A 277,029-nucleotide genomic window follows, 5' to 3' on the forward strand; every position below is an offset into this window, starting at 1 on the left:
GTGCAGCCTTCACCATTCGAATGTTTGCAACCACTCGAGCGCCCCACCATCCCCCTTCCAGCCGACCCTCAACCGAGCGGTGGGTCGTTGGCGCGGCCATTGAGCCGCTTTTATTAGCAGTTATGTCCAGGGCCCTCGCCCGCCATTGATGAAGTTAATTGTGTTTTATTAACACAAACACAAATGCGCAAACACCAAAGCCGACAACCAGCAATGGCCGATAATGTGTCGTTGATAATGATTCTGCTGTTGTTGGTACTTTTGTTGGAAATTTTGTTTGGAATTTTTGTTGTTGGTGGAAAATGCCATTTTCCGTGTTTATAATTTCCTACATAACGAATTGAGCCAGAAAAGGCGAGAGAATGGCAGTTTAAAGTGGATAAATTAATTGGCTAAATAGCTTTCCTGGCCAATGTTGACACATAGCAAATATGAGAAGATTTTTCAAATTATTTTTGAGACTGCAGAGCTTGAGATTGAAAAACAAAAAGGTCCTTTATGTCATAGGAACTGAAGGACTTCTAGAGATCGCCCGTTATAGCGATAGAGCAGAACATATTGGGAGTTATGGTTGGGGAAGCCCAACAATTCAAGACAAGGAATAGCGAATGATATTCTCATTCTCATTTAGCAATTAAGTCAACTCGTTTATAATCAGATCATGAGCAGTGTTCAAACAAACCGCTGCTTCAAATTTTCCAACTTAAACTTAAGCTCCATCAACCCCAGACCCCTGAAGAGCGTTTATTTCCTTTTTCCTGTTTTGGCGCTTTGGCAGCGGCTTAGCGAAGCCCTGCCACCCCATTATGCCGCCCACAACAACTTCAATCAAATTTGCAAATTTTTATTTGAGCAATTTCTTTGCAACGAGCCAAGCATGAAAATCAATTAATTTTCAGCAAAATTTTAGCCAACCAACGAAAAAGAAAAAAAGGTAGCAGAGGTATTGAAAAAATCGTTGGAAAACAAAAACCTGATCCGCAGCAAGACAAACAGTAGGAAGAGAGGAAAAAAAAATTAGAGCTCGAAAATAAAAAGAAATTGTAGCTTTGCTGGTTGGAAATGGCTTTTCCCCAATTAAAACATCAATCAATCAATTAAAAGCAATTCTATTGAAAATCCTTATTGGATATGAGTGCAGCTTTTTGGTCTAAACAAGTTTACGTTTCGAAAAACGAAAATGGAAAAAAAGAAGTGCATCGGCATCGGCAGTGCCTGCCTCACAATCCAGAGATCCTTTTTTGGTTTCTTTGGCATTTGCGCATTTGTTTGCCTTGAATATACCCAAAATATAAATGCTTTCATGGCTAACATAAATACACACACACGCACACACTCCCCCAAATCAACAAAGCACTCTACCACCCACACAGTCATGTGAACGTGACTTGCGCCTGAAAGCTGGCAACACAGAAATCCCAGTGACTTCAAAATGGCAGAATCCGGCTCGAGGTGGTTTGATGTGGGTGGCAGAAACAGAAAGAGCAAATTCAAAATCAAAACATACCTAAAAACGATACAAGCAGCCGTATAAATATAACATGGGCCGCCACCCACTTGATATCCCTTGGAAAAAAAAGGAACAAGCCAGTAGGATGGGATGGGGCCAGGAGACTGTTTGCAGGTGCTCTTCTTTTTCCTCCCCCATTTACGTGTGTGTACTTCTGTTCAGTTGAGACGCCCAGGGGAACGTGGTTAGTTGGCGTGTCATGAATTCCCATCGATTTCAATCAAATCAGATGCCCAACAATCACACAGATTCATTTAGTCTGAAGTCAATTTCAAAGGCTCGACGAAAATGATTTCTCACCAGACATATCCTCGCTTTGATCGTCATCCAGACGCTCGTGCATCTCCTCATCCCGCTCGTAGCTCCACTGCCTCGGATGGCCAAAGGGACCTGGGCCTGCTGACGAGGGCAATTTGTTTCCCGTAAACTTGTTTGGGTCCAGGATGTTTTCCACGGAGAATGCCAGTCGCTTTGTGGCCGCCTCTCGATCGCTGGAAGCACTTGTTGAGGCAGAATTTCCATTTGTTGTGGCAGCCGTGTTCACCGATCGAGTCAGATCAACTGGGCAGACCTATGGAAGGATTTTATGAAAAATATAAGTCTTAAGGATTTTGAAAGTCATCAGTTAATATTCTACCCTCAATTTTTATGAAAACTATTTAAAAATAAATAATTATGTATACGGATTGGTATGAATAGCATACTAAGGCGAGATAAAGTAATGAAAAATAGGTTTAAGCAAAAAATTTTGTTATAATAATTGAATAAAGGAATCTCAAAAATATACATTTTACTAAGTTTTTGTGGAACTTTCGAAACAAATTGGGAAACTATTAACAAGGTATGGGACCAACATACTCCTCACATGTTGAGTTAAGATTTAGGATTTAAGATTTAAGTTAAAAAAGCTCTAAAGTCATTGGAATATTTTAAATCTATTCATTTCGCCAACAATTACCCACAAAATCCTATCACTCACCGACGGTGTGCTGTGGGACCCATCATTGCTGTCCTCATCATTTCCATCAACATTCAACTCCTCGCTGGTGTCGCTCCGCGCATAATTAGCAGCCGCAATCTGCCTCGAAGTGGCGGCCGCAGCAGCCGCCGCTGCCGCAAGCCCGCCAAGCTGTATTCGGAAACCGTAGTCGCTCAGATCCCGGCCACTGGGCGATCCGGAGTTGGAGATGGAGTTACTGGAGTTCGAAGCGGAAGTGGAAGTGGACGCTGAGGCGGCTGATGCGGCGGAAGTACTGGGAGCCTGCGTTTGAGCTTGGGCTTGAGCCTGTGTGGTGCGGGCTGCCACTGCAGCCACCAGCTTGATCCGCTCCAGATCCATGTCCGGCGGCGGGGCTGCCTGCGAAGAATGTGGCGGATTCGAGGGTGCAACGGGGGAGCTCAGCTGCTGCTCGGAATGCGTAGCCGGGGATGTCGGCGGCGACAGAGGCGAAGTGGCGGGCGATGGTGGCGAGGTGGTGCTGGTGGTGCTACTACTGGGCGCCCTTAAATGGAACACTCCAACACCCTGATGAGGATGTGGGTGTGGAAGCGGATGCGAATGCGGATGGGGATGCTGATGTGGATGCGGATGCTGGTGGTGCGGATGATGGTGCTGCTGATGCTGGTGGTGGTGCAAGTGTTGCTGAGCGGCTGCTGCCGCCAAAAACTGTGGGTTCTGCAGCAGGTGCGGATGTTGCTGCAGCAGTGCCGCATGTGGATGCTGCAGTGGCTCCGGACGGGCCAAGTGCCGCACGGCATTCAATTCCAAAAGTTTTCGCTGCTGAGCCGGGGAACTAAAGCTTGCGGATCCTGCAGATGTGGGCGGCGATTGCGAAAGACGCGGATTGGTGTTGTTGTGGTTGGTCAAACTACTGTTGTTATTGAGATTCGGCTTGTCTTTGTCGGGGGAATCTTCCTGCGACGGACTCAACCTGCTGAGCTGTTCACTGCTCATCTGCTTAAGCCGCTCCAGGGAGAAACGTAGCTCCTGCTCTTGTTTTCCAGCTACTGCTGAGCTATTTGTGCTTATTATGAACTTGGGTATTTTGGCCGCCGGCGGAGTGGAACCACCGGCACCAGCATTGCCAACCGGTGCCGCCGTGTCCACTTCCGGCGAGGTGTTCGACTTGGGCGAGTCGGGATTAGAGTTGGGACTCATTAGGCCACCGACGGCGGTGGGCTGGGCGGCGGCACTGTCGCTGGCCTTTTGCGCCGGCGATTGCAGCATGACCATATTTGGTTATTCAATTCACTGGGGTTCACTCGACGGGGTCACTGGGAGTTCACTGCACTGGGCACTGAGCACTGCGCTGTGTGTGTCCTGTCACCTTGATGGCAGCCAATCGACTGTCCACTGTTGGCGGCGCGTATCTGCCAATATCCTGCTGCTGCTGTGGCTGATTCGATGCGATCCTGAGCGTAATCCGCGCGCGCGACGACTCACATGCTCAAGAGCCAGAAGCGTAATGAGGGTTGGTCCGCTTTCGATTCGATTTCGACTCCGTAGCCGATAATCCAACAGATGTGTGTGCCTGTGGCAAGTCAACTGCTAAATGGGAGGCAGACAAATCTGCTTCTGCTGCTGCTGCCACTGCCTCTGATTTTGATGCTATTTCGGGTAGCAGTGGTGGCAGTCAGGATGGTGGTGGTGGTGGCTGGTTGAGTGATTCTCTCTCTCCACGCCCACAGTCGTTGAGTGGCTCTTTCGCTCCTCTTGAGTGGTTTGGCTCCTTCCCGCCGGAGCACTAATCTCTACTAGCATCTAATGATTTAATTTGCCTTCCACTCGTTAGCAAATGTAATGGTCTGTTGCAAGTCTAAGCCACAGCAGCTGGACCAGAGAAAGGATACACAAAGAGATTGACAGGGACGGAAAGAACAAGCGAGAGAGAGAGTGGAGTGGAGTCCTGCGGCCTCGGAGGAGTCCTGTTTTACATAGTTCTTCACTCAACTGTAATAGCCACCCGGCGGTGTGGAATGGCGACAAGGCAGCCTACCTGCCACAAGGATGTGAGTAATTGTCAAATTATTTAGCGCAAAATTTGTTTGTTTCGACGCTCGGCTGCTTTCTGCTTGGTTTGCACGTCTCCCCCTCGACCAATTTTATTTTTATTTTTATTTCTGTGAGATATTTTTTGACTGGGCTGGCATGCCTGGTTTGTTCTTAGTCACTTATGCATGAATGCTTTGCGGCAGCGTTCTGCCAGATTTTCTTCAGCATAATTGAATTTTTTAATATTTTCGCTCTCCTAATTATGTTGCTAATTAGTTGGTTTATTTATTTGTGTGGCTGGCGAAAAAGGTGAAAATCATCCATTGTGGCTTGCATCCTTGACACTTTCTATGTAAAACTCAAAAGTTTATTGCCGCACTCTTCACCCACAGCCACTTTCTCGCTCTCGGCTGTCTGCTCTCTCCTTTTCTGGCCTTTCCCCTGTCTCTCTCTCTTTTCTGCGCCTGCCCCGACACAAAATTCCTTTAAATTGAACAAAATTTTATATGCGCTTTGGCACAGACGATTTAATATCGCATCCAATTTGCGGTTTATACGCATCGCAGCAGTGGCCTTTAAGGGGGGTGGCTGGGTGGCCGAGGGTTTGGGTGGCTGATAGGCTACTCTTCCCGGGGGCTTTGGGCTGCGGACAATGGGGCGTATAAGTGACATCGTTAAGTGGACGCCGGATGCTGCTTAATGAACTTCGACGGCAGACGCAGTGGGTGTGTGGGGCTAGGATCTAGGATATTGGTGCTTCCTTCTTCGACTTTGTCTTCGTCCTTGTCTACATCTTATGGGTTTTGTCTCTCTCTCTCGCTCTCACCTTCGTCTTTCTATAATTAACCAGGGGATCGGGATTCTTAATGAGCAGCTTGTTATGCCGTTTTTCGTTTTAATTAGCTTTAAGATGCTCGCCACCAGCACTCGTTTTAATTGGTCCATTGATGGTAGGGCTTAACCGGGCCCAAGTGCACCTAGAAAAAGGCTTATTCGCATTTATTCCAATCCAGACGAAGGACACCCCTGCGTATACTTGATTTCTCGCTGTGTAATAAGTGCTTAACTCTTTTACATGCAAAATTAAATGATGCGCATACGCACGGTAAAACCGCAAATTATTTTAATTGCTTGTCTCGTCATTATTCATTATTTAAGTGCGCTCAAACAGCCGACGTATACGGAATACGTTAGTATGTACATAGCCACGGCTTTTCGCTGTTGGGTGTGAGTTGTGTGTGTGTGTATGGGTGTCTGTGAATGGCTGTGCGATATGTGTGTAAGTGTTTGAGTGGGCCACGCAAATTGGCAGTTCGCCAGACCCACACACACAGAAACACACTCGCCTGCACACAAAAGCCGCTGTTTACACAGACATCAAACTTTTTGCGCTGCGGAAAAGCGGAAAATTGCTGCTGTCGCATGTGCGCCGCTCGCTCCCTCTCTGTCTGGTCCTCTGCCTCTCCCTTTCTGGCTGATGTACTTACTCTTCCATTTAATTAGTGAAAATAAGTATTAAATGAGCAGCTCTTGTTAAAATAAATAGTGCATGCAATGGCGGCAGCTTCCTTTGCTCATCCGCTACTCCCCAGCCCCCCTTGGCTTTCAGCAGGCTTCGCAAGATTTACAACTAATTAAAAGGCAAATAAAAAATAAATAAATAAGCTAAAATAGGCTGGGGAGCGGGGGAGGGAAAATCGATAATCAGATAGAAGCCGCTGACCTCGCGAGAAATGCAATTAAAATCGCAACTGCTCGGTCATCTGCATAATTATGCCATAATTAAATAATTTCCGATCTACCTACCTATAACACTCCCGTTAATTCGACTGTACCCTAAACCAACAGGGTACCCTTTATCCCTTGTATTTGTATATTTAATGAAGTGCGAGGGGGGTGGCCTCCATTCCGAGGCCCTTCCCTACGTTCATCCCACCTTCATCCCACTTCCCCACTCGTACTGTTTATTCGGCCATTTTGTTGTTTGCACTCTACTTGCCGTAAGCCCCACGTTAATTTGTTTGACTAATTAAACTAATGAGCGTTCAAAGTTAATACATAAATTAGTCAGCCAGCCAGAGCGGGGCTGTGGGGGCGGCAGGCGGTAGCCAGCTGTTATATAATCTAATCCAATCTAATTTGGCCATCAACTAATTATTTCAGTTGTTAATTTATTTGGATTTGGATTTCGGTCATTTATTTATTGGAATTCGCAGCAATATGATACGACTTTATTGCAGTTTTTTAGAATCTTAGATTAAATTTCCTATATGTATATTTTAGCCATTCAATACCTAATCGAATGTGTGACTAGTCTGCATTAAAAATGGGCACCTAAAAGCCCATTAGCGCAAGCACCACATCTTTCACCTGCCCACTTAGCAAACATGGCCCAATCCAGTTGGCCAGGTTCTGGTGATGTTTTTGTTGCTTCTGCGAGTACAAATTAAATATGCTGCGCTAATTCCTCCATCAATTTGCAGCTCATTTCATATGCCAACCCATTTCGCAGGCCATCATCATCATCGGCTTGGGAATCCGTATTGCCAATGGACGTGCCACGTGGGCAGGCAGCTTCACTGCCGGACTGCTGTTGAAATGCCGGCGGGCAATCGGCCGTTCCCCGGATGAAAAGCGGATGGGGCAGGAAACTAGTTTGCATTCAGCTTGTGCAGGTAATTAGAAAATTTCCATGCCAGGGCGAGTGGCGCGAAGTTGGCGAAATGAAAACAAAAACAGAAACGTGCTAATTGCAAATTAATTATGCACGATATTGAATTTGCTCTAAACGCAAAAGCGGAAACGAAAATGGTCTAAACGGAAGCCGGAAAAAAATTCTAAAATTTTGGTAAGCGTGAACGTGATTTGGAATCGGATGGTTTCTTTTCTGGGGGGCTCAGCGTTTTGTGTTTGGTTCCTCTAATGGCCGACACGATTAAGTGTCCTAGAGCAGCGGCATCAGCATATAAACAGCTAAAGTGTTAATTGCCATAAATGCTTGTCATTGTAGCGGTAAACGGCAGTAGATATTTGCCGCGCACTCTCCCTTTAGAGAGAGACAGGTAGAGCAAGAGAGACAAAGAGCGGAAGCGGAATCGAAATCGGAAGTGGAAGTGGAAGTGGCATTTAGGAAGCGCACATCTCGGAGCACTTGCACTCAAATGAATGAAATGAACTGCTAAATTATGCACGCGATTTAACCCTCATTTTAGCAGCCGCAACTTAGCGTAGCTATTCCAGAACCCCACCACCCACTCAAACCCCATAAAAGCCAGCCCAGCCACCCACTTTCTTATTTCTCTCTCGCTCTCCCATGTTTTTCGCTCCCTGCGCACTCGCATTGGAGGAAATAGCTTCTCTCATACTTACAGAAAGCCAAAAACAAGCCACGCCTCCATTCTGCAGACCAATTAGTGAAGATCTATTGCAGAAGTCACTCAACTCTCGAGAGCTGCACTCGAATGTTTTCAACATGGCCGCCAAACGGAAGTCACTCGACGAGCGAGAGGGAGCGAGGTCCTTCCGCGAGGACTTCCCCTTCAAAAGTGGCTTTTCGTTTTGGTCCTTTTGCAGACTTTTTGCACCTTTTATTTTGTCATTTGTGTGTAATTTCGAAAAATGTTGGCGACATTATGATGCTCGTCGCCAGTTGGGCTGGGTCGGGTCGCACGCTTAAGTGTCCTCCAGGGTACTTACTTCGTTAGCAGAAGTTTCTCGCTTCGTCCTTTTTCCCTTGATCCTTGTTGTTGTTTTTGTTGCTGGTGTTGGTGGTGCTGATGCTGATGCTGGTCCTGGTCCTGGTCCTGGTCCTGGTGCTGCCTTTGTTGTTGCGGTGGCGCACTGTGCTTGTCGTTTTGCGGATATGTCTCTTATTTTCATAACTGTAAATTGCTTTAGATATTAAGTCTGGTGTACTCGCTGTGGATTCTCCTGTACGAGTATGTATGTGTATGACACCGCGGGGCGCTGGGGAGATACATACCGGAGCAGGGGGAGGCTATTGCATTTGGAGCAGGGTCGTGTTTTCGAGCATCTCTTGTTGCCCTGCTAGATGGCAGGATATTTATTCTACAGGCAGGACAATATGCCCGCATGAGACACTTGGCGTGGAGGCCATTTAAATAGTTTCAAAGCTGCAGTCATTAGCAGCAACAATTGCCTTTTGCTCTGACTTTTGTCATTTACTCGACCAATTACAAAAGTAATTGAAGTAGATATTGCTTAAATTTTGAATCAGATAGGGATATCTAAAGGAAGTTTATTTCATGGATTATTTGTTTAAAGATGGTTACCACCTATAGCCATAAAATTCATCCACCTTGGCAATCTGACCACAAACGCACCACAAAATAAAGATTTTAATATGCGCAAAATTGAGACATAAATTAAAGTCACATAATTCTCATTAAAAGGCCGTAAACTCGCCCCGTCAGGCCGAAAAAATAAACAGAACAAAGAATAAGCGAGTGGTCGGTAGGCCAGTAATAAAAATATATGTATGCACCCCGAAAGACCTCTCGTTGGATCTTTAGCTCACAAAGACTTTTGGCACCCAGATCAAAGAGCAACGGCAACGACATTTTGGCCATAATTTAATAGTTTCGAAATACAGAAATTAAAATCTGAATTTGGCTGCTTAGGCAAATCAAAATAAACTGGGCGTATCGGCCACTAAATCCACACGCACACAAAGACGCTAATTGGCAACGTCTTATTACTTGAGGAACCACAGAGAGCCACCCAGGACGGCAGTGGCGTTAAGTGGGCGGCGATCCCCCTTTTAGAACATATGGGGGAAAGGGGTCCACCATCCCAGCAGCCTCTGGTTTTTTCGGTTTTTGGGCTGCGCGCGCAATTTAAGTTGAAATTTATGCGCAGTCGGACAGAAAGGGCATTAAAAATGGAAAGCAAATTCCCGGCTCAATGTGTTAAACGGCACATGTGATTTAAAACAGTATTTAATGTTTTTATTATTTCGGATTTTTTGGCCAGACGCTTTATCCATTGGCCATTTGTCTTCGGTGAGGCGTGGAATATTTTTGACACAAAGGAATTTGTTAATTTCGATATTTGCTTTTGTGTCCGTGATATTAATGATTATGAATATATTCAGTGGCAAAACAAAATCATAAACTACACAATACAGCAATTCGCATACAGATGTTTGGCTGCCTCCTGCGACTGTTCATGTGTGTGTGTGTGTGTGTGGGGGACAATACATGTGAATAAAATATTTAGCAACGCTCACACGAGCTTAGATTGCATAATACATATTTTATGAATGTTTTCGTGTTTTTCCTCTCGCTCGTACTCGCTTTGTTTCTTTCTGTGCCAAGTCAGGTCGCACAAAAAGTGTTGAAAATAAAAAAGTGCGCTGCAACAAAAAAATTCTCCGAAAGGGGGGGCACATTTTAAAGCCACTGCGGCAACAAAAGAAGAACAAACAACCAGCTCATGCCACAAAATGTTGCCAATGCTGCTACTGCAAAATTCGAGGAGAAAAACCGTGGAGTCGCGCGAAAATTCGAATCAAATGATTTGCTTGAATAGTTTTTAATAATTATTTTTTAAGATTCTGTAAGTTTATGCTACAATATCATACAGTCTTTAGAGTTTATAAAATTTCAAACATCTTTTATCTTAAAATCCAGCTATGCCCACTGTTCGTAACTCCCATTACCCATTGTTGCCACATGGCCAGGACCTCGGATTTTCGGCAATGGCCATGTTTGGCTTGCTGGCTACTGACTATTGGTTGAGTGCACAAACAAACACACATGAACTTGGCTGATGTCAATCCATCATTTGCCTTAACACCATGATTTGTTTATTTGACGGGCTGTATTAAGAGTAATGTAACACAATGCCCATTCGTTCTCCGTTGCTGATTGCCATAAATAAATAATTTTCAAATCAGACAGTGGCCGGATCTCCGAAATGGAAGAATTTGGGCAAGTGGAACTTGCATGCCTGATTAGGCCTTTGATTGTGCGGATAGTTTTGATGCATGACCAGAAAAATAAAGATATAACTTCAAGTGTTAGCTCCTGCCACTAGCCACACCTGAATTTCTTTCACTAGCCGTGTCTATTGAGGATTTATGGGTCGGTTTTTTGGACCAATAAAACCTGGAAGCAGCAACCACTTCCTCTTAATAAGCTCATAAAGTAACAGCCACTTAAAACATGTTGTTTGCCAGCAGCCACGACATCAGAAAGAGTCACCAAATAAGCCGTGAACGAGTTCCGCCTCCGAAGATGCCACATAAACGTCAGTGCCACATCATCATCTGGAGCAGCAACCCCTGGATTCCGAACTTGACTGGCCCTGTCTGTTTATAGAAATTAAATGACTTCAGACAAAATATGAAACATAAACTCAAGTCAACACTTCGATATTGAACAGCAAAACAATGGAGTGGGAGGCCTCGCTCCCCCCTTTTGGAATATAAATCCCAGGCCGCATTTGTGGCCGCTTCCTATGGCTTTTTAACACTTTCGGCTACCGAGTTGTTAGCATATTTTTAGTGTGATTTTAAAAATTTAAATTGTCGTAATCGTAAATTAATTTCATGGGACATAAAAATACAACATGCCAAGCCCGAAAATACACGGGCCCATGTTTCTTTTCTTGTCGTTGTCGTTGAAAAAGCAAAATGATGCTTTGTTTTATAATGCAATATATCTGAAGTACTTTTACTTTTTTATTGTGTTTTGAGTGTGCTCAGTTGGCCGTTGATGCCAGGCAATCGGATTTGAATAAGATATTGACTCGAGTACGTGCGGAACAGATAGAATTATGTACTTATTTGTCTAATTTTTGTAATTTAAATTGAAATTCATGTAATATTTAGAGAATGCATTAAAGAGTCATAAAAGCATTATATTCAACAGTATCTTAATTAGATGTGTAAATTATTTTTGCCACAACCAGGACGGGCGACTTTTGGTTGCACACGAGTCGCCTGCATGCCGTATTTGTGTCAACGCCTCATAATCATTACCAACCCATACCATACCAGACGGACAAAAAACAGCGAAAATGTGTTGCAAATGAATAAAGTTTTATAAATACACATCAAGTGCAATTAGACAGGAAATGCCGGCATGTGCTTTTCGGTAATTGTTTCCTCATTGTGACAAGCCAGCGGAAGGTGTGAAAATGATGGCCATTGATTGGCCAAGCTTAGGGGACCCACTCGCATGCCAGACTATCGTACAATATTTATGATAAATTAATGCAGTAAATGCAACTTGTAAATCTGTCACGCGTCTCAGTAAATCATCTTGCATAAGTAATGTGCAGTTTAGCCGAGGGCAGACGCCCAGAAACTGAAAATGTTCCTCCCTCCGAATCCGAGGCACTTTGTCACACTCGGAGAAACCAGAGACTCCCGGCTGCAACAGATGCTCGGAAAAAAGAAGAAAAAGGAACCGAACCGAAGTTGGGCGAGTGTGAAATCTTTCCTGAAGGCGGGCCGCGGCTAATCTATGACAGAAAACATGTAATCGGAGCGACGGGCCGAAAATAACTCGTTGGGTCCGGGGAGAGGACCTCTGGCTTCATTTGCAGCTCTTTACTTTGCAATATTCCCAGCGGTCTGCCCCTAAAGTTCCTCTGGGTGGCGACCCTGCGCCCAATTAAACTCACAATCAGCGTTTTACAGTCAAATTTAGTTGTTCGTATTAATTATAGTGTGTGGCCGCCATGTGCTGCACCGTCTGGGGGCGGCACTTTCTTTTTATGACTGTCGCGTAAGTGAAGCGTGAACTAATTGAAATTTGTTGCGCTGACATGTTCCCGCAGATCTGGTTGCCCTTGTCGATCGTCTCCAGCTCATTAGCCTGCTTCCCGTTGTAGTTATTGTCTAATTTTAATTAATTTATCACAAGCATAAAATGGCGCAACTTCTGACATTTCCTTTCCCCAAAGCAGTCCCCCCAACAAATCACTCACACGCCTCGTTGACCGACCGAAATTCTACCGAGGGGAGCCACTGCGGAGGCATAAATTTCCACCCGGGATGCCTGGCATTGCTCGACTATGAAACCGAATTTACGACGACTCCCCAACGCTCCTCATGTGATATTTTGACATGGCCAAACAGACCGACGAACTAGCGACAGCCACTCAAATACACATCTGAGTAGATCGTTTGGATGCAACAGCAGGTACAGGGACCAGCTATATTCAAATCAAAACATACGAAATATAATTATACACAAACACGAGGTATGGATATCAGTAGCTGAACTTCCATTGGTTCTTCCAGGTCTCTCGCTTGAAGACGTTCTTGTATGTCTCCACCGAAACCTGAAATTCTGGGCCGAACAAGGTGTTGGCCAGCGTATTTTCCACGGCCAGATTGCGGTTTGTGACGGCATGGACGATTATTAGAGGATCATTTTCCTGTCAAAAGAGTTTTAAAATTATTCTTTCAAAAATTATGCCATAGCTCACATACTTTTATAGTTTTTCCCTCATTTTCGAATCGCTTGTCTGGATCCTGGTGGGCACAATAGAAATGAGTGTAGAAATTGGGGATAGCCGAAGGACCAAGGTTCTAAAGAGGCGCAATCCATATTAGATATATAAAGATATAAGGCTTATGTCCTACCTTGTGAGATACCAAGCCAAGTGGCAAGGTCAACTCGCCTCTGTTCATGGTAAAGAATGGCTTTTCGAGGGGAAGCGTGAGATTCAGCCGTTTAGGCCCGCTCCATATATACATGGGCTCGTCCACCGGATCCATGGCCTGCAGCCGGAACTTCTCCCCGTAGGTCAGATATTGTCCGGAACGATTCTCGTCGTCCGGACTAACAATGCGGAAGCTACTGCGAATCGCCGGATGGGGGCTGGGAGCAACGCTCAGATCGCAAAGCTCATTAATTGTTTTAAAACGGCGGATTACTCCCTCCTGGGTGATCACCACCGACAGGGCAAGGTTCATGTCCTTGGTCTCCTCCCGACAGACATTTATACGTACTGGCTTCAATTGGACCACCACACCGAAGGCCAGTACCTCTTGTGGGGGCCCCAGAACCTGCTCCTGGTAAAAACGATCATAGATTGCTCGAGTCCTGTCCAAAAGCAAGTTTCCACTTTCCCGGAGCTTCTTAGTGTCTGCTATGCGGAACTTTAAAAGTAAAAGGACAAATTTGAATGAATGGCATATATATTTTTAAATATCCACCTCCTCCGACAGGGCTGTTTCAAACCAGTTGCCCACTTTAACTCCGGGTCCGTAAATTGCCATCATAAATATGTAGTAACCTCTGTTTACTTGTGTAAGTTTATTAAAGAATGAAAATTTTTTGTTTTTTTGGTAGTTTTCATCGATTTTTTTGTGACAGGTTGGTAATCACATACTTCTACTTCGTGTATTCGCTTTCTGTCTGAAAAAAGATCAAAGATAGCTCTCAGACCTGTGAGCCACACACAAAGCCCTATATGTAAAACCCACCGACAACTAACCGAGCATAAAATTTGCATGTGGCGCTTTGGCTTCGGCTACATCTTTGATCCTGTCAAAGAGGCGAAAATAAATTGCTCAATTATGAAATATTAACTGCACACGAGGCCGTCGAGGCACGGAGTCCCTGGCGCAAGTTAATTACTCATTTGTTGATTGTCGGCTGTGGTTAATGAAGTATCCAACTAATTACATCTTGAGACAAGCCGCGAGTGCGCATGTCGTCAGTCGCTCTCCGAGGAATTCCCGGTCATATTGAAAAATGTCGCTGCGGAAATTGAAAGTGCACGAGGCTTCTTCCACATAGGCCTCCTAAAAATCTCTGGAGCACTTTTCCGCCAGCTGCCTGCCAGCAATTTATTACCTTTCCCTTTTGACATCTTGACACGATGTCGCCCCCATCTCGCCACCCTATCGTATCTCGTTTCCATCAGAGTCTTTGGGGCTCCGAAATCACTCGCATTCATCTTTTGACAGCGGAAACTCATCGCTCTGGCGTCTAATTAGATTATTTGTCAGTCCTCCTGTTGAATATTCTGAATAGTGGCAATAGACGTTGGATTTGTGAAATGTTTGGGATTCTTTTGAGTGGTGTAGCCAAGTTATAAACAGACAGGATAATTAGATGCTTAATCATTGGTATTGTCTGTGGATTGTATTAGTTTCTTAAACTTTTATCACTTTCACCTTATTGTTCTTAAACATATTATAAACGGCTAATTATATACTCCTAATTATTAAATATATAAATATCTTTTCAAAATCACAATTTTAACCATTTTTATTTAAAATAATATACAACGAATTAAATTTATTTTAAAGAAGTTGTTATTTATTAATTGTGAACCATTTTTTCCAAGCTTAATACATAAAAATTTCTCTTGTACTTCTTACTAAAAACTACTAAATCTTTTATTTTATTTAGTTATTTAGTTACATTTACATTTATCCTACATTACATTTATCCTTAGGGCTTCTTTTTACATATCCTTTTACAAAAGCGACATCTGGATTTGTAGTTATATCAGAGCCTTAAGAATCGACCACACCATTTGACTAATTCCAGTAAGCCCCATTATTACAATAAATTGCTAACCATTTATATATAAGTAACTAGGTAATAAAAACGTTTCTTTTAAGTATATTTTTGAAAAGAAAAATATAGATATCGGTAAGTAGCTCTATGGTCCTTCATTTCTTGTAATCTTTTAAGTGTAAGTATGTAAGTAACCTTTTACTTACATTTTTGCTTCCACCTAGATGTGAGGTATTTATTTACCCAGAGCATATCTACATGACTTAAATTTATATAAAAATTAATAACTAGAGACTGCGCTTTAATATTAAAACATCTGTTTAAGTCGTTGTGTTATTTATTTTTATTTTTAGAAAATATTAGACAATGATTTTAACATAAAGGTTTTCATAAATTGAATATTTTTTTTTGGCGCCATCTATATTTGATGAAAGTATCATTAACAGAGAATGATTATCCTGCTGTTAAATTTATGTGGAATTTTGTGACTCTTATTAATTAAAATAATTCATTACAAATAATATAAGCTCTAATTTTGAAAAAGGAGCAAAATAATTTAAACTAAAAATCAAAAATTTTAAAATTTTAAATTATTTTTGCAGGTAAACGCAAGTCTTAAATTTAGAATTAAAATAATTTGTACTTCATTTAATTCTTATGTTATATTGGATTCTTTCTAGCAGTGGCAACAGTGGGTTTTAAATGCTGGCACTTGCCAATAAGAATTCTGAAGCACTGAAATTTACAGTCAAACGAAAGGAAATTCCAGTTCAAGATTTTCACCAGGAGCCCAGCAATTGAACTTGCATCATCAGGGGATGGAATGCGGCACATTCGGAGAATCTATTGAAAGCGAAAGTGTTCGGGAGAACAATAATTTTTGTGTGTGTGCCAGTCTGCGCGAAGGGGTGTGTTCGCTGACATTGCCCCGCATGGCATTAGGGGTGGGTTTTCGAGGCAGGAGTTTCAATAAAAAACAGGGCTACGAATCTAGAGTTTTTTGGCTTCAAAGGTACACAGTTTTCTGCTTTAAAATTCGGAAGAAACTATATATAAGGAGAGGTCTTCCAGTAAAAATATTATTCAACTATAATTTAATTTAGAAATTAGTTTATTTGAAAAACAGCAATTAGTGAACCCCTTTTAAAAACCTAATCAACGTTAACCATATTAAGCGAATTTCCTCTGATTTTCTGATACATTTTTTCCAGCCAACCTACCCACACTGACAATCGTGATGGCTGGGTTTCGGGGGCAAGGACACCGCCCCTGTGGGTCGCGGCTTACGTCCTGCGTTATTGCCCGCCCAAGTAGGTGGGCACACGCAACCTCTGCGTCGTGCCGACTGTTTCAATTAGCGAGTGCGGGCACTGGGTGGCACCCAACAGTGAGCGTCGCTCCGCCGGACTGGTTCTTTGTGTTTTTTGCCAAGAACCCGGGCAAAAACCTCTGTCGCAGCAGCAGCAGCAACAGCGGCACGTTCAAATAGACAGACACGTGTCCATCAGCGGTTTAACCCTTCTTAAGGTAACGCCCAAGGATTACCAGGCGACCATAAATCCCAGAACGTAGCGCCACCAATTTGCTTGGCACTGCGCATGTCAGACACCAGGGCGTGTGTGATTCACGGGGCGGAGTATAGTCGCCCGCCCACCGACTGGGCTGGGTCTTTGATTTCGATTTCGACGTTACCGCATCGTGGCAAGGCGGTATTACATAACGGTAACATGCCAGAGCAGTGCGGCCGACGGGCCAAACCGGTTAACAGTTACGTCGTAACTAGGAGCAACCTTAGCGGGACAGGAGAACAGAATCGCGGACAGGGCCGGCATTACTACGTCTTTACACTGACATGGGGTGGCTCAGAGATTCGGGGGTTGCTCAACTGCGGCGTCACTCAATTCGCGCATCCTGCTCAAGGTCGCGAATCATACGCACACAAGTACGAGTATTGTCCGTCACATACTCGTACACATTCTTTCATGGTAAATTTCGGATCAGGCGAACATAATCTCAGCATAATGCCCCGACGCACAGATTCACATGTGTGTGGTCTAATGGAATTAGTATGCGTGTGCAGGCCAACTTGTATGCAAGAGGGATGGTTTCCATATATCTTTTTCGATGCCTTCAACCACCCCCATTACGTATACGCAAAAGCTGCAGGTTATAGAAAGCTCAGCCAAGTTTCAAATTTGGTTTTAGAACAGGATAAGGTCAGAAGACAAAGGATAGGTCAGAAGAAGTTCTTATTAAAAGGACTTCGAATTAGAGGTTAAAGTGGAGTCTAGCGACTATTTATAAAAATATTTAATAACCATCATGGTAACTAAGAAACTTTTTTTAAGAACAACTCCACATCCATTATAATTAAAATCAGTTCGTAGTGGATTTTAGCTTAAAAATAAACATTTTGCTACCTTTAAAACCTTATTAAGCATCAACCTTAAATACCTTATATTTAAATACCTCTTCACAGAAGCCTAGCAGTCTACGCCTAACCTAAAAGCCCTATAGTAACAACGAGCAATCCAGTTTACTTTCTTTATCTTGCCTCCAATATTAGCCAATAATTCTGGCCATTTGTTAAATTGTTTGCGCGATAAGCAACGTTCGAATTTTCCACAATAGCCACAGCAAACATCAAACAAGGACAATTGTGTTCCGAGGCAACACTTTAAACAAAGACTATCGAAAATAGAAAGCCGAAACCGAAGGACCAAGCCGAACCCTGGACAATGACACTGACAATATAATGAGGATGGTGGCACTTGTCATTGTGTGTGCCTAAAATTGCCTCTTTAGATGGATAAATATATATATAAATATAGCTGTTGTGTGTGTATAACCGCCCCTGCCTCTTGAAATCGCACAAAGCAAAGTCAGCAGGAGGAATACAACTCCAGAGGTAGCTGCTTGACAAAGTTGTCATTGCGTGTTTCCAACAAACTGGCGACAAAGCTTATCTCCGATGGACACACACAAAGCCGCAGCCAGTCACTTTCAAACATCGGCACTCGTCCTCGGATACCCAGAAACTAAGATACAATGAGAAAACGGGTTCAAAGGGGTGCGGAGATGTGATCTGCTTGGCCACTCGAACAGCTGGTAGACGGTCCTTTGATAGTTTCAAAGCTGCATCCCCGTAATTAAACCCGGCAAGTGGCGCTTAAGTTTCATCTTCAACTGCAGGTCATAAATTTGATTGTCGTTTCGCCGGCTTCTATCACGGCATTCCCGGCTAGGGCCCAACCCAGTCTCCTGCTGGGCAGTCAGAGTCTAGTCGAGACTCCATAGCTTGTCGCTTATCTAAAGTCAAAACAATTTTCATATATTTTCCAGCCGGCAGCGGTGGAGCTTTTCATTGTCAGTGGACATGCCATTTCGCAATTAGCATTGGCGTATACAACTAATTTGCGCTCCGGGATACCTTCGGCTCCATTTGGCCCGACTAGCCACTAGTGTCCTTTGAGTCCTGCACCCACATGTTAATTAACAGCAGCAACCATCATTTGTACTTAAGTTGAATTTTATTTTGTGAACAATTATGCTAATTTGTTAAATAAATAGGCACGCACTGCCAGACTTAACGCTGCCAAGTTGGGTAATGCCCGGAAAATGGTTGCCATTCAAGTTAAGTTTTATGGGGACTTTTTTTATTTTATTGCCAGCTCCCTCGCTCTCGATGGACAGTCGTTCCAATTAAGTTTGCGTTTGCCATTTAATTACTCTAATACGGCACTCAGTCAGAAAGTCCGACAGTCGTACGGCCAGGCAGTCAGTTAGCCAACCAAGTGGATCAACCACCTCCTGCCGGTTATTTGTGCGCGTGCCGAGCATGAAAATTAGCTTGTACATTTCCCCCACTCCCAACCGACGATTTCCGTGCTTTTCCGGACAGGCCACGCCATCCTCGGAGCCCGGACAGGCCACACCTCGAATTGATGGCGCCATTTGTTTTGAGCAGCCATTGCTGGCGAGTTATCAAAGCTCTTTGACACCCACATTCATTTGTCAAGCCGTCGCCCCAATCTCAATCTGAATCTGTGCCACTACAAAATGGAATGAAATATATACGAATGCCGGGATAGGTCTGAAAACATCTGAAAGTCGCTTATTTGGCACATTTAATTAGTTTTAACCTTGTGCATTTTTATGCAAAGCAGGGGCCAAGCTCGAGATGGAAAAGTTTTCAGTGGAATACTTGAGATGCTGTCAAGCAGAAGCACAAATCAAATGATAAATAAGGGTACACTTGGGATAATATTTAATCTTTAAATAATAATATTGCTAATAGCTACAGAAAACTAAATGCTGACAAGTTTCATATTTAAGTAAAATATATATTAATGGGAAAGTAGTACAAAATATTTTTCCTTGTGTATAAAATGATAATTTTCTTTTGAAACCCGTAAGCCAATCAAAGTTTTTATCAACTGGAATCTAGAGAAATTGACTGACGAAATAAACGAAATGGAAAAATGTCCCTGTCCTCGACCTGTTCCGAAATCAAAAGTAGCGTCGAAAAAAATAAAACAAGAAACTTTAAATGAAAAGGATCACACTGCGGCCAGGACGATGCTGACAGGGAAATGTGAAAAGTAGCAAACAGCATCAAAAGTTTTGGCCCCCGACCACAAGTATCCCTCGGCCTTTCATCTCTTTGCTTGTTTTTGGTTTTTTTTTTAAGACGAGGGTAGTCAGCCAATTTTTGATTGCAACATTTCGCACCAAAGGCAAAATGTGAGCTGCACTCAGCATACAAACGAAGCATGTAAATGCTAATTTTAATATTTTCCGTGACATGGCGTTCACTTTGAGTGTGCCATCGCCTTTGTTGTTGTTTGTCCAATTGGAGTACCCACCCACGGGGATGTATGTATGTTCTTTTTTCTTTGCCCATAAGTGAAGTGGAGGAAAGGACAATCCCATACCATGGCAGTGGTTGTCCTTCAGGCGACAAGTAATTTTACTTGGCAAAATAAATTGCACAAAGTCCTTTTTTTTGCGATTTGTCATGTTATCTCTTTTTGATGTCTGCTTTTGCTTTGTGGCTGTCGTGTGAGCTAAAGGATGTAATAGTGGGATATTTCCTTTGTTCTGATTGGCCAGCATTTAATTTTTATTTCTTGGCATTTATTTGAAAGTGTATGGCGGAAAATGGCAGGGGTTGCCAGTTGCATTTATAAAAATTTTCCAATTTTCCTTAATCTTCTTAGCATAGTTTGTTGACGTTTTCGATTATTCATTTCCTGACATTAAATCGAATAATGTTTTTCGCACAATTATTATTTTTTCTGAAAGTAAGGCTTTGCATTTCAAATGAGTTGAAGGGACTGGCAACTGAAATGGGAGAATACTTCTAGAGAACAAAGCACTGAGCTTATTTTCCAAGCCATCAACTGGTCTCCAAGCTGCGTGCAACGACTGACAAAAAAAATAAACTTGCTACCACTTCATATGCGCTCTTTGGTAGCCTTGAACAGGGGAGGAGGTGGTGCGAAGGGCCCAAACAGCAAAACATGGAGGGATGAGGTCGTCGTCACACACATTTGGTATGCATAAGCAGCAGTCGCATACCTTGCCGCACATTATCTGGCAAGGAGACATTTTTCCATATTTTACACAACAAAAGCCAAGCCAGACGCAACTTTTACCTCAACTTGCTTTGACATTTTCTTGTTGCCCCGTCCCTTCGGCCCCAGAACATTCCTCCCTTTTCCTACAACAACAACCACCGACCGCAATTTCAAATTTAATTCGCCATTTTCCAGAGGCAGGCAAGTAACCACCCACCCAATAACAAACCACCCACCCAAAGGCCGAAACGCCCAACCGCCCAGCCGCCCAACCACCCGACCGCCCACTCAACGCCATCTTGTGGCTTTCCTTGCCACTGTCTGCCGCATTTGTTGCCAGTTTCCTTTTGGCTTTTTATTACGTATACGGAAAATGTGGAATTCCTGAAGACATTTTACTTTGCAATTTCCTTACGAGTCGTTAAACATTTCCAGGCTGTGCCAGAGCCAGAGCCAGAGCCGTAGTCAGAGCCAGAACCAGAGCTAAAGTCACAGCCACAATACCACAACAACGGCCAAAGTTAACAAAACTAATTTAAAAATTCAAATTTTCTTTCCGTTTTTTATATGCATCACAAACTGTGCATTTATATGGTCGGGTAAGTGGGTATACACTCGTTTATATACAAATTTATACAGTACCTGTGCCCGTGTGTGTGTTGGCCATGTTGTCTGGTACTTTGTGGCCTGGTAATTTGTATTCCTGTGGCTTTATTGTTGATCTTCTTGTTACATTTGAGTTTTTCTCTTTCTTATTTTTTTGTTATGTTCAATATCCGAAGAATGTTTGTGTGCCATTTCGAGTTTGAGTTATGGAAATGGATTTATTTTTGACAATATATGTAACAACTTTCAATTGAATTATCACCCCTGCAGAGGGCCCTGCCCCAATTTTTAATGGAACTCGCTAATGGAAAATCGTGCTCGGCAAGCTTAATTATGCAAGCGATTGGCAAGTATCTAAGCCAAAAACACGTGATCACCATTGGAATAATGCAAATTTCAGCTCATTAATATCAATCAAATGATTGATAGCACCACCAGCCACCACCACCACCGACCCAACTAGTCGAGTCAACTGCCGCACCCTCCAGTCTATCCGGCCCATCCTCTCACAGCTATTAATAAATCCTTTGACAATTGTTACATTAATGTCAATAAGCTGCACGCACAGCAATTTCGAGCATTTACATTTGTATCTCATTTGGCGGAACCCCTTTCCTGACACAATATTTGTCCGTCTCGTGCCACTTCCTGATAGCTATCCTTGATAGCCAGTTTCCGGGTTTGCTGGTGACTTTTGTATCCTTTTCAGACAGCAATCTGTCAAAGTTTTCGCTTCTATTTGGGTGTCTCATCAATCAATTTCATTTATCCACTTGTCATTTAAGCATTTTATTTGGCTCTCAAAATGCGGTTAGCTAATTTTCGCATCGAACTTTTTGGTGCGTTTTGCAAACACTGATTTAAATTAGGTTTGATTCGCACCTTATTGGCTTAATTGTAATGTGTTTATTAACCAGGCGTAATACATTTGTAGATGTAATTTGAACATTATGTCGACAGCATCGGGCGGCAGTAGTTTGGCCCGTTGCCCCCCGAACGCTATCATAAATTTGCAACAAATTAAAGAGCAATTAACCCATCAGACGGGCTAACGAGCCGCTGACCGCACACGCACATGCTATTGCAATTATCAAATTATAGAGGGGCGGGGCTGAAGAGGCGGTGAGGACAGACAATTCGAGAAACAAATAATAAATATGACGGGTAAATGCAAAACACACACCAAATACAAACCCACGGCCACTCCAACATGCATAATTATAATGCAATATAATTAAGTTGTTGTTGACCCGACCGAAGTTGACCCGCTGCAGCGTTTAAAGCCATCTCAAGTGTATCTGAAAACTGACAACTGACAGCCGCGTAGGCCATTTAATTAATATGTTTGCACTGCAAGATGCACCGGAGCTCTCAACTCAAAATTATGGCCAGGCACACGGGTGTGTCCTTAATTTCAGAGCGCTCGAAACTCAAAATGCATTTAATTTTCCACTGATATGGATCCTCCCCGAGTTCTAATTCTCGTTGTGGCTTATTTAACACACCCCAGAGTCCCTGGCCAGGTTAACTGGTTCAGAGTTTTCAAAAGGCACGCGCCACTGAAAATTTTAGACATACTTCTGCAGTTTTTCCGAACGTTTTTATAGTCTCTTCAAATTGCTCTAATTCGTTAAGTTATAAAACCGGCCGCCAAGTTTTCAAAGCCATTTACTTTTATTGCCCAGCAACGGTCAATGAACCAACACAGTGCCATACACGGGCCAGGACTAAAAAAGGACGACACATGCGTGCTAATCTCTAATTTGCTAGACGATCATTGCCGTCGAATTTTGGGTAGAATGCCATACATATTCAGCATTGGAGAGCGGGTCAGCGTCAGCGGGACGCAGCAGGAGTTGATAGGAGCTTGTTCCATTCGTATCCTTTTAATTGCCAAAAGCCGCCGTGTTTCGAATTTCGGTATCTAAAGTTGATTTTCCCATTTTAATGGCGCTATTTTCATTAGGCAAATGTATGTTCGCCCTTCTCCGTTCATTTTATTTCCCGAATTTTTTGACTTTTCCGTTTTTTTTCAGGTAAATGTGTGCCGCTCATTAGCATATAAAATGTGGTATGGGTCGCTAGAAAGTGTCCTTCGGTCGGATGACACTGTGTTGCTATAGACAATCCACGTTTATTGCATATTCATCATTTTAATTGCTTGTTTTCATATTAAATGACTCGATAAGGCTTTTAGGGTTATTAGGCGGCGATGTCCTGAGACCGCGACCAGGCTCTTTCGGCCAGGTGATACATATCCTTGGTGGGCAAATGAAATGGAATCTTGCGCAAGAAACGAGAACAAAAAAAACCAATTCACGTAGAAAAGTGCAAAGTGCAGAGATTCTGGGGAAAGATGAGCAAGGACTGGGCGCCCGATATGATTACTTTTTCTTTTGTTTCCCATTTCGAAACTGGGGAAATCAAGGAAGCATGGCGGAAAGAACAAAGAAATTACTTTGCCAACGAGTGAACGGATATGAATAAAAAAGTGATCAATGCAATGAAAATGATTGTCTGCTCATCGTAGCGCTTCCTTCACAATTGAGCGCACAAAGTACTACGCCAGACGGTGCGAAAAAAAGATGAAAGCTACAAAGATAGCAACACTTTAATGAAAAGTAAAAAGAAACAATTTCAAAAACAATGAATCCTTGACTGATGAATCTGGTTGGATCAAAGAATATCCTGAAAAGTTCTTTCAGTGGGCTATAATAATCATTGAACATCTGGTACATGGTAGCATATAGAAAACTAATTACTAAAACATAGAAGTTTTCAATCAAGTCCACAATTTTTATTAACGATCGAAAGTTCAACAATAAAAACAAAACAAAATTTTGAAGCAATAAATCCTTGCTAGGACATCCAAACAGATCATTGCAAGTCCAGGCCTAAAAGTAAGAAAGTTTTACTATACTATATCAATAAAAAAACGTTTTAACCTCACCTGAAGTCTAGTTCGGTTAATCCACATTTGAGCAGGAGCGACAGGGGCAACCACACCGACATGGCTTGCAACCACAGCCGCCGGTCTTTACAGGAGGAGCGCCACAGGAGGAGCCTTCAGACTTGCCGCATTTGCACGGAACCTCCTCCGGCTCGTTTATGGTACAACTCTGGACGAGACACAGGGCCACAGCCATCAGGACAAACAATTTGGCATTAAACATTGTATACGACCAGTGATTGCACTCGAAACTGCTGCTCTTCCAATTAATTCCCAGTTTTTATAGTCAAACAGAGGGTACATTTTTATTTAATCAGATGATTTTTTTGACTACATTTTATTTGCATTTTAAAGATATATTTATTGGTAAACAATTTGTATACAACCCATATGGACATAATGTATTTATAGGCTTTTCGAGGTTAATGAGTTTTTAGCTGTGTAAATAGTCCATACATAACAATAAATGAAAAAGTCCCATTTAAGAGTTAAGTTCAGGAATTTTTTGAATGTTTGATGAATAATATTATCATAAACATGTTTTTTTGCTGTTGAGGAATCGATAAATATTTGTTTTTCTTTTAATTTAAATACACATTTTGGTTAATCAATTTAAGAACGATTTTATTTATTTAAACAGCTCAGTCACCAAATAACAAATGTCAACACAAATCCTTTTAGACCGGCCAAATATAAGAATAACTCAAAAATGCTAGAAAGAGTAAATATGTATAGTTAGAGAATAAACCAAACCTATTTAAATATTTCTTACGTTTTCGATTTTCTGCCGAGAATTTAAGAAGATGATTTAGACTGTAAAAGCGTTTCGTTTCAATGGATCCTTTTTTACCATTGCATCCACAAGGAGCTGGAACAGGAAATAAGGCCACCACAGGAAATCCTATCGGACACTTTTCGGGAATAAAATTTATGCAAAGGTCCTCCGAGACAGGTACAAGAGCTAACGAGTTTGTTGCTTAAATTATTTCAGTTTCAATAATTTAAATTACTTACGTTTTTGACCGCCTTCAACGCGTTTGTCATTTTCTATATCCATAAGAAATTCGTTTTGAAAAGGTCGACAAAGGCAATCCTGGAGAGTCCACTGATAGTTCCTGTACCAGATATTGCAGCTTGGTTCAGGATCAGGCTTGGACTCGGGTTCTGGTAGGGACTTGGCTTCAGGTTCCGATTCAGGCTCAGCCTGGGGCTCCTCTGCGGAACACCAATCGCCTACTCTCCAAACAGCCAAAACCAAAAGCAGCAATCTCAAATTGGGCATTGTAGTATCAGCATTAATAGTCTGACACCAAGTCTTTAATTTTACAATTAATTTGCCACGGCCACCAGCTTAGCTTTTTATATAAAAACTCATTTCTTTGTTTAAGCAGGGATGGATAACTCTTTTGTTTATTTAATCCCCCAAAAGGTTCAGTGTTTGCAGAACGTGCACCGCAAACTGCACGCGAATGTTTATTTATTTGACTAACCTTGACTGAAACCCAGCTCAGTTTTTCGTAAATTCCCCCAAAAATTGGCTATTAAAACACAAAACTCATAAGTTAAGTTTCAACAATAAATGACATATTTTAGGCAAAAAATTTTAACAAAGTGTAATAAAAATATTCAAAAATCATTCCAAGTCAATGTTGTAGTAAAACCAAGTCGTCAATGTTGTGGTTATTCGGCCTCATTCAAACCTGGACCCAGCTGAGGTAGGCTATAATATTAAAAAAAACATAGTTAGAAGAAACCCAATGAAAATCAGATTGGTACGTACGATCAGAGTTCAAAGCTGCATATCTCCTCAGCTGACAAATGTTTTCGAAAATCTTGTATCTATAGCTTCCTGGCTTGCCGTTGCAACCGCATGGAGATGGAACGGGAAACTTAGCCTTTACTCTTGGACCACCGCAAGGACAACATTTCTCCACGAATTTTAGGCATGTCTCATGCTCGACAATAATCAAAGCTGGAAAATAAATGTGTTTTTAGCCATAGGATGAGGTGATGACCTAAACAATTAACCCAAGTAATCGATATGATAGGTTCAAAACTTACGGGTTTTGTCTTTACTCAGCCTATTAGTATTCGCCACCATCCTGTGGCACGGACTCTGGAAGACCCTGCAGATACAATTTGCAAGAGCCCAGGTATAATTTTTATTCCAATCATTGCAGGGGGTGGGCTGACAAGGATTCGGTTTGATAATAAATGTAGCCTGAGCCACAACTACGATAGCCACTGCCACAGGAATAAAGTTAAGACTGAACATCTTGGTGGATCAGATGAAAGCAATATTGCCACTGAATGATCTTTGAGCGGGTGGGTGCTTTTTATAGGGCTCACTTTGTTTACCCAGATGCATTCCGAAGATAACTTTATTGATAATCAAGAAACCAATACGATAAACAAAATAATATTGAATTTATTTGCTTTGTCGTTGGAAAGTTTCGGTTTCTATATTTAGGTAGCCTTGAATAATTACGAATAGGTCAGATGGGTCGAGTACTCTTTAACCAGTTAAACAGGCTTTTGAACCCCCGAGAAAGGGCACATAAAATATTGCCGAAAAAACCACCAAAAAGCCCTTAAAATGTTGTGGCTCAAATACGTGTCCACCTTTTCAGTTGTATTGTTGGTAAATAATTACACGCTGTTGTCATTAGCTCATTAGGGAAGTTGGGAAGTCGGGAAGCCAGGCAGTCAGGCAGCGGAAAAAGCAGATAAAACAAAAGGCAACAACTCAATTAACCCTTTTCCACCAAACCCCAAATGGCAGGATTATGATGATGCTGCTACTTTTGCTGCTTAGTATATAATAATATAATAAAATAATAAACGAAAAGTGCCATCAGAGGGACGGCGAGGGGCAAATCCTGACGGATTTCATATGCAATTACTTCAATTAAACCATCTGTGACAATTGCCGCAGCCGAACATGAAATTCAACTTTACTTTCGAAATTCCCAATTGAGTTGAGGCGCATTATCCTCAGCAAGCAACCGCATTATATCTCTTTCCAGCTCTCCAGCACTCCTTTCCTCCGAAGTTATCCTGGCAACCGGCAACATCAACCCCTGGAGCGCCGCGCATTTTTACCTTTGACTTACCTTTGCCTTCGCCTTTGTGGCTCGGCTCCCAGCTTTTAATGGGGTGACATTTATGGCACTTTATCAACTCAAAAGTCAATAATGCTATCCAAGTATCTTAAATGTGGCTTAAATGCGAAGGAGGACGGAAAACGAAAATTGCAATGCAATAAAAATAAAATTTTAAAATGTATGCCGCTTATTCCGTCGATTCCGGGCCATCTGTAACAAAAGATTTCCAGGGGGGGTTGGCTAATGCTTTCAATCTCTGATTTAAAAACAAAAAAGAGGAAAAGTGGCTGGGATGTATTTCTTTGGAGAGGGCTTGATGGAAGTCCCCAAGTTTGTTATGACAACTGAGAGACATTTGAATCGAGTGCCGGGGGAGTGGGAAACTCTACCAGGGCATTAGTCGAATGGATCCCTCAGGATTAGCCAATGAGAGTGGCTTTGCCCCGCAGCCTCCCAAGGAGCATGCCCCCTCGAAATCCGGCGAACGTTGACAGCTCGTGGCCTAGGGAATTTCCGCGCCGAGATGAAAACTTCTGCGTAATTAGGAGTATAATTTGCGAGCCAAGTTAGCTTTTTGCCGCTGACAACTTGATTACGTTTCAACAACATTGTAAAAGTTAATTGCCAGCGCAGCCTTAAAGCCTGATGAGCATTTATCACCCTCCTCCTACCAGAAAAATAACCTGACACACTCCTCGCGTGTTATGCAAAAACAAACTCCAGACACGAAAAAAGTGAGGCATTCATTAGGCCCGACACGGTGGTGCGGTGGCTCTTGGCCCGATGGTGGTGGAGCGTCTTGTTACCACATTTTTCAATTATAGCACATTTCCTGCCCTCGGTGCTCACGTATGCCGAAGGGGAAGTCCCCCTGATGAAGAGTTATTGCATTTTAATTTGCCAGCCGCTGCGAAATGTTCCAAAAACCCACAAGCCTCTTTGTAATTCTTATATAATTCTTGTACCTATGCAGGTGGTTCAGCAATCTCTCATCCGCATTTCTTATCGCCTCAATGCGAGAAAATACAAAGCGATGAATTCCTGCTTTAATGAAGTCGAAGAAGTTCAGAGGTCAAAGCCGATGCAGCTAATTAGTTGCCGCTTCATTAAAATAAGTGTCTGCCTAAAAAAAAAAAAATAACTAAGAGCACTTTTACAAAAAACATATTTAAGTTGTAGGGCATTGCAAGACGTATACCGTATATAATTTTTTAAATATTAAATGCTGTATAAATAACTGGTAACAATATTATTTATCTAGTCTGTTGCCATTATTTTTTCGGTATATTACTGAGAAAATATTATCATTTAATTATTCCATAAATAGCCACAGAATTGTTTACGGTGCATAAACCCAGCCGGAAAGGTCATTTAGTGCGGGCAACAAAAATTTATTGTTAAAAGCCGCTAATGAATTATTTACTACCCATTTGGCCGTCATCTAGGCCAAGTCCTGACAGGCTCGGGGTAAAAATTGGGGCTTCAGCCGTCCACGCATAACTCAACCAGTTCACACCCTTAATTAACTGCTCATCTGCGTGTGTGCGTGTTGGCCAGGTTCCGTTTATTTGTTTGTTGGCCGAATATTGCGTGTGACTTCTGCGGCGGAAGGAACTGCTTAAAAGAGGTTTTGTTTATAAAGCATTTAACTGAGGAAAATGTTATGGAAATATCCAGAGAGCATAGTACGAAGTATCTGCACACTTCAATTATCCTCCCACCACAAATCACTTTCAAGTTGAACGATTGTCTTCCACCGCAACCATCAATCAAGTGCATATGAATTACATTTTTAATCACTCCGAATTACGCAGGAGAGCGCACATGATGAATTGCATATTACGGCATGGATCCGGGATCTGGGATATGGAATATCAACCACATTCACAGCGATATGCCATACATGTGAGTGTGCCTGGGGTGTGGGAGTACAAACGCATTCACTTGACAATCACTTTTGTTTTATTGCGATTTGCCAGGCCAGACACCAGCAAACAACGGCAGACAAACTGAAAAATTTCCACTTGGGATAACTTGTGAGCAATTGCAATTGCTGCTGGAGCTATTCCGGGCTATATAGCCCTGGCTATAGCCCCGGCTGAGAGCTCGAAGACAATGAGCTGTGCCAACCAAATTGTTGTGGTGCAAAAATGCGGGCATATGTGTCTGGCAGAGGCAATCGACGCCAGAAAGGAGCAACTGCAGCAGCCGGTGTCGTAGCCGGAGCCGAAGCAATAGCAGCAACAACAGAGCGATTTACCAAGAAAATGAAAATTTATTGTCAGTAAATGAAAGAAAGCTCTGCCTCAGTTGGTTTTTGTTGGTTTTTTTGCTTTTTTTTGGTTTTGTTCTTTTGATTTTTCTCCACAGGAGTTCAGACCAGATTGTGGTGTTAGTTAGGAATCAAGGTGATTCTTTGTTGGCCAAAGGTAACTATTCGCATTGCGTCTTTTCTGCTCCACAGCTAAGGGAAGGATTCAACAATTGCACCGTCTATCGCCAGCCGTCATTGTTCTTTTGAACCCAAAGGATGTACGCTTGCCTTTCTGTTCTTAAAGGAATAGTTTCCAGAAAAAAAGTAGTTCTAGTAGTAAAAACTAAATTTTATCGTTAGTTAGTTGAAAATAAGTTTCTACAATCGATAAAGAATATATTATGATTTAAATAAATATTTATATGAAATGCGTTGTAACAAGAACCCCTAAAAAACCCTTAATCGATCTGACTAAAACTTTTCCAATTATTTCCCACACCCACTCTGATTCAGCATATTGAGCATGGCATACACCCAGCTGGATTGGCTAATGGCGATGTTAGCCAGAAATGATAATGGCCAAAACATTTAATGCACGTTATTGCCAAACCAAAAAGGCAATTTGACGCAACGCGCTCCAAGGATTTGGCCAAGCCCTTGGAACCAGGCTAATGCAGTGAAATATTTATTGAAATTGTGTGTTCCCGGGGGGCCAATGTGGCATCGCCAGCTATTAGGCTGGGCTTTGGATTGGGAGCGAGGGGGCAAGGCGGTGGGAAATGGTCTCTATCCCAGGACTTTGGGGGCGGAATGGTGGCTTATCCTGGCGGAGGGTTGAGACTTGAGGGCGGAGCTATTTACGAGTCTCTGCTTGGCACTTTCGGCATTATTGCCCGGCCAAATGTTTTCGCCTCGATGCATAAATATCCCACAGCCGGATCCGAAACAGAGCGGGGCTAGGGAACAAACTTTTCGCACGCCACTCACTTGCTTATAAATTACGCACATTAGTGCAATTAACAGCAACAAGAGCGGCCCAAAAAGGTCTCGATTATTCACCTGAAAGAGGCCACGAACTCCTGAACCCTCGAGTTCTCAACGATTCTCTCACGGATTCGAGTGGCACTTGAGTTGGCTAAAAGCATATTTACCCTCTTGTTGCAGCCAAATCAGGGTAAATATTTGCGGCAATTATGCAAGCGGAAGTCGATACGGATATGGATACTTGTACCTATATAAATGTTACACATATACCCCTCGTTTCACTCAGCACGTGCCGCAAATGCATGGCAACATAATTATCGCACGCTCGTGGGCGCGTGTGTGTAAAACAAGACAAAGGGGCGGTCTGGTTTTCCACTTGAATTTTTCCACTCTGCCCCGCAAACTCTCAGCAGCCGTACAAATTGTTTCTATATAATAAGTGGGCGTGGCCGTAAAGCCCGATGACTGCAAACAACGTCGATAATAGCAACAGGAGCAACATCATCGCCACGCGTCGGCCGCGTCAAAAAGCCGCTGATTATAGACTAGAGTCCTAATGGCTGTCCTTGTTGGGTTTTAAGCCCATAATGGCCACTTGATGGTTTAGGCAAGCGTCTTGCGGCCATCGGATTGTCTATATCAGACACTATTCGATTGGATTAGCACACTCCACATAATCAACTTGAAATTTTAGAATGCAAGACCCTAAGGGGTTGCAAACATCCAATTTGGACGTAGTCGACGTTTCCAAGTTTACACACTAATTAGAATTAATCCGCGTCTAAAACGTAAAAACCATATTTTGTAATCGAAAACCTCCGCGAAAATAGGAAAACAAAAACTATGACATTTGAAAAGTTTCATTAAAATTGCATGTCAAAAAGCCCGTTTGCTTGGACATTGACTTTACACAGAAAAATTCAAAGAGACATACAACTTTTAATTTCAATTACAGTGAGTTTTCACTTTTAAGTATTACTAAATTTTTTAAAATAAAGTAACTTTATACTTCAGCTCGCAAATTGTTATAAAATTTATATGTTTTCTAAGTGTAGACCTCAGTGAGCTCTCACAGTTGACATAGAAATGACTAAAAGCCGTGCGATGCAAATTATTATTGGTTCGTCAAGCATACAAAAAATATTTCAAATTTGGAAATGGCCAACTAGAGGGAGCCAGGGAAAGAAACGAGATAAAAAATACTATGGAAAAAAGGCTTTTTTATGTGGCTAGGCATGTCAACGAACCGGCAACCAAATGAATATGGAATGCTCTGAATGAGTGGCAGATTTCCTAAATAATTTGTGGGCGCACTCGGATGGCTGGATACCGGGAACGGGGCTCTGATGGAGGGGAGCTGCTTTATCATCTTGTAACATGTATCCATTTCGAGTCTATCAAAAAAGCATTCACCTGGCGTTGGAGTCCAAACCCCAACCCGAACACACCACCTTCGCCCCCTGATATGGCGCTGTGAACAAGCAAGCAACATAAATCAAATCCATTTTCCGAGCACCGGTTTTGGCCAATTCTTTTGCCATAGCCCCAGGAACGTATTACGGCATTTGTTGGCCGTTTTTTGTACCTTTCTGTCTCGTTCGTTCTCCGTTTTTTGTGGGAGAAGCTGTCAGCGAAAATGCTGAAAAATGGCAAAATACCATTGATGAAAGTAAGCTGCTTTCTCGAACCACCGGAAAAAAACCACGAACATGAAGCCCAACCATGACGCATTGCAGTGCGCCACCAAAATCTAAGCAAGGCCAAAAAAAAATCACAAATCAGACATGGGTAATGCCGGTGGAAAAAAAAGGCGAGCATTAAGCAACTGGACGAGGCGTGTCGCCTCACAATATGCCAAAGTGAAAATCTGTGTTAGCATGTTTTTTTTGCCACCTCGCATCTTTTCTGGGTGCCTTCCACTGATTAATTGAGGAATGTGCCTGCCAGCCAGATGACAGTCAAAGGAGACCGGGCACAAACACCCATAAAAAGAGTTCCGTGGAACTAAAAAGAAAAAAGCCAAAAGCCATCTGCCTGGTAATTAAAACTAATATACACGGCGTATGCGTAATGCAAGGAATGGTTCTTCAGGCAGCCAGATTGTATCCCGTTTCAGATAAAGGAACTTTAAGAATATCTTATATATAATACAGAATTGGTTAATTTGTTTTGCTTTAAATATATGGGCCGAGTTGCTGTATAATTTCGGGTAATAATAAATCACACTTTCAGCTAATTATTGCTCTATTTGATATACCCATATTTTATAGAGTACATCCATAAAACAATTGCCTAGGCCGCAGCCACATCGACTCACTGGGAAAATGAATTACCAAAGCGCAGGGCAAGAAAATGACAACAAAAGTCGAGCCAAAGGCTATGGGGGCTGTTCTTTTCCTGTTTTTTCCAGCCTTTTTTTTTGCCAGATTTGTGTTTTTTCTGTAGATGCTTTTTGCTGTTGCTGGGATGTTGTACGGTATTATGCGGCAAATGCATTGTTTATAGAGGGAGCCTTCGGGCTACCTGCCCGACAACTTTGTGCATTTTTTAATGGATTCCAGTGCAAACAAAGGGCCAGAACATGGCGCATTGAAGTGAAGAATTCGCACTCGCGGTCTTAAACGCATGCAGTGGACTTAAGGAGGGGAGACGCCCCAACGAGAGGAAGCTGGGTGGCTCGGGGGCTGTCAAGGCTGTTATTTGTTAGGCGAAATGTTGTTAGCAGGAAGGACTTCCGACCCCCTGTCCTCACATCACCGCCTGTTGTCAATTTGGCCAAAGTGGTTTTTCAGTTGCTTTAGCGTGAAAAAAGGCAAACAATTCAGAAAGATCGGTATGATGGAGAGGTGGCTGTCATACGTAGGGGAAGCATTCTGCTGGTGCAGGTCCTTTGACAAATCGCACTTGTGCGGCGTTTTAATCACTTAGGCTAGAACGCCTACATTGGCCCTATCTAGGCGTCTCATTCTATTTACTTAATGACAGCGAAAAGTGGCAGCCGGCGACGCCTTGAGAATCCTGCACGCCTCAGCGCCAGGCAGCAAGTGCTCCTGGAACTTCTACTCTGAGTCTGCACTCTGCACTTTTAAGAATTTGCAGTAAGTCTAATAAAAGGACATCAAAATTATTAAAAAGATAATAGATGAGATAAAAGGGACCCAAAAAGGTATGCTACATAAAATTTAAAGTTCCCCACTAGGTTCATAAGGATGATTCTGGACTTTAAATCCATCAACAGCGCAGTAAGCCTTATCCGATTTTTCCACTGTGTATATCCTTTCTCATCCTGCGGCGTTGGCCTTGCCCCATTGAAGGAACTCGTAGTTTCATTAGACTAAAATGCTCGGTGCGTGCTCGTTTGTGTGTGTGCAGAGCCTTTGTTTAAGGGATTCGCCTTTTCACAAAAATTTGCATTTACCGAATGCCATTGAAGCGCGAACAATTGAACGGCTCCCGAATGCCGACTGACGAAAAATATGTCCTGGCCCAGCTGTTCTCTTTTGCTCTCGTGCCATTGTCCCTTTGTTTAAGCCGTGCGCCAAAAGGCTCGCAAATATCTTTTGATTTCTTGCCTCGCCGACCATGCGCCGACGAAAAAAGACGCACACTTTTGATAGCTTTCATTTATGATTATATTAAGGGGCGGAGAGTGGGCGTGGCGCTGTATGTCATCAATCAAAAAGTGCGCCAAATCAAAATGTCAGTGGCGGCGGGGGAGTCAGTCAGAAAAATCGAATCCTTTGAATGGATTTGGACTCGAACAATTGTTGCTATTTCTCAATTTAAACATTTTAAATAAGTTGCTTTAACGGGCTTCGTTCAGTATTATTTGGAATATGCAATCAGGTCTCCCCTGACCTATGTTTCAAATCCTGCTCTCTCAATTATAATGACTCTGTGCATCTAATTAGCACGTTTGAGCTTAATGAATTCCCATATTGCAGTTGCCTGGCCATCGTACTTATGGCTATTAATCATTCAAAGACACTCAATGAGGAATACAAGTTAATTACTTTCCAATTTAGAGTCGAGAGCAAAGCAGGAAGTGACTGGGATTTATTGGACGTTTTCAGCAAATTAATTGAAAGCAAGCCAAAACCCACCCAGTCGCAACGACTAAGACCAGGATAACCCAGGAGTGCACTTTAAAGTGCATCAGTAAGGGGAGGAACCCGAGACATTGGCAGCCACAGGAATTATAACAATTTTACACGTTATAGCGACATAAGTCAGCCTGCGGATGTGGCAACATATGTCGCTAACTGCCGATTGGGGTAGCTCATCCGACGCACCCATCCCGCAACTCCAATTCCAATTACAACTCCCGTCCGAACTCCCACCACCAGCCAACCGTCAACAGTCCGCCCACGCAATCAAATAATTCTGAATCATTAGGTTTTTTACCAAGGGGTGGCCGCCAGGTTCTATTGAGACATTTAGCTCAACTGGATGTTCATTATAATCCACTCGGAGCTTACACAGACAGAAATTAATGTAATGGATTATTTCGAAGGTGTTTCTTTTTAGGTTTTATAAAACACATATTTAATTTAACACATATCTTTTAGATGAGCTAGTCCATTTTTAAGATAAAAATGTAAAAATCTCTTATATTTAGATTACATTTTAGATACAAACTAATCATTTGTGGGACATTTTTCTGTGTAGTAAGTCGAACTCTCCCCAAGGGCACCTGCCCCATTCTTGGCCGTTACTCTATTATTAAATGCACTTTTAATCTCGACTGCCCCTGTCTCTCTATCCTTTCCCGCTTGATGTTCGCTTTCAATGATTTTTCCATTTTGCACCCTCAAATAGCGAACGATTATCACCCTTAAATGGTACTTTACACACACAAAGAATGCCAGGCATTGAATAGATTTGAACCGAACCGAACGGAACAGAACAGAACAGAACCGAACCGAACCGGTAGCCTCTGTACTTGGTTTCCCCTTTCCCGGAGTGGGAAAGATTGGTCCCGGAGCTGAAACAAAGTATGGCAGGGGATGGGCTCGGGTTCGAGTGTGAGTGTGCTTTTATAGTCCTGCTGATATCATATAAAAACATTGGTTTGGGACTTCAAGTTGAGTGTGTATATCCCCGGGATTAGTATGCGCTGTTTGTTTAACTTTCTGCCGTGATTTCTCATTCCAACATCGATAGCGACGATGGGCGAGGAATTAGACATTTGTGTACAGAATGGCTCATTGTAATGAGAATTTAAAGGTGGAACTAAGTCCACAGTTTTTCACACATTTAATTATTTTTGGTGGCTAAAATGTACACATTTTAGTATTATCATTAAAAAGCCTTAGTAACCTCTCATTTAGTGACCTTCCTTGGAGACCATATCCTTTAATAGCCTGTCATCTTGCATTTGTCTTGATATGACAAACTTTTGAGGATGCCATTAAATGGCAAATTACTCACTCGTTGTCTGGTGTCGATTAAATGAACTCAACCCAATCAGCCAACCCCAAACAAAAACAGCGACTTCCCCTTGGTCCTGCTGCTGCTCCTGCCCCTGCAGTCCGTAAATCAGAGACTCGCATCGCATCCCTGCCCAGCAGCAGGCACAATTACACGCCGCAGACCCTAAACAAGTTGCCTCACAAAAATTCTGCCTGATGGCCATACATAGATGGATGGATGGTTTACTTTTGGCCGGAGGTGGAGGAAAAGCACTCCCTGCTGTCATATGGACTGGTGGCACTGGATACTGTATGGGGAACTCTTAAAGAGCACATAATTGGTCTGTAATCTATTTTTGACAGATTGAATTTCGCTTTTATCTTGATTTTGTTTTGACTGATTCGGTTGCTGCTGCTGTTCCTGCTGCTTTTTCCGTACTTCCTAATTGGGTTGCACGCTGCCACCCCGAAAAAGCCTGCCACCCAAATCCAAAGCCAAGCCAAGCCAAGCCGAAGCCCAAAAGCCAGGCAACCCCGCCCAGGGATTCCATCGACCCATTTGCAGGTTGTGGGGTTGCTTGTTGGCTTTGACGTGAAGATTTGCTAAATGGTTACTGGCTTCTGTCCATAGTTTAATATGATAAGTGGGTTGCTTGTTTCGGGCTCGGATACTCGCATTTAGGACGGCGCTTGGGGATTCGGTCTGGTTTTGGGTTCCGAATCAGATTCAGATTCCTGGTTCCGGCTCTTGTTCAGATTGGGCTTTGGCACTGGTCTGATTGGTTAAATGCCAATTTATACAGTGGAAAATTGGTAATTTTAAACCGCAAAGATTCCAACGCTTAGATAAGCAACTGAGTGTTGGCTGCCTTCCGAAATTATTCATAACACACAGTTCAAGTGTTTTGCATTTATGATAATAAATTACATTAAATTGTCAGGGCCCCCGGGGACTGGGCCGAAAACTTTTCATAATTTGACTGTCAACATCGCAAAAAATGAAAACAAATAAGAAGATAAGGAAAATCTTCGACTTATGCCTTCTCCAATTTCATACTTGGACGCTCTCGGCTTGTTTTTATGATTTGAAAATTCATTTTCCATTTCTAAGATGTTATAAAGAGCTAAGACCGGCTTATTAAATCAAAGAACTTAAATCTTTAGCAGTTTAAGCATCTATTCTAGAAATTCCATTCAAAACAATTTTATAAATTTCATTTATATTTTTTCCAGTACACATTTCAATGCAAAAAATTGAAAAAAGTTTGGTATGAGGCCGTTTTTGTGTAATTACACTCTACATGAAACTCAATTACGGCACCGCCCCTCAACCCTTCCAGAAATCAATTCACTCAAAATTGTTTAACACGTCCCGTAACCTGTAATTTTCACACCATTTTCCTCCACCTAACTCGTATTTTTCAAAAGCTTTTGATGTCATTTATTCATTTGTAATTTCGTTCGAATTCAATACTATGCTATAGCATAAAAAGGGCGGCAACCGAGCGTGTGCTTGCGGCAGTTATATATAAATATGTTATTCCTTTCCGATTTATCGGGGTACGAGATCGCAGTGGGATAGCCATTGCCATGCCACCATGATACCCACTTGCCCTTAACCAAATGGGAACGAGCCGTTCTGGATGCAGGCCGTCCATCAACAGTCCATAGCAACAACAATCAGGAGCAAACGTGCCAACGCAAAGTTTGCACAATTTTTTAACAATTAAAATAATTTTGTTCATGTATTCACCGGATAGCCTTCCACTACTTCGTTCAAGGGGTGTTAGTTTTAATGTAATGAAGTCTTTTTTGAAAATGACAAAGCAATGGGAGTATTTCAGAAAGTACATATGTAATTTTTAATACTTTAAACTGTATTTTAAATATAAAAATTTGTGTACTGTGTATTAATAAATAAATAACTTTGCCAAGATGGGAGATTCAGCCTTAGCCAAAGCCATAAACCACGATAATGTTATATTCTATGCATTATACATTTTTTTGTCAGTGTAGTGCAAAAAGCATCGCTCAGTGGGTATTTGGCCGCAGGCTATATGACATTAAATAACAGCCTGACAACAATAACAACAGCCAGGGCAAAATTATTCTCTGAAGCAAGAGCAGCGGGAGCTGGAGGTGCGATTTGAAAAGCATTTTACAAGCATTTACACACCGTATCCTGGTATCCTGCACACATCCTGTTTCTGGCGCTGCTGCACCGCCTCGCCTCGCCTCGCATTGTCATTGTTGACTTCCTGTTACGCAATGCAAGGCTCGCAATGCTTGATTGTTACAGCCTACATAATTTGTAGGTAGACACCATTGGACGGGCCAGGGACAATGGCCGGGAATCGAATAACCCAGTCGCGCACTACGGATTTTATTGTTATTCAATTGGATTCGAATTTAGTGGAAAGCGGGTCGTCCCGCGAAGGAGCGCTGCGAGTGTTTTGCGAGCTGTGTGTGACAGTTGACGCCTCGCAAAACAGGACGCTTCCGGTGGCCTGTGTGGATAGGCGCTGAAATTTGATCGGCAAAGTGCACATAATTAGCCAGCGACTGGTCTGGGCTTGCACTTTTCAACTCGATTTAGCCGGATGAAATTCGAGGTCCCTGCCATGCCATGGGAGACATTGTTTGTGTTATTGCATTAATTTACAACAATATGGCGCGTAATGAGTAGGAATTTGATTATGGCATTGTGAACGCGAATCGGCATTGCAATTGGAAACTAATGTCATTCCCGCTGTAAGTGCCTCTGTGTCGTAATTACCAGTTAAACGGCTTAGTCTCGTCTTGCAACTGCAATTTTCAAAGTGATGGGAAAATTTTACAGAAAAACGGTGGACCTATAAATATAACTTTTATGCTACTTTAATCCACCATTTTTTCATGCATAAAAAAACCGTGATAAGCTTTTTAAAAAATTGTTATTTTATTTAAAAACTAATTGGTTTCAATTGCACTTTTTAAATTCTCTCGCATAGCAATGTTTTGGAAAGTTACTGATTATTTTTTTAAAGTTGGCTTAACAATTTTACATATTAAAATCCATTTAATACTTGATGTTTGAAATTGTTCAATGTATCAAGTTAAATGAAAATAAATCAAACCGAAGTGTGCACAACTATGCATATAAAACAGACATTATTCTTTTTTTGTTGCAGCCATTTAGAGTCATAAAACTTGCGATGCCACACAAATGTCAGTTGATTAAAGCACCTATGTACATACATCGCAAATAAAAAAGGCAGTTCAATAATAAAGGAAACGCTGATGAGCCTATTATGGTGACAGTAATTGCAGGGAGTCACCCCCTCACTAGACCCTGCCCCGCCGCCACTAAAACGGACTTGTCATAAAAACAACCACACACACTCACCAGCAACCCGAATCGCAACTGCTAAAAAATAAAGTCCATAAAAAAAGAAACATCGCGTTGAGCAAAAATTGCCCACATTTGCGGGCTGACCAGCGGCCGTAACGACGTGAGCAAGGATAATGCGAAGAGACTGCCGCAACCACAACAACAGGACCAGAATGGGAAATAAAAATAAATGTGCCAAATGGATAATAAAGTACAAAGAGCGACAGGAATAATGTCCGAAATGACACTCGAAAGGAAATAAAAAGAGCGAATCACAAAAAACGGCAAAGCCTGTGTGTTCGAGTCCTTTTTTAAGCGTAATTTAACTGTTGTGGCCATTGTACTTAATTGAACTGTCAACAAAAATAGATAAATATAATGGCTAGTGGGGTGGAAAACATGTCCTCGAAATTCTAGCGGAAGGACACTTACACTCCAGGGCAATCCCATTTCGGCTAGTCCTTAGAGCTGTCAAAATTCTGCTCTACTTTCCAAAGTTCCTCCACCACGGTAAAGAAATAGCAAAGCCAACTTTTCGCTAAGCTGCGCCACTTCATGCCCAAAAAGGCTGCAATTAAAATAAGTACCCGGCCGCTTGGCTTTCCAAACTGCTGCTCCGAGCCACCTCCCACCGCCCGGTCGCCATAATTGGGAGCCAAAAATGCTACCAAAACACCCGCAAACTTATGTATTGCGACTGGGTATATATGTAGACTAAATATATAAGTACATTGTGTTTGCAAGCTAATTAAGAAATTACTGCAGGCAAAACAGCGTCTGGCAAAATCCCCACACCCTGCCGCTAAAAACCTCACCAGGTTCTCGAAATTGGGAGGCTGCTTTTTGCAAAAAAGCACTTCACATATGAGAACGGAAAATAAAATTAACAAAAAGACCAAAAAATCCAGCACCGATGAAATGAATTCAAAGGGAAGGATTTTTCCAAGGTCGAATGGCCAATAATCTGACTAAAAATATCTTAAAAATTAAAATTATTTAACTTGTTTTAAATATGTCCTAAAATAGGCACTACGCTAAAAATTGTATTTGTAAATTTCAAATTAAACGTATAATATAATAGTTAGTGAGAAAGTCGTTGTACCTTTCGAGATAACAATTCACTTACCCACCAAAAAGCGATTTCATAATCCAGTCGCCCTCCCATATAGACCCACCAAAATCCGCCCAAACAATTCACTTTACATATGAGCAAATGTGGCCCAAAAGGACCAACAAAAAACGAGAGCAAAGCTGCATTCATGAAAATCAGCCAAAAGCAGCCAACCAAAGTGCTCGTTGTCTGCTAAAATCTGCCGAGGACAAAGTCTGGGGCAGGCAATTTTTATAATTTTGCTACAATTTTGAGGCATTTTATGAAATGAATTGAAATTTTTTTCGTTCATCTCTTTTTTTGGCCACATTTCCTTCAACGAAGAAAAGACATCAAATCCATTCATGCGCTTAAATAAAATGCTCAAGCACTTGACTGCATCCATACAAAAATTTTTTGTGAGCAGGAGCTGGGAGCTGGAGGCGAGCCGAATAAAAGGTTGCCTAATTTGTTCAGTTGGCTTGCACACACAAAAAATGCTGAAAACAGAAACAGCTAGGCTGAACCCCTTTTTTATGCTTTCGGCCGAAAGGACTGTGTCCCATTGTGAAAGAAATTCATTTTGGGGACGAAAATGGCAGGGATTTGGACGTTGTTGGGCAGCCTAATGCTCGAGAGAAGATTGGCTTAGTTTAATCCGATCTCGGATGGCCAGCCATTGATTACAAAAATGTACGAGCGAATCAATCTTTAAAATGCAAAGTCTAGCCTTTGGCCAGCGGTTTACCAACAGGATAAAATTCAAGCCAATAAACAAACGATTTGACGCAAAGTAAGCGCATCAAAAAGGCATTAACACATATATGTATGTATGTACATTTATTCGCACAATAAAAACAAATCGATTTCAACACCCGCCATTTATGCGCAGTCGTGTGAAATGCAACACTCCACACAATCGCCTATAATTATGCATATATATATGACTACGGATATATATGGCTCCTCTGAATCGCAGTTATTCCAGGATGCCTGTGTTTGGTAATTCAAACTTGCCGCAGTCGTCCTGCCGCTTGTTAGGCATAGCGAAAAAAGCATTTTATGCATTTTTATTGCCATTTATTTGCGGCGAACAATTCGCAATTTATTTTTGCAATTTAACACGCGATGCGAAAAGCGAATCGTGAATTGTGAAATCGCGAAAAGGCCCAAAGGACCCATGGGGCCAGGAAATGGGGTTCGTTGCAACTAAATTGCAACAAACTGCACAATAAATGGCAACTTAAAACGCCTGCCCCGACAACCACGATGGAAATAAAAACAAAAAGCCCAACATGCATTGCAGCAATTGTTGCTGGAGCATTGTTATCCTGTATGTAGGATATATATAGTGTGTCCATACATATACGCATTCAGCCACGTTTATTTGCGCTGGCAATTAAACGTAAATAAGAGTTTGCCGTCGCTTCCACGGAAATGCAAAATAGAAAGGATGAATCTATGGAAAAACATTTCTATCAAACGCCAGAAAATTGATATCAAACGTAAAGGATGTAATCTAGATATCCTGGGGCCCGACCTGTTATTCATTGTAGATATGCGTCGTAAAGGTTTCAGCATCCTATTTGGCTGATGGCTGGATAATTTTAACAAATTAATGAATACACCATTATCCGTTTTGTATATGTTTATATAATTTATTAATATCTTTATATGTATAATTTTTTATTTGTATATTTATAAGCATTTCAATTCTGTGATGTGTCAGTGTGTTTGAAGAGTTCTGTTTTTTGGTTCAGCAGAAGCTTGGATTACGTTAACATTCAATTAAAAATATAAATAATTTAACTAATTATTTGGTAATTGCTTGACACACGCCACATCTTACAAATAGCTCTGGAGTCTAGACTAACATTCATTTTCCTGATAGGACTTCATGGGCCCAAAGGAATCTCGGCTTAGCATATCGAACCTAACTTACACTTGACCAGCAATTTAAAGAATCAAAAGCCAAACACAAAAACCTTCAGAAAATTCAAGCCCCACACTATCCACTTGGTGTGGTTTATGTATATACATAATTTTAAAGCCTATACTTATTGAGCAAGAGACATTTACATTTTACAGGGATATTGAGTGGCCAGTATGTACAGGGGACTTAGGAACAAACTTTAAAAAAACTTGAAACCCATTGACGCGGCCCTGCACTGAGCGAAACAAGTTGCAAAGTTCCAAACTTTCATATAACTTTTATCCAAGGATGTGTTACGATTTTATTAATGTTTTCTTTTTTGAAATATTAGGCCTTCGTAGCACTCCCAGTATTTGGATTTTCATAATCATTTTTAGCTCAGTAGACCTTTTGGTTTATGGATTTATCGAGGACACCAGTGGCTGGAGGAGCAGTGATCTCCATCGGCTCCCGTCCAGAGCTCTCGTTGCGTTCCAGGCAGAGGCTCTTCCCAAATGGTGGTGAAGACGATCGGTTTAAGGGTGAACCCGATTCCTGCTCCTCATCCGCCTCCACATCGATGGCGGCATCCTCCTCATCCAAGCCCATTCGCTCCTGCTCCGAATCGGAGTCCATCTCTGCCATGTCCAACACCCGTGAATGCGTGGGCGGCAAGGTCTGGGGCGGGGCCGGAGGTAGAGGTGTGGGTGGCTTCAGCAGCGACATGGGCGCCGCCAGGCACCCCACGCCCTATACCAACGACGAGAGCGGCGGTCGCGGGGGGCTGGTGTTGCGTGCGGCAGCTGCCGCATAATACTGCATCGGGTGGTGGTGCGGCGGTGGCGGTGGCACGAATCCGGCTGTGGTTCCGTCGTGATACAGAACGGGCACCCTCACCAATCTCTGCGCTGCATGTGCCATATTGGCCATGTTGGCAGCCTCCAATTCGGCGGCCAATTGGCGTTTCCACTTATTCCGCCTATTCTGGAACCAAATCTTCACCTGCGTTTCGGTCAAACGCAACGAGGCGGCCAGACCCGCTCGCTCCGAAGAGCTGAGATAGCGCTTCAGGTCGAAGGTCGACTCCAGCTGGAAGACTTGAGCCCGCGAGAAGACGGTGCGGGTTTTCTTCTTCCGCTTGGAGCCACTGCCGTCGCCGTGGGGCGAGGAGCTGTCCGAGGGACCATCGGTGCCGTCATCCTCCTCGATGATCTCCTCTCCCTCCTCGTCCGACTCGTTCGAGCTGCCGGGCAGCAAGTATCCGCCGTGAGAGCCCGCCAAGTGAGGATGGGACGGGAGGCTGCTGGTGCTGGTGGGCGTGGTGGGTTGGTGTGGATGCTGCTGTTGTTGCTGCTGCTGCTGCTGTGGATGCTGTTGCTGTGGATGCTGCTGACTCTGCTGCTGCTGGACAAGAGGATGGTAGAGGGGGTGGTGTGGGTGGTGCGATGGCGACTTGCTGGCCTGACTCGAGCTGTTGTTGCCGCTGCTTCCATTCACGCTGGCAGTGCTGCTGTTGTTGTTATTGTTGCTGTTGTTGGGACTCATGGAAGTAGGCGATGGTGGATTCTCTGTGGTGTTCGTGGAGGAGCTGTCTGCAAATCGGAGAGAAAACCGAGAGAGAAAGCATTAGAGAGAGAGCTTAAATTGTATTAGTCGCTGGGTGGTTTGTGGGTGGGAGCAGTCAGTCGGTCTGTCTTGGGGGTGGTTGTCTAAGGGTTGCTGCTCCAAGATGTACCCTCGTCGCTGTGTCTGTGTGTCTCTGGACTCCTGCAGAGATTTAAGCTGCAACACTTAACCTCACACTTGTCGCCCCATCTTTTTGTCTACCATTTGTGTCATTTGTGATTGCTGCCACCGATTTCCATCGCGCAGACGCCGAGAGCGTCTATATAGTATAGTAAGATATATACGAACGTATATCCCTTTGAGCGTATGTGTCTGTGCCTGTCTGCGCGTTAAATTACCATTTAAAATGGCTGTCAGTCAGTTGGCCGATTTTCTTTTTATCGAAGCTTTTAGTTTTGATCTCATTTGAAAAGTTTAAATTGCCGTAATTTGCCTTGAATGGATTTTGACCAGCTAAAAAAAAAATGTTTAGCTTTTAGTAAAGCCCTGCCTGGGTAGTCTTGTGGGCAGCAAAATAGGTAAGGTCTTTGGTTCTGACCAAAGAGTTTCGCATTGGAGTTACCATGGCCGTAGAGGTGAAAAACTTAGGTGCCATTTACATGAGCAAATTCAATTGCAATGACTATTAATGCCAAAGGGGCCAATTAAACGGGCTTAAACAGCACTACTAGTGCTGTAATTGCATTTGCAGTTGCACTCAACTCTACTCTACGGACAGCCCTTTGCGCGAAACTCGATACTCGATTACAAATTGCAATTAATTGCACTGGCGATTAATGCAGTCGTCTCACTTGGCTTCCACGGCTATTTATTTATTTGTGAGAATGTGTGAGCTCTAGTTACCTAAGACGTTTGCTAAGTCTGCTTCTGGGGGCGAAATTCTTTGAGGTATTAGCCGCCGACGTTGACTAAACACTTAAACTTTGAAACGACTGCAAATTCATAGACAGTCACTGTCAGAAAATCGGGGGATATATTTTAATATAGGTATTTTCCACACATATAGGTTGACTCCTCTTAAGGAAGCTTTATGAATAAACTATAAAAATAAGAGTTTGGATGTTAATATCTTTTTGAAAAAAACCTTCAAATAGCTTGAAAATTGTGTCGTCTTTTCGCTCTGTACACCTTCAAGAATGCCTGACACATCACATTCCTGCCGTAAGTCAAATACGGATAAAACGAATGCTAAGCCCCTTTGGCATGTGCTCCGGTACAGTTCATTTCAGTTCAGTCCAGTTCGATTGGATTCTGATGGGTTAATTTGAGTGACGGAAAAGTACGTAACTCCGTTGGCTGTTTTTCTTTTTCTTTTTTAAATCAACTTACCGTGGGTGGGACTGTGAAAGGGCAACCGCTGGGGGGCCCAGGGCCATCCGGGCGGACACAGGGCTGCGTAGCGACCCGCCAATGCGCCCCACTGCGAAATGAAGCCGAGCCTGCAAGTAGATAATAAGGGAGAAAATATTGGTTAATATCGCCATTAATTATGCATTGTAACAATTGCCCAAAATGAGGGCTTCGAACTGAAGGAAGCTGCCGGCTGTGTGCGGGCCATTTAGAACTTAAGACGCCATTAGGCATTTACCGATGCGCCGTCGGCCAAAAGTTGTTTCGAGCTAAGAAAGTTGAAGCATCAAAGTTCGCCAACGGGATGAGGTGGAAAAGCAAGGAGGCAGGCTGTGATGGCGACCCTTAACAACCCCATGACCGACAACAGCTGTTGAGAATTTGGGCTCCTCAACCCTCCCCTATGTGTAACCTTGTTAACTTGCTGGCTTAAAAGCATCTTTATAAATACATTTTATTTATTTATTTATGCTGGTAAGACGAAACACTTTTCGTTATAATGTGCTCTAGATTCGCAGAGGGGATGGTTGGCTGCTTTTTGCTTTCCAGCTAAATCAAAGTTAACATGTCAAACCAGCCGAAGGTAATTGGGCAAAGTTGCCGTTGTCTCTGTGGATTGTGATTGATTCATTGGTTTATTTCGTTTATTTGGCTTACTTGCTGCTTTTTAAGCTTCCCACGCACCCACTGAACTTTGGTGTTCAGCATAAGCCCTGCGAAATGCACATTCTCACCGTTCTAAAATGTACTATATACGAATCTACCCTCGATTCGGCTTTCGCATTCTGCTGTTAACGGGCTGTTGGACTAAGCCCCCTTTTTCCGAGCAAACTTTGACCGTTTGGGCAAGTGACCCGAGCACAGACTGTGATTTCTTTTCGAGGGTACACAAGTGCAACAAAACCTACAACACGCCTGCACAATGGCAGACAATGGTGTGTGTCTGACATTAACATTTAGTTGACCTCTTTCGCAGCGGCTGCGGCCAAGGGTGCATCAGGTGTGGAAATCAATAGCCAGATGGGAGGGAGGCGCTCTGTCACTCTGCCCCCCGGAAAGTAATGATTTTCAATTAAGTTTACTTTCAACCCGGACTGCCCCAGCGAATTATGAGCCGGAGAGCGGAGGTCCCTTCAGGGGCTTCCCCAAGTTGCCAGCTCAAATCACTTCTAATGGGCTTCATGTTTACAGCGCCAATTGAGAGAAAGCCGCTTTGGCTTTGCCTGAAGGCGGTCAGAAGCCAGAGTACAGCACCCAAACAGCCGCAAAAAAATAAAAATAGCTCCTATCATGTTTCGCTGGCGGAGAGAATAAATCCTCCCAAGGATAACAGGGATTTATCATTATAAAAATAAGAACATACTTTACATTTCCTCTTTTTTGACAGTACCGTCAGAAAAAAAAACACAAGAAATTACCTCAATTAATGAGCTAATTTCTCGAGGCTCGTCAACATGAAAAATCAAAACAAAAGCTTGTAGCTATTTGCTCCACTAATTACGCGAATCAACAACTTGACTTGGGTAATGTAATAAATACAGAATAAATTTGCCAGCGGCTATCGCGGTCGGCTGGGCGGTATTCCATTTCCTTCCATTGGTGTCATTCTGCGGCGGAAGTGGACGGCCATGTTTTTAGAAGTGGGAGCGCCCCATTTGAACCCTCGTAGAACTGTCAGAAGTTAGGGCCAAATGGGGGATGCAGATGCCGTTATTTAGCTTTTAATGAATTGTTTGCGGTTCTTGCTTTGGGCTCCTTTTTCTAGCCCTCCCCCCGTCATAATTTCTCGTCTTGGGATCGGATCCCTTTTTGTTCGAAGGATAAAAGTGTGCTATGCAATTGAGTTGTTAAACATGGCGTTCAACATTGGTTTCGGCCTGCTCTCACCATTTTCAGAGCTTCTTGGCTTTGTCAGGACTTTCCTTTGATGTATCTCGTTTCATTGTACTGAGATTCAAGACGAGTTCAAAGAAATGTTTCTGAATTAGTGGGGTTAAGTTAAGCAAATTGTAGCAATGGCTGGAATTAACCAATTCAAATGGCATTACCCGCACATTTGCTCACTCGACAATTGGCGCATTAGCGAGATTGATTTAAATAAATAAATTTAAATGGGAGCCCCTAAAAACCGCTTAGGAATCGTTCATGCATAAAAGATTTACACACGCTAATTGACGGATTTCGTGCGGGACCTTCCCTCCAGCTCTTTCCACTCACTGGCACAATACATTGTTGACATTTGGATGAGGTATTAGCTGCGACCGCAGACTAGGCAAAATATTGAACACTTCAATGGGCAGCGAACTCTGCTTTTGTCATTAGGCGGGATTATGGCCAATATTCCTGCGCCTGGGGAGCGGCTTAGGACCTTCATACATATGTATCCCACAGTCTCGCCCGTCTAACAAAGAGTAATCATAAATGGTGACATTTGTGAAGAGGAAAATATTAGTTTTTAATAATATTTTTTTTTCGACGAATAAGATTTTTTCCGCCAACGCCATGGGAAGCCCCGCCAAACGGCACGCGACCGCAGAACAGAGGAAAGTCAAACCTCGGATCTAGATCGGATGCGAAATATGTTTTGATTAGCAAACAGCCATAGAAAGTCCCGCCGCACCTCGATCTCGATAACGAATCAAAAGCATTTCACCACTAAACGCTAATCCCCTTTGGGCCGGAATCACAATGAGATACAGATACAAATAGACAGATAAAAGGGATTGGTTAGGATTGGTCCTTGTGCAATTGTGATTGCAATTGGATTGTAATTACTGCTCGATGGGAATATACGTCTGTACGTGTGTGTGTAATTATAATGTCATCGTCTGCTTTTTGCGTCATCCTTACGGAAAAGAACAATGCCAGGACTCTGCAAAAGGGGCACCCTTTCCGCTGGTCGCCCATTGTTTCCAGTCCACTCACAAGCATATCGAATTACACCTCTTGAATGGTATTTTCCTGCTCGGCCACATTCCCACTCCACCGAAAGCCGAATCGTAATTAAAGTAAAAGCAATTGCAGAGACGAAAGCGTTTCAGTAGCCAGCGACTAATTAAAAACGCAAGCGAACTGTCAAAATACGTTGCGTTTTGAGGTGAAAGTCTACCCGAAATATTAAACGATCACTCAGCAATATTTACTATAGCAATAGCGATACTTTTACCCCTTGGCATTAATCATCCAGCGATGATGATCGTGTGATAAACCAGTCAGAAAGGCAGCCACACGTCAGCTGGGCAAGCGGCAGGAGGCGACACTTCCAGTGTCCAGATCGAGGGCGAGTCCTTTAATTGGGGTAACCGAGCTCGAGCACGGGACAGGACGAGTGGCCAGGGACCCTCGATAAAACCTGACTGACTGACTGCCCGACTGACTAACTTCCCTTATCGCCTCGATCGGCGGCTCGGGCACGCGTAAATGAAATTAAAATGATCATTATTAAAAAAACGAAGGACTCAGGCATGGGGGAGGCCCCTTTTATCAAAAAAAAAGGCAGAGCATTCATATAAATTCTCTCGTTCTTCTTTTTTTAATTCAACACATACGTTAATCGAGCTGCCTGGAAATTCGATCTCTCATTTGGTATGCAACATTTTGAAAGCCGGCTAAGTGGGGTTAACATACCAAGGAATAAAAAAATTCAGTGCAACAAAATACACCGCACTGAGAAAAAAAAATGCTTCAAAAATAAGTACATAAGTATGGATTATATTGTAAAGCCTCAGTCCTAACGTACAGCTGTTGGGCCAGTTGAGGGTCTCTGAGGGCCCATTCATTGAGCAGCTACGTTTTGCATACTGACTACGATACTGGAGCATTGTCAGTCTGTCAATCCGTCAGATACTTTCATTCACAAAATTTTGCCGGTCACTGCTGCATTGAATTTCAACTGGCAAATGTTATGTAATTCGATAGGCCGGCCAAATTGCCGGCAAGTAAATTATGACCAGGGTCAGTTGAACATAATTCTGCATAACTTCGAGGTCAGCTAATGGGCACTGCAACCAGAAACTGTACTGAACTCCATGTTTATCTGTCTGGGATCATCAGAACTATTGAAGCCCAATGGCTTGGTACTTTACCCATTTGCATTTCTGCCCACTTAATGTCTCGAATAGCGTCAGCCTAAAATTTTGTGTCTTATCGAGCATCACTCGGCTATTGTCCTTTTTCTTTATTTTTTCCCATTTAGTGAATGTTTCTTGCGAAGAGATTTGTGTCACCTTCCTTTGTTTTGTTGTTTTCCAGTAGAGCGATTATATAAAATTGGCCCAACCCAAGACGAACAAGTGCAACTGTAGCCTCTGTTTGGGATCATTGAGGGAGGCTTGACTTTTTGGTTTCAGCATGCCCAAGAAACGCCTAAGCCGGGTCGTCCACAAATATTCAGGTTTCAAACTAATGCAATCTCTTTGCCCAGGTTAGCAATAGAATTCAAAGGCTTTATCTTACCTGGACAGCATCGCTGCATCCTGCGGCCCGCCAGGACCTGGGTGCGGTAACTGCGGGATGGGTGTTATCAGGCCGGCGGTGCCGTTTTTCTTGGCCGGCTCGCTGCGGCTCAGGATGCTGGAGATGGAGAAGCTGGTAAAGCCGTTGGATCCTGTGGTAGCCTTGCTACCGCCGCCGCCGCTCCCGGCGCCGCTGCTCCCGTTACTGTCGTTGCTGTTGGCGCTCAGGTTGGCCGCGGCCACCGCCGCTGCTGTGGCTGCCGCCGCTGCCGCAGCACAGGTGTTGTTGTGATTCAGGGCCTTGGTGTTGTTGTTGTTCTGCTGCAACTCATCGACGCCGTTCCGCTCGGGACTTTTTGGAGGTGGACTTAACCGCTCGCCATGCTGCTGGTGGTGCTGCACGTGTTGCTGCTGCAGATGTTGCTGCTGCTGCAGCAGTGCGGGATGCGTGGCAGCCGGATGACCAGGATGCAAGTGGCCGAAGCTATGCAGAGCGTGATGCAAGGCCACTGGATGACCGCCCAGCGAGCTCAGGTGGTGCTGCAGGTGGTGGTGCAACACCGCCGGTGGCACAGCCCCGCTATTCGGACTGTGATGGAAGTGATGACCCCCGCCGGACGTTGTGGGTGTCCCGGCGGCGGTATTTGGCGTAGTGGAGCGGTGTGTCGGAGTAGGCGTGGCAGGCGGCGAACTGCCGTCGGCGGAGCGGGCCGGCGAGCGGGCCAGCAGGGGACTCTCGCGGGCGGCGGCGCCCAAAGGACTCGGCTCCGGACTGGAAACCACACTGATATCAACTTCGGCCTCGGAGGAAGACATGGCACTTTTTTGTATTCTTGTTTGTAGGCAGTTATATTTTCTGTTGTCCTTGATTTTCACTTTTATATTTTCCTCAAGCTTGACACTTAACTGATAGTTCAAATCCTGACACGAAAAGTCGTTGGGGAAAACGCAGAGCGATACCGGTTGGAAAAACACGTCTGCACCGTTTGATCAACGTTTCGCATTTAAATTCAAATGCGGCTGTTAACAGACGCACAAGTCCTCGCCCGAGTCCTGAGTTCTGAGTCCTGTGAATGCGTATGTGTCTGTGTGTCGGGGTGTGTGTCTGATGTCTGTGTTTGTGTGGGAAAGCGATCGTTTAGTATTTTTATTGTTTCAGTCTCTGGATTTTTAACCCCCGGTCTCGTGTCCGGAGAGCGTGAAACTGAAACTCAGACTGAGGTGGTTGGCTGGCAGCTCTGCAAATTCTTTTGGTCTTTGCGCTAAATGGTTTTCCTCACACACACACACACACCCTCGAGCTTACCTGTTTTCCTACCCCTCCTGGGAGGGTGTGTCCCACTCTCTTTCGCTCTCTGCGGCAGCTTTCCATCCCTTTCTCCCAGGCTATTGCTCTCCTTCTTTGGAGCGGGGCTCGCTCTATTCCATTCTATTTGCAGTTGGTAATTTCTTTTCGTTTATTTCGACAATTGCACTGAAACCGCATCGACAGACACTTTTCAGTTGCGAGATTTGGTTCGTGGGGTATGGGCTGGGGCGGTTTTCCACCAAAGAACGGGAAACACTTGGCATTTGGAACACGACTAAAGTGGGGGCGCACCCGATTCGGGGCGAACCGACTCGCTCGGCTTGTGTCTATTGAAATGCCAATATAAAATCAATCAATTGCCACCTAACGGGGGTCAAGTGTTGCTCTGTGGGCCATTGAAATTTTCCAGCCACCCACCCAGCCAGCGAGCCAGCCGAGCAGATGCAAACTTTTCGACCAGAAGTGTTGGCGAATATGTACAAATTGATTGCAACTTTGTGGTCAAATGTGGGAGCACCTGAACTTGATGGAAAATGGTTTGAGAAAATAGGGGTAAGATTAAAACGGGAATTGAAAGGTTAGCAAGTATCTTGGGAAAAATATTACAAAATATTTTTAAATATAGCTACATTATTAAAACATTGGTTGAACTGTTTTTTAATTGAAATTCTATTAAAATCTTTATCGTAAAATTGTTAATATCCAAACCATCTAAAAAGTATATATGTACTTACATATAAAAAGGTTGTAATTACGACCCACTTATTTATAAAATATAATACCTATATGGTATATACCATTCTATAATATTGGTTAAGTAAAAAAAATCAGATTTTGATTCCTCCCTTCATGTAAAATCGTTAAGGGTCTATTTCCTATAAAGTGTTCCATTTCGGAACGTTCCACTTCGTGAAGAGAAATCCTCCCCTAAGGACCAATGGAGGCGGCCATTTTTGCAACGTTGCTCTGCAAACTCGTCCTGCAAACTAAAATTTGTGCAGACTAAGAGAACGCTGCCAGAGAGCGGGAAAATTAAATTTTTAAATGCTTTCGCTTTTTATGAGGCAACCACGAGGCATTCAAAGAGTGTTGCAAACGATTTGCCCGAAACAAAACAAACATTATGCGAGTCAATTACCCGCCTGGAGAGAGCTCCAAGAAGGAGAAAGCACGAGCTTGCTTTCTCTATATTTCTTGGGGGGCGTGCCCAGTGCCGGACCAATGGGGTGGCCTCTCTTCAAATGCCAGAGAACGTGTGCCGGCGACGGCAAAAACTGAAAAGGCAAAAAAAAGATTGGGAACAAACATTTGCAGCTCAGACTGCGACGCCAAAATATGCGTAGAAATTCATGCGCAATTACATTTATCCTGTTTAGTAGATTGCTTTTGCCAAAGTGCGTCTCCAAGTGCTGAGGGCAACCGCCACCCACCACCCCCAACATTCCACCCATTTTCCAGCCCTGCCCCTGCATGTGTATGTGTGCGAGTGAGTGGAGCCATCACCTGCGTTCGTAACACATTTTTCCGTAATTTCCCTCTGTGCATTGCTTGTTTTTGATTCGTTTTCGTGTAAGACTTTAGAGGGATATGGGGGCTTAAAACTCAACGGATCAGATGCGAAGGTTGGAGGTGGGTTATATGGGGGACAATGGAGTGGGAAATTGGGAGAAAAGCGGCAACGCTGCCGGGTTCAAGAATAGTGACACTTGGCACCTGTCCTACTTTCTTTTCGATCCCATTTCTGAAAAATATATTTTGTTATTTTTAGAGAACCTACTTAGGATTAACATAAATAAACAGAAATCATTGGAATACAAGTTACAATTATAAAAACAAATTTTTAAATTGGGTAAAAGCAATTGGTATAATATAATCCTTTCCTTTATAAATAATATAAAAGGCAAGGGTTGAGGAGAACCCATTAATCTCAATGCCTGACCACTGGCCAAGGCAAGCCGCAAAAATTCCGAAAAGCTCTTTTGCTTGGGAACATTTAAAAGAAATAACAAACTGTTCAACTGTCGGACAAAACGATTTCTACAACAAATTGCACTGCAATAAAAGCAACAGGGACGGGTGAGGGGGCGAAAAGGGGCAGAGAAAGTAGAGAAAGCCGTTGGCAGTGCAGACGACTTTCTGTGCATGTGTGTTTGTGAACAAGAGCAGAGTCGGACGAAAAACGAAAGAGGGAGGGAAGCAGGGATCTAATTGACGTACGAGCAAAGTGGGAGTTGCAATTTTCATTGACTCCACTTTAGGTTGCAAGCACACACACACACTCATACTCGGAAAACCGTACACATGCACACTGAAAACTTTGCATGGCGAGAGAAAGTGCGATGGGGTCACAGAGAAAGAGAGGGGTAAGAAGCTGAGCTGGGCTTGCTCGACTTAACTGCAATTAATTTGGCAATCGAAGTTACTCCCAGAAAAACCCACATTATTTTAGTCAAATATCGGAGCTTTACAGTGGACTACTCCATTTTAGAGGCATTAAATCCACGAAGCAGTCCTACAACTCCAACACATTAGGCAAATGACGGGTCCTTTGTTTGTTTTATAGCTGGTTTGTATAATAGGCCGAAAACATGGCAAAACAATAACCGTGAAGTGGACTGAACGGGAATGGAATGGCTAAAAGCAAACGAAGTTTTAGTCCACTCCCCTGATCCCAACCAATTCCATCCGTGATGTACATATACCGTAGCAATGCTGACCACCCATCACATCATTATCATCCTTTCGGCTATTTGCGGCTATTAGTCAGCTAAATCCGTGTGACGCGCTTTGGTTCGCTTTCGGGGCTTGGCTTTTGTCTTCTTTCAAAATGCAAACAATGCCGGGCAACGAAAAGTATGAAAGTTGGGAAGGCTGGGTGGTGGGGTGGTGCACGCAAGCCCACAGCCCCAAACACCCCATCCACCCACGCGCCAACCCACTCGAAACCACTCTGAAAATGAACCCAACCCCCTTCAGCCAACCCCACAGTGCTCGTAAATAACGCTTTAGACTTTGATTTAAATAAATTGTATTGCGAACGGTAATATTTTATGATTTCAACAGTTCAACAGTTTCTGTTTCCGTTTCCGTTTACGTTCCGATTTTCTTGTGCGTTACTTACCGCCTCCACTTTCCATCCTATAGATACCACATCCCATCCGGCCTGGCTGATTGAGTGCCATTGGCAAGCACATAAATTTAACGAGATTGTCGTAAAAGAGTTTGAAATTTCAATTAATTTTTTCAAACAAGATTTTTTGGAGGATGTTTTCTAGAGGATAGATTTCTTATAGATACCAGCAGCGTACAGCGTACATAATCCCAAGAATACAGATAATTTCTTTACTCGCATGATTAATTAATTCAACTAGCCCGGCTCACAATAGCCGGCAAGCATTTACGTTTTAATTTTTAACAATTATTTTGTATTACTCACAATCAAGAGCCGGATCAACCGACCAAAACGGACGAAAACCGCCAGGCACCGCCAACAGTATAAAGTTACCAATTTGCAGCAGCCAAAAGGGTGCGAGGAGCTGGGGCACCAAAAATCCATCAGATACGAAATAGCATCCAATGAAAAGGGAGAGATATAGACTGTGAGAGAGAGGGAGAGAAGGGGATAACAAACCAGCTACGATTGTTTGGCGAATTGAATCCTTTTCACCGGCAATCCTCATGAAAATCCATGACCAAGGAGCTGTTTTAGCCAAAAGGAACTAGGTCTGAATGAGAACTCGATATGTCCAGGCAGGGAATTTAAATTATTGGTTTCATTTACAAAGTACGAGGGCCAGTGGTAGACCAAGAACTCAACAAGGAAATTGGCATTAGGCTTTGAATAACAAAAAGGTTATAATAGAAAAGTTACATAGCTAGGAACACCTTAAAAAGCGACCTGCAAACTTAGTTTTTTAAGAAAAATGTATAACTTTTCAATAATATTACCCATACGCCATGTGTACAAAATTTGCATAAAGCAGCCATCTTGGAAACTTCCCCTATTAATATCCGACATTTGATGTTCGGTGTTTGAATGGCAAACCCTACCCTTCACTGCTGATTTATTGTTTGGGCGAGAGCACTCCTGGCTTTTGTGTGCCGCCTATTTTGGCAACTGAAAGAGCCGCCGGCAAAAGATTCACAGAGGCTCCACTTGAAAGACGATCGCGGATTAATGGGATTAACTTACAGTTGATTTCAACACAATGCCAAAAATAAATCAAAACGCTCTGAATGGCCGAAACGAAAACGAAAGCAAAAGTTTCAAATTTAACGGGAGATCCTTCCTTCTTGCCCTTTCGGCTTACAGACAAAGGTAGAGGTAAACCTAGCGAAAATCGCGCTAAAGTCCTTAATTTCGCTAGGATGCGCACGCACAACGGATATGCGTACAACAAAAAAAACCGCCGACAGACAAAAGGGAGAAATAGAGGCTAAGACTTAATTATTTTATAAGACGAGCAGGGAGCACAACGGGCGGCCGACCGCCCAGAGTGTTAGTGATACATATCCCAGCCGAGGTCCTTCCTCCTTCTGGCTTTGCGGTTGCCGCTGTACAGCTCAATTGGCCCTCAAAGGCGGGCAGTTACTCGCCCCGCCCCCGCGTCGCCGGTCAAAGGGAAATATCAATTTGTCGCCACATCATAAAAAGCACTGCAATAAAATTACCACCCCCGCCCCGGCCAACTACCCCCCCAGAACACACTTTCATCCACACACTGGGGAGCGCCCGTCTATCTCTTTGCCAAATCCCACATTCAATTTCGCACTGCTTTGTGCGCAAAATCCCCAAAGGAATCACCACGTAGTCCTGATGCACAGAGACAAATTTTCTTGGTTGTCTTAAATTTTTGGATTTGGTATTTTATATACATAAAATTTTTAAAAGCTATATCAGTTTTCTATTAAAAGATACTTCTAGAGATTCCTCGTATGTAGTACCTACTGAATTAATAGTAAACCAAGGGATAGTTTTTCTACGCATTTTATGGGGTATATTTTTTTACAATTTTTCTCTGGCAGTTTTCAGTGTAATTCGTATCTTTAACCACCCACTAGCACCACCCTCACAAAGCCTTAACCAAGAATCACAACAACAAAGCTCAAAAAAGCAAGACAGTGGCAGTGGCACAAAAAAAAAATAAGTGAAACAAAGATAAAACGGGAACCACATCGTAAATGGCAAATGCAATTCGCGTATTTTATGATGCGTCGTTTTGATGGCGCAAAAGTGCTACTCGTACTCATAGCCAGATTCAGAGCCACATTCGTATCCGCCCACACCCCCTGGCACCACTGAAACAATGGCTCATAGAGTCCGACCCGGATTGTGATGATACTGATGATGATAGTGCTGATGCCGGTGACTCTGTGTGTGCGCCAAAGTGAACTGAACAATAATAAGAGACAAGCAAAATAATAAAATAAATAACGAAGAACAATTCAATTATTTTCGGGCGAATGTTAAAAGCCAACGCAATCACAGGAAGAAGGGAGGAACAGGATCCAAAGGAGTGGGATGCCCACAGAGTACTCCACAAGCTAATGATGATGCATTATGGCTGGATTTGTGTCGGGCTATTGGCAGTGACAGAACTAAAGCTAGGAATACATTGAAATGATTATAAACAGATGGGGAAAAGCATAAGCGTCGCCTAAATTACAAACTGTCAAATGGAAATCCTATCCTAAGCTCTAACCTATTGTTAAATTCTTCAAAACTTTGTTTTAATCAAGATCTGAAACCCCTATAAATATACCCTTTATAGTCTAGTAATTGACTAGTCTACCTTTATTATTTTAGAAGCATCGTTAAAATTTTAATATCATTTATAGCTCAATTACCTCTAAAAATGCAAGCCCACAATATTTCAACAAACAATAAACTATTCAGAATAGCAACATGGATACAAAATATTTACATCGCCTGAATTCAGAATTAATTGTTCATCCTTTAGAAAAATCCTAATGATTTCGTTTCCCATGTTCATAGATAGACGTATAATAAAATCCTGATAGCAGCCGCATTCCAATTATCTGGCAAATCTCTGCCCGAGCACAGCTGGATGCCGAAAGGCATCAACCATATAAATATAGAATATATATATCAAAGTTCAAATCGAGGCCAGGCCAAACAAAGCAGGAGCACTGCATGTAAATGCAATTTAATTGTAATCCAATTTGTTGCCAACACAACGAGCATTTCGACCGTCGGAGGTAGCGGCGACCGGTAGCAGTGATACCTGGGATAACGCATTAGATCGGCTTAAGATATGCGCGATCGCTGGTCTGCACCCTTCCCTCACCGAATTTGCAGTCCCTTGCCACCGCATTTGCATCCCAGGCACCGCTGCCACACGAAAGTAAAGGAGATTGCCAAGAACCCCTGCAGTCCCGAATTATGATTGCTATTAAAATGGTCAGAAACGGGACTCGACTTCTTCGGCTGAGACGCACGGCGCCAGTCTGAGCCCAACTCATACCGATCTCTTCTAGAGTCTAGCAATTATGGGCTCAACTTTAGTTGGCTGCAGATGGATCTCATAGATCAGATATAGACCAGCTCCCCGGCCAAGTGCACAACTAAGGGCGTGCAGCCTGTTGGCTAAACAACTAAAATAGCTGCCACTGTTCATTTGCTTGGGAGTATCCTTACGGCTATGTAGATGTATGCGATGTGGCAGGCATATTGTTATTTCCCCTAATGGCCGCGGCCCGTGAGATTTTTATCAATCAGCTCTCATTCTATGTGATTTGTAATCAGGCGTAAAATTAACGGCAAACAACGCGGAAATCAAAGTGGTTGAATGGCCCGCGTCACGTGCGAGTACTCTAAATGTCAGGGATACGGGGTATGTACTGCTGCGATCCGATAATACAGTAAAAAAAATATAATATTCAAGTTTTAATATTTTAAATCATCAATAAAACGATAGAAAACAATTACATAAGACTCATGGTCAAAAAGAGACAACGTATTAATAACAATTAATGCCTCAAAAGAAAAAAATAATAAAAATAATAATCCCTTTAATAAGATTAATTCAATTAATCACTTATAGGCTAATAAGATTATTTCTCCCTGTGTAATAAAAGTAACCAAATAGTTGAACAAGGTATTTACACACTTTATGGTTTCTGACAGGCCGTGATTCTTGCTCGCTGCCTTAAATGCAAAAACTCGAATGTTACTCCTCTGCCATTAAAACGAGCCCTGATCCGGATGCTAGTTTCAATGGGTTCACAGCTCACCCCTTTCCACACACACAGCCGTATGCATACCCACCCATTTTCATACCCATTCTGAGGTCCTGCCGGCCCGTTAATAGAGTTGCTCAAGTGTAGTCGGGTGGCATATGTTGGGCCGGGGAGTTGGCAAAGGAGCAGGCAAAGAAAGGCTTTTTGGGCGAAGCTTGAGAGTGCGTGCGTGTCTGGCTTTTGTTACATCACACAGGATTAGGCATAATGAAGTGTTTTAATGCGTTTAGGCACACAAACACGGAACCGAAGGGTTCCGTAGCTATGGCTGAAGTAGCTGGGAGTGTAATTAAATTGTAAACATTTTAGTGTTTGATATTCTTCAATTATAACCAATTTTTCATTTCTTAGAGAGTTGGGAAATATGTCTTCCGCCAACGATATAAGATCGATGGGAAAATAATTTTATTAAGTATTTATATTGACCTTTGTATTGATCTTATTTTAATGTTATGATTTAATTACAGTTTTATTCACTTCATTTGAGAAAGTTCCTATGATTTAAATGCAATTGTTTTCAACCAAAGTCACTTGGTGTGCAAACTTTCCAAAACTTATCACCTTTACGCACTTTCCTTTTGTTTTCCCAGACCCTGTTACTTTTTTTGCACCTTAATTCATTTCAAATTTGATTTTTGTTTATTTTCGGACCCACTCGTTTTGAAACGTGGCACAATGGTGGGGCGAGGTGTTGGAGGGAAAAACCATTAAAGAAATTACATGTTGTTGCCGGCAACTCCTGTCCGCAGAATGGATGGATGGCGGGCCGGGGACCGAAGGACGAGGCTCGAGGACCAGGGGTGTTGGCATCGAAGGAGCAGGAGAAAGAGTCGCAGATGGGGTAAATGCAATCGCATTGATGGTTAAAAAGCGACGACTATGGCGCTTAAATGTCTGAAACTGGGCGTTAACATATGGTCGCTTGTGTGCTAGGGGAGCTAGAGGCGTGGCTGGCAGGCGCTCGTTTTGTGGGCTGAAAACATCAAAGTGATTGAATTGTTGCGATTGCTTTGAAAATCAACAGCCAGTCTGTGTCAAGGGAGATTATTTTGACAAGAGTCGTCACACTCAAACCACTTTTGTATGTAAATTAAATTAAAATCCGAGACCTTTGAGCGGAGGAAATTAGTTTTGTCGATCGTCCCAATACACAAACACTTTTTCTCCGTTGTCAACACATCCTTAAATGGCAAATGCACTTTAGCTGTTAATACTATAACCGCATAAATGGAGCATAATTCTCCATTGCAATAAATACACATTAAGCGGGTCCCACCAACCATTATTGGCATTCAAGTCTGGTGCACTTTTTGCACTGGGGCTGCATTGTGCGTTTGTTTACCCACAATTGCCATTAAAATTTAAATCATTGCAATTATTATTAATGGTCGAGCAATGGGTTTTCATAAATGCATTCCAATTGCAGCAATAACAGTAACAACAAAGCATAAATCCATACAATACCAAAAAACCAATGGCAGTAATTTAAAGCCATTTTAATGCATTTACTTCCTGTCATCGAACTGGATGAATAAAATATGGAAACTAAATTTCAACAATTAACCAGTTAGGAAGCAGTTTGTGAAAACATTCGAGAAACTTAATACGGGTATTAATTGCCAAAAAGACGGGGCAGGTGTGAAGTGTCTCCGGGCAGTACTTCTCACGCCGTAATGCAATGCCTATTTACACTTTCCTAATTAACTGGAGAACATCTCGAATTTCCAAACACAAAAGTGTTAAAAAAGAACATCGTAGCGGGAAATTTCAGGACGATAAAGATGAAGGTGAATGCCGAGAAAGGGAAGCAGGAGAAGTACTACTGATACGAATCACATTAGCCAGATTTGCATCAGGATTACGCGTTGCCCCGAACAGGAGCACTCCACACTCAGGCACCTCGTCGCACTCTCATCTCGAACCTAAGCCTAAGCACTGTGACAATTGTCACAAATCAAGATCCTCCGAATCTGGGCCAGGACCACTCGAGTTGGTAACAAAAACCTAAGCAGATTTGTGCTAATATGACGGCATCTGTTTGACAATGGAAGCGCGAGGGAGATATCCTTGAGGACAATAAAAAAGAAAATAAAGGAAGAAGGTGCGTGTGAATCTCGGCAACGCCTTCAGAGAATCCCCGAGAATCCTCCGGATCTCCGCATCCCAAAGATCTCTCAAGTACGGCACACGAACGAGGCCTCAAGTGTTCAAATGTTTGCTTAAATTATGCAAATCTGCGCAAATCCTGCGGGCGGGCCTGCGGATTGAAAGCGATATACTGCATCTGGAAATAGTCTGGGCTCGTACAGACAAAGCGACGTGCACTTTTAATTGGCAAAAGTAGTCCAACTGTCTGGGAATTAGTCCAGAACGGTGGGCGAGGAATTCCTGGAAGTCCGTGAGATACACACTGTTTTTGGAGCCCCTCAACAAACTCAACCGTAATTACTTAGCGCTGCCTTTTAACGCATTCCCCACGACCATCAGGCCCCAACTCATAAACAAGTTAACGACCAAGTATACACTTTGAATAATTTTACAGCAGATAATTTGTAAAAATATATAAAAATTTTATTCGTTTTTTTTTATTAAAAGTATAATCTATAACCTATCTACATTATTTTATTTTACATTTTGTTAAGAAGAGTGTTTATTGATATTCAAAGGTCCTAAAGGATATAAGTATTTTAATCCGTTAAAAACCATACCTTCATTTTCAGTTTTGCTAAGGCAGAGTAAGTAAAGTTACATATTTTTTTGCCAAGTGTATCCAAAAACTGAAGAGTAAACACCGCGAGGAACGGCGCCGGCAGCATCCACTTGGAGCGCGTAATTTGCGCCAAATTACAGATGAAAAGCGGCGAAAACTGCAAAAAGCCGGCCAGCGAGGGAAGAGAACAAAGAACCGGCCCAGCTATGGGGGTTACCAAAAAGCGTGGACTGGCTGGCGTAATTGCAAACATGGGAATTGACTAATTGCGGAAAAGTAAGGGAGCCAAACGCCATTGGTGGGCCATCAGCTTGAAGTAGGACGAAACTGCAAGGATCGTCGACTGGGAGGGGTAATCGTAATAAAAATGGCCAAAAACAAAAATGGTGAGGGACACTAAGTGTGTAGATGTGTGGGCGCTACGCCATCCGTTAGATGTTTTGACAACACCAGCCCAAATATGCAAAAACATTTGCACACTTTTGTTTGCTCGAGTGCGTGAGTGTCTACCGCTGTTGTGTTTATTGTTTTCATTTCAATCCATGCATGGCGGCATACATGAAGCAGGCTTCAAAAGTATCTAGATCGGGCATTGTAGCCACCAAAAGACAAAACCGAACCCCTCCGCCTTCCCCGGTTCTTGGCCTGCGTTGCGCTTTCCCTTTGTGGAGGAGCGGGAACCCGGAATCCTGGATCCTGAGCAGCTGAGCCGCTTTTCGGCATTTAGTGGATTAACGAGCGGAGAACAAAACACATGTAGTGCAAATAGTTGGACTGGTAAGCAGCTCATTACCATTGTGCGGCGTGTGCAGTGCGTGGTAAATATTTTGCTACACTTTCTATTATTTATTCCTCGTTCTTATTTCACCATTGACAATGGACAAACTGGACAGAATGAATAGAAGGGACTATGGTTTCTATGACTATGGAGTAGGTGTTCTTAAAAATGTAAATCATACATGAAAATAGAGCAGTAAACAACAATAAAGTACTAATAATCTTTTTTTTATATTAAGTTACTTCCTGTAGTGGATACTAATAATCTTAATCAGTAATATAACAGGAATATTACCAACCTTCATTTGACAAATGTTACAAAATCAAAACCATGACAACCTAGGTAAACCTAAACCTAAAAAAAAATATACCTTATATACCTGTATACCTACATATACCTAAATATACCTATAACCTTAAGACAATAAATTCACCTGCTTTATAACCTCCAGGCTCCCCTGAACAAAAGTCCAGAGCAAATATAGGTTACATCACTTACAGAACAGAAGAAGAGAGAAATTAATCTAATTTATCATTATATTGAGTTGAGTAGGCTGTGTAATTGCTTTGACCATCATTGTTTTAAGTACGTATCACTTTTTAAATGTAAGTACCAAAGACCTGCATCGAGTATGATCGAGCCGCGGAAACTTTGTTCGTTTTGGAATTTTGTTCAGTGGAGACTGAAGGTTATAGAGCAGTTAAAATTGAAATTTTCTACCTTTGTAATCCATACTCAACCAGTTTTTACATAATTGATATTGTAAGCGTTTTAAACAAACAAATAATTAACATGTATGTTAACTTTAAGTTTAATACGTTTTGAATTTAAAAATGAGCGCCAAAAACTGTAAAAAGCTTTAGCGAGATCCATTTATATAGAGTATTTGGACTTGGTCACACTAATCAGCTGTTCTTACTTTTTGTAGCTTGTTAAAATCCAGCCGGCTTTTTAACAAATCTGGACTTTAATCAGCCTTTAAAATCAATTAATCACTGAGATTTAAAAGTAAAAGATGTCTTTCGTAGGACGAGCTTTGATTCGCAACGTAAGTAAGCCTATAAGCGATTATCTTCAGAAAACATGCCACAGCGATTACATAATTTTTTGAACCCGCTTTCCAACGCATCTGGTAATCTCTAAAAATTCTTATTTATTATGCACTACAGGTGCCTCAGCTTGGCAAGAGCCTCCTCAGCCAGCAGAAACAGTTCGCCGCTCGTCTGCTTCATCAGAGTGAGTTTGTACTTTTTGCTTTGTGAATGTTTATAAATATTTATTTGTGTAAATATGTAGATAACACATATGTACACATGTACATCATGGAGCAGTTGAATGCCTTTAAGTTTAAATACATATATTTATTCCTTTTCCAGCTGCTCCCCTTGCTGCAGTCCGAGTGCAGCATCCCGCGCCCGATTTCAAGGGCCTGGCTGTGGTGGGAAACAGCTTCCAGGAGGTTAAACTGGAGGACTACAGGGGAAAGTACTTGGTGCTGTTTTTCTATCCTCTGGATTTGTAAGTAAACAGTACAATAGAACCGGCAATCTTGACTAACTTGACATACCATCCTTAGCACATTCGTTTGCCCTACGGAAATCGTTGCATTTAGCGAGCGGATCAAGGAGTTCCACGACATCAATGCCGAGGTTCTGGGCGTATCCGTTGATTCCCATTTTAGCCACTTGACGTGGTGCAATGTGGACCGCAAAAATGGAGGAGTTGGTCAGCTTAACTACCCGCTCCTGTCGGATTTGACCAAGAAAATCTCCGCCGATTATGATGTTCTGCTGGACAAAGAGGGCATCTCGCTGCGTGGTACCTTCATCATTGACCCCAATGGTATCCTGCGACAGTACTCCATCAACGATCTGCCAGTTGGTCGATCGGTCGATGAGGTGCTGCGCCTAATTAAGGCCTTCCAGTTTGTGGAGCAACACGGCGAGGTGTGCCCGGCCAATTGGAACCCCAAGACGAACCCGGCCACAATCAAGCCCGATGTGGAAGAGTCCAAGAAATACTTCACCAAACACGGCTAGACTGGGCCTCTAAACTCGAAAAATGTTTATTTTCCTTTAAACCTGAAACATTCACCACACTAAAAAGACTCCAATAATAAAGAGATGAACGATACAATATCAAACTCTTAACTATACCTTCGTAAATCAGTTTCACTAAAAGAAAATTTTCAATGAAATACTTTAAATGACTTCTGGATCTATTCCATCAATCTGCATCAAAATATAGTAGCCAAATATGTTTAAATTTTCCAGAGGATCCTCTTCAAAATGTGGAAATGGCATTGGGACAATATGACCCAACGCGAAGGCCATTTCTTTGCCAATATCTCTCCCATTCACAAGAGGAATACCTTAATAGATTCCTAGAAGTATTCTCCATTATTCTGCATCAAAATCTGGGAACCAAATATTTTTTAGATTTTTTCTCAAATTTTCCGGAGGATCCCCTTCAAAATGTGGAATTTCATTGAAAGACCCAACCAATATGACCCAACGCGAAGTCAATTTCTTTGCCAATATCTCTCCCATTCCTTAGCGGAATACCTTTATCGATTCCTAGACTTATTCTCCATTATTCTGCACCAAAATCGGGAAACCATACACATTTTAGATTTTTCCTCAATTTTTTTGGAGGATCTCCTTCAAAATGTGGAACTTTCATTGAAGGGACCCACCGCAAAGGCCATATCTTTGCAAATAGCTCTCCGATTCATTAGCGGAATACCTTAATAGATTCCTAGAAGTATTCTCCATTATTCTGCATTAAAATCTGGGAACCAAATGTTTTTTAAATTTTTTCTCAAATTTTCTGGAGGATCCCCTTCAAAATGTGGAATTTCATTGGAGGGACAATATGACCCACCGCAAAGGCCATATCTTTTCCAATAGCTCTCCGATTTAAGAGAGGAATACCTTAATCGATTCCTAGAAGTATTCTCCATTATTCTGCATCAAAATCTGGAAACCGAATATTTTTTAGATTTTTTTTCACATTTTCTGAAGGATCCCCTACAAAATGCAGAACTTTCATTGGAGGGTCAATAGGTCCCACCGCGAAAGCTATATCTTTGCTAATAAATCTCCGATTTCCAAGCGTATTGAATAGTCATATTCCTGTTGAGTAATATTTTCCGAACCACCGCAGGTATTAAAAACCCTAATAAAATAAAAATTTTAGATTTAAACTTTGGATAAAGTAAATAGTTATTTATTTGTGTCCTCTATTTGAAGCATTTCTGAATACAAAGTAGTTTTGTACAGTTTTCACTATTACCGGATCGTGGAAAGCGTAAGTGTAGTAGGTTAAAATATAAATGATAGCAAGGGTCGCAGTCTAATGCTGTTTAGCAATAAAATGTGTTCGGTCAGTTACATCTAATTCTAGTTGGATGGGGGCGGCGGTGGAGGCGGCTGCGACAGGCTCAAGGCTGGTGGGGGCGGGCCGCAGGGCGGAGGTGGAGGCGGCGCATAGCCACCGCCCCAGCCACTAAAGCCGCCACCGCCCCACGGCGGCATGGGCGGGGCACTGGTGCCCGGCGGCGGCGGGATGAGCGGGGGCGGAGGCAGAGTGCCCGGTATGGGAGGATTAAGTGGCTCCGTCGCCGGTGGCGGCGGCTGTGGGGCGCTCATCCACGGCATAAGCGGTGGCGGCATCGGCGGCGGAGCTTGGGCCACCGGAGGAGGTGCTGTTACATAAGCCGAAATGTGATCCAGTCCCAGAGCACCCATTCCATGGTCCATACCCATACCGTGCTCCATGCCGAGGCCGTGCTCATGCGCCGCCGCTCCCCATCCGCCCAGGTCGCGCTGGTGATCTCGCGACGAGGAGCTCGGTGGCGACTGGATGGCCTGCATCTGCGTGGGCTTCTTATCGAAGATGCTGTAGCTAGCCCGATGCAGCTGCGGCCCACTATTCGTAGCAGGCTCTGGCTTGGCCGCCGCTGCCGGCGGTGGACCTTCCCCGAGCTCGGCCATCAGGCTCATGTACTCCTCGTCGATCTTGGCCTGGGAGTCCTCGCAGGCCATGCCCGGCGTGCCCGATCCAGGGCGTTTGTTTCGACAATCCTTGGTCAAGTGACCGGTTCCACCGCACGAGGTGCACACAATGGTGTTGGTGATGATGGGTTTGTCGGGACACTGCCAGGATTTGTGATCTGTGGAGCCGCACGTGCAGCGCTGAATGTCGTTCTCGCGCAGCGTTCCATTTAGCTGGGCCAGCTCGCGCAGCTGCATCCGACGCAGGTCGTTGTGACCCTCCGGCACCTCGATACCCTGCCGTATGACGTCCTTTATCTTTTCCACCGCCTTGCGCACCGCCTCCGGATTGGGAGCGGTTATAAACGCATGCAGAGGCTCGTCCTCACCCGGCAACGGTTGGCCATCCTTGCGCCCCACTTTGCCCTCCTTCACCGATCCCTTGCCGCGTATAATAATCTTGGCTCCCGTATCCTTCTCCATAGCCTTGAGCGTGTTGCCTCGCGGTCCGATCAACAGGCCCACAAAGTTGATATCCGGATGCTGTTCCTGCGGTATCAGCACCTTGTCGCTGACACGAGTAACAGGTGGCCTAAAAAAAGATCAGAAGGGTGAGCACATCATTTATTCAAAAGGAGTTGCTCCAACTCACTTGTAGTCAGCCGGCGGCTTGAACTCTGGGTTCACGGTCTGCATTTTGACGATCAACTGGTGGCGCTGCTCCTCCAGACGCTTCCGGTATCGGAACTCGCGGGTGTTCAGCCTCTTGCCATCAGAACTGTAAATGGGCTCCGGCGAGGGCGACCTGCAGGCGAGAAGAGCAGACAAGAGGGGAGCCATTGATGAGACTGATCGGGTGCTTGTGGGAGGGAGGAATCTTGGACGGTAGACTTAGTGATCTTAACGTAAGTACTAACTAATATCGTTATCGAATATGCTGTAAGTTGCAAATCAAATTCATTAATCAAGTGGTTCATTAGCAGTGGCAATGGAAAAGAATTATTCGCTGGGGAATTGAGAAAAGAAGAATTTTGATTAATTCGTTCGATTCGGCAGCTCTTTCTACTGGGTTTGTTCTGTTTCTTGGCCCTTCTGTCGCACCCTGCTGCGAATGTGTCTCATGGATTTCTTTTCGAGAAACCCAAGCTTGGTGGAAGAAAAGAAAGTTGACATTAATGACAATGTATTATCTAGTCCGGTTGTCCTCGGGCGCTTACTCATTTGTTGTCCCATTAATGGGTAATGGGAATCAATCATTGAATTCAGCACTGCCTCTAAAATCCCTTGAAGAGTATCATTAGTTAAAATTAATAGTTTGATGAACAAATGAACCAAAAAGACAATTTTCTTGCAGTTCAAGCTACCTTTTTTCTAAACGTCTTCAACCAGGGGTTTTCAATTTTGATTATCATTTTAGGATTATTGATGCCAACTCTATAAAGGGCAGTAAATATCAATTAATGGAAATTAATTTAAATATTAGTTAAAACTTAATCCAATTGCCTTTTTTCCAACCAATAGTTACTGCCATTAAAATATAGAGAAACACAGCCCTTAGTTATATTCGAAACCTTCTCGCGATGGATCTTAGCGGCTAGTAAGAGTACATAGGTATGTCTGAGAGGAATCCCGCAAATGAATGGCATGCCACAATGAAACCTGTACAACTCGTGATGGCCACCATCCCGGCACTCGATCCTTCCGGCCGGAAAGCGTCCTTCCTGCTGGCTAGCTGGCTGGCTTGCTGGCTGGCTGATGGTTCAGTGGCATGCGAGATCTTTGATTGCGAGACTCGTTGGGGGGGTGTGGGGGGAACTGTATTCAAACCTTTCTTCCGGATTCTGCGTGATGCCCAGGTCGCCGGTGCGCAGCTTGCGGCTGATCTCTTCGATTTGGAATTGAACTGCAATTAAAAGGCGTTAGAGAAGAGAGAAGAAAATCGAGCGCAACCTCGACATTAGTAAACGTTAAAGGCTGAGTGGCTAGAGGGGGAAACAGGTAAAAGTTACATATGAATTCAAGTTATATAGTGGCTATAGTGTCCGTTCCTAAACTAACTGAAAATTCTGCGAGCAATATTTCGTTAATTATTACATTATTGGTTTTTTGTGCTTTGGGTGTTTTTTGTTTTTAGATCAACAGCGCATTGTTTCTGCAAATATATGTTAGCTAATTAGAGGATCAAAGTTAATGTACACTGCGTATTCTAGCCGTTTTCGGAATGGACTCAGTCGTATCGAATCGTTTCATGTGTGGTCTGTGTGCCACGCCGGGATCCCTTCAAAAAGAGAACGAGAGATTATTATAGTTTGCTCAATGCGGTGAATGCAATACTTTAGGTTGGTTTACGCTCTCTCGTGGCCAGCTGCTCGTCCGATTCCCCGGCGTCTGATTCTCTTGTTTGGCTCTGTACCTCTCTGCTATCAATGCTATCATCCTTAATGGTTTCACATTAGGCTTAATACTACGTTTAGTGCTTAGCAACTAACTTAGTTTTGGGTTGAAATCTGGGATTCAAATTTACCTAGGTAGGCCTCCTGCTGAGCGGGGTCCAGCGTGGACGGCAGAATGGTGGGCATGCCGGGTATGAAGGTCTTGTCGTTTTCACTGCCGCCCCAGCGTGACTTGCGCTTTCGTTTTCGCTCAGCTGCGCTATCCACTAAGAGATATGGAATTAGTATATTGACTAATTAGTATAGAGATAGTCTTACTTGAATTCTCCGAGGGTCCATTGCTAGTCGAGTCATTGCTGTTTTGGTTGTTGAAGAAGGAGGCGAATCCCTTGCCGCCGCCTGCGCTTCCCATCAACTCCTGAATGGTCTGCGACAGATCGAACCTCGAGTCGCGCGACTCCTCCCTTATCGTCTCAAGCCCCTGCGGCTGACGCTCGAACAGGCCCAGCATCCTCGGCTGATCCTGGTCTTGCATTAGCGAATTTCGGTTCGAAGTGTCGAATGGATTCACGTGGGAGCGCTCTCGGCTGTTGCGTTGCGACGAGCGGTCATCCCGTTGGCTGCGATCGTTGCGGCGCCGATCGTAGCTGCGACTGCGCGAGCGCCTTCTTCGACCCCGGTCGTAATCATCGCCGCGTCCACCACGCGAGTTGCTCCTCCTCGAACGTGAATCACGATCTCGGTCGCGCTTGCGATCCCTATCCCTGCTGCGAGACCGCTTTCGTCTCCTATCGTAGTCATCATGGTTACGAGAACGACTGCGGTTCGAGCGGGAATCTCGATCCCTGTCGCGCTCGCGCTCACGCTCACGGTCACGATCGCGATCGCGTTCTCGGTCCCGGTCGCGATCTCTGTCGCGGTCGTCCCGGCGGCGACTGTCTCGGTCCCGGCTGTCTCTGTCCCTGGAAAGTGGAGAGGAGTTATTATATAACTGATAAGTGCAGCAGCGCACTAAAAGGCTCTAACTTTAGAGTTAAAGTTAAAAATCACATAAAATCAAAATATTTTGTAAACTAACCTTCTTTTCCGGTCACGTTCTTTATCCTTATCCTTGTCCCTGTCTCTCCCGCGTTCTTTGGAACGTGACCGCTCTTTGTCGGCGCCGCTTCTGCCGCTACCGTTTGCAGCCACCGCGGCCAAGACATCTGAGACTTCTCGGGACGCCGCCGCCAAAAGTAAGTCTGGCGGGGTTTCACTCATTGCGAATTCGTTATTAAGCAATATTAATAGTTTTTCAGTGAAAGAATCTTTTTACTTCTCCTAAAAACAAGAGTTAAACAAGAAAATCTACTTTTTTCAGTATGCGGCGTTGCGTGTGAAAATTTCTGTGACGATAATGGCGACGTGGTACAGTGTTGGAAAACGTCAACTGTAAGGGTTGTTCCAAATATCTGTTACTTGTCCCCGTCACATATATAAATGGATATCGTATTTAGTATTGGAAGTAATTTTAAAGTTATTTATGACAAAACATATATTTTATTATGAAATATAGGTTAAATTGTTATCTTAAATAAATAAGTATCAAGTAAATAAATGCTAATAGATATTCGCGTTTTCGTCACTAGTCACCTGTAACAGTATTTCACATTATTACTGCTGTCAGACTGACAGTGTCAGTATTATTTGCGGTATTTAAAAAGGCGTTAGTACTTTTCCTACTGCACGTGTATTTTTGTTTTGCTTTATGATATTGCATTGAATTTGGCTTTAATTTCGAGAATAAAATCATGGGGGCCAAAAACAAAAAGGCCAGCTCCGATGCGGTGTACGCGAAAAAGACGGTCAAGTCCTCCAATCCATTCGATGCGTCCAACGATCCGTCGAACAAGCGTGCCGGTAACCAGAATCCCTTCGATATTCACGTGAACAAGGAGAAGTTCAAGATTCTGGGCAGGATTTGCAAGCATGACAGAGGAATGCCGGGAGTATCAAGAGCCAAGGCTCTCCAGAAACGAGCCCAGACCCTGGGCCAGCAGTTTGCTGTGAAGCACAAGACCAACCGCTTTAAGGACAACCGGATCGGGAAGCATCTCAGTGCCGACCAGCTCACCGAGTCTGTCATGAACGCCCGGTACCTGGCTGAAAAGATGTCCCAGGTGCGCCAGTCGCAGAAGTCCGAGAAATTCAATCTGAACGACGATGAGCTGCTCACACACAGAGGGCAAACGCTGGAGGAGATCGAACAGTACAGGGACGAGCGTTCGGATGATGAAGAGCTTGACGATGAGGGACTAGATGGTAAGGAGGGCTAGAATATAAAATATGTGTGAAGAATACATAATCATGTTATTTTAGCCGAGTTCACATCGACTGCCCACTTTGGCGGCGATGGAGATGCTCCCCAAGATCGACAAACGGCCATCGAGGAGATGATCTCAGAGCAAAAGCGCCGCAAAAACGAAATAGCAAAGGAAAAGGATGAGGTCTACGATCTGACAGAGAAGCTGGACGCCAACTACAAACTTCTGTTGCCCCTAGTGGCCAAGGCCACCAAGGATGAGCAAGAGGCGAAGCCTCCTCCAGATGCATACGACAAGCTGCTCAAGGAGATGATCTTCGAGCCGAGAGGAAGTGTGACTGATAAGCTTATCAACCCGGAGGAGCTGGCCAAGCAGGAGGCGGAGCGACTGGAGAAGCTTGAGAAGGAGCGACTGCGGCGCATGCGGGCTGACGGCGAGGAGGACGAGGAGGCGGAAGCAGCCAAGCCCAAGCATCGCTCGGCGGATGACCTCGACGATGGTTACTTCCTAGCCGGCGGTGAAGAAGAGGTGGACGACACCCTGGCCTACGACTTGGACGGAAATCTGGGAACTCATCTGAATGGCAAACAAAACGGAAAGGAGGGTTCTGATAATGAGGACGATCAAAATGAGGAAGAGGAAGGCGATGCGGACGAAGATGAAGATTCCGACGAAGACAGTGACTCCGAGGTGGACAACCTTAGCGACCTTAAGGAGTCCGACAGTGAATCGGAAGCGGAGGAAACGCCCCAGCCAAGCAAAAAGAAGGCCACGAAGACAGTGGAGAAATCCCCAGCTGCTGTAGACACTAGCATCCCCTTCACCATCAAAATGCCCAAGACCTACGAGGACTTTACCGAGCTTCTTTCCAAGCACGCTGCGCCGCAGCAGGCCACCATCGTGGAAAGGATCATCAAGCGCAATCATCCCAAGCTGGAAGGAGTGAACCGGGAAAACGTGGTCAAGTTATACTCCTTCCTGCTCCAATACATAAAGGACTTGTTCGAGGATGCCAGTGAGCAAGATATCCAGGGGAACTTTCAACTTCTCTCCAAACTTATGCCTCACCTGTATGACTTGACCCAGTTAAATCCGGAGAGAATGTCCAATACCTTGCTGGAGGTTATTAAGGAAAAGTACGGAGAGTTCCAAAAGAACCACAAGACGTATCCAACGCTGGACACTCTTGTGTACTTCAAACTAGTGGCCAACCTGTACTCCACATCGGACTTTCGCCACCCAGTGGCTACGCCTTGCTTCATATTCATGCAGCACATCCTCTCCAGGGCGCGAGTGCGAACACGCCAGGAAATTTCCATGGGTCTCTTCCTGACAACGGTAGCCCTAGAATTCGTTTCCCAGTCCAAGCGGATACTGCCCGCCGTTTACAATTTCCTGCAGGGTGTCCTGCACATGTCCATACCCAAGCGAGATGTGGAGCAAATAGAGGTGACTCCACCCTTTGAGAAGGATGGCCCGTTAAGTAAGCTGTTGGCCCTGTCTTCTGGCAAAGAAACCAAGAAACTGGAGGCGCAGCCCCTCCAGGCGGCAGACTTGGTCACCCAAACGATAACACCCGATTTCAAAGTGCGGGCGCTGAACACAGCTCTCCTGCTGACAAAGGAGTCACTGGAGTTGGTCGAAGAGCATGTGGGTGTCTGCTACTTAGCGAAGCCTTTCTCGGGCCTGCTCTCCCGCCTGCCACTGGAATTCTATCCCGAGCATGTGCAGCTCAGCCACAAAGAAGCAACAGAGCTGGTCCAGAGGTTGGGCGAGCAAAAAATGAAGCCTCTGGCACCTGCGGAGAGGAAGCCCAAGGCTCTGCGGCTGTTGGAGCCGCGGTTCGAGACGGTCTACGATGACAAGCGGCGGCCAAAGATGTCCAAGGCCAAGGAGGAGCGGGCCAAGTTGCTGCACAAGATTAAGCGAGAGAAGAAGGGCGCCATCCGAGAGATCCGCAGAGACACCGCCTTTGTCCAAGAGCTCAAGCTCAAACAGACCCTTAGAAGGTGGGAATCTCCATGCTTTCCTTTAGAAAAATTAATTAATTATTTTTATTTCTTTACAGCGACAAGGAGCGGCACGAGAAGGTCAAGCGCATCTACCAGGAAGCGTCGCTGCAGCAGGGCGAGCTCAATGAGCTGGCTCGGTCCAAGAAGAAAAAGAAGTTCTAGTTGTCCACCAACTAGGCTGATTAATTGTTGTTAGCTAAGCTAGACACTAAGCTTCCGAGAGTAAAGAGCGGCGGTGTGCTGCTTTTATTTTAAAATCACATCATCGACCTTCGGATTTTTGCGTATATAGTGATGCTAATTATACTAACCTAGATTATTTATAAACAGGGTGGGTCGATTAACAGAATATGATAGCCCACCAATAGCTGAAATACATTTTTACTGAAAGTTTCATAGAAATTATCCACTATATCCATAAAGAAACACAAAATAGTGCCTGATTTTCTTTATTTAATAATTTTTAAACCCAAAAATAATCGACCCACCCCCTATTCTTAAGGAATCCTATGTCTATGACTTCTTTCCCGAGATCTGCCGGCAGCGCAACGTCGCCTGCTCCACCGCACCCGCCACCGCTGCCCGAAAACCTGCAATGGAACACGAAGGTTGAGTGCCCGGCGATAAGGCAGTGCGTCACTGGCCAGACTTACCTGACAGCTCCAGCTGCCGGAGCGCCGCTGCCGTCGAACCCGCCGGACTTGTGACCCCGTCTTTCAGCTGTCCTGGATGCAGTCCGCTATCTCTGACCATGTGACCGGCACCCAACACCGTCTGGGAGGCCAGGCGGTATGCCAGGTCCCTGGGCATGCCCATGTGCACTGCCCCGTCCGCCAAGGCTTCAATCATCACGAAAACATAGGCAGGGCCACTTCCACTGAGCGCAGTAACCACATCCAACTGGGACTCGTCCACTGCCTCGCAGGTTCCGACCGATTGGAGCAGCTTCTGGGTGATCTCCGCATCCGTGTCGGTGGCCTTGGAGCCCCTGACGAAAACCGAACAGCCGGAGCATACCACGGCTGGAAGATTGGGCATCACGCGAATCACTCGAGCTTGGGGCGAGAGGCTGGACTCGATGGTGGGCAGGGTGATGCCCATGGCCACGGAGAGGAAGAGTTTCCCGGAGCTCAGTGGCTGAATCTCGGAGAGCACTGTGGGCACCACTTGTGGCTTTACGGAAATGAAGACCACATCGGATTTCTCCACCACTGGAGCATTTTGGATGACTGTTTCCACTCCCAGGGACTTGAATGATTGGAGGGATAGCTTATCCGCCGGATGGACACTGGCAATCAGTGTGCTGGGCTTTGCCAGGCCTTGAGGGGAAAAATAGATCCAGTAACTGGAGGGGTATAACCGCTTAGACCCTACCTGCTGCTAGGAAGCCTTTGGCCAGAGCTTTGGCCATGTTGCCGCCGCCTAGGAAACCGATCTTTCCGATTCCCGACATGTTTTGGTTTAGTCACTGAGTATGGACTGAGTACTGCACTTTGCGTTGGTGGAACCGCAACTGTTTGTCGGATTCTCCGGCGACCAGAAACAAACCGCCTCGGCTGATAAGGAATCGGCTTCGGAGCGGTCCCCCCAGCCCCCAGTAATCGGCGCTTATCAAGGGGTGTTCCTGTGCCACAGCTGGGTTCATAACAATAATTTCTATAGTTTTCACACTACTTTGAACTTTTGAGGAAATAAAACAGGCACTTAATTGGTACTTTACAGGATTTACAGCCATGGGGAGAAGATCTTGGATTTTGGGGCTATGGTTTTTAATAAAATTCTTATTTTATTTTTTATAATTCATGAAGTTTATTAAAAACCATAAATCGTGTGATTCAAATACTTGCAGTTTCTTTTAAATTTTTTATAGAGCTTTTAATTGGGAACCAATTTTAAAATTTAGATTTCAAAATAAATATGAATATTTCAAATAGTTTTAAAATGTTTACCTCTGGTATGAGTACTTCTATCAGTAATTAAAGTATAAACTCTATGAATTACAAATCATTCACACATTTAAAAGCAATTATCAAGTCTGAATTTAGACCAGATGCTCTGTAGTCCCTGTAATCGTCCATTGATCCATCTCCGTCTTGGTCGGACGAGGCTCTCCCCCGGGTTTCTGTTTACCAAGTTTCGAAAACATTCCGTACTTGCAAAGATAGCACCGCTTATCAGCTCAGATGTGATAAGAGAAAAGGGGGTAATCGAAAACAATGTTTTGGAGCTAAATATAATTGTTGCTCTGTAAATAGAAGCCAAGAGGTCTTCAAGACAACTTTCAAATACACTTTGAACTTAAACCTTTATTTTAACTTAATACCATTTCAATAGCTAGATGCGATGATACAAATTCATAATATAATCAGAAGACAAATATTTTTAAACACAAAACTTATAAAAACACACACGTTAATAGAGTTAATAAAAAGAACTAACTGGCTCTTAGAACTTTAACAATAAGGAATCAAATAAGTAGCATGCTTAGAACCGTTGCATGGTTTTTGGAAACTTTCTTTAAATCATAGACGATTTCATTCAAATTATACTATTTCGTGTTCAAGGAAAGTGCTTATTCTGGTTTTCATTTTTAGAACTGGCTTAGGTGCGTATCTCCTCTTTCACATTTGGAGTGGTGGCGATGGCCGTCAATAGAGAGTCCTTTTCTTTGTTTCCAAAATCTGGATACAGCTTGGCCACCTGTCCCAGGGGAGTGCAAAGGCGACCTGAGAAATCCAAACGCTTATTCGACTGACTTCGCTCCGCCGAGGAGATAATATCCAGCAGGGATCTGGGGAAGGAAACATATTAGATCTGATCTACAAATAATGGAATATCCCAACCCACCTTTGACCACAGCTGGACATGCGGCGTTTACTGGCCTTGAGTAAGCTGTTCGAGTTGCTGCCGGTGGTGCCGCCACTCGGGTTGGGCTCCAGGCGCTCAGGGGAGTGGGGGGATTCCGTGTAGGAGCGCAACAAGCTAGAATTTGGCTCCGACTTGGCTTCTCCGTAGGCGGCCCGCAAGCTCTGCAGGCTCTCGAGCAGGTTCTTGTGATGGACTGTGCTGGCGTTAAGGTGGATGAGTTGCTCCAGCTCTCGGTAGAGCAAGCGGTATTGATCCTTCGCCTTGGATAGCTTCAACCTACCGAATAAATGGCCCAAGTTAGTTTTTCGAGAGAAGTGAGTTTTATTAGGTCCCACCTAGCCCCGTTGGTGTGGGTGAAGGGCAGCATGTCGCCGCGCGAGGCGCTCTTGTAGAGCTCGTGGATGTGCTGCTGGCACCGCACTTCCTCCCCCTTGTCCATATCCTCTTTGACAAGCAGGTGCAGGAAATGCGGCAGCCAGCTGATATGGCGCTGGAGGTGGAACAAGATAGACGAGCTGTTGGTCAGGGGGAAGTAACGCGGCAGACGCCGTGCCAGTCCTGGGGCAGCGGGGTCCTTAGCTTTCAGGGGCACCATTCGCGACATTTTCATCAGCTGACCAAGCTCTGTAGTTCGGTAGTCGGTGACGCGTCCGCCTGGCCCGTCTCCTATCGCTGGCGCTTCATCCATGCAGGATCTGGTGATGCACAGCGAGTGTATGAAGATCTCGCCACCACGGGCCGACAGCATGTGGCTGGTGGCTTTTGAACCGGCTTTACGCGGCATCTCCAGGAGCACGGACCTACCATTGAGAAGAAAGTTAATCAAGCATGAGCTGGGCCGTGAAGTAACATCAACCGGCGTTACTAGAAACTGGCCCAAACAGGGCTGTAAATCGGCAGAGCCGCAGCCACGAGGGGTACACCATTTAAGGGTGACAGTCTCGTAGGTGGCTCCTGGCTTAATGCTCGTCGGCAGGCTAAAGTCTGAGCCGCATGCGATTGAGTGGGCGCTCCTGCTGTGTAAGATCTCTACGTCGTAGTTGGCGCTGGAGTTAGCGTTCTGTTCCTCCTTCATGGGTATATTTGTCACCGTGGTGCTGGCCAGGTTATAGTGGTCGAGGATGAGGTGCGTCAGCTTGTGCGATATGTCTGGCGCACTTACTGTGTGGATTTCAACGTCCAGCAGCGGAGAGATATTTAAAAGAGCTCGATTCGTGACCATGGACTCCACACCCAGGGGAACAATGTTGAGAATGACAAGGTGGCAATGATCGATGGCCAGGCCCTTCTTGGCCGGCGGACCAGCCAAAGCGTTCTGCTGTATCAGAACCGTGTTGAAGATGTCTTCCAGGCTCTTCATGCTCGTATTGTCCCGCGCCGACGTGATACAGATAACGCGGCCTTCGTTGGGAATGTGCACTGGTTCTCCACTGGCCATCGTCGCCAGCTGCTCGTCCGTCGGCTCCGCCAGCGCCTCGATTGCCGCTCTAAGTCCATGGATTACGGAGTAGTCGGAGGACTGAGGCATGCTGCGAGAAGGGACGCCAACCATCACCATTGCGTTCATGACGTGGGACATGTTTTGCGTGCTGGGGCTCCAGGTGTTTACTATGTGGGCCGCCGTGTCCGAGACGATGAACCGTACGTGTTTCTTCCCGGGAAAGAGATCCCAGACCACGCGGCAGTACTCGATGGAGGATTCGCAGGCGCAGGTCCATAGACTCTTGCTGAACTGCGTTCCCAATCCGCCCCCGCTAGCTCCGCCAGCGGCACCCGTACCGGTGTCCACTGACGGCTTCCCCTTCAAAAAATCCATCGAGATGTAATCCTCGCTGGCGATGCTGAAGTAGCGGGTGTGGTCAAGCACGAAGATGGTCTTCTGGTTTTGTTCGAACATGGTTGTGCTGGGGCACCGGAGTTTGTTTGTTTACAATTATTTACAATTTCTTATCCACCATTCTACTGCTGGTTGCCAGATAGCCTGATAGCGTGGGAGAAAAGAGATGCCAGACAGGGAAAATTTTGATATTTAAAGAGCGGGAAATGGTTGTTTTTCAAAACAAATAAAATGATAACAATTGTAAACCACATCTACCATTAATGTAAATTAAAATTTGATAAAATGTATTCTAAAAATTATTTACCTTTCCCTTTTAATTACAATTACGGAATACAGTTTCGGATCTCTTCTTCCAAAATTTTGTGTATATATATTATATTTTTGTTTCTTTAGCCTAAGAATAGTTTCTTAGTAAGAACTAAACTTAATGATTTATGTTGATTTATGTAGAAAAGCCTTATAATAAAACGTAAATAAAGATTTGTTGAGAAACTTAAATTATTGCGAACCGGTTAAAGAGTAAATTCACCACATCAATTCGAGCTGTCAACCTCAGGAAACTTATTGTTCAAAATATCGATAGATCGATACACATTATTGTTCCAGCCCTAAATAGCCAGCTGCAATTCGTGCAATTAACAAAATTAACAACAAAAGCGCTGTCTAACAGGAAAAAATAGCAACAACCATCGCAATCAGGAATCTCATTTTCAAGGTTGCAGCCGTATAACATAAACAAAACAAACAAGCGGGGAATTGAATGCCAAGTGGATTGGTAAACAAACCGAAAAATTCTCCGTAAATCCGAAATTCTGGAAGAAAAGGCGACGGTGGCGGAGGGTAAGTTGTTCTAGATAGATAGCGATCATGGAACTCAATTGATTTGCAAATTACGCACAGGGCCACGTTGCTATCGCTTATCTATCGCACTGAAAACCCCTGAGCAAATTGGCCAAAGTCGAAGCTTTGATACCCTTGCTTTGAAATTTCATACACATCCATACATACATATGTATGTATGTAACCACTTTCCGTATCGGAATTGTACTACACGGCCTAAAACATAATATTACTATCTACTCCAAGGGTATTGGAACTAGCATTGAAACTCACAAGTATGCCATGCGTTGACAAGTGACAAGTTTGATTTTTTCTCATTTCAGTTACATTTCTGGCGGTATAGAATCGTTCCAAAAATTTTCTAGCCACAAATATGTCTTCGTCGTCGGCGTCCGGCGGTCGGAAGCAGCCCACGGCAGTCTCGCGAATGAAGCAGGACTACCTGCGCCTCAAGCGTGATCCTCTGCCCTATATTACGGCGGAGCCGCTGCCCAATAACATTCTCGAGTGGCACTATTGCGTCAAGGGCCCGGAGGACTCACCCTACTATGGAGGCTATTATCACGGCACCCTGCTCTTTCCGCGCGAATTCCCCTTCAAGCCGCCCTCCATTTACATGCTGACACCGAACGGACGATTCAAGACCAACACTAGGCTGTGTTTAAGCATATCAGGTATGGATTTTGACAGTTCTTGAAGTTTTTACAATTCCCTCGAATCATAAACATGCACATGCTAACCATATATCTTGTATCCTCTTACAGACTTTCATCCGGACACGTGGAATCCGACTTGGTGTGTTGGCACTATTCTTACAGGACTTTTAAGCTTTATGGTATGGAATTTGAACATAATTCTTTACCCATTCAACATCTCTTTTTTCCCCAGCTGGAAAACACTCCCACACTGGGGTCCATTGAGTCGTCGACATACGATAAGCAAATGTTTGCTCAAAAATCGTTAGCATTTAACCTGCGCAACACCAACTTCTGCGAACTGTTTCCGGAAATGGTTCAGGAAATAAAGCAAAGACTGCCGGCCACTCAAGGATCGGCGGGAGCGGCGGGCGGCAGCGCCTCCAGTTCAACTGGGGCGAAGAAGGCCAACGGGCAGGCCAATGGAGTGCCTTTAGGTGGAGATGCGAATGTAGTGGCAGGCGGGGGAAATCCACAAAACGCGGCAGATGCTATCGATGGTGCCGGTGCTGGGCAGGCGGACTTGGCCAACGGTGGGGGAGCGGCTGCGTTGCAGAACAGCGCTCGAAACTCGTATCTGAACTGGCAGTCGGTGTACTCGAACCTGGTGATCATTATCTGTTTTGCGATATTTGCCCTCATTGTTAATTACGTGATCAAGAACCTGAATCAGGAATAGAATTAACTGCGACACAGCCTCTATATTTATAATGAAATGTAGCTACACATACATATGCGTGTGCATATTTAATCTAGTTTACTCTAAAGGTAGTCTTCGAGGATTCAGTTCCGCTTGTGAAGTATTTAACAACCTGCTTTAATTCAAAAATAGCCACAACCGCCCCGGCCCCGCCATTCATTCCCCGTTCCCCCAACCGCTGTTTAGGCTGAAACCATTGGTAATAACAACTGGAAACATATGCAAAATCAGGCATAACCAGCCACTCACTTTCAAACTCTCAATTCTTAAATCTAAAAATTGTTCTGTTATATATGCATTAACATTAAAGACTAGTTTTATGCAAAGAGAATGAAGCCAGGAATATGTTTGTAAATTAATAAAAACGGCAACGTATGAGCTCGTGTACAAATTAGCCAACTTAAACGACAGTCTAATTCCTTTGAAATGGATCTTTATTTTCAGGCCCCCAAAATAGAGCGAGTTCTAAATTATAGTTGGCTTTGGCGGGGTAATCGGATTAAATATGTGCCAAAGCCAACGCTGAAATGTTTTCTCATTCTCGGAGCGTGGATAAATCCAATAACGCAGAGCCAACAATGTTTCACATTTAAACCGCTTATCACACCCCCACTAGTCCCTTTCTGGGACTACTTTGTTGGTCATCTTAAGCCAAAATTACACACACATGACGCTTATTACTGGTGCGGGCGTATGGAGTGAGATTTCGCAAGTCAGTCGCTTTTAGCGAGTTATGGCGCCCATTGTAATGGCAAGTTATGTCCCGGCAGAGAAACCCACTTACTCGGAAAACTCCTTAAAAAACTCGATTTTAGTGAGAAAACTTCTTTTTTGGCCAGACGCCGGAACCGCCGCCGCCAAAGTTGCTAATTTAACTAACTTAAATTTCAAGTTCAGACCTCAGGCCAAACTTTGGCAGCTGCGGCTGGCAGTTGCAACTTTTCGAATTCGCTTGTTTGTTTTATGAACTTGCAACAGTTTAAGCCAATTTCGGTTGCACAAAAGTATGAAGCCAGGCCAGCAGCAGACTCGTTGCCTTAAAATGATATTCCACATGGCAGAGAGTAGGGCAGAGGACCCATAACCGAAACATCCCTGCTGCTGCTGTCATCAAGTATTTTTACAGCAAGTCCAAATGGGCATGGGCGGGCATCCCGAAATATGACTCGAAATGCTTTCAGGGGATGGGGTTTTTTGCTGAAAATACGTTTTGAGTGCCCACCAAGTTGGCGACTGGACTCCAAGTCCGAACTGTCTCCAGCACTTCCGCCTTATCCTTTTGATGTCCTTGCGGATGTGCAATTTTTGCTCATTTGTTCTTGGCATTTATAAGCGGCTACTCGCCGAAAGCAAAAGAGGTCATCCTGGTGGAGTTCATTGTTCAGCACCGAAAACAAGACCCATGCACGGCCAGAGCTGCCGGGCCCGGCTTAAACGCTAAACAAATGGGTATACGACATTAGTAGACGGTAATAAATGTCGATGCTCCGGGGCTAAGCCGTTTGGCCTGGGGAAAATATGCGCGAATAAGCCCCTCGAAAACAAAATACGAATGGAGAGAAGAAAGTCGGCCTGCTAAGCCATAAAAATAATGGCCAAAACAAAGCGAGTGCCCACGGCCAAGGCGGGAGATAAATAAATATAAATAAATAAAAATAACAAATGCAATAATCATTAAGTACGCCTCATTGGTGGGCATGTGCGACCCAAGTTCACTGGCCATCTGGAAGAGGCCCCAAATGGTGGGTGATGCACAGAGCGCACGAAGGGATAGTCTGGGAGATTTATTCATATTTTTAAAATAAAGTATATTTTTAGATATTTAATAAATAAATAGATTATAAAGCATCCACATACCATTATCTTTTAATTTAAATAAATTTCCAAAATATTTTTGTCAGTGGTATTTCTTGACCAGCCTTGGGGTCATAAATGTTACACAACCGTGCACAGAAGGACCTCGCACACATTCAGAAACACATATAAATGAAAATGTTTGTTAAATTATGTGGGCAATATTCGTTTATGAGTGTGTCAGTGTGCGCAATAAACGATAAAACATAAACTTAATATGCAAAGGCCACGCGAAAATAGAAGCGCCCGAGAAGTATGCTACAAATTCGCAACATTCGGTATGTGCGAGGGAGTCCTTTGTGGGAGAGTGTGAGTGTGCCTTTATCAATGCATAAACAAATGGTCATCAGCTGTGTGAAACGGATTATGGCACAACTGTACCATGTAAGGGGTAATTGAGGAGAAATTGAAATGGGCATTCACAAGTGATGTTCGGAATTAAACCATGCCAAAACCCATCTATACATATAATAATATTTAAGGTTAGTTTTCTACCTTGTTTGAATTAAAAATATAAAAATAATTTATTCTTTTTTGGTACATTTTGGAATGCTCATCACTGCTTATGAATCTTTCGATTCTTCATATTGTACATAAATCGATAAATGATAATGGAATTTAAGCCAAGCCAAAGCCATTGCATGTGTTGGCATACATAGTATGCCCATGATTGGGCTGCTATGAGGTATGATGTCGAGGACAATCGGCAATTCAGGCTGCCAACGGCTTGCTGCTCGTTTACTGGCGGAAGTCGTGCTCTTGGACACTAATCTATGGCCCCACGATGTGCTTTGTTTACCACATTGGCCACTTAATCATCATCATCATCGCCGGCTGCATTGTTGGGCCCGCTGCGCTGCAATTGTAAATTGCAAAATTCTCTGGAGGACTCTAATGTGATCTGGTGCGTAGTTGGCGGTGGGAAAAAGTTAGCCTACCACTCAACCACAACGTCATAAATTTCAATTAGTGCGGATGCATTTGTGTATTTGCGTGCGCCAATTTTGAATTATGAACTCTGGATTTTCGAGCTGACTAATTGCTGATTGAGTTGCGCAGGGCCCGAATTGGGCTTTTCCTGGCTTAGCAAGTGGATCAACCAATCAATGTCTGATTGTTGGCTCAGCCGAGTGGCAATTAGGTCACAATGTTGGCTGCAATTTTGTGAACTGAAGGGCCAACAAAAAAGGACACTCACCGACAAAAATGGAAGGAGTTTATCGATTTCAGTACACTAGGAACATAAAATTTATATTCCTTGTTTAACTAGACAAGAATGAAGCTTTAAATATTTACGGAATACCTCTCTTATCTGAGAAATTATGTCGCCAACATTTTATTCTCTTTGTGGAGTCCTGATCATAGAAGTCTGTCAGTGGCGCGCAGTTGCTGTCGTAACTCCAACAAATTATGAGCACAATAAAAAGTGACAGGAGCAACAAAAACGAGTGCGACTACATGAGCGGCAACAACAAATGCAACACGCGACACTTATTCAAGTGCCAGCCACTTCCGTCCAGCAGATGCTCCACATCCACATCCACTAGCAACTTGTTAGTCTGAGTTCTAGTTCCCAGGACCACCAATGGTCCTGTTTCCGTACCCGCTTCTGTTTCGCTCCTTGGGCAGAGAGTGCTTGCTTGTTGTTTTTATGGGCATGTGTGAGACTTCGCATTGAATTAACTTGAGTGGCCGAGTGGAGGGTGAAGGCAGTGTCCTTCGTGTGGTCAGTGGCTGGCATTTATGGATCAGCCCGTCAGAGCTAACGCATTTGTCAAGTGTTTTCATTTACTGATGGATCAAGCAGGATAAGCGGTGTCACAAAACTTGCACATAATACTTTAAGGACTCAAAGGCAGCAATCATTGGAAGTGAGTGTTTAATGTCATAATTTGCATTTGTTTAATGAATTTTCTTTAGTTTTCAACTTAAAATCTCCTTCTTGAATGTATATGTTACCATTCCCTTGACTTTTTGTCAGACGGAAAGTTTCTATTCAGCGCCTCGTCAGCTTTAATGGGCACTCCCTGCCCCAGAAGCCATCAAAGAGAGACACTCAGAGACCGGAGTCTAGTGGGCAAATGCCCCACTGGAATATGCAAAAAGGAGCCGACGGAGGCAGGAAATCTTCACAGCAGCTGGAGCACTTGTTGCTCACTTTTTTGCAGCCCGAGCACGAGTTGTTGAAAAGTAAAATTATTAAAACTTTTTGAATTAACAAAAGCGGCAAAAACGAGCTAAATGACGTCGGCGATGTCCTCGCAAAAAGTGAATTAAAAGCGAATAAAAAGCGACAAAGTTAATTTATGCACAACTAGATACAAACAAGGATGTTGGGCAGTTACTAGTGCCGAAAGGATGGGCGGATGTGGAAAAAGGGCACGAAAGGGGCGGACATTCAGAGTAGTGGAAACTGTCCCAAAGAGCTGAACTCGGGAAACGGAAAAGTGAACGCCATATTAGATTCAAATGCATTTCCCTGTCGGCCGACACCTCCCGTTTCCTGCGCCCCGCCTGCCAGCGTCCGCACTCGCCTCCGGAAATGAACAGCAAACTTTTCAATTGAGTTTTCCGTTTGAGTCTGCAGCGAGGCGGTAGCCAGTGCCACGATAAAGTTTTGGCATTATTTCTGTTTATTTTCTTGTTGATCCATAAAACACAGTCCTGGCGGGGACAATGTGGTGGGCGGGGCACCGCGCACCAAATTCCTAATTGAGCTCAGCTTTTTTCGGGAGTTTCGGGAGCGGCAGTTAACATAAATTGACAGCGAGCCGAAACTGAAACAAGAAAACCAACAAACAGCGGCCGGCGTAATTAATTTGCGGACAAATCTTCTGCAGCAAAGTCAAACGGCAAACAATCAAAGCTCATAAATTCCAAACCAATTAAGCAGTCGAAACTCTGCCTGACTTTTGCTCTAATCCAAGTCCCAGTTGGTGTCCAGTCGATGGTAATGATGGTATTTACCCGGACGCCGGAAACAACAAAACAACAAAAAACAGCATCAACATTATCAGCCCCCACCCACATCAATGGCAATCATGAAAATTGGACAGCTAAGTTTAGGCCAAGAACAAAATAAGAAACAAAAATAGAAAAAGTACAAAAACAGAAAATGGCTACGGGAAACGGAAAAGGGAAAATTCAGGAAAATATATGTATATGTTTTTGGGCCTAAAGAAAATGCCGACAAAGCGCACAGAAAATCAACAGAGCCAAGCAGGCAATAAACTGTCTGACAAATGAAAATAAAAGCCTGGCTCGGAATGAGCCAAAGAGCTACAAGACACACAAGATACAACCTAGAAGCTCCAAGGCGAAACCAAAATGAACAAGCAGCAGTTGATGCCCTTCCGTTGGGCGCCAGCACTCCCAGCTCTGAGCTTTGAGTTCTGAGCCCCGGCACATCCGCCGCTGGTCATTTCAATCAATTTACCCGCTCACACACACTGCCAACCATTCAGGAGCACACAGAAATAAACACACGAGCAGCTAAAGACGGATAGTTTCATATATACACTGCGTTTCACTTGAATAGCACACTTTACATAGGGAATTTCAAATCTCGAAATCTTTTAAACAAAAAGAAAAATCGTTAATGTTTTTGTTTCTATTTATAGAGTAATCAATTTTGATTATAAGAAAAGTAACAAAACTTAAATTAAATTAACAATTAATAAAGATTAACAAAAAAACTTAAAAACTTCAAAAATTCCACAACAATTTTGTTTCACATGAATAGCACACTTTTTTTTTTTAAGTATATTTAATGAACTTAAGTATTAGGAAATGTGTTTTTATGCAATAGTAAGTATTAATGTAAATATATATGTTAATTTAATAATGGGTCGAGCCCCCCTTATTCAATATAACCTCGTAGATCCTGTTGGGCAGCGAATCATATAGACTTTTAATGTAGTCTAAGGATATTGTAGCCCAGGCCCTCTGAATGGCGTCAATTAGTTCGTCTTTTGTTGAAAACTGTTTGCCAGACTCATAAACCTTTCTGACCAGCCATCCCCAAACATTTTCAATTATATTCAGATCCGGCGAGTATGGTGGCCAGTTCAGAGTTTCAACATTTTTATATTTTAAAAAAAATTTTACAACACGTGCAGTATGTATTGGGGCATTGTCGTGCTGGAATGTCCAAGGCAAATGATTGAAAAAATTTCCCAATGGTGGAAAAGCTTTTTCGATACGTTTTTGCGTTCATGTTTGAGGATAAGAATTGGAGTTTACAAGTCCCATAGTAAGATTTGGCTCCTCAAACCATAACTCCGCCTACTCGACTGTGTAATCGCTCCAATTGATGCGTCTCTTTCCTCAGATCATGAAAATAATAATTATAGCCATCTGGCCCCTCCAAATTGAACTTTTTTTAATCAGAAAAAACTACTCGCCTCCACTCGTTACACCATGACATATTGACGCGGCAAAAGGTCAACCGTGCTTCCTTTCGTTTGGCGTTAAGCGGTGGTTTTTTTTTAAGTTTCAAGCGTTTAAGATGTTTAGCTTTGGAAATAACTCGCCAAACAGTAGTTTTGCTCGCGTCAACACCTGCTTTTGCCCTTATCTTGCTCACAGAGTCGTGAGAATTTGAGGCTTCCCGCAGAATTGCACTCTTATCTGTGTCGCTAAGGACACTACTTTGGCAACCTTTCGTATTTTTTCCATAGTTTTGCTTGTTCTTTATAAAATTGTGCATGACTTTTCTGCTTCTTCCAATTTTTTTCGCTATATTAGCCACAGAAAGGTCACAATCAATATAGCTTTGTATTTGGATTTGTTCCTTGTGACTTAGTGACGTTCCACGACCCATAATTGCACAAAATGATTAAACTATGTTTGAAATTCACAAATTAATCAAAAAACTTTTATGAATCAATCTTCTTGGCTGCTGAAATGACACTAAATCTAAAATGTGCTATTCAAGTGAAACAAAATTGTTGTGGAATTTTGGAAGTTTTTAAGTTTTTTTGTTAATCTTTATTAATTGTTAATTTAATTTAAGTTTTGTTACTTTTCTTATAATCAAAATTGATTACTCTATAAATAGAAACAAAAACATCAACGAGTTATCTTTTTTTTTTAAAGATTTCGAGATTTAAAATTCCCTATGTAAAGTGTGCTATTCAAGTGAAACGCAGTGTACATACATACATGGCGTTATATTTGCACTGGAGGAAAATTGCGTCAAAAACTTATTTTATTTCAAAGTTTAAGGAAAAAGTTCCAATAACCTCATAAGGTTATGTATTTAATTTTGTTTTTTAATTTTTCTAGCCAAATTACCTAAGCGATATTTATTGGTTGGACTAGGTTCAAAGCTTTAAGGTTAAAGGTTAGGTGTAAAAGATGTTTTGAAATATGCATATATTGATATAATGTATACATATTTTTTTTAAATAAATTAATTTAAAGACAGTCAAATTTTTTTATATGTTTGGAAGATTTTTTTTAATAAACGTTCGGTCGGGACGCTCTACTGAAATTCGCTAGCCGGAAATGGCAGCCATGACGGAAACGAAGACACATTGTTGCGAGCGGCGGGTCGAATCCTTGTATGTATGCAAGTGTACTATTTGTGTGTGCGTCTGAGAGGTGGAGACGAACTACATAAGCAGTTATTTGTCATGTAGCAAACTCGCTAAATGCTTTATCCACATACGTATATCCATATACGTATAGTACATGCATACGTACACACACCGTGGAGAGCAATACAAAGAAATGTTTGCAGCTCAGCAAAACACCGGAAGTCGTAAAAAGTATTTCAATTTAGTGCAAAACGTCCTTGCCACCTCCTACCCATCTTTTTTTTCGGTTTTCCGCCCCTTCTTCTGGTCCAATGATTGAAGTCATGGCCGGCACACTTCCACCCCACCTTTGTTGCCGTTCTTTTTTTTATGTTGGGTCACGATTTTTTCCTGCATATCCAGAGATCCTGGGAACTGTGAAGCGGCAACTATGTGGTAGCACAGCATTATTGCATTAAAGCCGTACCATCGTGCACGAATTCAAGCAAGGATGTGCAGGGATGTCCGAACAAAAAGAGTGGAACAAGGATTTTCAGATTAATCTGCGCTTAAGCAATTTTGTACGGCTCCGAAAAGTAATAAAAGAGACTTTAAATAACAACGGATATTAAAATGTTTATAGTTTTTGGGACGAGGTAGAAAAAATGGCAGTTTAAACTTTAAAGTTTCACGCCAACTTAAAGTATAATTTGATTAAAAAAAACAATTAATATTGCCAAGCTCGGCATCTTTTTATATTTTACAAGAAATATTTTAAATTACAATAAAAACCGCAACAAATTATAGAAACTTCAGAGTCGTGCAGACATCAGAAAAACTTTTAGGGGGGGATACTATGTCCTTCGAATCATTTATATCACTGTACGAACCGCAATGGCTGAGACCACAAATGGAGCACTTGGACGAAACCTTCTCCACGGCCTCAGCACGAATCATCTCCTCAACCTTTCGTTGACGGCTTGTAAGCCGGGGCTGGCTATAATGAAGACCTAGGCGTACCCGTCTTTGGGATTGGCTTCGAGATCGCTCTCTAGTTCTTATAATTTCACGACGTATTCGCCGTCGTTCCAATTGCTCCTTTCTAAGAAGTTTATGCCTTCGATCGAGCTCCAACTGGAATGAAGTCTTAGCCTGTGAATTGAAAAATTTATAAAACTTCGTACGCAAGGCCTCAATGTCGTACATTGATCCAGGTATTGCCAACTCAGAGGCGTCAGAATCACTTCTAAACATAGACTCTTCCAAAGTGGGCATGTTATGCTGGATGAATTGCAAGCGGGAAGACATTTGGCGGCGTGTTCCCTCGAAGTCGGCGTCTGCCAAAACTTTGTCATAAGGCGTGGTGCAGTCTTTCAACCTTTTGTCGTGTAGTTTTTCCAACATTTCTTGATAATCGTCCTGGTACTTGTTCAACAGTTTTAAATCGCTTTCCCCGTTTGGCAATTTGTCCTGCATTAGTAGTTGGTAGACTTTCTTAAAGTCCGCTGTCTTTGAACCAGCAAGACTCTCCAATTGGTTGTCGAGAGCGCCAGATTGCAAGTCTATTGTCAATCGGCGGTGGGGTGCCTTTGAACTTTCAACATTGCCTGGTGAGGACTTATGCGCTGTGACTCTGGGTACTATCCCGGTTGTTTGGTGGTGGTGTGAAGATGGTATTTTATGGATGGGGTCGAGATCAATCAGCAAATTTGGGTCTACATCGGGGGGAACGACTTCTTCGTCAGAATGTGAGGGGGATTTGAAGATTGTGTCCTCAGAGATCTTTAAATTCCGACGTCCTCTTTTAGACTCCAGCATTTGGAGATCATTAAAGTCAACTAAAACACCATTATCTTCTTCCCTTCCAGTAGAGGAACGTCTAGTGGCATCGCTAATAAACGAAAGCATGCTGCGGGTGAATTTCGCGCCCATTTTTTGTTTCAATTTAAAGAGTTCCACCATATTTATTGCAGCCTTCATGGAAAGCGTTGTAGACTCATTTGCCTTTGGGGCTTTGTGGGGGGCAGACCCTAATATACGGGATCTGCTTTTCATATTTGTGTGAGACATCTTAAAGCGGCTTTCCCTCAGTCTCTTCTTTGTGGCGTTTCTCAAGCTCTGACGCATTTCATTACTGGATATTGTTTCACTACTGGGCTTTATGGTGGTATTTTTTTTTCGTGGAACTACTTTTGCGTATTGGTGTTTTTTCTTACGGGGTTCTTTGTTTTTGGCAGACAGTTTTCGCTTTTTAGTGTGAACTTCTAAATGATTTTTAGAGTTCAATTGACTGATGGCATCCTTTTTCTTACTGGCTTTAGCGGGTTTTTCATTACTATGACTATTCATTTTTTTTATATTTGCTTCAGCGGTCTTTTCGTTTCGACTTTTGATTTTAGTTGACCGACTTGGACTAGGTTTCATCAATTTTTTTTTCTCACGTATCTGATTTTTTCCCACCTTGTGGTGCCTTTTACTTTTGTTTTCACTGCGGGGAATCTTACGAGTCGTGATAATACTACCCGCACGGCTAGGACCTCGACTAGACGTGCGACTTTGAGGTGATTGACGATTACGAGATGGAGTGTTTCTGGGTTCCGGAGTTTTCGGCTTAGGCCTACCCTTGGTACCCTTGCTTGTCGTTTCAATAAGTTTTTTTTCGACACCCTTCAATATCGTCTTTAGAGAAGTTTCGAGTTGACGCATCATGCGAAAGTCACTCCTCAACCCTTTTCTAAGATTCGATATTGTAGAGCGCATTTCCTTACTCCGCTCCATCTCCTTCAACATAGTCGGAGCTATTTGCTCATTTTCCAAAACTCGAGTTTTAATGGAAACTTTAGTGGGTCTATGATGATCCGATTCACTAGAGGATAAATCGAGTGGATAGCGCCGCACGAGCCGTTTGTCTCTGGTCGAACTGTCTACAACTTGTTTAATTTTTTCTCTTGTTTTTCGCTTATTAAATGAAATGTTCTTATGCATTCTTTCCATTATCGAGTGAATATTATTAATCTTTGAGACAGGCCGGCCTAGGTCGGATAGGGTTTGAGCAACGTAAAATCCTTGAATTGTTTTAGATTTCCCATAAGAGGGAGTCTTACTTTTAAGAGGTGGGGTGTAAGGTCCTTGCAAAAATGGAGCATTTAAAAGAACAGTCTCCTTAGATGGAACTCTATAGGGTCCTAGCTCAACCAATCGTGAGCCTTTCCTTAGAGCCTGATTCTGAATGATGTTTTGGACACACTCGAGAGATTTTGGAGACAAAATACTATCAGAAGGAAGCCTAGATTTGTTTGTTCTATTGGGAATATTGTTGAGAGCTTGTTCAATCGGTAGGAGACCCGAAAAGGCTAATTCGTACCTTTTAATACGGCCTTTGAACATTTTCCAAGATTTCGGCATGGTTTTGGTTTGTCTTTTCAGTTTTTCGAGTTTCTTTAGCAGCAAGTTACGTTTCTTCTTCTGTTCGGTTAAAGTTTTATGATCCTTGGCCAACTCGTATCTCATTTCCGTTTTCATTTTCTCGAAAAGGTTGTGGATTCTTCTTTTATGCCGCTGGAGTTTCTTTTTGGCCTTTTCTTTATGTTCATTCTGATTGCGCAGAATTATTTGGTTCAACTGTTTAAGTTTTTTTTGTCGAAGTTTGTACACCTGTCGTATTCGATGGTAGGCCTTCTTTTTATGTTGAGCCAATCGTTGCAGTTCTCTCAAAAGGCCCCGACTGCTTTGCATGGAAGGACTGCGCTTCCTGTAGGCTTGGCTGCGCGACCTTGCTGGTGCTATACTACTGGTGCGGCTTTTAATTTTCATTTCTATATTTGAAATTTTTTTTTTTTGTATATGTTTTTTAAATATTTCTTTTTTTTTTGAAATTTTTTTCAAAGCCAAAATTTAGTGCCAAACTTGATAGATTATTGATATAAAGCTTAAGCTAATTTTATGTCAAAGTCGAGCTTAATCAATTAAAGTTAGTTCCAGGCTTAAAGCCTGTTTTCAATATCTCCGTCAATCTCGTCTGGTTATCGTTTATTTTCTAATCCCATCTAGCTGGCAGCCAGTTCTGCTCCGGCAATTTCTCCTTGCTACGGCTGGTAATATATTTTAGAGACACGTCGCTGCCTCCGTGGCTCTATTTCTCCAGTTTTGCCGTTTCGCCTTGCCGCTTCGTGACTTTTCGCGTCTGGCGATTCACACGTTCCGGCCGGAATAGTGAGGCCAATTTCTTGCTCCTCCCCAGGCTAAAACCAGATACGGCAACATTTTTATTTCGGCGCTTCGTTGTCATTGGTTTGGGCCAAGACAGAAGCAACGTGACTATTAGTGCGGCATTTAACGCCTTTAATGTTTTTGTGAGCTGTTCGATATTGCCCCAGGCACGTAGTTAGTAGTCTGCAACTGCAATCCCTAACACAAATTAATGATTTTGAAACAAGACGCTCAAACAACAATGGCAGGGCAAATAAAAATAAGAGCTGGTCAACAAACAAGCAGCCATGTGTATTCTATTATATGACAGCTTAGCAAAAGATGCTGATGCATGTATGCATCCCTAGAACTGACGTGCTTTCTTCGACAATACACAGAAAAAATATATTGTTTTAAAATTTAAAAACATTTTATACTAGTACTATCGTTTAACTATAAGTGTAATCTGTAACACGTATCTATACAGTTACCTGTATGAAATATTGTTGTTAGGAACTTAAAGACTTTGTCCCGCAGTGTGGATATTTGTGCTTGTGTTCGACTATGTGTCTTAACATCAAACATACTTAACATGCTAAGTAATTTTCCATTGCGATTTATCTATATCAGAGCGCTCTGGTTACTGACTCTGGTGTTTGACTGCACGAACATGATTTTAATTAATGCGTAGGATAAAATCAATTTGCAATACGACCTCCGAGCTTTAAATTAATGCCGGCTCCTGCACTGGCAGAAAGAATTTCTTGTCATTTAGCCCGTCTACGCCATAAATAAGCAAGCAGCCAACGGTGCGTATGTGCGATGTGCGATCCCCTGCTTGTCGCGTACCATGAGGGAAACGTGCGGCTCGTTTGTCACGTGCGGAGTCAGTAAATTGCAATAAGCGCCACGGCAAGTCAAAATAAGTGCGGCAAAAATAAGTGAGCAGGGTGAGAGGTTTATTTTTCATGACAATCCAAATAAAAGCGAGCATATCAAACGGTAGCGATGCCACGAGAGTTGTCTCATCAATTTCTAAAATTTCGCTGGAGGATATAAACCGAAACAATGTTTGTATCAGAGAGTTTTTGTACTACGAGCACAAGAAACAAGGTAGCAAATATTTCCTAAAGTTTAATCTCATTCTTGGCAATTTCCTTTTTCTTAGCCCAGGAAAAAACTTTGCTCGCAGCTCTCGTTTATCATGTCGCCCGGCACGACATTCATTTTGGCCGCCTTGACTGTTTGCACGTTTTTTCGTTTGTAGTATTTTTGGTGTCGTTTTCTCACATAGATTTAAGTGCTTTCTTTGCTGTCATGGCAGGCTGTTGCAATAAAATTGAATTAATTTGCTATCAGGATGATACAATTTAATTATCAGCAGGTACGTGATATCGGATAACTTTCAATCAAGCCCGGTTAGCATCTCATACATAGTTGCGGTTCATTCGCTTCGCATTTGTGCGTGAAATGTTTATAACTGTTATGGAAGCCCATTAGCGTGGTCCCATGCAAAACATTTAAATCATGCCACACCAAACGAAAGTGCTCCCATATACTATCTGCTTTTTTGCGATCATCAGCATTCGAATGGCAACAAAAATAGCAAAAAATCCAATTATGCCCAAGCACGTATTTTCCATTAAGCAAACAGCAAATGGCGGCCAGCCGACAGCAGTCAGATAGCCACAAGCACATTATGGACACAAGGTACTCTTTTCAGATCCGTTCCCATTTTCGACTCCTATAAGATTGATTAAAAGATGAGGCCTCACTAAAATTATTAAATAATATCTAAAAGATTTCAAGACACTTTGGTCTTAGATTGTGCTAATGCCATGCAAAGTTAAGCTATCAAATTTTATGTTATGCGATTTTCCTTGTTATTTATTTAAATTTTTCTATATTACCTTCTTGCTTCAAGTATAATTTTATTTTTATAAAAAAAAATATTTCTTTTTTTACCATAACTTACAAAGAGTACACCTCTGATAGCCTCAGCCTTTTAATGAATCAGGTTCAGTTACTTCGGAGCTGGCTGTCCGTTCATTTCCAACAATTAAGCCCATCAATGGCAGCTCCGGCTGGTGTGCTGCGCTTAAGTCAGCCTCGATACCATTAAGCGCAGTTTTTAGGGATTCGGGCTGGGAAGGTGGTAAGAACTGGTAGAGCCTGAAAAAGAGGGGAAACCTGCGGTGCCTCATCACACATGGTAGCGCACACTTGACATTTCAATTTCCGCATGCACCCAGAGAACTCACAACAAAGCGGGGGAAAATGGCAGGAGCAGCAGGAGATTCTCGCAAAAAAAAAAACACAGAAAACAAAACAACAAAAAAAACTGTATCCAATTCCATGCGGGCAACGTCGCAAAGTTGCTTTCAATTACCCAGTCAGGACACGCTTGCTGCCTTTTGTTTTTTGCACGCCCGGCACGCCCCCGATCCTGCTGCCGCCCACTTTTAGCGCCCCCTTTCGTCCTCCGGCGACAGTTGTACAGTTCTTCAGTCTATTCACATTTTACGCTTTGTTGCTGCCCCGAAACCATCGTAGACTGTCTCCGGCTGCTGCTGCTGCACTTTATTAAGCTCACAAATTGTAAGGTAGTATCACACTTTGGTTCTTTAAAATTTTACCTTTTATATAATCTATTCAAAATAATAGCAACACTCTCAATAAAACAGGTTTTGTTTAATTTAAATTTTTAAGTTTCTTTTACTTTCTTTTAAATATTCACAATAAAATCTTTTAAAAACTTAGTTTTAATGGTTAAAATTGTAAAATACATTTTCTAGAAAATATTCACTTTGAAACTTTTTTTTTCCCTATCAAACGTGTAATACTGTCTTAAGCTGCAAAAAGTGTAAGGAGCGTTGCTGCAACGTTGTGGTGGAGTAGCATGAGAAGTTGCAGGTGACCTGGCCACTTCAGGAGCCTCAAGTGGACAGGGCGAAAGCTGTCAAGTGGCATTAATAACAAAAGCCATCCGAGAGATACGGGATAAGTAGCAGGTCGCTGCTTACCTGAAAGTATGCAGCACTTTGGCCCTGCTCCGTTTTACTTCGCTTTGGATTCGATTGGCGGACGACTTTGAATTATGCTAATTTACTTTTATCGCTTCGCCGGCAAAGTCAATTTAATTGTAATTTTCCAACGCGCAACGCATTTTAGTTTTATTTCCGTCCCTTAGCGCTTCTTTCAATTTGCCCGGCAGTCGGGCCACCCGGCCGCCGCGCCACGTCTTGCATTTTCATGAGAAATAATTTAATTTGCCTTTTCCACTTCGACGTCCACTTTTCAAACTTTGCTTTTCCCACTTCCTTTGCCTGTCCAACTTAGTTTTCCGTACGCCCCCACATCCCTATATTGTCCAGCCGTCTGTCTGGCTGTCTGTCCGCCTGTCCACCCATCTGGCTGCGGCTCCCTTCTTTCGTGTATCATTTCGAAATTCAAAGCTCGTATTTTTTTTCGCTCATTATTGAAAAGGCAAGTGCTCGCACTCACCAAAAAGAAGGAAAAGTTGAGACGAGCGCATAAAACTGCCATGGAAAGTAGCTGCTAGCCGGCTTTTTTCCTTTTCATAATGCGATTGGGGGCGCGAACTGCCACGCTTTGCCGGAGCCGCTCTTCTTCCCCTCGCGCTTCCATTGCCTTACTATTTTCCGGTCCGGTCGGGTCGAGTCCAGGCGCATCCGCTGTCTAAGTGGAAAAAAGGTTTTGTCACGGCTAAGCACTTTCCGCATTCAGAAGAGCCGCCCCCGAGCTCCAACGGCAGCTGGTGCCCTCTGTCCAGTGTCCATTGTCTGGCCTCCGGGGCCGCAGGTCACAAACCGCGAAGAGGCTTTCGTCTGGCCTTTTATTTAATACTAGATAGATGGAAACATTGGTTATATACATAGGAGAGCCGAAACTAAGATTTGGCATTATGCGTTAAAAGCATTTTTTAATCAGTTAAGAATGTTAACGATGTAACTGTTGTTTTTTATTAAATATAGCTATAATAATATATAATAATAATAATGTTAATATATAAATAATACTATAGTTAATAATATATATACCTATGATTGGGTTCATTGTTAAATTTTACATAAAAGACTATATTATAGGGTTTAACCAAGTCGGTAGCTTGGTTGGGCTCTCCGGATGCCGGTTGAGCTATAAAGTTTCATCATTATAATTCCAACAAACTGGACTCGAAGAGTCTATAATAACATCTGGTCAAGACAGCTAATGATTGAACCATCTGGTAAAGGAACTCAATATGGCAATATGTAATAGGAGGGAAGTCAACAAAATTAAGTAAGTGATGAAAAATATTTAAAATAATTCTATAGAAGAATTTAATAAAAAAACATGGTTTTTGTATCCGTTAAAACATAAATATTGGATAAATTCATTTAAAATTCCGGCGTTAATGACCTTGCAACATAATTATTTATGGTATTTGCAGGACGACAGAAATTTGTCACAAATGCGCCACTCGAACCATGAGGGGCCCTCATCAACGAAACAATCTGTGCAGGATTCTGGATGAGGAGTTTCTCTGATGCTCCTCCTACGTATCCTCGAGTATCCTTATCTGGCGCACAACTCGACAAATGAAAGGGTCGCAATGACAACTCAATGAAAAAGTTAGGCATGCAAACTAAGGATGTGGAAGCAGTGAAAGCAGGAATATGAAGTTTGATATCATTAAAGGCCACTTATGTGTCAAATGCAACACAGCCGCAATGACAGTAGCAGTGGCTGATGCTGAGGCTGAGGCGAAATTCACCGGGAAGCGACGGCCCTGCAGAAGAAGAAGTCGACGGCACACTTAAATGTCATTGAAATTGAAGCTCACTTGACAAGTAATGCTGGCGCAACACAGACCCGCCCCATGCCCTGGGCCCCGCCTACCAGACAACGCACCCACACTCGCCTGGAGGGCGGTCGAGGGGGTTAACTTGAGTCAACTACACAAAAGCCATGTCAGCAGACGCTGACAGCCCGCCCCGAAGCTTGGCTCGCTTTTATAAAACTCGCTTCTGTGTGCGGCAAAATTTCCTATCCTTTTTTTCCTTGGTAAGCTAGGGAAGATTGACATTATCTGTAGGTCTGAGTGATTTGCCAGGAACAGAGAAATGAAAGAGAAGAGACAAGCTTTCTAATACCCTGACTGATTATTATTTCCTATATTAGGTGAAAAATTCATATTTGTATTCCTAACATGAAGATTGGTTTGCCCTTATAAATGCATTTATTATTATTTTAATCTCTCAGTTAGATTAATTTTATTATGGCAGTCCCCTCTTTGTTTGATTTTAGAGAATAAGCTTCATTATGAAATTATAACTCCTATGAAGCAATAAATACATATGTAGGCATAGCAGAAACCGATGGAAAGTATCCATGGGAATGGGGCGTCGACTGTCGCATAACTTTCATAATTGCATTGCCACGCTTCAACGGAAATTGCGTGGCGCCAACAAGTCGATGTTAATAATTGCCTGGCAGTCGATGCAGCTCCCTATTCCCCCACCTCCATCCATCCATTTCATCCATGCATGCATCCTTACAGCCATCCATCCTGCATCCATCCACCAGCCGGTCTTGTGTCGCGGGGCCAACGTGTCGTATACGTAACCGCGTTGTGTGCACGATGCAGACGAGCAATTTAAAAGCCACAAAAATGCATTAAAATCCGAGTGTGCGCATAAATTATTGCAGTTTCATTAACAAACATTTTCGCAGCGCTCTATGCCAGTTAATGCCTTCCACAGAAGAATTAATCCCACGCCCGAATACTCATATTAAATGCGGGCTTAAATGATTTATGGTTTAAACAATTTGCCACTTATCAATGCGTCCAGGTAAATGAAATGACCAGCCACAATATTTCCAGAGCCTCAATAAATTCAATGAAGCGTGCCAAATGAAGTGTGGGTGTCTGAAATTCATTCGCCTAGGTAGCTTGGCCGAATAGTTTTTGGCGAGGCAACGCACAATTTGCCAGCTCAGCGAGTCCAAAAAGTCTGCAGGGAAGTCTGCGATTAATGTGGCCAGCAGGAGCTGGGTGCTAAAGTTTTGGCTTTAGGTCCCTAGCTCGGGACGAAAAGTTTAGTTGACCTACGGAGGAAAATTATGGCTGGATATATTGAGTATATTAGTTTTGAATCGGTTATCTGCTAACCCTTTGGAAACTTTAACAATTAACACATTTGACTTACAAACATTGGCGGCAGCAACAAGTGGTGCCCCTTTGGCTGCCGCAATGAACTTTCCCGACTGATTCACTAAAAAAGGTGTCACTGGAAGAAATTTAATAAAATACTGTGTTTTTTAGTTTAATTTTTAAATTTAACAATATTATACATATATAATTTTTAGGAGTCTCTATGAACTTTCGCTTTTATGAAGTTTCCAAAATATATTTTTTAAGCTATACCATATCTAAATTTCAATATTAAAAATGCTTAGAGTGTCGCAAGTTTCCTAGGTCTGCCCCGCTCTTGTAATATAATAAAACGCTTATTAAATTTTGCCGCTGTTATAACAAGCTGAGCAAGCACAGGCCACAAAATTGCTGCCCTGGGTCGCCACAGCACCACGCTTCCGATTCGTTCTTCATCTGGCTGCTGCCGTTGCTGTTGCTGTTGCTATATCCTGGCGGCAGGATACTCCGTTGGCTGTTAGCTGTTGGATGCTGGCAGCGTTGCTCTATTTTCTTGCCTTCATGATAATGATGCGGTTTTGTTATGGCTTTTTGTTGGCAGGGGCACCGGGAAACGGCTCTGCCATCATCATCGGCACCATCGCCCCCAGTTTGCGGTCTGCACCACTCAACAAGCAGGGCTGGCTTTCAGCCACCCACATCCCGCCGACGAACCTCTCCGAAAACTTTTCGTGTACTGGCAAACACTTTTTACTTACACAACCCCCGGAGCACTGGATGCTGTTGTTATTCTTGTTGCAGTTGCGGCTACCGGAGAAAGTTCAGGGTATCCATTGCTGAATGATGGGGGGCCGGAGTCGGTGCCGGAAGGGGAGTAAGGATAAACACCCGAGGGGTGTGGTTTGCATTAGCATTGTGCCAGCAATGGCAACTTAAATAATTTGCTTATTTTTGGGGTTTCTTTATTGTTGTGGTATAATTATATTTTAATGACACTTTAGCACAAATTATGACAGCTCACAGGGGGTGGTGATTGTGCTGGCTTTGCTTCAGTGTGGGGACTCGATGGGAAAACTCAGGCGTGAAAGCCTGATGAACTTGAAATTAGTTTGGAAAAGTTTCAAACCGATGGTTGTGCCAACTATTTGCGGCTTTTAAAGTTAATTATTATGAGACTTGCAACTTTTGGCGAGAGATACCACATAAAGTAAACTAAATTTATACACTTAATGACGCCACAAGTGTTTAATTCGTAATAAAAGCGTAGGTTGCTTGTGAAAACGACTTTGGCTATTAATTGCTAAAGTGAAGTTTCCTTTGTAGGCTAATCTTAAGGACCTCTTACGCGCCTGCAACAGGGTGATAAATAAATCGTTTTCTGCCCATAAAATATACGCATTCTAACTTGAGCTCTACTCATTCAAATGCAACTGGGGCTCCACGCGATGGCCATTAAAGCCGTAAATCTAAAATTAAATGCCGAGATAAGCGGACTACGTAAATTATGCCATTTGCTGGGGCCAAGTTCGCACCAAACAATTTCCGAGCTGTAAAGGCGCAAAAAACAAAACTCCATGCCACAGCACAGTATAATACGTATACGTAATGTGCATAGGAGAACAAAAAGCAACAGGACTGCGGCAAAAACATCTTCAATAGCTTTATTTTGGGCTGGGATCTTTGGGGTCGTTGCCAATGTGTTGCGCCGCCAAAATGTAACAATTTCGTAATTTATTTAAGAGCGACTCATAAATGGCCAGAGTCATTTGTTTAAGCGAAGCAGCCCCACATACTTTCACATAAGGATAAGGAAGCTCGTGTCCTGGCTCTTGTTTATGGGTGTCAGCTAATAATTCACTTAAGCTCTGCTGCATGAAATGCTTTTAAATTTAATTACAAAGCATTTTCCTCGAATGAATCTCAAGCATATAAGTATAAGCAGTAACCTATAGGGAGCATATGAGAAGTATACCTAAGCAGATACTTGACAGAAATATTAATGACAAGGCAAATATGTTTGCCTGGCAATTGAGTTATACACCTTCATTTGGCACACGGCGGTGATTTATCGGTCGACAGTAAAGAAAACATGACTTTAAAGCTTTAAGGTTGATAATAAAATAAGCTTACCATCTATTAATAAATATTTTTATTTATTTCATACCTATGGAAAGAATTATAAATATTATTTTGAAACTTATGAGAGTCCGTTTTTTTATGTGTGAAGCTCCTCGCTATATGGAAAATTAAGTTGAGTCATCATTTTTCCGGAACCTATCCGCTCCATCATAATAGCTTTCACCTTTGCCGTAGCGTAATCGGACGGGGATCCCCATTTGGCATGAAATATGAAAATCGCAATACGTTTTGACAGCCCTCGGTAGATGTGTATGTCTGAGAGCCCTCACTCGCACGCATTTGTGTCTAAATAAGTGGCATCCAATGCGCTGGCTCGCTCGTTTTCCGTTTGCCCTAGGTCAAGTATTTTTTGAAAACTTTTAAACGCTGCCAGCTATCGAAGGATTCTCTGCCTCTGCCTCTGCCACTGCCGCGGTTGGCGTCCAAAGAGCGCGCCTGCGCAGGTCCTTTGTTGACAGCAGAGAGCTACCCGCAGAAGCAACACGTGCTTGCCAATTTTTTGAAAGTGTTGGTAGCAAAAATGAAGGGTAAACAAATAAATAAACAAAAGCAGAATGTGTGAGCGTAAAACTGAATGACAGTTTACGCTAAAAGTCGCGTAGTAAGCATTTGGCTTGTACAAAAAAAAGAAGGTAGTTGGTGGTGGCTTTTGGGGTTTGGGTGGTGCGGTGGCTTGTTGTCCTGTGTATCGTGCTTTATGTAGCATAACTTTTGGCGCCAAAGTGGCATTCGTGCATTGGACAGTCCGCGTGATTTATGATGTCAGATGTCGCCGCAGAGGTGATGAAGTGCCCCAAGTAGTGGGAATGCAACAGCAATGCGATATGGAAAAGCGGATTTAATATTGAATGAAAATAACATAAATAATAAATAAAACGAACTAAACATAGTTTATGGGGGTTATTGTATTTCTGTCTTATTTTAGTTTATTGTAAGCAAGGCTTTAGGATTTAAAGTTATCCATCACAATTTAATCTTGGTAAAAGATCTGCAAATATTAGATACAACTATACAATACTATAGTTACAACTAACAATGGTTACAACTTAAAAATAATAGCTAGTAAATAATAGTTACAACATAAAATTTATTTTCAAAAATTTTTGAAGACCAAAAATATTTGTCTTTTTAAAAATTTTTCTCTTTACTATTGATGTTTACTATTTTTTCTTTAGTATTTTTGAAGCGCAGTGTGTCTTAAAAACAAAAAAATACTTGAGGAACTAATGTCCTAAAAATTGAAGCATTTCCTATTTTGTAATTAATTAATAAGCCTTTAATCGTGATCTATTTATTTCCATAGGCTCAATTAATAATTTTTATGGAGCTAAAAAATTTGTTGCCGGTCTTTAATTGATTTTTTATTTAAATTATTATTTTTTAATAGCTTTAATCATTCATAGCTTCCTATACATATATGTATATATTTCAGTCATTCACGAGGATGTCAACAACCGCAAGCCAACAACAAGTGAACACTATCCTCTTCTCCCCAGTGCTGCCTCTTTTGTTATTCTCTTTTTGTGTTTTCTCTCCAAAGGATTGCCAGACAGATAGCAAAGAGAACCGAGTCGCAAAAGAGTATCCTTTGGGGCTGGCGCTGACGCAGCGCTGGCTGCGAAGTCGACGGCACTGCTGGCGTCGTTCAATTGTGGGCCACGTGTGGCAACAGTTGCAGTAACGGCCTCAACGGGGTTCGAAGGGCATTGGGGGCGGTGTGTGAAACGATTACGCCGACAGAGATAAGCCCAAGCGACAGGACGAGAGGGCCTGAGGTAGGGAGCTGTGCTGCGCTGCGGCTCAGCAGCGACGTTAGCAGCGGAGGACGATTTCAGGATTCAGTTTTTGCCGGCGTTTCGAACTGTTTGGACGTGTCAAGCGGACGAAATCAAATTCGGGATATCGGAAACAGTTGCCAGTGGTAGTGCCTTAGTATTAGTTAAGCATCCTCACAGACACACACACCCACTATACAGGATGCTCGCGTGTGTATGTGTGAGAGTGTGTGTTAGGCACTATTTGGGGATTTAATGGAAAAAGCATTAATGGATGCTGCCTCAGGGAGTGACTACAGGGCCATCGGTGATAGTGTGCCCCGTGCCCCGTGTGGGTGTTGCTATATCAGTGTGCGTGTTGGACATAAAGGGATAGCTATACTGCGAGAAAAACAAAAACAATATTTTTTTTAAATAAAACCTATCACATGAAATTTAATACTGGATACTAGTTAGCTTTGGATAAAAATTGAAAAGTCTGCAAATTTAGAAAAAGGGATTCCCCTTTTAAGCATAAATGAGAAAAACTTTTCTAAAATCAAAGCATTTTGATAAAATATTCAAAACTTTTGAATATTTGCATGGCTTTGCCAATGATGAAAACTTTAAGTCACTTTTTGCTCAGTGTAAACATCAATGGTTTTGTGACTGAAGGTCTGTGTGATTTTTGTTGTGTATATTCCGCTGCCTAAAACTATGCAGTGCAATTTTGTTAGCCGACATTTTGTTTACTCCCCCGTTGTATATGGGTTGGTGTGTGTGAGTGGTTTTATCGTGGATTTTACTGACTTCACGGGTTATTTGTCCACACGAATGTGTTCATAAAAAATGTAACAAAAGTGGATTTTCGCTGGCCCCCCAAAAACGCTTTGTGTACACAGGGGCCCTAACATCAGCGGAAGCGGAAACGGAAGCTGCTGGTGAATACACAACACCCACACTTACACATACCCACGCACATCCCAACAGAAATAAACCAATAGCTTACCCCTGGAAGTGGATAAAGTAAATTGAATAAAAGGTGAAATAATTTTAGCGCTAAGCAGGCCGAGTGCCGGCTAATGGAAAAGTGTGAAAGAGGTTGCCAGGTGAACCCGATGAAATAGACAGGGAAAGAGAGAAAAAAAGGAAGTGAAAGAAGAAACAAAAGAAAACCGGGACAAAACACCTCCGAAATTTTTCAATTTCCCGGCCAGTCGTGGGAAAAATGCAAATGTGTGGCAGTGACTTTTTGCAGGAATTTATGGAGCGGCAAATTGAATCGAATGGCCACCGAACTGTCGGCGCTGACGTGCCATGAAGCATGTGCCGTGCGATTATCAAAGTGTGATAAAATTGCGGCAACAATAGCCAGAGTTCGGAACGAAAAAAAAAAAGAGTGGGAGGAATTAAAAAAAAAGGATGTAGAAGGAAAGAAATTCGGTGCCTAGTCACAGTCCATAAAAATATACCGTCTATGCACTGCGTATAATTTATGGTCGCGATTCTTTTCTCCTTTTACCATTCCGCCATTTTTTTTTCGACCACCTTTTGGCAATTGTTGAATGCAGCCGCAAAATATGCTATGATTTTTTGCAACTAGCATGTGTAAGCTGCCAAGCATATGTGTTAGTTTGTGTGTGCATGTGTGTGTGTGTCTGTGAGGCATATCCTGGCAAGCAGCCAAATATAATAAAATCACAATTCTATGCCAGACAACTCCATGCAAGTGGAGGCTCCTGCATCCACCACAAGGACCAAGGACCAAGCTCCCCAGGACAACCGCTCAGGATTTTAGAAGCCAGGGGTCTGTGGCCAAGATAACGAGGTAATTTCACTGAATGATTCGCAGTTTTCATTCCGTCGCTCAGTGTTTGTTTGCTGCTTAGTCTAAACAAATTGAGTTGCCTCGGTTTGCCAATAAAAATTGCACAACTCCGGTGGTATTCTTCGTTTTATTTTGGCTTCTGTTCTTTCTCTCACTTTCCGATTCGGTTGTTTCGGTTTTTGCTCCAGGATCCGCAAGCTGTTGAATTATGCATTGCCTGGAGATAAGCTGAAAATGTTGCATAAGGCTGCTATTGCCACTGCTAGTCGAACTGGAATTGGCTGGGCATTGGGAATTTGAGATTGGGAAAAGAGCTGGATGGAGGGTGTCCATTAAATTTTAATCTCCGAAAATATTTGTATGCATCGGGCGAGACTGTTGGGCCAATCTTCACGAGTTACAACAGATAGCCAGCTAACAAAGGAAACGGAATTCGGTCAAGGATAAAAATTTACATTTAATTGGATTCCTTATAAATTGAAGCTGCTTTTTTCGAATCTAACCCTTTGTCCATCTTTGGCAGGACTGATGCATTCTGGTATTGTATTTTATTCAAGTTCTGATTATTCTTCAGACCTTTTCAATGTTTTTCCTTTGTTAAAAGTTTCGGAAAGGTGGTTTAAATTTTGATGCCAAAAGTTTAATGATTTTTTTTCCAAAAGAGTTAAGAAAAGTACATTACTTGGAATGCAATTTTCTTTTCTTCGCTTAAATGAAATATTTTATATATCATCTTACTTTAATGAGTGTGATTGTTGAACTGTGTACCTGAATTGCACATTAAAATCTACAGTACTTTCTTTTTTTCTGCTCTACCTGGTCTACTAAACGCCCAAGGTGACAGTAATTGTCGTCGCCATAATTGCTGTCTTTAACGGAGTCATTAAATTGTTATATCCTAGCAACGTACCACATCCGGGCTAAATTACTTCCTCATTTGACGCCTTCGTCGCAATGGAGCGGAACGCTTTAAAGAGTTGAGCGCATTTCGCTCGGAGCTCTTGTACCAATTAAATTTATTTGTTAGACAAGCGAGCGATGTCACCGCCATGGCCGACGTCCTCGCAATACACTCAAGTCAACTTTATTCATAATAACAACAAGGACCCCTCGCTGCACGACAGCTACAGCAAAAATAAGACCCAAGGCCCAGGCAAACGCAAAAGCAACAGCAACATCAGTTGGAACTAAACAAAGGCCCTCCAAAACGCCAGAGGACCAAGAACAAAGATAAAGAGCGGCAGCCAGCTCGGGGGTTTGTCAATGTGACAATGCAGCATCGCTGAACCGCCGGCTTTGGGTCCTGGAGCTCAGACCTTCGTTCTGCCACCCAGATATCTGTAGAGTCCCCTGTCCGGATCCCAACGGAACGGTTGCAACGACAACGAACAATAGAAAGTTTCCATGGCAGAAAAAATATGCGCGCCCATTACATTTTGTTGCCGTGCCTCATTTTTCTTGCTGCCCTTCCAGACAACGCTGTTGTGCCCGAATTGATGTAATATAAAAGGTGGCCAAACATTTGTTAGGACACGCGAAATGGGGGGCAATATGAATGGTTCGGGCCGCGGCGGGTCGGGCATGGCGAAATGTTATTAGGTGGCTCGTCGCCTTTGCATTTCCGGTGGCCCATTCTCGATACCCCATTCGGTACGGTGGACAAGAATCGTAAAAAAATGGTTATTCCATTTTTATAGGACTTGATACAAACATAAGGGATAAAATGGCATATATTTATGGAACTTGAAGAAAATGAACGACTTATTGGTTAGGAAAATAATTTATGCGACGTCAATTCGAATTTAGAGATAGGGTCTTAAGTATTTTGCTTTATTTAGATTTTTTTCTTAAAAGACATCTGACATTTTTGAAAAAATAAAACCAAAATGTCTATTTCCTTTTGTTATTTATAACAAAGATTTTCTGAGTGCGGTCTTAGCCTCATTTCAGCTCAGTGCATCCTCAACTATAGACCAGGTTGAGAGATATCCACATTGTTCCAAAGTCCACCTTTTTTGTCGACCCATAGTCGTAGCCGTAGCCGTAGCCGTTGCAGTGGCCATTTACCAGAACGTGGCCCGCGACGGATGCTCTTTGACTTGCGGCCTTAGCCATTGTTGGATATAACCAAAGAGTTGCACTTCAGTCTGGGCGGGTGCAAATGGATCCATTGTTCGAAGCATTTCGCATTAGGAACAAGCGAAGGGGACCGCTAGTGAAGTGGGTGCTGCCAACAGGAAATTACTAGAGTCGAGACTGGGAGTTGTGGCAACTTTAAGGAGGTGGCTTTAAATCCCGGCCGGTGGCTTTATTCCAACAGGAAGTCGGGCGTATAAATTGCCAGGCTGTCAACCAGCGCTAAACGCAAACATATCCGCCCCAAAGTGTAGTGGGTATGTATGTACATACATGCAACACCTTTTCCATGTAGGAAAAAAACAAAACAAACATTGCAGGTGACGAGCATTAAAACGATTCAACAGCTCCGTCTCAAAGCCAGAAAAATTATATTGCTTTACGCCTGCAAGACCCACCAACCACTACATATTCATGTGTAGTACCTCCGCTCCGTTCCACTTTATCCATCGGATGAAGGCGTGGCAACTTGGCGGATGCAGCAGCGTTTAACCTCAGTCAGGCAGTGAGTGCAGATGTGCACTATAAAAAAAAAAAAGTAGTATACAAGGGAATAAAATGTAAGTTACCTTTCAATATATTTAAGGTAAAAGACAGAATCCCAGTAAAATCAAAGGTTTTCCCATTTGACATGATACGAAAAACAATCTTTGGATCGAGCTAGATAATATCTCAGTGTATTTGAGATCAGGGGGTGATTTTCGGTCGACTGCCTCTGCAACACATGAAGGTATGACCATGTTGCCTTTGAATTGTTGCCGTAGCTATTGCTTTTGCTGTTGTTGTGGCGTTCCGCACTTAAAGCCTTTCACGCCAACAAAAAGTGGAGTGTGCAAAAAGGTGAGAAATAAAAAACCCATCCACTCGATTGCTCAAGGTGCATGCTGAGGCAAGGACTCGAAAGGAATACCCATTGCTGTGGCTAGCTGCAGCCACTCCAAGTAGCCTCTATTCGGGGGTTTCATTGTATAAGATTGATTGCCCTACTACGGATTGTTTCCACTCTGGTGGCGATGAACATAATATGGGTAATGGATACGTTTAGTGGGAAACTAAGCATTTTAAAGCCTAATTAAAGGATGATTTTTTTTTTTTGAAATTTTTATAAATCATCAGTAAGCGCCATATTCCCACAACTGGATTATCAAAGCAAATAAACAGTGATTATAATCATGCCTGCACATCACAATAAAATAAATAAACAAGAGCTCAACACCCACAGAAACATGAACACATTTACAGAAAGCTTTCATAATCCAGAATGACACAACTAAAGCGCCACATATTTAGTGTCAAATTTGCTGACAGTTAGCAGTTATGACACCAGACACACAAGCCAAAGTAATCGCTTTGCAGAAGTGGTGTGGAGGGCGCAGGATGTGGCTGCTATCCTGTCTGCTCGGGCTGGGCCATCTCCGCCGGCGAATGGACCCCAAAGTCAGACAGTTAGACGGGCCAAAGAGCGACACACAAAAGCGTGCAAAATAAAAACTCATTAAAAATGAAAGAGAAAACTCAAACACACACACATTCATTGAGAAAAAAAAACAAACACACGACCAGGTTGGTACACTGCATGTGTCTGTAAGGATATAAGGACGCCGTCCAAGTGTTGAGCAAAGAACCGAATTGCTCGTGGCGAATCGCTCAACAAAAGACGCTGCTAAAATAAACAAATCATTTTAAATTCTCAATTAAATGCAAACAGACACGCCTCCGCCCGCCCATATGTGCAGACTAAAAAGGTGTCAAGTTGCAAACATTAAAAGAACTCTTGAGTGTGACCCTCACTGCCTACTTTCATCCGAATGCTCGTCCTTCACCCCCACCATATTCATATGAACAGAGAGAAAAAATGGTAGCCAATCAAGGATAAACAGGACGTAGATGTACTTAAGCCGAAGCTGCTTGTTATCAATCAAATGCTTTGGTTTTTTTCGGTGCACAATCTAACGCCTGTCGATCCCTGTAATGGGTGTCATGATGATGTTTATTTAGTCGCTAAGCTAAGTGCCTGGATGTCTAAAGGAAGCGAGTAAATCGAGAAGGCCGGGGAAAGGATTCTTCGGTCTCGAAATTTTCTCTCGGCTGTTGAACTCCTGCTCCTCGACCTCAAAACATGTTTATGTCTTCTTCATTGTAATCGGGCTCTCGTGCGAGGGTAAAACTTGGCCTGGGCCGTTCCAAATAAAATTTAATGATGGCAAAAGTCATTCATTTCGTATGCTCGCTCATAAATACTCGTTAAATGTATTTACCAAGAGCTCTACAGCAATGCAAACGCTGGATTGCTCTCGGTTTCTGTATGCTCGGGCTGGGATGTGTGTTGGTTTTAGTATGGGGGCAGTCCTAGAATAAAAGCCGCCCAATCCGGGCGACTGATGTTGATTTCTCGCCTCTTTCGTCCTGTGTTTTCGAGTTTGGCATATTTATATAGCACTTTGTGAATTCTGTATTCTGTGTCTCGTATAGTTGTAATTGTCATTGGGATTGTTTACACATCGTTGGAACCTCTTCTCTGAAAATGATTTGAACTTGACATGTAAAAGCTAGGTTTCGTTAAAGTTATCCAAAAACGACCCTTTTATGAATTTTCTAATAATTTTATTGATTTCTACAGCACATATAGCATACCTAAAAGGCACAAGATTCATATAAAAATACACACTTTAGTCTGACTTTGTTCATCCTCTTTGCCTTTTCGTCAGGATTTTATTTCAACATTTGATTGCTAAGTAACTTAGTTTTTCATCAAACTGCATTGCCTTACATTTTGACCAGACAAACAATAGAAAGGAAAACATTTTCATAATGCATATGTAAATTAAACTTTTGGCTTTCATTTTCTGTATATTCCAGGTGGCTAAACAACATCAGAAACGACTGAACATTTTCAAATAGAAACAAAAACATCTCCAACCAGGGGCTTATACAAAAGCTAAATATAAGCAAAGCCACAGAGAAGCAACTGTATATATTCATATTGGAAAAATAAACAAGAAGGACACAAGGAGCTTCTGGAAAAATAAACGAAAACTAAACTCAATTTTCCACAGCCTACAAATTGAATTTTCATGCAACGAAATGAGTTTATTAGAGCGTCCTAGTCTAGTTCTGGCAAAAGGTTAGTTCCACAACTAAAACATTAATATTTAATATGCAAATTACACTTTGAGGCCTTTAATTTTTAATACATATTTTTAAGTAATCATGTTAAGTAAACTTAACTGAAAGTTAAATATGCATGTTCCTTTTCATGAATCAACAATAAAACACGGATTATTTATTTTGGAAGCCCCGACGGTTAGATAACGATATTATTATTATTGCTCCAGCTGGTGGCTGGTAGCTGGTAGCTGGCTGCAGCCTGTAGCATTTAAGCAAACAAACAGCACAAGCTGCCTGAATATATCAAAAAAGTTAAGTTGGTTTCAGACTGCAGTTGCTAAGCCGCTCCCAAGTGGGTCGGTTCAGCAGTGAAGTGGTGCCGGCTGCCTAAATGTGAATCCAGAGCTCGCTGCCGGCACCAAAACGAAACCGAATCCAAATTAACCGCATTTATGAGTTGCACTCGAGGTGCACAAGCCACACACAGCGCCAGCCTGCCGGCAGTTGTGGTGGCATTAAAGTTTTAAACAAACTATGTAGCGACAATGTTGATAATTAACCTGCCATATGATACCCTTTCCCTTTCCGTTCTCCCCTTTTTAGTTGCGTTCCTGCTGGCGGCACTTGCAACCCCGGTCCTGGCCACAAGCGGCTTACGGGTGCCCACATTCCTCCTGGAGCCCGCTCCGCGACTGCTATTCGGCAACGACACGGGCGCCCAGGTGACCTGCACCGCCCACGGCAGCCCGCCGCCCCTCGTGTCCTGGGTGCTGCGCGACGGATCGCTGGCCACCCAGGTGCCAGGACTCAGGTAAGTTCCTGCGGTGCCAGTAACAATGTGTCTAAGTAATAATAAGTGGATGTCTAAAGTGCACTGGCGAAAAGGATTGTGAGCTTGCAAAGAGGAGTGGCCGAAACTTTCAATGTTAGCTTTGTCTTTAAAAAATGTGTTCAATGGAAACTAAAGTAAGATAAATTGTTCGGTGCAACAAGCCTTTCAAGTAAACCGACTCGATTGAACAGAACTTTCTCGTTGTGTAACTTTATTGTTTGGAGCTTCAAACCATAAGTATGTCTAGTGTGGCTTCTTGGCGGCGGTTTTGGTAGTCACATTCCTGCGGCTTCGGTTTGCGGCTTGCATTAAAGTAATTCCTTGATTTGCCTCATTTTAATTGACATTGCGCGAGATGGCGTCGCAAAAAGCTGTGAAAATCAATGTTAACAGACGAACGCCCCACCATTGCCAGCCCACCGACATTTTCCCACCGCCATTTTCCCCTTACCATCAACCACATTTCAATGGAATTGCTTGGCTGGCAACAACAAAACTGCCAAGGAGGCAGACAAAAGACGCGCTTTTGGTTTGTTGCCTGAAAAGGCCAAAGAAATTACACAAAAGTAATGCTGATGGCAACCAAGTTGCATGTAGCCTCTGTCGTTTTTCTATCTATTTTGTTCTTGGAGCGTGTTGGGTGTGTGTGAGGACGGGAGCATTTAAAATATTAAAAGTACTGCAGTGTTTTTGCAGCCTTTGCCGGATGACATGTTTCATACAAATAGACACACACGTTTTAGCCTTAATCAAGGCGAGTGTGTACATTAGTTGCTTACGCAAGCTAGGCTTTAATTTGCGGTTATTTTGTTGGCTTCCATTAGCCGGGCTCAACACAATTAACGCACTTTGCATATGGCCTAAAGGCGAGCGAAACTGTTTATTTGGTTTAGAGCTCTGTTAGCAAATTGCTGCCCAGCCATTGTAGCGGCTCTTAAACGGATTACTGTGCAACGACAAAAAATAATAAACAAATGTTTGGAATCAACGGCAAACAAATATAGCAGATAAATCGTAAAAATAGCGTACTTGTATGGGACGACGCCAAAATAAATACTGGCATAAAAATGTATAAACTCACGGCACAGTCCACATATGGCAACAAATTTACTAAAAGAATTTTTATGTTTCGCAAAATGAAATGTCATTTCAAATACGTGATCTCTCGTACACTCGCATATCCGTATAAAAGCCGGGGATTTCATTGGACTGGTTGTGTGAGTGTACATCTATATGTACTCGTATATGTTGACGACTGTCGACTGTCGGTCTGGCAGACCCGAAAAAAAATGTACGAAAAAGTCGGATGCGACGGCATTGCATAGAAATGAAACAAATTTTATTTTAAGCTACTAAAGAGCATAGTTGAGTTCAAGTGACGAGTATGTATGTATACAGGACGTGTACTTATCTGCTGCAGGAATAAACGGACAGCGGACAAGAGACACAGAACATGGAGTTAGTCAGATAGTCAGTCGTTCGTCTATACCTGGTGTTTGTTTCCAGAAAGGGTTGTGTACTCTTCCTAATTTTGAGAAAAATAAAACTGGCAACCACTAAAAAGGTTTTTTCATAGTTTTCACCAGGCTTCTTAAACATTTGTTGTTTCTATTATTATCTTAAGCTTCTTTTTTTTTTTTTTTAAATGAAACATGAGTAACTCTTTGTCGTGTCACTATGTTTCTACACTTTTTTGCCTTGTGCCCTGAACTAACGCATTGGACGTAAACAAATTGCTGGCACTTAAACATTTTTGAAAACAGCGCTTGATGAAGTTTTCCCTTTTTCGGTTGATGTTGGCTAGTTGGTTTTTCTGGGCACCAGGACCCAGTGGGCCACACCATCCGGGGCAACGTCCCACCCCATGCAACATCTCATCGTTGTCGTCGTAGCTTGTTAGCCCCGACTGCAGTTGAGATGATTAGCGGGCACAGAGATTGCAACTGCATCTGGAGTTGAACAGAGTGGAGTGGAGTAGAATGACTTATGTGATGGAAGGCTGATGGGTTTTGGCCGCAACCGAGCCAGAGAGCTAATCAAATGCGTTAAAGCCCTGCGGGAGGCTTAAAGTTTGATTTGGAAACTTGTGTTAACTGACATTGCGTTTGCAAAACAAGATGGAAAAGCTAGGAAACTGGATTAAGACAAACTGACTTAGTTAGCTCAGAAATTTCATGATGTTTGATTTCGAAATAATTGAACTTGCTGGGGTGAAAATCCTTTGAATACCTCTTTCCTTAGCTTATTTCGTTCCTTTACTTTTTTCTAGAATATACTCAATGTAGCAAATACAACTGACATCCGTTTAGGCCATTGCACATCACTTGGGCTCAACAAACATGTGGCATATATTCAGCATTAAGCTTATTGCATTTTTATGTAAATTCACACTTTGCGCTCCATGTACTTACTGCTATAAAAATACTCGCCAGCAAATGGCAGCCACTTTGCAGGCGCTTTTGTTGAGCAAATTTGTGCTCTACATTCGCGCTCCTCCGTCACCATTTCCACCTCCATTGCCTTTGCCTTTGCCACTATCGCCATCCCCAAATGCAAATAAATAAATAAATATATATAAGAGGAAAACCCGAAAGAATTTGCCCACTAAAATATTGCATTTTGCTGTTCGCCCTATGGTGCTTTTGTACTTGCAGGAAAATATCTGGCAACGGCACACTGCACTTCCCACCGTTTTTGGCGCAATATTATCGCACGGATGTGCACGAGGCCACCTACAGATGTCGGGCCAGCAATGAGGCGGGCACCATTCTGAGTCGCAACGTTCAGGTGCAGGCAGGTAAGCAAAATGTACAACGTACACTATCCTAGTTTTCCAAAGTAGCTGGCAGCCAATAGGGCGTGGAGTGCGGACTCCACTGCCTCCATTAACATTACTCGTCGTTCTGGAGACCAGTGTTGACAATAATATATTGGCTTTAAAGAAGCTAGGTCAGATACAAAAAATAATAAAAAATGGATTTACGGTTCATGTGATTATAAAATAAAAATGTGGTATAATACATTTTATCCTTTTTTCCTTGTACATACAATTTTCTTATTTTAGAAACACCAATCTTTGGTATTTACAATTATTTATTAGAATTATTTATATATAATTGTTTTATATATTAGAAAATATATAAAATTTGACATCACTTTCGGATAGAGAAAAGAGTCCATTATGTTGACAACAACTTAAAGCTGCTCACGTTCGGTATGCTGGCATTTTTTACGATTCTTCGTTCTGGCACTCCCCAGGATGTCACCTGGGCGCCACTTTTTCTTTTACCTTCTATTCCACTTTATACAACATTAATATCCTGTGAATTTCCTGACGTTTTCTGGCAGCTCTTGAGCCGTGATCGATGCAACAAAGTTTGTCAACTGCTGCAGATTCCTCGGCTCCGAAATTAACTTAATTATTTTATGCACTTACTGTTTACTCGGCCTGGCCCTTAATGCTTGACCTCGAAAACAGGGCACGTCGAGAGTATTTACACAGCCTGGCCCAAAGTAAATCCAGCCGCCTTCCTTTTTCCCACCGAAAAAACCAACGTAGCATGATAGTCGCTTAAAATCTCATTCAATATTTACACTTTGCATTTTCCATGTGTATCATTTGTGTCACTCCTTTTTTTTCCCTCGTCCATGGACACACAAACGAACATATAGTATAACTGCTGTGGTGTTCTTTTTCCTTCGAGTATTTTGGCTGCTCTTCAACTTCCGTTTTGCATGTAATTTCAAGCAATTTCATTCATTTAAACGGCAGCCATTCTGCATTGTGGCCCCGCTCCGTTTATTGGGCCCGTTCCGAGTTGTCGCAGAAGCCATCGGATGCCAGCCACGGATTGTGCTCCCCGAAAGCGTTTTATGCGCTCATCTGTATGCGCCAGCGGGCAGACGGCAGCGTTTGTTGACTTTTATTCCCTCCGCCAGCCGGCTCCTCACTGCTCCCCAATGGATTACAGTGGTGGTCAAGTTTATAGTCTAAAGGTGCCGAAAATTAAGGGACAATAAGTATTGCTTTCCGAATTTTCCCAAGGGTCATAGATATTATATTTTTCATTACAGTATATTTTTCAACATTTATTATATTTATGATTCAATTATATTTTGAGAGTTGGGAGAAAATATTTTACTTTAATTATATTATTAACAATTTTAATAATATAAGCTAAAAATAAACATGAACAAATCATTTATATTTGATTATTATGGCATAACTTTGACTGTACTTCTCTGATTTTTGCGACTATGTACTTTTGAATCTGATTCTGTTCCTCTTCCTGATACGTTTTGTTTTTTTCCTTGGCTCTGTCAGTGGTGCGTCGTCAGTTCCATGTGCACGTGGAAAACACCGAAGTCTATTTGGGAAATTCGGCGTTGATTAAGTGCGCCATACCGGAATACGTACGGCCCTATGTGCGCGTGGCCAGTTGGCATCGCGGCGAGGAGATACTGCTCCCGGATCTGTCGGATGTCGGTGAGTGTTGCCACATTTTAACAACAACAACAAATCGAAAGAGGCGGAGCGAGGGAGTCTATCCGCTACTGAAATTTATGTGCACACGATTCATTTTTGTTGCGTGCTAGCAATGAAGTTGCACTTTTTGTACAATATTCCGGGGGAATGTGTCCAGAGGTATGGGTGGGACAACGGGGCGGATGACGTTTATTGGAAAATGTTACGTATACGCAGCGTGTGCAATGTGGTGGTTTGATTTTCCTTTGCCATTGTCATTTGTGTGACCCGTGTGTTTATGATTTCCGAACAGCGGGTCGCTATGTGGTCCTGTCCGCCTCCGGGGACTTGTACGTGCGCTCCGTGCGTTCCGAGGATGCTCTGATGAAGTTTAGCTGCCTGGTGACCAACACTCTAAACGGAGAGCGACAACGCAGCGACGCTGTGACGCTGCAGGTTAAAGGTGAGTAAACTTCAATCAAATTACCATTTACGTTATCCCATATAACAGTTAAGATATTATTTTCATGAAATTTTATCCCATCCATCCCAAATTATATTTTCCCAGAATTGAGCAAGAATTTGGCTCCCCGCACCACCCAGAAACCTGTGATGGAGATTCATGTGGAGCGTGGCAATGATGTTCATCTACTGTGCAATATCCAGGGCAATCCATTTCCCATATTTACGTGAGTTAACCCAATCCTATACCGCACAGCCTGCTTTGTTTTCTTTGGTTGGGGAGTTGAAGGCGTAGCTATTTCGTATCTGTCTCAAAGTATCTACCCAGCTGGCAGTAAAATAACATCACGCAGTCGGCTCTAGGTTGGAGATTATAGACAGCCCTTAAGTGCATTTGAATGTTTGCCTGGGGATGCTGGCTTTATTGCATATTAGGGACTGCTGTTTTAGTGCTAATTAGGTGACTCCATGGACTCCATGGCCATGTGCTAATAGACAGCAGTGGATTGTGGTGGGTGGACGAAAAGAAAAACTAACATGGCCGTAACTGAAAAGTGAACCCACGCACTGGGCTACTGGCAGTAATCGAGTAACTTAATCATCTTGTTTACCCACTCAGAATGGATCGACTTCCAGAAGCCAACACTTTGCTGCTGTCCAAACAATATAAGGCAATTACCATCAAAACTTGGAGAAAGTCGAGCCAATAACACACCAAGTATCCAGTAACACGAAGTCAGGCGTTCACGGCTAATTAGCAAAATAAAAACGTAAACATGTCTCTCTATGGCGCTACTTCGAGCTCAGGGGTGGCATTATTTAACAGTCTGTTTCACTTAGAAGGGCTTATTAAAATTTCATCCAGTTCTAAACACTTGAAACGACCCCATTCACTTACATCCATGTATGTTTTCGCATGTATACGTTTGGAGAAAATTTTGCGACAAAAACGCAGACAGTTGAAAACAAAAACACAAGCCAAACATGCAAAGAAGAAAGTTCTCGGGACGAACCATAAACGCTGATGCCAGACTGCAAAGTATTTGAAATATTTCCGAGAAAGCGGCAGCCCCACTTATTACTATAAATGCTGAGAAGAAAGGAGATAATTTGGTATAAACGTGGCAGGAATAACAAACCAAAGTTGATTTTATTGATTTTGTGTGTGATTCAAACAATTCAGTTTTTGTTTCTAGTTTCCATCGCTGGTGAGAAACCCGAAAATTTTAAATCAATAAAGAGTTTTGTGCCTTAAACTGGGAAAACTTTGGCATGGCACTTTACGTATTTATGGGTGTGTGGATGTTGGTTTATATGTATGCTCTTTGATTTATAGCTGGTATCGTGTTTCCGACTCGGCTGCCCTCTACCCGATACCCTCGTCACAGAGAGTGATACTTTCGCGCACATTGCTGCTCATCAAAAATGCTGACGAACGCGATGCGGGCAAGTGGGTAAGTAACCGTCAAACAGCCAACCGTTGGCAATCCGAATATGTAAAGTGCAGTACAGTAGAGCTTTTTTAAGACCACACAGAGACTAAGCGATTTTTGGAAACAATTTTCCTAAAAAGAAAATTCACTAAAAAGTACAGAACATTTTGTAACAGAGGTACCTCCATCTGCGTTCGTGTTTCTCGAGCTCCACTTTACTAAGCCTTTATTGTAGGGATTTCCATCCACAAAAAAAGACCATCAGCTGGGTCTAAATGCCCGCACTCTCGTTGCAGATTTGCCAGGCCTCAAATCAATTCGGGGAGCAGCGCATCGAAATCCGCCTCAGTGTCAATTCCTATGTGTCTGTGCATATATTGCCGCAAGTTCAAATTGTCAATTCGGGCGGAACGGCAAATTTCAATTGTACGACAACGGGTTCAGCGATCGATGCCATCGACTGGCTGCACAATGGCAAACCGCTGCAGGCGAATAATGCACTCACCACCGGGAGGGATAAGTAAGTATAGCCCGGGCATAACCCAAAAATAGGGATTGCAAGTGGGACTGGGACTGGGATTGGGACTGGGACCGTGGCTGAAAAATGGAAATGGCGAAAGGGACTCACTGCCATGGATTGTGCGAAATAGGAACAACGGGCTAACGGGCAGACATGCAACATTGTTCAACCGATTTCGATTTTTATCAGTTTCGCCAGTTGCGAATTTTCCTGCAAAGCCTTCCGACCGGCAAAACAAAAATATTAAAAAAAGAACAAAAATAGCAAAAAAATGAACAGCATACATAGATTACACAACTCGCTTCTCGCTTGGCGAAAATGTTTTATTGTTACTGTTATTATTATTACTATTGATGAACGTGGCTGGCAACGATTTTAATACCCTTGCAGAAGGTATTATGATTTAAGTCAAAAGTGTGAAACGCAGTGAAGGAGACCTTCCGACCCTATGAAATATATAAATGAACTATCAGGATTACATCGTGAGTCGATATAAGCATGTCCGTCTGACTGATTTTACGCAATATAGTCTCTCATTTTTAATTTTACCGATTTTTAACATTGCACACATCCTTCTTCCCTTTACGCAGTATATTATTCGGAACGGACAGTATAGGTAGAATATATCCAATAGCTGCCCTACAAATGACTGATCTGAAATGCTATTAATTACTAGTATAATAATGTACTTTTACAAGAGTGGGACTTTTTTCGAAATTTTTTCACATTTTATCGAATTTGATTCTTAAATTCCCATATCCCATAAGGATATGTATATCCTTAATTCCTTGCATTTTTTGCCTACATATCCTTAATTAACTTAATTCTTCTATAAGTTCTAAGAAAACCTATTTGTTTATAAATTAAAAACCAGAAAACTTAAACCCTCATGATTCCGTTGCCTATTTTTAAGGGCGCATAAAAGTCAAATAGTAATGAAGAGAAAAATTGTACCTTATTTTTGCGTATGATAACATTCCAGAAGATACTTTACTTTGTAAACTATTCAAAAAATTGTTTTTAAATAATTAATTTAAAAAAGGCGCCCTCCTCCTCGATTCTCATAAGTTGCACTTAAGCGTGGCAAAAAAATCGGAAAAATATTATTTTTTTTTGTGTTTTTTTTGTTATTGTCATGAGTGATTATGTTTTATGTTTAGGTTTTTCTCATTTTGTTGTTGTAATTTGTGTTGTAATTTGTATTGTTGTAACTTTATGTTGCAACTTTTTTTGTTATAATTTTTTTATAAATGTTTTGGTTATGAACTTTATTTATGTGTTGTATTTTTTGCAGTTACATACATATCAAATTATATATTTTGGCTGGCATTTACATATATATGTATGTATGTAGTTCATTTATAGTAAATGCCATAACTTTAGTGCTTTTAGAAGTTTGGGACATAAGGGTATGTCCACTTCGGCTCCGCCCAAAGCAAGCTTTTCTTTCTTGTTATGAACTATTTCGCCGCGAAATGATTTTTCCCCCCATTTTCGGATTTTAGCATCCGCATTCGGTTCAGTTGATTTTTTAAAAGCTTTACCCGTCTGGGATAAAAAGAGGATATGATGATTGAGCGCAGCGATGAAAGGTCAAAGATTAAATGACTTTGATTGCTGGCATTGATAATTCAGTTGCATAAATATTTTGGGATAGTTTTGTGGCGATTGCTTTTTGAATTTTCGAGTGAAAGACAGTAATTAGTTTATAGTATGCTTTTCAACTCCCGGAGCAGTGAGATTACGTACATTTCAGGGGCTGATTAGAGCTTGTGGCACTTGTAGTGCCCAAAATTTAACACATATATCCTGAAACCATATAAGATAATTTATGCAAGTTCCCGACTGGCCTCCTAGGCTTACCTAGGCCTGTGGGAATCCTTTTTGCTTTGTGCATACATATTTTCGCCTCAACGGCCAGGACACATCTTGATAATTTAATGCAAATTACACGAAATCAGCATAATACGTTGGCCGGGGCAAAGCAAAACCGAAGGCAAACTAAATTCTCACGCAAAATTTGTACAGCAGCAGATGGCAAACAATCCGGATCCGGCCTGCAATAACAAATATCGCTCCAGTATGGGTATACGAGTATATACACACATACATACCTATCTGCATAAGTAAATACATATATATAAGGATATTTTTGTTTGTGTTTGTGCGTTGACCAGCTGTTGGCCAAGGCACAGTGCCTGGGGGATAGGAATGTGAATGGAAATGCGAATGGGAGACCAAGCGAATCAGCATTACAAATCAAGCAGAAATTTTTATGCTTATGCTAATAAAATAAATAACAAATTTCGCTTGAACGAACAAAAGGCTACGAGCAGCACGCAAGCACACAAATAAATCTTACACCATAAGAAACTAAATATTTCCAAGTACTAATAATTAAATATACATACACATAAGAAAAAAACATAATTATTTAAATATTTTTATATTGCAATAACTACTCAAAGACTAATTTTTTAAATGTTTCTTACCATAGAAAAGTATTTTAAATTAAGCCCCAAATCATCTCAGTGCACATATGCCTCTGTCTTGGTGTGCGTTTATAGCAAATTGCTGTGCCCGCTCCCATTTTCTGCAACGTTGTCAGTTTTCAGCAGTTGAAGTTTGCTTGCCAAGCTCGGCATTTTTAACACTTTTCGTCCTTTTTTTATATTTTTTCCTTTGTTGCGACCCCCGTGTCCTTGGCAGCATACGGTTCCTGTCGAAGAGCTCGCTCCTGGTGCACAACGTCGGGCGACGCGACCGCGGTGTCTATCAGTGTCTGGTGGAGAATCAACGCGCCAGTGCCCAGGCGATGGCTGAGCTGAAGCTGGGCGGTGAGTTGACAGCGACATACATAGTTTATGAGACAGAGTTTTGGCATTTATCAAGCTACCCCATGCTTATTATCGTTTATTTTCCCCCACCGCCCACGCAGACACTGTGCCGGAATTGATTTACACCTTCATTGAGCAGAACGTGCGTCCGGGACCATTAATATCGCTTAAGTGCTCCGCCAGCGGCTCGCCGCCACCGCAAGTGAGTAGAGACCATTTTCAAATATTTTATTGGCCTTATTATGCATTATGATACGGCACAAGCAAAGCACAAAACAAAAAGTTTTTGAAATTCAAACAAAGTTTTTATTAAAAGACAAGATATTCTTTATATTTTATTATATCAACATTTTATTTGTAATTGCCTAAAGAGTTTTTAGTTTTTACTTTAATTTTAAAAATAAATATTTTTGCTAAGTGCACACACTAAGCCTTGAAATTATTGGCCAGACAAGAGGCCAATATTCGCTCCATGGCCCTTATTGATTTTTGTGGTGTCTGAACAATCTCCTCTTGAATTGCAGTTCGCCTGGCTGCTGGACTCGCAGCCCATCATGGATGTCTCGCTGCATCATAGGTTTGCGATCGGACAATTTGTCGATATGTCCGGGGATGTGATAAGCCATTTAAATATCTCGCACGTGCGACCAGACGACGGAGGCCTCTACAAGTGCGTGGCCAGCAACTCGATGGGCAGTGTTCAGCACTCGGCCCGGCTGAATGTTTACGGTAAGTTGATAAATTGGCTCGGAAAATCAATTACCCACACTCCGGGTCCTTAATTGTGTCAAATAAATGGGTTTCTCAGTTCCCGTGCTCGTCCCATTTCATTCTGTTCGTTTTGTTATCGAAAATTCGAAAGCCGCCTTTGTATTTCGGGCCAAACAATGCAAATCACAAAAGACTTTGACTTGGGGCCATGAATATCGTTGTCAAAGCGGCTTCTGCAGCTTTTGTATCAGCGGAATCGACAATCGAAGCACCAGCTGATTGAAAATACTACCAAGGAAACGAGACAAACACAATCTGGTGAAAGGAGTGTCGAGATATATGGGGAAAATAACTTAGCTATTCAGGGGAAAATTCTTGGTGGCGCGTCAAAGAAATCTCTTGAGGCAAAGACTTTTGTTGGTTTTGCCGTGAAGATGATTTGGCTTATCACACAGCAGGCACACAAAGAACACACATAAAAATATCTTTATAAATTTTTAATATTCTGGGTGGAAAAATATTTCTATAAAGTTTTTATATATTTTATATCACATGCATCGCTAATGCCAGGAGTTCTGGCAGGATAATCGCTGTCACATCGACGTTCATAAACTGTAAAAATACGTAAAAAAGTCAGTAATTCGTAAAATCCTCCCAGATTTCCGTTCATCGTTTAAGTATCTCTTGACTGCTGAGCTTTTAAGTATTGTAAGCAGTTGGGAAAACGTAATCTTAATGTGTTAATAATGCATAAACGAATGGATATGTGACAGATATAAATCATACGCCCTGTGTACGGGAAATGATTGATGACGTCGCAAGGAAGAAGGCAGCTTGAATCCGCTTTGAGTCCTTGTGTGCGTATACTTGATATTTAAGTGGGCCTGCATATTGATGATAAATGATGATGTTTTCAATGCTGCCCCGCAGCTAAATTGAAAATCAAATTAGGCATGGCCAGTTGCCGGGGCCACTCGTCGAAGATGTATGGAAAATATGATTGAGTGAATGAAATCAAGAGAGGGGGTCAATTGGGGCTTTATGAGTCTACTAGAGCGGTTATTTCGCAGTCCTTTCGGCTTTGCTGGTTTGCCACACCCTCTGGGAGACTTTAGCTGCCATAATAATGTCAAAATGATTTCGATTATGAACAGCTCTGGCCGCAAACCAATGCCCCCAGCCACGCCCACATCTCCCCTCAAATGTCAGATGCGGCGGATGGAGAGCTGACGAAGCCACAGGCATGGGCTTGCCTGTTAAATTATGAATATTGCAATTTATGCAACGCATTTATCCATGCAACGAGTTGCATTAGCAGCACTAAAAATGCACACACACGCACACAGTCTTGCGGCTTCAACTGCAACTGCAACTGCATCTGCATTTTATGTATTAAGGGCGCATGTGTGCGAAATGAATATAATTGGAATTATTTAGCATTCATGCTGTATTTCAGCCTAATTGCATTTTGTAACTAATTTAATAAATTTTACAATGCTCCTAAAAACAGTAGATACCTGATGAAAATAGTATGTTTGAGTTGACGAATTAATTGAAAAGGTCTAATGATTGTAAGAAAGTTTAAAATAATTTGTTTTCTGATCAAAAAAAGTTTCATATTGACTTGTACTCTTGATTGGAGGACTTTCAAATGTTTCTTTCTTCAGTTTTTTTTCTTTCAGGATTATTTAAGGCCTCCTTTCGTTTTTTCCTATGAAACATTGGACGCAAACATATTATTTATATTTTTACCCTTTTATTTTTTCAAGGACCTCCCTACGTTCGAGCCATTGGACCGATCAAAGCCGTAGCCGGCGAGGATATAATTGTTCACTGCCCGTTCGCCGGTTATCCCATTGAGCAGATTAGATGGGAGAAGGCGCACCAGGAATTGACAACGAGTAAGACAAATTGCAGACAGGGCGTTGGACAGAGGAATCTCTTGGCTTAGTCTACACCATTTCCCAACGTTTTCCTCTCCTTGCAGACAGTCACTACGAGTTGGCTTCGGTGGCCGAGGGCGGGCAGCTGGTCATCAAGAATGTGGAGCCCGGACGGGATCAAGGTATCTACACGTGCATCGTACGAAGTCGGGCGGGTGAGGAGGCGCGCCGGGACATGCAATTGAATGTGAACAGTAAGTAGTGGGGACTGTCAACCATTTTCTCCTTTCGAGGGATATTAACGTTTGCCCGCATTGTCGGCTAATCGCTCATCAAGGTCCGCCCGTCATCGAGCCCTTCAAGTTTCCCAAGAACCTGCAGGAGGGAGGACGGGCCCAAATCACCTGTGCGGTCTCCTCCGGCGACATGCCCATATACTTTGGCTGGAAGAAGGACGACAGCTCCATTCCTAGCAGTTTGCAGGTAAGGCCATTACTTCAAAGTGCATCGAAAAAAGTTTCTAGTATCTTTGTGTCCTTTGCTACTTCAAAGATACCTTTTAAGTGTTTCGTACTACGGGTAGTTTTGAAAAGTAGAGAAGATCCGACTTGGATATTAAGCATTTAATAAAAGCCTAAGGACTTTATATAAAAGGAATTAGACAACGAAGTCGGGCGGTTAATGATTTTAATATAAAAAAAAAATATTAAATATTATACAATGCAGGGTATCCCCTGTATTCGTGGTTCCTTCAAACTAATATATTTTTACTTGTGTTTCTTTCAATTTACAAGATTACCGAGAAGAAGGAAGAGTTCTACTCGCTGCTGGTCTTCAAGGATATCAGTGCGAAGCATAGTGGCAAGTATACCTGCTATGCCAGCAATGCTGCCGCAAAGGTGAACTTTACGGCGGAGCTTCAGGTGCGAGGTGAGTGGGCGTGGCAGGTGGATACCGTGTTCTGGATTCCAGATACCGGATGGGAAGAAGTTGAATGCGATGCGAAGCGATGCTGTGTGTGTCTATTGAAGCGTTGCGACGCTGTTTCAAAATAAATCACACAGGATTTGTGCGCCAGTGGCTGCCAGGCTTGGCCTTTTTCGGGCACACAAAACAAAGATACACATCCATGCCGGACGGAGAGTTGTTAATTTTGTTTCTGTGTTTCTGTTCTTTTTTGCCATTTTTGTTTTCTTACCCGTCGTTACGCCATTGCCCTGTGGCACGGTCACGTTTCAGTGGCGCCTCGGTGGAGCTACGAACCCATGGACACGGCCACTATGCTGGGCAATACAATATCGATAAATTGCGAGGCGGAAGGATATCCGATTCCAGCTATTACCTGGTTCAAAGGGCAGGGTAAGTTTGCCAATGCCAATCGGCCTGGGATTTGTACACACAGTTCATTAATGTTTAGATGGGTTCAGGCGTAGGAAGGATATAATCACATGAAGACTGTGCCTCCTACTTTGAACTTGTCAATTAACCTTTTGTTACTTTTGCCATGACTTGGAAGTCATTAATATCTGATTAATATTAAAGTTAAGATGGAAAAAGTAACAAACTAAATGGGGACTAATTGTTTCTAAGTTTAATGATAATAGAAACCTATAACTCGATTCTTTAAAACATACCTACTCTCTATATAGGCAAGACATCAAAGGACTTTAAGCCACTGAACATGAGAAATCATTCGCTTGTTTTGAACTTAGCCACGGACAACGATGAGGGATACTACATGTGCCAAGCCACCAACGAAATTGGAGCAGGCCTCAAGAAGACAATACGCATCAATGTCAATGGTAATGGACATCGGAAGCCGATAAAGTAATGTATAATACACCTCTCAAAATTTCACAGAGCCGGCCCGTTTTGAACAGCCAGCCCGGAACATAAGCTCTCGCCGGAACGATCCTGTGACCTTAGACTGCCATGCCAAGGGCGATGAACCAATCACTATTGGCTGGACCCACAACAATGGCCGCATCGACCTGAATAACTTTAGGTTTAGCATTGCGGAAATGAAAACAGATATGGGTGTCGATTCTCAATTAACAATTGGGCATTCAGATCGACATGATTCCGGGGTTTATCGCTGCATAGCCGAAAACCCTTACGGAAGGGCGGAGCAAATTATTTTTCTGGCTGTACAAGAACGACCAGATACCCCTTCCAATTTGGACATTTTCGAAGTGGGTTCACGTACAGTAAAGCTAAGCTGGAGACGACCCTTTGACGGAAACTCGCCAGTGCTTAGTTACTTGGTTCAATACCAGGCTCTTAAGTATCTTCAGTCCCATGTGGGTGGAGCTGGGGGAGATTGGAACGGGCAAAATGTAATCAATGTCAGTCTGCCATCGACGAGTATTAGTAAAAGGTAAGATATTTTTTTAAATTAAGTTCATATTGTATAATTTAAATAATATTGTTCTGTGCCATCTTGTATTTTCCTTTTTCAGTTATGACAGCGACCTTCGGGAAAGTGCTATTGTGGCGGGTCTGACACCTGCAACAACCTTCCTGATTCGAATGCAAGCCATTAACGAGATTGAAAGAAGCGCATACACAGAGGCCATTGTCCTGAAGACCCAAGAGGAGGCGCCCACCGAAGCCCCTTCCAATGTGCAAGTGCAAACAGGCGGCGAAAGCGAGCTAATTATTACCTGGCAGGTGAGTAAAAACCGCCCGTATTTTCCTATCTCTTGATTAATAATAATAATAAATAATAATAACAGACTATACAGAATTAATAAGACTAGATATTAGTATCAAAATTGTAAAAAGTTATGTCTTTGCAGTCACCCAATCATTTAAACTTCCCCATTACTGTTTGTTTTTCAGATTCCTCCGCGGGAGTCTTGGAATGGAGAGCTCATTGGCTACACCGTGAATTGCAGTGAAGAGAAGCAAAACATAAACTACATCAGTGTGGTGAACAACTCCCTGAAGTCCACAATTGTCAGTGGCTGGGCAACGACCAAGGCGACATTGCGGGGCCTGAGGAAGTATACCCGCTATGCGGTCACCATCCGGGCGATGAACAGCTTCGGGTCCGGGCCGTGGAGTGCTGCGATATTCGGAACAACTGCGGAGGGAGGTGCGTGATAATGAGCACACTTTGGCTTTGGGACTCTATCTGTATCTATGCATCTGTGTGTATGTTTCTCAATCTCTTGCAGTTCCGGAGGCAGCGCCTCAGAACGTGAACTGCACTGCCTTGTCATCGCAGAGTTTGAAGATTTCATGGCAGGAGCCGCCGCTCCAGTTTCACGGCGGCATCATACAGGGCTATAAAATTTTATATCGCCCAATTGTGCATCAAAGTGAGTATATACTGCAAACCCCGTACATACTACATAAACTCCGCCTTATTCCGGCTGCGGCAGTTTGCAGTTGGCACTTTATGACGCTGATTTTGTTGATATTGCCAGTGCCAGAGAGCGCTGTGCAAACAGCTATGGATATGATACGATATCCAGGCAGACATCCAGACAGCAGGATGTTCCGGGATAAAGTGCAAGTGAAGAGGAGGGGCGGGTTAGTTGCCCGACTTTATTGGTTTTGGCGTAGGGTTCAATGGGTTGGCGCTGTGGCCCATTGATGAGACTGCAAGTTGTTGATTTTGGCGCTGATTTATCAAATCTCATCGAATCAATAGTGGCGCAAACTGAATAGACATTGGTGTTGCGAGTTCATAAGTATTAACAAGTGCGGTTATTGCTTTGGTAATAGAAAGTAAAGTTTTCTATTTCTAATATAATAGTCATAATTGTGAGTTCTAAATCATTTTTATGCAATCCATTTTAAGAGTAAACTTCTGCATTTATTAGCCAACCGTACATATCTAACTTAACAATAGAAACTGTCATAAGCCTGGAATGGAAAGGCTATGGTCCGTCCTTTTTTGTTTTTAATAAAATTCTAATAATCCCAATTATTTCTATATTTGTCATACAAACCTTTTCCCGCAGTTGACTTCCCTGCTAAGCTGGAAATCAAACGCACCTCAAACCTGGAGACATATCTGCACACTCTGCATAAGGCCAGCAACTATTCCATAAGGGTTTTGGCCTACACAGCGACTGGAGATGGCCTGGCTAGCCTGCCCCTGTACTGCCAAACGGATGACGACGTGCCAGATGCTCCATCGGCCATTAAGGCGGCTGCTCTTACGGCGGATTCGATTTTGATTTCGTGGCTTACGCCAAAGAATCGCAATGGCATCATTTCGCACTACACGGTGTACGCACGGGAAGCAGGACGCAAGGGCCAGGCAAAAAGTGAGTATCATACAAGGCCCAGGAATGCCTTGGTCCAGCAACAGGAGGTCCTGACATGAATGCCATCGTTTGTTTCACTCTTTTGCGCGACTGCAGCTCACATGGTGCGTGTCGATGAGAACGGCTATCCGGTGATATTCGAGGCACGTAGCCTGGCCGAGAATCAAATGTACGAGTTCTGGGTATCGGCATCCACATCCGTCGGCGAGGGCGAGCCTACTTCGGTGATTGCCCAGGCAACCAACACAAGAGGTAGGCAGAGCCAGATAAATATACTACAATAAACAGAACAAAAGATTTGAATTTATGCACTTAAAAAAATTGTAAAAATTAAGAGAAATAAGAACCAAAAAAGCTCTAAAACTCCCAAAAATGATTTATTGAAAATGCCATTTGTTAGCTTCGATATAATTATTTATAGCCATTTACAAACTCTATTTTCATGAGTGCATGTATCCAAATAAGCTGGTAAATAGTCGCTTTAATTAAAAATTGTCATTTATTTTGCGCGCTGGCGAAAAGCCACCGCACCAACCGCAACATTTTAATTTCGCTCACCTAACTATATGTCCTGTGACTTTCTGTTGCCCACTTTTCGACTTTTACCTTCGAAATTGGACATTTTACAGCCCCCGCCCGCATCGCGTCCTTTGGCCAGGTGGTTCGCAAAGCTGTGGGTACGGCTCTGGTGCTGGAGTGTCTGGCGGTGGGGAATCCCACGCCCCGAGCTCGCTGGCTTACCCGGGATCGTCCCGTCACTTTTAGTCCGTTCTACGAGGTGACTAACGAGGGAAATCTAAAGATACACCGTGAGTAAACAACAAAAGTTTCAGTCTTGTTGCTGAAATGGCATTTTCTTATGGACAGTCTGCTAATTAAAATAAAATACTCCTCCTCATTAATACTTGCTAACGAATATGCCATTTCCTTGCCGCTTTCTCGTAGGCGTGGAAGGCAGCCTTTCCGGAAATTACACCTGCACGGCGAACAACCTCTTTGGCAGTGACGAGATCCAATACCAGGTGATTGCGATGAAGCCACCGGCCGCACCGCAAATCATCGTGCAGTACGCTTCCGCCGACAGCATACGGGTGAGCTGGGATGCGCCCGACGACGGTGGTGCTCCGCTCCAGGGATACAGCATCTCGTACCACACGGCCGGCGAGAGTTGGTCCAACACCGAGCTGCTGCCGGAGAATAATGCCTACACGATATCGGGATTGAAGTGCGGAAATCAGTACATTATAAAAATGTCCGCTCACAATATGGTCGGCTCTGGGGTGGCCAGCGAGGAAATTAATGTCTGGACGAAAGGCAAAGGTAGGCTGAAACTCGAACCATCCAATCCACAGCGGTCCTGTCCTGAATTCAAATTTCTTCACCGACCATAAAAGCCAATCGGTGAAGTGGCATAATGACTCCTTACTCATAGTTGAGGTTAAGAAAATAGATTCGGATCTTAAAAACTACTATTTAAATAATAAATGTCAGGATCAAGTTTTATGATCTCCTCCACCCCTATCTTTAATACCAAGTCCATTCAATTCATGTATTATTTTCTATGCTATTTTTTTGGCCTTTAGTGTACAGCTCTGTCCAGATTATTGCCTTTTCACATTCATCCTTTCACATTTCGGATTTTCATTTGCAGCCTCCCAGGCCCCGAACGGCAACGAACTAATTGCCACAAATGCGACGTGCGTGAATTTGAAGTTGTCATCGTGGCACAACGGCGGCTGTGGCATTCATCATTTCTCCATCGAGCACCGGCCTTTGGGTGAGTGAAAATTAGCAATGAATGCAATGCTAGGAATTTTCGATCAGGGTGTTTGAACTTACACCAGTTAAAGTGAACGGAAATTTAAAATTCACACATTCCAAACGAATTTATTGTTAAGATCTGAAATAATGGCATAGTTATTTTTATAAAAAACAATACCAGTTCTGTCAACGTAACAAATCATTTCAAATTACCCGAAACATTTCAATTAAAATTTGTAATTGCATAATTATGAGTATCCACACGTCAGCTTTTGCTTATGCTGTCTCCGGTTGTCCAGTGGCTGTCGCATAATTTCCTTTAAATTAAATACAGTTAATATAATTATTTTTGTTTTCAATTAACTGACCAATCTACAGCCATTTGTATTTATAAATATTTATCAAGTTAAATCGTAGTATGAGCCATGTTCAACGTGGCGTATGATGTACAATTTCCCTTTTTTCTTTTCCTTGTTTTTCCGGACACGCAAATGCACAACCCTATATGTAAAAATGTTTTTTTGTTTGTTTTTTTCCATCGGCCATCGCCCTTTAGGCGACATACGGTGGACAGTCGTCACATCGGATATTTCGAACGCCGAGGAGAATCGTGAAAATTTAATTTTCTGCGACTTTCTGCCAGCCAAGTGGTATCAGCTGCGTATCTCAGCTACCAATGATGCGGGAAAGACGACGGAGCATTATCATTTCAGCACCACGAGTATCGACGGCATCACAATTCCGCCACCTCCGGTTTTCCCCTCGGAAAACGATTTGATGAACAATCTGATAAACGCAACAAATCCAACCAGCGGTGATTGGTACTCGACGCTAATTGTCGTTGTCATCATCACCGTTTCCATCATCACGATGTAAGTGCGTCCTGCTTTCAGGCGAAATGGGTGGTACGGTGCGAAGGACAGTACGAATGTCCTGGATTGTCCTGGCCAGCAAAAAGGGGAATTGAATTGGGAATTGGGGACCAGACCTGCGCCTTTGGAGGTCGTAATGGCTTGCGAATGTTAATTAAGGATTTATTAACTATTCTGCTAGGGTTGATGGAGTTAACGAGCGTATATTTTACTGAGGGCTTTAAAATACCCTTTAAAGTTTAAACCCTAAGTGGGATAGTGGGATAACCGAGTTCAGAATAGTCAGATAGGGGTACACTTTTTACGCCTTCCTTCAATTATAGTCACAATTGAGTTTTATTTTATCTTCGTTTCTCAGAGCTCTGACCATCAAGCATCGACGCACCTTGTGCGGACCGATTGCCGAGGGCTACGAGTCCAGGGCTTTGCCCGGGGATTACAAGGAGGACCACGAGAACCGACGCAATCAGCAGGTGTACAGCGCCTCACCAGTGAAGACGGTGGACAAGGGCAACGAGTCCGGTAAGTCCATTAAGCTCAAGCACACACATGTTAAATACGTGAAGCAATTAAAACTTGGTGTAGCCTCAGGAAACACACTTATTTTAAAGACTGTGTCGAATCTCCAGTTCTTTATCTTGCAAGCATTAGAGGTCTAGATTATGGATTATACAAAAATGTTTAATTGGTTGTTTATTTTTCCTTAAGAAATAAGAAACAAAGTCTTATCCAAAAGTGATTTCTATTTCTGGTACCATTGAAACAGAAATGTACGAAATTTCACCGTATGCCACGTTCAGTGTGAATGGTGGACGGACAGGAGCTCCGGCTAAAACGCCTACACGAGCCGTGGCGGCTCAAACGCCCCTTGACTACACCATGCAGTTCAAGACATTTGGCCATCCGGAGGGCGAAAACCTGAATGCCACCGCCTATCCCTTGTTGCCTAGCTCCGGATTTGGGCATGTAAAAAGTAAATCCAGTTGGCACAAGCAGCGATACTACAATACAGAAGGTATATAACTTCTTAGTCCTATTTTAAAAATAATTCTTAATATCTATATTGTATGGTATATTATTTATACTTTATAGATGAGTCCACTCTGAGCAAGTCTATGACCATTGTGGCCGGCTCTCAAGCGGGTCATTCAAAGAAATCCAGTGGAGGAAGGAGCGCCAAGAGCAGCGCTGCCTGCAGCAGTGTGGTGGCTGAGTCCGAGTCGGACACAAGCATTAGCCCCAGTACCGAGTTCTCCAACATGCCAACCTATCGAGTGCCCTGCAAGTCATCGCGCAGCAGCGATGGTCGTGCCGTTGTAGGTGCGTATACGTAATATTTTTAGCTACTATAATTCCATGAAATTTTGATTAAATAACAAATAATGAGCTTTGTTATTTTATTCGTTTATTAAATATATTTTAGACATGTTCCGACCGGATTCCAGTACCGAGTCCAACAACGATCAGGGCTCACCGGCTCCAGAGAGACGGCACAACACACCACGCCACATCCTAGGAATGGGCATGGGAATGGGAATGGGCGGGGCTCCGGCTGAGAAGCGGAGCGGAGGACAACGCAGCCGGAAACACGGAAGCGGGCCACAGCAGTCTAGCAACCAAACGTTGGAGCGAAGAAAGTGCCCTGGTAGTAGCAACAGGTAGTTCAGGTACCTAAACCCTAAACAATCCAAATTAAATTAGTTCACAAAAATTAAATCAATCAATCAAAGAGAAATAGTAAAAGACGTATGACATTTAGCGGAATTTCATGATTTTTTTTATGAAAAAGAGAATTCCATTTGGTGTTGTACTAGTTAAAAAGTCATCTATCTAAAAAAAATCTATTACTTTCATGGATTAACCAAACCGGTTCCATTCCCTATCTTCAGCGTAGACAGTGAGGTCGATGTCGAGACCGCAGCCTCTTTGGCCGCCTCCATAGCCGCAATGGCAGGGGCAGAGCTCTCCGGCGGCTTTCGGCCACCGGCTGGATTCCACGACGGCCGGGAACTGGGAGACCAGAGCGATTGCGAGCGGGAGCAGCGGGCACTGGACCTGGAGGTGCAGCGGGTGATGGAGAGCACCGGGGACTCTCAGCTGGCCAAGATGGACCGGGAGGAGTTGACTTCACTGTTGGCAAGGTAAGGTATCTGAATCTGAACCAAATTGCCGCTTGACTGTAGCTTGTGTTGCATGCCTGTAGCGTCTATCTTCCCCGAACTTGAACTTGATCCTTGCACTTGATCCAATGCAAATACTAACCGCAACTGGTAACCCTAGGTACCACGAGAAGAAGGAGCAGGAGCGGCAAGAATACACGATACACGTATAATAGTTCTCACTGTACTTGGCCCACTCAAAACTACACACACGATGACATAAAAACTGTGGCATTTAAAAGCATTTAGCCCGAAATATAAGTTTACACGGCTGCTATTGGCAATATAAACTAATTTGTAAATAATTAATTAGCTGTTTGTACCGTATTTTTTATCAACTAACTCTAAAAAAACTAGGAGTCTATGAAAATGTATACTTTTAAAACCATTACAAGATGAGACGAAATGTTCAGTTCAAAGTTCTGAGCAGGAGCTTGTTAACCTGTTTAGAATATTTTTATTTCATTGTTTTTATAGACCTCTTAAGTGATCCTCTCGTTGAAAAAGTCTCAGTCTAAGGATAAAAAAGCGCATTTAGACGTTAGAATTTTCAAAATTAGAATGTAAACAGGCACCGAAGTTCTCGCACACTCGAGCAAATAAAAGACTATATCTAATTATAGAAATCTAACAGACTACTTATAACTGCTGTTGCAAGCAATTTCTATTGATATTGAAACTCCAGAGAGTACTGAGATGACTTGAACTGTATCTGCTAGCTAGTAATACTACCAACATAATATATACACATTAAAGCATACATAATTGCGTATATGTAATCCCATTTGTTGTGATAAATTAAATTGTTCTGGAGTACTCGTTGATGTAAAAAACATGTCAGGTTAATGAACTAAATAACTCGATTGACACTTTTGGAGCACCCGTAAATGATGTTTATTTCATCGATGTCATTTGGTTTTTAAGGACATTTTTTCATTCATATGTGAAAAGGAAATTTTACAAAAATCTGTTACTGCATTTATTGGATAACTAAAATAATTATGGAATTTAATTAAAAGTAGATAATCAACAATTAAATTGTATGGCTACCATAGGTAAAATATACATAAATATATATATGAAATACACTAAACTCAAATACTTATGTACGAGTGTACACATGAAAAGCTGCAGATACCGAAAACCAAATATCGGTAAATTAATTAAATAAAAGAGTGTAAAAATAAACAACATCAAATCGTGGTAATTTCATTAAAACCAAATTTACCCAATTCCAGCCAAAGCAAAGCCTGATTTTGGGTAAGAGTGCTCCACTTATCTGGGCGCCCAACCTCCTTTATCCGTCCATTATACTTCGCTGTCGATTTCCATTTTATCCGGTCCAGAGCTATGCAAATATTTATGCAAGCAAATGAGAGCAAACCAAATCAATCAAATGCAGTGCAGTCTAACCACAAGCCAGTGGTCGCCATCCAGACAAACTGAGCTGCCACCATTCGGGAGAAGGAGCTTTTCATTGCATATACATACATATGGATATATGGAAGTAGATGGGCGGCACGCACGCCAGTTGGGCAATCAGAGGAAGTTGGAGTTGTCGATGGTTGCCCCAATGTGGCTGCAATTTCACTAGGTAAACTCAACCACAAGATGCCTTTGACAGACGCCTGCTCACGCATACTGCAGGCCCAAACTTAGACACAGAAAAAAATAATAGAAATTTAAAGCGAAATTCAAGGTTTTCTCCTTCTGTGCCCCGTGACCTCTTTTATTTAAATGGCAATTTGATTATTTATTTACAAGATTATCAGAACTTTCCGCTAAGTTCATCATTTATTCCGGATATAAAGTATGTTGTCCATTTTTCAGTGTACAAACAAACAGACTAGAAAAGACATTAAACATGCATGGCATGGCGCAGCACTGTTTACCAGCTGTTTGTTGCCGACTTGAAACTTTGTCAATTTTCACAAATGTTGCCAACTTTTTCCAAGTCATGTCAGTAAGGTAACATCCGACCTGGGTTTGTATGCGTGGCATTGTGGCACATAGTAATGGGATTATCAAAGAGTTAGAAGGCAAATATGCAGGTAAGACATGGATACCTTTGAGTGATGCACCTTCCGTTGAGTATACGCAACGTGGGCCACTCGGCAATTTAAAATATGCTTTAAGTTGACATTCAGTTGCAATCGATCTGAGCTTTGAAACTTGGATTTCAATTTAAAGTTATCAAAAATGTATTTGAATAAAAGTATGTTTCTCAGCCTACCATCAATTAATAATTTTCATCCTCGTAATGTTTAACTTTCAGTTGGTTTTCCTAATGTGGATTTGTAATGTGTTTCGCAGGAACTTTTGAAAACAATGTGCCTATGCTTGATTAGAATTTCAGCTTGTTAAGCCCCATACCACAGATATTTATTGGGCAACAATATACAATCGCCCAACTGATTGCCAGGACATGTCGAATCTCAGTCAAGCGCAAAACTTTTACTAATTAACATGAAGTTATTTGCAAAGTTTGCAGTTCACGTATCGAACTGTTTATGGAGTCCGCACATTTGGGGCGTGTGTCAGGGCAAAGTTCGGGGGCTCTTTTGATTTACAAGAGCCCTGGCATCATCCTCATTGTAATCAAAACGGTAATTGGCTGCATGTTTGCCTGCCAGCCGCTCTTATTGTGCAAGTCTGCTTTTCTGCCGCTCTCCCGCTTGGCTCGGGCTCGGTTGCTATTAATTATGGTCTGGGCTGGGACTGGAACCGAAACTGAATCCCAAACTGAAACAGAAACTGGAACAGGGACCCTTACGCTTTGTGGCTACGATTGCCATCTAATTAAGCATGAAAATACAGACCGCAGCTGTGAAGAGGAAGAAGACAGTTTGTTCAACCAGCTGAAAGTTGAAGTGCACTTAAGGCACATGCAAGTTTTATTAGGCCCGGCGAATGCTTCATTTTGCAGGCAAATGCGAAAGTCCAAAAATCGATTTTGCAACCGCACGCATGACAGGCACTTTGGGTTGTCGTATTTAGGCTTAACGCTGACATGATTCTCGATTCTAGCTGAGGAAACTTTGAATCCTCTGTCTGCCCTTCCGCTTGGCTGGCTTACGACTTGGCCAAAATCGATTTCAATTAGTTAAAGCTGCAAGGCAGGCAAGTCTACAACAAATAAGCACAAAATTGCGAAGGGATAAATTTGGGTGGCAAACACACTGGCAGGCAATCAGGTCCTGGGGCGCCACCACCATCAGCACCACCAACAACAAGGACAATAATGCAATTTAAGCAAATTCAAAACCCAAAATTGCAAGAGGTTAGTAGTACAAGCAGCCCGCTTGTTTCCATGTAGTTGTAATGCACACAGGAAGCGTACACATGCACACACTCGCACAGGACATACAAAAGGTGCACTCAAAGAAAGTATAATTCATGGTACTATATGATAATTTGGCTATGATCTTAAGGTACATACTATATATGTATATATATAAGTAATAAGTTATTTGGCCAAAAAAGATTAGTTGCAATAATTATTGTTCTAATCTATTTTTAATTTAGTTTCGTATTCATTTTTCGGCTGAGTCTTTAACCTTTTTTTGTGAGTGTATTGGCCATACAAAGCAGGATACTAGGCAACCACACTCCTGATGCACTTGCATTTAATAACGACCCCTACGGCCTGACCAGGCTTTGACCGGTTTTCACACAGAAATTAAAAACTTAATTGAAGTTTTGGCCAACTTTTTGTTATTTTTTGAATATATTGTTTTTCCTGTAGAATCCTTTTTAACCGAAGGTCCTTGTCAAACGAAAACAGAACTAGGAAAACACTTAGTAGCAACCTATTTCTTCAACTGTATGGGCCACAGATAGTTCGGTTTGGTTGGCCTTCTGGACGCAGGACATTATCTACAAATGCCGGGCAAATGCAAATGTCTTTTGATGCATTTGCACATGGCGCCCAGCTGTGCTGTGACCCCTCAGAGTTCCGCCCGCCTCGCCAATCCAGTAGATTGAAATGCAGCTTGCTCCTTCCTGCTGGCCACTGCCTTTAATTAAAATTCTCAAATTACTAAAGGTAAACGACTCTGGTTGCACACCCATTGCCTGCCCTGTCATAAATTGCTGCAACTGTTTTAATACCGAATGGTAGAGTATTTCCTGGTTTTTGCCCTTGCCGTTGACTTGCTGTTGATTTATGCCCGAAAGATATTGCAAAATACATGGCGACGTGACAAGTCCGACGGCTTGGTTAATAAAATAAATATAAATGTCAACATATTTGATGCGTCCTTGGTGTTTCAAATTAAAGGAAAAATGTTTGGTGTTTACATAATAGTTTAAGCTGTATTCATGGAATTTAATGGTGCTCTTCAGGAAATATTATTGCTGCTTATTTCCTCAGACCTTAGATGTAAAAGGATTTGTGGCAGCGCGAGGAGCAAAGCGCCAGCAGTGCAAAGCAAACTGAACATAATGAGCAAGCGTGGATCGCCGGAGTGGAGCTTTAACTGGATGGGAATCGGGATGGGAGTCAGAAGCCAAAGCCACAGCCACCGCCACAACCGCCGCCACAGAAATGCCAAACAGCTGCTGCCAAAGGCACTTGATGCCGGCTCTGTCCCTGGATGTGGATGTGGGGAAGCTTCATCCTTCACCAAAGGGTGGAGGGCTTGTGTGTTCATCCTTTATAAAGACAGTGCATAAAAAATGCAAAGAAGTGTTACAAATACAAACAGTCAGGGAGACAGACGACCAGACAAACAGACCGTCATGAGTAGATATATGTACATACATACGTACATATATACGAATGTATCCAGCCAAGTGCAATTCATGTGGGACTCACTTAAATAAAGTGCTTTTGCATTGCCAGTCTGACTGGTTGGCTGGCGGATGCGGATACGAATGCGAATGCGACTGCCGGATGCTGCAGTGTGGCAAGACCAGCTCCATGATTATTTGAATTATCACAGGTTTATCTGTGTGCAACATGTGCGACGTTGGATTCATTATAATTCCTGGCACCGTTCAACTATTTAACACAAAAGCCTTTGTCGATTTCGCTTAGTAGTCGCCAGTTAAGCGTTCAATGGAATTAAACTGTTTCACACGCGCCAGCGTTGTTGGAAACGCAAACGACGTGGGAAGCTCAATCACCCCCTAAACTTAGAATTGGTAATTTCTTTCAGATTGTGTGTTTTTTTTCCGACGTGCTTTGGCCATTGTTTTTGTTCATTCAGCTCTGATCGGTTGCCTGTTCCATGTGGATTCGCCTTGCATGCAATTGCCATTGATGATGTCGCATCTGAGAGTCGTTGCAATTGCCTGGGGCACATTGAAATCGATTCAGTTGAAAATAAAGCCAATTGACTGTATAAGAGAACATTTAAATTGAAAACATTTATGACCGTAACCGAACTCTGGATCCGAATGGTGATGGCTACTCACCCAGATGGCATTACTTTTTATAATATTTAAATTATTATTATTTTTTTTGGGAAGGAATAAAGCCCTACTCACTTTTTAGATTATTTCTGTAGCGCATCACCCAATTTTTATGAAAAAATGTGCTGCCGTTAAGCGTATTAATTTCAAAAGATTAAAATTTTAAAAGACATTGTTAGTCTCTTTTATTAATAAACTTAAATCATGGCCTACAACCTTGCTTCTTTGACAGCTATTAATAACTAGTTGGTAGGTTTTTTGGTGCACACACCCATTTGTTTTCGTTTTAGCTTAAATAGGTGAATGACAAACTATGCTTTACCTTGCCCTTTAAAGTCCCTTATTAATTTCGGTTCGATAAACAAGCTGCCCATGAATGTCAAGCCCTCCCAAGCCCTTTACACCCCAGACTATCACATCCCTGTAATCAATATTATTACAATATTTCCCACAAAATAATTATCGGAAACTTGTGCAGGAGAAAAAACCTGCTGTTTAATTAAAGAGCTTAATTAATAGATGGTTACGGCTAAGTGATTGGAAGCTTTGTGGGCGGGAAAGGGTAAAAGGCTGCTGCCAACGGGAGAGGCTTTGTAATCAGGTCAGCTACTGCCCGGTAATTTGAAATGTGCATTAAGTCGGACGTCTGGGAATAAAGCGAGCGGATAATCGTACGCAGCAGCAGTAGATACAAATATTCCCGATACAGATACTAATACATTGAACCAGTTTTATATCCTTTTTTTGTTGTGTTGTCTTCTCAGTGTTTTTTTTGCTTTTTTTTATCACTAGTCGTTGGCAATTCAACTATGTTCGAATAAAAAATTCAACAACGGAAATGAAAATTCATGAGAATAAAAATCTAATCAGAAAAAATACGAAACAAAGGGGACACTCGTTTCCAGAGAGATACCGACCGTGGATGGCAAAGGGTCCATCGAAGGAAGATGGCGCAGTGGAAGCAGGAAAATAAGTTGAAAGGCACTTTTTGCGCTTGAGTGCTGCTGCAAAGCGTGTCGTCTGCCACCGGAAACGGAAATTCACAGCCGACCCAGGACTGGGGCTACTTACTCTCCGCCGGACGAGTGGACAACTGGAGAGTGGGCCAGCTGGACAGCCGGACGGACACAGTCCCATGTCAATATACAGCGACAACCGAAGGAAAATACGGAACCAAGCAGAAGGAGAAAAAGTGTCGTCAAAGGCAGAAATGCAAATTCTAAGAAATTGAAAACGAGTCGCAATATTTTAAAAAGCCAAAAGTCTTTGTACACAATATACAAAGACATCGCAGCTGTAGAGGCGCTGCAGAACTCGCTTGAGTTCAGGTCCGGGTTATCCTTGACTTTGAAGCGCACTCATTGCCCATGCATGCTAATAATATGCATAAAATATGTATGGCAATTACTTAGGCACTCAATTTACAAAGCTGGAGCTTGCAAAAAATCTGGAGTGCAAATGCAAATTCTTTTGGGGTACAATTGTTGCGTTAATTGCATCACAAAGCAGGAAAATGGATGCACAAAACATTTCTCATTATTCTCTAGAATTCCAAATTGACAATTTCTGAGAGCAAATCAAAGGACCCTAGCCCGGCTCAAAGCCACACCGTGCCATTCAAACCGAAGCTGCCCGAGACATTGCCTTGATTTGCATAAATGTCCTGTGTGCAGTAAGCAGAGATTTGCTGGAGATTTGCAGGTCAATGTGGTACAACTCACCTGCAGATTTCAGCTTATTAATGCAACGTCCGTTGTCAGGCTTTAATTAGACTAATTAAACGTCCAGTTCGCCTGCAATGTGGGTTGGGGTAATTGCTTGCAGAGGTCTCTAGGTGTTGGAGGTGCGCATGAAAGTGGAAAATATTCGAATCCCCCCACGGTGAGATGTAATAAAAGTAAGTTAAAGGTACATTTACGATATATAAGACTTAAAGATTTGATATTTAAAGTTTATAAACTAAAGTTTGGGATAACTTATCTAAGCATTTTCTAAAAACACAAATTTCACCTACAAATGCAAAACCTATTTTTCAATTTTAATCACGATTGAGTTACGCCTGTGAGTATATTTTATTGGCTTCAGCACGTTTTTTCCAGGAGAATTGCTTGGCAGGAAACCGGATGTCAGAGTGCGCGAGCAAACTGTCAATTGGCCTCAATCAAATCAGCGCATTAAAATCACATTAATGGTGCCGGCAACGGCCAACGCAATGACATCAAATCTGCGAAGATTGTCAGTCGGGCTGGCAAAGCGAAACTATTTTTCACACGACTACATCAAGGAGGAGGCCAAGTCGATGCAACGGGGCGTTAACGATAAAATGATTAGCTGGCACAGCCCCGCCACGCTGCGGCATCCACAAGATACTCGCAAGTTGCTAAGTAGCTGGGCGTTTGCTCAACCCGCCCGTCGCAGAAAAAACAAATGAAACTTAATGAACTTTGGTGCATGGTGGCTGGGATGGTGGATCGTTGGGCCGGAGGGTCGTTGGGTCTGGTCTGGCGGGTGGGGGACTAAACAACATTGACGCCAAGCGAAATTCATCCAAACAAATGGCAGGCACTTTGCAGTGGCAGCACATAAGCTCTATCCAGTAAATTGATGCATCCACTCGACCCCGCCGAGAAATCTGTAGGGTACGAGTACACTGAGTACAGGGCACTCGTAATGGCTGCAATAACCGCAACCGAATAAAATTCAATCTGTGGAATGCTCTGCCCTCTCGCATTTTATGCTGACAATCTGCAAACATGAGTGCTGCAAAGCAAACCAGTCGCATCAGCCTTAGCAGCTCACTGTAGCATCATGGCATCAAGTTAAAAAGCACTCAGTGCGGGCCGGGAGAATCTCGTACGTAACTACGGAAATGGCTAAAGACATGGTCCCAGCATCACAGCATCCCAGCATCCTCCATTCCAGCATCTCAGTTCACAGACCGCAGACGGCGAAGTGGGGAGCTTCCAGCGCCATTTGCGCCCAGCACTGCATCAGCATCAGCGCATTATTGGATGATTTATTGACGTCGATATGCTTAGTTGAGCAGCATGCAGGCAGCCATTTTTAGAGTGTCTGCATGCGTGCCGCAGACACATACAAATTCAAGAGTTGCAAGCGTTAGCGGAGGGTAGGATAGAGACTATAAGATACCCGATACTGGAATCCGAGACAAATATTTAAATAGAACATAAGTATCTATTAAATTTAATAAGAAAAGGAAAAATAAGCTTCCTTGTTTTATAGGTAGGTATACTATTTTCCCATTTATTTTAAATATTTTGTTACAAATTTCAGTATACCCTCGCTTCCTGTTCGTATCCAGCTATAAGGATGCACTTGCTCTCGCACAAACATGACTCTACATTAGCCTCATTAGGCGAATGCATCGGCGTCGCCATCGCATAAAACTACAACGGCACAATCTTTCACTGCAACGTCTGTGATACTCAGATGCTCGTTCCGATCCCTCGAAATTTTTCGTTTTGTCAGCTGCTGAACATATGGGTTTAATGTTCGATTGGAATATGCCACATTAAAGATTGGGCACGCGTTGCGTCCCAAAATTCCAATTTGTTACGAAAATGGCAAAATCATCCAACTATGCATATAGATATATATCTTATGGCCACTGCCAGCGGCAACGATGATGATTTCGTCTGCATGTTCTTAGATATTTTGATATTGATGTCGAAGCATTTTGCTGGCAGCGCAAACTAATTGCATGTGAGGTTGGATAAATGGGACAGGATGGCGATCAATGGATGGCGGGTGGGGGACGGTTGCAAGCGATTGGTTTATGCATCCAAAATGTTTGCGTCTTGTATGAAATACATTTTCCACATTCTGCTTGGGGCTGTGCGAGGACGACACTCTTCTACAGAGCACAATACACACACATCCGCTTGCCAAATATTTGCTTCCGTCAAATCAACAAATTCATACATTTTTGATGGCACTGCAAACGGAGGACCTTTGTGCCACTCCCTCTTCGGGCTCCGCTTTTCCGGGTTTCCGGGGCTTGTGTGCAAGTGCTGTCAGCAAATTTCATTTCTTATTGTCAATCGAGGAGTGATATGCTTTTAGCAATAAGCAACAAACGGAAATGCACACTTGCGTTTTTGCAGCGGATGCTGTCGCCAAAAAGAGGAAGTGGCAGTGGCGCTGCAAGTCTGCGAGAATTCGTTGTCATTATTTATTCAACGGCAATTGTGCATCGCTGCTGCTGAACCCAAAGTGCAATAGAAATTTCTTGAAGTCCTAAAAAAATATTAAATATAGTTAAAAATGGTAAAGTGCAATTAGCTATTATTTCTAGGGAAATCATAAAAGCGCCTTAGTCCTTACAAAGATGAAAATCACTTCAATTATAAATGTATCAAAGCAACTTCATTTTGGAGAAAGCTAATTCATGCAATTTGCAGACAAATTAAATAACTCAATTGCTTTTAGCTGGCCAATGAATCGGATTTGTATTTTATTTAAATGCAATTCTGTTGCTCAAACAAAACGATAGAAAGCGAAAAAGAAAACTAAGGAAGGTAATGGCAACTAAGGCGTCCCGAAGAAAATTGGAAAAAGCACTCACGCTGATTGCGTTACTTAAGTTGCCTAGGAAAGGGAGAGGAGTCCATGGAAGTCCGACTGCAAGGACGTCTGATTTATCGCCGGGAAGAAAACGTGAGATAGTTGCCAGTCAGCATTGACAGAATCTATATAAACGTACCTAGTCACACTCATCTGCACCATGGGTGTGTTTCTGCAGCAAAGACAATCAAAGTTAGCACGTGTCGTAAATACGTTTATGTGCCAAACAAAAGAAGGCATTAGTATGTGCATATTTATGTCGGCAACATCACTTAAACAGGTTCAGTTTGTAGGTGAAGATGGTACGTGTCGCCAGGGCCAAGTTTAATTGGAAAACACTGACAGCTTTACATTTTTTAAAGATGATCCATGGAATATATTTTATTTTAAACTCAATTTATTTTTGACTCAACAAAAAAAAAATGTTCTTATCCTTTCCACATTCTGTAAAGTGTTGAGTAGCTGGTTTCATGCTTCCTTTTGCTTTTTTTAAATTCCTTTCCCAGCTTCTACTTTCATCGATTATTTTTTCAGAATATTTTACAAAGTCGAATAGCTTCCTTCTACTGTTAAAAATTACATATAATAAATGATGATTTGAGAAAATAATCTAAAAATCAACAAGAAGCCAAAACGAAATTATGGTATTTCTGGCATCCTTATAACTTGCAAATATTTTATATTCTGTTAACCTGAGCTGTCAAATAAGATATTTCCCCATTCATCCTAAGCTTGCTCTGGAATATTTGTGATTCCATTTATTTTTTGCCCTAGCGTTTTATATCTGCGGAAGTCCCTTGGATATATCACAATGCCCAGTGGTGTGGCAATGTTACCTGGTCGAAGACAGATGCTTATTCCCACATCGCACCGATTTGTAAAACCCAACACCTTGCCTCAAACAGCATGTCGTTTATGTTCTTGGTTGTTGTCAACGTTGCTTTTGTTGTTTTGGCTGCTGGGAAGACAAATAACATTTTCCGCCTTTCAAGATTTCATAACGCTTCAATAAACTCGAATGCCGACGGTGGCATCGGTTTTCTCGGGTTCTCGTTAGCAAATGTCTTGGGTTGCTTGGTGGCGTGTGTTTTTGGGTCTTGTTAGTTTAACGGTTTGATTCATGTGGCAAGTAAGGGATCCCGATCCTATCCCGAACATAAACGCACACCCACTCCTACGTCCACTTATTGTCAGTTCAAATAAAACTCCTCAAAGTTGGTCATAATGAGACCCGGCGGTCCCAACACTTCAAGCACAAAAACGCAATTAAACTTGGGTAACCGCCCGCCCAACCACTGCTGCCCAACCAGCGAAAGTGTAGAAAACTTTTCAGCAAATTGACAGCTAATTAATTTGCCAATGAGCTAAGAAAATGATGCAGAGGTTAGACCAAGGAGAGCTGAGCACCTGCCTGGCCGACTGACTTATTTGCAAATTGGGCACTTAAGTGTCCCGGGAGGATGCGCTTTATGACAGCGACAATTGAAGCTAATTAGGCGGGATTATGCAGTCATCCGAGCTGTTGAAAAGACTCCTGTCGACTTTCGAAAATAAATGAAATTCGTGAGTTGTTTGTTGAGCATAAATTTTGGCATTAACATGCTCATTGCTCGGCAAATGGCAGCCGGACATGAAACAAGGATTGCCGAGGACCGGATGTGAAACTGGTGCTCGCCTCCCTCACAATTTACGAGCCATCGGGTGTAATAAATTAGCCAAAACTTGTTACGCAAACTGAAAATGCCAATAAAAAATGCGTTACGAAAAACAGAGGCTAATAAATTATTGACCTCCTCTGGGCCCGAATTGCTTGGCAAAAAGCGAACCAGATCTTTAATCTTATCTCATAGTCAGGCTAAAAGAAAACCAACCTAAATTTCTGAATTTCTAAGCAACAAATAAAAACCTAGCCCCTGTAAATCAATCACTTTAATTAAAGTTCCAGCTTTCACGTAATTGTTGAGGCCTCTGCCAGCCAACTTTTCAGGGCATACAGTGCATTAGTTGTGTTTGCGCAGCGCTTAAAAACGCATTGCACTCGAAAGTCAAATCAATTGAATTGGCGCAATGTTGCCAGGCAACTTTGACTGCTCCGTCAGGATAAAAGGTGCAGCAAAAGTACTCGATTCGTTGAGGAGAGGAGATGCAGAAGCACAAGGATCTCATTGTTGCTTACAAACTTTAAAAAGTTGTGAAGTGGCCATCCGACTTTATTCACTCACTCAATCTGCCAGCCCCAGAGTTGACTTTGAGTGCCTTTTGGGTGTCTTTAATCTACTTCAGTTCAGGCAGTAATCATTCTGAATATTCAGAACTTCCTGGCAACTTATGAGCTTCGGCTTACAGTGAAACTCAAACCAAAGTTACTCGTTCTGCTATTTGCATTTGAAAATGCTTTTTCCCAACCCCAGTTGGGCGAGTTTAACGTTTTCTCATTGGCCAGCATTTAAGTTTCGATTCATAAAAGTTTGATGTGTTTGTGCAAGGCATTGATTTTCCATTTAGGCTAGTGGGATTATGAGAATTTTTAATTTCTCTTTAGCTTTTAACAGCTTTGCGTAAGCCTTTCTCAAAAGCAAAGTCATATTCTTATTTGCAATTAAAGGAACTGAATTAATTATTTGAGTATAATCTAAGCTTCCATTAGATCGCCTTTTCTTACAAATGTTGAATCTTATTCTCAATTTAAATCAATTACATTGCGTATTCGCAGTGTAAGTCACTAGGGCATTGTAATTATGTGCCGGAATACCCAGTAAAATCTTTTCTTGCATCGCATATATACTTTTTTGAAGGAACAAATACGACTTTTTGTTATTCAGTTAGGTAGCATGAGCATAAACAATAAGTGAACCTGCAGCTGACAGCAACTAAATATTTATGAAATTTTCACAACAAACAAAATCTAACTAAGGCAAATAAATGCCGGCAGGCATAACCGTATTATAAAGTGCAATCGAAGCCTTTACGCATACACACAGTACTGTGGCAGTATGTGGAAGGCTTTATGTTTACAAGGAACCCGGCATAACGATGGGGAATGTAAGGGCGGACACGTGCTGCCCCGAAGGACAATGTGACCGATATGCAAAAGTTCCGACCACAGAAACGGCAAAGTTGAACGAAAGGATGTGCTGAAATTGTCCAGAGACAGGGGCAGCGACAGTTACCTGTGATATTTTACGAAATGCCCAAGGAAAACACAGACCGAGTCCGAAAAGACAGTTCCAATATGCAGCAGTGGCGATTGCTGGACCACCAGCAAAATCGTCTACACACACTCGAATAAACAGGATTATGTGTCTCGGGGGGGTTATGTAAGTAAGCTTCCGTTGTAAATTGATTTTGTAGCAAGCCGGACACACTGTGGGAAAATGAAAAGGATTTTATCCACTTATTGTAGCACAGGGTCAGCACCTGAAATTGAAACTACAAGTCCTCCTCCATCTTCCCTCAAACCCATTCCAGCTCGACTGCCGAATTCCTTTCCCAAACTGACGAGCTTAAATATATATATTTTAGATTACAAGGACGAGTCCGAAGGCTGCTCGAATGAATGATCTGCTGTGTGGAAATATTTTTAATTTTGGCATAGCTCTGATTTGGTTGTGTCTGTGCATTTTCCTGATGCTTGTTTGCAAGGGAAAATTTGTTCTTGCCTTTTTTTCAACATTCTGCGGACAGTAGACAATTTTTCGCTTTGTTCGTTTGACATTTGCCAGATGGCTGAAGGACGGGTTGACTCTCCATTGGTGTCTCGTTTCTTGTCAATGTCTATGCTTTTGATATTGATGTCCTTTGAAGTGTTTTCAATTAGTTTGCATCTCGCTTGTCTCGAAGCTTCACCCCATGACTTCTTTCCTATTTATAGGATGTTACTAGAAGTACATTTCTTTTGGAAATCAGGGCATGCTCATCCTGATCAGGGTATCAGGGTACGAACCTCTTAATTTATTATGTCCCTATGGATAGATTTGATCAGTTACTACAGAATATACTACAGCCAACAATTTTGAAAAAAAACAAAATTTTTCCTAGCGGGTATCTTATAGTCGGTTGCCGCACTTTTAAACCCTTTTCCATGCTCTATTTCGGTTTAGGACAACTGACCGAGGACATATTAATAAAAGACAGACGCTTAGAGGAATGCCCTGTGACCGTCTGCTAATTGAACGGACGACTATTCGCCCGGATGACTATCTGCCCGGGACTTGTCAGCTTTGCGCCAAATGAGTTTCAAAGGTGAACGGGGAGCGGTAAGTGCAAAGTGGAACTAGCAACTGCAGAAACTGTCTACATGTGTCCCAAATTGGCGCTCAGTCGGATTAGCTGCTTTTTGCTACAATCTCTCGCTTTTTTGCTGCATTCGCATTCAGGGAATGACAACTGCGAACAGGTGGCTGGCAAACATTTACGTAAACGGGCTGGGCCGGGAAAGGACCCGCTGTACCTTTCTGCCTTTCAGATGGCCATAAATATTTGCCCTGGCTAATTCAGTGAGCATCTGTGTCGAGCTGATCTTTGACATTGTTCGTGCATAAATTCAGTGAATATGGAAGTATGTAGGGCTGGGTATGGTATCTAAACTGCCATTCCATTCGATTTCTCCCATTTCCGCTTTCCGCACTCTTCCTGGCCATCAACTTAATTTACTTGGACTTCCGCTCCGACTCACTCCTCTCCGTCATACATATTTTATGCCTTTTATCATAATTTATGCGTTGATACAGCAAATGCATAAAATTAAATTCAATTCACACACCAACCCACAGACTGGCCCTCACACACGTATCTATCTTTTTGTTTGCGAAATACACAGCTTGCTCGATGCATTCAGATTTGATTTAATGTAATGCGGACTGTGGCCACGCCCCTTTTAGTGATCTGCTCCTGCCTCTGCCGCTGCAGTTTCCTATTTTAAGCTTAGTGCAAATGAAGGCAGGAATTTGCATAAATTGCATTTAATACATGTATGCCGCAGCATATCGATATGTACATATATTTCTCGCCCTGCCGGGTTATGCAAATCGAAATCGTACGTGGCTGATTGGATAATTGCTGGCAAGCAACAATAGAGCGGTTTCCTAACCATTTTGGATTTAATCTTATGTAGTAAATGCATTAAAAACTATTTTTCAATATTAATTATAATGATATCTCTATAAGCAAATTATCATTTAATTAAGAGTTTCAAAAGGTTCTTCGGTTCATGTCTTATTCTATTCTCCGTGTTCGCTTCGTTTTATTGAATTCGTTCGTGCAATAAAAATTTATTTCCAGCAACCCCTCCGTCCATAGACTGAACCATAAAAAACTTCTAGAGCGAAAAAGGAAATTCAGGGAATAAGGATGGAAGCTGATGATTTTATCACAGCCAGCAGTTTTTCAGCTTGAACTGTGGCAATGGCCTTTTATTCAATTTGCGCGATTCATTCAAATTGTTGGTCGCCGAGGGTAAAGCAAGAAATGCAAAAGTTTTGGCCGCCTTTTGAACTTTTTGGCATTCGCCACCGATGTATTATTGAGCCAGTAAATCGCAGGCTTGTAGCCAGTTAAGCCGAACTACAGCCACCGGCTTTAATTTCATTTTCAACGCGATCCAAAAATGGGAGCCAAAAAATCCGAAGGCGCCACGGGGCGCATAAAATGCGGCATTAATTTGACAGACAACATGTGAGGAAGAAGGAAGAAGGGAGGAAGAGAGACACATATGTGCAAAAAAATGACGCAGGATACGGCCACCAAGGGGTTAAAAGCTGTTGCTGCTGGGCGAAAAAATGAGATTCCTGTTAGCAACTTAACGCTTCGTGTGACTTGCTTGTGATTCCATTTCCCAAAAGATGCCCAACAGCAAGCTGAGATGGTGACTCTGGGGCTTTTGTGAGGCACATCAAACTTCGGAGAGGACATCGTTATTAAAACTTTTCTTTATTAAATAAAATATTTATTGAAAAATTAATATTTTTCAAACAGATGAAATGAAGGAAATTAAATCAGAAAAAGATAAAGGGATTTTCCAACAAAAAACAGAGAATAAAATAAGTATCTTAAACAGCATTACCTTATAAGTATTTATTGTTTTACACTTCATTCTAGAAAAACAAATGTTTAAAACTCAAATAATAGACAAAAAATGGCCCTTGCTTACTACGATCGCACAATCAACTCACCATATGACCTTGTGATTGCCGCATTGAGGGAGTCCTCCAGGCCTACCACCCTGCGTCAGCTCGCAACTTTCGTGACCATAAAGACGGGGTTCCCGGGGGAGGTCTGTCACAAGATCATCACGGAGGCCCTCGAGATGGGCATGGACTGTGGAACCATCCGACAAGTGGGTGAGCTCTACGACGCCGTGCCACCGGAACCACCGAGACTGCCACGACGTCCAAAATCCAAAGGGCCGCAACCAAAGCCAGCGTATGACTGCTGCGATAATTAATTCATAATGCCGTGAGAGGAGCTGCTCGAGTGGGCGAGGAGTGCAGAGCAAACACTTTATTAAAATTAAAATTTATCTAAATTGCGACAGCAAGCTATTCTATCCGCAAAGTACTTAAAGAACTCCGCCTTTCGGTCCCTTCATCCGTCGGCTGACAATGACGGAAGGGTTGTTGTCAGGACTCTGGCAAAGTATCTGCATCCCATCCCTTTGTGTTAACTGCACTTCTTGTTGCGTCTCCCGCCAGCCAAACAGCCAACCAGCCAGTCCTCTAGTCTGCCAACCAGCCAGCCAGGCAGTCGTCTTGAGTCCTGTGTCTGTCAAACGTCAGTCTTGGCGTTCTGGAGCGTTGAAATTGAAAGCTTCGTTCGCTTTGTCTTCTAGCCAGGTGGGGAAACTGCAAGAACAAGGATAGAGTACGCTGGATGCAAGGGTATGGCGCTGGTGCAGGGTCCTTGCATTTTCAATGTGTCACTTTGATTTATTATTTTCGACAGCCCTCCCCACGGAGTTCCACTTGCTGGGCTCACGAGTCTAAGCTGGAGCAAAGCAGTTACACCAAGAATAAAATGTATAATTCTAAGAACATAAAAGAAAAAAACTAATTCTTTATTCAGTTTGTTTCATTTTTCTTGAATCAAGTAGGTTATGAAAAAAATTTCTCTTTAAAAATCCCACATACGTCAGAGACTGAAGGGAATGAAGGTTATTCGGGGAACGCCGATCAGAAAACACGCTTAGCTCGCAATTTTTAAAACACATTCTATAAATATTTTGAATGAATATTTATTTGGATCTGAAATAGTTTTGATTGTCGCTTTCCAAGAACTAATAAAATGAGTGATTCCCAAAAGCAAGGCTCCGAAAGTGAGACCACGGATCAGCAGCGCCGGATCAGATTCGAAGATATGGATAAAGAACAACTGGCCGATATGTATGATGCTTTATTATTGAGGGATGATACCGACAGCGAGTTGGCGGAATATGAGCAGGTGGAGTTGCCCAGTGAGAAAGAGATCATAGATCTTAACAACAGTCGTAAGCGCTTCTTGCAATCGCTTGTTCCCAGATCTCAATGTAATGCGGAAACCCAAACCAATGCGGACATGACCGACTTATATGATCGCCACACCTCCCCTTTTTCTAAGAAGACCGACATGATGTAGAAGGCTCGGAAGTAAAGAACATAAAGTAGGTGAACACCAAAGCATAATAAGATGGAAAAAAGTAGAACACATACAAGCAAAAGACCCTGACATCCGACATCTAGAAGAATTGTGAGCATTACAAGAATTTTATGAAAACGAAGTACTACAAGGCTATTACTAGTACCTGAAAAAGACCCAAGATGATTTTACAAAGGTGATAAAACGATTCAAATTTTAGTTATTTAGTTCAGTTATTAGTTGGCCCAAGCAAAAACTTTCGTTACATCTAGACATCTTTTTTGGCCAAACCGACACCTCATGCACGTTTGTAACAACTTTTAACAATGTCGCTTTTCACCAAAATCTATAGATCACAAATTATTTGTGAAAATGCCAAATTATCAGTTCTGGCCTACGCCCATATACAATTCACCAATAGGGTAATCTAGTAGCAAGTATATTTAAAAAACAATCAAAACCTATATTGTTTACCTCGGTGTAACCGCAACTGTGCGTGGCTCTTGGCGTTGGGGCGTACGCAAGTCGAGCGCAATTTTTCATTTCCTTTTGCATTTTTTACACGCCCCTGCCACTTTGCGTTTTTATCTCATTTATTTATTTTACAATTAGACAAAGTGAAGTGCACTTCTCCACCGGCAACAGCTGCACATGCCTGGGGTGGCAATGGCAGATGCAACGCCACCCCATCTCCATCTCCATGTCCAGGTCCATGTCTGGTATGTATTTTGTGGCATGGCAGCACGCCAAGGCTCCGAGAGGCAGAAAGGAGCTTACCCGGCCTTGTGGCTGCTTTAAATCAAAAGCTTATGGGCAAACTGCTTAAAATTAACATTAAGGCTTAAGTATGCCATTGGCATAGGCGTATTCGTAGGCCCGTCGAGCACAGATACGAGATACAATATATACACTTCCTCGCCAAGGTTGAGCTGGCAGGAAAGCAATAATCATAAAAGTAGCCCGCACAAGCTGCTTTCCCTTGCCTTCGGCGCAAACTTTTCACATCGACGGGGAATGTTGCGCCGAAACAAATGGCAAATGGCCTGGTAGAAGAAACACTTAAGCGCCAGGTAAGTGAAAACTCAAATAAAAATGGTGAAACACCCCGAAAAAAAATCAAGGAAAAAACTTTTACAATGCGCACGCGGCAGGAAGACGCGACCCGATGCCCAGGCTATTTTTGGTCTTTAGAAACTTGGAGTTCCAACAGATTCAATAAACTCTGGCCTGGCAGCCCTTTAAGCTGAGTTTATCGGACTTCTTTAACGCACTGGGATTGCTTCTATTTATGCAAAGTTTTATAAAAATCATACTAGCTGGATAATGTTTCTAACTAAAAAATATGTCACTCAAGCAGCCCCTTTAAACAGGGAATAAGTTCTTGTAAACGAAACAAAAATGCGGATTAAACCAGTTCCAGTGTCCTCCTTTGACACTTCACTAGCTGCGCCTAGAGCAAAATAGGGCTTTATTATTGCGGTGTCTGCCCCTTTGAAGTCAGCATAAATGTTGATTGCAAAAAGCCAGCGGCATGACATTTATTGCCGACTGGTTCGGACTAAGTCCTTTAGCTGGACTTCATTTCGCAGCCCGATTTCTGAACTGGGCTTTGCCTAATTGGAATTTTAGCTCCATCTGATCTGTCTCTACTTTAAGACAGCATCAGGAAAAAGTGGAGACCGACGAAAAAGTGTCTAGAACTAAAACAAACTGCAAGTTTTCATTGCATTAGCCTGGTCGGGGCAAAGTTGAAATGTCAACGCAAAGTCACACAGAGACAATCGCACAAACCGACGCCCAGAGATTTGCCGGGAAATATGCAAGTTTTCTACTTTCCACCTCTATGTATGAGGCGATGTGTTTTTGGCTTTTTAGCCATTTTTGCTTTTAGCAGTTTTTTTAATGAAAATTATTTCAAACGAAGAAAAGGTTATTAATGCTCTGTTGTCTGTTTTACCAGAGGATGTTGCATAAACTGTCATTCAATTTAAGAGTTTAATTTGCATTGCCTATTTGCATGACCATTATTTTAGCCATATGAATCTGAAAAATGCTGACAGCACTAGTTTGCTGTGGCATCCATATTCCTGGACTCCACAAGAGCCCAAACATTTTTTGAAATGCGACCCAATTTCGTCGTATCGCAACATGGCAGAGTTCGACACATTTCCGCACCTACGTGGGCAAAAGGATGCGAATTGAGGGGTCAGGACTGGCTGGCATTTTGTCGAGTTGCGCATTTTGGACATGTGCATGTCAGGATTGGACTCTCTCCCTGCCTTCTCCTTTCCCCTTGACACTGTCATTCAGTTCGATTTATGTCACACAAAAGCACACATGCCCATTTCCGAGTGTATTTGCGTTTGCTAATTAACAAACGTTTCGACTAATTTCCAGCCAGGGACATTTTTTGGCGGTCAAACTGACTAATTATGCCGCAAGCGAGGTAATCAAGCGCCATGTCAGTTCACTTCATCAGCGGCGTCATCATACTTTATTTAATTTCCAACCTCACATCAGTGAGTAAAACATTTACTAGAATTCATGCAAAAAAATGAATGAAAAGTAAAAAAAAAATGAAACCTTAAAATTGATTCAATTTAATAATGGCACAATACGTTGATTTAATGGCTGTAAAGGGCTTCTCGGAGCGTTCACAGGTTATTGGAGTTATATGGAAATATATGCTGATTTACATTTCAAAATTCATTAACAAGCTGTGGCCAGCAGTTGTTTCCATCACAATGAATGAGTTAAATTTATTTGAAAATTAAATTCATTGTTAGGTGGGTGGCACTGCGGTCACGTAATGTTATTAGCAGCGCGCCGAACTCAAAACAAAAAAATAAAGTAATTGAAGCGTTTAAATTCACATCAATATAAATTATGCACATTTAGAGTAATGAATATTTTGCGTTAAAATACCACACTGCCCTCGGACACTTTCCTTGCAAAAAAAATGTAATTTCCATTGGCACTTCAAAGTGTTATTACAATATTTTTCAAATGGATTTAAATTTTTTTGGTGAAAGAATGAGTTAACACATTTTTAATAATATAAGGTTTCAAGTATGATTTTAATATTAAAAATTATGTTATTATGTAAATTTAATCCTTTTTAATTCTTCTTGAACAATATTTTAACTCGTTGTCTTGGTTACCTTAATTGTCTTGAAATTTGATTTTACAGACTAATTACTAGATTTGTTGGTTTGTTACCTAGTCCTTTTAACTCTCAATTAAATGGAAAAAATAAATCGCTACCAACTATAGGCCACTTAGAAAATGATACGTTTTGCTTTGCAGGAGTCCTGCCGCAACACTCCTGCTAGAAACCTCAAAAAGCAATTATCAAATAAAGCAAAACCTGGGATCTCATAGCACAGCATGAGAGCTTAATGCAAACAAACAAAACAATTCAAAATGAAAACGAGACCGAAAACAACACCAGGACACCAACAGGAATATCAGGAAAAAAATACAAAAGCAGCTTCGAGTCAAATACGAAATGAAACGACATTAAACATGAACGAGTATTGTGGCACAAAGTAAATGGCAGGATTAAAACGGCTCATTCAGTATCTGGCCGTATGTGTGGGATGGTCATGGGATCGCTCCACAGAAACCGAGACAGAAACCATCAAACCGAACCACCCAACCACCCAGTCGCCCAACCGACGCCCGCTCATTGGGTTTTCAGCCTCAATGCCGCCACTTAAGCAGAGCTACGTGAGCCAAGAGACACACACGCAAATAACTGCGGGGGTAGCTTTTAATTATCTCGTTATTTTTTAATTTCCACCATTTCACTGATTTCATTTTTAGCACATCGAGCGCGACGGGCGGTCGCCTGGCCAGCAAAGGCAACAGGACAAGTAGAAGTTGGCCCGTAATCCGGTCGCCATTCGAACCTGCTGAATATGCAGAAAACGAGGACCTTAAGATGCGACTAATTCTCAGCTTGCTTAATTCTGGCCAGGTTGTTGTCTTGCCGAAACACACGGTGGAAAATGTTGGATACTTAAGATTTTATTAATTTATTTTAAATCTTTTTGAATTTAGTCTACGCAAAAATATGATTTGTATGAATGGAGCTTTTAAAATCTTTAAAGTGTAATGATATTTGTTTTGTATTTGTTTCCAGTACAAGTATAATTTGCTTACGCTCTAATGGCCCGGCCACTTTGGATGGCTCTTAAAGCCCCACAAAAACGACGGTGGAGTGTAAAGTGAGCTGAAAAACAATTAAGTCAGCGCCGGGTAGCCCACTAACCCCCACCGACCTGTCGACCCATCAGCCCCCCACATTAACATCAAATTAGTTCGTGGATTAACACGTTTTTTACATGCCGGTGGCGACTCGGAGGGGCAGGTAGCTGGTCGGAGGAAACTCCAGAAACCCAAGCTCCATTACGCATACGACACGTTGACAGGGCCCGTTGAGAGCTAGGAGGGGGAGTTTAGTTCTTTGGCTTAGCCGTGTGAAGTGAAGCATGCGAAAAGGCTTACTACACTAATTATACTCTCGGCTTGTGTTTATTTTCGGGGACATGGCTAAAAATACTTTAAAGTTTATTATTGTTGAGTGAAACTATATTAGGAGCTTGGGCGCTTTCCATTGATGAAGTGCCAGCAAGAATGTTATTTAAATAAAGTTTTTGTTCGACCTGGCAAAGTTTTCTGCTACAAAATAGGCTTCATTGCTCTTTTGTCATGCCCGGCTAGCTGGCAACATATAAACCCGTATATCTTGGGGCTAAAATCAGTGGCACAATGAGCATATTGTATGGCTAAAAAATTTAATGCTTACGTGCCTGAAATATCTGCCCAAGCACAAAGGAAGCAATTGCAACGCATGAAAGGGATATGTGAGGCGGATCGACTCTGTTGGCAAAGTTCATAAATAAAGCGTCCGAAAACCTCGGCTTTTGGCTTGGTTTAAAATAAAAGTTGCTTGCCTCCACCAATCGAAAAAAACCAAAAAAATAGCTTCGAAAATGCTGCACTATAAAGAAAATCGTTTACTCGATTTACTCGCTCTGGCCTTCTGAAGAAGTGTAGTTTGAGGAAAATCGGGATGAGGATGGGGCCAGCTGCAACTAATAAAAGTTTTCGCTGTTCAGCGGCGTTGATGGTGGCGGCCGCACACCCAACCTCACACACACTCGTCTCCAGGTCATCGCTTGAAATGTTTGCTGTTGTGGCTTTTCAGCATTTTCAAGCACGTCCAGAGGGGCGAAAAATAAGAACTTAATCCGACCAGGTCTTTAATAATGAGATTTATATTGAAGAGAAATTGATTGCCTCTAAGGGAGTCGTTAAATAAAGCAAAAAGGGGTGGAGTCAAAACATCTCGATTTTGCTGCTTAAAAATTCTATACTAGTTTTTGTAAATTTTTAATACCCAATACCCTTTCTTCTTAAGATTACCATTTTAAAAGTACTATACTACGACTACAAATTTTAAGTCCAAAAGTTGGTTTTGTTTGCGTTAGTGTCAGCATAAATATTTTATAAAACCGGGACAAAAAATTAAGAGAACTAAACTATTAATAGTTATGCTGTTATAAGTCGAATATTTTGAAACTTCGTTTGTCCCAAGTTGTAAGACAAAACTTAATTATTTTAAACCATGAATTATTTTTAAACCATAATATAAAGGTACAATAAACAAATTTAAATTATAAATTTTATTATTAAAATTATTATTTATTATTGTTATTAATTATTATTATTAATAAAATTAAAATAACTATATAGATTCTTAACAAAAATAAGTTTCGCATTTTAAAGAAAATTCTACATAATTTTTACACCGCAATGTAAAACAGGGCTGCCAGACTAACCAAAAATAAAAGCAAGCAGCTCAACGATAAAGCAGTTCATAAAATGGCAGAAAGCAGTTCGTTATGTTAAAAGCCTTAAGTTTTTGTCAATATTTTTCTCTTTAAAAAAGTTTTTGGTAATATAAGTTTTATTATAGCTTTTCTTGCTTGATGATATGTTTCTTATAAATATAATGACACTGTCTATAATGTCAATAATATAGTTTGCTGAACCAGCAATATACAAAATACTAACAGAGGTTAAGCTTTACTTTTAGCTTGATTCAATTCTAATTAAACATTATTTTCTATAACGCGACAACTGATTTAATCAGAACTGCACTTTATGCATAAAAACTTTCCAGGGAAAAGGAAACTTGAAGCAGCTTGGTAAGAAAAACAAACTCCTTTTAGTTGAATTGCTTCCTGCTTGCAATACGATTTGCTAGCCCAAAACAAATCAAGTAGCAGCCAATCAACCAAAAAGAAACGCAATTAAACTGGCTAAGTTACATCCAGTACTCGGTACTGAGAACACCGCTGTGAAAAGCACTCAAGAAAGTGACCGGCTACCGCCAGCGGAAGTGACATTTTGCCATTTTGCACATATTCAATTAGGTGGATTTGCGGTGCCAGATAAATTGATTAATTTGCTCGCATAGATAGCAAAAAGTTCGTGTATAAATACAACAAGAACTCTGCAATCCGACAGCAGTGTTGTTCTAGAACCAGTTTTCAGCAAACAAACTCGTTGTGTTTTTTGTCAGCGACACCCACGCCATTTGGCCAAACACTCAACTACCGGTAAGTGTCGATCCGGGTACCGTTTATACGTCATTGTCAAATCAGCTGGGCCGAAATCTTAAGCCTGGCTTAAGTGTCACGCCCACAAAAAGCAAAAACAAAAAAACCCAAGCTCGACAGCTGTGACGTATACGCCGCACGGGTTCATTACTCATACGCTCGCGTATTGGCGCGTGTTGCCAATTAGTTAGGAAACGTACAATTTGTGTCGCATAAAATTAACATAACTAAAAATATTCCCACGCTGATACAGCTGATTAGTTTTAGCCTGGATTATTGTTTTTTGAATATTCGGTTATAATGTATTTAAATAAAAACCAGTTACCGGCAATCTTCACACCGTGTCCGGTTGAGGGAGGACAAAAGAATTCTTATATATGTTTACCCGATTGTCTGATTTTAGTCCGCCCCAGGTCGGTTCTACGTTTTATATTTTATTTACATTTTAACCATATTTTTACTGCAGTTACAGCGCCATTAATTAATGGGCTCGCCAGTCGCATACGATTTGCATTCATTACGATTTCAGTTCGGCTGCGTCCATTTCCTTGACACTTCCTGCTGCTGTAGCTTTCCGATCGGTTTTTCGAAAAGAGCTTTTTGCTTTTAATACTTTCTTTTCGAACTCCGGTGAATTTTTTGCTTTGCTCTTGAAAATCGGGGAAATTTTTTCTCTCCCATCTATCCTATAGCATGTATCATATTTGTAAGGCGGATTCTTAACTATTTATTCAATTTAAAGCATCTGCTTTAATGTCTTAACATTCCATAAATTCCGTTTATTAACTAGCTACTGATTATCCATTCAACGCCGATTAAAAATGTCATAAAATCTGTTCACCTGATAATTATGCAAAGTTCAGCAAAGGCATATTTTTATTTTTTGCGTATCGCTGAGAAATTTGCATACGCTTAGCAACAATAATGGATATTTGATTGAGTTTGTATTGACTTCGATTGGCTGGGATATCTGACGTATTTTAGCGCCACTGGGGCTGGCCTGTCTGACGACTCGCCTCGCATCTGCGACCGGCTTCAATAGTAGTTTTTTCTTTATTTTTATTTTATTTGAGCTGTTTTTTTGCCGCTGTTTCAGGCTTCTTTACGCTGCCAAGCTTTCGCATCTGCGTTTGGGCCGAGAGCATATGTATATAAAATAAGAAGACAAACGAGCGATAATAATTATTTCCAATCCGCTCTAGGCAGACAACGGTCGCAGCCAGCCAGCTCTCCTAACAAATCTTTAAATTGAAATCACCATGAATTCGAAGCCCTTGATTTTGAGCACTTTCGTGGCCATTGCACTTTGCCTGTTGCACTTTGGAAGTGCAGTGCCAGCCATTGGCCATTATACTCACAAGCGATTTGGTAGGTCTTTGACTACGTTTACCGGTAAATACCCTTACTAAATTCAAATTTCTTTATATATTTTATCCTATAGATTCCATGGGAGGTATCGATTTCATTCAGGTAGGTTGTATCCTTCTCTTTATCCTGAATTTAAAACTAACTCCACAAAATTTTATCCTACAGGTGTGCCTGAATAACTGCGTCCAGTGCAAGACCATGTTGGGCGATTACTTCCAAGGACAGACGTGTGCGTTATCCTGTCTGAAGTTCAAGGGCAAAGCCATCCCCGATTGCGAAGACATAGCCTCCATAGCACCGTTTCTGAATGCGCTGGAGTGAATGCCGAAAAGAAGCGACTCTTGAGTGGTGTGCGATGTGTGTGCTTTTTTCTGCTTTTAAGTCTGCTTTTATGGCCTGTGACTCAGGTGTGGATTTATTTGGGTCAATGCGATGCTCAACACGATGCGATCTGATCTTGGCCGCCGATGTCGACCACAACGATGTTGAAACTACAACTGAAACTGACTTTTGCTAATCAACTGGATTTCCAGCCCGTAACCAAAGAGTTCCTATTAACTTGTAATGATATAGTAAATAAATAATAATTGAATGAAAATATACAAAATACAATTTTTTATCAGGTACAAAAGTATTTTTAAGGGTTGTATAAAAATGTCCTTCAAAATTATTGAAGGACTCTAAAGCGCAAAGCTTACCCTATTTCCAAAGAAGTCATTCCACGTTTTTTTTTCAATTTTATTTAAAAAATACTTGCATATACAAAACTTACATCGAAATATATTTAAAAATTATTGATTTGTTTTTAGTTTTCTTTTTTGATTGCGTCGATATGCTTTAACTTAATCGCTCTATTTCTGCTATTTAATAATAATATATACAAAGAATGTATGGGTTTATGCATGAAAATGCTGGAAAGAGTTTTGAAAAATTAATGGCAGTGTCAAAACTACTGACTGGCTGTAGAAATGCTTAATGGATCTGGCGGATGGTGAGCAAAGACTAGTTAGAAGACTAAGCAGTGAGGAGGGGAAGGTAAAGATTTCTGAAGAAACAAGATACAGTGGGCGGTGGCCAAAAATGAATCGAGATTGTAAACGGAACGTAGAGGACACAAATGGCATTTACTTCCTAAAGTTCAGCAGCGTATCGGGTATTTCATTAATGTAGTTCTGTAAAAGAGGATTTATAGCTATAATCTTGATAATCGGGATGTATATTTTTTACTTACATAGAGAGAAGGATCCACGCCATGACTGCCATAGTCTGCCCATTTAGTCAGATCAATTGATGGAATAATGCCACTCTTGCAAGGTACACGAGGGTTGCTATAAAAAATAATTTCATTTAAATATTGTCTTTGACTAAAATGCCTCAACTTACATTTCATGATCAGGCAGGACCATGGGATAAATCTGTACCGTATCAATTAAATCGGTGTTGTCGCAAATCAATCGGGATAACTTGGCCTTGCGAATTTCTTGCAACTGCTCGGGAGTAAATGAGGATGGCTGGTTGGGCAGCTCATACCAGAAACGATCTCCGCGACGCAAATAGCTCATCTGGGTGGCAATGACACAGGCAAAGGTCGGTCCCAACATTGAACCTGGCAGCGACTTCTCCGATACACCGCCAGACCAAAGATCAATATCAGCAGGGTGCCTGAAAATAAAATTTGGCATTATAGCTTGAGTTTATTTGATTAATATTATATTTTTAAACTGACTCGAAAATACTGCCGTAACGCAGAACTGTTTCATTTGGCATTGAACCGTACATCTCGTCCCATGTGTTGGAAGTTGGTAAACCGCAGAATTTGCGGAACTCCATATAGCCGGGAATACCGAACTCCCGACCGCGTTGCATATTAAATGACACCAGATCCATACCGAAACGAGCGCCCTCCTTTTTGAACAGATGATTGGTGACCTCCTGGGTAATGGAGTCATCCATAGCCTGAGCCACCTGGTTCATCAGACCCATGAAGTACTCATCCAGGACACCAGCTCTGTATAAGTCGTAGGGTCTGCGGATAAGATCTGACAAGCGCTTCGAGGCAATGAACTTGTGGGCCTTGGACCAGCGTTCCACGGCAGTGGGAAGCAAGGAGTGACCAAAACGGAAAGCAGCTCCGGCAAAGGAGTCAATTATGCCAGGATTAACGGTGGAGTCATAGCCATCCCAGTAGCCATCCTTCTGCAACACCAATCCGAACTTCTCCATGACCTCTTTTCCGAGAAGAATGGGCAGGAATTCATTGAAGGTCACATGCTGCACGATGGCTATGTTAATCCTACGGGCCTCCTGGAACAGGGTCTCGTCGTCCCAGTGCTTGTTGATTTGGGCCAATCCGGTGGCCAGTCGATTGTGCTCCCGAGCCATCAATGTGTGCATGCAGGTGAGTACCAGTTGTTCGTTCACTCTGATCTCGCCGCCTTCGAAGCAGTACATGCTCTTATTGGGACGAGTGCAGCCCTCGTCGGGAATGTCCAGTTTCAGGGGCAGCAGATCCTTTAGGCCGTACTCCTGGAAGACGGGATTCATTCGCATTAGACCGCCATAGCCAGTCCGCAGCTTGCGGGCAAAGGCCTCCTTCACTCCATAAACCGTATTGGCGTCGATGACACCTGTCAGTGTGTTGAACTGTTGACGGGAACCTAAAAAAGAATAACATGTTTATTATAATCTTAATAACCAGAATATTTGTTTTAAATGATTTTAGTTTTATACCAATTGTAATTTGAACAGCAATATTAAGGAATCACGAACAAATTTTATTTCAAATTAGATTGCCTTTAAGCCAACTAAAGCCTTTAAAACAATATTGAGAGGTATCTACTATTTTGAATGGGTTTTTGAAGGTGTGACTTAACTCACCCAATCGGCATCCGGGACGGGGCGAGGGGAAGCCGCGCACGAAATCGATGCACTTGACATTAAACAGGCGGTAGAAATAATCGTCATCGGGCACGCGGATCTCGTTGCAGTACGGGTGCTTCAGATGCAATGGTCGCTTGCAGCACTCCTCGGGGTCGTTGCGGTTAATGGGATCTAAATTGCAAATTGTACTCGCGTTAGAGAGGTATTGGACATAAGAAATATTTAGACATAAATATTTTTAGACATAAACACATAATATTTTTACTGGCATAAATATTTTTAATGGCTTAAAAAAAATAATAGTAAAATCAATTTTGTATATAACTTTTTGAGTTTATTTAAAAAATAGATTTATTTTCTAGACTTTAAACAAATACGATTTTTTCCCAGGGGCAATACACCTGAATATGCTAAACAAACTCACCCAGTGGTGTTCCCGTCAGCGTAAAGTCGTGATCCATGAACTGACCCCAGGCGATAACCATCACGGTGCCGGCGTGGTCATGGTAACCATCATCGGGATGCATAGTGCGTGAGACAACTCTGGAGAAGGGCAGGTCCCGGCCAGTCACCGATATGCGGGGGGCGTTAATTCCATCGGCATACAGTGGACCGATCAGGCGCTGGAACGGAGCATTGGCCGCTCCCCACGTCGGGTGTTCAATATTATTGCACAGGCCATCAAACCGCCGATATTTGCCAGGACGGCACTCCACTCCGGCGAAAAAGGGTGGACACACCTCCCTAATCAAGGTCTTCGATGTGTCAATTGTCGGCAATCCCTTCTCGATTTCCTCATAGGATAAGCCGTAGCTGAAAATTAGAAAAACAGTAAACGGAATTGAGTTGCCAGTCAAGAGCTATTATCGATCTGCTTAAATGCAACTGCGGATATCGCTCAACTTGGCTCTTTCCTGTCGACAGCTGTCAGATATTCCTTGCCGTAAAAAGTAACACACGTAAATAAAATCTATTAAAACTACATTAGGTTTCCTATTATCAACAAAAAAAACCGATTTAATAAAAATTAATCCATTAGCATAAATCGCATTAGAAAGTCTAGGAGATATTTATATCAATAAACAACCAGACTGCTTTGAAACATTTTTTTTCTGTGTAGATACGTCTGAGAGTTTTATTGAAAAATTGCAAAATTATCGTATTAGCCCAGTTAGTAAACGGACCGCAATTAACGCGCTTTTGGACTGGCTGACAGATATATTGATGTTGAAGTCTGACGTTGACAGTGGCAAATTTTTATACTTTCAATTGGCAGCCAATTTTTTTCTTCTTTTGGCAGAAAATCTGAGATTTTAATGCTGACAAACTGGTATTCAGTTGGGCAGGAAATAGTGTGTGCTGGCGCATAAATCGCCAAAGGGACCGCCATCAACTCTTCCTCGAGTGCATGAGAAAGCGAGAAAAGCCAAAAGGGAAACTGCGTCCGGCTGCCCTATTGTGTGAAGCTGGTTGGTACGAAGCTGTAAAACTTCACAGTCAATTGGCTCTGCAATTTACTTGCAGAAACAAAGAAAAAGTACTTTCTTCGTCAAGTGCTAAAGGGAGATCTCGAAAAACGATATCTTGCAATGGCTCATCACTGATTTGCCTGCAATAAGCCATCGTTTAAAGTTGTCTCCCGGTTTTATAGAATGCCATAAAGCCACTGTCTTGCAGTTTACAACATAGTATTAGCCATAATCAAGAGATTATACAACGGCAATTCAGATGTTGCAGCTGCAACAGGCTGAGATTAAGACGGAGATGCTGCTGTTGCTGCCCCTCCTGACCAAAGATCGGCTTAGACGGGGCTGAGTGAAAGTCGCACATGGGGAGGTGCCGAGCTTTGAGCTCCAACTCCTTGAAGCTTCCAAACTGTGGCCAACTGACTCGGCAACCCGCTTACCCAGATTCCACTCCCCAAAACTGAAAGAAAAGTTTTGTTTTAAGCAAAAAAAACTAGACCTTTTTTTTATTATGCTTACTTTTTTAGTGAAAGTTTATAGTAACTATTTAATGGAAGAAGTCATCTAATACTTCAGAGAAATCTTTAGAATCGTTATCCTCTTTTTTACAGTGCAACAGTCAAATCCGATGCAATGGCCAATTGTTGGCCAACCAAACGTACGGCAAAATAAAGGAAAAATGAAACTGGAAATGCTGTGCGGCATCTTCCGCAGCTTCTTTTCGATAAGGGGCAGTGAGGGGGATCGGTGAACCGGGGTGGACAACAGGGGGGGAAGACAGTCACGCGCACTCTCACTGGCTTACTGGCTCACTGGCTGTTTGCCAAAGCGGTAGGTTGCATAATCCCCGTTTGTTTACATCTCAGGCTGCGAGCTCCGCAAATAGCTGCAAATATTTTTGTGTGGCAAAAATGCGGTTGCGCCAGTTGGGAAGAAGGCTTCAAATTCGACGAGCACTCGAATGCACTTCTTCAAAAGCCGTCGACTGGCCATCAGTCAAACCCGCAGACAATTAGCATTTGCATGAGCTGCCGAACTTTCAAAAAAGAACTGGCGCACATTGAAAAAAATGTATCCAAAAAGGTACACAACGAACCCTATTTTTTTTGTGTATTAAAATATCCTGTTCAAATTTGCTTCTTTTTTTCTGTGCAAAAATGTGGCAAGCGTAGAACCTTGGAGGCAAGACAAGACTCATGCATATTTGATGACTGCAGGCGGTCTTTTCAGCGGGGCACGACTTAACTGCCTTGTCATGCGTGATTTGGCAATCGTTATTAGCGCCGAGGGAGATCGTGGGCGTGCCAGGGCAACTTTCAAATGCGTTTAGCGCTGATTACTTACGTTCGGGCCAATTGAATGGAAATGTCGAGCAGCAGCTCGCCCACGGTGGCCAGTTCCTCTGGCTTCCAGTCCGACTTTGGCTGGGCCACATCTATGAAAACACGAAAAGTACAATTAATTGTTAAGTATCCCCTTTATAAAAGTAAACTTGTAAGCTTTCAATAAATTTATTAAAATATTGAGATGAGATATAAGGAGTTGAAAATATAATTTTCAAAATAAGAAGCAAGTTTACGTGATTATCTAAATGTCAACAAAATGTCAAGTTCCAGAAGCTTTACTGTAATAGAAAAGGATGATTAACTTACGAATACGCTTGCGTGCATCCAAATAGGCGGCGTTGATGGCATCGTAGGTGATGCACGTTCCCGGACCATTGTTGTATGGACCCCTGCAAATAAAATAAAGTGAAAGTGATTTAAATTGACAATAACAAGCAATTTGTAGCTTATCACATGCTAACCACACTCCCAGTCCACCCACGCTTTCCTGCAAGCCTGCGCACTGGCAGATAATCAAATTATTGCCGGGCCAGCGCGTTACCCGGTTACGAAGTAAGGATAATGTCAAGTTGTGGCATCAGTTCGTGAAGTGAGTTTGTGGAAGCAGCATCGCCAGCATGAAGCCTACTAAATTGGAGCAGGCTCAACACAGACTGGCACAAATACTAGATGGTTATTCACCAGATTATCTCACCAAGTCGTTCCAGGATCTGGTTAAGAATTCTTGCCAGCATGATCAGATATTTAAAAAGTTGATTAAGTTTCTGAAAGCAATGCTTTTGGCCATTTTTCTGTTGTTAGGTGTAAAGTACTATTATGAGGAAATGCAGGGAAAAGTATGCCAAATAGGAGAATCTCTTTTGTTTTATAAAGAAATCTTAATATTTCAGAACTGTGTCCTTGCTCTGCCGCGCACTCTGCGATATGCACTCCGACCTCCTGAGTCTTGTGACTTTTGTGCGAAAATCAAAAATGTGCCACGTCTTCAGAACCTTAGTCCTCAAGAATTTGAGAGAAAATACGCCTACAATGCCGCGCCAGTTATTGTCAGCGATGCCACACAAAATTGGACTGCAGTTCGGGTAATACTATCGAAATCAATATTTAAGATAATAAAACAAGAAATAAAGTAATCTTTCTTAGCTCTTCAACTACGGATATTTCCACGATGTGTATGCCAAGGCCAAGCAGAAAAACCAAATAAGGGACTGCCAATTCTTGCCCTACAAAACGGGCTTCCAGGACATTTACGAAGCTTTGGACATGCCGCAGGGTAGAGTGAATCTAAAGCCAGGTGAAAAGCCCTGGTACTTCGGGTGGAGCAATTGTCATGCGGAAACTGCAGAGGAGTTTCGGCGTCACTATGGAAGGCCCTATTTCCTGCCCGAAAAGTCGGAGAATAATGCAGTTGATTGGTTTTTCATTGGAACTTCCGGCCTAGGGGCACAAATGCATGTGAGTTTAAATGCCTAGTGAGTATCAATTTTTAATACATTCCTTACAGATTGACAATGTAAGGTTGCCTTCGTGGCAGGCCCAACTGGCTGGCAGCAAACGCTGGCTGCTGGTGCCACCTCCCGAGTGCTATCTCCAGTGCAAGAGTTTCGACGTGGTGGTCCAGCAGGGAGACATAAGTAAGTAGGAGACACAATTTGGCATACCAGCCCCTAATCGGTGTCTCTGCAGTTGTCTTGGACACGAACAAATGGTACCACCAGACCTTTGTGCAGCCGGGAGCTATAAGTCTGACCATTGGGGCCGAGTACGACTAGATTCAACCGGCTGCAGGCGGTTTTTCCTCGTGACAGGAAACGGTTGCCACAACATCTCCATCGCCGTGCAACATACAAAACTTAAAAAAAAATAAAACTAACAAATATGGTTAACTGTTACTGTTGAAGTAACAAACTTAACTTTAACATTGCATTTGCCGGGTATCCATAATATGTATATTGTCGCTCTGTTTTGCCAGCCGGTTTGTTAATTAAATGCCAAAACACGCAAATTTCTTATGTCGAGCAGCTGCTCGAGAAAATCTCCCCAAAAATGGGGGCCAGCAACTTCCTCGAATGGTGCGACATGTAAAACGCGTGTCAGGCGACAACGATGCGTGTTAACAATGCGTAAGTATTAAGTAATTACAACAACAGCAGGAGCAGCCGTGCAGAAAATATGCATTTAAAGGCATTGCCCACTATATGCAATGGAAAATGGTTTCCAATAAATGCAACATTTATCACAAACTTTCCATAGTTGCACCACCTTCACTCGATGCATTCAGTGGCTTTTAAAGACTGAGTAGAAGAAAATGTATCCTTATCCTTACACCTACATTTTTAGTTTCAATATAAAGCAAAGGCCAATTTATTTTTTCTCTAAACTATAAACTTTATAAGAGTATTACCCCATCGGGATTTATAATGGAAAAGGTTTGTACATATTTTTTGGTCAAATTTGTCAAATTGAAATCGAAAATGGCAAAGCCAGGCACTCAACTGGTCTGCTGGCTAAATTTTCGGCAAAAAAGCACTCACACTGCTTTAAAATTTACGGCACCCGGTAAGTTCAATGTGCGCATAGCCCGAGTTTTGGGCCAACTAGAAAGTGGCTTGCATGCGGCACGCACTGAATTTTCCAGCCCACTCCCCTAGACTCCCGTCTGGATCCCATCGAACTCGTCCCGCCCCAGACACGGACTTGTACTTGTTATCCTGATTGTAGTGCTGCTGCTGCTGATGCTGTGGCAAAGTAAAAACTAATGTTTTGAATCTTAACTGGCGATGGCGATGCGAATTCAATATGGGATCGCAGGTGCGCAGCTTCAACGACAACCGCCAACACTTCCTGCTCGGTATTGAGTTGCAGCGGAGCAGCACATGCGGCGTATGCGTAATATTGTGAATAATTGCAAAAGCGTGTTGTAAACTCGCTGGCAAAATATTCAAATATCATTTATCTATTCGAGCGTGAGTCTTTCGGCCTCTTGGCGTTTATTTCATTTTTCTTCCTTTTTTTTTCCTTTTTTTTGTGGGCTACTTCGCTTACGCAGACACTGAAGAGGGAGATTCAGATGGAGATACAGATACAGATGCAGTTGCAACTTCAATTGCAGACTCCCAGCAGACATTGCAGACGAAAGTGGCCAACGCAAAACCTGTATTTAACTTTTAAGTAGGTTGTTGCGGCCAATTTTTCTGCATTTTTCCCCAACTGACCGCAACGCAGCCACTCAGTCAACAACCAGGTTCAATAGCCAGGCCAAAGTCAGCGGTAACGACTTTGGCAGACTCACGTTTTGATGCCCGGCGACCCCAAAAATTAGCTCCACTTCTCAGTGACCCCCGCACTCCAAAAATGCAGAGACAATCGAGCAATTGAACAATTTGCAATCTCTATCTAGATCGTGTGACATTTAAAACATAGATATCTGCTGGCATAAGTGATACACAGCAAAAAACTACAAAAGGAATTCGATATGAAGATGGCAGTATGCACATAACTACTTGGTTCCATTTTTTATAAAAACTAAAGGATGGTTTTTCACTGCTTTGGCTTCAATAACAAAGGCTTGGGCTGAGTAAAAAATTGTCCAAAAATACCCTAATTATATTTCAAAAAAAGTTTCCTTCTTCTGTAATTTGATATTTCTTTTCGGTACACATTGAAGTTCAGTTCAGGAGGCATTGTATGTTGGCAGCGTTTCAAAGTCACTTTTCGAAATCATCTCGAGACAAAAGTTTGCCATCAATGGGACTGAAGCCCCACGGCAGCTCAGGTGTTTTTATTTTATTTTATGTGTTTTTCCTTTTTTTTCTTTTTGGCATCTGCAAGTGTTGCAACGCCATTTGTTTGGGCTGCTGTTGCCTTGCTATTTTTGTTTGCGGCTTTTTGTCGTGCGGTTTGATTTTTTTTCGCTTACTAATAAATCGCACCGGTCTGTCATGTGACTTCATGATGCGTCCGTCTGCATCACATCACGCTGCAGCCAAAGCTGAAGCTGAGGCAAAAACTGACGCTGTCGTCGCCATTCGAGGCCAAAAACCATTTGCTGATTGCTGTTAACGAGGTTCTATGACAGCCCGTAAAGCATTAGAAGTCATCATTTCAACCAAGAACCCATTTTCATTGGCATATGTTTGGTTTACAAAGGGAAAACAAATCTGTTCCCTAAACTACTATATAAGTCGTAAAAACCATTCAACTATATTCCAAGGAAGTTCAGTAAAGTTGAGCTTAGTGATGAGAGTGAGATCTTAGGAGATTATTTATCTGATGGTAGCCCTTAATATGACACTTTCAGGTCAAGCTAAAAGCTTTCAAAAATGTCAAAAAAGTGCAGTTTGGTTTATTATTTGTGTCTTAAAAACCATAAGCCATAAAACCATATGGAATTTCTTCAATAAGTGCAGCTTTCGTTAATATTGTTGTCGCACACAAGAAGGAAAGTTAAGTTGCCAAGAAAACGTATTCTAGTATCCTTAGATGTCCGGTTTTTAGTGTGCATTATAAAAAAGCCAAGAACCCTGCCCTTGGCCTCAAAACACTAAAGCTAGAAACACGATAAACTCATTGAAAACCTTTTGATTTTTTATAATAAAATAAAAGATCCCTAAATCAAACTGTTTGAGTAGCCTTTTTGACATCAATGAAGACGTTGGCTGTCAAATATTGCTAAAATATTAGCATATAGTAGCAACTCTGGTGCAACCACATCGCTCAGCAGGCCCCCGCAAACAAAAATATACAAATATATAGGCTGAGGTATGCACGAATGTACCTCTATATCCCTGGGCATTGCCGCATGAAAACATCAACGTCAGCAGGCGGTTGCCGAATGATTGCTGCCGCTGTTTCTGCGGCTAATGATTAGCTCAAAGCTCGTGTGCTCTGTTGTAGTAGGTGTAGAGCCATGTTGCCACTGCTCAAACAAGCTGCTCAAACAGCAGCGACCAAGATTTATGGGTGTCAGTTGGACATATGCACACCGAGAAATAAATGGAACTTGAGTGGTAGTTTGGGTTAATTCTAGTTTTGCACCTAGATATTTTCAGTTTTTTTATTTTTTACATATTAGTCATATATTTTCCAAGAATTTTGTATTCTTTTTTAAGAAATGTAGACTCCTGTATACACTCTTTGTTTTCCCCTGCAACCTATCCCCGTCTATGTTTAAATATTTAAGCAACAAACATAACCCAGAATGCCACCTAGACATTTTTCTTTCATACTAATAGTACACACACAGTTTCTATTTGTACTTACAAAGTGCCGCGGAATAGGTTCACATTGTAGTCATAGACGGAAGAACGACCGGGTCCGGCCAAGAGGAGGGCACAATCCGAGCCATGAGCCGTCTGAAGTTGTTCGCCAAACTGATGATATTGCGCATGCGCCACAGCCACCAGAGATAGTAGAAGTATTCTGAAAAAAATAAATATTTAAAAAAGAAGTAGGTAAATTAATACGTTACGAGAATGTATGCACACATGTCGAGAAGGCGAAACGCCCCTTTGACAAATAGAAACACGCCTGCGGTCAAAAGCATTAATCAGTCAGGCAGTTGGTATGCACAGTGGACATAGCATTTTGAGCAAACTTCACTTTTAGACAAAGGTGTTGTTAATGGGTTATTAAATTTAAAAATTGAATAATTCATACAATCGAGTTTATACTGTAGCTGGCAGCTGGCTGGTGATCGGCAGTCTACGGACACAGTACCTCCCGTAGACCAAAGTGCATTGTCTTTCGGCTGGCCATTGTTTCGGGCGTTTCTTTATCTGTCGGCAATTGAAGTTTTTAGGGGGAGTCTGACATCTGACATTTGGCAACCTTGCTTTTATTTTGTGGCTTTAATGTGCTCAGATTTATGACTTGTGGCGAGTGTTAATCGCTTTTTGGCTTTTGTCGCCACGTTCAAAACGAAAGCCAAAAACAAAAACCCCACATTTTCGGGCAATTGTTAACGGCTTTTGATAAAGTATTAAGTAGTATAAGGTATTGATTGGCATTGTTATTGCAGCCTTCGGCAGCGGCCAATAGTGAAAGTGTCTGTGTTTGATGACCAAAGCATTCCATGCAACTTATATAACCAAAAACAAGGCTTGCCTAAAACACCCTTTGGTCTGGATTACTGCGATTGCTTCTTGGCCTCTTTGAAATTAATTAATTTACTCATTAATCGATTTGAATTTTTGAGTATTTTAATTTAACTCGTTTATCCACCTAACAGGGAATATATATAATGGTTTGCAAAATAGATTAGGAGATACTTGATCTCAACGCATATTCAATTTTTCACAGCTTAATGCCGATTTATTATTCGGGTTTACTTTGATTTATTTATTATTTGATTTCTAGCTGATATTTGTTTTCTTCAAAAACATTAATAAATCTACAGGCGAATTTTTAAGACGCTTTCTGATTGTCGATAATAACTGAAGTTTGAATAACCGCCGATACACTCGGTAATAAATTGTGAAAGTGTTTTGCTTTTCTTTTGCCATCTATCGAGGGTCTCGTTTTGACGAAGGGCATCCAACTCCCTGGGCATCAGTTTTGCTTATATAAGTGTTAAGAGAAACAATAACGCACTTAAGTCCTTTCACTTTTCATTTGACAGTTGCGGCTTTCTTTTCCACTGACCAAGTAAAATGAGATACCTTTTATGGATATCCCATTTCGAAGGTTCACTGAACTCGATAATGCACCTGCTTCATTCTCGGTGAACGGACTACTTTTAGTATTTGCGCACATGTCTGATTTAAAAACAAAACAGCATTATGGTTCTGACATATAAATAGCAGCTTTGATGGCACAATTCCCATTCGAAATTGCATAATATTTTTGAAAACGACATGAGGTCTGTGGCTATAATTCTCCTTATAGCCTTAAGCTGTCTGGCTTTGGCTGAAGGAACATCGGTTCGATGCGAAAGGCCTTGCACGAGAGAATTCGATCCTATTTGCGGCTACTGGAAGCAAAGGGACGGCACTAGTGTTTGCACATTTTCGAATAAGTGCGCCTTCGAAAATCAAAAATGCAGGGGACAAGGTATTAGTTATTAAGTTTAAAGTTAATATAAAAATTAATGAAATTATTATTTACAGAATGGATTGTCGCTCACTGGGGCTCATGCAAAGACGCCACCCGAGACTGCGATGCTCTTCTAAGGCGGATGCCGTAATTTTCTTATTCAATATTTACGCAAATATACCAAGCAAGCAATTTGAAAATTACGTGTTCCTAGTCATATTTTATCCAGCTTTGATTTATCACAAGCGTTGGAAATTAACAGAAGATTTGCCCAATGTTGGTCATAATTTTCAGTTTACAACTGGCACGACTTGCAACTTTACGCTTCTCAGGCTTAATCCGCGTTAAATGCTTATTAAAACTCGTTACCAGCTTGTTGCTTTCATTTCGGTTTTATATTTTTCGCACAGAAATGAATTTGGTTCAAGGTTGCCCTTAAAATATGTAATTCACTGAAACCAACATATTTACGAACCGAAAAAGTCCATGGACCATGGAGCGTGTGGTCGACATTTTTCACTAGTTTATGATCGCTATGGAGTGCTCAGTTCATTAGCCATCATGACAGGGCAATTAGAATGCAAACAAAACGCAATCGCCCACACAGACTCAGTGTGTTTCTTGGCTGACATGACACGCCCATACGCGTGGCCATAATCGGGCGACAAGGGGGGATAATCGCTGAGATCGGAGGTGAATTGATCTCGAATTCAGTGCAGACTTAATTGCCACAACCGGACGGAGGAACGGAAAAGTCTGAGATGCAGATCAGAGTTGCAGGCCAGCGGGCCACTGCGTAAGTCAATTAATTGTTGCTCGCCTTTGGGGCGACAGCTTTTGTGAAAGGCTGCACGCAACGTCCTTCTGGCCAACCTGCCACTGCCACTGCAAAGCCAAAGCTGCTGCAAAAGCCAACTTGCCAATTTATGCGCACTGCTACAGCTCGCATGCATATGCAATCTTTACACCTGCCCGCAAGAGTCAATTAATTTTGGATCGTCGATGGCTGGCCAAACGACTTTTACATAAATCGCCGCCGCTTTGGCTTATCTAAGGCACTTGGTCACAGAAGGTTGTTTCTTTTAAACATTTTTTTTTGATGGCACACATTTCTGTGGGTTATATGTGCTAAATGTCCCCAAACAAAGAACGGGCGCAGTTTTCCAATTATAGTCACCATATGGGACCTCAACCATATTTTGTGAATATTTTAAAGCGCATCCAAAAGTTGACATTTGCTAATAATATATTTTTTCCTTCGGCAGCGGTACCTTAATTGCCTCGATGCATTGTTAGACAATGCAAAGAGCTGCTGATTGTATCGCGGGGCCTGCTCTGATGCTACTTATGTCATCTTTGCGCCGTAATACCTGCGCCCAAGCCCAGTCCCAAAGAGGGGCGTGACAAGTACAGAGGACTTTTTGTCGTTGGGCTCTTTCTTTGTTTGCCAAGATGCTGCATGTGGCAGCTTTTTTGTCAGCTTGCCACATCGGTCGCATTGTTGTGTTGGATGCTTGTATGTAAATTTCCCCGCCTACCTGCTCTTTTGCTGCTAGTTTCTAGTTAGTTTTTGATGTCATGTAAATGTGTGGAAATGGCTTTTGTAATGCACAGAGAAATTCATGATTTATCTTCGCAGCGATTTCATTGATAGTTATTAATTATGATAAAATATATGAGACTGACTTAAATATTGTTTCCATGGGAAGGTTTTTACAACAACTTCACACAATCTCACTCGAAAAGTGAGGATGACATTGTGATTGCCTGATACTTGAGTGGAATTCACAAAACGAAGTAGGGAAGTTTATATGCTTTTATAAATCTCAATGGAAAATCTTTGCATAATCAAGAAAATGTCTTGATTGAACTTTAGTTAACCTGGTTGTAAACTGATCTGTAAGCAAAGTAATTATAAAAGTCATTTTAAAACCCCGCAAACCTGAATACGCAAAGCTCCCATTAGCGATCATTAATCATTTTACTAAAAATAAACCAATGGTTAGTTAGAGGCTCTCAATAGCCACAAGACAAAGTGCCGGTGAAGTGAGTTGATGTGCAAATACCAATTTATGCTGCTATTCGCTTAACCCATGCTGAGAGGATCTCGTTTCTGGGTCTGATTGCTAATGCCAGACTCATACAGTTTTAATTGTTGCACTTAGCTTTGCTCAACACTTTGCTCGGGCCAATTGCTTAATTGATTCTCACCAGACAGGTAGCCGAGCGCTCATGTCTTCACATCCGCTTGGCATTTTGCAGTCAGTGGTGCAAAAAAGCTGAAAACAAATCGAATTGATGGTGAACACATGGCGCATACTTGATAAACGGCAGAGCAATTGCAACATGACGCACATTTATGTGGCATTAGTGTCGCCTTCGATTTTTTATTGTGCCATAAATTGGCAATGCAGATTCGATGGCACAGAGCAACGTGTCTGATAAGCAGGCCAAAAGCTGCCTTAATTCGGTTTCTGACCCACAAAACGTTAGCGATCCTATCGTTGCTAGGAAATCCATTCAATCTCAGACAGCTACACTTAAAGTAAAAATGGCTTACAATACATTGATTCTTTTTCTCAATAAGTATGTAGTCTAATGTTGGTCTGTAACTCGTTTTTTTGCCTGTTGAATTTTCGGCTTGTGAAGGGTTTTTGATATATCACCCGAAATGCACGCAACTGCGATAGGATCGGACACGGCTTACGTGCGGTTTATGGACTGCATGGTCTCAAATAGAATGTAACCAAACTGCAGCTGGCCAGTGAATAAATAAGCCAACTGAATGTGGCTTTGATCTCTGCACCTACTGACTGATAACCAACGCTAGCAATCTGACGATTTTAACAGCTTATTAATTGGGCGGCCGCCCCTTGCAGATTTATACCTGGCCAGCTCGCAGCTAATTGCATACAAATTGCAATGGCTAAGCTAAGTCACTCGGACGAAGTGAGCGACAAATTCAATGCCATATTATTGACCGAAAACGCTCAATGCAAAACTGGCTGCAGCCTGCCATTGATTGTGCATAAATCAAATGAAAACAACTTTTGCATTTGACGTTAATTCCATTTACTGAAAAAAATGTTTATTAAATCTTTGATAACATTTTTTACATATTTTGAAAATTAAAGACTAATAGGACTTCCATTACTACCACTCTTTGAAGATCATTTTGTATTTTATATTTATATATTTATTTTTTCATTTTATTTACAGAGAATTTTTTCACTGTGCACTGATCTTAGTTTTTGGATATCTGCGAACAAGCCAACCGCCTTGACTTTCTTAGCCATGTCTGAAGTGCACTTCTCCGCCGCGTCTGAGCATCCTCAGACAATGACAGGGAGTTGGAACTTCGAGTGGGCCACGTGAGCTGCAGACCTTTTCTGCCTTTCACCAGTCCCCCAGATTCCCCAAAATAGCTGCAACAATTACCAAATTTTGTGTATGCCTTCAATAACTCAGCTATGTCTGAATATGCCTGGCAATTGGCACATCGTCTCGATCATCATGATCATCATCATCAGTTTGAGTGCGAATGTTGCAAGCACACATACAAATAAATGCTCACCTGAGCACTCCACTTGGTCTGCCTACAAATGAGCCAAGTGATTATTCGGGTTCGGTTTACTTGGGGTATTAGTATTTTCGGTGTGTTTGAGTTTTGGGTTTACAATTTACAGTTTTCAGTTTTGAGTTTTGCGTGTTGCGTTGCCCAGCATGCCGACATGCAGCAGCATACTTGTGCTTTATTTAAATAGTTTTTCCGAGGAAAAAATAACAACATATAATATATGTAACCCGTGGTTGCATCTGTTACTGTTCAATTTGCTGTGCCGCCTCATACATAGCTTTGCTGTCAGTTTCCACATAATTTCTGACGAGTGCACATACAAATCAAATCCAGCACGCCAGCATTTGGGTTACCAGGGCTCTCACGATCCCATTCGAGCCGTATCTGTATCTATATCGGCCCCGAGCGACGGCTTCATCTGCTGCGAATTGCGTCGACAGCATCTGAATTTCAATTAGCAATCTTTGCAGCGGGTTCTCTGATAAGCGGAAAATATTACCTCGATCCCACCTCGTTCCTTTTTGGTTCCCACACTCACGGGCGTGTTAGTCCACAAAAATAATACCCATGAATTATTGCTGCTAAAAATGATTTTAAGCATAAGGCTGAAAACTTCAGTGGCTAAAATATCTTCTTTGTGTACAAATATTTTTATATATTGTCATACTTATTTGTTACACTTTCTCGACCCATGATTCAGCAAAAAAAATAAATACAAAATAAACAAAAAGTTTTCACCCAAATAAAAGATAATACTGAAGCACTTTTCAGTGGCCCAAACATCAATCAGATGATGTACATGGTCGTTTTTTAACAAAAAAAAGGCCCACCCCCAGCGCCCATTCATAAAGACCGGCACGCTCAACCACTCGTCCACTCAATCAAACCATCGCCGTCCTCTTCAACCATGATCCCTGCTTGTTCAACTTTCTTTTGTTATAACATCAATCAGAGCTCTTCGCAAAATCAAGGCAACATCAGGCGGTGCGCAAAAAAAATCTAATTAAAATAAATATAGGTACCGAAAATAGAAAACCAATTCAAAAGGTTGTTGTGGGCAGGCATGACGTGAATTTGGGTTTTGAAAGTGAAATGATTTTGAGTAATTTACGTTAATGTAGCGCATTAATGGCGCATCATCAGCAGCAGCATCAGGAACCGAAAATGAGAAGATCTTTGAGCCAAAAGTGAATGTTGACCAGAGTTCAGTTCAAGAAATCGAGCAGTTGCAAAATATGCTCCGTGTTACAGAAAATAACTACGTATCCATCAATGCAAGGCCTGTAAATGATTTGTTTCAATGTTTCCCCGACTGTTCATCTCGGAGGCAAGGGATGGCTTGGGTTGTGCGAGTAATTGTGGCAAACACATCAGCCAGGCATTTTGTCCAAAAATGGGAAAAACAACGGCAATATGCTACCACAAGTCATGCCTTTTGGCTGCCTCTTGTCTTATGAACCTTGTAAGGCGGCTTACATAACGCAGCCAGAGCCAAAGATTTTGCCTAAGGCTGCTATTTGGCTTTGGCCGCAACAAAAGATCCGGAGTCTGATCAATATAAATACAGTGAAAATTCAATAAGTGGGGCTTCCTTTACACTTATTGTGGGCACCTCAACAAATTTGGGTACTTTTGTTTTGTAACTTTTTCTTCAAAAATGTACTTAAATAAAAACCAAATGGAATGTTAAATATCACTATATTCAGTCATTTTCGCTCATTTTTACCTTGTACGTATTGTTACTTTTTGGTTTGCATTTTTGACTAGGGCTTCAGTTATTGGTTTTCGAATGCCACTCATTAATACGCAACACAATGCGACTTTTTATCGCCCAGTAACGATCTCGATCTCGTTTTCCATTCCGAGTTCGATTTCGATTGGAATCTTTGAATGCACTTCACATGCCGCTTTCCAATTTGGCACTAACGCCCTGCCACGATTGTCTGATTTATGCAAATGGAGCTCCAGCTGCAAGTGTCGGAATGGTGCAAAAAGTGCTGGCAGCAGCCTTGACACAAATTTAAGCCAGGAGAGTGGCGATGCTCACACCGCTCCTTCCATTTCACAACGCCCCTGGCCGGCCCCCGCAATCAAGTCTGTATTTTATAACTTTTTGCAGTCATGAGCACGGGACCGGATTTGTGGCAAGTCACGAGGCAGATGCAGCCAACAATCGTTGCAGGCTGTTGGACAGGAAATCGACAAGTTGCTCCGTTTCTGGTCTTCTACATTTAAGGAGAAAGTAAAATGCTGCCTTCAAGCCTGCAAGCCTGCTAGCCAATGATCGATTTCAGCTGGCAACTGGTTGAACGTGAAGTTCAACATTCAACGACCAAACCATCCACACAATGGCCAGCAATTGTGCAACCCGATTTGAACTTCGCATCAAATGTTAATGACCCCGTTTGGCTAAAAAATAAAAAAAGCGGGCTATTCTCTTCTCGGCCATAATGTTGCTTTATGGCCGACTGCAGTCGCAAGATATTTGGAAAAACAAATCAGCGAACGAGGCGACCCAACAAACGGCGGACAATTAGCAGGCACTCGCTAAGTTCCACCCAGCCATCTAGCCAGGTTTGTGCAGTACCCTCATGTTGGCCAGGTTTCTGAGGTGTGAGGCGCTGCCGGCAGGCCAACTACCGTTAGGCGATAGAACTTGTCGGGAAGTTATGACCAAGTCCCAAGGGGCATGACAAATCACCGGGACACGCCTCGATTGTAAAAAGCCAGATTAAAACGAGGGCGGACTGCTTAGCCTTGGTTCTAAGCGGATAAAGCGTTACCCGATTGCCTTGTTATTATTATTAAATGCACACAACATATCTGCAGCACTTTAAATAATGCTATTAAGCATAATTTTATTCAGGTAAGAAATCATTGAACGGATCTGATATTAAGGTTAAAAGAAAAACATACTCAACTTATCAGATTATCATCCAATAATAGTCAGCTTTAATTAATTTGTATTTTTCCATGTGTGAGGTAAACTAGACCGGCGCTTAAAATCTTATCTTTCACCTTAAAGTTAATTGCTTTTTAAATTGAAACCAAAAACTCCCGCTGAGCTCTATTTTAAGCCCGCATCGGAGGTGTGATATTGTCGGATCGACTTGCCTTTCGGCGGAAGCTGAAATGGCCAAGAGCGTGACCTATACGCTCATTAAATCCGTTGCCTTTGGCTATGATTTGTTCATCATTACTAGCTGGAAATGGCGCGTGGATGGTCAGATAGACGGATAGAAAGTGGCAGGAAGCCATTAGCAGTGGAAGTAGTTGTTAGACAAGCAAGCGAGCGAATAGGTTGGCCTGAATATAAATGAAATAATCAAAAGACATATATGGCGCAATGGCGATTAATCATGGACGAAAATCACCAGAATGCCACATACCAAAACGAAACTTTCTGTGCCAACGACTCAGAACTTTCCAACCAACAAACACACACACGTCGGAAAAAAAATAGAACGAGCAGGTTGGAGAAATGTTTACAGAAAGTTGTCATAACCTGGTAGGCACGTAAAAATTACATAAAAATGAGTATAAGATGATCAGAACCAGTTGCCAAGATTAATTCTCGACTTTAGAGTCTAGACATTTCTTAGACTTTAGACGGAGACAACTTGCCACACACAGGAAATTAACTAGAAAAATTTGTAGCAATACTGTGGGTCCGGCTCATTAAAAAATAGCCAACTTACATACCTTAAGATCATTTTGTTGACGTTGCACGTTGCCACTTGGCCGTTGGCCGTCGTTGTTAATGACTTCGTTAAATGCGTTTTTTTGTCTTCTGTTTGTATTTTTGGTTTGCGAATACTTTTCGCACGCAATACCCCAGAGCTGCAAATTAATCCAATTATGGAAGACGATGGCCCACGCTAAAATCGATGTTGGCCTTAATTAATCTTGAGCCTTGTTTGGCTGGTGCGCAGAGTTCGTCGAGTTCGTTGCCAGAGTCTTTTGGTTTTCGGTCAGAATGTTGCAATTAACTCGAGCACTTGTCGCGGCTGCGGGAAAAAACTTTTCCTATCAGGTTTCACCCTTTTGTCACTGAGCCGCTTCGCGCTTATTTATTTCCCCAATACACTTGCTTTCCTGCTCGTAGCAGCACTTTCACACACACAAGAGCGATTTGTATGCACTGGGTGTCGGAGTACCGTTAGCCGTCAGCACTTCTTCGTCTTCTAGCCGATTTGTCCGCCTGCACAACCGCCCAACCGGAGTGTGTCCAACAATTAACTGAGCACTGCCAGCCGATGCTGCCACAGAAAAGCCAAAAAAGAGCCAAACAATCGAAGCCGGCCCCATCGCAGCCAACAGCTCTGCCGGCGTCGACGGCGCTGCGATAGCGGCGGGCAGACCTCGGTTATCAGCTGCCAAGTGCCGGCGGCAGCAGCAGTTAAGGCTAAAAAAAACAAACGGTGAAAAAAGCAGGCGCCCCAAGCCGACGACAACGAGGTTGACTTAACTCAACACGTCAAAGTCGTTTTTGAGTGAAAGTTTGAGTGGAACCGATGACTTGAGTATGTTTTGTCCGGTGAATAAAGCTGGTTTGTGGTGAGTTTCTTTAGTGTGCAGTTTGTGTCTTAAGTCTTTCGATTTTTCAAGCTAAGCAGATAGAAACCCAACTGAACAGTCTTATTGAAAGTTTGTGACCTAAGTCATTTGATAAAAACGTCTTGTTATTTTTTACACCAATTTTTATAACATAAAACATTAATTATGCATTTTTTTTTATTTTTTGAATAATATTTATAAATCTAATTTTTTAAATTATTTAGGTAACTTATAATAAATAATACTAATAAAATAAATAGTACTAATAAATTATAACATAGAATAAATTTTCAAGTTTGTGTCTTAAGTCTTTCGATTTTTCAAGCTAAGCAAACAGAAACCCAACTGAACAGTCTTATAACAAGAAAGGAAAGCTAATTTCGGGCAGAGCCGAAGTTTATATACCTTTGCGGTTTAAACCGGATATATATCGCAAACATCGGATATAGTTGGCCGATCCTTATGATTACATCATAATAAAACTAATTAACTAAAATAAAAAAAATCTAAAAAAAGTCCCAAACTTCTATCTTCAAAAATACGAAAGTTGATATTTCTACCAAGTACCTTTTCCGATCGTTCAGTTATATGGCAGCTATAGGATATAGTCGGCCGATCCTAATGAAATTTGGTAGGTTGGATCAACTGAAACGGACAGACAGACGGACAGACGGACATGCTCATATCAACTCAGGAGGTGATCCTGATCAAGAAAATATATAATTTATAGGGTCGGAGATGTCTCCTTCACTGCGTTGCACACTTTTGGACAAAATTATAATACCCTCTGCAAGGGTATAAAAAGATTGTGACTTAAGTCATTTGATAAAAACGTCTTGTTATTTTTTTAAACCAATTTTTATAACATAAAACATTAACTATGCATTTTTTTTTTATTATTTACAAAATTTATGTCAAATTTTTTTGAATTTTTTTTTGAACTATCAAATTTTTTTGAATTTTTTTTTGAACTATCAAACGAAACAATAAAGAGAGAAATGTTTGGTAATGAAATTTAATTTTTGAGCATATTTTGACATTGAGAAATTAACCATGCACCTAGGTTAGTTCTTTTTGTTTATATTTTGTAATGATATTCCGAAGTTCCATATTATTACATGATCCCACGCATTGAGTAACTCCCACACAAAAATCTAATTTTAATTTTACCAACACAAACCCAATAAATAGTTAGTAACGGCTGAGCCCAACTAAAAAACTCCTACCTGGCTATCAGGCATCTTTTATGCCCATGTTAAAATAAAATCTCAATCTGTGGTCTTTTTCCATTTTTCAATTTGCCAAGCCTCCGGCAGACCAATCACTTAGAGCCTCGTATTAGTACCAGCCAATTAATTTAATTTGTCAAACCACAAATACAAATCAGGTAAGCCTTCAATATTTTCAGGGAGTAAAATCCGCAAAAGATCATAATAATAATAGACGTATAACGAAGTGCGACCAGAAACCGTCAAAAGGCAAGCAAGCAGAAGCAAAATTAACTTTTAGCTAACCACCGAAAAAATATTTTTTTGTGGTGGGTTAGGTTTTTGGCTGGTTCAGTATCCGTAGTAATAGTCAAATTCATATCGATTTGTGGCCTTTGGCTTTGGCTTTGTTGCATTTGACAATTGCTTTGCATGAACGCACGAATATTGTGCAACAATTTTGGACCGCAGCAGCAGCTCTACGACCACCTCCATTGCCTCCCGATAAAAAGAAAAACAACAGCAGTATTAACAATGTACCACGCATTTTTTGAAAAGTTGTTCGTGCCACGTTTTTGTTCTTTTATTAAAGACCATTTTTTTAAGCTTGACGATGTTGTATGAGTATTTAATACCGAAATATTGTACTATCGACCCGGTTTGACTGCTCACTGCAGACTGGCTCCATTTTCGCTGTTTAATTTACTTGGTTTTTTTGTTGGTGCATTTGGCGATTTTTTAAACATGCTATTAATTTTTAATGGCGTGTGACATTTTTGTTTACGCATAGCCTCAATGTAGAGCAAAACATTAGCATGTCTGCGGTATTAGCTTACCATTTTTCTTGCTGCCATTGAGCCATTTGACGGAGTCTTAATTGATATTTATCGCTCGGACATTGGACGGCCTGCCGTGAACATCATAATAGAGGCACAGAGTCGTGTAGTCGACAAAAACTCATTACTCTGGCCAAAAATTGAATGGTAAACGCGCCTACAATTTGGCCATTTGATTAGCCTCACCTCGGCAACAGACCTCAAATGGCCAATCCAATCCAGCACATAAAATCCAATTTAATTAAGTTAGACTCTCGGATCAGATCAGATCGGACTGTATCGGATTGAGACGCAGACGGAGGATCGAGTCTGATTTTGAGACCCACAACAGCAGCTGCCATGGCAGACAACCTTGCCAGCATTCTTAACATGTTCAAGATTTTTACCAACGCACTGCATTTCGGATTGTCGTTTACTTTTTTTGCTGCGTTCACTTTTCAAATGCTTACGAAATGCCAATATTCGGCACAAAGTTATTTGTTATTTGATCGAAGCGATTGAGCAATTGTTGATATACAATTTTTTCACCCATTTGCCTCAGTTTTGTTCTGTTTGGCTAACGGTTTTTTTCATTGATTTGTTGTCTAATTGTATACGAAAAATGTAATTAAAATTAAAACGAGTAACTGGAAACCCGCAACGCTTGCATGTCAGCTTAACAAACCAAAATAAATAAATAAAAAGTGTTAACACCCTGATCGCACAGCTGGCGACAACTTCAGACCATGAGTCACGAATTTGCATACTATTATTGTTCGTGTAAATGGTAAATTAAATGTTTTAATGTTCAAAAAAGTTCTCTAAGACTAATCCAATTCGTACTATGTATAATTCAAAATGTAGAAATAGCAATCATAATTTTTAGAAAGTAAAACAAGGACCATATGGTAAGATACCCGAATTGGTTCACACGAAATGCCAAATGAACTTTCCAATTCATAAAATTTGCCAAATGTTGTACGCACTTTTACGTAATTCGTTAAATGTTGCCACCATGACATTTCATTTTTGAATTAATTCAAGTATTATTGCTCAGCTATCAAAGCAATTGGTTTGGCGATTTCTTCGACAATCATAAGCCTAATTTGATTTCATTGTTTCGGATCATAAATTGACCCTGATCCATATTTGGCGAGGTTACCTATTATCGGGACAGAGCCTATGGCACAATTCGCCTTTTCAAAAAATATTTTCGCTAATGTGCAACTTCCTGGCAACCACAATGATGGGTGTCTTTTTTTGGCACACCTAATGATCGCCTTAATCAAGTCTTCTATATGCCAATTAAGCCCATGACAGCAAGTAATGTTAGTTAAGCCATAAATGTATGAAAAGGGGCTTCAGTGTTAGCCAGGCAGCCATTCATGTATTATGCATATATTTCTTGAGGAATTGGACGAATGCTTAATCTATCGAAATAAAACCACAAAAACTGTAACAAACACCTTTATAACTATGCTGCGGACTAAATTTGTAAAAAATCATAACAGTTTCCACTTCAAGGGTTACGAGGTTTTTTTGTAGGTACTTTACAAAATCATTCTTTTATTTTGTAAATGTAAACAGTTTAATTAGAATGAGTTTGTGTTTTTAAGTTAGAATGAGTTTATTAAACCCTAATACTTTCAAAATGATCAACACAAATTAGAAAACAGGCTCACTGGGTAAGTAATTTACTTGACTGCTATTACAGAGATTATTTTTAGATAAATTTTGAAGTATTCTTTATAGTGAAAATTTAACTTGACACTTAAGTATAAAAAGATGGTCTGTTTCTAACCAAATCATCAGTTGCATCCTACTCATACCCTGCGCACATTCTAAATTTTTAACATGGCCTTCCATTACATTTTTGTATTCAGTGCTCTAGTGGTCCTGGCTAACGGATCTTATGCACCTTCTGGACCCGCTGTCGGAGGACCCCTTCCCACTCCTGGCGGTGTTTTGCCAGGAGCCCCGGTAGTTGGAGCCCCGCGTCCAGTGGTTTCCCAGCCACAGCTTCCAGCCACCAGTCCTGTCTTACCCATCGCCCCAGTCGGAGGACCAGGACGAGTTTCGGGCTACGGCGTTGCGGGACCACGTTCTTATGGTGGTTCTCCGCGCATACCTATTGGTGCTCCCATTAGTCGTCCTATTGGTGGACCAATCGCCGGCCCTATTGGGGGACCGATCACAGTTCCAGTTGGAGGACCCATTAATGGTGGACTCACTAGTGTTCCCCCAAGCAGACCTATTGTTCGTCCGGTTGGAGGACCAATTACTACTCCTCTTGGTGGACCCATTGTTCGTCCTGTAAGCGGTCCCATCACAGCTCCTATTGGCAGCCCAATCTCTGTTCCCGTTGGTGGACCCAATGTTCGTCCAGTTAATGGAAACGGCCGCCCATTTGGTTGCATTCGTAAACCATATTAATACTTTCAAGGGACCATCAGCCATCATATCATTTTTCAATACTATTCGTTTCTAAAAATTATTTAATCAGCAAATAAAAAATGTTACATATGAAAAAATTTTATTTTATTTAAAATGTACTCTTACCTAACTTAAAATTTTAAGTTAGGTTTTAAAATTGATGAGGTGAATATGTAATTACACCATTAATAACATATTTGGCAATAATTACAATGCAGCAACAATCCAAACTAGACTAAACCAAGTTTAATGTATTACTCAATAGTTTTAGATAAACTGAATTGAAATTCCTTGAAATAGACCGCTAAAACTTAAAAAATTAAAGAAAAATAATTAATAGGTACCAAAAACCCGAAAATGGTTTAAAACTGCCAAATTTATATTCAAGTTCTAACGTTTTATTTAAGACACAATTATTTTATCAGCTTCGTGATATTAATTAAATTAAACTACTTAATGTTATACCGCAAATTATCGATTCAAAAATAATTAAACCAATTTCGTTTTACCACAAACTAAATTAAGATAAGTACTTTTTTCTTGTAAGATATTCCATTTCCTATGTATTTATAATTTAACAAGATCAAAATGCGTGATGTTAAAGGTTTTTATAATGAAAATATTTGCATTTAAAATACATTTTAGTAATGGAAATACAACTAAGCTTTAATTTAATATATAATTGAAAAATTCTAGTAACAATTTTAGTGTCGTATTTAAATTTTATATATTGTATGTTTATTTTTTGTTTGTCAATTCCTAAGTACATATATCTGATCTCTATCTGATATATCTGATACATATAACTTTAGTGATCTTTGTGGTTGCGATTGTGATTATGATGAATATTTCCGTATGGACGTCCGGAACTTGCTCCGGGTGGTGAACGACGGTTGGAGCTAGATCCTCCAGATTGTCCATTATGACCACCGTTTTGACCATGTCGCACTACAGCTGCTCGTCCTGATCGTACTGTAGGGAAACTAATTGGACCTTTTGACGATGTTCCTTCCGCATGAAGACTTCCCGCATAGGTTTCTTGTTCCGCCGATGATACATGTGACCCTTGAACCAGGACGAACAGGACACTAAGAACAATAATAAAGCAGTATTTCATGTTATTATAATGCGGGAAAAGGTAATAAGTGACACCTTAAAATCGTTGACATTTTATATACCTTTTATACAACACAGTATCTAAATTATTTTCACTAAAAAAATTATAATTACTTTTTTATTGCAATACTTAAAATTAGGGAATTTCCACGAAGCAATTTTTTCTAAAGACGGGGTTAGGTCAAATAAAGTTTACTGAACTCTAATCTGAAAAAAAAAATTTTCTATCATCAATAAATTTATAAAAATAGTATTTGTTTATTTTGTGTATTATTGGTTTTATTTATTTTTCCATTTAGCATTTGGATTATATTTATTGTTTTAAGAATGTTGACAGATGACTTTAAAGTTACGATCAGTGTTCCTAGGTCATATAAAAGCAGAAATTCAATAAATTTTTAGTGAGGAGTCTGGATGTTGTGACGATACTGATGGGGATTCGCGTAACCAGATCCTGAAGCTCCGAGGGGCTGGCGAATAGGAGCCACGTTTCCAGTAAGAGGACGACCATGGACAGCCGCAGGAATTCCAATCGTGGCAGGTCGGTTATATGAAACAGAACTCTGTCGGCGAGTAGCAGCCAAAGGACGAGGATTAGCTGGAGAGGCGGATAAAATAGCCGTAGGGCGGCTGTAAATAATAGAAGCCTGTCGTCGGGGTGCAGTGAATCCTCCTGTCAAGGGATGCAGGCTAGCCAGAGCCACAGGGATTGCGGGAGCCGGTCGGCTGTATGAAACACCAGCCTGTCGCCGAGGAGCAGTCAACACAGATCCAATAGCTCCATGAGAACCCCCCACAGGAGTAGCTATTGCTCCATGGCTGTAGACCACCGATCCTTGAGGTTGAACTGTTGAGCGTCCTTGCGGAAGGCCACCAACAGGAGCACCATGAGAAACTCCGGCTTGATAAGGCACATACGATCCTCCAACCAGGACAACCAGACCACTAAGAAGAAGTACCAAACTTGCCGTCATATTTTTTTGATATTTTTGGATGGATGCTGAAGTAATAACTGATGAATTAGGACAAAATTTGCTTATTTTTATAGCGTATAGGTTGTCCCGGGCAATCTCAATACATTAAGGGAAGGCAAGAAAATAATTTTTGTAAAATAAAATTGTGCATTAAAGTTATTGCCCTTTGATCTTTTGTCAAATCTACAAAGGGCACACGTGTGACTTTATAAATAAGTAAATTTTTAATTATATACATAGTGTATTTTTTTTTTGATTTTTAGTAACGATTTATAAATTATGATCTAAAAAATAACAATTTAAATAAATTCAATAGTTATGTATGTGTAAATATTGAATATTTGTAAAAAACGTTATATAAAAGTTGAACTATTAAAATCAATATTGTCTATCATTTTTATCTATATATATATTCTTCATCAACACAACTTGACAAAAAAAGAAATATAAAATTTGGAATGAAAATTTGAAACTTGGAGCCCAAATCGAGTTTTGTTTGCCACAAAAAAACTTTGGCACGTACTAAAAAATTTAAAATGTTGGAAAAATGTTTTTTGCTGGAAAAAAAAAGTTTGCAACAAAATTTTCGTTTTGTTGTTTTTGTTAAGAGAATAGAGCACCAGGTATAGTATAGTATAGTCGGGAAACTCGACTGGCAAACCATCCTTTTTTGTTATACCCTTGCAACGCAGTAAAGGATAAATATACGACCCAATAAAATATATATATTCATGATCACGATAACCGATTTGATATAAACATGTCCGTCTGTCTGTATTGATCGCAATCATTGCACACACCCTTCTTTCCTTTGCACGCAGTATATAAGTCGGAACGGCCGAGATTGGCTGACAATATCATATATGTATGTAGATGCCATATAACTGATAACCGAACTTTCGTGTTTTTGCAGATAGAAGGTTTGAACTTTCGACAGATTCCATTTTTTGCCAATTGATCCGTCGTACCAAATTTCGTAAGGATTGGCTGTCTATGTATATCCTACAGCTGCCATATACCTGAACTATTGGAAATGGTATTGGTAAAAATATCAACTTTATTTTTAAAGATTTTTTTTTCAATTTTGTTTTCTAATAAATTTGGTCTTATAACCAAATTCTCACAACGATCGGTATCCGATATTTGTGATTATCTGATCATATCAACTTCGGCTCCGCCCTCCGCCAAATAATACAATCGTTGAAAAATAATATTTTTGTATGCTCGCAAATAATTTTATTTAAGGGAAACAAAGCGCTTAGTTTAGGTAATTGCCGATATATTTAGGTACTCCATGAGTTCAAAACAAATATTTGTCTAACAATTTTAATGAGGCTTCTGGGATCGGTCGAGATTTGGGTGAGCGTTGCCATGACCTGCACCATTTAGACGAACAGAGTTCCCACCAGTACGACGATTGTAGGATGCGCCAGTATGCCGATTCAAAGAGCCGCCGACATGACGATTGGGAGATCCGGCTCCAGGGCGATTAAGGGCACCACCAACAGCTACATGAGTCCGAGATCCACTGATAGCAGGTCCTGCTAAGCCATGTGTCAACGCGGGACGCTGAGGTTGGGCAACCGCTGAACGTCCATGGGGAACTCCAGCCAAAGAAGCTGCAGCCGAAACACCTCCTGAGTGAAAAGCTCCTTCCAAGGATTCATGCTCGACTATATCCACATACGATCCTTGGGCCAGGACGACCAGAACACTAAGCACAAAGATGTAACGGAAAGCCATTTCTATTGGTTTATTTGATGGTTGCTTAAATCACAACTGATACTGTCATACAAAGAGATAATGCTTTTATACCTTATGTTTTTGATTATTGAATGAGTATAATTATAATCCTTTGGGTCGCGTGTGACATATAATTAAGTCTTTCACCTTTGAACCTTAAAGGTTTCTGGCGTCGACTAAAGTTTTTTCAACTCGACGACACGCGTCACATGGGCATTTCCGAAATCCCACACGGGACGTTATAGAAAAATAAACGTAAAAAAGTAAGCGATTTTACAAACTTAACCAAATTGCGTTTTATTAGCTGTTTTGGTGATGCAAAGTTTGATTTAAGCCAATTTTTCGTTTTTAAGACACTGGCAAAATTCAAGCAAATTAGCACTGGACACCAAAGAAAGTTTCTGTGGAAATACCCATATGTAATATAAATGAGTTTGAATTATTGAGTCAAAGGTTGAGATTGACCCAAAATAAATCTTTAGAGATTTTTAATCCTGTACCCTGTGCAAAAATTCGGGTATTTTCCAAATAATTGAACTTTTTAGTAAAAGCATCGGTCCACGATCAACTATCGGAAGTACCATAAATTTCTAGCCAAAAACTCAATGATAACTTTTTTTAACACTTAATCTAATTGTTGTCTAATAATGAAGTTCTCATAAGGATCGTCCCACTAATCCGATATTTCCAAGATATATGCGATAATATAAATCAACATCAGTCTCAAAGGGTATATTATCTTTGATTTCCCCCAAAGTAAGCATATTGCTACAGCATCTACATATGCACATATACCGGTGTCAACTTAAATTGCATTTTAATTTTTCCATTTATATTTGGTATATTTATTGAACATATAAAATATAAAATTAACTTAAAAAAACTTCCCCATTTTAATATCGTCTAGCCCAATAAATAAAACATGTATTTTATATTTCAATGGTTAACTATATTTGAGATTTTACAATCAACACAATAAAACCATTTTAAATATTTTGTATAACACTTGTTATTATATGCAGTTTTTACTATTTGAAAAAATAGTTGATAATAATATTTTTCTATGGTCTTCATTTTTAAGAACGTCGAACGTCAAAACTTGTTTAATTCAATTCGTCATTAATTCATAAATCCAGATTTCTTAGTGAGGTCCATGTCGATGTCCATATCCTCCGCCAATTGAACGGCCGGCATTTCCAACAGGAGAACGATTATAGGCTCCGATTCCTGGACGATTAACTGAGACTCCGTCAGGACGATTGAGCACGGTTCCACCAATTGGTACACGAGGACCAGCTCCATGGGATCGGGGCCCACCAACAAGGGAGCCAGCTAATCTACCTGAAGCACCATAACCAGACAGAGAACGCTGGGGCAGGGAAATTGCCGCACGGCCTTGCGAAACACCGACCACAGGAGCTCCAGCGGAAACACCACCAGCGTGAATTCCTTCAAGGGATTCTTGCTCCACTAAATCCAGATAAGATCCTTGGGCTAGCACCACTAGAGCGCTGAATACAAAAATGTAGTGGAAAGCCATGTTGTGTACAGATTGATGAAAATATAACTAATGCTTTATCCTCCAAAGGGAATGCTTTTATACTTTAGATTATTGTTAACAACAAATATTTTTAATAGCGTTAAAAACAAAGTTGAACGGAAATCCCGTTTCAACTTTTGAACTCAATTAAATTGAAATATCCGTAATTCATTTTGAACCCTTAAATATTTTGAACTTTGTAAGTTAGGTCTAAAGTTTCTTGACCTCAATACACGTTCTGACACAAAATATAAAGCCAGATAATTATCTAAATCTTTTTCATCAGTTTTATTTTTGGGATCCACTTTAAAAATATGGAAAATAGATGAACGGTCACTACATGGACACCAGCAAAGTTCATATATTTGCCAATAATCTTCCGATTCCTGATTGGAATATCTTAAAAGACTCATAGGTCTATTCTCTGAATTCATTAATCTGAATAAAAAATGTAGGAACACATTTTTTTTTAATTATTTGTAAAATTTTTTGTAGTGTTCCAATAAAAATGTGGAAGTGGCATTGGAAGGAAAATATGACCCATCACAAAAGCCCTATCTTTGCCAATAACTTCCCGATTCCTGAGCGGAATACTACTTCAATTCTTAGATCTATTGTCCATTAATTAAAATCAAAATCTTGGAACAAAATATTTTTTAGATTTTTTGTCAAATTTTTTAGAGGATTTCTTTAAAAATGTAGAAATTGGAAGGACAATACGACCAACCTCAAAAACCACATCTTTTCCAATAGCTCCCGATTTTTGAATAGTATACCTTAGTCGATTCCCCATTAGTCTGGTTTTAAAACTAGAGACAAAATATTTTTAGTTTTTGATTATAAAAATGCTGAAAAAAAACGTGAATGTGAAAAAACCTTTTTATCACATTCCTTGCCAAAGTTTCTAATTTGTCCCTTGTACACTCCACTTTTGTAGGTTCTCAGTATCAGGGCAATCCACAAACCAACGTGGCAGAACGATATAGTCACGAGACAACAAATGGCAAGAACTGATTTCGGATTTAATATCAGGTATTAAGATATCAAAGAAACTAAGCAAGTGCCAAATCCGAGCTCTTATATATTTCTGGTTCTTTGAAAACAAAAAAATGTTTTTGACTATATTTGCACATCACGTTTGCTATATATTTCCGCGATTTTTTCGTAACTTTTGTAATTAACACAAAGGGGCTTTTCATTTATGAAATTTTGTACGATTAAGATAAATACACTTGAATATTTTGTATAACAAACAAGTTTCAAATTTTATTTACGCAATTACTTTATAAAGTCCTTAAAACATGACTTCATTAAGTAAAGGAACATTTTTAGATAAATTTTCTTGTCTTATTTAGCTGTAAAATAACAAAACTTTATTTTTAAATTGAGTTTGGCATTCGAAATGTAGTTTTTAGTTTTCTATTTGCTAGCTATATTATTTAAAACGAATGACACCCTCCTAGTTTCAGATAAAGGAAGCTATACATTTTTATTTTTCCCATATAAAGGCCTAACCCTTTCGGGACTACTGGGACAATACGTCCCAACATTTTTTTTGCATCGTATTTTCTATAATTTTAATGCTAGAGCACTTGTGAAATATCCCAAACATAGTTTTAAGGATTAATTAAGGACGAATTCAGGATTTCCAAGTATTCGAAAAAAAAACCCCGTCCCGAAAGGGTTAAAGCCATTTCATTGCCATTAATTATGCAATTCTTAAGCTGTAACGATTGATAGCTCAACTATCAAAAATATTAGAGATATCTATATTAAAATATTAGAGTTTTTGTAAAATGTTCTAATGGAGCCCCTTTAAAATGTGGGAAATCTAGGAAAGGACAGTTGGCCCCCGAGCTAACATCCAACTATGTGGATGTTAGAATTAAAGTCTACTTTTCGGCAAAATAGATTATATTAGTTTTTTTTGTTTTTAAAAGATACACAATCATATTGGCTTCCAATAATGAACAGATGGGATTTATTGTGGTTCATTTATTTTGAAGAAGTTATATTATTCAATTTATGGGTATTAAGGTTTATCGAAAGGTGTTCTACAATGTCTTGTAGCCTCCGGGTAGATGGTGGCACTCGTGTTGACTAATGTGGTGAAGCACTGCAATAAAACAAAAAATTTAAAAAATAATTAAAACGAAAATAAATATCTACTTACCAGGATGAAGCTCATTGCGACGAATGCAATTGATCACTGCCAATTCGCAAAAGTTATCCAGTCTGAAGCACGAGTGACCATCAGTGGCATAGGTTAAACTGTGAGTCCGGGGGCAATGGATCGCATGGCAGTTGCGATGATGATGCTGGTGGTGGTGCTGATAGTGATGCAAGGGGGAGACTTGATGGGGTATTTCCAGATGATGATGTTGGAGATGAGCTCCGTCTAGATGATGATGTTGCAAATGAGGTGCCTCCAAATGATAATGTTGAAGATGAGGTGATTCCACGTGATGGTGTTGCAGATGGTGCGCATCCAAATGATGATCGGTAAGATGGTGCGGCTCGGCCAGGTGATGATGCTCATGGTGTCTCTGTTCCAAATGATGATGGGATCCGTCGTGATGAGAAGCTATGTCTCCGTGATGTTGGGATTGATGATCCAAAGCATCTTCGACTGGAAGATATCCCTCCTGATGAACACTTGCTCCTGCATCATAAATGTCTGCCTGCTGGGGATCATTCAAGAAAGATCCTTTCGCCAGGACCACCAGCATACTAATCACAACGAGAAGATGTGCCATCCTATAGTTTGCAATAGTAAACATTCGAAAAACAACTGATGTTGATTCTTGGTAAGTTTTACGGTTTTATAGCAAATTTCTAAGATTCTAATTCTTAATAAAAACACAACTGCAATTAGAAATTAATTAAAAGATAAGCACACAAATGGCTTTGCTGCTAAGCATCTAATTAAAAAATATAAATGTACCAACTCGAGCCATTAATAATAAGCCATATGGTATATCCAAGCTTAAAACATTCCACCTAAGGTTTTCTCTAATCCAGTTATCCAGAATTTGCGCTTTGAACTCTCCAAAATTTGTATTCGAGTTTTGCGAACCCCATTCTCTTCTCTAAAATTTTTTTTTTTTAATATTTATATTTTGAAGCCTATTAATAATAAGTAAATAATATTTGGCAAGAGTTTTTATGAAAAAATTTTAGAAACAATGAAGCGCTATCCCATATCCTATTTGTTGTTTATTTTCTTATCTCTGAACAAATGTTTATCTTCACTTGCAAAAAGATCAACAATATGCAATTTATTCAAGTGTTACTGCAATAAAAAAATAAAAAATTCCCAGAAACTGGTTCAAACAACGCACAAATATCCACTCTAATCCAGTTACTTACACTCTTTTTTAATTTAAAATGAAAGTTAAGCACTCTAATTTACAAGCTCTAATTCAAAAATATGTAAAAAACAAAAACTTTTTTTTCCCATTTTTTAAGTAACAAAATTGCAGGTCGTACATACGTACAGAATTAATTTCAGATATTTTAAAATAAAACAAAAGGAACTGCTTTAGACTCAGTTTTCCGAGATCAATGATCTATTAATAGCCCAGTCAACGTCTTCGGTATCTGGAAGCTTTTCTGAATAATTATCATATCACCAATCATCCACAGTTATGATAGATGAAAAAATCGATTTTGCATAGTTTTAAAGTACATACTATTGAGAATACTCTCACAAAAATTCGTAATGATCGAAGCATTAGAACCGAAGTTGTAGCTATTTATAGCGCTCTACCTGCACATCAAACTTGAAAAAACCTAAAACTTTAAACGCGATTATCTCAGAATCTTGTTTTTTCGAAATTACCTTTGGGGTGGACACGATTACTAAAAAACTATTAACCCGATCTACACCAAATTTTGACCACTTATTTATTGTGATAATAGCTACTCCGTGAACGAAGGATTTTCAAGTTTTTTGAAAACTTTTTTTTTAGAGCATAAAAATCAAAAATTGTATACCTTGAAAAAGAGCATTTTTTGTTAAGACCGTTTTAAAAAAAAAATTTTTTTTTAATGAAAATTTTTACTAATTTTTCATTTACGGACTAGGCAATACAATATACTATCAAAATTTTTTTGAATTTTTGGTTTCGGATGAGCCGTTCTTGGGATATGATGTCCACCGCAAGACACCATCGAAAAAAGACGATCTTGGAATTCGGCTATAACATTTTTATTATTTAATATTTTTTTATGAAAAAAGTTAAATAAGTACCCAGAAACAGTGGAAAACAGATTCAGTGGAATTACCTCTATATAAATTACATTTTCAAATACGTTATTTTATTTTTATATTTTTTTTATATATCAATAAAAGCTGGAAAAGGGAAAAATGTTACGTAAAATAAATTTAATGCGAAGAACAGAGAACTCACTTTCTCCTGTTAAACAGGTATGGGCGAGCTTTTCACATTCGTTTCCAAAATTTCTAATTACTCCATTATAAATTCCTCCTGACGGTTTATAAACGTCTCCACAAATGGTTCCGCAATATTTTTGGCATTCGATTTTTGATGTAATTTTCAATCCTACAGAAAATTATATAAAATTATAAGAAAAACTTCAAAAATAAGTTAACTTATATTTCTAACCTGGATTTTGACACTTGGCCTTGTCGAAATAACATTTATTTCTGTAGGCATTGCAGAAACGATCACGGGCCCACACAACGTCTTCTGTGTCTGGGCAGTCTTCTGGACACCTTCCACTAGCTTGGCTTAAAGCCAAGAGGACCAGAAAGAATGTGAGAAACACTTTCATACTAACTCTAGTTCTACTCTCTCGGAAGCTCACGAATCGAATGATCAGTTAGATCTTTTTCATCTTATATATACAAGATTAAATAATTCGTAGTTTAGAAAAAAATTTTCTTTAGTGATGAGTCACAACTTTGGGGGTTTTTTCTTTAATTGAATAGATCCAGTTTGCTGGTTAGAGAATACCCATTCTCAATATACGCGATCTACTCTACTGCAGAGCATGTACCAACAAAATAACATCACTTGTTGTGTCGACTGAAATTCAAAATGAAAAGTTCCAGCTTCAAAGTGACAGAGTAAAATGGAAGGGTCAACTCATCAACTAACACCTTCTATGTACATATGTATGTAGTAATAATAAATAACACAGAAATTGTTAGATAGATCATAAAAATGCACTCCAAAGTATTCCAAAAAAATGTTTTTATTGTAAATTTTTGTCAATGGTGATGTTTTAGATTACAAAAAAGCTGAAAAATTACAAATAAGTTAAATTGCATTTATAAATGATTTTTGAATTAGCTTACTTTCGCCAGTTTTGCAAGTGTGGACGCTTTTCTCACATTCGTTGCCAAAGTTCCTTGTTTGTCCATTGTAAACTCCACTTGTAGGTGAATAAACTGTTGGACAAATATCAGCACAATACTTCTGGCACTCCTCCTTCGTGGTGATGGTCAGGGCTAAACAAAATGTATTTATATATACAATAACAACACTCTTCTTCTTCTGTATGCTAATTTATTTTACCTGGTTTTCGGTGACAGTTTTCCTTTTCGAAGTAACATTTGTTGCGGAAGACATTGCAACCGCCACCAAGAGCCCACACGACATCCTCAGTATCGGGGCAATCCGCAGAGCAACTAGCTCCAACGTGGCTGAAAGCTAAGGTCACGAGACAACAAATAGCTAGAACCGATTTCATATTTAATAACAGGTATCAAGGTATAGGACAAACTAAACAGGTGGGCAAATCCGAGCTCTTATATATACTGCGGATGGGGGCCTGGTCTTCGAAAATGTAAATGTTTATCGACGATATATGCAAACACATCACGTTTGCCAGATGACGGGGATTTTTTCGTATTATTGTTTTAACATATTAAGACCCAGGGGATTCAAACTTAAGTATATACGAATAAAGTATATACACTTTTATTTCTATATTTTGTCATAGTATTCTACATATATTATTTCGTAGTTTTTAGCTTTGTAATATTAAATATTATAAATCATATCTCCCGTAAATTAAAAAGAAATGTGTGCACTTTTTGATTCAGTTAAAATAAAGGTATACCCGTTTTTTCCCTTATTAAATCAGTGACGAACAGTAATTAAGAGTTACTAAAACACACATATATTTCAGATTTAATTAATGCAGTGACGTCATTAAGCTAGTGAGCTAGGAAACTTTTTTAGAACAACTTTTTTCTATAATTAACACGCAAAGTTGGGAAAGAGAATGATCGAACGCTCTGATACGCGACTGTGTGAAATAATAAAATGAAATTTAATAACTTTATTTTCGTCATCATTATCATTCGATCATTATTATTATTATATTTACTATATTATTTAAAAATAAATATACCCTGCTTGTTTGAGATTAGGGAAAATATAGGTGTTTCATTTGATGGGCTCGTCGAACCTGAACGTGAGCTGGTCAGCTGTTTTTTCACAAACAGGTTTTTAACAATTTTCTCTCCGTGGCCAATTTACTGAAGCTCACTGTGCTCTCACTTTAAGTCCAAGTTGAGTTTTGCAAGTAGAACAGATGTTAACCTATTACAATACTAAATGAAATGCCTAAGCTGCGGGAGCAAAACCTATTTGGCGTTGGCCGACATCAAAAGCGGTATAATACCTTCCTATAAAGACATCGCCCAAAATCCAAAACTCTGCATCCATTAGTGTAAAAGCGGATAAGCACACGGAAGTACCATCGTCGTCCGTGGCCTGCATAACGTAATCCCTGGGCTGTAATCCAAACCGTTGCCCACCAATAATAAAAACAATCTCGGGTAGCTTATCAAGTCCAGAACAGTTTAAAAGATATTCATTATTCGTAGTAGGTAATCCGCCGAGCAGACTGTTGATGATCAGATATTCCCTGGGAGGAGCTGCCAATAAAGAAGTCCCCGTATCCGCAATGGCTTGGCGATGTCGACTGATAACCGTGCCTCCGATTTCGACGCCATCCATTTGGAATTGCCAATAACCTGCATGAGTTAAGGGCACGTAGGTCAAAGAACCGGAGAATTTAGTGGCATCCACACCGCCAAAAAGAAGCTCGCCGCCTTTTCTTTCGCTACCATTCCGCTTGAGATAAAACGAGAAGAGACAGTTATCCACCAAGTGTTGATCACACATATTCTCAAAAAGTGGCGTTATCTTTTCCTCAGCGATAGACCGGAAACCCAGTCCGACAATGCCTGCAAAGTTTGTGTCAGTAAAAGTGTCCCTCGACTCATGGACGGCCATTCCAAAGGTTTGATTTTGCACTGCCAACTGTCCAATCGACACTGTATCCTTGGCCAGTCTTCCGGACAAGCTCCCAGTGCCGTAGGCTATGGCAAATCTCCTGCCATCCGGAACGAAGCTCGCTGAGGCACTGGAGTTATAGCGATGGTGTCGTTGGCAGGCCAAATTCTTGGCCGAGCATTCGGCACTGGGAACCCAAAGATTAGCCGACCCAGTATCAAATAGCATATTGAAGGGCTGGCCCGGAGTGCCAATACTGACAGGACCGGCGTACTCCAGATTCAGACGGTTATCTAACGTTTCCGTAGCTCCACTATTCCTCGAAGCTACATCCGGCCCACCAATCACATTGTACTTGGCCAAGAGGGACCTTCTACCCGCACTCTGTTGCCGACGACTGGCCATGAATGAGGCCTGGAATTGCATTGGAATGCGTATCAGCTGGCCATGACTTTTCGGCCAAAAAAGTCCCGAAATCCACAAGGACAATAGCCAAAGAAGACACCGCATTGGGGAGGAAATCAAACCGCACCGAACCGAACCGTTGGTAAATTCCGTTTGGACTAATTGACAGAGATTCTGGCTGCGATTGTTTTATAGCACCTGTAAATGGAGCAATTTAATGGCCAAATTCGTCTGGCATTCGAATAAAATTTGCTAATGTTAAGGCTGAACGCACTTAAATGTGTGAGTAAATAGAAGATAAATAGGGCGAGCACATTTAATTGAATAAACAACGCAATGAGCAATTACTCGTAGCCAATTGAAATGAACGAACCGTGTGTTAGACTCAAATAAAATTCTAAAGGAGAGGGTAATTAAAATCCGAAAAATGAGTCCGTCAAACAAACAGAAATAAATGCAAACACTTTTTGCTTAACAAACTTGCTATATATTCAAACAAAAATGGCATAGTTAACTTAAAGTACCCTTGAAAACACATGTTTCATTTTTGTGATAGTTTTAACGAACGTGGAAATACTTATAAAAGATGGCGCAACTTTTTAACAGAAACTATAGAGCTAAACAATACTTCTAAGATAAATACAAAGCAATAAAAATTATTAAAAATGTATGAACTTAAAATATATGAACTGTATATAAACTGCAAACAAAAGCAACTACACATAAATATCCGTTATTCAAAGGGTTTTTAGCCGAAAGTCCTCCGTGTTATTCAAATCAATAATATTCAATATTTATTCAATGTCTATTACCGCCTCTGCCAGGCCAATTTTTTGAGCCGTTGCATCGTATACCGTATAATAGCGCCATAAAAATATATCGCCCAGAACCCAAAAATTTTTTTTAATTGGAGCAAAGGAAGGGATGCAAACGTTTCTTGTTCCGTCGTTTACCTCCATCAAGTAATCATCGGGTGTTAAAAAAAAAGCCTTTCCGCCAATCATAAGCTGCACCACTGGCATTATATTGCTGTGGCAACTTAATAGATAATTACCACCTTCCATTTCAAACGATAGGACTTTGAGTAAATCATCATACGTTTTCTGTGGCATCAAAATAAGCGATGTTCCCGTATCTAAAAGAGCATCCATTTCGCCACAAATATGTTTACTTTTCACAGACACTTGAGATATTTTTAGTTTCCAATAATTCGAATTTGTTATAGGAACGAAATGCAAGTTTCCTTTAAATCGCGATTTATCAAAGCCACCGAAAATAATTTCGCCACCTTTGGATTCGTTTGTAGAACTTTGTTGAAGATAAACCGAGAACATGCACTTTTCCACTAAATTCTGAGAGCAGAGTAGTCTTAAAAAGGGCGTAGTATTTTTCCAGGCCAAAACCCCTAGGCCTAATCCAACCAAGCCGTCAAAGGTCACTGAATTAAATTCAAAGTTCTGCTGAATCAAGGTCTCTCCGAAAATTAAGCCTGGTAGCTTAGCTCCTGCAAAATGGACCGTATCCTGGGACAGATAGCCAAGTACATTGCCAGAACCGTACCACAATGTAAAGTTTCGGCCGTCCGGAACATATGTACTGGATCGGGAAGAGTCATATCTTCTGTGCATTTGACAAGCTACATTACTTTTCGGACAATTTGAGGATGGAAACCAAGTATTCGAGGAGCCCGTATCAAAGATCACAGTAAAATTCTGCCTTGGCGTTCCCATGGAAATGTGGCCGAAATATTCAACGTTTTGACGATTTTGTAGCAGCAAATGGATCCTCTCCAATCCCACGGATGAGTTTCCCGATAGAAATACGCTGGGAATCGGGATGCCCCTGGAATAAAGCGGCACTCTAAGATTATGTTTATTGCTTGAGGATAACGTTAAGCCGACTAGGATTAAAAACTGAATGCGAAGCATTTTCGACGAACTTACACCGTGAACTGAGCCTGGGAAAAGCTCTCTCCGATGTTGAAATATAGCTCATGTAAGTGCACAACTGTGCTTAATGAACCAGTGTATTTAGGCTAATAAGCCAAACAGATGTCTGAGTTCAAACACGGTTTCTTTCTCGGAATTATTGAAAACGTTAGCTTTACAAACCAACCCTCTGACTGTTTTTTATGGCTTAAGCGTCGCCGGTTCTACTAAATATAATTAAATCAAAGATTAATTTATTAAATTAATTCAAATTAAGATGGTTAAACATTTTACTTTATTATATGAAATTTTTTCGAATTTTCAAAGCTACGTTAAGACAGCAAGTCAATACTCCAGAGACATTGATCCTTCAAATGAGATCTGTGGTTATTGAAAAAGCTTATAAAATTCCTACGTAATGGCAGCGAACCCAATGCGATTCTTAGCCTCATCGAATACCACGCAAGAAGTCCTCAACACGGGATCTCCAAGGATCCAGAAATCGGTCCCCTCATAGGTCACTATCAAAAGGCATACTGTGTGGCCCTTCTTAGTTTTGACCTTCATCTTCACCTTGTCTCCCTTGATTATTATTTTTTTCCCATTAACGATAAATATAATGTCTGGAATGTGCGTGGAGCACTTTACCCAACATTCTCCACTGGAGGTTGGAGTACATCCCGTGACTTTGACAAACTCCTTATAGGCTTGAAGAGGAGCTGCTATTAATGAGGTTCCGGAATCGACTATGGCCTGGGCAGCGCCACTGACTTTAGTTGAGCCAACATAGAAGCCGTCCAATTTCATTTGCCAGTACCCTTTTTTGGTCACCGGAGTGTATACATAACTGTTCGATCCAGTGTAGGCTGTGGTATTCTTGTTGCCAATAAATAGTGAGCCTCCTTTGGATGAGGTACCACCACCCCTAAGGCAAATGGCAAATATGCAATCGGTAATCACTTTCTGCTCACACATATTCTGTATAAGGGTCTTCACGTTGTCTACGGATATAGATTGGAAGCCTAGACCCAGGATACCATCGAATTTCGATTCCTCGAAGGCTTCTCCAGGTTCACTGCGGGTCATGGCGAATGTTTGATTTACCACTGTCAGTCCAGCAAGTGACACCGTGTCTTCAGCCAGTCTTCCTTTGACGCTTCCAGATCCATATTCAATGGCGAAGGCCTTAGTTTTCTTTTTATATGTACTTGACTTTGCTGGATGGAATTTCTTGTGGTTTTTGCACGCCTTGCTCTTGCATTTCGGACCTGGTACCCAGATATTCGAGCTTCCAGTATCAGGAAGCATGGTGAACTTTTGCTTGGGTGTGCCGATGCTCATTTTCACATCGTACTCCATATTGCCAATGTTCGAGAGACGAGCTGTTCCGTAAGTCTTGGCGAAATTTGTACCATAACGAGCCGAAAGAAAAGCCCTTTCTGATCGGAAAGTGTTCGTTGTCCGCTCAAAGCCCTGCCGGAAGTTTATTGGCAACTCCAAATATTTGGCGCCAGTACTGGCCGTTGGTGTAGACTTTTTCAAGTTCTTCTTAGACTTCTTTGCCAAATTGCGGCGCCTTCTGTTTTTCTTAGCCGCATTCAGTCGGCGGTTCCTACGGTTCTTCGTTCTGGCCGCCAGTCGGTTTCCCCGTCGAGCATTACTATGCAGGTTTCTATTAGCTCCATTCCTATGTCCTTGCTTGACGGCCAAGGATCTAGACTTAGTTCTCTGCCTTTGCTTGCCATCCGCCAGCATTACCAGAAGGCAAATTATAGCACAAAATATTAGAACCTTGCAGCGCATGTTGTCTAATTAGGAGACAGTTGAGTGAATACTAACCCTCGCAATTTTGGAAGATTTGTTTTTATAGACTCCGGAAAAGACTTAAGATTAGATTACCAAGGTCACTACTGAAAAAAACAGCTGTGTGAATGTTTGAAATTCCCTAAACAGCGTAAGAGGGTAAGTAAATAGTAACACCATTTAGGCCAAAGTAAAAAGCTAAAAATAGCGCAATAACTAGATTGAAGTACGAATTAAACATAGGTATTTCGATGAAAAACATAAGCTGAGATTCAAAAACGAGTTCCACAAAAAATATTCGTCGTCCTTAAAGAATAAACGCCAAAAGTTATACACCTATTTTTGTATTATTAAATCTATTTATAAAAACAAAGGTCCATATGTGAATATTATATGGTCATATGACCTTAAAGAATAAACGCCAAAAGTTATACACCTATTTTTGTATTATTAAATCTATTTATAAAAACAAAGGTCCATATGTGAATATTATATGGTCATATGCCTTCAACAAATAAACCCAAAAAAACTATGTCAATAACAACCAGTTTAATATAAACAACAACTGCAAAAGTCTTTTAAGAATTATAAATATTTTATCAGCAAATTTACGTCATAACTGTGAGCAAAAAATATTTATTCTGTATTCTGTAGTTGCTAATTGTTTTTCCATTATTTATACTTATTGCACTTTTCAGTATTTTGTGCAGGTCTACAGTTTTCCAAGTCCGTTTGATTCCAATCTAAATTAAATATATGTATTACTTATTTAATTTTTCATAGTCGATGCAAACTTACTGATGCGATGAGTACAAGCGCTGGCAGCCATAAAGCAGGAATTCCCAAACTCACATCGCAACACTTTGCCTTTTATTAACGTCTCTCCACAGACAGGATCATAGAGGGTAATACAAGCGTCACGACAGGGGGGTCTTGTCTGGGCCCTTATCTGAGAAACTGTAAACAAAAAACTCACTACGAGTATAAGTGACTTCATTTTTCAATTAGTTCTGACTGATTTTTGTCAACAGAAAGGGTTTTTATAGAAGAGGAGGAGCTTTCACATACTGGTTTTTAAGTATTTAAATAAAAACAGCTGCTAAAAGTCAATTACAATTTTATAGTACAATAAAAATGATATTCGGCTTCCAGGCAAAATGCAGTTCAACTGCCTTTTTTGGGGATCATCAATCAATTGCCTGTAGACAATACAAAAAATTCCACACCGTCATATTGCTAAACTGGTTAAACGTTTTAACCTTCATCACCATTCATTCCATGACGTCTAAAATGGATGTAGTTTCCGAATGGAAAACGTGCTGCCCAGGTTAACTATTATATGTTTGAATTTCAATTTACAACGATCATTTTGCGCCACAAATCAATTCGTTTCGGCCACCACTTGAACTCCCAAAAGAGATCAACTGGAGTTGCAATTGAAAGTCGGTCATGCCTGCTGCGTGGGTGTGGATGCTCATAATGCTGATGGATCAGACATTTGGTCAGTCCCTCGTTGAAGAACTGCCATTAACAACAGCTGCGGATCATATTTCATTGCATGAGAAGTCGGGAGTCCAAAACCTAATAGGCCCTAGATCATCCAAGTCGAATCGATGTCGAAATTGTGTTCCGGTGTATCCAAATGAAAAATACAAAGTTTTATCCAAAAATCCATGCGAAAGAAGGCGACATAGTTCGGTTTTTTTGGTAAAAGATCGAAAAACTGGTCGCCTTATAAAAGTGTCCTTTTTAAATGGCCTTAAAAATAGAAAAAATGTTCGAATATACAAGGCGTATGAAAATTCGAAGGGTCCATGTAAAACTAGCAAAAAAAGAAGTGTCTATCATCTTTTAAACATACAAACTGGATATCCAGTTAAAATAGACTTCAATCGCGATAAAAATAAAAAGAAAATTGCTCGCATTTTACTAAGCTAAAGATAGTAAAGAGTAATAAAGATACTTATTTTATTATTAATCATACACATATATTTATTTTGAAGCTACGTAAAACTAGTTTTCCAGAGCCAACGCTGAAATGAATATAATTCCAGGCGTTTTCAGTTAACAACACTCAGAGCTCCCATTCACTCGGCTCGACCTGTCGACTGTCATGTCTTTTGGCCTGGCCAAAATTAACCAGACCGACGGGTGGGCGTTAAAGTTGGCCAACGAGATACGCACACTACCACTATCGTTAACGCACTCGGTGTCGCCAAGCTGACAGAGCCAGCGATTTATTACTTATGGAGTTCAAATATTTGCTTGATTTTTTTATATTATTTTGTTTTTTTGCCTCGAATTGATACAGCTTAAAAAGACACAGTCAATCAAAAAGCAAAAAAAGGCAAAATGCGCGTGCGTAGATTTTACTTTCGAATTGAAAGCCGCAACATCAGCTAACATCAGACTTTCAAATACTCGAAACGATTAATGCTATCAATAAAGATGAGCTTGGCTTTTATCCATTCCTTCTGTGCCGAAAGTGCCCAATCGATGTCATGCTAAGTTACCTGATTTGAACTAAGGCACTTCATTAACATTTCACCAATATTCCGTTACCTTGTAAGCTTTTTTATTTATGATACAAGTAAAAAAGCCAGGATGGTTATAGTACGTCGGTAAACACTGGCACAAGTTAAGTAATACTTATTTTATTGACACCAAATTCGTTTGATTTTTATTTATTCATAAACATTCAATATTTTTTTAATTTTCTTTTCGTTTTACTTAACAGGTGGCATAAAAATAATAACAACTGTTCACACATGGATTTAATTGTTGAGCACAAAATACCTGCTGATGATTTTTTCTTTATAAAAATACAAATTGAACGGGAACGAATCATTCTTAAACTCGCATCTTAATTAAAATGAAGCACGCAATCCTTATTGTCTTTATCTTTGGAACCCTCCATCTAAGTGGGGCGCAAATAAGGGACTGCTCCAATTCATGCATGTTACGTGCACGATGCTCACCTTATTACAAAGACCTTGTTTGGACCGTTATCGACGGGGTTTGTCGAGTCTACCAGAATGGTTGCATTTTCGGAAACGAAAATTGTATGAGAGCTAACCAATGCCTTCCACGTAAGCTTATATATTATAACTTAAATAAATGAGCTCATAAAAATTTGTTTTGATTAGCTTTGATAAGTACTACACGAGAGCACTGTATGTCTTTCTGCCCAAGGATGTGTTCTCGTGGGGCCCCGCAAGTTTGTGGATGGTTTCCCCATACAAATAGCAATGGAACCACTGGCGGACGTGAAATAACATTCAGAAGTCGTTGTCTTTTGGATCTTTACGCATGCCAGAATGCTGAGGGTAAGTGCTTATGGCTAAAAATTCGCTAAAATTATTTTTATTTGTCTTTAGCCTATGTCAACGAGCCAAGAATTGGACCTTGTCCTTAACCACGCCAATATTTTTCATATACACACTTCATTGTGTGTTTGATGAAATTCAATAAAACATATACTATATATATAAGCCAATTATTGTATCACGATATAAGCAATATTCCTTACAATTTTATAATGAAGAAAAAAACATACATACAAAGTAGAATTTTGTTGTTTCATTTTTGTAGAAATCGTGGGGATAGATCCCAGTTGGAGAGGAAAGCCATTGTAGTTCTAGCTAGAATGACTACAATAAAAAGCTAGTTTAGAGTTGATGAGGTAGTTTAGAAAAACAACATCGGCTCACGATTTTTTAAGGGCGTAAATTTGTTAGTAAGAGTCTGCTACGATATTCATCCAATTGATGTCATGCTTTATTATTCTATTTCATACCGTGTTAAAAACCTGCTTAGGCCAAAAATAAAATGGGTACTTATTTAAATTTTGATGAGGAACCTACTAGTTGTTTTTTGTATAGTAACTTGTAAATTTATATCAAATAATAATATGAAGGTTTTTTTTTCTATTCCTCATTTCCGTATCCTTATTTTTATTACTATTTTTGAGCTATTACCATTCATATCCCGAGGGGAACCCGTTCCCCCCCTTATTTTTCAAAATATTTTAGATACGGATATAAAATGCAAGGAAGGTTATATTTTGACGGGTACACACTGTCATAAGTTAAGTATTAATTATTTTGGTTTCAACAAATGCGGTAAACTTTTTTTTTGTCATTGACATTCAATATTGTTTAAATTATTTTTTTTTTACTTAACAGGAGGAATAAAAATGGATTCACATGGATTTAGTTCACAGTGAACACAGTTATAATGCGTTGTTGCGTTATAATGACGATCTTTGATGCTCGTGATAAATGCTCTATATAATGCTCTATAAAAATGGAATTGCAAGGAGTCGTTCTTAAATGTACATCTTGATTAAATGAATTACTTTATCCTTATTGTCATGCTCTTTGGAATACCTAAGTGGGGCACAAAAAAGTATCTTGGACCATAATCAGCCGGGAATGTCGAGTCTACCATAATGATTGCCTATTTGAATATAAAAATTACTTGAGAGCAATGTCTTTTACTTTCGCTAGATATTACTTCAATAAATGATATTAAAATCAAATCAAAAGACATTTTTTTTAACCTTGATGAGTACTACGTGAGTCTATGTTTCTGCCCAAAAAAAGTGTTTTCGAGGAGGCCCGCAACTTTGTGGATGGTTCCCCTATACAAACAGTCATTGCACCAATGGCGGACGTGAAATAACATTCAAAAGTAGTTGTTAAATAGATGAACTAGATTTTAACCCCGGCCAGAATGCTGAGTGTAAGTACTTTTGAATAAAAATAGGTAAATAATATTTGCAAATTGTAATATTAATATTTATCTAACAAAATATTATATTAAATACTTTCATTTAATTGCATAAAATGTTTCTTAAAATCCAGATCACATTGCGAAATTTATAACGATGAAAATTGTCATGTTTATATTTACACGAAGAAAAGCGATATGATTCTATGTGAATAGAATTCGGAATATTAAAATATAAGCGTTCTAGTAAGGAATGGCTATCTAAATATGTATGTTGAAGTTAATGAGGTTATGTAAGAAAATCACACCCAGTATAGTTCTACAATTTGTAAAGGAGGTAAGTTTTTTAGCAGAGGCTGGTACGATCCCAGTTCATAAAATCGATTTCAAGCTAAAATATCTGATTTTATACGGTGTTTAAGCGACAATTTTTAAATACCACAATACTAAATTGTTTTAAATTTACATGTTCAAAAGTAAGGTAAAGTTACTTGCCTTAAGAAAATAATAATATGAAAGTTTCTAATTTTATTCTATTTGCCCTTGTTGAGCTATTCCAATTTTTAAATTGCTCAGCAGTGTTCCGTACTTTTCTGAATACTTTTCTTTATGATACATCTGAAAAGTGCCCGGAAGGTTATACTTTGAGCCATAATCACTGTCGTAAGTTAAGTAACACAATTTAGTATCAACAAATTCGGTTGACTTTTATTTTTCTAAGCATGTTATTTCAATTCTATTGTTTTTACCTAACAGGATGCCAAAAAATAATAGTTCACCCAACGGTTCACACATGGATTTAATTGTTAAACACAGAGTTATGATGATGCTTTTTGCTTTATTAAAATAAAAAAAGTAACGACAACCGAATGGTTTTTAATTTAAATCTTGATTAAAATTAATTATTTTATTCTTATTTTCTTTGTCTTTGGAATACTTAAGTGGGACAAAAATATGGATCTTGTTGGGATCGAAATCAGCCGGGTCTGTCGAGTCTACTATAATGGTTGCATATTTGGATATGATAATTTCTTGAGAGCAAAGTCTTCTATAGATCAAATAGATATTTACGTCAAATTGGTGACGCTCAAAGCTATGAAAATGATCTGTATTTATTTTTAGCTTATGCCGATGAGCCAAGAATCGTGGTTGCCCTTAAAACCTCTCAAAAATCTATACATAACAACAGCCTTTGATTTTTGACAGTTTAAACTTTCTTTAAAAAAATTGTTTTCTAAAATTGTATAATTAAGTATACAATGAAAATATTAACATTTTGTTGAAAAAGGGTGTTTTTTCTTGTGTTTTTTCATAGCGATACCTCAAGCGCCGCCATTGAAGTTGATGAGTTTAATGAGAAAAACGACTCCCAGCTTAGTTTTACAATTGGTTAAGAAAGTATGTTTATTACTTAAGATGTCAATCCAATTGATGTCAAGCTATATTAGTGGACTTAATACCATGTTACTAAAGCAAAAATGTGTATAAAATGACCCTTAAAGCCTAAATTTTGTTTCAGTTTATATTTTCAAAGGAACGATTACAATAGCAAAAACAAATATGAAAGTATTCTTTACCATTCCTTACTTTTGTGCCTTAATTTTCATTTCTCTTATTGAGTTAATACCATTCTTAAATGGTTCACCACACACGGTTCTTATAACAGATAAACAATGCCCGGACGAGAATACCACGTTGGCCGCAAACCGTTGCCGCCAGTTAAGTATAATTCATTTAAGTAACATGAAATTGTTTTGACTTGTATTTTTATAAAAAATCAATATTATTTCGATTAACAGATAGCACGACTTCATAATCCACCAGAATAATCAGACGTGGATTTATTGGTAAACACCGAACTCAATACCGGCCGTTGAGGAGTTTTGTCAAAAATCATTGATTGCGTTACAATATGCACACTTCTATGAAAACAACATTCATTCAGATTTTAAAATAAAGAAAAGAAATAAACCAGCTGTTTATACAGGATTTTAGCATCATGGCGTGGCATTTTCAATACTTTTAGTTATTATAAATAAAAAAAAGACAGACTGAAGATTCTACTTTCATCATAAAGCTTTAATTTTTATTAAAATGTACACCCAACTGCTACCCAGTGAATCACAAACCCCTACTTTTCTTAATACCTGAATATTATTTTGTTATTTAATGATGTATTATTATATTTTTAATATTTAATATTTCAATCTTTTTGTATTGCATTGTTTATTGTTTATTATTTTTTTTTTATATTTATTTATTAAGTGAAGAACCCGTACAGCATAAAATGTACCTTAACAACACATGGATAGAATATGAAAAAAAAACCAAACCTCAATACAAATATGAGGATAACATCATGGGGTATGGCAGCCTTATTGGCTCCTAATTGTTTTGGCAAAGCCTTGCCGTTTAAGGCGTCTCAAAGGTCTAGCTGGAACTAGGTTTCTAGCAAGTAGGCTACGGTGTCTTAAAAGTCTTTCACTATATCGGATTGTGCCTACCAAGCTGGTATTCTACAGTATTTAGCTTCAAATCTTTATGAAGAGTGGTCCCGCGCACATACCAGGGGCAGTTTGATATATTCCTTAGTATCCGGTTCTGCAACACATGGATTCGTTTATAATTGGATTTGGCTGCGTATCCCCAAATCTGTATTCCATAAAGCCAAATTGGCAAGATAAAATTTTACAATTTATACTATCTTCTACAAAAATTGTTTCCTGAAATTCAAATGAAAATATTTAAATTTTGTTGAGAAAGAGATATTTTTGTGTTGGTTAAGGAAGAATGTTTATTAGTTAAGATGTCAATCCAATCGATGTCAAGCTATATCAGCGGATTTAATACCGTGTTACATAAGCAAAAAATTTGAATGAATGCAATTTTTTTTGTTTCAGTTTATATTTTCAAAGGAACGAGAACGATAGCAAACTCAAATATGAAAGTATTTTTCACCATTCCTTACTGTTGTGCTATAATTTTCATTTCTCTTGTTGAGTTAATACCATTCTTAAATGGTTCACAACACAAAGTTATTGTAACGGATAAAAAATGCCCGGACACGAATTCCACGTTGGACGCAAACCATTGCCGCCAGTTAAGTAACATTTATTGTAATTTTTTATAAAAAATTAATAATATTTTGACTAACAGATAGAAAACCTAAATAATCCACCAAACTAATCAGACTTGGATTTAATTGGTAAACACCGAACTCAACACCGGCCGTTGAGGAGTTTTGTCAAAAATCATTGATTGCGTTACAATATGCCCACATGTATGAAAACAACGTTCATTCAGATTTTATAATAAAGAAAACAATAAACCAGCTGTTTATACAGTATTTTAGTAGCATGGCGTGGCGTTTTCAATAATTTTAGTTATTATAAATAAAAAAAAACACAGACTGAAGATTCAGTTTAAAGCTTTAATTTTTATAAACATGTACACCCAACTGCTAATTATTTTGGGTCTTATTTGCGGTGGAATGCTCCACCTCAGTGAATCACAAAACACTACATGTCCTAATACCTGTATATTACAGGCTCGATGCAATCCATACTCTAAAAATTTAGTTTGGACAGTTCTCGACAATGTTTGCCGGGTGTTTCAAAATGGTTGTATATTTGGAAATGAAAACTGTATGAGAGCAAATCAATGCCTGCCACGTAAGAATGCCATTAAATTTTTAAAATATTAAATAAAACATTGCGTCTTCAGCCATGATTCGCACAACGAGAGAGCATTGCATGGCATTCTGTCCAAGGATGTGTTATCGGAACTGGCCGCCAGTTTGTGGTTGGTTTCCCTATACCAATAGTAATGGCACTACTGGAGAACATTATAGAACTTTCGGAACGCGCTGCTTTTTGAATCTGTATGCCTGCCAAAATGCTGAGGGTAAGTACATTAAAATCCTACATAGTATGTATATCACAGACAGATATTATTTGATTTCACTCTAATTTCAGCTTATGTTAATGAACCAAGGACTGGACCGTGCCCTTAACCAAAAGATGAACCATAAATATAGCTTATTTGTGAATTTTAAATGTCAATCGAACAGTGATTAACGTATTAATAAAAAAAAATTTTTTAAACTTAATGAATGATTTGCTTCAGCTGTTCAAACACAAACTCATTTCTTTCTGATGGACGTTTCGCGTTGAATGTTGTCCTAAAAAGCTATAAAATCTGGCCTTCGTCAGATAATCACGTAAACTCATAATGGATATTATCATGAATTCATTCGTGGGAATACTCCTGTGTGGATTTTTTGTATCAAGTACTTCCCAGGTCAGAGATTGTCCCGATGCCTGTAGATTACAATTCCGTTGCAATCCCTATGATAGGAATCTTTTTTGGGCGATTTCCGAAGGCGTTTGTCGGGCTTTTCAAAACGGATGTTTTTTTTCTTCGCATAACTGCCAAAGAGAAAACGAATGCTCACAGCGTAAGCCTATTAAAACAAATTATAAATAAAAGTAATTATTAATATTAATCACAATTTCCAGCTGTAAATTCCTCATCCAGAGCGAGTTGTATAGAATATTGTCCAGTGCTGTGCCCTGTAGAAGGACCTCATGTTTGTGCTACATTTAGCTATTTGGACGTTACGGGAATGAACAGGGATCGCCAAAGAACTTTTCAGAACCGATGTTATTTAGACCAATTTGCCTGTCAAAATGAAAATGGTAAATGGCCTTTCCATACATATATACTTTTTAATTTAAATATTATTTTAATAGCTTATATTGGTGAGCCATCCATCGGAGCATGCTAAAACGAATATTTTTTCTAGCCTAAAAGTATATTAACTTTATAAGCTTGTTTTACTGACTAATAAAAGTGGTTCTTAATGTTAAACAATTTATAAATCAATCAAAATAATAAAAAATAAAAATCTCTGATTATATCATCACACGTGTTGTGTGAAAAATATAAATCAGGTCTCAAAAAGGTGAGTTTATTGTTTGCTAAAAATATGGTACCTGATATGGGTTTAATATAAGCATGTCCTAAATCTTTATAAAAAAAATCCATATATAAAACGAAATGTAAACGGAGTATGGAAGCTTTTAGCTCGTGACAGTTTCATTAATCGGCCGATAAAATGAAGTGGATCTTCTTTGTAGCTATTTTTACCATCGTAGGATTGTCAAAATGTGGGCCCGAGTGTCGTCGATGTGAGGAGCGTACCGATTACCTCTGCGGCAGGACAGTGAGAAATCGTGAAGAGGTCTACTGCACTTTTTCCAATCCCTGCGAGATGGATCGACGAGCATGCCTAAATAGGGAAGGTAAGTCTTACAGTGTAAAAATTTTCGAGTGTAAAGCTTATTTAACCATTTATCTTTAAACAAATTTCACCAGAGTGGCGGAAATTTTCAACAGGTCGATGCACACGCGACTCGCCTGCTTGCACACAGTAAAGGGAAAATCACCTGGTCCCAGGAGAAGCAGCTGAATATTTTTATAAAATTGTATAAATATTGACACAATTGACAGCACAAAATATATAAGGCAGTAATTTTGGGCAGTCTACAATAACAGTTTTGGAACCTTTCTTTAATACGAAATTTTAAACCACCGCATAAGGTTGCACAGTAAAAATGCAAAGTGCCTGGACATTGGGCAACAAAATTATCCTCGTTTGCGTATTTCTGGAGCTCGGTATAGGGATAGGGGTAGAGGCTCAGCTGCTGATTTCTTTGACAGGTAAGTCAAAGTATTTAGAAAAGAGTCCATGCTTCCTGTTTTACATCCCAAGCCCTTTTAGGTCCCAAGAAGTGCCATGATGTGTGTCCAATGGGTTATCGTGTAGTGTGCGCCCTAGATGTTTTAGATGGCTGTTTGCGCACATTTGCCAGCAGCTGTGTAATGCGCATGTACAACTGCAAATACCAGAAGGGTGAGAACGATTTTCTTATACACTCACAGGATTACATGTGAAGTATCTTTTAAAAATCCAGACTACCGCATCATAGCAGATCGTGCCTGTGAGTTTATAACCAACGACGAACTGAAAAGGTTGGAACTCTAGTGGCGGCTAGACGAAACAAAACGCTGCTGAAGCCAACCGCCAGAGGGTGCTAGTGCAGGGATGGCGCACGCGTCGTATACGCGATATGTAGCAAGGAACGTTGCGTGGATGCAAACGCAAAGGATATATACCAGCAGCCATCCGTTGTGTTTCTGCTGTTTTTATGTGTAACTCTCTGGCTCAGGCTCAACTCTCTAGGCTCGCGTCACGTCACCTCCGCGAACTAAAATCATCGCCAATATCCTTCGTTTTCCCCTGCAAAACTATCCTTTTTGTGTTTTAAATCAAAATAAATAGTACAAAGTGAATATTAAAATCATTTGCTGGTGCAAAACCAAACGCAGTGTTCAATCCCAAAGAAAAAACCTTTCTTTGGAACAAAACGAGCGACAGCACGACGAGGCGCAAGCGAAAAATTGTTTGGGCAGGCAGACAGGAGAAGCAGCACAAAGAAAATAATACCCATAATAGAGTGCTGTTGAAGGCCAAGTCGCAAAGACTAAGGTCTGAAAAGTTTTCTCTATAAAATCGCCTATAACAGGTTTGTTGCTAATTGGTGACTATTTTTTGCAAGAAAGGCGGGGAACCAGCTACCTTTATGTTGCAATGTTCGCAAATTGCGTATCATAATATGTATAACAATCCCATGTGTGTGCCTTTCTGTGAGTTTGCATGTGTGAGTGTCTGTGGGTATTTGTGTGCGTGTTTTGCACGAATGCCACTTTCTTTTGCATATATTATGGCGCTATTTGTTGTTTTATCGGATACCTAATCCTAAATGATATTGAAATAAGCTAAACTAAGAATAAGAAACTGAATGTGTGAAATAAATTCATTTTCTAACTTGGAGACCTTGACATTTATCATTAACAGCTTATTGATTTTTATTTGTTTTTATAGAACTTATGTTTTAACTAAGCATTCCGAAAAGTAATTTTTATTTCACAAAATATTGCTCAATTGCCCGGTAAATTATAAAGAGAGATTCAATTAAATTGTCTGGTTTGAATTAAAAATCGTTTAAACCTAAAAAGGCAAAAACAATAAATCTATAATTAGGAATTAATTTAAGTGTAATTCAAATAACGACATTTTAAAATACTGTGACTTAGTATAAGTTTCATCCCTAGGCTGTTATCAATATTGTTTATCGGTATCGGTGGGACCTTTCCCAAAATGTGGGAATTTTTTATCTGCTTAGATGTTTTCATCGATGTTGTAGCCCCTCTACTGGTCACACTGAAATGCAAGCTGAAGATGTGCAAATTAAATAATAACAAATTAAATGAATACGTGCGGAGGTGTCCTTAGAATCCAGCATATTAATTTAAATTTTCTCTTTAAGTTAATGGTGTGTTAACAGAATTCAGTAAGTGGAACTTGTGACCTCTTGTGTTATCTTTGAGTTATGCATGTGTATTTACTGGCTATACAAATGTGTGTTCTTGTGCCGATTTGTGTTTTGTTTCCCCGCCCACAATCGAGGCGAAAAATTTATGGGACCCACTGACAACAACAATAGCAATGGCAATAGAGCAGGTCCCAATGCAACGCCAATCAAAGAAATGGAAATTTACCGTGAATCAGAACTGTCGGGCTCGCTACCCCCACATACTACAATATATAATTCCCGGGTCTTTAGCGTAAGCTGCGTACAATTCCTGTGCATTATCCGATCACTCGAACAAAAACTACAGAATTATTTTTGATTTTTGATCACAAAATGTAATTTATACATAAACCCACAATTTAATTTTTTAGCTTAAAAGATAGTAATACAAATATTTCAATATACATAGTTTTAGATTGACTTTTTATTATAATAACCTCCCTTTAAATGTATTTTATCCAGACTATTTGCAGACTAAATATTATTAGTTTTAAAGCTCAGTTTAGTTTACCCAATTTAAACTATGAAAAACAAATTATCTTATTTTTTGTGTGCACCTTCCACTTGAGGGACCATTTAATTGGCCTCCATACAAGCTTTTCGAATATGCCAGTCTTTGAAATTTGAGAAGCGTGTCTTAAAATTTTGACTTTGAATAACAATCAAGTTCAGGTTACTTGGCATCCGGTATTTTGAAGGGGTCTCGTTACGGCAAATTGCAGTGCACTTTCAACCTTTGACTTTGACATTGGCTCTGGCTTTTCCAGGAATTGTCCGACACCCGCTCTCACTGACCTTGACATTTGCCGTTAAAATACCAGGAGCATTCCGTGTGTGTCATGGGGATGTGGGTGGAAACTGGGCGGAATGGGTTTTGTTCAAGGAACGAAGGTGAATGCGATTCCTGCACGTATGAAGCCCGCGGCATTGACAGCTTTTAAAATATAGAACTATATTCTTAAACTATGGCTAACAAGGGAATACATGGCTAAGAGGAAAAAGAATACGTTTTAAACAAGACTAAGTAATTAAGTCAATTATTTGAAAGCCTTGGCAATAGCTTGCCGTACTTTGACGTCACTGTTGGAATGCTTAATTATTGATTTGCGTGTAGGGTTTTTTTTTAAAACTTTATGGTCAACTGGTTAATAAGGAGCGACGTCGGCGGACAGACAAAAGCAAAAGTAATAAAATCGGGGGAAGGGTTAGGGAGTGCCGGGCGTGGAGTGCAGGATGGGGGAGGGGACCATGTCGATGACGCACGGTGCGATTGCCGCCTGGTTGACGCACAATTGATAAAGTGCAGCCATAAACGCCGGGCAGTATTCTTCCCAACGTTCCTTTTCTCTCCGCTGGCAGACAGGAAAAAATAAAATCAAAGATTAATTTCGACGTCTCCGAGACCAATTTGGTTTTAATTGGGCGTTTCTTTTACTACATCCTTTCGATAAAAATAAGATAAAATTCCCTAATATTAACAATACTCACTACGCAGGGTAGAGCAACGAGTTCCTTGGGCTGCGGCTGCTGCTGCTGTTGCTTGGGCACACTTCTGGGCAACGCATTGTCGCCGCCGACCGCAAAGCTGGGCAAAATTATGAACTTGTGTTCTTCGGGTGCAACGGCATCGACCACATCGTTATCATCCACGGGCCAGGCGGAGAGGAGCGGCGGAGGCGGCGTACCAGGTGGAGGAGGCGTCAGTAACGGAGGCGGAGGAGGTGGTGGAGTAACTGGAAGCGGCGGCGGCGGCGGCAACACTAGCGACGGCCTCTCCGAAGCAACACACTGCTTTGGTGGTAGTGGAGGAGGTGCAACAGCCTCTGGGCCCGAGGAACCCAACAACGCCAGCAGCCCGGCCAACGGAGGAGGTGCCAGTGCCAGTGCACAGCAACCGTCTGGAAGCAACGGACACGGCCAACTACACAACGAAAACAACGCAATCATGCCGCCCGAGACGCGTCCCAAAATGGTGACGGTCAAACACCCGGAGTCCAACAAGCCCAAGCCCACCACCAAAAAGAGCAAACCCATCCAGGCGGATCAGGATGTGATCAAGGCACTTCAGCGGTGTCGAGATGAAGGTAAGTGCTCCACAGAACCATAATGTAGTAGTGTAGTTCTTGAACTGGATACTGAGACTAGGTTGTAACCCACAAACTCATTGCAGGAATTAAACGTCTCGACCTGAGCAAATCTTCCATCACGGTTATTCCCAGCACAGTGAAGGAATGTGTCCACCTCACGGAGCTGTATCTATACAGCAACAAGATAGGTCAGCTGCCGCCGGAGATTGGGTGTCTGGTGAACCTACGGAACCTGGCGCTGAACGAGAATTCGCTGACTTCTCTACCCGAGTCGCTGCAGAACTGCAACCAGCTAAAGGTTCTGGATCTACGGCACAATAAGCTAGCCGAGATCCCGCCAGTGATTTATAAACTACGCAGCCTAACAACTCTTTACCTGCGCTTCAATCGCATCACTGCCGTTGCGGACGATCTGCGTCAGCTCGTTAACCTGACCATGTTGAGTCTACGGGAGAATAAGATCCGGGAGCTGGGCAGCGCTATCGGGGCATTGGTGAACCTAACCACGCTGGACGTGTCGCACAATCATCTGGAGCACCTCCCCGAGGACATTGGCAACTGCGTTAACCTCAGCGCCCTTGATCTGCAGCACAACGAGCTTCTAGACATCCCCGACACCATCGGCAACCTCAAGTCACTAGTCCGACTGGGCATGAGGTACAATCGGCTGACCAGTGTCCCTGCCACTTTGAAGAACTGCAAATGCATGGACGAATTCAACGTGGAGGGCAATGGGATTACGCAGCTACCGGATGGGATGCTGGCCAGCTTAAGCGGACTCACCACCATTACTCTCTCGAGAAATCAGTTCACCAGCTACCCCACTGGCGGTCCGGCTCAGTTTACGAACGTTTACAGCATCAACTTGGAACACAACCGCATCGATAAAATACCGTATGGAATATTTTCGCGAGCCAAAGGTCTCACTAAGCTGAACATGAAGGAGAATATGTTGACGGCCCTGCCACTGGACATCGGTACCTGGGTGAACATGGTGGAGCTGAACCTGGCCACAAATGCACTACAGAAGCTGCCCGACGACATAATGAACCTTCAGAACCTTGAGATACTCATCCTATCCAACAACATGCTCAAGAAAATCCCAAACACCATCGGTAATCTGCGACGACTAAGGATCCTTGACCTGGAAGAGAACCGCATCGAAGTTTTACCCCATGAGATTGGTTTGCTGCACGAACTCCAACGACTTATCCTTCAAACCAACCAGATCACAATGCTGCCGAGGAGCATCGGCCATCTGGGAAATTTAACGCATTTGTCCGTGAGCGAAAATAATCTGCAATTCCTGCCCGAGGAGATCGGATCGCTGGAGAGCCTGGAGAACCTGTATATCAATCAGAACCCCGGACTGGAGAAGCTGCCCTTCGAGCTAGCACTGTGCCAGAATTTAAAATATCTTAACATCGACAAGTGCCCGCTGAGCACGATTCCGCCGGAGATTCAGGCAGGCGGTCCATCGCTGGTGCTGCAATGGCTCAAGATGCATTCACCCTATAGACAAATGTGAGATGTAGACGGCGTCTGGCGCACCGTGTATGTGGGCAGCGACTGCTATTACCAGTACGAGCTACAAGCGGTGAGCCAGGCGCCCGGAGGAGCAGCCTCCGGATCCGGGGGATCCAGGAGCGGCGAACGTCGCTAACGGTGCGATCTCAGCTAACGGGCAAGAGATCCCTTCCCCTTTCCCAATCCCAACCCTGGAAGGGATATGCCACATTAAAAAGCGTTTTATTTCTTTTGACTTGAACTTTTGCTTTAAACTGAATTTTATGTAAATATTCTGAATAATTGAAATATTGGTAATGTTGTGCAGAACTTCTTCAAAGACAAAAGTTTTAGATAAACAAGTAAGCCATTGAATATGTAATAAGATTATTTAACTTTTAAAATGGACTATTAAAAACAAATTATTTGGTTTATTATATTATAGTATTATTAATTATATTATTTTGGTTAATTTTAATTTTTTTGTTTACTTTTCAATGTGGCTTATCCCTTTTAACCGACTGGAGTGCGTTGGCTGACAAAACGATAGCTTTAAAACGTTATACCAATGTCCCGCGTATTGTAAACTGCCCCGATTTGCTTTTCCTGTTTGTGTTCAAGTCCAGTTCAGAGTCCAAGTTTTAGGTTCTAATTTAACTCAATGCTTCCAAGCTAGTCAAAAATGTAACACGCTAAAAGAAACGAAAGTGAATTGAAAGCTTTAAACCTTTTGTTTGATCTTTGGTCATGAAGAAAGCTAAATCTAATGTTCAAAACTACACACAAAAAAATACGCAAGCGCCAAGGAATTGTTTCAAAACAAAAAATGTAAAAAAAAAATGGTTAAGAACTTATTAAACTGTGTACACATAAATCGTAGATGTATTTTGTATAAGCAAGCGCAAACGATCACTATCCAAAAATCGTGTAATTTATCTGATTAAGCGAGGATTACCAGAAAATTTTTGTAGCGTCCGCCGGCAAAGCTATATACACGCATATTTGTGTGAGAATCATATAGGTAGACTTTCCAGAGACGCAGCTAGAGCAGCATTTTGTATACTAGTATAAGCATAAATAAACCAAGTATCGTACTAAGGCCGTTTGCACGTTTGGCATTACGGGGTTAAGCTAGCGAATAACAATGTTGTATACTTCATCATTTTTATGTGGGTACTTTGTTTGATGGAATATAATAGATCATTTCAATGCATTTAGTTATCATTACTTAATCAACGATAGTTTTATGGCGTGCAAAATAAGTAAAAAAAAAGTAAATATTTAATATCTTCTACATAACTGATAAGCAGAAAAGATATCTAGAGATAACATTGACTCGGTGTTGCCGTTCTAGGAAAGTTGAATTAAAACCTTTTATACATACAGATATTCAATTGCATTAAATGGGTTGGACGAAAAGTGTTTTGACATCGGGAAACAAAAACGGTATAATAGATTGTTTTTATTTTAATGAAGCATACACTAAAAAATACATTTTGAGCAAGACATATTTTTTAAAGAAAAGAACCCACTCTTGAAACTCTATTTCCCACAGTCAAAACAGATTTTGGCAAAACTTAAAAACCAGATTTTCCATCATGGCACAGAAGCGCCACTAAATGAGCTCAAGAAATAATAAGAAACAAATTATTTATTTTTATATAAGCTGCATGTCTTGAAGAAACAAGAAAAAACAAAATATATACATATAACATTTTGAGCTACTCTCCGCTGCAATGCAACGCTAACGGGCTTTAAACTTTTATCAAAAATCTGAAATCAATAAATCAACGAAGCTAACTTTAACTGTTTTACATCCATATTTACACATATACACTCATACGTACGATCAATTTTTACACAGATATTTTTTGAGAAATCGGAAGAGCCAATAAAACACTCAAGATCTATACATACAATAATTATTTCAGGAATCCGTGAGATATGCATAGTATGTACATACGTATATTTTTCAAACAAACTGTATGCGGCAGGGTAAACTAAACTGGCAAAAGTAATTTAATTACAAGAAGAAAATTTAATAAAATGATAACAAAGAAACATGTTTCCAACGGTACAAAACTGAAAACGTAAACGTAACAGAATTACAAATAAATGTTAAATTAATAATCGCACACTAGAATGATAAACTCACCAACCGAGGAGGAGTCGAAATCGGATCAAGAAGTTGGCGAATTCGAGCCAATCACAAATAGATACAATAAATGTTAATTGAGGTCAAGTTAAATGAAAATAAAATGTACAAGTTATATGGTAAATATGTCAAGTCAAAATATAATGATATTCCTAATGTGAAAAAACCTATTTAAGCATACATAAATATTTGCGAAATAAAAGATGGTTAAAATACGTTAAAAGAAAAACGGTCTGTCCAAGTTTGAATATATATACTTTTTTTGGCCTGGCAAGGCTGACATCTGGAGATCGTATATAAGTCAGTAAGTACCCTCGATATTAATACTTTTCATATAATAAAATGCGTTTTAAGAAAAAGATTAAAGAATTAAAATTAGCATTTGAGGAAGTAAATAAAACCGGTTACCAAAACCCGCTTTTGAACCATATTCAACATACGACAGGAATTTTTATTCGATTCTTATTTTTTTAAACCAAGACCATGTTTGAAATTTGTTCTATTCTTTCTAATTCTTTATTTTTCGTTTGGGGGAAAAATTGTAGAAATAGTGGGTGAAACTTTTAAGCAATAATTAACTATGTAAAACCTTAACAATGTCGGCTGTTGTTTTTCCCTGATCATTACAACAAAAAACAGAATGATTCATCTTACATGCCGTGTCATAAACACCTTTGAAACTGCTTCAAACCCGAGGTAGCAGCTCAAAACAGCTGTTGGAGGTTCTTTGTACTCCGGACTGGCTGGTGGGTGATAAGGCGCAAAAACTCGCCAGTCAGTTTATAAACAAATCCCAAGGAGGCAGCAACGATAAGGGACTCTGAGCCTCTGCACACACAGGTAGTCTTAAATGGCATATCATTAATGTGCAAAGTGAAGCGAACGAAGGTCATTAATGTTCAAAGTGAAGTGAGAAAGTACTGTATCGGTAAGGTTAATGCAATCTGGGAATTTGCTTTGTTTAATTTGAATCACAGTGTACATACAATATTCGAGTGTTACATTAACATAGAGAGTGAAAGAGTAGATTTTCTGCTAACTTTTATATGATCAGTGATCCGTTTAATTAAGCCCACCACTTACAGCCTCACCATGAAACCCTGTTCATTTATATTGTTGGCGTGGACCTTGGCTTTCGTAGCTCCCTCACCCAGTTTTGGATATTCTCCTCGAGAGGATGCTAGATTAATTCGGGAATACAAGCAGAAACTAGAGCTAAACCACGCCAAGATCGCCAGAGATCTCGTGCATCGAGCCAACTGGGCTGCTGTGGGCAGCATCTCCACAAACAAAATCATTGAGGGTTATCCCATGGTCAACATCATTTCCACAGACGATAGCGACTCCAACGGTCAATCTACAGGCAGAATACGTTTTCTCCTAACTGATTTGGACTTTACTGGCCCGGATTGGGAGCATAACAATAAGGTGACCTTAATGTTCAGCGATGACCAAACTCTGAATTGCAAGAATTCTGGCATGGATCCAATGGAACCCACTTGTGCTCGCACCATGCTAAGTGGGCAGGTGAAGAAGGTCTGTAATAAAATGTTTTTAATCAAAAATGGAGTATTTAAAATATTCAATATTCTTACCCCTTTAGATAAATCCAAGCGATAGCAGCTATCAGCCCGCCTTGGATGCTTTCGTGAAACGCCATCCAGCAGCTAATAATTGGTTGAAAGGTAGATTCATGAATACCTACCTTTTTATCGTTTTATTACATATGCTTCCTTGTAGCCCACAACTTCTACCTGTGTGAGCTGGACATTCGCAACATCTTTGTTCTCGACTTCTATGGAGGCCCACACCAGGTCAGCGCCTCCGACTATTACGCCGTTAAGGCGTAGATTACTCATTTGGGAAACCACCTGACGCCTCATTACTTTTATTACTGCGCCACAATTTAAATGATAAGTAATTTGATCAAGGAATTGAAAGAATAAATTTAGTAAACAAACACAAGGAGTCTATGACCACTTATCAGTAAAACGCATTACTTCCCGCACGTACGCTTTATAAAGATTTCGCGGTATACTATATATAACATGACTACGACAGAAGCTTCTATAAGATATGGTGGTTTGATAACTGTATTAAGAAATCGGTTGAACTCTGATGCATTATAGTCACCGTACAAAACACATTCTGAAAGATATATATATTATACAAATCAATGCAAATCGCCCTCGGGTGTGGTTAAATTTCATGTATATTTTAAACGCAAGTTTTCCAAAGGTAATCGATATAAATGGTTCGGCGTTACGCCGTGGATTAGTCTTTTAAGCGGGTTATGGTGGGGGTTGTTTAATGAGACCCCGGCACCATGCACAAAGTAGCGTCGATTTTTTGCAGCTGCGGCAGGATGTCACGGAGCTTGGAGCGGTAACGCACATCTTTGGCTAGGGGATTGTACTCCAGGTAAATGGTTTGCAGGGCCTTGTTTACCTTGAGTAGTTCAATGTTCTTCCAGTCATCGACGCCATTGTGATTAAGCCAAAGCTCCTCCAAGAGATGCAGTTCCTCAAGATTACCAATGGACTTCAAGCGGTTCTTGGCAAGATCAAGGGTCTCCAGGTTCTTGTTCTCGGAGAGGTTCTCGATAACCTCCACGCCGTTCTCTGATATGTAGAGCTCCCGCAGATTGGAAAGCTTCTCAAGGTTCTCGATCTTTACAATTCGATTCGCCTGCAGGCTGAGAATTTCCAAGTTGACTAGAGTGTCGAGATTCTCAATCTTGGCAATCTTGTTTTTGCCGAGGAAGAGTTGTCGCAGGTTCACCAGCATCTCAATGTTCTCTATCTTCTTCAACTTGTTGTCGCCCAGCTCCAACATGGTGAGATTGGTCAGCATGCCCAAGTTCTCTATTTCAGTGATGCGGTTCGCCACAAAGTAGATCTTGTCCAGCTTCACAAGTTTGTCCAAGTTCTCGATTTTGGTTAATCGGTTGAAGCTGAGGTCCAGCAGCTCCAGGTTGGTCAACTCGTCCAGGTTCTCGATTTTGGTTATCTGGTTGTCGTAGAGTTCCAACTCCACAAGGGACGTCAGCGTCGAAAGGTTCTCGATCTTCTTGATCAAGTTCCAGCGCAAGAACAGGCGCTCGATCCGTGTGAGGGGCTCAAAGTTCTCCAGCTTCTCGATGCGCCGGTGATTCAGATCCAGCTCGTAGCATTCCGGATCGATTGTAATTATCTCCTCGATGGAGGACACATCCTCGGCAGGAATCACCTGGATGCCGGCGGTTGGCTTTGCCACCTCCGCCTCGTTCATTGCTCTGTCGGCATCACCCATTTCGAATGTGAATCTACCGGTATTTAAAATAAGAAATTGACTTATTTAAAAAAATTCTCCGGCAACTTGACTTGTTTATTTCCCAAACACAGGGTGTAGTTGAGTAAAGGGTGACGCATAGCTCAGGGATTTTTGACGTCACAGATTTGCGAATGTCTAAAAAGGCGTGTGTTAGCGGGTTTTCTTAAATCATTTTTTTATTATACTACATACATATATTTACTAAAGCAGCTTCTTATTAATGAAAGACTTGTTATTATCCACACCTTAAAATTTAAATTTCAGAGCTGTTATAGTATTTGTTAATTATAAAGGATTACAAAAATTTGGCTATAACGCCCATCTCTGAGGAACATTTGCTCTGGCCAGTGTTGGTAAACGCCATTCAATAGCCACCAGCTGATTTGCAAGCGTGCTATGTTGAGTGGAAACAGCAACATGCAAAAATGTTTAAATAAATGGCAAAAAATGCTATGAATTGACAGTCAAGTGGTTGTTTAAAGTACTGGTGAAGAGCCAAAAATTCCAATAGAACATTTTTGCTTCTGGATAGGCTTAGCTAACAACAACAATCATGTCTTCAGCTTTAAAATGTCGCAATTGCGGATCCAACGAGATCGAGGAGGACAATGCTCGTGGAGATCGAGGTAAGTGAAAGGTTTTACAACCACGGTACCCTCTTTTATTCTTTCAATGTCTTATAGTGTGCATGAACTGCGGGTCGGTGCTGGAGGACTCATTAATCGTCTCCGAAGTACAATTTGAGGAGGTGGGTCATGGAGCCGCTGCGATTGGCCAGTTCGTGTCGGCAGAATCGTCTGGAGGAGCCACAAACTACGGGTACGGAAAGTTCCAGGTGGGGTCTGGTACAGAGTCTCGCGAGGTCACTATCAAGAAGGCAAAAAAGGACATTACCTTGCTGTGTCAGCAGCTCCAATTGTCGCAGCATTACGCCGACACGGCTCTAAATTTCTTCAAGATGGCACTGAGCAGGCATTTGACTCGTGGTCGCAAAAGCACCCACATCTACGCAGCTTGCGTCTACATGACATGCCGCACAGAAGGCACTTCCCGTAAGTCCTTTCAGATCTCGCTCCCCTGAGATGGATACATTGCCTTCTTCCTTTTCAGATCTGCTCATTGACATCAGCGATGTTCAGCAGATTTGCTCGTATGAGCTAGGACGCACGTATCTGAAGCTGTCGCATGCCCTATGCATCAATATACCGTCCGTGGGTGAGTGATCCATGAACACACAATGTGTACTAGCCCTACATAGCTTGGAATTGTTGAGGAGTGGTGTTATACATAAAAGACTGCCATAGGCTTTAGAGGTTTATTAATCATAAAGTGGATTTATTTTGTCCATGATAGAAGTAATAGATATATAACGATCCAATCCTTTTTCCATTGTAATTGTGTTTACTTTGTTGAGTACCCTTCCCAGCTAAAATCCCAAATAAGAAATCTCATAAGCCGTAAATTCGCAAAATCTAATAATGTATTTTGATTAAAGTACATAATAGTAATAAGGTCGTATATCAAGGATAGGTCAATATAGGATAACATATTCGTTTATCAATTTATATATGTAAGTAAAAGAACAGTAATTGTTTTATTATCAAAAGCAAAAAATCAGTACAATTTCCAAAGAAATTTATAAATCGAACATAAAACTGATTGTTGCGCAGAGCAGCCTAGAATTATGTGTAGGAGCGAAGTCTGGTCTTAATATCAGTAGAAAGGCATATTTGTATGTATGAGAGATATAATGGAACAACTACGAAATAGATATAATGCATACTACAAGATTAATATGTCAATATGTTTTGGACCCAGAATAATCCTCCTAGATCCCATATTTATGTCTTATTTCGTAAACTGGTTAACTTGGCTTTCAAATTCGTCGTATGCGATTTTTAACATGGCTTTTGTCCCTTCAAGTATATAGGTTAGTGGTATATGCGACTAAATAACATTATCAGATCAAAGATGTATATATATATGTTAGGTATATGCTGGCAAAAAATATGTTTGCTATTTATCGTATTAGTTAGTCATGCAACTTTTATTTAGAATATTGTTTAACGCTAGCTTGACTGATTGCCCGATTTTCACTTGCTTATTGCATACGTTTGTTCTAAATAGCGCCTTGTATCCTATCCCTCCCTCTGAAATCATGGAACGTATTAAGTTTTCTAGTCAACTAGGTAGGTATGGGTGTATATGATCCACTTGAGTTTGAAAATATCTCTATCTGCTTTATGCCAACAACTATGAACAGTGCGTTTTAGAGCTTGGATACAGGGGCCGGTTGAAAAGATTGATATCTTTTTTCTCGATTGGGTAGAATGATAAACTTAATTCGTGTGACTTGCATCGGTTGACTTGTCAGTTTCTCATTGGCAACTGTACCACAGCTTTAAAACGCACTGTCGAGGTGTATATATATGTGTATCTAATATATATATAAGACTATAGACTATTACGAAAACTAGAGCACTCTACTATCTTGGTATATATTGTGTATAGACTTTGTCTATAACCGCCTGGCCTAAAACTCCAATTTGCCTTGTGTAGCACTGAAAACCCATGAGTTGCGATTTTGTATCTGTGTCTGTGTTTTGTATTGCTGAGTTGGTCTCCTGGTCTGTTGTTGCTGCTGCTGCTGCTGTCGATAATAGCAGGCTCCCTGCCACTCGGCGCAGTAGAGCTGTGCGCATCAGGTGCTTCCCTCGCCGGCCAGGTCCTCCCCAGAACTATGGTTTGGGTTATTACCAGTTGCAGCAATGGCAGTGGAAGATGAAGAGGCTGGTGCTCCACCAGCTGCTGATCCCGCGGCCAAAGGTCCTCCAATAGGCGTGGGACACACAGAATTTGTTGGTGAATTTAGAGCCGTCACAGTGGTCGGACCATAGAAAATCAGCTCAGGAATTTGGCCGCCTTGGACCCCAGTGCCGTTGGTGCTCTCCGAAGAGCACTGGAACTGGAATGTCACATTGCCCATGAGCACCTCCGACATGCCCTCCTGTCCAAAGAAGCTTAGCTCGTTTCCGTCCAGGATCACAGAGGCGGTGTAGTAGCACTCGGGTTCGATCTGAATCGGGTTTTCGAAGAACACGTGGAATGTGTTGCTCGACCCATCCGAGAAGAACTTGGTGTCGTTTTCGGCAAGGGTGCGTCCCAGCCGCTTGAGTTCGATCTTAACGTTGTAATTGGCTGCGCCGGTCGACGAGCCATACAGTCCAAATCCAACAATGAAGATTCTGTAGGGGATAGGTTTTAGTTGGAGTACGATTTTCATAATAGCTTTAAAAAAAGATCTTACCTCCTATCAACCGAAAACTGAATAGAATCGCAGCGTCCACGGTAGCGCCACTGGTTCGAGCGGTAAGCACACGACTGGAAGCGGTGGCAAACCTGTGTCTTCAGGCCTGCACGTGACCTAGTTGGGAAGCCTAGCGAGGGCTTCATCTTGGCGGTGAAGTGCAGAAACATATCAATCGTTTCCTGGGACGATAGAATGCCGGTTTGGGCTACGCCGTTGGCAAACTCCTCCAGCGTCATCGTAGGAATGCGGATGAGGTGCAAGGCCTGTCCCAGCAAACGACGCTTGTTTTGCGGGGTATCATCGATGCTCATCTTTTCACAGGCGTTGAGTGCCCAGTTGAGAGCCGCCTCGAACAGGTGGATCTCCTTGCAGTTGAGTGTTTCTCGCGAGAGGATCGACTCAAAGGTCTTGAGGTCGATGTCCACAAAATCCTCGGACTTAACCGCCATCTCGGCCTGGGCGTCTATCACTTCCCAGCAACGCTGCATCAGTTCTGGCTCCTCGAACAGACGCGATTGACTGAGAAGTAGGCAGGCGTTTTTTGCCGTCAGCTTCACCTCCAGATAGTTAACGCAGGCTCTGGCCAGATGGGGCACGATGTATTTCTTGGCAGCGTACAGGGTAGCCAGGATGTGTTCAGGTTCTAGTTTGATTTCATCACAATAGAGGTACCTAAACAGGGAGAAATATGAAGTTTCAATAACTCAAGAAACTATATCCCTGGATATCGTACCTTAGCAATGTTAGAAAGGCAGTGGGTTCCACATCAGGCACTTTAATTTCCTGCTTGTTTTCGGCCAATCCTCCATAGAACATGGCGTAGAAGACGGAGCTTCCCGTGGCGAGAATGTATTTGTGGGCGGGTATGGTCTGGATAGGATCAATATCTGTCGAGGAGACACTTATTAGAGACTAAAGTAAGGAGTGCTTAGAAGTAATTACCAAACTCTCCTCCCACAATGAACTTGACGTCTGACATGAGCTCGTTGTTAAACATGGCAGCGTTCCTCTCAAGCACCGTGGCCTTGCTGGCCTGCCAGTTGGGATCGGCCGTATCGATGGCATTGGAGGCCGCCACAGCAGCAAAGTGCCAGTTGGTCCCGGCCGAGCAAACGTACGACCCACTGCCGCTGGTGGGAGTGGCTGAGATGGCAGCTAATGCAGCCGCCGCAGAACCGGAGGGCAAGGAAAAGGCCGTGGGACTGCCGCTAATTCCTCCTCCACTTCCACCGCCTCCCCCGCTGCTTGTGCTGCTGTTAAGGGCGCCCGGTGAGGCCAATGGCGATGAAGGGGCACTGATCGGCTGCGTTATCTGAATATTGTGGTCGGCACTGGCGGAGGCACCTCCTCCAGTTGGCGATACTGCTCCACCGGCTCCGCTTCCGCGCTGCTGTTGCTGGTGCTGCTGCTGGTGATTGTGGGGCGGCGAATGGAGCAGCCCGTTGCCATTGTTAAGGGTTTCCACTGCGAATAGTAAACGTGATTATTATTTGGGTTATGCAGGCTATTGCTTCAGCTGATCCCACCCAGTTCGCTCAAAATCAGGAGCACGCGCGGCCACATTTGTGCAACTTCCGCTGCGTGTGCATCGTAAATAACTAATGCCAGGGTCTCCCCTTTTTCCACAATTATATTTCCCCAAATACAGTGAGGCTCACCTAAAGCGACAATAGCCCTACATAGCTGAATGTTTTTGTGTGCTTTGTACTTTGTGACCTCGTCTTAAGTGCTGTTTAAATAAAACTGTTCCGAGTTTTTAGTGATCTCCGAAATGGGTTTTACACTATTCTAAGCTAGTCTTGTTTATGAAAACCCAATTGCTTGTTTACGTCTAACAAATACCTGTTTGCCATTGAACAAATAGAAAAACATTCGTTTATTCAACCTACCTTGCCATTTTTGCATGTAACCTAGCCGCGAAAACGTTTAATAGGCGTGACTTAATTGCAAATAGGAGCTTAGAACCATATACTAAGGGGGTTTTGTATCTTATTGTATCTTAACATCTTATGTACATATTTTTATAAATTTATTATAATCTAATCTTCATATCGCAAGCATGTAGGTGCATTATACGAACGATGCCTGTATTTATTGACCTCGTACAGGAGGTCTCCCCCGTCCTTTAAAGGGGAGAACATTTCCCTTCTGAGGTCAGACTTAGGAAGTGGGGACTGTGGATAAAAGTGGAGCGTCTCAAAATAGCAACGCAGTCTGAAGAGTCGGCTGTTGTTTTTTGTTATTCTCGTTGTTGGATACGCCAGACACCGCCCCCTCGGCCCCTCCGCCGCGCTTTTTCCCCTTGGCGACACTGCCGGAATGGTGTGTGAAAAATCAATAACTCACAGAGACACCACACGGCACCTGCACGGCACCTACTCCCTCCCAGGCTCGTTCCCTTACCATTGATCCAGCCGCCATTGGGCTGGGAGTGCGACATGCTCTCCTGGTTTCGCTTTCCGGCGGACTTGAGGGAGAGCCTGTTCAGCGGATTGTTGCCTCCGTGATTGTTCGTGGATGCGGAATTATTGCCACTGCCGCTGGCCATTGCACTTTGCGCGTTCGAAAAAGCCCAACGAAAACTTAGCTCTGAGGTCAGGTCTTGTTCGATCCTTATACACCGCGTTTAAACATTTGCTTTCAATTAACCAATGACAGAGGCTTGATAATACATATATACTCAGATCGGAAAAAAAGGTTTATTCTTTCCAGTGTGAACGCATTTTTGTGAGCTCATTATGGTCCTACTGCCAATCAGCTGTGTTTGTTTACCAACGATAAATAAACGTTGAGAACAAAGGAATGAACTTGCTGCAGATATTTACGATATAATTTGTCCTATTACCAATTTTTTTGAGGGAAAAATAAAAAATTCGCGCGTTGTTCAATTTTAAAACTTTTACCACAGCTTAAATAAAAACAAAATTGTTGAAAAACAGAATCAACTGCAATTCACAGCGCCATCAGTTGAGAGACAATGAGAACTATGAATACCGATAGACATTATCGGCAGTGTTGAAAACTACTTCAGGTTTCAGTACTGTTAGTCACTGCCTCAGCGCGCACGTTTTTTGAATTTGAATTAGCCAGCACAAGCCAGCGTCCAGTTTCGCAACCTATTTCGATTATATCATGGCCATTGATACTAATAAGTATTTCCGTCATGGCGCGCCATAAAAACGCGTACGTGTAGGAGCAAACCAGGGCTGATCCAAGACTTTTTGAGCCCATCTTTAAGCTTGTACTTGTGATTTCTTTATTTTAATAAGTTACCTCCCGCTTTCATTGTCAGCCTTGATGTGGGGCTTGCCTGATATTTGCATGTCCAAATCGTATTTGGTCTATAATTTATTGCCTGGCTCGTGCATATTTATTATGACTGAAGAAAAAAACACTGAACTTGAAATCGATTTTGATGTGTTTGCTTGGTCAGCTCGCTTCCCAAGGTTTGTTTATCTCTTAGCACATTCGTGTACAGTAAAACCTGTTTCTGCAGTGGCAGTGACAGCAGCCGCCTCACTACCGGCAGCAGATCGATCGAAGATGTGTGCCGAAAAAACATGTTGTTGACCTTTGCTTAAGTTAATATTTTAGTCATCCCACGGCTGGTTAAGGCAAATTCGACTTTTCAGAACAACCAAAGTATATCCGATTTTTTATGGATGCTTGAATAATCAATTTCTCATCTGAATACTGCTATACTGTAAATATTTTAAACTTAATTTTTCAAAAATAATTTTCTTAACTTTACAGTCTGAGACCTCCTATAAATGAAGATGCTAATTGGAGAGAAGAGTCTCTTATCCAAGCATTGCTAATTAAAGAAATATTCCTTTTTATTAGAAACGAACTAAGAAAAGAGTCAAGAGTGTAGTTTTACACTTAAAGATAAAAATAAATAAAAATACTTCTTATATTTTGAGCCTCTATTTTTCCCTTATTTCTGGATAATACTCACTGTGTTCAGGCGGTGGCAACTCCTCGTTTTCGGGCACTCGTGCCGCGTACTCGGGCTCATAGCTGTGTGCGTAGGCGCTGCCCCAGTGGCCAGCAAAGTCGTCCTCCTCGAGGGTCAGTAGGTGGTCCAGCACCTGCACCCCCCGTTCGAGGGGGCCGTGGAACTTGTTAATCAGCTCGGAGAGCCGCAGGTTGAGGCCGTAGTTTCCCGAAGTTCCACCCCCGGTTCCAGCGTTACTCGTGTCAATGGCCCAGTATAAGAGATGACGTCCCAGGTGGCTGCTTAGGTGATTTGCAAAGGCCTCGATCATCTTTCGAACAGCCACGGGGTCATTTTCACATTACTTCCCTCTTTTGGCTGCAATTGAAGGGCAGAATTATTAAAAATCAACGTAAAATTGGGAACATTTCTTAGTTTTTATTAAAATAATATATTAAAGGATGCCTAAATGCAAGCCAAATCGATTGGAATTGCCATATATAAGCCGTAAAGTAGCATGAAATTTCTCTCTAAGGCCCTGCTGCACAAAATTTAATGATAAACTATCCATATATCATTTGAATATGAAGCATAGACCGCAAATCGTAATGACTGTGTTATTATTTCGACCACAATTGTAATTTCGATATGTAACATAATCGCATTTTTATGGATATAAATGATATTGTTCCGAATCAATTTTCGCTCATACCACAGACTCGCCTTCGCCTCTCAAATGAAAAATAGCCAATGCGGACTGCACTTTCACTTCTTCGTTTCCATTTCCATTTTGATCTTAAACCCAAAATCCAGCTCGCACGCATTTGTCGCATTTTATTAGCTGCAGGAAGTGAATTAAATCAGGCGGGGTACCCCGCCCCATTTGGCCTAACCCTTTTTGGGTCAGTTGTAATGCGACTTCAACAGAATCCAGCTCTCTTCGCCCCTTCATCTTCAACGCCATCTCGCTGCCACCTGACTCTCTGCCAGCGGAAATTATGCAAGCGGCTATTTTTAATTGGCAGCATGGCGAAGTCCGTAACCAAAACAAACCGGCGACAGACGTGAACATAATTTTGGTTGCTCTCTCACTTTATTTTCGACTCGTCATGGCTGTCTTGCGGACAATCAACAGGTCTGTGGCTTGTGCGATATATGGGCAAAGGTGTATATTTCTTCCTCCATATCTGACAAGGTGATGCATGAAACCCCCATCCCCAACCTCCTGAACCTCCCCACCCACGCAACCACGCCCCCCATTAAACAAAGCAATTTGTTGTCGACGCCTAATGAAGTTCTTCATGCTTCGATTGTCTTTGGATTTGAACTAAGATCTTTGGCTGAAACGTTACTGACCTGTATAGGATTATAAACTACATGGTCATTTAAAAAACAATAAAAAAAAAGCTACACTTTTTGAATTTTATTGCGCACTTATAAAATTAACTAAAGAGTTCTAAAATTCTTCTACAATGGCCATCCTCATTTTACTATCAAATAACTATAGTTTTATTGATATATATTATGTATTTGCCAAACTTAAAATCCCAAAATATAATATAGCCATCTTGGGGTCCTCAGAGAGAACTACTCATTTCAACCCCTTGATTTTGGCATCCCCTACTAGTTGCCATGCAAATCACACATACGATTTATGCTAAATTAATTTCATGGCTTAACAATCGAGTCACGTTCATTATTCATCGGCTGTAGGCTTTTGTTATTTTCCATGCACATTTCATTTTCAGTTTGTCGCACTTTTGTATTTTGTTTCATTGCGTGTAAGTGTGTTGATTTTCGTATTAAATGCTTTTCCGTTTTGAATTTGCCCTCCAGCTTAAGTCGAATTTCAAATTTGCCGCTTGCATTAACATGGGACGCCCTTTTCCTTAATTTTATTCGTTGTTTTTTCACTTTCAGTATGCTCTTGGTTTTATTTCATTTTTCATTGCCTCTTTAATTGCAAATGGTGCGACCCACTTTTTGGCCAAGTCTCGGGTCAGACTCTCAAACACACAGGGCCAAAAAAAATTTAAAAAAAAAAAGGGTATGCGGAGACCCCAAAGAAACGCCCGCGTAACACTTTCGATTTTTATTTCCTCATTACACGCTGGCCAAAAAAAAGCACCACTGACAACAACCACAGCCACAAGATCACAGCAAAGCAGAAAATATAAAACTGTTGCAGAAGAAGTTAAAAAGTGAAGAGTTGTCTTTTTAACTGCAGTAGGGTCTTTTGTTTTTCCATTATTTCCCATTTTTAATGAGCCCCTCTTGCTGCATTTTTGTGTAGTTGCCAACATGTTTGGCAATCCCTTTAGCCGGTTAACCCAATGTGTCAAAAAGCCAGAAACCCACCCAATCTCCTGCTTTTCCCAGATAAAATCTATATGGCCCTCGAAGCCCTCTCGTTTCTGTAATAATTATCCGTTCGCTCAAGTGGCCAATAAAAAGTGTAAGAAACATCAACCTGTCGAACTCTTGGCCAAGCACTCGAACAGTCGATCAGTCGGTCAAGCGTTTTTTGGACGCCGAACTCGCGGTCAAGCAGTTCGAAAACGAGCTTGTTGATTTGTCGATTTTGCACTTTAATTGTGTGAGCTTGTCTGATTTTCTGTCTTTGGCCCTCTTTGCTAATTTTGCATGATATTGTTACGGTTTTTGTATTTGCCAAAGTCTTCAACCTGATAAGGTCTATACGCAAACGCTTTAAAATAAAGAATTTTCTTTCCATTCACAAGTAAACTTTCCAATATAAAAATCCCACGCAGGAAAGTTTTATCAATGGAAACTGTCTAATGGAAATAAAATTAATAAGTTATGAATAATTTATTTTTAATGCGAGGAGCTGACAAGTTGCAACTTATAAATATAATTGTAGTTGTGCTAACTTTGGATGAATCATTGTATCGTAGTATCTTATTCTTTTCAAGCTGCATAAAGTCTATTGAGTGTTGTTTGGTGTAAGCTTTTATTTAAGGTGTTCCATATGAGTTTAGACCTCGCTTCGAGTGCCCTTAGGTGGTTTCGCAACGATTCAGACCGTCAACTGTCGGTCTTTCGGACTATCAGCCTGTGAGCCACTCGTCTTGGCGTCTTGGGCTTAGACGCTTTAATTTACAGATAATTTTATAGACATTAACATGCAGTTTTTCTCACTCACTTTTCATATTTCTTGGCTGTATTTGGTAAGTCATGTTGCATTTTGTCTAATGACTCGACGAATTAACGAACAATTTTTTGTTGAATTTAATTCTTTTTGGCCCAGAAAAATCCCCGTTTTGAATACCATCGATTCAGAATGAGTTGCCGAATTTCAATTTTTCTCGTTGCCTATTGTGACATATTCTATGGCAAATATTTATTGCTTTATTTAGCTTTGGAGTAAAACCAGTTCTCGATTCCTTTTTTGCAAGTATTTTGGCCAAAGGTTTTTAAATAATCTCCCGAAACAAATCGTCATTGAATTTTGTTTTTTTGTTACTCAATATTTAAATATTCATGCCGCCAAGCTGGGTGATTCTCGAGTCGAATTCTAATGTGGTTACGGTGTCCAAAATAGAGAAGCCAACTCTTTCGGTGCTTGGGGTTTTTTTTAAGGGTGGGGTTTTTTAAATGGGTTTTATTTTTCAAAGTTTATTTTGTTTCGAAACGCAAACAAGAAATTGTGTGGGACTATGGAACGACGATCTTTGTTCATCGTTTGGCCGGCCGGGAAACTCTAGTATTTATAAAACCTTACAGCCCCGGCCCATTCACGCAGAGCCCGAGTATTGACAAACACCAGGAGGACTGTCATTAAAAACAGCACCTCTCCAAACACAAATCATAGTTATGAGCAGTAAATTACAGCCAAATGCTCGGCAATTAGCGGAAAGTGTAGCTAACAGATAATTACATGGCGAGACTACCTATTTTTCCACGATGATAAGAAAGTTAAGCCTTGATTGAGATCTCAGATTGTTTACTCTGAGGTGTCGATCATTAGGAATATCATTAATTCCGAGTTCCTGAAGCTATTGATTATTTTAAGCGTTACAAAGCACAGGCACTAATAGTTTAATGAATAATTAAATATTTGGGTAAACAATTAAACGCTGAAGCTGTCAATTCCTCTAAAAATCTATAAATAAAACGAAACTGAACAAATCTGGGCAATTGACGTGAATGCGAGTATAAAATATTTTATATGAGACGCGCTGAGGTGGAGAGCGGCTAAGTGGGTAACGACGATCCATAATCATTAGAGATAATTATATTATATATTTTTGGGATTTTTTGTAAGCATCTCTGATATATTTACACTTCACTCAAAGCAATTTTCTTCAGGTGATTTTTTTTTTAACACTCAGCCGGGAGGCTGTCAGTTGGAAGATGGGGGAAAAAAGTGCACATAAATTAAAACGTCAACAAAAGAACAAACAAGCGAGCTACGCGCACTTTGTCAACGATTATTATTACTTTAAGCAGCAATCAGACAAATACACACTTTTGTAATTTGGCGAGAAAGACGGCAGCCAGCGTTAAAACAAACCGCAGTCAGGTGTTGAAAGATGTTTTACATGTGAGCTCGGAATTTGAGTTTGCAGCTTCTTCGCTTTTCGATTTGCGCATGCGCGTCGACCGGCCACGTTGTGATAGAGTTTTTTTTTGCTATCACTCGGTGTATTTTTTTTATTTTTTTTGTTCAGGTATCGTGACTGCTGCTGAGGTGCGCGCGAGTCAACGAACGAATTCGTAGTGAGATACAAATTTTTCGAGTGAGATACCAAACCGGCAACGAACTTACAAGCGTCAGCCAGCCGGTCGATCGGGTCGACAACGATCGGCGATCGGCAATCAGCTTTGCCGCTGTTTGGCTGCCTTGGGAGGAGTGCGTTTATTGCATGCGATAAATGATTTGATTTATTTTTTATGGAGTGCTAACCAATAGTTATGCTCGCGCCTTTGTTGATTTGGCTCTTGGGCGAGACTGGGTTTCCTCGGATTGCATTTCCTCATTTATCACGCGTTCTTGGTCCATTACAAAACAATTTAAGGCAGCAAACACAGCTAATTGCTAATGTACTGAAACTCGAACCCGAAATTGCCAGAGGTTTTTTTTTTTATTTTTGTACAAAGTGCAGAGTAATCAGTGACCAAAAGGCCGAAGGGTAGACCGCACCCAAAATGATAATTGCTGTCATGACAAACGCAAAAATAAAGTTTAAATAATAATAATTTCACTAGCGGCAGTTGCAGAATGCTGCAGTCGCCATAGTTAGTTGGGCTTGGAGTGGCTGCAAGAAGAGGGCGGGCGACATTAAGAAACCATTAGCAGCAGCCGTGCTGGCAACTGTCAAGCAGTAGCAGTCCACTTCAAGAAAAACCTATGCCAAAGACCCCAATTGGTTACCAATTAAATCGAAAATGGTATTAAGGTTATCAAGGTTATCAGGTTTCATCAGCCATGCTCCCAATTGGCTTCCGCCAGAACCATGTTGAATTTCGGAGAACGATTTGCGGAAATGGAAAATACCGAGCGTAGAAATCTGAAATCACGTATACGTCTTGTTGTCTACGAGTGTTTCTTTAGCTTTTTGATTTGTTTGTTGTAAATGGAAACCACGTAGTATGGAGTTTGTATTTTTTGTTTTTTAACAAGTCAAACACTTGCCATGACCAGTTATTCATTGGCTCTTAAATATTTGTTTCAGTGCAGTCGCAGTAACTGTTATAGCGGCAGTTTCAGTAACAGCTGCCGCGGATGAGTGGGCTGCTGTTCTGAAGGGTCAATGCAGTCACAGTTTCCAATCGCAGTTCCCAGTTCCCGGTTTGCAGTCACCGCAGCAACGGCATCATTTTTCAAGTGGAGCACTCGACGGCAGCTGAGGAGGAAACGCAGAAGGGTGGTGCCTGTTCTGGGAGGACGGAGTTTGAGGGCTGTTGCTGGGCCTCCACAAATGTGCGCATTCATTAGGGTTTAATAAATAATTTTTCCCCTTTTTGCGGAGTTCCTTTTTTTTGTGTGGAGTACAGTTAGCGAGACTTTGACAAGCATCCTCTAGTGGGCGACCGCCCCCGCTTCCCCTCCCTCAGGTCAGCAGGGGTTGACGTTTAACAGCATCTGCCTTTGTGTGTCAAGTGGTGCTGCAAGGCGGCTCGGGGGATGGAAAGAGGACCACCAGTCAGACCGAAGCTAATGTTCTACTCCACACTGGGCACATGGTGATAAATGGAGTTTGTATTAAAGATGTCCCTTATTAATAAACTCTACCAACTGATTTCATAGAAATACTCTTCACTACCAATTTTTGTATGTTTTTAATGTCTCTTTATCTTTATTTTTGTATGAGCTATTAAATATAAATTTACTTACCAATTATTTTGCCATTAAAGTGATCATACCACTATTATGTAAAATTTATTTGTCTAAACTTTAAAGACAAGTGACCATCTCCCACTGTATCCACTTTATTTTCTTAGCAAATTGCTATTATGTGCTTCAGTATAATCCTCTGTAACCGTACTTCCCAGACCAATTTGTCGGCAAATTTAAAACCGACAGAGGAGCAAAGTTAAAAAAAAAACACTTGGCAAATATCTTAGGCAAGGTCGTGTCTCTGTGGGCTTTGATTTTCCAGTGCGTTTCGCACCGCTGTTTAGTTGGTATTTGACGTGTGTTAAATGCTATTTGTTTTTGGCTTTTGTTTTTGTCGGAGTGGTCGAAATACTGGGTTAAGTGTTAATTGCACATGTCTGTGACGAAGTTGCTGGCTTTGTGGGTTTCCTTGGCTGGCCCTATCTTTCATCTCGTTCCAATATAACTAATTATTGGTTTAATAGGCCAATGAATGTCAGAAAACAGCTCTCGGGCCTACGTGTCGTATGCGTAATGCTCGTCAGAGCAGTAAAAAATATCGCATGCTAGAAAATACCGCTCGTCGAATCTTTGGCTTCTCAGGTGTTCGATTGGCGCTCTCTCTCTTTTTTTCTACCTGTCTTCTCTGAGTCTCTCTTTCACTCTGGGGCCCATGCTCATTGCCATGTAAAAGTTGAATGAATTGAATAATATCGGACCTGAAGTTCGGGTTCAAGATTGTTTTTTTCGGCAGCTGTCCATGGAGACGTGGGCCGGTTATTGAATGTTTTCGATTTCGTTGGCTAGACCCGGCTTCAAGGTCGCCGAGCAAGTTCTTCTGCTGATGCTCTTGCATTTCGTTAACTTTATTGAAATATTTGGAGTTTGTTGAATTGCTCTGGCGAAGGGTATATCTATATTTTGTTATTGTTTATATGAAAATGAATTTATCAGCAGAGTCAGAGTATAAAGCTGCATAAGGAAGGCTTTTTTTGCAGATAGAGTATTAGATAGAGTATACAAAACTGGTCTTGTTGGGGTTTTCCAGAGTAATTATTCACTGCTTCCTTATTGACATTTCCAGATCCATGTCTGTACATCATGCGTTTCGCCAGTCGACTCCATTTGGAAGCCAAGACACACGAGGTGTCCATGACAGCATTGAGGATTGTACAGCGTATGAAGAAGGATTGCATGCATTCCGGCCGACGACCCACTGGCCTTTGTGGAGCAGGTAAGTGACACATCAAGTTTTAGGTTGAAATTAATAATTGGAGTTTAATGGTTGCAATTTAGCACTGCTTATTGCTGCTCGCATGCACGACTTTAATCGCACCCTGTTGGATGTGATTGGGGTGGTCAAGATTCACGAGTCCACGCTCCGCAAGCGCCTCTCGGAGTTTGCGGAAACACCTTCAGGCGGACTGACCCTCGAGGAGTTCATGACCATTGACCTGGAGCGCGAACAAGATCCACCATCGTTCAAGGCGGCCCGCAAGAAGGACCGAGAGAGAATAAAGGATGTAAGTGCATACCTGTCTTTAAAATCGAAACCTAAATGAAATTTTCATTTTTAGATAGGAGAGCAGGAGCTCACAGATCTGCAAAAGCAGATAGATGCACAGTTGGAAAAGGATCTCGGCAAGTACAAAAACAGTGTTTTCCAAAAGCTAGCCCATGGTAAGAGTACGACCACAACCAGTTCTCCGGGTACACCAAAAAGTATTTCCGAGAATGAACTGGAAATGGAGGAGTCCCGCCAGTTTATCGAACAGTCCAACGCAGAGGTTATCAAGGATTTGATAGATAAGGACGAAGGCGTAAAGAAAGTGGAGCCCGGTGGCTTGGTGTCCGGAATCGAAGGATTGCGCCCTGATATCGAGGCCATATGCCGGGTCACCCAGAGTGACCTGGAGGATGTCGAGCGCACCAAAGCGCCTCAGGAAACTGAGCTGTTTATCGACGACTTAAATGACGACGAGCTAGATCAGTATGTGCTTACCGAAGAAGAGGCTGTGTCCAAGCTGGACATGTGGAAAAATCTAAACGCCGAGTATTTACGCGAGCAACAGGAGCGTGAGGAGAGGCTGGCCAAGGAGCGCGAGGAGGGCAAGCCGGAGCGCAAGAAGCGTAAGCCGCGCAAGAAAGTCATCGGGCCCTCGTCCACTGCCGGCGAGGCCATTGAGAAAATGCTCCAGGAGAAGAAAATATCCAGTAAGATTAACTACGAGATCCTTAAGACTTTGACTGAAGGCATCGGCGGCCTAACGGGCGAATCTGCCGCAACGAGTACGGACACCAAGCCAACGACTCTTCAGGAAATAAAAGAGCAGCCGGTGATTGTGGAGGAGGGACCTGTAGTTTCTAAAAACAGTCGATCTCGGCCAGCTTATGATCTACCAGGTCCAAGCCGAAAACGAGTCAAGGCTGAAGCCGGATTGCCAGTTAGCCAGGCGGCAAGTGAAGAGCCAGCGGAGACCAAGCAAGCAGTAGTTACCGAAACAGGTGGGTCAAGTCCCTATCTCGTTGATGACATTTTCTTATACTTATAAAACTTTTAACTCACTTATAGACGATATGGACGAGGACGCTGAGCAAGAGGAGGCTGATGCGGAACCCGAGGCCGAGCCAGAGGCCACACTCCAGGACATGCTGAACAAGGGCGGCGAGGAGGACGACGAATTCGGATACGGCTTTGACGAGGACGAAGAATATTAGACCTAAGCCAGCATTTAACTTTTATTTTAACATTCTTAATATCTATACAAAGATTTATAGGAGCTAGTAGCTACCCTACTCGTAATATAATTAAACTAAGCTTTAAGACCCGTGCACTTGTTGCCGCCTCGGCACTTAAGCTCCTTGGGCGAGTTAGCCGTGGAAACCATTAAATCATTGCTCCTCCTTGCTCGGCGCTGCCCTGCAGCCATTTACATGTTTAAGCCGTGTCGGCGCTAGGAGGGCGAGTACTCTTAGTTCGTTCCTAATTGTTGGCGCTGCCGTGGCGCGCCTCCAAGTGCTGCAAATAAATATTTCACTCTTAATCATGTTTTGCACTCTGTTTTGCTTGCCTTTCTCAGGCGCTGCAGGCGGCCAGTTCGGTTCGGTTCACTGCAGGATATGCTCGGGCAGGAACTTGGCTCGACTCCACGGACGGGCAGGCGGCTTGTTGAGTGGCAAGTGCCCGGCAATGAGCTGTTGAGTCTGCCGAGCACTTGTCTCTGCGATTTTATAGTTATTATGTTGTAATTAGTGTTAATTTACTTGCTTCCGCTTCAGAAAGTCAGCGTCAGCAGCTTAGGCATAAAGTATCGCATATTTCTGGCTCTCCTTCGTGAGGCTTACTTTACTTTATAATAGATAAAAGTTGCGCTTGAGAGTCTTAATGGCGCTCAAATTCGTGAGCACTATTAAATATGAATATGCAATTATAAATAATGTATTTTTGAAGTACCGAATATTGAAAAATTGTGGCATACTTTTACGATGAAAATGAAAGATTTTTGTTATAAATTAATTAACGCTCTTCACGGCATGTGTTTAAACATTCTTTTTATTATGCGATTTCTTTTCTTCCCCTTAACGATCTAATTAATAGGTTGATTGATTCGTGGAATATTTAAGTATGAAGTATCTTTCAATAACCAACATAATAAACTTTCTCATTTAAGTTCTCAGTACATCTAAAATGTTAGAAACTTTCCTCTTTCCTCTACAACGAATTAATTTCACTTTCCAACAAATTTATGCCGGAAGTAAAGTTGCGAACTAGCCTGCTTCCCCCATTTCCGACTTTAAATTTGCAAAATGGTTGCCGTTGCTGAACAAACTGGAGTTAACTGCACTTAATGCCTGTTCGCTAATTTGCATAAGCCCACAGCCCGGACCCCAAGGATAATTATTAATAAAATGCACACGAACCGCTCGAGAGTCCTGATGGGGCGTGGCCCGGCCATTTCCCTGAGCAGGCTTAGCTGGCCAACTCTGAACGATAATGTGAATTGTATGCACATGTAAATCCCCAAGCAAATGTGACAGTAAAATGGCAATTAGTAGACATCTTGACTTGACCAGCCACTTGGAAGTTAGCAGCTCTGCAGGGTCGGTTGCGGCTAATTTATGCGCACCCAATGGCAGCTAGAAACTGCGGGGAAAGGGGTACCCAGGCCAGGCATCTTTTGATGCGGATAATCGCCCGATTAAGCTCATTAATCCCTGATGATATATCTTTAATGGATTTTTGCGGATTCGCTGCTCGAAATCTTTATTGGTTTCATTTCGCTTTCATGTGCTTAAAATGGTTGAACTATCCAAATCCTCAAAAACTAATAAAAAATATGAAAATTTTTCCGTTTGTGGATACATTGCCTTTTTAATATAACAATTTGTTGACTTATCCGCAGGGTATTACGTATTCGTCAAGCGTCAAAGAAGTGCACTTTTTTTTATTTTGGGAAATAATTTGCTTCTCGACCAGTCAGAGGACTGTCACTGGCGGCATTAATTAAAAAATCGTTCTTTACTGCTAAAATTCAATATAAAAAATATGTGGTATGTATTGAACACACGCGGACCATATATTTTAATGCAGTTTAATTAAAAATGTGCCAAGCTGAGGTCATTTCACAGTTGCGAGGATTTTGTTTGCAGTTGCATTTTTATTCGTTTATCTCAGTTTTTTTACGGCTTTTGTCCGCCTTTTCTCTCAATAAAATTTTTATCATTTACACATTATTTGCGGATTTGGGCGCTACATTATTAAATACAGCGCCCGCAGGCTGCCATGGTCAGCGGTTCGCTGGGGACTCCGGAGACCATTTTGAAATGTATTTAATAAGTGAAAACAAATAAAATGGCGCCAGCAAATATCGAAAATGTGAAAATAATGCTTTTAATTAAAATAGCTTGTGTGGGCGACCAGCTACGCCTGTTGATTGCAGCATGCTTGGAATCTTTAAGTAAAAGCGGTATATAAGCGTTAATACACTTAAAGAGTCGAACATCAAGCATACGCCATGTTGCCCTACGTGACTATGCCCAGGTGTTAAACGCAAGTATTCACCTTAAACTCCTATAAATATATATTTATTTTTTAAATTAAAGTTTCTATTTGATTTTGCTGTTCGTTTCTAATTAAATAGATGTGTGAATAAGTATGTGTGGCGACTAATTTATGCGCTAATTACGTAGTGTTTTGGCTGTTGAGTGTCGGTTCGGTTCAATGAATAATTAAAACGCGATTTCCCTGTGCGCCTATTAATTAGGCTGCTGAATGTTTTCCTTAGTAATTTGTTTGGGCTATTAAAGTGGGCTGAAAGCTCCGGCATCAATGACAAAGTGCGACTATTAATAGGCTTTGGTTTTTGATAGTAGTTCAGTTTATTTAAATATTTTTCAGAGAGCAGAACAAATTCGTATTTAACGATAAAATGGTTTTGGTAAGTATTTTCTTTAAGGAAGTTATCTTCCTGTGTTTGTAGATAAAAAGAAGATTAGATTTTAGTTTATGAGACAACAAAATTTGCGTTAAACGATTACCCTGAACTTTTATCCGATTATGCTGAAAAAGCTAATAAAATCCATGTAGTTATGCATTTGCATGCATTCCGCAGTTTGACTGCCTTTGAATCATAAATTCCTCTAGACGGGGTAGTGCAAATGCCTGACCAATCGGCAAATCGCTGGATAGTGTTTACCCACTGGCTTAGCCGCAAGTTGCTGCAAGCTTCCGGCGGAGGTGTAGGGATTGCCGGGGTGCCACCTTTTGGTGGCTGCCGATAATGGCCAGGCATTGGCAGCAGCCGTTGAACGACTCCGGCCCAAACTGCAGTCAAGTTGCAGGCGTTGCATCGGCGGACTCACGCCCTAATGGGCACCACCCTCGGGCAAACGAACTGACCAGGTTGTTGCAGTGGCAGTTAACAGACAATTTCCAATTGTGCAGCCTCACGCACACACGCCCATAAACCACGCACATTTAGGCCTGAATGCAAATATGCAATAATAAAGTAAATAAACGTTGCCGGTCGCCATTAAGCTGCAAGATGCCGAAATGGCACGGAGCGGCAGTGAAGGCACCAGAAGAGTACTTGTTCGATTGAAAGTATAACTGGAGGCATTTACTTGTGTAAGTCAAACAAACTTAATAAGGATTCAATCATATCCTACAGGATATGCAAAACTCAAAAATACCCTGAGGTATCAGTCTTTCTCTTCCAAGTGATTGGCCATCTTAGCGTGAGCTGACTGTGAATATGCATTCTATGGCCGGCAGCGTATTGAACATAAAGTGCCTGGCAAACTAGGCAAGGTTGTGATTGCAAAACACAAGTGCAATTACCTGGCCTGCAGGCTCAGCACGCTCCCACATTCAACCCCGCACGCTGATAACCACCACCACCACCAACGCAAACACACATGTCCTCGAACGCACTAACACATGCACATGAATGTTGGCTCGGCGCCGCAAAGTAGGCAACGATAATGTCATAAATTCAATGAATAAACATAAACGGAAAAAGCAGATACACACACATAAAGAGCAGCTGTGTTGGCCGGGTTGGGTGAATTTGCCGCGAAATAGGCAGAAATGACGGCAGTAACAATAGCAACAACGTAACCGTGAACAACATCAACAGCAACATCAACATCAACCGTGGCAAAATATGTATTAGCCCACGAAGTTTACTAACAAAATTAATTATGCGAATTAAGCGCAGTAAAAGCACTTTAAGCAAGCCCCCACCACCCCGGTTGCCCATACCGGCGCTTGGACCACACCGCTCACACCACAGCACCATCCCCTTTAGCCCGAATAGCCCCTTCCAGATCATACGGGGCCATAACATGTGGCGCATTCTGCGCCGTGTCATGATGCTAAACTTGGAGAAATTTGTTAAGCTCTTCTTGATGTTTTTAAAATTTAAAAATATAAAGATTGGACTTTTCTTACGAAATTGTTAAGAACAAATTCTAAACTGGACCATTTATTTTATTTGAAATAAAGCTTTCTCTTTTCTATTATTTAATAAAATTAATTCTTTGACAAGGTTCACACTTCATGATGTCGAAATTGACTAATTTACATTTTATTGAAAAGAAATTTGTTTACAGTGCATGGCTAAGGATTTGGAGATGGGGATGCGAAGCGGATAGAGCCCGGGGCCAGAGCATTGTTCAATTTATGCGTGTTTGTGTGCGTGTTCCACTCAGGAGTTATACTAGCTGCTCACCCGTTCCCCTCCCGCTTTCGCTCACTCTCCGGTTTTCGCCAGTTAGCAGTTTGTGGGCGCCAAAGTAGGCCAAGCACCCGGACCTGGACCAAGTCCCAACAGTCAACAGCCAAGAGCCAGAAGCAACCAACCAGCAGCAGCAGGCAGCATCCAACAACAACAATAATAATAGCAACAAAAACAAAAACAAAAGCAACAACAACATCAGCAGCAGCCTGGAAGTTGTTTATTTAAGTGTGAAATTTAAGTGCAACACTGCGTAATGTGTAAGGACCAAGGATCCAGCATATTTAGCATTATGGCAGCCAGTAGGAGCAATATCAGCAGCGGCTGCCGCACAGATAAGCGACATCGTCCTTAATAACCCCACAAACCCCTACGTGTGAAGGGGAAGGGGAAGGGGAAATGAGTTGCCGTAATCATAAATTGACCTGCTAATAGATAATAAAACAAAACACAAGCGAGTCAACATCGCACAAAAATAGCGGAAAAAAGACTTGCCATTTTTTTGCATCCAAAAAGGGTGGAGAGTGCATAGCTACAGCTTTTTGGCGCCGTTGCTGACCAAACGAAATAAATAAACCAAATTGTCGCCGATTTTTGGGGTCAGGCAGACGCCAGGCCAAATTAGCTAAAAGTTCGGACAGCCACTTAGTTAATTGTCGCAGCGATTCAAATTAAATACATAAATATAAAAGCATTCATAAATTGCACGCTAAAATGACAGTTTACACCACCCTTCATCGGTGTAGTGTTAAAATGTTTTAATTTATGAAACCACTCTTCAAAATGAATAAAAACAATATTTTTGTTTACTGTTTTTGGTTTGTAAACACAAGCAATTTAATAGTGCTTTTAATTTGCACGCATAATATTATCTCAAGTTAACTAATTTTCAACAAAATAAACATGTCGTACAAAAAGGACCCTCAAAACTAAATTTCATAAAAAACCCAGCAGTTTTAAGTGTATGCATTTCTTTAGTTTAAATTAAATTAATTCGAAACTGTCTTTATTTTTTTAAAACCATATGTGCTGCAAACTCTAAGCTCTAAAGTTATTAAAGGCTTGGTAACATATTTTATGGTCATTTCATCTTAAATTGAATAGAATGAAATGGATACCCGTGTAGATAAACAATTTGTATGGATATTTTAGAGTACCTCGGGATTTTTTCATTTGGGTAGGTACTTTCGGCATTTATGTTAAGTTTAAAGTTTTTAGATCGATTGGCTATTCCAAACAAGTTTATTTTTGTAACCGAAATAAAAACCAAGTAGTCTAGGTTGTATTGGAACAAAAAAAGCTGCAGTTTTATGAGCTTCGAGTAAAAGCTGAATAGCGGGTAAAATAAAGTTGATACATTTTTCCAGCATCTAAACATTTCACTCGTATTCAATTGATTCTATAATAAAACTAAAAAGAGTTGCCGCTCTGATCAATGAATGTGTTTCTGAATTTAAATTGAATTGCAAATGCAATTTAAGTTTAGCTCTCAGTTTGATTTAGCTATAAAAATATCACGACAAAAAGACTAAAATGGCAAAAGAATGTATTCATTATTAGAAAATTTAATTAGGCAGCATAAAACTAAGAATTAGACAAAAATATTCTCCCAAGGTAAGAGATTTCAAATGGCAAAATTTGTAGTGTCAATGAACACTATAAATCAACTGTCAATCACGAAAGGCTGGATGAAAGAAAACACAACTAAACTTGAGTAAAGTTTTCCGCAAACTTTACTCTACCATCCGCACCAAGTGAAGAGAAACTTTAGTCTGAAGCTGAGCCAACTACCAGGCCATGACAGTCAGATACTGGCCATCTGACCCCTTTCTCCTTGACCCACAGTATTTTATCCATCAGCCAGCTCCAAAAACCCAAAACGAAAGCATCAGAATGGACGCTAATTAGCGTGCAAAGTTAAATAAAAATCAGCGAAAATTCCGCTTTCAATGCAGCATGGCATATGGTAAGATAATTAATTAATACTCACTCGCTTGATTGGTGAAAAACGATAGTCGGGGCCGAGGCAATTAGCCAAGTTCTGGGCCCAGGCCAAAGGCAAACAATGATGAACCCTTGCCGCATCCTCATTTTCCGGCCTTCCCTGTCCCAGTCGCTGTCTCCCGCCCTCTAGCCCATTCTTTCTCGGATGCTTAACTCAACTGCCCACACTGCCAAGTGATTCTTTTTTTATCAACTTTTTTTTCACAGAGAAAAAAACATCTAACAAAGAAATAGGGCTTATTATTATTTATTAAAGTTTAATAAAACCTTGGATTTTTTTTGTAAGTAAATACATTTTTTTTAATAATAATTGTGATATTTGAATTGTGTTTTACTTTCTCTGTAAAAACGCTTTGCTGTTGATTTTTATTTGTTTTGCTGCCTTTGCACTATGCTCTCAGGATTTTGTTGCTACTGGTGTTGTTCCGCTGGCTTGCTACTGAGCTTGTTTCTTGAAAAATAATGACTGCACATTAAGTGTGCGTCTACACACGCACACACACCCGCGCCCGCATTCACTCACACATGCTGGGGACAAGGCAAGTAAAATGTCAACAAATGACAACAGAAATATGATGCAAATGGCTCATGTAAGTGGTTCTTGCCGCCAACATTTATAAAACAGGACAACTTACAATGCAACAACAACAATAATGGGAAAAATGAGAAAGCGACAGTGGGAGTTGAAGTGCTTGGAACGAGAATGGGAATGGGAATGGGTATGGCAAAGGGCGTGGGCGTGACTGGCTTGGGTGGCGTCTGTCGGTTGTAAACACGAGAAGTCTGAGCTTTTCTATTTAACTTGGCAATTTTTCATTTCCCATTTCATTCCACTTTTCACTTATAATTCCCCGTACCTCAAAGGGCGAGCGGCGACATTTGCTTAATGCTGAAATTAGCCTTCGTTGGAGCGTCGCGCATACGCCGCTTTGGCCGGAGTTGGTGTGGGAATCACCGCCATTGAAATGCCTTTCACGACCCTCGACTGCAATTAAAAGCGCATTTAATAGAAATTGTTGGAGTGCAATCGCATGCCAAGGACAGCCCAAGTACAAAGCCCTTGAATGCAGCTCATACCTTTTGGATTCTTGGCCCGAAGTCAGTGGATTGCATGGATATCAAAGGTCAGTTCAAGAATAAATCGTTGAAATTCCCCAAAAAACGAAATCTGAGGGGAAAGAGTATTAATTAAGGCTTTAAGCTTAGACAGACTACGATTGCTTCTTCGTCTTCGTGGCTAATCAGCGTTATGTGCGTTAAGTCAACAGCCGCATCAACATTATCATCATTATTTGTACAAAATGAAACCAGGCAAAGCCAAAGCCGCACACTCACACAATTTGGCAATTTGTGGCAAGGAGCGGTCAACAAAAAGCTCGGCCCGCCATCCTGGCAGTCCTGACTATCCTGACAGTCAGTCACTCAGTCCGGCAGTCTGGCCCTCAGTCAGTCAGTTGGCCGGCTGGTCCTGGCCACTCTGACCACATTGGTATTCCATGCTCGATGCGCGCTGCTGTTGCCATTGGTCATTGAGGCTCACTCACCCTCTCCAGTTCTCCAGCTCCCATCTCTATCCGTCTCCACTCCTGGCCACTAACGATAGATGTCCTTAAGCCAACACACTCGCGCACACCCATGCCCACACATATTGCTATAAAAAAATATTTATCTATATGGCGATATATAGCCAGGCTGCGTCCTGCTATCTGGGCAACTTTGTCCAAAAAATGTTGCCAGAGCCGAGCGCTGCTTTGTTAACTTTTTCAGTTTAATGAAATCAATTCACAAGTCACGTTGTTGCTGGACAATAAATACATCAGAGTCCATTTAATAAAATCATGATGTGCACTTTGGGATGATACCCACACTCACACATACCCTAGGAGATACATCATCTACGGATGGCCATATCGATTCGTATATTGCAAATAACTTTCGGTCCTCATTGGAATGCCGCATATGGCCTGAACATATTCGGAGCGGCTCCCCTCGGCCACCCCTTCTCAATTGCTCGATAAGTGCGCGGCAGTGCTAAAACTTAAATCAAAATCCACATTGAGCCACTGCAGCGAGGACTAACCGACTCACTGGCAATTTGTTGCGGCTTTTGGCTTACGGTTTCGGTTCATTATATTGATCTGTGACTTGGCTGTTTGGTTTACGTCTTTCGCACACTCATTTTTATTTGAGTGCCCCAGGAACTTTTCCCTGATGAATGGGCCAGGGCCAGGGGATGAGACTAACACCAGAATTGAGACTGTTTTATGGGTGCATCAATTAAGAGGAACTTACTCATCTGAAAGTAGGTGATGACATCTTGGCTGGAATGACTGGGAGTCGTAAATAAAATATGTAATTTAATTTCACGTATTTGTCTGATGAGAGGAACAAAAATAAGAATATTAAATCCGAAAAAGGTTTAATCCGATTGGATATAGAATAAAATATACTTACATACACCTATTTATTTTAATAAACAGTGTTAAAAATTGTAGCGGCCATCGTAGTTAAAATAAAAAAGAGGCTTAGTTCATGCATTTATATAAAAAATTAATAGCTTTAATGATAAAGATGTAATAATATGCAAATGCTAAAAAATTTAATGTTTGAATATATTTTTAAACAATTTTTTAACTACCTATTTAACCCTATCTGTTTCGATAAGAATAAAGACCATAAAATAATAAAAATATGGAAACTACTTTGTATTTTGAATAAAAACTCATCAGATTTTTTTAAATAAACAGTTCATTGAACTGTTCCCAGTATTAAATATTTTTTGAATGGCTTGCATTGCTCCTGCGCAGTCGAACTTGAACATCTGTTTCATTTCGTAGGCTGTTCCCACTCTTACCCAAAGGAAAACAAGCTGAAGATGCAGGACCTTACAGTTTGAGGGCTGTTATACGTCCAGCTGATGCCACTTGGCTCTTTGGCAACCTCTCTCTTAGTCCTGACCATAGGTAACTGCAAAAGGATTGCTACCGAAGCCGGGCGAATTCGAGGCATTTCTCTCTTAGCCGAATCCGGTTCGGGGGCATGTGTTATACGGCACTCCGGCCGGAAACGAGAGCCGGAGAACCAACGAAGCGGCGCGATTTGAGGCGAAGTTCCACTTCGGGTAAGGGCGAAACGAAGGCGAGCCCGAGTGCCGATTCCCCGATTTCTGGGTGCGTGCACAGCCTCCGTGCATATCTGATGGCCAGAAAGCAAATCAGTCAGATGCGTGGCGAACGTTGAATTTAACGGTCGGTTTGGCAGTGAAAGTGGAAAGTCTTCGCTTCGGTTTCGGAGCCATCCTGTCCAGCGAATTGTTTTGTGCGCAAAATAGAAAACAAAAAGCAAACAAATACACAAAAATATAAAATAAGAATAAAGTTTCGTGAAATAAACCACAAGGAAAAATATGTATTTTACTGGATTACGTAGCAAAAAGTAAAAATTGTGAAAGCTGTGACACTGCCATCGGCTAAATACCAACCAGTTAAGCTCGAAGTATAAATTTAAGTGCCACTCGCAGTTTGAAATCGGATGCCGAGTTGGACTCTTCAAACTCGCTGGTAAATTATTCAAGCAAGTTTATTTTTCGGGATGCCTTTTCCTGTGATCCTGGGCCGCCATAAAGTTATACAAATTATTGCCTTTCTGACTGTTTTTTGCTGCTGGCTTTAAACTTTCGGTTCACGCAGCGTTCGCATTAAATTTCCTATTTTGTTGTTTTCCTGCCTTTATTTCCTTTTCCTATTCGCGTGGCACATGCGGCGTATACGCAATGTATCTGCTTCTATTGTGCTTGTGTTTCTGTCTCAGTGTGTCTCTATGTGTATATGTATACGTATAACCTACATTTTTGTGGTTGTTGTTGTCGCCAGTCGGTGGTGTTGTTTTTCCGCTGATGTTGCTGACTGGCTGACAGACTGACAGTCAGACTAGGGACCGAAAACTGGATCTGAAACTGAAGCTGCAGACTGGAGCTGTAACTGTGACTTTGCCAGCCGCCATTGCCGAGTTAATTTTATGGATTTACGCTGCTTGTTGACTTGGCTTAAATACTGAATGATCCACAAGTTGGCGGAGCTTTATATTAATTTTTTTATTATGACCAAATAGTTTGGCGTGAGCCTCACCAAACTTGGTCCTCAGACGCCTACATATACGAACGTCGCGTTTGTCTTCATCAACTTGGGCTAACTTTTAGCAAGTGATTGTTGATTTTGTTTGATTTTCTGTTGGTGTTTTCGTTGCTGTTGTTGCCGTTATTTGATTTTAGTACTTTGGCAAAGTCAACATTCGTTAGCAAAAATTTCGCTCACGTTCCATTCGACCGAGTTCTCGATTTCATGAGTTTTGGATGCTGGCTGTTGGTCCACGGCTTTTATTTGCTTCTCTGTTACGCCGCTTAGCCGTAGCAGATTCCACTTCCCAGATGCCAGTTACCAGTTCCCGGTTACCAGTCACCAGTCACCAGTTGTATATCCCTATTTCTATTTTTTACTCCGACTTTTTGGCTCATCGTATTTGTTTTTCTCGCTTCGTGCACAGTGCATACTGTAAAGCGAATTTACCAAAAATAAATGTCTATCCAAAAATCTGGAGATATATATGCTGGACCGCTGTAGTTGTGGTTCTGTTGAGTGGGGCTAAGCTTAGCTGTCCCTAAGATTATTTATGCGGTGATTAGCTGCGCTGAATTATTGCTGAAATTATCAAGTGTGCTATAAAATTTCACTGCCATTTATTTGCACAACTTTTGGCGTGGCTCACGTACTAACCGAACACCAACATCCCCCATCTCCATTTCAATCCTCTGCCAGTATTGCGTCTCATGTGTATCGTTGGTTCTTATTCAGTTTTTCCCAGGGTTTCTGTTTCTGTGTCGGTTTCGGGTGCGTGCCAGTGAGTGAGTGTAACAAATTGCCCGAGTTTGATTTTTAAGTGTGAAATATTGCACAATGAAAATGGATTAATTACGCTGGGGTCCGCTTAGATTGGTTGTCTCTGAAGTCTTGCATGGTTCTTGGAGGAGTTTACGAAATTTTAAAGCATTGTCATCCCAACTCATCGTTTGCTAAAATTAAGAATGCCAAAATAAATAATAATAATAAATAATGATGATTTCTTTAAAGTAATTATGTATATTATAATTTGGGACCTCCTGATAAACTGTCCGTTCTTAGACAGAGCTGATTATTCACTTAGGTTTTAATATTAATGAACCTTCTAGAAACTTCCTTCGGCCATTGGGAACCAAGCAGACTACTATAACCAGCTTTATGAGCCAAATACGGATTATCCCCTGGGCTGGATCTGAGTCTGGGGAAATGAGATTTTCCCATAGCCAGTCTCCACATTTCAAAGCTCTCACTTGGCTTGAACCTAATTGCCTAAGCCCGTACCTGCATCTGATTCTCAATCCAAAGACCGAGCTGTACAGGAATTAATTACATTTAAATAAACACGAATGGCTTGCAAACATGACCGAGACCGCAACAGTTACATGAACAATTCATCCGAACAGACAACAATGGACAGCCGACAATTGAACTCAATTCACAATTCAATTGAATTAAGTTCCAGGCTGCTCTTGGCGGCAACTTTAAGCTGATTACACCCAAAGAGTTACACATTTCATTAGACTTGACGCGAACAAACGAAATCATTAGCCTTTGTTAGAAAAGTAGCTAACTCCACTTTGCCTTGGAACCTTGAACATTTGATGTGGGTATTAGACTGTTACAACTTCAGATATCCTTGTGTGTTTGTATCGCTTGGCAGGTTGGGAAGGGCCAAAGCCGGATTTAATGCTGGGATTAGTGATAGTCCATCTCTCGAGCCTTTTGCATATGGAAAATGGCCAATGATTTATGACTGGAGCGGGCCGACGCAGCAGCAGCAGTCAGCAAAGTTCTGTCCCGTTCACAATTGGTGGTGAAAAGCGTGAAAAACTGTCGGCCACATGGAAAATCTCAGCGAGAGTTGGGCTAGGCTGCTTGTAATGTGGGAATGCGGAAAAGTAAATTCAATTTTACGTTTCACAACTCAGCATGATTTCTATCAAAGCAAGGGACTACCACGCACCCCAAGCCCCAGCCCCAAACCTCAAACCCAGAGCCCCGACCCCAACCCTTTCTTTTCTACATTGTGTACCGCAAACTGATTGCTTTCGGTGGTCCCTCGACTGTCTGCGTAGGAATACCCTTGGATGGAGTGTGTTAGTGGTGTGTGTTTGCTGGGCGCCGGCCCCCGAAAGTATGCTACATAAAAAAATCACTAAAAACTTGTAAAAGCATCAAAGCGCACTTTCTGAGCTCTGCTCGAAAGTTGGGCTTGTTTTTCCTTTGTTATAATGGTTGTTGTTGCTGTATCCTTAGTGTTTCCTTTGCCTCCACATTTGTTGTTGTAGAAAGTTCACAACTTTTCAAGTGGGTTTTGCGGGCGGCGTTTTTGGGGCTGTTTGCTGGCTGGCTATTGGCGAAATTGCTTTCCGATAGCTCGGCGGCTTTATTTATGCAGTTTTAATGAGTGTTACATGTAAGGGGCTTGTTGTTAATACAGGAAATTAATAAGTTAAGTAGCCATTAGACGGTTGAGTGCAAAGTTCAATCACCTAACTTTACACCAATCCCTTTTAGCTCCCCCCTCGAAGGAACACTTTGCCAACAGACACAAGCTTTCGCTTGAGTCTCTTCAATTATTTTTTTTTTTATAGGGTTCTTGCGATGGCTGCTTAAGCCGCGTTTTATTTTCACTTGAGGCAAGTGCAGTCATCTGTGAAAATATTGGCAAAACTCAAACAGCGCCAGCATTTGACATAAATCCTTATTATCCTTTTGTGCACAAATTGACATTGCACTTGTAAGGCGATTGCCGAGACGCTGCTTGACATTCCCCACTCACCGCCCTGGGTGCCCACCCTGATTTTCCCATGACCCTCACCCCGCCCCCTTCAATGTCTTTCAACTTTTATCTGCGGCTTTGTTTTCTCTGCCACTGCAGTGGCAGTGGCATTAGCAGCAGCTGACAAATGCAGGAAGCCCTGCGAGCTAAAAGCCAGATTCGCCCTTGGCACGTCTTTGTACTTAATTGAGGCTACGACACCGGTGCACACAAAGAAAAGGGGTTACCTTTTACTAGTTGTTGCTTAAGAAATCCGATAGTTCATGAGAACAATACTAGATTAAGCGAAAAAGTCCTTTGATTTATTTTTTTTTCAGATAAATCATTATTATCCAGTCATATTATTTTTTCCGGTGTAACCCACTCGCATAAAGTGCACGAAATTAAAATTCATAATGTTGACTTTAATGGGGCTAATGCTGAAATATCAAAGCTGCTGGCTTAGGTGGCATCTAGCTGCCAGCAGCCAGCACATCTCATAGATTAGCCTGCCATGTATGCCGAGCCAAGAAAAACCGGGCCAAAAAAGCGTCTTCTTCCTGTCAGCCGGCTGCTTGGAAGCCTGACTGCTACCTCACCGCCTCAATGCCTGGATGCCTGGCTGCCTGGAATTTTATTATGCGACACGCAGCCCGACCACCTATACGAAAAAGCAATGGAGCAGGGACACAGCACAACTTTGACATTATTAAATTATGTGGAGATTTGCACACTTTTTTTTTTGGCTGTATTTTTGAAAGCCTCTTGACGTTCTTAATGATGAGCCAGCTACTCTCCCTCCCACTTAGCAACTTGGCCGAAATTAAATTATTTTATTGCCGGAAATTCATTAAATCATGCCTTTATGCAATTTCAAGACTACATTGTTGGCATACCCAAGTGGGGAATCTGTCAATTTATCGGCCTTTTTGGCTGGATAGACAGCCTGTCGGCATTTTCGTTGAAGCCTCGCCCACGGAAATATCCATGATTAGTACGTGCCGTTGTTAACATTTCCATTATGCTTGTTAAAACGTTTATTTTATTGTTTACCCGGACGACTGGCCGAGCAAAATCGATTGAGTTGTGATCTATTTCGAGGCACATGTTTTAAGCCCAAAAAAGCCCTAGCAACGCGACGAGACAATGCAAATCTGCCATTGCCAGAAGAGTGGAATTTTATTTATGTTTTCACTCTGGACAAAGAAAAAATAAATGACAAAAAGCAAACTGAGGGAAAGCTTAGTCTCGGTAAATGCGAAAAACCAAAACAATCATCAAAATAGAATCATAAAAACAGTTAGCAACGATCATAAATTTTGCACAAAGGCATAAAAACTGTGCCACGTGGAGTGCGACATAAAACCCCCAAGTGTCCCAGCACCCCGGTGCATATAAATATAGACATGTATACGGTAGATATATAGCCTCGACATTTGCCGGCCGAGTAATCCCTGCAAATCAGCAGTTTTCCCCAGTTTTTGGGACACATTCATTTCATCTAATAAATCTGGGAACAATAAAAGAAAATTTACATTTTTATAGAAACGGCGGCTAGTCAGTACATATAATCAATACAATAAGACGCGGTCATGGACAATATTATATTCGATTCAGGCGGGCTTACCTTGCGTATGTGTAATGCCCATGAAATTGCATTGCTTTAATATCGAATTCATACAATTTTATCTGTCTGGCTGTGGCCAATGAAAATAACTTATTAAAATGCTAATCGGCAACACTCCGCCATTTTATTTGTATTATTTGGGAATTAAGTTAAAGTTTCGCCCTAAGACCGAGAAGGACTTATAACAAGGGCTAAGAGAACAGGCAAAACCTAATAAATCATGCAGGACTCGGCCGAAAATAAATCTGTATTTGTGTACATAAAACAGTCGCCTGTAATTCGCGTTATTTCTGCCGACATCTACTTGAAATAGCCACTCCCCGCACATTAAATGAATAAAATATGAAAAAATTGCGTTAATTTTTTAGCATGTTGCATGGTCGAGACAATTTGTACGCTGTATTCTATTTTGGTATATTTACGCACAAAACGACCCCCCAATGATTTGGCCAACAGTAATTTTAAGTACTTGACATGAACATTTTGTAACAAACCTCAAGCCGGGCCCATCTGTAAAATTAAACTTATGCGTTCCGCCGCACGCGAAATTCGTGCTCCACTGGCCAACAAACAAAGTCCTCCCCGCCCTCTCGATTTGCCTCTCAGCTCGTCCTGATGCTGCACTGTGGCTGCCTGCTGATGTTTATCATAACCGCCAACAACAACCACAGCAATAGCAAAAGCAACACCAACAGCAGCGGCGGTGGCAGTGGCAGCAGGAACCACAGTAACAATATGGTTGTCCATTGCCGCACCCAGCCAAATAATTTGCTGGCAGGCGTAGCTAATGACCAACTCGTGTAAGTGCGATGGATGGTAGATGGATGTCTGGCTGGTGGGTTGTCTGGGTGGCTGGTCGCCTGTCCGGAATAGAGGATGAAAAATCAGGACACAGTAACCAAAAATAAAAAATAAAGTAAAACGAAAACGACACACACAGTAGCGAAACAACAGCAACAATCACAAGTTTTGTTACAAGCAAAATGATGGGCATGAATTCATCATGGGAGTACTGAAAGAGCCACAAGCCCGGACTCTGAGTCTGTGCTTGTGTCGGGGTCTGCCCTGGCCCTATCCCTGTTTCTGCCCCCAATTCTTGTCCCCAGAACCGTGCCCATCCTGTTCTTGTCTTTGTTGGAAAATTTAAAATAAAGTGCACTTGGGAAAACCACTACTTCCGAGGAAAAAGTATGTCATAACTTTTTGATTCTTGCAATGAAAGAGGAAAGATTTCTTATTCTATTTAAAATGTTAATTGAAATATAGCTATAGAAAAAATATTAATTGAAAAAAATTAATGGACTTTTGTGCTTTAAATAAAAGATAATGGTATACTTTTATAATATTTATGATATGATTGGTTTTTCTTTCTGTGTAACCACGGAAAGTCCTTCTTGCTTCAGGGGATGAGCGACGAGGAGTGAGCGGCGACATCGTTCGCTAATTTTATGCTCTTTTGTGATTTTTGTGCCGGACACACCCTGTGGGCATGTTTAGTGTCCTTTCACTTTCCAAGTAAATGCAAACTTTGCGCGCTTTTGTCATTAGCGTTGATAGCTGTAACGTGAACAGGAAGCTAGCAGAGGAGCTACAAAGATACCGAATGGCAGTCAGAGGGAGGGATGGAAAGCCTCTTGGTGAGCTGCCTTTTTGGCCGCTTTTCATGTGTTGTTGGCCCTATTTGTTGGCTTAGTTTTTGTTGTCGTCATCTGGTTTGCGGTCCCCAACAGTTTGGTTACTTTTAATGAGCGGGGCGTGGCACACGGCATGAAACATTGACGGTGGGTGTTGCTGGGCGGGCGAGGATGCTCTCATTAAGTTGCGGTCGTTCAGTTTTATTCCGACACCAGCCCTCCCCCTTCTGCCAGCGCAGCATTTTGCCTAATGAAAGTGAATTATTAAATGAAAGCCAAGCAGCTGAATGGAAGCAGTTGATTCTTTTTCAGAATGTTGAACTTGTGACCCATCTACTTGTCGCATTAAGTGTTGGAAACTGTGGCAACTCACGCTATACACCTCCGGCGAAAGTTTGGGCCTCACAAAAATAAAGTTCCACTGACCCCCGAGACCCCCCCACTCCAAAAGTCCGAGACACATCAAAGACATTCCAGGACTCCGGGACGCAAGTGGGTAAATACTTGGAAAAATGAAACAAAATCAAATAAGGCACCACCGTTGCCACTGCTGCGGTGGTGCTTATTAAAGTGCCATCGTCTCGAGTCTAGACACTTGCACATGCCCATGCATATCAAATATGCATGTGTGGGCCCTTTTAAAAACCTTAAAAAGTATCTAAGAAGCTTTTACTTGGGGCTTTAACTCAACTTAACTGTTGTTATGACAATTTTTATTTAAATTCTTGATTTTCTGAAATCTAAAGTACTTCAAAGGGTTGTGAGAGTATTTTAATGGAAACGCAATCAATTATTCTAAAAGAAATCTTACCAAAATGGGTATTAAGTAAAAGCCAAATTTAATATTATAGCTTACCTGGGATTTAAAAAAATGAAGTAGCCGTTTCAGAATGTGCTCTCAGGAGCACCAACATACATTTTTCTGGGCCGTCATAGCTAACCAGCATACAAAAGTTGTTTAATTACACAGGCAGAGGAAAGGCATTTGCATCGTATATGAGTTGAGGACCCATGTCTATATGAAATTCATTAAATTTGCACTCGTTTTTAATTTATGCCCCAGATAAAAGCAACAGCCGGCCTGCAGGGAGGCAGACAGGGGCAAATTAAATATGTTATAAATAAATCAGCCGTAGAATGTATAAATAATGAACAAGACATGATATCAAGTTGTACTGTCTAGGGTTGTAGGTTCTCTGTCTTGAAAAAGCTTTTTATTGCCGGTATTTATAAATATTTCTAGCATTCTTCATCAAATTGGTAATTGTACTTGCAATAGTTGAGATAATATTTGCACAACCACAAGACTCCCCCCTCCTTTGAGTTCGCATAACGGCTTGTTTGGTAATTTATGCTCAAATGTTTCACTGTTGCCAAGATTTCATTGTCTCGTTTTACTTCATTTGGAGGTGCAGTTGTCTTTAATTAGTGCAGAGGTAGGATGCAAATACTTGTCTATCACAGCGTGAGTGTGTTGCAACAGCACAACGGAAGTTAACCACAGCAAAACTGGATACCGCCTTAGCAATAGTAACTAAGCTTACAAAATACACCTAAATTAAACAACTTTTGTGCATTTGGTATTTTTCAAATCTTCACTAAAATCTCATAAAATCCATTGTTGGAGTATTAATAATTTTACTTTACATTACTATTTCATTTATTTTAGTCTTCTATTACATTTCCGACTTTTTCTCCATGTGTAGGCAAAGAAACAAACATGGCAGCAACAACATGGCCGCCTGCCTGTTCGCGAGAGCAAATATTTCATACGCAGCGCCTTGAGTTATGCAGCACTAATTTTCATGGCGTTGTTTTTGTAGCTGCCACTAATTAGCGTCTAATGCAGAAGCTGTAGAAATAATATTGCGGGTGCCTGGAGGCCCTTAACTCTCCCCCCTATCTACTTGTTTTTCAATTTCCCTCCAAAGTATGTCCTTGTTATTGTATTTTGCGATTCCTGATCACGCAGCTAAAGCCGGCAATAAAAATCACATGAAAAGTGAGGCAAGACATCAAAACGAAATCTCACCAAATGGCCGTGCATAAAACTTGACAATTTGTTGGTCAAAACTTCTCACTCCCCGGTCAAGTATTTTGCAAAACAATACGCCATTTAACTGCTTCAATTTGAGTTTGGTTGTAAAACTTTCTCTCTGCCCGATTTCTTTTCTTTTTTTTTTATTTTTCTCCTTTTTTACGAATCTCGTGTATATAAATCTGTGAGTGTGAGTGCGAGTGCGAGTGTGTGCGAGAGTAACCTTTTCACCAGCGAACGAAATGGGTGAAGGAAAAATGCTTGCCAAGTTTATTAAAAGTTGCGGCAAGTTGCAGACACGCTGGGACCCAAGCAGCCCGCCAACTCCTCCCCTCTTAAAAGATGTGGCCACAAGTCCAAAGGAGGTGAAGCACGCGGGGGGCACTCGCCTAAGGGTTGAGGGGGTGTTCGGGTTGGGCTGGGGGCAGGAAGTGAGCGCTGACAGCCAGCAACTGACAAATGCCAACGCTAACTCACTCAACTCCACGCAAAATGAAATAAAAAATTCTGAGAACGGCCACGAAGAAAGATTTCAAGTTTCTTCCTTCGCACTTTCTCCTCTTTTTGTTTTAGTTATTGCTGTTGTTGTTTGGTTTAGTTGCCTCTTTTTTGCCTTTTGGCAGCATGTTTGAGCGGTTTTTTATTATTATTATCTTTGACCTGGCCTGGGACCTCCTTCGTCCTTTTCCAAACAATTTTTCTCCCCTTGCGGCCATCCTTTTGCATGTTTCTCAATTTTTATTTATGTATAAAGTTTTTGGCATTTTCTTATGCATTTTGTGCGTGTGCATGTATATTTGGGTTTAGAGGTCAGTGTGTTGGCCATATGTAAATTAGGATGCCACGAATAGGATGCTATCAATACCATTAGGTCATTAAGGCTATTGGCTGGTCTACAGAACCGACTTTAGGTGACATAGAATATAACTGCCTACCTGTCTATGTCCATGATTAAAGGATAATATTAATACTTTGATGAGATATTCTATTGTTTAGGAATTCTATTACTAATTTGTGTTAAAATAAGGATGTAATGAGTCTGATTTAAGCCTAGCTCTATCAATAAGATTTTGTCACTAAGTTTGTTGTCACTATGGAATATCATTGCTTACCTGTCTAGGTCGTAGGTCCAGCTGAAATATCAAGACTTTGATGAGCAAACATAGAGCAAAGTGAACTTTGCCATCAACTGCCCGGCTCACAGTTGAACAAGCCTTAGCTCAACCATTGACAGGACTCTGCTATCCATTTCTCAGCTATTCAGTTTCTGTCAGAAGTTCTCCTTGTGCCTCCTGCTAGGATGGTGATGACGATGATTCGATATTGTTGTTGTATTGAGGATGTTGGTGCTTGTCTGGCTCTCTCCGGCAAAACGATTCTGATTGAACACAACAATTTTGAAATTGCTTAACACATACGCACACAAGTTGGTTGGAAAATAGGGGACATTTTGTGGGAGTGGAGCACTACACGTTCGCATTACGTGCTGGTGACATTGCTGCCTTCGTCGGGAAAGTGAAAAATTTAAACAGCGCTGTGTTCTAGAGTCAATCAATTGACAGAAATTCGCATCTGTGCGGCTGCACTGTGGAAAAAATAAAATTACGATATTAAGAATACATAAGAATTCTTAAGTTTTCAAAATAACTCAAATATAACAATAGATTTCGTAAAATACATTAATATTCTTAAAGGCATTTTTAAAGGTAACTTATATATGTATCTTGTCCGAGTGTTGTTCTAAGAGGTTTGTCAATTTTGTTTGGGGGATGTCTCGCATTTCCGGCACATAGCTGTTAAATGATTTTTAGCAAAAATCGTGCGGACATGACACACTCAAGTGGCTACCAAGCCAAGGCAAACCAAATCGAACCGAACCATCCCAATCCCAATGCCAATCCTCCTCCGTTTCCCATCGAGCACGTGATTGCTCAGCTCTCGTCTCATGGAGATGGAGATCTGTTGGGCAGCAGACGAGGAAAAAGATGGGGGCAGGAGCTGCCTATCGTTTGATGTACTGAGCCGTGTCGAGTGGTGGTGGGGGTTCTCAAGTAATTTCCATTAAGTAAGTGTTTTGGCACTTAAACCTCGGCTGCACTGGCATTGGCTGTGATTGCATTAGGCGACAAGTGGCTGTCCAAGAGCTGAGCGTTGAGTGCCGAGTTCGTAGGTCATAGTTCGGGATTCCCACTGACGAGAGGACATTCTTCTTAAAGCCGCTTAGCGCCGTCTTTGGCACAGTTTCCTGTCCGCGCTTTAAGTATCCCGGCTGTTTGTGTTTACTTCTTCTGTTTTTCTGTTTCTGGGTCTTGTCATTTTGTGTCACTGCTCTACCTGAGCTGAAACTTATACAAACAGCAGCTGGCCTGGACAGAAGCTAAACAAGGCCAATCGGCCACCATCATCATCTCGGTCGTTATATCAATGTATGGCCCTGGCCGGACGGACGGTGGGCGGTTAACAAAATCTTCGTTTTGAAAATGCCATTTCCGACAATTTCCCGGAAACGTAGCATCCGCCCAGGCAAAACGGCAAGATGGGTGAAAGTGGCGACTGACGACGATGCTAATGGCGCCATTGTTGCTGTGGATACACAACTTTCAGCTGGCGACGCCACACGGGCCCACAAAGTCATAAGATTGGCGGCTTGACGCTCATTAGGCTTCTATTTTTTCTATTTCGTTAAGGACCAGACTGGAGGTTCAGGTTCCTTTGCTTAGCAAAGAGGAAAATCGGAATATCCTTCTATATACTTTAATAGAAGATATTAAAATAAATAAAGTTAAGTTGTGAGTTGTGATACTCAGATCGCTATAAGACCATAGAAGTTGTTATTACGGTACGGTCTTCTCTATCAATTTTCATCTATAAAGCTATCCAATCCAATCTTAAATATAACTGAAAGGGTATATATTCTTCGATTTTCTAGGACCCTACGTTTTTATTGGCATAACACCCTTCATTTGACGAAGGCAAGGTGAAAACGAATGCAAACCCATTCTAAAGTATGAAGTCTCATTTTAAAGGTAATGCCCATTCCCAGATCCCATGATTTGTTTAGTTCTCAATTGGAATTTGTTAACCTGAAGAGGACCCTGGAATATCAGTTGAGCAAGCTGTGCCAAAAGTATATTGGATTTTCTAGGAATTTCACATGATTTGACTTCCTTCCTGGAATATGTAAATATTCGATATGTAATTATTTACATATTTTGTGGGGTTGTGCATCCTGATTAGATTGATTGAGACTCATTTGCATGAGATTTCTGCCTGCCAGCTGCAGGCCCCAAAGAAACTCACCTGCCCACGTTGGCTTTTGATTGCCGGGCCGTTGTTCATGAAGTGGCTGGCTTTCTGGTGGCTTCCTGGCAGCTTTCTGCTTGCTTTTCTCTTTGCTTGCTCGGGCTCTTTTTCCCTGCCTTCTGCTTGTTTTGTGCTTGTACTCCGAGCAGGAGCCGCCTCGGGCTTACTGGGTCAAGCGGTCGGGCCACAGAAGTGGGTAGCCAGCGACAACAATTGTTTTACAGCTGCCCCACAGCCGGGTCATCAACGGCTACCTCGGCCTTCAGAGGGGTACAATGGCTGCACTGAAAACAATTTTGCTAAAATGACTTGGATTGGTTGGTACTTTTTTTTGTATGTATGTTCGGAAAGTGAAGAAATAACATTCAATATAGCCAAGTATTTTTCTCAGTGTGCAATGCTTTCGGTTGGTTTCCAGTGGAAAATCAAGTTCATTTCTGCGCAGTCTGCCGTGAGACTGAGCTGGGCTTTTGTGCCTCTGAGTCTTGGACTTGGATTGTGTCAACAGCGGCCACAAAAGGTACTCATTTGTAGTGAAATTTTGGTCAACAAGGCATGACCTTGCTCTGCTTTTCCCCATCCCCGCTTTTTGTTGGTGCAAGTGTGGGAGAAAATTGCTTTTATATTACTTGAAGCTCGGTTAGGTTTTTTCTTGGCTTTTTTCCATTCTTTTCCATCGGTTCATGTGTCACTATGTGGCTTACACATTGTTGCAATGCCTGCTGTGACTTACACTTCCGCCGTGGCAGCTGCAGACACGCCCACTCTCTCTGCGAAAGAACCCCCTTTCATTTTTCTTACACGCACCCCCTTTCTGTTTGGCAGCCTTTTGGGGTCAGTTTTCTCCATCTTGGCACGCAGTTTCCCGGCCGAGTTCTTGTCTTGTCATTGTTTGTTTAATTTTGTATGCCGGATATCCCGGCGTGTTTGTGCCATTGTCCTGCTGTCAACGAAATGCCAGCAACAATAACAGTAACATAAAGTGTGGGCGTGGCAGGAGCAGGAGCCCACCCTGCCCACACTGGCCCCTCACCATTCCATCAATGTTTATGCCGCTGACAACAAAAGAAATTAAATTGCCAACACTGAAATTCAATTGTATCTTTCTCTTCCCTGGGCCTCACTCAAAATTCCTCAAATTTTCTCTAGAGCGGGGACGAGGACGGACCATGACGACATCTTGAATGGTTATTGCCGCTGACTTATTGGAACATTGATTTTCCCTTTTGTTGGGGGCTTCAATTGGAGGAAGTAAACATTTTCGGCGCTTTCAATTTATTAAAAGGCGCGTGAGGCAGCCGTAAAAAGGTCAATGATTATTATGCCTCCCATGCAAAAAGGCAGACAGTGTCCAAAAATAGTCAATGCTGGGAGTCGATCTTGTATGGTATCCAACAGGGGACGTCCAGAGAGGAAAATTAAGTCATAAAAAGGAAGACATTTGCATATAATTTCGTAATTGCCAAGTTAATAAGCCACCTTTTACGGTTGCTATGAAAATACCTGACCTTATCTACTCCCATAAAAATAAAGAATTTGAGATGTTTTATCATTATTTGTTAGTTATTTTAATTTTTTTGTGTATCAATTTGTTGGACGGGTCTCTGAAGTAAGTTTTGATCCAAACGAATTCCTGTGGTGCTTCATAGCGACGAAAAAAGAGTTTTCATCTGAATAGAATAGAGTTACTTGATAGTGAAGTACCGCCATATTAAAATGGAAATTTAATTCGAAGACTGCCATTATGCAATGCCTTTGTTGGCCATAAATCAACATTCAACACAACCGTAACATCCGCCGCTGTTTTCAATTTTTCAACCGTTTTCAGTTTCGTTTTCATCCGCTTTCAGCCTCTTTGCCATTTTCCATTAAAGCCTACTTTGTAGCGCTTTAACTGCAATTAAAAGCATTAAATGTGCGCATAATTAAAAAATGTTGCTCTCTTTATGACACATTAACATATTTGCATATAGTATTCATTTAACCATAACTGCAGTCTTTCCGCCATGCCTGATCTCTGATGGTTAATTTATTTATTGGGACAAGCCCGACAAAGGCAAACGATTAAGCAGAACACAATAGAGCATCCCTGCCAGGATGACAAACAATTGGGCACCCGCAAAGGGCCAGGAGCGTGCTGGGCGACATGTCACATTTGCATTCCGCCTAGGAGTGTGTCATTGTCCAAATAGCATCTAATTCGGATTCGGATTGCTACCCGAGAGATACACATTCATCAGATGCATGCTGCATCTGCTGCTGCTCCATTCGATTACAGCCAACGTATAATTGTGCAACGCTAATCAAAGCCAAATCGGGCCGGGCCGGTCCGGGCCAGCGGGCGTATTGATTAACATGGCAAAGCACTGTCCGACTCCATTTAAGTTACACACATGCACTCTCAGATGCATTTGTATCTGGGGTGGGCATGCTGCATTACATATTATAGCCATTAGTATTACGGAATTAAGGCGGACCATACTGGCGGCAACCAAAACCAGGCACCCGAGCTGAAGCCAGTGTTCAATAGAGAACTTTTCGAGTTTCGTTAAAGAGCTGAAAGCACCTTTAATTGACACCAAGGTAACGCATAAATTTCGGTTGGGTACCTCCAGGTGTGGTAAAGATACTAAATGACTGCCACAAAGACTGCATACATTCAAATGCAACCGGAAATTGTCAGAAATCAAAGGGCGAGGAGAGACAAGTTGTATGGGGAAACACTTGTAAAAATCCGGTCTAGGATTTAAAGCAAATTAAGTAGTATTGTCAAAAAAGTATATGTCGTTCTTAGAGTTTTTCTAGTCCATAATTTAAATAAAATATCTCCACTAAAATATTTACATTGTGTTGTATTTAGGAGAACATGTTTCTCCAAGTGCAGGTTGGCGCCTGGAATGTGTGAGAGAATTATTATCTTGTACTTGCCCATGTCAAAGAAAATTTGCATTTTTCGGTCTGACAAAGGGCGGCTCTTTGGGAGCAGGCCGGGGGCATCCACACGAGGCAGCGTTGCAGACAGGGCTCTCTGTGGTTCGATGTCAACGTGTCCTCGTCGCTACCAATACCAAATTGTCTGCCACAATGGACTGACAAGGTGCTAGATTGCATACCGTATAAATGTGTGTGCCAGAGTGTTTTAAATAGAGCAACAATGTGCAATGACAATGAGATGAGAGCTGCCAGCAAATGTGACACAGATACGAGCTGAAACTTTCAAATGTGCAGACAAACATCCATTGAGGGCTTATGAGTGGAATGAGTGTGGCCTCCAAAGGTCCAATATGGCATGACGAAATTTTTAATTAAGGCCGTTTCCTTTGAGCTTCAGTTGAAGTTTCAGTTGAGTTTATTGCCAAACACTATCAGAAATACATTATATGAGATTACCTTTATCAATTACTAACTTTGAAATTGGAAATTCTGAATACCACGTCGATTCCTGGCTTTCCACATTTCTGAATTTTAAAACTATTTTTAAGAACAAAGTTGCAAGTCTTCGAAACAATTTTAATTAAAAGTTTCTTCTGAGTCGGAATGTCTTTTCTGTTTTTCCTAAAAAGAAATTTTCGGAAGACAGAGCTTATAACTTTTTATGGTTTTAGTAATCCGGTGACGTTACACCTTTCCTCGAAATTTAATTTGATTAATGTTTTAATCACTTGTCCCCGTGGATAATTTAGCTGTGCTCGACAACATGGCCTTGAATCCGTCGTAAACACAGAGTATCGTTTATAGCCCTCAGCAGACACAACATAACAATATACTACACACCCATATGGCACTTCCTTCGGGCTCAGTCCCATCTGCCAATCCGCCCATTTAATTGTGCGGTTTCTCAGCCATTTTTATGTGTTTTAATTTTCATTGGAGCACTAAAAACTTGTCACCGTCGTCAATGTCAGCGGAACTGGAGTTTCCCATTTGAGGGGGAGAAATTGGAAAACACGGAAAAGGGGAACCTGAAAAGGGGGACCAGCTACAACACGGTCTTGAAGAGGCCAATAAACACTCCTATAAAATTCTCAAATCGCACGTGTTGCGTTTGTCAAGGGGTTGCCTCCATAGCCAATGCCGTTGGCTCGGCAGGGAGACATACAATACAATAAAACTGCTAAGTGCATGGGCATGTCGTTGTGGCGTATAGCTCTATATACGCGCCTCACGGTCCCCGCTATATGTATATGCATTAATCGAGGTGCGCTGCAGGCTGGTCATAAAAACTAAGTGTTGAATCGGTGCACTTAAAGAATAAAATAAAACAGCTCATGGCCAGAGCTTTAAAGATCTAATATTCATTAGTGTTACCACTACAATAAAAATTTAAATAAAATATCTTAAGCTATTTAGTTTTTATAAACTAAAAGCATTATTTTTCTACATGTATTGTATTTTTTGTGATTCTGAATGGAAGTATAAATGGAGGCAGCATCGATAAGCCGCCAGAAACAGTGCAGCGCGTGTGCCACATAAAAATGGCATTTTGACATGGCCACCGAGTGGGGTAAACAGGGTAGGGGCAGTTGGGTGGCAGGTGGGGTGGCAGTTGTTGGCTAATGAGCATTATGAATGCTTGCCATGATGTCATTGCACTTGAGTGGATCTAGTTGTGTTTTCCTTTATGCAAGGAACAACCTTCACCGCCACTCCCCCAATGCTAGAGTCTTACAAAACGCTGCGGCAATGAAAGCCGGAAAATTTGTTGCATGGGGGTGGCAAAAAGTAATTGCAACTTAAATAAACAAAACGTCGGAGCGGCGACCGCAGGGCGGAGTGCAAACAGTGGCAGTAACGGGTTAAGTGGCAGCATCCTCCAGTCATTTGAAAGGGTTAAGCATGCCTTGCCCCACACACACAGACATAGCAGTGCCAGTGCCAGTGCCAGTGTGTATGAAGTTGAAGTGGATGCCACTTGTGCACAGCCTCATTAGTAGGAACAAAAAATTCGCTCACAAAGCCCTCACTTTGTTCTCGTTAAATTACACTCTGCTTTTTGGTTTGTTTGCAGTTCGGTTTTTGTTTCAGATGATTTGTTATTGTTTATCATGTTTATGTTTGCATTGGCACTGGAGAATTTCCTGTTTGTCGCGGTGTTGCCGCAGCATGTTGCCGCAACATGCGTCTGGCTTCGGCAACACGCTGTCCCCCGGCACTTCCAGGGCGCTAATTTTGGAAATGTTAGGGCTGTCTTTTTCGGCTTTCGGGGTGTGTTCTTGGGGAACGGCCTGATAACTCCTCAGTCGTTTGTCAACTTGTCGTAGGTGCGGAAGTCCTATTAGTTCGGTTCTGTTTCGGTTTTGTTTACACGAAAAGGAGACAGTTGTATAATTTAATTTAATAAAGTTTATCAGAAAATAGATTTTCAACAAGGTGCTGTGGATTTTAAAAAAATTTAAATTTAATGTTGAAGATTTTGTTAAATTGCCTCTTAAAATATATTATTTTCTTTTATTTGGCTTTTATTTCCGCTTTTTGTTCGCATACTAGAAATGCTATTAAAGTGACAGCTGTTCTCTTTAAATATACACCGTCTAAAGTTTGTTTATTATCCATTTCGCTTTGCAGTGTACTTCCGGCCAAAACAGCTGGACACAAAAGCCATTTATGAGTGTGTGAAGTGAAGAACCCAAAAACCACCAAATGGATTTTGTCTAAACTCTCTGCAGAAAAACTAGACCAGAGGAAAACCATCAGAAGCAGAGCCATTAACCAGCGGAAATTGGAATGTATAAACAATCAGCAAAATGTGCAAACTCGTGGAGTGCCAATCAAAAGCCAACTTGAGTGAAAGTGAAAAATCGTGGTGCGGGGAATATATTAATTATCCGGCTGTTTATTAGTAAAGTTTTCCCAAAGCGGCAGACAATTTATTTATGGGCCAACTTGCCAATGCAAAGAAAACCAAGTTGCTGCCAGTCGGGCATTAATAATTTGCATATACCATTTCCCCCAACCTTTCCCCAGCCACCAGACCAACACAAAGTAGACAGTGCGGCGTGTGAAGTTGAAGTGTTTATTAAATAGTCTTGCTACAAATGCGAGACATTTGCCCGAGCACCAAAGTCCTCGCATTTTCCCCCATAGAAATGTTAGAGCTGCAACTGCGAGAAGATTTGTCCGCCACTGACTTGGGAGGAATCTGCGAAATGCGACCCCAAAGAGCCACGGATCCGGGCCATCGTCAGAGCCGGAGAAAATGCGACTCCAACCGCTGGACTCTCTCTGCGAATTTCTGCCTGCTGCTGCTAGCTGTACTATTTCTGAGCATGGGTAAGTATCGTTCTTGTTTGGATTAATCCCGATGCCAAGTATAATGTTTACCAAGCGGATAACATCAAAGTTTTAAGTTGCCATTTTATGGCCCACATTGAAAATTCAAAGCAAAGGCTTATTTTAAAAATATTGTTCTCAAAATTTTGACACGAACTATCTCAACAATATTTTAGGTTTTAATATTAAAGTCATCAAGTATCTGCTTGTCTGAACTATTTTCAAAATCAACAAATAAAAGACCACAAGCACTCGACTTAGAGTTTCATTTGTACAATTTAATGAAGTATTTGTCAGGCTTCGAATGCCACTTCGTCCCTCCGAGAACTGTCATCCCTTTTCAAGTGGTATCAGGCCATCTGGGAGGCAGGCATACTGTCAACCCGAACCCCTAACTCAATTGACTGCGTCTGCTCCACTTTTTGTACGTTTTTTTCGCCAAGTCCAATGCGATGGATGCTCAATTAAGTGACTCCAGTGTGGTCGCGAGATTCCCATGCATTTAAAGAAGCCTTTGCCCGACGAAAACCGAAATTAAAAGGGTACCCGAAACACATACTCCGGCTAGATGTAGACACAGAAACAATCGATACTTGAAATGGCAGTCGAAACAACACTTTGACATAATAAAATACAAATAAAAGGGCACAACACAGCCGCCAATTGATTGACGAAGTGGCAAAGATCTGAAGAGAGTGGAGAGTGGAAAATGGAAGCGGGAAAAGGGAAATGGGAAAGTGCTGGGCAATAAAAAGGATTGACAGCCAGAGGCAGTCGTCGATTTCTAAGCGGTGGCGAGGTGTCATTCCGCCGGATAGGAGGGAGACGATGGGGATCCACTCGACTGGCTGTCAATGACAATCAACAGCGGAATCAGATTCCGCACACACTCCATTCCGGAGCGGGATCTGGAGCGCTAATGCTGATGCTGAATGCTTGTAAAAAGTTTTTAATGACCCTCCAATGCCGTGTCGCCATGGCCACAAACCTAACAGAATCGTGGGGAATCGAATCGATGCAGGCACGGGGCTGACAAAAGGGTCGTTTCCACACTTGCCAAAGCAAATCTGTGTCAGGCTGTTGCTTCATTACTCGGCTGCTAATGAACAGCTTAAGCAGCATCGCGTCCGATTGTGCAGCGTATTTCAATTCGGGGGAATTCTAGTCAGAAATGCTGCAGTTGCAGTTTCTAGCCGAGTAAATGCTAGCACAAAAATGGAGAGCTTCCTTAAAAGGTTATAGTCTTCAAGGAATTGCATATTTATTATAGTTTTCAACGATTTACGTTTTATTGAAAAAGAATTCATTGGTTATAAATTTATCAGTAACTATGCAGGTTTATTTTCAAAAATTGAACTCTAATTTTAGCCTCAAATATCTGAGTGGCATTTTATCGAAGTGGATTCCCGGCTGCACCGATTGGAGTGCATTTTTCGGCACTCGAAGTGGGGGTGAGAAAAACAAAGTGAGTCGGGGCAGAGATTTGTGTTCCGTGATCCGTGACTCAATCGATTGCGTTGTTGTAGGTCCTTGGCACTTCACGGCATTGTGAAGATTTGCAGTCGGTGTGCGGGGAGTGAGTGAGTGCATCAGTGGAACCGAAAACCGGGCCAGAATCAGGAACACAGGCGTTAGAGTCAGCGCTTTATTAGATGGAGGCCGCGGCGCTAATGGATGGGGTTAATGGGCTAGGGTTGCCGGGAAAGTGGTGGATTAGTAAAAGTGAATTAGAACCGAAAATGGGAATCTATTGTTGTGATGTACGACGGACGGCAGGCAATATCCACGCTCCCAAAAGAAGTGCGGTGATAAATCAGTGCATTGAGTGCCATGATTACTAATAAATTTGATTTGATTTACCATTTGGCTTTTTACGGTCCAGTGATTGTGTAAACTCGTTTCCATCAAATTATAAAATTGGAAAAGTGCAAAATAATCGGATGTATATACCCATAAATCCCATCAGTACACAACACACAGATCAATTCGTAATCAATTTTGTCATTTGCTAACTAATAACAGAATGCAATTCAACTATAATTTTGACGTTCGCCCGAATACTACTCCTCTATTGTGTATGAACAGGGTTTTAGCTGGAGCCGACTAGATATTACTCTAGAATGGAGTACAAAAGAATATTACCTACTGAAAAAATGTATGAAAAACTTTGAAATAAATAATAGTTTTAGTCCATAGAGATTTTTATAATTACCAAGTATAATTCATATTATTTACTAAGACTTTATTGAACTACTGATTGAGCTGATATCAGTCAGAGAGTAAAGAATTATCTCTGAAATATTAATTGCAAAATAATATTGACAGACGGGAAACAAATTACAAATAAAATATGTAAATTTCTAGCGGCTCTACGTTGTGAAAATAGCAGTGGCATAAATTCGAGGGCGCCAACACATTTCGGCCAGCAATCAATTTATGCACTTGACAAAAATTTCAGAAAAGGTAAATCGTAATAGTGTATCTGTTCCAGAAGAGGGGTTTTTTCCGGGTTTTCTATGGGCCGGGGGCTTAGCCCCGTCTGTGTTTGTTTATTATTAATGCAATTTGTAATTATTTGTTTTGGTGGCATGACTGGTATGCTTATACACCCTCCTAACCCGATCTCGACTGTTTGCCAGCTTGTTTATTTGTTTGCTTGCCACAGCCATAAAACGCAATTATCTCACACAAAGAACAAAGCAGAGTGCAAGCGAATTGCAGCCGGGGGGATCACCTCTTACCCTATCCAATGTCTATCCCCTTCTGAAACTTCCAAATGTGGATATTGCCCCGACCCGCCTTGGTTATAACGAGAGTGTCAGCTAGAGTTTTCGAAAAGCTGCAAAAGTTGTCGCCAGCATCATCCGAGCATTTCGCTTTTCGCATTTGGGTTGCCATAATTAACTTATTTTGTACATTAGCAACAGATTTTGTTTATTAACGCATGTGCGCTTGCTTTCAGTAATGCGATACCATTCACCCACCCGACTTCGTACCTCCACAAGGGCCGGGCTTTTGGCTTTAATGTGCGCCGGGGGCAGGGACCACGGGGCGCATACTTATCTTTTGGCATTGCGAAGAGAGTTTATTTGTTTTCTGCTTGTGGTCGGTGGGTTTGCTGGGTTGGTAGGTTGGTGGGTCGGTGAGACCGTGGGTTGCCATTTTGTGCGGCGTCTGTCGCATAATTTATTTATCATTAGCAAAATTTGGCAAGCATTGGAATGCCTTACCCAGCTTTCCACTGCTGCTCCCCAATTTTCCGCAATTCCTTCCCAAGACGGCTCAGTTGTGTCTGTGTATTTGGCTAAATAGTTGAAATAATTAGGCTCATTAGAAGTTTTGTAGGTTTCTGGCCGGAGTGCTGCCTTGATTGACAAGTGCAAATTGGTATTAATGCAGAAATTCGAGGAACTTCAAAAGCCACAGGCAAAAGGAGAGTTGGTTGAACAAAAGTTTCTGCGAAAATTATAAATTAAATGAGATAATTTGTGATTTGCAAATATTTTACAAATTTCGTTGTTTTTTTTTTTTTATTTAGCAATGATTTTGATATTTTAATTGTAATGGAAAACCATTTAAAACCAAATTGTAATTAAAAACCTCCAGATAACGTTACACAAATCTTTTGTGCGTCTTGATACATTAAATTCGGTTGAAAAATATGTATACCGGAAAATCCTGATGTTTGAACTCGATCGGGCAATAGTTCACGATTAATTAAGCAACGTTGCCTAAAAATATTTGGAACAAATCAGAGCGACAAAATCCCAACTGGCATAGCCACAGTTTTGTTTCAGTTGTTTTGCTCGATTTTTATTTTGTATACTTCTGGCACTGGCACTCCCCAAAAAACAAAAACTTGTTGTTTGCAGAATCCAAGTGGAAATACTGTGCGAAATGCAACAGCCGCAACAAAAACGGCATAAACTTTTAACAATTGCAAAACCAAATAAACAAAACGCTGGGCCAAACAAAAAGAAAACACTAAAAACTGCTGCAGGCTATAAATCTGCAATGGCTGTTGGCGGGCTGTTGAGGGGGTCCAAGGGTTATTTGCTCGGGCGGGGTTAAGGGGATTTCTGGGTGGAAAAAACGCCACGAGGGCCTTTGCACAGACCCATCCGCATCCTCATTCAAAGCAACACTCACACATTATGGGGCGAGCGCCTGCTGCGTAAATAACTAATAAGGCTCGGGGATAAATTTCAAGTGCAATTTTGTGAGCATCGTAACCAAATATAACTCGAAACAAAACCAAAAGCAAACACAACAAAAAACAAAGGCAAATTTAACGCCCGGCGGCGGTGGGCGGAAATATCCAGAGGAACACAAAAGTTAAGCGTGGCAAATGCACGAGTTGCAGTTTCTCTGCGTTTTTGTGTGCAGCACGTTTCTATGACTTAATTAAAATTATGAATGTTTTTGCCATTGCCTTGCTATGCTACACGGCCAAAAACCAACCAGAAATTGGTCGGGCTGGCGGCGAACGCAGAACAGAACGGAACAGGCCAGGACAGGACAGGATGTCCATGGCAAATGCGCTTTTTGCCAGCGAGCCAAACAAACTAGGCAAACAAACAACTAGTAGCATCAATTTATGCATAAATCAGAAGGCACAAAAACCATGCCAAATTGTAAACATAAAACGAAATGGATACAGTCCCAAATCCAATCCCAGCCCCTCGCCGCCCTCGGATTTCCCACATTGACACCACATTTGTGCGACAGTTCCGAGATCTGTAAAATAGTTACCAAAAATGAAATTTCCGAATACCATTGTCGCTTATCGCCCCATGTTGCTGCACTTTCCGAATTCCCATCCCCACTTTCCCCATTTCTGGTCGAATTTTCATTTGAAATAGCTCTCGGATTAATTTTCTAATCAAACACAATGTTGGGACCTGGGTTTGGTCAGTCGAAAATTCATTATAACTTTTATGTGCAATTCATCCGACTGTAAATCGTAAAGCTTGCGGGGGAAATGGATCACATATTGGTAAACATTGGTGTCCGACTGCTAATTAGACAGTTTTTAATTTCATATCAATTCGACTAGAAGGTAGAGTAACTCGAAATCGAATGCCTCTGGTGGCCAGGAGTATGAGGTGATTGCTTAGCTCCCACCGCAGTTGGATTTTGTATTTTCGCGGAAAGGACTGGATCCAAATCCAAACCACCAACGACTTGTTGAAAGGCCCGACAAACTGTTGGCTCGCAAAATTGATACCAGAAGCGAAATAGAAAAAGTGATCAAAAAAACAGAAATATGAATGAAAAAAGCGCCTTTGAAAAAACAAACGAAGTTGCGTGAATTCGCGTTGCCATGAGAATGAAAAAATTAAGATAAAAAATTGTGCGGAAAAACAGCGAATTGGATATTCTCTCGGAGTGTGTCATAAGGACTAGATTTTCATTAAAAAATTATACTTTTTTAAAATGAAAATATAAGATTTATGTTTTTAACAAAATGGTATGACATTTACCAAAAGCCGTACTCTGATGATATTTAATGATCACAAAAAAACTATTATATTTGAAATTCGAATGACTGAAAAGAAAGGTTAGGGTACTGGGGAAATGTTTCCAAGAAAAAACCATTCCTAGTGAAGTCGATGAATGGCGTTCAAGTTTTGGCCCTACGGCGGACATGGAGCGAGGGGATTCGGAATGGAATGGTGTGTGGAAATGGTAGTGAGTGGTCTGCTGTGGGCAGGGGCTACGGATAGCACAAACGGTCAAAAGTTCCATTAGTGTCAGGCCATGAATGCTATTTACAAGCAGTTCGCGATGCGGCATGCGAGATAAACGCTCTGACGCTCCGGCTGGGCCAAATGGAAAAACTGAGTGAACAAGAAAAGCTATGAAAAAAGCTAAAAAAAAAGAAGAAAGAAATACAGTCGGCATGCACACAAAACGCAATGGTGGAGGAAAAATAAAAATTGCTGAACTAAAAATCCATTCGGCATCGATGCTGGTTCCGAGATAACAAAATGTTTGCCGGCCAGCCTCAATTGAGTCGTAGTCGCAGACATTGCGTATACGCCAAGTGAGCAGGGCAAAAAGAAAACTAAATAAACCCATACATTCAAAGCCGATGTGGAGCGATACACTCGAAAAACGTAATTAAAATGTAGTGAAAGAGAAGGCCATTAAAGCTTAAATTTTTTTAAAACAGATACATTTTTATAGATATACTCATTTAAAAATAAATTTAAGTAAATATATATGCTCACGAAAACAGATTAAAGGTCATGGTTGAATCGTGTTATGGAGTAAATTTTAGAAAATTGAAGTAGTTTTGATGTACGAAATTGACCTTAGACCTCGCAGTGTATATTTATGTGCGCAAGGAGTCGAGTAAATGAAAATTGGCGATTCGCAAAGGGGAGACTATAGGATCCGACTAAGCAACCAACCGCCTTATGTATGTGGGTGTACTGCAATGTCACCATCATGAAAATAAAAACACAAACACACTCGTCCTTCCCACTCACACATGCATATTTATGTTTTTCACAGTGACTGTTTGCATTGGGCCCCTTAGCCCGCTCGTCTGCACAATATTTGCACAGTTATCCTTTTTGTTTTATTTGCTTAGCGCTTCTGTGCAAAGCGGAGAATAACGGAAGACTATCACGAGACTAAGGAGTGCCAGCAGGCGAGCAGTGTTCACTGTACAGTGGTAAACAACTAAACACATTCGGGCCAATATACGTCGGAGAGATGCTGAGTTAAGGACTCGAAAAGCGTGACCACGGTGCAGTGCGAGGATAAGCCCTGGGTCACGGGTTAGAGAGTGCGCCATTTCGGCACATCATCATCAGGATCATCATCGCCTTCTCCTTCACAGTCGCCTTAGCCATCATCATCATCCACTTGCAGGGCACTCGAGCAGGCAACACTCGGATTAATGTTTGTTATTATTTTTTCATTTATCGCATATATTTCTATTGTTTACTCAGACCATTCTGTCTGTTTGCAGAAAACAGACAAGGAGTGTTTTCTTATTTTCTCACTGGTTTTATTTTGTTTTGGCTCCCCTGGGGCTTGAACTCGAGTTTGCCTGGATTTTGTGTTTTTTTAAACCACTGCCACCACCTAAAAAGTGAACATTATTGAGTGACAAAAAGGATTAGTTATCAATTAATCGGGCTGGCTATTAATTGAAATACACAGCGATTTAAATGTAATTTAAATTATTTGGTGTTTTTGCTTTATTATTTAATTCAATATTTGATTATCGGGCACATAATTAAATTGTCATCCGTAATTCAATTTAATCGTCAAGCAATTAGCAAATGGAAATTGTGAAATCAAAATCAAAATGAGTCTTTATAAGCCCACCCAGTAACACACCCGACTTAGGCGCCACACAACATACACAACCAATTACGGTTTGCGTTTTCATAATCAGCATTTTTCATTTCCTTCGCCGAGGTGTGCCACGCCCGCTCGGACAAAGGGGATTTTAACTAAATTATGCTGGTCCTTTGTTTATGCTGATACCCTCTGGACACGAACGGGTTGGTGGGGCTATGTTTTCGGATCGGTGTTTTGGGTTGGGCCCCCATTCCCTTGCTGTGACACAAGCACAGCTAGGAAACTTGGCGGAAAAACAAAAGTAACTCCATATTCAAATACAAGACCGACTCCGGCCGAAAGTCCATTTCCAGTGGAGCAGAACTTCCACAAGAGCCAGGACCGTAACTATCATTTTTGGATTCATTAGAAGCGTTTTTCCGTCCACAGCACCAACCCTTTTTCCTGACCGATTGCAGTTTTTGCCAGACATTTTTCTGGTCCTGCTTTTTTTGGGACCCGGTTTTTTCCTGGTATTAGTTTACTACTGGGCGTGTGCGGGCTTTTGATTTATGGCTTCGAATTGTGCGAGTTGCGTTTTTTATGTTAATTAAATTGCTGTGGCTTTTGAATGAACTGCGCTGGGCTGGTAGTGAAATGTGAGCTCCTTACTACCGAGCAGCATGTGGACTAAGTGCACATGGGCACCCTGACGGCATCCAGTTCGAAAACAAACCGAAACACGATTCTAGCAAATGAACTACAGCACGCTTATTGTCACTGCCTTGGGTTCCTAAATGCTGTTGACCCAGCAGGAGGACTCGACTGTTTCGAGGCAGTTATTAGAAATTCCATTATGCATGTGTATGGGACGCCTATGTGGGCTGTGTCAACACGAGTGGCTGGGATTCAGGACCCCAGACAGGTGGTTTATCTCATCTGCTAAACACTGTCAGATAAATCGATAAATAAATTAGATGAAGTATAAAATAATATCCTTGAATATTTATTGTTTGTTTGTTAAGGGACAAGCTTCTGGAAATGCTAATGGGCTTTGATTTTAATCAGCTCAAAAAACAAGTGTACATTTTTGACAGTGTATTGCTCCCTTCTCAGGCTTTCCTCTCATTTTCAAAGCATGCTGTTTCTGGTGAATGATAAATCTTTCAATGAGCTGCCATGCAGGCAATGAGGACGCTGATGGGAAACTGAAACAGAATTGGGAGTAAAATGGAGGAAATGGGCAGTGGGTGGAAGCTCCTGGTAAACATGCCAAGGAGCAATAACAGCAGCGGGACTTAACAATTTCCATTGAAGGCTGTGCAACAAAAGCCTATTAAATGCCGGGACAATGCTCACCACACGTACACATGAATGCACATAGATATTACAACCAGGCAGATGCCCCAATGTTTGTTTGTTTGTTTGTTTTAGACTTCCCTTGGCATGGAAGCGACTCTGCAAATTATAATGCTGTGATATTCACATCGTCCCATTTCGAATCGGAAATGGGAGCTTGTTTATTTTGTGCGCCTCCCACGTTTTCAGGATTTCAGGAATCCACTCACCAAAGCAAAAGCATTTATGCCCAAATTTTCAACTAGAAACAAATCGAACCCCAGATTGAAAGTAGCATCGTTTTGAGTTTTAGCAAATGGTTTATTTCAGCAATTTTGAGAGTACGCGAAGTGCTGGTAAGCATAAATTTTCAACGACCGCTGGAGTTGGCCCGTAAAAAGCAGCACTTTAACTTTTCAGTTCAGTCTCACTTGCGGTCTCACCTAACTAGATGAAAAACCCAACAATGACGCATTCTGGCCAGATCGGACAACAATAAACAAGGCGATTGCAGGACAAGAAAATGCGGTGAAAGGAGCGTGAAAAGTGTTGACTTTCGGTCCGGTGGAGAAGACCAGTTTGAGACCTGGCAGTGTGGGTTAGACAAACTGAAAACAAAGAAAAACCCGGGCCACCTGCATTGATATTTAGTAGTGGGAACTCCGTCCTTCAGATCCAGATCCCCGGGTATCGAGAGAAATCGGTAGGAGGTGGGTCCGGTGGGGCCTGTATCTGGGTATTCGACTCCATGCCATGTAAACAAATCGCAAAAGGATAAGGACAAGGCACTTGTAAGCTGGCACTTAGCAAAATCGAACAAATATGTGACTTTTGGGCAAACTTTTTACCTTCCCAACTATTTCTTGGCGAGGCTGCCTGTGCGTATGTGTGCGACTGGATTTATAGACATTGTTTGGATGCCCTGTGTTGGTTTTCCTGCGGCTCAGTTGTGCACCCAACTGTGCTGTGCTATTGCTATGATTTCTTGCTGCACTTTCCACCTAAACACTAACAAGCAAAGTTTTGCCAGCAATAAGCAAGTATTTGCGGTTGCATTTCGCTGCTTCAGCTTCAGCTTGAGCTCTAGCTCCAGCTCGAGGTCCTAGTTTTTCTTTGCTGCTCCTGCTGCTGCTGCTGCTGGGAAAACTCTCAGCGGGCTAGCACCTGCAACAGCACTTTCCAATTTTCAATTGGCAAACAAGCGGAATTTTCGATTTCAGTGTGCAAATATTTATGTGGCTAGCAGTTACTTTAAGAAACTGCTTAAGTTCAGCGCTGCCAGGCAGGTATTTCGTTCTTTTTTTCCTTTATTTGGGAGGTTTCTTTTCAGTTTTGTTGGTGTCCCTGGCCAGGACGCACGGGCAGTTGGCCAATTATGCCAGCAGGCCCCGGTGGTCATTAAGGTCAATGTGCAAGAATTCATTTTACAGCCTGCAAATGGAGTAAATGTTAAAGGGCAACAGCGGTGGCATAATGAAAATCATACCAATTTTCCTCCAACCAGCCATCCATGCCTCGGAAGGTCGTGCCTCGGAAAAGCATGCTGCAGCGGGTTTCCCATCGAGTGGCAAAAGATATCGGGTGATATGCAAACAACTCCCGAAGGTAATGAATTACGCACAGCTGGCGTGTAGAAAAAATGAAAACAATTTTATTTTATTCGCCTCGCGAGAGATTTACAAGGAACCGAATCCTTGACTCACATTCCACGGACTTTATTCTCGCTTTCCTTCCTTTCCCAGCTTTATCCCATTCTCTCAAAGGGACTGCTGGTAAAGCCGCAAATTATGTGCCATTATTCTTAAGGGCACAGCCGCATGAAATGTGACCCAAATAAGATATAAAAAAATTTTTGAGTGCCTTGTTAGGCTATGTTGGAGACGCTGTAAAACAGCCAACTCCATGGCATTTGGTTAAGTCAAGAGCAGGAACGCGAGGGCAAGAGCTTCCTGGCTGGCGCCTTGAATTATGCTACGCATTTGTTGACAAACGACTCAGAAATGGGCGGCCATAAAGTTGCCGGAAATTGGCGTTGATTGTTTGGTAATTAATAAAACTTGGCGAGCAAACAAGAAAATTGCCCAAGGTCGCCAGGGATTTGGGGGCTCGATTTAGTGGCCTTAGACATCATTTTGGTTGCATATTTAAAGCGTCTGGCATTGATTTATAATACAGCATTTTGCTTTCGGAAAAGTCTAAATGTAATATAATCTATTGGTATTTGGCATGAATGACAAAATTATCTCCCGGCTTACCAAATAAATCATTTTATGAGTTGGGCAATTTTTTCGGGCTTAAAAGTTGCCAGACGTTTTCATTTCAATATTTTCAATTTTGTGAGCTTGCTTTGTATTTTTGCCCCAAAAATCCCACCATAATCTATCAAGCTTTCGACGGCTGAAAAAATATTTATAAATCATTTAAGCGCCAAATATAACAGTCAGTTGACCGAAAACAAAAATAGAAAACGGACACATCTAAATCAGTGGTTTTCATGGAGTGAACTTTTAAATACCCACTATTTTATTGTTTTGTTGAATATATGAATAAATAACTGAGATAATTATTTATGAGCCTTAAGAAGACTCGTAGTTAAACATTTGCATGTATGCGTTTAAAATTTATTTTAAATTCAATGTTCAATGTTTGGAGAAAGTATTTACGCCGAGACCAGGTAAATTTATTTTTGCATCCTTTTATATGCCAACCATAAACCTTTCTGGCAATATAAAACCAGAACCAAAAACAAACTGCGTCAACTGGAAAGCAAGCATTTATGTGGCATTTAAGCGGTGGATTATGTATTATCAGTGTCACCACCGATCATGCTCTGGTACAATATTTCAATAATTTATTTAAATAAATACACTAAATTGGAATCCCCCGGCTTTGCATTTGGACGTATTTTCATCAAAGTTTTTTTTTCCATCTATGTTTTTCAGAGCTCGTCGAATGCGCGCTTCGCAATGTCAATTTAATCATCGAACCACCGGCGGTGCGACGGGGCCAGCATGTGGTGCTGAAGTGCATGTACGACCTGGAGGGGGCCCCACTTTACTCGGCCAAATTCTATCGTGGTCAATTGGAGTTCTATCGATACACCCCCGGCGAGTTTCCCAATACGAAAGTGTTTCCATTCCCCGGCATTCATGTGGATGTAAGTACCTTAGAAAGAATTGGTTCGAGGATGGCTTTTTTTTTAAAAAAAAAGTTAATCAGATTTTGGCACATGTTTTAAAAACAGATTATGAATCCATTTTATTTATATTATTGAGTCAAATGATTGTGTTTTATAAAAAAGTAGATTAAGGGCTTTATTCTCGCAGTTGATCTGTGAAAATTTTTAAATAAAATATAAATAAAATCCTTAGTCTGGGATAATAGAACCAAAAAGAATAACATGACAAAAAAACCTGTATAAGAACGTAGACTTTTTGCTGGCCATTGAGCCTGAAAGAAAGCAGAATCGGTGGTTCCTGGAAACACCACTTCGAGGTCCTTAATTGCGCGCACACTGCATTTATTTATATTGTATATTTTAAACTTTCCGCTCATGCATATTCAGTTTGGCAGTTTTATTGTTATTGGCGGTTATTCAAAAAATGCCAGAGGACACCTGGCCGGACGACTGCCGTTCTGCCGGAATTCCAGCTTTTGTGGGCGCTATCAACGCGCGGCTATCTGCGGCAAAAATTTCATTTAAATTTTTGCATGCTGCGTCTGAGTTTTGTCGCCCACCTGCAAAAAACTGCAATCTGCTGAGCGAAAATCGGATACGGAGGCAGGCAGGCTTGGCTTGGCTGTGGAGGCGTGGCCCAGGCTGAGGTCGGAGAATTGAGTCTCGACTGGGGTAATTCTACTTTGGCTAGATTATTGAAAAAGTTTATCCAGGCGGCGGTAAAAGATGGGGATTGCATGGGAGGGTTGCGGCAGCAGCCGGGGCTCTTGCAATTTCGTTGCTTCGATAAAGTTGCTCCGAATCTGGCTAAATATTTCATCAGGCTATTGAGTTTGTGCCAGTGAGTTTATCTTTAGTTTTTTGTATTTCTCTTCTATTTTATTTTTTGTTTTGTCGTCGAAAACTTTTACTTTACCTAGCCGGAGGCAATTTTTTCTTGTCGCTTTGCTCTGCTGGCTGCCTGCCTCCTGTTTGTTGGCTGGTGGCTAAGTTTGTATTTGTTTGTTTTTTAAGCTGTTTTAATAAATTTAAGTGCATTTCTTTGTTGGACTCGATGTCAGATTGCGGGCAGCTGAGCGATGGCAGGTGAACTCGATTTACAGTTTGTTTAAGTGCAGCATAATATTACTCCTTCGGCACAAATTAAAGTTTTACCCCAATCTTGGGGATTGTATACTTAGTTCCATGGACTTTTTCGCCTTCAAATAATTCAGTTTAGAATGAGAAAACTTGCATGTTTTTTTAGAGCATGGACCATGTATTAATTTTTTTGTTTTTACTCAACAGGTAACCAGCTCGAATGCCACCCAGGTACTCATACGCAATGTTGGATTCGGTCTCTCTGGAAACTTTTCATGTGAAGTCACCGCCGATGCCCCGCTTTTTTCGACCGCCACCGCAGTGGACA

At 41.4% G+C, this 277,029-nt stretch overlaps 34 protein-coding genes, 4 long non-coding RNA genes and 1 other non-coding gene across 55 annotated transcripts in view; 19 read left to right on the forward strand and 20 right to left on the reverse strand.

Moving 5' to 3' along the window:
• slou (homeodomain transcription factor slouch) overlaps positions 1 to 4,070 on the reverse strand; it is a 7,988-nt gene extending 3,918 nt beyond the window's left edge. The window contains exons 1-2 of the mRNA XM_017249785.3: positions 2,490 to 4,070; positions 1,811 to 2,081 (exon numbers count right to left, since the gene is read on the reverse strand). Coding sequence (XP_017105274.2) covers positions 1,811 to 2,081; positions 2,490 to 3,743 — 1,525 coding nt within the window. The 5' untranslated portion in view covers positions 3,744 to 4,070. The remainder of the gene's footprint in view (positions 1 to 1,810; positions 2,082 to 2,489) is intronic.
• An 8,621-nt stretch (positions 4,071 to 12,691) lies between these two features.
• On the reverse strand, positions 12,692 to 13,891 carry LOC108130974 (cilia- and flagella-associated protein 161). The gene is made up of 4 exons (XM_017249664.3): positions 13,696 to 13,891; positions 13,120 to 13,638; positions 12,967 to 13,065; positions 12,692 to 12,911 (listed from the first exon to the last, which is right to left on the reverse strand). The coding sequence occupies exons 1-4, from the start codon at positions 13,759 to 13,761 to the stop codon at positions 12,744 to 12,746; spliced, it is 852 nt and encodes a 283-aa protein (XP_017105153.2). The 5' UTR covers positions 13,762 to 13,891; the 3' UTR covers positions 12,692 to 12,743.
• A 10,931-nt stretch (positions 13,892 to 24,822) lies between these two features.
• Positions 24,823 to 25,427, reverse strand: LOC108130945 (salivary glue protein Sgs-5-like). The gene is made up of 3 exons (XM_017249631.2): positions 25,160 to 25,427; positions 24,918 to 25,106; positions 24,823 to 24,857 (listed from the first exon to the last, which is right to left on the reverse strand). Exons 1-3 carry the CDS (start codon positions 25,425 to 25,427, stop codon positions 24,823 to 24,825), a joined length of 492 nt encoding a protein of 163 aa, XP_017105120.2.
• A 16,568-nt stretch (positions 25,428 to 41,995) lies between these two features.
• Hmx (H6 family homeobox) lies at positions 41,996 to 50,516 on the reverse strand. 2 transcript variants are annotated; one of them, XM_017249783.3, is made up of 3 exons: positions 49,702 to 50,516; positions 45,226 to 45,335; positions 41,996 to 43,862 (listed from the first exon to the last, which is right to left on the reverse strand). In XM_017249783.3, exons 1-3 carry the CDS (start codon positions 50,514 to 50,516, stop codon positions 43,021 to 43,023), a joined length of 1,767 nt encoding a protein of 588 aa, XP_017105272.2. In that variant the 3' UTR covers positions 41,996 to 43,020. The 2 variants fall into 2 exon arrangements, with proteins under 2 accessions (XP_017105272.2, XP_070137834.1); XM_070281733.1 differs by lacking the exon at positions 41,996 to 43,862 and adding an exon at positions 45,074 to 45,147.
• A 12,137-nt stretch (positions 50,517 to 62,653) lies between these two features.
• On the forward strand, positions 62,654 to 63,900 carry Prx3 (Peroxiredoxin 3). The gene is made up of 4 exons (XM_017249722.3): positions 62,654 to 62,805; positions 62,927 to 62,993; positions 63,134 to 63,275; positions 63,334 to 63,900. The coding sequence occupies exons 1-4, from the start codon at positions 62,773 to 62,775 to the stop codon at positions 63,794 to 63,796; spliced, it is 705 nt and encodes a 234-aa protein (XP_017105211.2). The 5' UTR covers positions 62,654 to 62,772; the 3' UTR covers positions 63,797 to 63,900.
• Positions 63,901 to 64,949: 1,049 nt separating this feature from the next.
• On the reverse strand, positions 64,950 to 69,566 carry SF1 (splicing factor 1). Of its 3 annotated transcripts, XM_017249718.2 has the most exons (6): positions 69,224 to 69,566; positions 68,464 to 69,107; positions 68,277 to 68,411; positions 67,580 to 67,655; positions 66,405 to 66,557; positions 64,950 to 66,344 (listed from the first exon to the last, which is right to left on the reverse strand). In XM_017249718.2, the coding sequence occupies exons 1-6, from the start codon at positions 69,403 to 69,405 to the stop codon at positions 65,159 to 65,161; spliced, it is 2,376 nt and encodes a 791-aa protein (XP_017105207.2). In that variant the 5' UTR covers positions 69,406 to 69,566; the 3' UTR covers positions 64,950 to 65,158. The 3 variants fall into 3 exon arrangements, 2 of the variants coding, with proteins under 2 accessions (XP_017105207.2, XP_070137273.1); XR_011443132.1 differs by lacking the exon at positions 67,580 to 67,655 and having other exon boundaries at positions 66,205 to 66,344; positions 69,224 to 69,565; XM_070281172.1 differs by lacking the exons at positions 67,580 to 67,655; positions 68,464 to 69,107; positions 69,224 to 69,566.
• Positions 69,567 to 69,856: 290 nt separating this feature from the next.
• On the forward strand, positions 69,857 to 72,720 carry l(3)07882 (Nucleolar protein 14 homolog l(3)07882). The gene is made up of 3 exons (XM_017249717.3): positions 69,857 to 70,446; positions 70,504 to 72,457; positions 72,517 to 72,720. Exons 1-3 carry the CDS (start codon positions 69,936 to 69,938, stop codon positions 72,620 to 72,622), a joined length of 2,571 nt encoding a protein of 856 aa, XP_017105206.2. The 5' UTR covers positions 69,857 to 69,935; the 3' UTR covers positions 72,623 to 72,720.
• On the reverse strand, positions 72,675 to 74,050 carry P5cr-2 (Pyrroline-5-carboxylate reductase-like 2). Its single transcript, XM_017249721.3, has 3 exons — positions 73,835 to 74,050; positions 73,114 to 73,779; positions 72,675 to 73,050 (listed from the first exon to the last, which is right to left on the reverse strand). The coding sequence occupies exons 1-3, from the start codon at positions 73,911 to 73,913 to the stop codon at positions 72,974 to 72,976; spliced, it is 822 nt and encodes a 273-aa protein (XP_017105210.2). The 5' UTR covers positions 73,914 to 74,050; the 3' UTR covers positions 72,675 to 72,973.
• A 696-nt stretch (positions 74,051 to 74,746) lies between these two features.
• On the reverse strand, positions 74,747 to 77,610 carry asun (integrator complex subunit 13 asun). 2 transcript variants are annotated; one of them, XM_017249720.3, is made up of 4 exons: positions 77,473 to 77,610; positions 75,664 to 77,309; positions 75,308 to 75,604; positions 74,747 to 75,251 (listed from the first exon to the last, which is right to left on the reverse strand). In XM_017249720.3, the coding sequence occupies exons 2-4, from the start codon at positions 77,223 to 77,225 to the stop codon at positions 75,062 to 75,064; spliced, it is 2,049 nt and encodes a 682-aa protein (XP_017105209.2). In that variant the 5' UTR covers positions 77,226 to 77,309; positions 77,473 to 77,610; the 3' UTR covers positions 74,747 to 75,061. The 2 variants fall into 2 exon arrangements, with proteins under 2 accessions (XP_017105209.2, XP_070138364.1); XM_070282263.1 differs by having other exon boundaries at positions 75,664 to 77,419; positions 77,473 to 77,607.
• A 165-nt stretch (positions 77,611 to 77,775) lies between these two features.
• LOC108130950 (ubiquitin-conjugating enzyme E2 J2) lies at positions 77,776 to 79,808 on the forward strand. Its single transcript, XM_017249636.3, has 4 exons — positions 77,776 to 78,008; positions 78,332 to 78,682; positions 78,773 to 78,843; positions 78,897 to 79,808. Exons 2-4 carry the CDS (start codon positions 78,382 to 78,384, stop codon positions 79,380 to 79,382), a joined length of 858 nt encoding a protein of 285 aa, XP_017105125.2. The 5' UTR covers positions 77,776 to 78,008; positions 78,332 to 78,381; the 3' UTR covers positions 79,383 to 79,808.
• Positions 79,809 to 101,110: 21,302 nt separating this feature from the next.
• On the forward strand, positions 101,111 to 131,472 carry Dscam3 (Down syndrome cell adhesion molecule 3). 3 transcript variants are annotated; one of them, XM_070281388.1, is made up of 35 exons: positions 101,111 to 101,181; positions 102,730 to 102,842; positions 107,838 to 108,102; positions 108,690 to 108,897; positions 111,573 to 111,715; positions 113,243 to 113,404; positions 113,697 to 113,846; positions 113,952 to 114,072; positions 115,182 to 115,299; positions 115,575 to 115,798; positions 118,508 to 118,635; positions 118,737 to 118,837; positions 119,160 to 119,364; positions 121,116 to 121,247; positions 121,334 to 121,483; positions 121,567 to 121,712; positions 122,024 to 122,159; positions 122,469 to 122,588; positions 122,879 to 123,031; positions 123,090 to 123,606; positions 123,689 to 123,899; positions 124,071 to 124,326; positions 124,409 to 124,552; positions 125,201 to 125,509; positions 125,606 to 125,761; positions 126,139 to 126,318; positions 126,455 to 126,829; positions 127,161 to 127,286; positions 127,827 to 128,142; positions 128,501 to 128,664; positions 128,909 to 129,157; positions 129,235 to 129,462; positions 129,566 to 129,800; positions 130,032 to 130,283; positions 130,346 to 131,472. In XM_070281388.1, exons 3-35 carry the CDS (start codon positions 108,063 to 108,065, stop codon positions 130,365 to 130,367), a joined length of 6,177 nt encoding a protein of 2,058 aa, XP_070137489.1. In that variant the 5' UTR covers positions 101,111 to 101,181; positions 102,730 to 102,842; positions 107,838 to 108,062; the 3' UTR covers positions 130,368 to 131,472. The 3 variants fall into 3 exon arrangements, with proteins under 3 accessions (XP_070137489.1, XP_017105245.2, XP_070137488.1); XM_017249756.3 differs by having other exon boundaries at positions 130,423 to 131,472; XM_070281387.1 differs by lacking the exon at positions 102,730 to 102,842 and having other exon boundaries at positions 101,130 to 101,181; positions 130,423 to 131,472.
• Positions 131,473 to 146,361: 14,889 nt separating this feature from the next.
• LOC108130977 (uncharacterized) lies at positions 146,362 to 147,330 on the forward strand. Its single transcript, XM_017249669.3, has one exon. The coding sequence runs from the start codon at positions 146,434 to 146,436 to the stop codon at positions 146,740 to 146,742; it is 309 nt and encodes a 102-aa protein (XP_017105158.2). The 5' UTR covers positions 146,362 to 146,433; the 3' UTR covers positions 146,743 to 147,330.
• Positions 147,331 to 148,660: 1,330 nt separating this feature from the next.
• On the forward strand, positions 148,661 to 156,451 carry Eh (Eclosion hormone). 5 transcript variants are annotated; one of them, XM_070281442.1, is made up of 4 exons: positions 148,661 to 148,978; positions 155,740 to 155,905; positions 155,979 to 156,007; positions 156,071 to 156,451. In XM_070281442.1, the coding sequence occupies exons 2-4, from the start codon at positions 155,797 to 155,799 to the stop codon at positions 156,224 to 156,226; spliced, it is 294 nt and encodes a 97-aa protein (XP_070137543.1). In that variant the 5' UTR covers positions 148,661 to 148,978; positions 155,740 to 155,796; the 3' UTR covers positions 156,227 to 156,451. The 5 variants fall into 5 exon arrangements, 4 of the variants coding, with proteins under 4 accessions (XP_070137543.1, XP_070137542.1, XP_017105154.2 ...); XM_070281441.1 differs by lacking the exon at positions 148,661 to 148,978 and adding an exon at positions 154,454 to 154,537 and having other exon boundaries at positions 155,634 to 155,905; XM_017249665.3 differs by lacking the exon at positions 148,661 to 148,978 and adding an exon at positions 154,454 to 154,537.
• Positions 156,452 to 156,665: 214 nt separating this feature from the next.
• cysu (Curly Su) lies at positions 156,666 to 176,438 on the reverse strand. Its single transcript, XM_017249766.3, has 10 exons — positions 175,909 to 176,438; positions 166,860 to 167,018; positions 161,904 to 161,986; positions 161,596 to 161,686; positions 159,210 to 159,598; positions 158,783 to 158,956; positions 157,632 to 158,562; positions 157,289 to 157,567; positions 157,137 to 157,233; positions 156,666 to 157,077 (listed from the first exon to the last, which is right to left on the reverse strand). The coding sequence occupies exons 1-10, from the start codon at positions 175,917 to 175,919 to the stop codon at positions 157,030 to 157,032; spliced, it is 2,262 nt and encodes a 753-aa protein (XP_017105255.2). The 5' UTR covers positions 175,920 to 176,438; the 3' UTR covers positions 156,666 to 157,029.
• On the forward strand, positions 161,952 to 163,722 carry LOC108131039 (uncharacterized). The gene is made up of 5 exons (XM_017249767.3): positions 161,952 to 162,433; positions 162,488 to 162,679; positions 162,741 to 163,052; positions 163,102 to 163,231; positions 163,284 to 163,722. Exons 1-5 carry the CDS (start codon positions 162,215 to 162,217, stop codon positions 163,367 to 163,369), a joined length of 939 nt encoding a protein of 312 aa, XP_017105256.2. The 5' UTR covers positions 161,952 to 162,214; the 3' UTR covers positions 163,370 to 163,722.
• A 3,989-nt stretch (positions 176,439 to 180,427) lies between the features above and the next one.
• Positions 180,428 to 181,286, forward strand: LOC122321591 (tetra-peptide repeat homeobox protein 1-like). Its single transcript, XM_043212153.2, has one exon. The coding sequence runs from the start codon at positions 180,641 to 180,643 to the stop codon at positions 181,217 to 181,219; it is 579 nt and encodes a 192-aa protein (XP_043068088.1). The 5' UTR covers positions 180,428 to 180,640; the 3' UTR covers positions 181,220 to 181,286.
• A 741-nt stretch (positions 181,287 to 182,027) lies between these two features.
• On the reverse strand, positions 182,028 to 182,336 carry LOC138926765 (uncharacterized). Its single transcript, XM_070282008.1, has one exon. The coding sequence runs from the start codon at positions 182,334 to 182,336 to the stop codon at positions 182,028 to 182,030; it is 309 nt and encodes a 102-aa protein (XP_070138109.1).
• A 2,299-nt stretch (positions 182,337 to 184,635) lies between these two features.
• LOC108130943 (uncharacterized) lies at positions 184,636 to 185,063 on the reverse strand. The gene has a single exon (XM_017249630.3). It carries the CDS (start codon positions 185,050 to 185,052, stop codon positions 184,636 to 184,638), a length of 417 nt encoding a protein of 138 aa, XP_017105119.2. The 5' UTR covers positions 185,053 to 185,063.
• Positions 185,064 to 186,021: 958 nt separating this feature from the next.
• On the reverse strand, positions 186,022 to 186,684 carry LOC108130980 (uncharacterized). Its single transcript, XM_017249673.3, has one exon. It carries the CDS (start codon positions 186,590 to 186,592, stop codon positions 186,194 to 186,196), a length of 399 nt encoding a protein of 132 aa, XP_017105162.2. The 5' UTR covers positions 186,593 to 186,684; the 3' UTR covers positions 186,022 to 186,193.
• Positions 186,685 to 188,646: 1,962 nt separating this feature from the next.
• LOC108130942 (cation channel sperm-associated protein 1) lies at positions 188,647 to 189,348 on the reverse strand. Its single transcript, XM_017249629.2, has 2 exons — positions 188,766 to 189,348; positions 188,647 to 188,708 (listed from the first exon to the last, which is right to left on the reverse strand). The coding sequence occupies exons 1-2, from the start codon at positions 189,346 to 189,348 to the stop codon at positions 188,647 to 188,649; spliced, it is 645 nt and encodes a 214-aa protein (XP_017105118.2).
• Positions 189,349 to 190,931: 1,583 nt separating this feature from the next.
• LOC108128609 (uncharacterized) lies at positions 190,932 to 191,440 on the reverse strand. Its single transcript, XR_011443353.1, has 3 exons — positions 191,221 to 191,440; positions 191,005 to 191,157; positions 190,932 to 190,946 (listed from the first exon to the last, which is right to left on the reverse strand). It is a non-coding gene; the product is annotated as an uncharacterized lncRNA (long non-coding RNA).
• Positions 191,441 to 191,810: 370 nt separating this feature from the next.
• On the reverse strand, positions 191,811 to 192,352 carry LOC108128631 (U-Kazal-Dg21.2). The gene is made up of 3 exons (XM_017246312.3): positions 192,136 to 192,352; positions 191,916 to 192,068; positions 191,811 to 191,858 (listed from the first exon to the last, which is right to left on the reverse strand). Exons 1-3 carry the CDS (start codon positions 192,308 to 192,310, stop codon positions 191,848 to 191,850), a joined length of 339 nt encoding a protein of 112 aa, XP_017101801.3. The 5' UTR covers positions 192,311 to 192,352; the 3' UTR covers positions 191,811 to 191,847.
• Positions 192,353 to 192,924: 572 nt separating this feature from the next.
• Positions 192,925 to 194,478, reverse strand: LOC108128624 (lysosomal aspartic protease). Its single transcript, XM_017246304.3, has one exon. The coding sequence runs from the start codon at positions 194,374 to 194,376 to the stop codon at positions 193,192 to 193,194; it is 1,185 nt and encodes a 394-aa protein (XP_017101793.2). The 5' UTR covers positions 194,377 to 194,478; the 3' UTR covers positions 192,925 to 193,191.
• Positions 194,479 to 194,735: 257 nt separating this feature from the next.
• LOC108128538 (cathepsin D) lies at positions 194,736 to 196,209 on the reverse strand. The gene has a single exon (XM_017246215.3). It carries the CDS (start codon positions 196,197 to 196,199, stop codon positions 195,066 to 195,068), a length of 1,134 nt encoding a protein of 377 aa, XP_017101704.2. The 5' UTR covers positions 196,200 to 196,209; the 3' UTR covers positions 194,736 to 195,065.
• A 367-nt stretch (positions 196,210 to 196,576) lies between these two features.
• On the reverse strand, positions 196,577 to 198,010 carry LOC108128537 (lysosomal aspartic protease). The gene has a single exon (XM_017246214.3). It carries the CDS (start codon positions 198,000 to 198,002, stop codon positions 196,611 to 196,613), a length of 1,392 nt encoding a protein of 463 aa, XP_017101703.2. The 5' UTR covers positions 198,003 to 198,010; the 3' UTR covers positions 196,577 to 196,610.
• A 574-nt stretch (positions 198,011 to 198,584) lies between these two features.
• Positions 198,585 to 199,899, reverse strand: LOC108128565 (uncharacterized). The gene is made up of 2 exons (XM_017246242.3): positions 198,801 to 199,899; positions 198,585 to 198,745 (listed from the first exon to the last, which is right to left on the reverse strand). The coding sequence occupies exons 1-2, from the start codon at positions 198,997 to 198,999 to the stop codon at positions 198,675 to 198,677; spliced, it is 270 nt and encodes an 89-aa protein (XP_017101731.2). The 5' UTR covers positions 199,000 to 199,899; the 3' UTR covers positions 198,585 to 198,674.
• Positions 199,900 to 199,959: 60 nt separating this feature from the next.
• LOC108128562 (salivary glue protein Sgs-5) lies at positions 199,960 to 201,540 on the forward strand. Its single transcript, XM_017246240.3, has 3 exons — positions 199,960 to 201,091; positions 201,149 to 201,328; positions 201,380 to 201,540. Exons 1-3 carry the CDS (start codon positions 200,875 to 200,877, stop codon positions 201,415 to 201,417), a joined length of 435 nt encoding a protein of 144 aa, XP_017101729.2. The 5' UTR covers positions 199,960 to 200,874; the 3' UTR covers positions 201,418 to 201,540.
• Positions 201,541 to 201,850: 310 nt separating this feature from the next.
• Positions 201,851 to 202,089, forward strand: LOC138926534 (uncharacterized). Its single transcript, XR_011443086.1, has 2 exons — positions 201,851 to 201,918; positions 202,034 to 202,089. It is a non-coding gene; the product is annotated as an uncharacterized lncRNA (long non-coding RNA).
• Positions 202,090 to 202,730: 641 nt separating this feature from the next.
• LOC108128630 (uncharacterized) lies at positions 202,731 to 206,722 on the forward strand. Of its 2 annotated transcripts, none has more exons than XR_011443084.1 (5): positions 202,731 to 202,745; positions 205,634 to 205,837; positions 205,894 to 206,404; positions 206,457 to 206,636; positions 206,708 to 206,722. It is a non-coding gene; the product is annotated as an uncharacterized protein (transcript). The 2 variants fall into 2 exon arrangements; XR_011443085.1 differs by lacking the exon at positions 202,731 to 202,745 and adding an exon at positions 205,373 to 205,387.
• LOC138926533 (uncharacterized) lies at positions 203,676 to 204,733 on the forward strand. The gene is made up of 2 exons (XR_011443083.1): positions 203,676 to 204,456; positions 204,537 to 204,733. It is a non-coding gene; the product is annotated as an uncharacterized lncRNA (long non-coding RNA).
• Positions 206,723 to 207,680: 958 nt separating the features above from the next.
• LOC108128536 (uncharacterized) lies at positions 207,681 to 208,247 on the forward strand (the record flags this gene model as incomplete). Its single annotated transcript, XM_017246213.3, has 3 exons — positions 207,681 to 207,696; positions 207,890 to 208,036; positions 208,110 to 208,247. Coding segments are annotated over 3 exons (222 nt in total), but the record flags the coding sequence as incomplete, so codon positions are not given.
• Positions 208,215 to 209,092, forward strand: LOC108128786 (uncharacterized). Its single transcript, XM_017246594.3, has 3 exons — positions 208,215 to 208,454; positions 208,516 to 208,647; positions 208,709 to 209,092. The coding sequence occupies exons 1-3, from the start codon at positions 208,349 to 208,351 to the stop codon at positions 208,777 to 208,779; spliced, it is 309 nt and encodes a 102-aa protein (XP_017102083.1). The 5' UTR covers positions 208,215 to 208,348; the 3' UTR covers positions 208,780 to 209,092.
• Positions 209,093 to 209,993: 901 nt separating this feature from the next.
• On the forward strand, positions 209,994 to 215,149 carry Sur-8 (leucine-rich repeat protein shoc-2). Its single transcript, XM_017246590.3, has 3 exons — positions 209,994 to 210,148; positions 211,665 to 212,253; positions 212,340 to 215,149. Exons 2-3 carry the CDS (start codon positions 211,767 to 211,769, stop codon positions 213,782 to 213,784), a joined length of 1,932 nt encoding a protein of 643 aa, XP_017102079.2. The 5' UTR covers positions 209,994 to 210,148; positions 211,665 to 211,766; the 3' UTR covers positions 213,785 to 215,149.
• A 1,449-nt stretch (positions 215,150 to 216,598) lies between these two features.
• CREG (Cellular Repressor of E1A-stimulated Genes) lies at positions 216,599 to 217,882 on the forward strand. 2 transcript variants are annotated; one of them, XM_017246592.3, is made up of 4 exons: positions 216,599 to 216,757; positions 217,003 to 217,453; positions 217,521 to 217,602; positions 217,658 to 217,882. In XM_017246592.3, exons 2-4 carry the CDS (start codon positions 217,010 to 217,012, stop codon positions 217,765 to 217,767), a joined length of 636 nt encoding a protein of 211 aa, XP_017102081.2. In that variant the 5' UTR covers positions 216,599 to 216,757; positions 217,003 to 217,009; the 3' UTR covers positions 217,768 to 217,882. The 2 variants fall into 2 exon arrangements, with proteins under 2 accessions (XP_017102081.2, XP_070138281.1); XM_070282180.1 differs by having other exon boundaries at positions 216,655 to 216,845.
• Positions 217,883 to 218,111: 229 nt separating this feature from the next.
• sds22 (protein phosphatase 1 regulatory subunit sds22) lies at positions 218,112 to 219,316 on the reverse strand. Its single transcript, XM_017246591.3, has one exon. It carries the CDS (start codon positions 219,206 to 219,208, stop codon positions 218,225 to 218,227), a length of 984 nt encoding a protein of 327 aa, XP_017102080.1. The 5' UTR covers positions 219,209 to 219,316; the 3' UTR covers positions 218,112 to 218,224.
• Positions 219,317 to 219,579: 263 nt separating this feature from the next.
• On the forward strand, positions 219,580 to 235,860 carry Brf (Brf RNA polymerase III subunit). Its single transcript, XM_017246531.3, has 7 exons — positions 219,580 to 219,855; positions 219,913 to 220,281; positions 220,340 to 220,444; positions 233,901 to 234,050; positions 234,113 to 234,339; positions 234,394 to 235,321; positions 235,389 to 235,860. Exons 1-7 carry the CDS (start codon positions 219,783 to 219,785, stop codon positions 235,532 to 235,534), a joined length of 1,998 nt encoding a protein of 665 aa, XP_017102020.2. The 5' UTR covers positions 219,580 to 219,782; the 3' UTR covers positions 235,535 to 235,860.
• On the reverse strand, positions 220,688 to 231,207 carry lute (BTB/POZ domain containing protein 3 lute). 3 transcript variants are annotated; one of them, XM_017246528.3, is made up of 6 exons: positions 230,966 to 231,207; positions 226,498 to 226,854; positions 223,482 to 224,003; positions 223,273 to 223,426; positions 222,537 to 223,211; positions 220,688 to 222,474 (listed from the first exon to the last, which is right to left on the reverse strand). In XM_017246528.3, the coding sequence occupies exons 2-6, from the start codon at positions 226,805 to 226,807 to the stop codon at positions 221,931 to 221,933; spliced, it is 2,205 nt and encodes a 734-aa protein (XP_017102017.2). In that variant the 5' UTR covers positions 226,808 to 226,854; positions 230,966 to 231,207; the 3' UTR covers positions 220,688 to 221,930. The 3 variants fall into 3 exon arrangements, with proteins under 3 accessions (XP_017102017.2, XP_017102018.2, XP_017102019.2); XM_017246529.3 differs by lacking the exons at positions 226,498 to 226,854; positions 230,966 to 231,207 and adding an exon at positions 224,943 to 225,261; XM_017246530.3 differs by lacking the exons at positions 226,498 to 226,854; positions 230,966 to 231,207 and adding an exon at positions 224,066 to 224,201.
• On the forward strand, positions 225,510 to 226,461 carry LOC138926505 (uncharacterized). The gene is made up of 2 exons (XR_011443060.1): positions 225,510 to 226,242; positions 226,293 to 226,461. It is a non-coding gene; the product is annotated as an uncharacterized lncRNA (long non-coding RNA).
• A 26,901-nt stretch (positions 235,861 to 262,761) lies between the features above and the next one.
• Positions 262,762 to 277,029, forward strand: part of beat-IIa (beaten path IIa) — a 24,283-nt gene continuing 10,015 nt past the window's right edge. For 2 of the 3 annotated variants that reach the window (XM_070281818.1, XM_017246852.3), the window contains exons 1-4: positions 262,762 to 262,906; positions 263,102 to 263,806; positions 275,386 to 275,600; positions 276,909 to 277,029. The exon at positions 276,909 to 277,029 is cut by the window's right edge and continues 15 nt beyond it. In XM_070281818.1, coding sequence (XP_070137919.1) covers positions 263,572 to 263,806; positions 275,386 to 275,600; positions 276,909 to 277,029 — 571 coding nt within the window. In that variant the 5' untranslated portion in view covers positions 262,762 to 262,906; positions 263,102 to 263,571. Of the gene's footprint in view, positions 262,907 to 262,983; positions 263,807 to 275,385; positions 275,601 to 276,908 lie in introns of those variants that run through there. The other variant, XM_017246851.3, reaches the window with a different exon arrangement.

The sequence above is a fragment of the Drosophila bipectinata genome, chromosome 3R (assembly GCF_030179905.1).
Source record: "Drosophila bipectinata strain 14024-0381.07 chromosome 3R, DbipHiC1v2, whole genome shotgun sequence".
Lineage (NCBI taxonomy): Eukaryota > Metazoa > Arthropoda > Insecta > Diptera > Drosophilidae > Drosophila > Drosophila bipectinata.

What these genes read in the sequence shown, in the direction of transcription:
- Hmx (XM_017249783.3), bottom strand. Translation starts at nt 50,516, where the DNA reads ATGTCTTCCTCCGAGGCCGAAGTTGATATCAGTGTGGTTTCCAGTCCG. An exon ending in GATGCAGCGATGCTGTCCAG is followed by an intron (nt 45,336 to 49,701) that starts GTAAGATAAAGC and finishes ATCTACTTGCAG; the next exon opens with GCTCGGCTTCATTTCGCAGT. An exon ending in CTTTCACAGTCCCACCCACG is followed by an intron (nt 43,863 to 45,225) that starts GTAAGTTGATTT and finishes TCCGATTTGCAG; the next exon opens with ACAGCTCCTCCACGAACACC.
- Dscam3 (XM_017249756.3), top strand. Translation starts at nt 108,063, where the DNA reads ATGAGTTTATTAGAGCGTCCTAGTCTAGTTCTGGCAAAAG. An exon ending in GGGAAATCTAAAGATACACC is followed by an intron (nt 126,319 to 126,454) that starts GTGAGTAAACAA and finishes GCTTTCTCGTAG; the next exon opens with GCGTGGAAGGCAGCCTTTCC. An exon ending in CGATGGTCGTGCCGTTGTAG is followed by an intron (nt 129,463 to 129,565) that starts GTGCGTATACGT and finishes AATATATTTTAG; the next exon opens with ACATGTTCCGACCGGATTCC.
- Sur-8 (XM_017246590.3), top strand. Translation starts at nt 211,767, where the DNA reads ATGAACTTGTGTTCTTCGGGTGCAACGGCATCGACCACATCGTTATCA. An exon ending in TCAGCGGTGTCGAGATGAAG is followed by an intron (nt 212,254 to 212,339) that starts GTAAGTGCTCCA and finishes AACTCATTGCAG; the next exon opens with GAATTAAACGTCTCGACCTG.
- P5cr-2 (XM_017249721.3), bottom strand. Translation starts at nt 73,913, where the DNA reads ATGTCGGGAATCGGAAAGATCGGTTTCCTAGGCGGCGGCAACATGGCC. An exon ending in CAAAGGCTTCCTAGCAGCAG is followed by an intron (nt 73,780 to 73,834) that starts GTAGGGTCTAAG and finishes TTTCCCCTCAAG; the next exon opens with GCCTGGCAAAGCCCAGCACA. An exon ending in CCGGCAGCTGGAGCTGTCAG is followed by an intron (nt 73,051 to 73,113) that starts GTAAGTCTGGCC and finishes GTTCCATTGCAG; the next exon opens with GTTTTCGGGCAGCGGTGGCG.
- lute (XM_017246528.3), bottom strand. Translation starts at nt 226,807, where the DNA reads ATGATCGAGGCCTTTGCAAATCACCTAAGCAGCCACCTGGGACGTCAT. An exon ending in GTTGCCACCGCCTGAACACA is followed by an intron (nt 224,004 to 226,497) that starts GTGAGTATTATC and finishes TACTATTCGCAG; the next exon opens with TGGAAACCCTTAACAATGGC. An exon ending in CAGTTTTCGGTTGATAGGAG is followed by an intron (nt 222,475 to 222,536) that starts GTAAGATCTTTT and finishes TATCCCCTACAG; the next exon opens with AATCTTCATTGTTGGATTTG.
- LOC108128631 (XM_017246312.3), bottom strand. Translation starts at nt 192,310, where the DNA reads ATGAAATCGGTTCTAGCTATTTGTTGTCTCGTGACCTTAGCTTTCAGC. An exon ending in AAACTGTCACCGAAAACCAG is followed by an intron (nt 192,069 to 192,135) that starts GTAAAATAAATT and finishes CATTTTGTTTAG; the next exon opens with CCCTGACCATCACCACGAAG.
- LOC108130943 (XM_017249630.3), bottom strand. Translation starts at nt 185,052, where the DNA reads ATGGCTTTCCGTTACATCTTTGTGCTTAGTGTTCTGGTCGTCCTGGCC.
- Prx3 (XM_017249722.3), top strand. Translation starts at nt 62,773, where the DNA reads ATGTCTTTCGTAGGACGAGCTTTGATTCGCAAC. An exon ending in GACGAGCTTTGATTCGCAAC is followed by an intron (nt 62,806 to 62,926) that starts GTAAGTAAGCCT and finishes TATGCACTACAG; the next exon opens with GTGCCTCAGCTTGGCAAGAG. An exon ending in TTTTTCTATCCTCTGGATTT is followed by an intron (nt 63,276 to 63,333) that starts GTAAGTAAACAG and finishes TACCATCCTTAG; the next exon opens with CACATTCGTTTGCCCTACGG.
- LOC108128538 (XM_017246215.3), bottom strand. Translation starts at nt 196,199, where the DNA reads ATGCTTCGCATTCAGTTTTTAATCCTAGTCGGCTTAACGTTATCCTCA.
- LOC108128565 (XM_017246242.3), bottom strand. Translation starts at nt 198,999, where the DNA reads ATGAAGTCACTTATACTCGTAGTGAGTTTTTTGTTTACAGTTTCTCAG. An exon ending in CGCTTGTACTCATCGCATCA is followed by an intron (nt 198,746 to 198,800) that starts GTAAGTTTGCAT and finishes TATTTAATTTAG; the next exon opens with ATTGGAATCAAACGGACTTG.
- LOC108130950 (XM_017249636.3), top strand. Translation starts at nt 78,382, where the DNA reads ATGTCTTCGTCGTCGGCGTCCGGCGGTCGGAAGCAGCCCACGGCAGTC. An exon ending in GCTGTGTTTAAGCATATCAG is followed by an intron (nt 78,683 to 78,772) that starts GTATGGATTTTG and finishes ATCCTCTTACAG; the next exon opens with ACTTTCATCCGGACACGTGG. An exon ending in CAGGACTTTTAAGCTTTATG is followed by an intron (nt 78,844 to 78,896) that starts GTATGGAATTTG and finishes TTTTTTCCCCAG; the next exon opens with CTGGAAAACACTCCCACACT.
- sds22 (XM_017246591.3), bottom strand. Translation starts at nt 219,208, where the DNA reads ATGGGTGATGCCGACAGAGCAATGAACGAGGCGGAGGTGGCAAAGCCA.
- Brf (XM_017246531.3), top strand. Translation starts at nt 219,783, where the DNA reads ATGTCTTCAGCTTTAAAATGTCGCAATTGCGGATCCAACGAGATCGAG. An exon ending in CATCAATATACCGTCCGTGG is followed by an intron (nt 220,445 to 233,900) that starts GTGAGTGATCCA and finishes TGACATTTCCAG; the next exon opens with ATCCATGTCTGTACATCATG. An exon ending in AGCAGTAGTTACCGAAACAG is followed by an intron (nt 235,322 to 235,388) that starts GTGGGTCAAGTC and finishes ACTCACTTATAG; the next exon opens with ACGATATGGACGAGGACGCT.
- LOC138926765 (XM_070282008.1), bottom strand. Translation starts at nt 182,336, where the DNA reads ATGAAATACTGCTTTATTATTGTTCTTAGTGTCCTGTTCGTCCTGGTT.
- LOC108128537 (XM_017246214.3), bottom strand. Translation starts at nt 198,002, where the DNA reads ATGCGCTGCAAGGTTCTAATATTTTGTGCTATAATTTGCCTTCTGGTA.
- LOC108128786 (XM_017246594.3), top strand. Translation starts at nt 208,349, where the DNA reads ATGCAAAGTGCCTGGACATTGGGCAACAAAATTATCCTCGTTTGCGTA. An exon ending in GCTGCTGATTTCTTTGACAG is followed by an intron (nt 208,455 to 208,515) that starts GTAAGTCAAAGT and finishes AAGCCCTTTTAG; the next exon opens with GTCCCAAGAAGTGCCATGAT. An exon ending in CAACTGCAAATACCAGAAGG is followed by an intron (nt 208,648 to 208,708) that starts GTGAGAACGATT and finishes TTAAAAATCCAG; the next exon opens with ACTACCGCATCATAGCAGAT.
- Eh (XM_070281442.1), top strand. Translation starts at nt 155,797, where the DNA reads ATGAATTCGAAGCCCTTGATTTTGAGCACTTTCGTGGCCATTGCACTT. An exon ending in TTATACTCACAAGCGATTTG is followed by an intron (nt 155,906 to 155,978) that starts GTAGGTCTTTGA and finishes TTTATCCTATAG; the next exon opens with ATTCCATGGGAGGTATCGAT. An exon ending in GAGGTATCGATTTCATTCAG is followed by an intron (nt 156,008 to 156,070) that starts GTAGGTTGTATC and finishes TTTATCCTACAG; the next exon opens with GTGTGCCTGAATAACTGCGT.
- LOC108130977 (XM_017249669.3), top strand. Translation starts at nt 146,434, where the DNA reads ATGGCCCTTGCTTACTACGATCGCACAATCAACTCACCATATGACCTT.
- CREG (XM_017246592.3), top strand. Translation starts at nt 217,010, where the DNA reads ATGAAACCCTGTTCATTTATATTGTTGGCGTGGACCTTGGCTTTCGTA. An exon ending in TAAGTGGGCAGGTGAAGAAG is followed by an intron (nt 217,454 to 217,520) that starts GTCTGTAATAAA and finishes TTACCCCTTTAG; the next exon opens with ATAAATCCAAGCGATAGCAG. An exon ending in AGCTAATAATTGGTTGAAAG is followed by an intron (nt 217,603 to 217,657) that starts GTAGATTCATGA and finishes GCTTCCTTGTAG; the next exon opens with CCCACAACTTCTACCTGTGT.
- LOC108128624 (XM_017246304.3), bottom strand. Translation starts at nt 194,376, where the DNA reads ATGCGGTGTCTTCTTTGGCTATTGTCCTTGTGGATTTCGGGACTTTTT.
- LOC108128562 (XM_017246240.3), top strand. Translation starts at nt 200,875, where the DNA reads ATGAAGCACGCAATCCTTATTGTCTTTATCTTTGGAACCCTCCATCTA. An exon ending in AGCTAACCAATGCCTTCCAC is followed by an intron (nt 201,092 to 201,148) that starts GTAAGCTTATAT and finishes TGTTTTGATTAG; the next exon opens with CTTTGATAAGTACTACACGA. An exon ending in CGCATGCCAGAATGCTGAGG is followed by an intron (nt 201,329 to 201,379) that starts GTAAGTGCTTAT and finishes ATTTGTCTTTAG; the next exon opens with CCTATGTCAACGAGCCAAGA.
- cysu (XM_017249766.3), bottom strand. An exon ending in GGATGCACGCAAGCGTATTC is followed by an intron (nt 161,687 to 161,903) that starts GTAAGTTAATCA and finishes GTGTTTTCATAG; the next exon opens with ATGTGGCCCAGCCAAAGTCG. An exon ending in CCGTCCCGGATGCCGATTGG is followed by an intron (nt 158,563 to 158,782) that starts GTGAGTTAAGTC and finishes ATTCTTTTTTAG; the next exon opens with GTTCCCGTCAACAGTTCAAC.
- LOC108130974 (XM_017249664.3), bottom strand. Translation starts at nt 13,761, where the DNA reads ATGATGGCAATTTACGGACCCGGAGTTAAAGTGGGCAACTGGTTTGAA. An exon ending in AAACAGCCCTGTCGGAGGAG is followed by an intron (nt 13,639 to 13,695) that starts GTGGATATTTAA and finishes TTACTTTTAAAG; the next exon opens with TTCCGCATAGCAGACACTAA. An exon ending in ATGAGGGAAAAACTATAAAA is followed by an intron (nt 12,912 to 12,966) that starts GTATGTGAGCTA and finishes CTCTTTTGACAG; the next exon opens with GAAAATGATCCTCTAATAAT.
- LOC108130945 (XM_017249631.2), bottom strand. Translation starts at nt 25,427, where the DNA reads ATGCCCAATTTGAGATTGCTGCTTTTGGTTTTGGCTGTTTGGAGAGTA. An exon ending in CGTTGAAGGCGGTCAAAAAC is followed by an intron (nt 25,107 to 25,159) that starts GTAAGTAATTTA and finishes CAAACTCGTTAG; the next exon opens with CTCTTGTACCTGTCTCGGAG. An exon ending in CTCGGCAGAAAATCGAAAAC is followed by an intron (nt 24,858 to 24,917) that starts GTAAGAAATATT and finishes TACTCTTTCTAG; the next exon opens with CATTTTTGAGTTATTCTTAT.
- LOC122321591 (XM_043212153.2), top strand. Translation starts at nt 180,641, where the DNA reads ATGGCCTTCCATTACATTTTTGTATTCAGTGCTCTAGTGGTCCTGGCT.
- LOC108130980 (XM_017249673.3), bottom strand. Translation starts at nt 186,592, where the DNA reads ATGGCTTTCCACTACATTTTTGTATTCAGCGCTCTAGTGGTGCTAGCC.
- LOC108131039 (XM_017249767.3), top strand. Translation starts at nt 162,215, where the DNA reads ATGAAGCCTACTAAATTGGAGCAGGCTCAACACAGACTGGCACAAATA. An exon ending in ATGAGGAAATGCAGGGAAAA is followed by an intron (nt 162,434 to 162,487) that starts GTATGCCAAATA and finishes TTAATATTTCAG; the next exon opens with AACTGTGTCCTTGCTCTGCC. An exon ending in AAAATTGGACTGCAGTTCGG is followed by an intron (nt 162,680 to 162,740) that starts GTAATACTATCG and finishes AATCTTTCTTAG; the next exon opens with CTCTTCAACTACGGATATTT.
- LOC108130942 (XM_017249629.2), bottom strand. Translation starts at nt 189,348, where the DNA reads ATGGCACATCTTCTCGTTGTGATTAGTATGCTGGTGGTCCTGGCGAAA. An exon ending in TCGCAATGAGCTTCATCCTG is followed by an intron (nt 188,709 to 188,765) that starts GTAAGTAGATAT and finishes GTTTTATTGCAG; the next exon opens with TGCTTCACCACATTAGTCAA.
- SF1 (XM_017249718.2), bottom strand. Translation starts at nt 69,405, where the DNA reads ATGAGTGAAACCCCGCCAGACTTACTTTTGGCGGCGGCGTCCCGAGAA. An exon ending in ACGCAGAATCCGGAAGAAAG is followed by an intron (nt 66,558 to 67,579) that starts GTTTGAATACAG and finishes TCTCGCCTGCAG; the next exon opens with GTCGCCCTCGCCGGAGCCCA. An exon ending in AAGCCGCCGGCTGACTACAA is followed by an intron (nt 66,345 to 66,404) that starts GTGAGTTGGAGC and finishes ATCTTTTTTTAG; the next exon opens with GCCACCTGTTACTCGTGTCA.
- asun (XM_017249720.3), bottom strand. Translation starts at nt 77,225, where the DNA reads ATGTTCGAACAAAACCAGAAGACCATCTTCGTGCTTGACCACACCCGC. An exon ending in ACCCACACCAACGGGGCTAG is followed by an intron (nt 75,605 to 75,663) that starts GTGGGACCTAAT and finishes TTTATTCGGTAG; the next exon opens with GTTGAAGCTATCCAAGGCGA. An exon ending in ATGTCCAGCTGTGGTCAAAG is followed by an intron (nt 75,252 to 75,307) that starts GTGGGTTGGGAT and finishes TTCCTTCCCCAG; the next exon opens with ATCCCTGCTGGATATTATCT.